This window comes from Lepisosteus platostomus, chromosome 28 (assembly GCF_059453375.1).
Source record: "Lepisosteus platostomus isolate fLepPlt1 chromosome 28, fLepPlt1.hap1, whole genome shotgun sequence".
Lineage (NCBI taxonomy): Eukaryota > Metazoa > Chordata > Actinopteri > Semionotiformes > Lepisosteidae > Lepisosteus > Lepisosteus platostomus.
Window position 1 is genome coordinate 9,241,357 of NC_142638.1, and position 288,358 is coordinate 9,529,714.

Here is a 288,358-nt window from a genome sequence, read left to right on the forward strand (position 1 = left end):
GATTGCTCTTGCTTCTCTCTGTTTTACATTACAAAAACCTGCCAAAAACAAAATAATCATATGATGATTACATATGATTATAACATTCTGATGCACCGTTAATGAACTGGGAATGACAAATTCAAATATGTTGGTCAGAAGTGTGAAACCACGCAAAACGCTGGTCAGAAAGATGGACTCAAAGTTTTACTTTCAAGAAAACCGTTCAGAAATGCATAATAGAAATTTGAATGTATGCCCAGACAGTATACAATATTTAAACTGATCTCTGGATGGTTTAAACTTCAGAAATGCCAAGACAAAGCGTGGAATATAATCCATTTCTGCCCAAAAAAGACTATATCCAAAAGAAACAACCCCACAATCGGTGAAAAATAATTAGAGCACATCTTAAAATAAAACACCCTATATGTGCTGTAAAAAGGGTGGATCCAAAAGATGAATATTTAAAATGATTCAGTAAGCTGAATAAAATCTAAAAAAATTCCTTAAACTCTTTCTAAAGTCTGTTATTCCTACCTACCTACTAACATCCCTTACATCAATATCAAAGTATAAGTTGCTGAATGCTTACATTTGTATTACTTTTGACATCTTTCTGAAATTCGGTATGGCATTTTCACAGTAATCCAATTACTGGATAATGAGGACACCGACAGCTTCGTAAAAAAGACTATCAGTGGAACTTTTCTTCATTTCCACCTCAAGGCCACTGCACTGATCGGTTACTGTGCTGTCTTTGTGCAACAGAGACACCAGTGTTTCAGTTAAGGTCCCCCGATTCCCAGATGATGGGACTCCCATTGGTAAGTCTGTTTAGCATTTGACAAGCCCCTGTGTGTGTCCAGCAAAATCAGCACAAGACAGACCACAAGACAGCTCCAGGTGAACTGTCATGTGATGTCCCCTGCACTGGTGTGGACGAGAACAGCAAACAGGAGACACTGATGGTCTGAGACAGAAGAGGGACAGGGCCTCTTTACAGACACCCTCAACACAAAAGCTCAAATTCAGGAGTAAGGAAAAACGATGCACGCTTCATCACGATTCCCAGCTCACCAGAGATCTGTACAAATGAAGTGCTTTTATTGATGTTTTACATCCTTAGAACTATCTCAGGTTGTCTTTCAGTGCAGAATAAAGTGAGTCGAGCTCTGTGGTTTTAGCGCAGTGCCGTTCAGACCTGAAACAAAGAAGAAAGAAATGAGTGAAGAAATTCTTTGGGGAGCAAAAACATCGCTCTTCAGTCTTGTTAAGTTTTAAACTGTTTTATTTCAACGTGAAGCACAGAGACACCCCTGCACTTTGCTCTTTAGAAACATGATACCTGCATGTTCATGCCTTGTGCTGCCAAGTAAAGCCAGGATTTTTAGACATAAGATTTTATAAACCATGTACAGTATTTTGATCATGTGTTTTGTATTACTTTTCTTCACAGTAATAGAATTCTCAGTAAATGTTTACATACAGTATTTGTCTGATCATTTTTTTTGCAAAATATCTTAAACTACTTTACCAAACTTAACAGAAACACAAAATATATGAATCAATTTCCTAGAAAGCACAGTTTTGCCCCCTTTCTGAGAAGCAGCATTTAACAAAGACACGAACGCAATCGACGACGTTGTGCATGCAATTGATATTCAGCTACATTATAAAAAAAAGCAGCTGTTTTCTAGTTTCAGTGTGTTAAAAATCAATATACCATTACAGCAGTTCAAAAGGTAATGTTTTCACATGCGTGGTGAATCTGGCACCCAGCTGTTATATTAATCTGGATGATGGTAGAAAGGGATGAAGAGCACGGAGTGTAATTATTAGTTGAACTAATTAGACGTTGTTGCACCGGATTCCCACTAAATCAACCGCAGTTCCGCTTTTCACCAGCAGGTGGAGTTCACACCGCTGAGTCGGGCTGTGCCGCCGGTTCCGTCATATAGAAACCGCCCTGCTTCAGTAAGACGCCTCTTACGCCTCGGTTACAAATTAACAGAGATGTTTTTTTAGCATCCTTTGAGGTTAACAGGTTGTAGACACTTTTGCCCAAAGGTTTTATAACTCTTCATTCAATTCGTTTTAAAAAAAATAAAAACAAAACATTGTTATTATCAGTGTTATAAACAGTGTTATTATTAAAGGGGTGAATTGCTCGCGAATGCAGCATGAACTTGGAGGTCTCCCTGGAGTGAGAGTGAAGAGCTCAGCTGAATAGAGATCTATACGAAATAAAACTCCCTCCCTCCTTTCGCTCGCAAAATCTCCACATGGCATCAAGATTTTTTTGTTGTGTTCACTTGGAATGTGATTTGCTTCAGAACCAACAGCCAGCGCACTAGAAGACAAACAGCTTGTCTGAAAGACTTTGTCACTTGAGCTAAGGCAGAGAACTGTATTCAGAGTGACCGACCACTTGAAAGATGACAAAGTTAATGCTGGTCTATATTGCGCAATGCTGTTGCAACACTGGGTTATGCTTCATTCAAATAATGTTTGATTCATATGCAATTAACTGGATGGACGCTGACATACAGTACTCCCCAGGAGATTTGTGCTGAAGTGGCTAGCATTGCTTATTTTCAGTTCTGTGCAACAAGAGAAATTCTTTTATGAGAAGGGGATATGTGGTGTCCACTTCGTGTGTGATTTGCTTCAGAACCAACTAGGGAGGGCTGCTGGGAATACAGATGGGATTTAGAGAGAACAGGAAGGAAGCAGAAAAAGAGGAATGTGAGAGCCAAACTCTTCAGTAAAGATTATGTTCTTCATTACTCGTGCTTCTTCATTTTTATCCTGAAAACTACACAACACTTATCTCTCCAAATTCAGAGCTGCATAGCTTGTTTTTAAGACTCTGTGTAGTTACGCAACACTGAAGTGTTTTTCATCTCGGATATCTAAATTTCCTATGTCATTGCTTAAATTTCAATTTTAAAAGAAAAACAACTGTCTAAAAAGTACAGCAAGGGATGCCGTGAATTACAGCACAGTGTTAGGAGAGGTGGTAATAAATTTAAGTCCCTGAAGAGACTGAACTGTAAAAAGGAAATTAAAGTTTATGCACTCAGCACTGTGCCAGGAGTTTTGCTTTATTATATTTGATTAAACACTGTACCATCAACAAGGACGGTGATGTAACCAGTGAAATGAGAAAACGGAACAAAACTGAGCTGAATCACAGTTCTCCCCTCCAAAGCAGTGGCTGGAAGCCCCATCACTGACGCTGGCACCTTCACACAGGCTGCTGGGGCTCTTGCTGGGCCAGTGGACCCAGCGAGGACACACTGCACAAGGTCCGGGGTGGGGTGGGGTGTGTGTGGGGGGGCTACCTGCTCCTCCCAGCATGGCAGAATGTAGTAAGAAGTGGAGCAAAGTGGAGCACGACCCGAGTGCAGAGTTCAGTACAGACCCTAAGCAGGACAGTGCTGAAGCACACCTCACTGCAGGGCCAGACGACTGCACGGGCGGTGTCATTAGGAAGCAGGCCTGGGAACACCATGGAATTAAAAAAAGCTTACAACTGTGTTTCAAACACAAATTGAGTCGGGTAGCTTCTTCTGTGGGGAGTCTGCGCGTTCTCCACACGTGTGTGCGTGTTCTTTCTGGGGGGTCAGGTATTCTCACTTTTGTGTACTGTACTTCAGCATGTTTAAACAAAACTGTATATCCGAACGCCAATCGCAAATACTTGAGTTTTTAGAACACTGAAGCTGATCTAAAATTAAAAAACTTCAAAATGTCTATTGATTCAATGAATCGATTTAATTTAAATGATCGAGAATGCATAACAATGCACAGTGCCACGCAGTACAGTGTAGCGGGGCAATGTCTGTTACAGCACAGTCCAACAGTGTGTCTCGGGCAGTGTGTGCACTCGGAAACTCACAGAGTTCACAGAATGTAAGCGGGCTGGAGGAAATCCTTCGGGACGATCCCAATGAAGCCGTTCAGCTCTCCCACCCACCATCCGTGGATGTTGTACTCCTGGAACAAAAACACAGAGCCTCCAGTCATTCCTGGGCTGCGCAGGGACTCGAGCAGCATTCCTCACATTCCTATACTGCAAATGCACAGCCCAATGCGCCACGATAAAATCGCATCAAAGTGCTAGCGAGGTGAACTGAATACACAGCAGGATTTGGACCCACAATAATCTCCCAATGAGCACAAAGATGGCATAAAATCCCACTGAACAGTTTCAAAGAGCAAAGGGCGCTAAGGGACCCCAGACACTTTCCGAGACGAGTCAGAAAGATTTGCAGCAGAGTGAGCATCTGACGGAGCGCACCTGCTTGGTTAAGATCCTCTGAACCTCCGGACGCCTGTCTAATTAGCACCATATTTTACACGTCATCTGAGCCCCTTCTTCCTTTTTATTAGCAGACTATTTTATCAAATAAATCAGTGGCGGTGGTGGGACGTTAAAATTTATGGCACACAGGAGAAACAAGAGGACGCGCATCTGGGGAGAGATCTCAGGCTGTGGTGTCGGGCAGGACAGGTGTGCTGGAGGGCACAGGGGCCCAGCCCTCGGCGCCGACCTTTGACCCCTCAGAGGACACAGGAGATTTCAAATTACCCCAAAAATTCATTCAAATATTGAGGCCTGATTTAAATTAAAAAAAAAACAATTTAAAGGGGGAACTGGAACACTACTTTCATATTTCGGGGTTAGAAAGAATCAGCACTGAAGAGCTCATTTCAAACTACAATGAAAGTAAAATCTACCCAGTAACGTGAAAAATCCAATTTACATCACAAATTAGATGAAATTTCCAGGTAAGGACCACAGAGAGTCAGTACCTTGGTCTTAATGTCTCATCCAAAGGACGGCGCCTGTTTACAGTCTAGTGTCCCCGTCACTATACTGGGGCATTAGGACCCACACAGACTGCAGGGTGAGCGCCCCCTACTGGTCCCACTAATACCAGGAGTCTCCCCATCCAGGTACTGACCAGGCTCACACCTGCTGAGCTCCAGTGGGCTGCCAGTTGTGAGTTGCAGGATGTTATTTACATATTTATGTAAAACAATTAGTTCCATTAGAGGGCCAATTAAGTAACCGAGAGCTCAGCAGCGGTGAAAAGTAGGGGTGTGAGTATACAATAGCTGGACCCCCAGATTCACACATAATACAAATCAGCCATACAGAAAAGCTCAAAAACTGCTATATCGCACAAGTCTGCGACTTTAAAAAGATCACCCGTGATGCAATGAAGTTGGGGTGCTGGTAAAACTTGTGACCACATATTCTTAACCAACACACAAATGCAATTCGGCAGCCCAGCTCTGGTGGGACGGGGGCTTTAATCTTCAACACCCCAAGGAGGCTGCGATTAGTTTTACCCAATTTTGACTCCCCTGGCTCCACCCTGCAACTCCTGGCAACCTCCATTTAACACTCCCCGGAACCAGGAGACAATTTCAGCACGTTCGTGTGCCTTTGTGTTTAGTCCGTTCAAGTCAACAGGACGACACACTCAACATCTAGAAACTAATTTGGTATCCAGCGTGGTTAGTTGAAATCTCAGTTACTTGTGTGTGTGGAAAACACAAGATTTAAAAATGCAAAAACAATCCCTGACACTGTTTCACACAGGCCAGGAGTCTCCGGCTCTGCCTGAACACTCCCACCTGTGCATAGCAATGCCACAACACGCCTGCCCTGAACCTGACAGCCAAAACCAAAACCAGCAAGCTACTGAATATCCAAGTCTTGTGGAAAAAAAATGATTAGCATTGTAAAAGAATTACGAGAGGCCCTTCACTGCCCATAAAACTGAGGCTGGAGACGCCGAATCCAGACCCTGCTGAAGGCCATCGCAGATGAACCTTCTGAGTTCAGACCGCGGTGCCAGAATGAATTAAATCAACATTAAACTTGCAGTAATAATATTTAAATCCTCATTTCAGGGTGCCAAATTGCACCCACTCCGAAATCGTACAGATGTTAGTTAATTATGGTAATTTTTATTAAACTATTAAAAATAAGGAAGGGAGCTAATTCAGCCAGGCACCCGGCCAACTCGTTCATTCGTTATTTATCAGGCGGCTGCCGCGCGCCTCGGTTTCTGGGGCTGGAGCGAGTAAACACCTTCCCCTGGCAGCTGGGGGTCTCCCCGGGCTGCGCGGGGAGGCAATCTGCTTTATGGGTGCTCGGGAGTCTGGGAGCACCGGGCGGGCACGCTCGCAGGAGTTCAGCTGTTGCAACTTTTACTACTTAAAGGGCCTCGCAACTTTCATCCTGCCGAGCCTGGCCGACGCGAGAGCTGTTTGGGGTGGGGGTTGGGGGGCGGGGGTCCCGCAATGCTCCTTTTTCCCCCCAAAATTTAGAGAGTCGCCACTTAGTTTGGCTGCGCCCCCTCCACGGGCTGAAGGCGACGCCGCGAGAGTCCAGGCCGCTCCCATCCTGCCCCCGGGCCGAGCTCGGCCGGCCGCGACCGGGACTCCCCCTGCGGGGTGGCCCAGGCTCGAACCCGTGACGCCCGGGCCCGAAGGCTCCTTCAACAGAGCTCTCTCCGCTCTGGAAACTCTCGCCCCCCGCCGGGACGCTGCCGTCTGTAATGAGAAGTAACGAGAGCCGTCTAGTTTCAGATGGAAGAGATTTGCCTGATTGACATTCCTAGTTCTCCGAGGCCCCAGTGCCAGCGGCTGTGCTCTTCAGTGGAGCCCCCAGGGCTTTGGGCTGGGTACGAGGCTGAATCTCCTGTCTCTGCCCCTCTGCCCGCTGGGTCGAGAGTCATGTCCCCGGCACATGGTGGGGTACGCCCTGGACGCCAGTCCATCGCAAAGGCACAGACAAGCCTATTCAACTTCCAACAAGTTTTTGGACTGTGGGATGAAACTGGAGCACCCGGAGGAACCTTAGCGAACACAGAGAGAACATACTCCACACAGACAGCACCCCAGGCCTGGAACTGAACCTAGAGCCCTGGTGCTGAGAGGCAGCTATGCCAACCATTGTGACACCCTGCTGCCCTTGTCTGCAGGTCGTTCCGGACAAAAGATTGACGGATGATCGATTATTACCAATGCTCTGTAAATACAAAGGGCCTGGCCTGTATCTCTGCTGATATCACAGCGTAAAGCAGAACAGCGAACTGGTCCCCCTTCACAGTACTCACACTGCAGGCCACTTCTAATGAAGCTCGTTCATTTTAAGAGCACAATTAATCAGCTCCCGACCATGCCAGATCAATGGACATTTGACGCACGACCAGGAGAGGCCGATCAATCACAGAGTTATTTGTTTATGATTGCTTATTGCGGTTATTAGTGCTTTCCAAACATTCATCACTGTTTATAAAAGACAGAATACGTCTCCAGTACCATGATGCATGTCAGAATGCAGCAGGCTGAGCTCAGGAATGCCATTTAAGACGTGGGCTGAGTGCATAATGCCAGAAGAAATAAATAAAAATTGTTACGGTATACAACGTATAAATGTAAATCAGTAAGTACTACCTGTTAAAATATTTGGTGTGAAGAGAATCAGAAACATATTATAACAGGCATGGAGGCATGTCCCCACATTTCTAGCAGTGTTTTTGGAGTTGCAGAGACATTTACACAGAATTAGGTATTTAAATAGCTTTATTCTGGGGAAACTGCCTGATCGGGTTTATTAATGCTGGAAATGGACAGGGCTCATTCACAGAGACCGCAGGAAGTGCTGAGGTTTGGCTTTTAAGGAACAGCAGGTAATAGTGTAATCTGGGCCAGTTTTTATGTTCGGGCAGCAACCTTGCACACTTGATGGGTAAACATGGGTGTTCTGTAGGAAGAATTCACTGCAGTCTCAAAGCAATTTCCTGTTTGGGAAATATTGAATATTGATTGATATGAATTGTACCCAAAATTTAGAAGAATGCTTTGCAAATGGCAAATAAAAGTTCTTCTTGAATATTTGTGTGCTGACATCATAGAGGTCAGTTGGGCGTTGGCCAGTTTATTTTTCAGTGGCGGGATGAGTGAGGCTCCCTGGGAAAGGGCATTTCAACAGCGACCTTTAACAGCGGCTGCATCAGTCCAGTGTCATGCACCTTGGTCACCGAGAGATCCACGGACAGCAGTGAATTTCAGTTGTCAGACACCTAAGAAGGCAAGAATGGTTAAATATGAGAGGAAGCCATTCAGCAATTGAACTGTTTTGTATGTTTTTCTATGATTTTTGTCCTAGGAATGGGGTCATGTCTGTCTGCCAAAGACAGACCTGTACAGAAAACAGCGACAACTTTCAAACAGAAAATAAAAAATCCTCACCATGTTTACCAATTTTAATAAAACTGATAAAAAACTGAACTGTTCAGCTCACATCTATAACATTGTGTTTCACTGCACTTTAAACAGCCCCTCCTACACTCTGTATCACAATACCAGATGTTAAAGCAATGCAATGGTGAAGATTCCCAGCCCATCTCCACACTGATTTGTCTAATGGTAACCAGCGGTGACTTTTGCTTTACCAGTAATGGCAAGCAGATTTGCTGGATCCTGGTCAATCCATCCTTATCTATTTTAAATCCCGTTTTTGGCAGAGAGGGCACGGGATTGCTCGAGACTGTGAGCTCCCCCTCTGCGATGGACTTTTGGCCTGTGACGGTATTCTGGAATCCCAGATTGGGACACTGATCAGAAGCAGACTGTATCTTAAGCAGCAGAGCGCAGCCAGGAGGGTGAAGAGCACAGGGCTGAATGACTTGTGACAGCTCCACATGGGAAGAAAGCAGCCGCCGAGAACAGAGGTACTGCACTCATGAATTGAGCAACTCATAAATCGGGCATCTTCTAAAACTTCAGATGCCGAAATGCAAGGCTGGATTGCATGAAATTAAAAAACAAAACCGCAAATAGTTCTCTTTCCTTCAGATGGGAGACTGAGAAGCAGATCGAAGCCCGAGGAACGCTGCTGTTGGAACTTAGGCCTGCTAGGTGGCAGTAATGCTAACTGCCTCATGGCTCCAAGGTCCTGTGATTGTGGGTCCTTCTGTGTGGAGCTTGCATGTCCCCTTGAGTCCATGAGGGTTTTCTCCTGTCATCCTCCCAAACCCACGCTGGTACGCAGCTTGACTGGCTGTGCTAAACTGCCCGTCCCACAGGAAGTAGGAGTGTGGCCTTTTTCATTTACCTGCTCCATCTACTGTAGCTCCACTACAGCACCGGCCCCAGAGCAGCAGGATTAGGGTCCAGGTGAGGAGAAGGAAACAAAATCTGTACCTAAGCAGTGTCTGTTCATCGCTTCATCCCCTCGTGGGCTCCGGGGGCTGGCATGCGGATCTGGTTTGCTCACCCTCCGCCTCCGCCTGCTCTCGCGAAGGGTCAAGGCTCTGGACTGCCGGTTCTTTACTGGCAGCAGGAAGGGGCTGACCCCCCGCCGGCTCTGACTTTGCCTGCGTCCCCTTTTTTCAGCCGCACTCTCGAGAAACATCTTGGAGGGGCGTGTTCCACAGCCGCGCGGCAAGAGTGCTCCATCTTGCGCGCACACGCACACACACACACGCAGGTAATTAGATTCAACAAATTGAACTGTGTGTGTGTGTGTGTGTGTGTGTGTGTGTGTGTGTGTGTGTGTGTGTGTTTGGAGGGGGGGGGGATAAATAAATCAGCCAGGGAACAGATAAAAGCCGGGGACTCGAGGAGGATGAACGGTCCTGGAAGCTACAGGAGATATTCGCAACCGACCGCCGCCTCGGGCCCTGTCCGCGCTCCCGCTGCCTCTCCCCACGGTGGCGCTGTGGCCGGGTCAGCTCCACGGAAGGCGACCGACCTGCGCGCCCGACAAAACCGCCAAGCGAAAGTTGCTCAGCGGGAGCAGAGACTTGCGCCCTTGCTGAGACCGCCAGAGTAGGGCCCCACTCCGGGCCCTGAGCGCACAGGGCGACAGGTTCGCAAACCACCCCTGGGCACGACAACCAGCAGCTGCCCCCACTGAACACAAGCGGATTAAGTGCCCCGTGCAAGCGTATGTGCACACCGAACATCTGCACGGCGCCCAGCAATGCTTATTACTGCTGTGCACAATCTGCTGCGCTGTTTTTCAAATTTCTGGTAAAGTCACCAAAACAACATTTAAGACACTTGGCCTTTCTCAACCTCTCAATATTTACACAGCAAAGAAGTCTGACATTCCGGCTCCCACCAGGCCTCCTTGTTGCCACTGTGCTCTTTTCCTGGAAAGGCGCGCAAATCTGCTTAAGAAAATCTGAGTTTCTCGAGGTCTTTAACATCCTGAAGTGGAGGAAGGCACACTTGGCTTAGCTTTTTCTTCTCACCTACAGCCCCGCGTTTAAAACTTTTGAAATTGCTTTCTGACAACGGGGGGGAAGCTTTGCAGAAACGCGATCAATAAATCTACCGGATAACCAATCGATCAATGAAAAAATGAAAGGGAATGCTGAGAGCAATGGGAGCCGTAAGAGAGGATGGGCAAATAAAAAGAAGAGGAGCAAATTGTTTTTCGAAAGAGATGACTGCGGCGAGACGACAGGAGAAGACCTGTTAACTCGATTTTGGAAATAAGTCAGGGGGAGCCGGCAGAGAAATAGTCCTCAGCCCGAGCTCACTGGCTCTGGGGCAGCACGGCACACAGACAACGGCTCGATATTGACTTCTCCAGAAGGGAGAAAAGACCAGCGCTCTGCACCTCTGCACTTCAAGAGCAATAAAAAAAAAAAAACAGTGGAGGGGAGGAAAAAGAGAGAGAAAAGCAGACTCCCCTGGGGGCGTCGAAACGTAATTTCCAACTGGTGTGACGGAAATTTTTATTTATCTGCTCAGCCCATCTGTGCAGCGTTTCTTAAATTCTCCCCGAGAAAGGTCTTTTTGATTATCAACATCGCCATTTTAATATACTTCTAAATCACGGCCATGCCAAACGCAGAACAGGACTTTCAAGCGTGCAGAGCTGGAGTCTCTCTCTCTCTCCGTCTCTCGCCGGTTTTTTTTCCAAAGCGGAAAAATTGCGAGTTCAAACAGAGTACATGTTGTAAGAGAAAACGGTTGCGTTTAAAATTGATGCACTCCGAGCAGCCCCCTCCTTCGGCTACCTCCCTCCTGTCTCTCCTTTCCCCTTTCTTTCCCCTTGCTTGTCTCTTTTGGCAAAGCAGAAACATGTTTCACTTCAGGCTGAGATCAAACGGTTTTGTCATTTCTGACAAAAATAGTAGTTTTCTTCTGGGGCTGGCGGAAGAAACGGGCCTACAGATCTGGACAGCGTTGTTTATTGAGATTCATAAACCGAGTCTGAAATCAAAAAGTTAATTAACTTGTAATAAAAAGAATAATTCACTCGTGCCTATGAGTTTACTTTTCCAGCATAGCCTTGCTTCGGCGATGATAAACTGCTCTAAAAAAATAAATAATGGACGCAGAAAACAAAAATGCAGCATTATTCAATATGTTTATTTAATATCCAGCAGCACACACTATCTTTGTTAGGAAATGTAGATGCTGGATAAGAGTGGGACCCACTGATCTGAAAAACACACAGCAAAAAATGACTAAGCAAGGTGACGCATCATTTCGGATCGTGATTTTTATCCCTGTACATCTTTAAACCGAGGAAACCTGAGACCCTTAGGTGTGAAAACTCAAGGTTTCACAGCAGCCCCCAGATTCCGGCCCTGAAGCCGGGTGGAGGTCAGGCTGCAGGAGGAACTGGTGCACAAGGCTGGCATGCAGACGCTGGCTCGGTGCACCACAAGGCCCTCACAGGCCACAGGAATGACCGAGGTCTGACCGTCCGCAGCGCAGTGCAATCTGTTCTCACTCCTGTTCTGCCCTGGGAGCATTTCCTCACACGGGGGGGGGGCAGAATGTGGAAGGCCACGGCCCTCCCGCCCCCTGCCCTCCGTGCTGACCTCTGACCCCACGTCCTGCGGCGCCACTTTCCCCTCTCCAGACCGTGTCACCGGCAGGGACAGCGCTGGCCGCCTCCAGAGCAGAAGGCGGAGGGAACATACGGATATCTCTACGTGCGCATTTCACAAAACCGCTTCACTGAAGTCTACAAGTCGCAAAACGCATGAGCCCAGCACAGACCACTAAAGGGTTTCGCAAAATGTCCGTTTCAAAATCTTAAGACGAGGAGGAAGAGGAGAAAGCAAGAGAGGGAGGGAGGAGAAATGACTTCCCAGACAGCAGAGCGAGCAAACTTGAGTGGCTGCAGGCCGTGTGCTTGGCAGTGTGTGGAGAGGCCATTGCATTTCTGTGAAGACAGTTCATTTTTCCTGGTGACCTCCCCATGACTCCACTGCTGATGGGGTGAAAAGCAGGTGGATCAGACTGGCAGAGAGAGAGAGCGAGACCCCACAGGGTATCCAGGAAATAGAATTGTAGAGCCGTTGCCATGGCAACTCTCATTGTGTGCTCGTGATGTCATTTGTTTACCACTATGAGGGCTGGCTGCTCTGGGTTGATTATTCCTCTCAGTCCTGGGGAGTCAGGTTTAGTGCTAATAGTCCAGGGATGGAATAACCTTTAATTTTAATGCTTGAAAAACATGTGCTGTGTGCATAATGATTCCTGTGCTGGTACCAAAGAGCGCTCTTTCTTTCTTTTTTTCTCTCTCTCTCTATCATCGGGGCTAGTGAATTGCAGAGGAGGGCAAGGCTCCAGCCAGACACTGTAGCAGCAGGACTTCCAGAGGCACCTCTCTCTCTCCGACCCCTAAGACCTCCGCCATTCCTCCTCATCCCAGCCGAGCCTGCTCTGCACTACCTCAGATCACGTGAGGACTCAGAAACTGAAAGCGTGCGCTCGGCAGGGGGAAAAGGGAAATTGGGGTTCTCCTGCATCACTTCCAGGGCTCAGGAAACTTTTCATTGCCCTGCCGGTGAACCCGCGGAGCCGCCATTTTTAAAACAATTTTCCTCCTCTTTTCGTTAAGAGGCGGGGATGATGAAAAGCTTGTCGGGGAGACAGCGCCCTGCTTCAAAAAAATCTGCATTTTCTCAGATTGTGAGGTTGACACCACAGCAAACCCACACCCGGTTTGATGAGGGAGCACCGAAAGGCACAGATTAAAACTAGAGGAGAATACAAGATCCGTCATTCCTGTCGTACGAAAATCAAAGGAAAATCCGCCCCTTACATATCCCTGACTAAGAGAACCAGATTGTTCTTTATGCTAATATTTTACAATTGCACTAATAAATGAAGAACATTCCTGTCTACTCTAAGAAATTAAGGTGATGGCACAACTGAAGGATTGCATTTTGTAAACTGATCAATAGGAGCACTATAAATTTAAACAGGATGGGTTAAGCCATTTACCTCTTTCTTCCGGAGAGAACTTTTATTTCAGAACAAAACAAACATTTGTGTCATAACAGAGCACCTGGGCTACAGTACACATAACAGGCAAGAGAAATTTCCCTCCTCTTGAAAAACCTCGATGCTCAGGCAAGTCAGGAACATAATGACAATGGAGCACTGGTGCGGAGCAGCTAATTAATGGCGAAAGAGGCGCACCGACGAAAGAGAAGACATGCATCAGAAACAAAAGCAGCAAACAATAACAACAAAAGCAAATCCTTGCTCCTGTGTGCGTTGAAGATTACGAATTGCTCCTTAACTTAATGGCCATTTAAAGTGGATTTGTGCGCAATGCTGAGTGTCTGTAATGATAGCTGTTTACAGGGATTCTCATTTATAATAATTAGGAGAAATGGATGGCACTGCTGATTCTACGTTCTGGGCAATTGACTAGGGGCTGTGCCTGAATAATGAGCTACTGTATGTGACCGGGAGATGACCGCTGCCTTTCGGATGACCCCAAACCCAGACTCCCCGCCCCCCGTCCCTGGGGCAGCCAGTATTAATGGCAGTAAACCCCCGTGCCGTCAGTGCACAGTGGGAGCAGCCAGACCCCTCCATGGCAGGCCAGAGAACACACCCGGGTCTGGGGACCAGAGAGAGAAAGGGGAGCCCCGCGCCCTGATACTCTTCCCTGTTCTTCCTCCTTCCTCCTGCACGCCTCCCGCTCCGAACAGGTGCTGCCGATCCAGCGCCGGAGCCCTGCAGCTGCTGAGCCACCCCTCGCTCTCTCACGCGTGAACCACAGGCCGGCGCTCAGGAAGGGTTCGAGGCAGAATGGGTATTACTGACACTTCCTCTTTTGTTAAAGAGGAAGAACGTAAACAATAGCTAGTGTGCAATGAGGTCACAGTGCACAAGGTCACGCTGACATATTCCTGCATGTACAAGGTCGTTTTTAACTTCGCAGCCCAGAAGGATGTTGAAAGAGAGCTTTACAGCCCGTTTTAATGGAGCCCAAGAAAGCAAGCTTCACAGCGCTTTGTGTGGAGACATGCTTCCTACTTTCAGGCACATCTTCAATTTCCACTTTGACCCGTGGGTCTGCGGTTTGCTACCGAGACTGAAGCAGTCCTTTGGCGTAGCTCTGAGCCACCTGCATGCTTGACAATTCCCCAGGTGTGTTAGGACGCTGGACGATGTGCCACGGAGCACGTTTCTCAAACACAATTTGCCATCTCTTAGCTGAATCTCTGATCAAGAGTCAGGAGAGGTCAAGCTACAACTGGCTTTTATAAATGGCCTCATCTGGTAGCCCATCTTGTGTGAACAAGAAGTTTGCCAGACTGATCAAAAGCAATCGGTTAAACATACAATATACACAAATGAAGCTGAAGAAATAAGACTACACTGTATATTTCTTTTCTCAAACCAGACTTCAAAAGCTAATGGCAGTTTCAGGCAGTTAATCATTTCTTTGTTGTAATCCAGCAAAATTACTTTATGCTTTTTTAAGAACAAAAACAACCTGACGGCGATAAAACGTCTCTCACGAGAATTTTCTATACATGTCGAAAGACCTGTCGTGTCTTGATCTTGAAATCTGTCCAAATACATTGTGAGTAACTTGTCACTAGATGTCACTGCTGCCCACTGTTCTTAATGCGAAATGCACGTTCCTGGTTTAACTGTACAGTATAGCAGAGTGGCTTCAATCCACTTCATTTTAGAGCTCCAATACAGCCAGCGCTTCACTGTTGTAACAATGCTGGGAACAGGATAAACTGCCCCTTGGCACGGCAAAAAGTACATGGATCATGCCTCTAAATGTCTCTTCAGACAAGCGCCAGTATTAAAAGCAAGCAAGCCAGCTCTGTGAGGGGCCTTGAAAATGTAAACTGATTCCCTAAATGGCTCCCTGTAACTCCCTACATTGGAAGTGTATTTTTATAAGTACTATAAAACTCCTAAGTATTTTTATAAGGCAGCTTTGTGTAGCAATGCTTAAAGAGGGTACAGTGGATCGGCAGTGGTAGGTGGAATGATTTGGGGCTTCATTAAGAGGAAATGGAAAAAATTCAGAGGGAGAGGAAGGAGAGAGGTCAGGCCTGCAGGACAGCCCCCCTGAGCCTACTGCTCAAAACCGCCTCTCAGTTTTGCTCTCGGCTGCGTGGGCCGAGCATCCATACCTCACCTGGAGCTCCATTAGGGAGCTGCCTGAGCACTGTCTGAAACCAGCACAAGGCAAACACAATTCACATTAACTTGGAAATCCATCCCAATTAAACGTGGAATGCCAATTAGGGTAACAGTCTCTGGCAGACTCCTGTGCCATCTGAAAGCCACGCGGACGTGCATTCCTGATGTGTCTCGATGCCGCCTTGGAGACGCGGTGGCAGCGGCCGGGAATGTTGAAAAAAGCCGCAGCCTGATTGGCCGCCGGCCTACAGAATCCTAAACCCACGCAGTGCCGTCCAATAGCAGTGAGGAAGAACGGGGAGCTGAGGTGGAGCTGCACTCTCAGGATTCAAGGTGGCATCTCAAGCTAAGCCAAATGCTCTCTTCTAATTGCCGCAATAACCTTCTGAAAACAAGACGGAGACGTGCACCAGGGAGCCGGCAGGAACAGCGCCTGTTACCTGGAAAGGAGAGTTCATTTAACTCATTAACCCCGAGAGCAGGGAAAACAATCAGGACCCATCAGCATGCAGATCACATGGAGGCATCATCACAGAACCGAGCAGCTCCTGCAGGATGTGCAAGATTGATAGATGGACCGGAGGGAATAATTAACCTGGTAAATTGCAGTGCGGTTCTCTCGTTAGAGCACGCCGCAACCACCGGAGAAAACACCTTCAGCTCCCCCCCTCTCTCTCTCCCGTCGTGCCCCCTGCCTGTCCCTGCCTCTGAAACGGCAAAGGATTTCTGAAACTGAAAGGGGCTTGACTGGCAACTCGGCAGGTGGCCCGGAAAGCACGATCTTTACAGTCCACACGATGGGCAGGTGCAGCACAAAGACGTTAAGGCAGCATGGCTCACACATGGTGCAAATTTGCCACAGCGTCCTGCAAATTCATTTTTCACCTTTATGGCACCTCCTACTTGCAATGAAGGGTTTACTTAATACATGGCTATACATGATCAATCTACAAATGAACATTTTGTGAATATTACTTTACATGCCATGCACTTTCAGGTTATTTCATTTCTGATTTAACAGAGTTTTCAAATGGTTTCAATCCCACCGTCAAACACCTTTGAACGCTGTACCCTATTTTCTTCCTTTACATTGTAACTGGCATGTGGCATATTAATGACTTCATGACATTTGTTTTGCAAGGCATCATAATACCGTCCCAGACAAATCAAGGGTATTATGAAATCACGATCGTTCTTTAATTTTGCCATTAATTGATCAGAGCAGTATGTTAGCCATAATGACATCTGCAACACAGTCCCTGTAGGCCCATTAAGTGACTATTGGTATATTGCATAATTCATAAGTTATTAAATCAATATATTTCTTTGTACCCGATGTTCTGCATTTCAAATGCATCTTAAAATAAATGAGTCTGATGCATTTGAAGCTCTTCACTGTGCACTATAACCATCCAGTGTACAGATTTTGCTCAGTAAAGTTAAAATTCTAAGCTGCTGGTTGGAAGGTTTCGTGGAAAGTCTGATAAAGAGCATATCATTATTATTTTTTATGTAAGTTCTCAGTGTGCTGTATCTCAAACGAAGAACAAAATCTTCTTTTAATAATGTGTTCAGTTCACAAAAGCATAAATCTCCCGGCCCCGATGACGTCCCTCCTGAATTTTTGTCTGACTTCTTGGCCTTATTTAGATCTTCTTCTGCTTGAAAGAACAACAAGTTGCCAGTCAGGAGGGATCATTGCAGAGGACTGTTAATACTGCTGTTATATCACTTTCACCAAAAAAAGAAACCGATCGCGCCCTTTGTAAGACCTATCGCCCGTCTCTTTGACTGAGTCTGACGTCAAGCTCACGCAATGCTGCTGTGTTGCTGGGTAAAGGTCTGTAGGACCACATAAGACCGTCACAGTCAGACAGGCTTTATCAAAGGGCACCTTGCATGTGCCCGCATTGGCCACACTGCACACATGTGCACAGACATCGCACAGTGGGGAAATCTCTGACCAGCTCTCGATCGTGTAGGCTGGGGATCGGGTTTCATCGACAGGGTTACAGTTTCATACACCAGACCTTCAGCAATGATGTTAACAGGCTACAGGAGGTCTTCTCGGTCTGCGGTCTCTCGGGGGAATGTGTCAGGGATGTCCTGTTGTCAGTGCTGCATGCCTTGTGTGTGGAAGTACTAGCTCAGGCTGTCCATTAATCTGCTTTTTCTGCCAGTTTCTCTCAACAGTGTTCAACACATTCCCTTATGCTACTGACATACTGTTATATGCAGACTGTCTTCTAAAGCTCTTCCAAGACTTGTCTTATTTATTAATTATATCTGAGCCCCTTGATACTTTTTCAATAATATAAATTCTTCCAAGTTTGCCTTAATGGCTTTAAAATTTTCAATGTATTAACCTAGCCTACCTCTGCCTACACCAAGCCCTTCAGTGACCTTGCTATTGCAATTCAGCTGAATACTGTGATGCAGAGATCAATTATTGAAACTGGCACCGCTGCAATTAATGAATACATCATCCAAATGAATAACTGGATTGACAGGGCAAAACTTTTGTTCTTACAATTTGAGAGAGGAGTTAGCCGAGGGTCACATTCCACACCGAAGGGCTGGGAAGAGAGGGATTTTCCAGAGCAGATATCATTCCAATCGCAAGCCGAAATACTCACAGGAATGTGTTAAGGGACTAAGGGGTCGGTTCGTTTTGCGGGCATAAAAGATGACAGTTACAAAAGTGTCACCGAAACACTTGTTTTGACTGTGGTATTAATAAAACTGAGCACTGCAGTGCGCCAACACAGAGAAGAGAGTTCAATTAGCAAAAAGCTTTTAACAGCTGGGCTATGGCCCCCTTAGGTGTCTCTTATTAAGATCCCAGTAACACACAGCAACTGTGCTCAGCAGGGGGAATCTTTCGAACCCCCACAATCAGTCCTCGAGGATGGTATAACACTGAGAAACTGTTAAAAAGGAGAAATGCTGCAAAGCCCTAAAGACAACCCAGCCCACACTGAGGAAACACCTCCATCGTAAATCTCGCCAGTCCCCTAGTTTGCTGGCTGTATAATAGCTGCCTGTGAGAATTGCAGAATGCAGCAGTTGTGGAGATGTGACCCTTAGCACCAGGTCTTTTCATTCTGGAGCATAAATCAGAATCCTGGCAGATCACCACGGCCAATCAGGCACTGAGGAGGACAGAATAATCTCTGCAAGGGTTCCACAGAATCTGGAATGTGGATTCTAGCTTGGCGGAAAGTGGGTCTCAGAGTAAACAGTGCTGAAGCCAGATTACAGCCTCACCAGACACAGAAAAAAAAAAGAACTCATCTACAGTAAGTGTTGGCAGATCTGCCAGCTACTGCCCTACACATTCTGCAAATATATAATGTCTATAAAACAAACGTCAGGCCAGCTAAGCAAATTCTTCTGAATGCTGCTTGCAACAAACTGGTGCAAAAGAAAAAGACTGGAATTCCAGATTATTCATCCAGTCCAAATTGCTCAAAGATTGTCTCTGTAGTTGGGAACTTGATTTCTAGAGATTTTAAAATCTTTTTTAACTCACTGTCAATGAAATCTCTGCACCCCTCGCCACTCTGGCCTATTTTAATGTCCCTAATGCCACTGCGCCCTCAGCCGACCAGGCACAAAGCTGTCCTGTGCTTTGTCCGGGCTGAAACACATGTAGCCGGAGCCAGTTCAGACCCCCTGGGCGGAAATGGAAACACACATGCCGAGCTGCACGATGACGTGATCCGGGCTCTGTGAGTCACCCTGGCAGCTGTTGCTCTTGTCACACACTGTTACTGCAGCTGAGAAATACAACCTGCTAGCCGGGTATCCAAACCCAGAGGAGGCTGGGAGGTGTAGAGTTACACTGTGCCCTCCAACAGCTGGACAAGAACGTAACAGCATACGCAATAGTCACAGAGAAGAAAAGCAAGTATAACTATCACAGTTTATACGCAGGTGCACACAAATGAGCCTCAGTTCCAGTTTTAATTAATTGCTCGTAGCGTTTTCACATTTTTAAATCTATGCCTAGGACACGGGCACTGGATTAAAGCCCTCAGTGGATGTACAACAGGCAGAGCCAATAAGGTAATGTCCCAGAATCCTGTGAGATCATTATGACATCACATGACAGAGTGCTGCTGTGCTGTTCTGTGTTCCAGAAGGCTGGGGATGAGTCCAAGACACCCTTCCAGTCTGTGGTCTGGCGTGTGCTGGACCCATGCTGTCTGAACAGCTAAACAAACCATTTTTCAACTTGGGAGGGGGGCAACACATCTTACTGTATGAAAGCACTGGTACAGAAAAGGCCATCAGGGAAAAAGGCCTCAATCTGTAACACATTATTTCATTCGGAGCCTAAAAAGACATTGCCAGGCCAAGAACAACTCCATCAGAGACTCTTCTGTGTTAATCATATTTATTACGTCTCATAGTCTGTTTAGTTCATGAAAGAGAGCTTTCTCTCAAAGGCAAGACTATCTGAAAGCCAGAATTGTGCCGAGTGTTAAGGTCTGTAAATCAAAGCTGTTTTTGCAGCACATCAATTACATCTGAAAGCTTACGGAAAACTAAACCTGAACATATTGTTTTCAATAAAAGCCACCACCACTGAGCCACCAATTTTATTTGGTTTGAATTCCAGCCTTAAAGGCAAGATGGCTTCTGGGAAAAGTGGACTCTGGAATAAAAGGAATTCAACAATCCAGTTATGATTTAGGACAACGACAAAGAGCCCCTTCCATCGCAACCCCTCTGAACGCCAGTTCAGTGGAGCACAGCGGCTGTTTGTGCACTGAGATGTATAATCGAGCGCAGAGCAGCTCCCCAGAAAAGAAGAGAGAGATGAGGAAAATCGAACCGAGACTGGGAGACTCTAAAGGAGCTCAGAGTTATCTGGGCAGAAGCAGAGAGCCCTCTGCTATTCTGGACCAGGGGAATTTTTAATTACCACAACAGAAACAATTTCTTCCAAATATCAGGTGGAATCAAACAGAGGACTATGAAGCAGATGAGGAGGGGGGAGGAGGAGGGGGGGGTGCTGTGCTTTAGAAATGCCAGATGGTTGTTGATATTTGTGTCTTATTTCATGTTTCACGGTATTGAACACTAAAAAAAAGGCTAAAAAGAAGGAACAAAACAGCTTCTGAGCCGCCGAGTCACAAGGCCCGGGGAAGGCAGCCTGAGCTGCAGGAGTGTGCGGGGCTGTAAGCGCGAGATTAATTCGGCAAAATTAATTGGGACAAGATTGAAAATGAAATTAAGACGCAGTTGAGTGCACAGGCATTTAACTGTCGCTCCTCCTTCCCCTACTTCAACACACACTTCCCCAATACTCCCCCTACCCCCCAAACACCCTCCTGCTCCCCCACCTGTGAGCTCCCCCTGCCAGCCTGGATTAATTTTCTCCAAATCAGGGCCATCCCTACAGAAAGGGCCCTGCAATGGGCACAAACACACTCCTCCTCTCTCTCTCCAGTCTGCTGGCCCACATCCCCCAGCCCCACAGCTGCTGTTTAAACTGTTCTCTTCCACACCCCCTTTACACCCCCTTCGCCACCTGACATCATAACCCTTATTAAACGGTAATGATCCAGCCCAGCAGACAATCGGAGACGGGAGGACTCTAACGACCCAACTCTGCACGTTTTCTGATGGGGGATTCCAGCCGCCGACGGCTGGGGAGCCTCTGGAGCATCGCAGCAGTAAAACAACAGGGAGGTGAACAGGGCACCAAGAACAAAACACACAATATACATAATCTTCACGACTGAGCATGTATCGAGCACCACCACTACTGCACCCTGCACTTTCATCCTCCAAGACACGGCTTCCATTCTCACTTCTATGAGGAAGCAGAAGAATGTGGTATCACAGTACCTGAGGCCCGCACAGCTCCAGTGGTGTCATGTGCTGGAGAGAGGGGTGACTTAGGGCACCTCTGAATCAAAGAGGTGAGTCAGAGGTGTGGTGGCGCAGAGGGTGGCAAATTCTGACTCGTCCTCTGCTGGGCACCAAAAATTGAGTACAATGCAAGATATCAAGGTTGCTCAACGTCTGAGGAAACATCCACCCCCCAAGAAACCAACCAGCACAGAATGAACCTCCTTAAAATGATTCACTGCAGGGAGAACCCTTGACGTGATCTGTGCCCTACTCACCCAGCCATTTGGCAAAGTAACCGTTTACAGAACAAAAGTTTATTTTTGTAAGGCGATAACGGCACTTTATGTGGGAACAATAAAATTCAAACACAGGAGGGAGCTTTGAAGTAAACTGTACCACATACCAGAACAGTACTGCTTCCTCGTGTCAAGCACATCACACATTTTCATTCGCTAAGAACATCTTTTCAAAGCAGACTGAAGAAGTCAAGAGAATGGCCCTTATTTTAACCTTGCTTCAACTGTTAAATTCCTGGACTAAAACAATCGCTATGTGGTTTGTAGAAGGTCTTGGTCAAGAAAGGATTGTATAAACGAAATTCCAAGCAACCAGTTGTTAAGGCAATAAAGTATTGGACTTCAACTTGAAAAAGTCAAAACAATGCAGATTTTATTAGTGAAAGGTCAAATGATCAAAGGAGGCGCTATAACTAAATAAAGAACCAACTGAGGCAAGAGCAAATCTTCAGTGGCCAACTTTTTAAACTTCTGAAAGCAAAAGGATGAAAACCAACCTGTTTACTCACCAAGGAAAAGGAAGAGAAAAGGACCGCAGGCTGGGATAGGAGAGGGGAGCAGGCTGGGATAGGAGAGGGGTGCAGGCTGGGATAGGAGAGGGGAGCAGGCTGGGATAGGAGAGGGGTGCAGGCTGGGATAGGAGAGGGGAGCAGGCTGGGATAGGAGAGGGGAGCAGGCTGGGTAGCAGAGTCGACTCTTTTGCACAGGCTCCCGCACGATGGCAGCACAAGGCAGAGCCTGAAGACAGAGAGGTTTTCTTTACAGTAAGCGAGGGATCAATACCGATCAATTGCGGAGCTTTTTATAACATCTCCTGCTTTATTCGGAGGGAGGGGATATGCTGCCACTGTGACTCTCTCCAGTTTGAGCAGCGATTTCATAACCGTCAGTTAAGCCTTTCTTTAATACAGGCCTCTGGCAGGACTGATTGCTCCCTTCTGACCTGTCCCCCTGGCCTATTAATTACTTCCAGTCTTCAGATATCAACACTCAGACCATCCTCGTGGTTAAAAAAGGATATTATTTTGAATTCCTTATCACTGACCGGACTTGTTCGGTTCTGAATTCTCTTTACTCCACGTTCTTATTCCGCTGAATGAGAAAGAAAGGATGATGTCTAATGTCTATTTTTTTCACACGACACAAAAGTTACTTAAAACTAAGACTGGTAGATGCACAGGAGGGCTTTGCAACACATTTAATCAATCACACGTACTAAACACATAGCAAACTGTGTTTCAACGGCAGTAGAGAGAGGAGGGCCTGAACACGTTTTATAGCGTACCCCGTGACCTCCCCATGTTCGTTTTAAGTCCTGCTTCTTCAGTCATTTCCGTTTCAAAGCCCTGTGCAAATCAGAGCACCAGCCTGGAACACTTTGTAATGAGAGCTTCTGAGGTGACAGCACACGAGTGACAGAGCACGAACAACCAAGTCACCCCTGAGTGACCAACGGGGACGTTCAGAACAAAAAGTTTTAACAAAACTCAAGTCACGTCTCATGTTAAAACGAAAACAGAAGTCATTTTGTTCTCCCATCTAAATTGCGAAGGGGCCAGGTGGAGAATTGCCCCCAGGGTTTGGCAGTAAGGATATGGGCCGAGAGAGTGACTCTCTCTCCGGGTCCAGGGAACATGCTGGGGTTCAGCCTCCATTGTATCGTCAAGCAGGGAGAGAAGTCTGGAGTAGGGCACTTGTCAGGAGCCGCCGGGACGGGACGGGACGGGGCGTGGAGGGTGGGGACAGGCCCAGAGCCCAAGGCTCTGCCGGCACAGTTCAAAAGCAGCAACCACTCCAGCTAGCAGGGAGAGCACAGCCCAAGGTGCTGCTGAGCATTTCAAGTTTGTAACTGGGTTACACAATTCAGGCAATTCAATGCTCCATAGGTAATGAATCACGGCTCAAGCACTTCACCTTTTCTACTCACATTATTCACATATAAGCGGTTTCTTATATTACATGAGTACAGACCATCTGAATCTGACCCTTCATATACTGTATAACTGTGACGAGACTTATGAATCAGGTCTCATGCTATTTAGACATCTTCTAGCTTTTGCTTGGAGACACAGTGATAGAAGTCTCATCAGACGGCAAAGTCTGGTTGTACGGACAGGGGCGTGTCACAAGGACAGGAAGAGAAGTAAAACAAAACTCAAGATGAAGGGCCCACACTCATAGCTGTTACTAACGTTATTAAGCTGTTATTTTTGACCACATGATCCAAGTCTGCACTGACCTCGGACTCCTGCCGGCTTCCTGCCTCCGTTTCTACGGACCTGGAAGTGCAAAGTAGCTCCCCAAGACTCTGCTGAGTTTAACAAAAAGACAGCAGTATAACTGCATCGTACTGCAGACCCTGACTGTGTCCTAGGCCAGAAAAACCTAAGGACAGGAGAAGCGACATTCGGATACATAGCTCCCACAGTTCAGAGCACACTTCCGCCCTCAGTTACGTACAGTTACTTACTGTATGCTGACAGTGCTAATGTTTTTAAGTCAAGGTCATCCACATGCTAACGGCACATCAGCGCTTTGAACCCAAGTCATGTTTTCACGTACCGGGTGGAAGTGGTTTGTCTTTCGATTAAATGCCTTTCTGCTCTTGGTTTCTTTGATAGCAGCTGTGGAGCTCTGTTTATTCAAATATTGCATTGCTGAGATGCAGCATGTTTTTACACAGAAGCTAGCGTGAAAGGCGCTATATGAACTTTATTTTTATTTCAATCAGCACTGGAACAACTGGAAAAAAACCTGAGCTTGGCTGCATGGCACTGGCATTACAAAAACTCAAAATACTAACAAAGAAAAAGCAAGATAATAAACAAAATTAGGGTTAAGCCATGTTGGTTCTTGAAAACTAGGAAAACTCTGTAAGAAACTAAATTACTGTGCAATCGAGCTCTGTAAAATACACATAAGAAACAGCCAAAATGTTCATTACACAAAGAAATTGCTCTCGTAAAAATGAGAAAAAGTAATGTGAAAAGCCAAAAAGAAATGATAAAAGTTAAAAGCCAGTCCTGTGTACCTTTAAGTGATTCACCTGCATGTTGTAATAAACAGAATGCGAGTTTCGCCTGGATGAGCAACTCAATTATCCCCACAATACCGAAGCAGTAATGTACATAAATCCCATTACACAGGAAATCTCGCTGTTGGGCATTTCACACAGCCTCATAGCCACAGAGCAAAACAACAGCAGGTTTTTTTTTTCTTCTCCCTTTTTTAACATGCACGAAGAAAGTCAGTTTCAAAATAAAAGCACGCTTTTCTCCGATCTGAACAAAAAGACTTTTGTGTCTCTCTGCCATCCCAACAAAGCTGACGTAGCTAAAGAAGGAGAAGGATTAGCAATTACCAAGAGGTTAATTAGGTATCCTCTGAAGCCCAGGGTCCGAATCTAGCTTTTGTACCTGGCCTGGCAGAGACAAACGACACCCTGGGTTAAATATATATCAGAAAGGAGCCCCCAGAAGAAATACAAAAGAGCATGAGACAAGGGACAAAGTACCGAATCTTTGGATCAGCAGCCCCAATCACAGTTGATTTCAAATGTTTCTCGCTTCACCCCACTGGTTACTAGGTTTCACAGCAAAAAAAGAAGCTGCATAATGTGGCATAAGTCCCAGAATTGGCTTGTTCTGCTCAGGGTACAGAGACAGGGGGTGCCTTCTATTATACATACATACATATATATATATAAAGTATGGGCACATACAAAAACCAATAAGATGTCACTCTGTCACTGGGGTCAGATTGATGCATCTCTCAGCTCTGGGCCAGCAGCACATAACTCATCATTACTGTGGCTGTGAAGTGCTGCACAGGACACATCGCCCTGTCGAATTTACAGTGGGTCAGGGCTCCGGAGAAATAGATCACAGTCTCTGTAAGCAAGCATGTGGTTCTCAACCGCTCGAGGAGATACCCTCCCAGAGGCGGGGGGGCAGATGAGTGCTGGCGCCGTCTCTCTGTTAGTACGCAGGAAACTGCGTCCGCTTTGCATAGTTTTCATTCAAAGCTGGATAGCTCTGAACACGCTGTCACATCACCGGCATGCAACTAGTCAGTCTCAGGGGCTTCCTCTTTTTAAAATTCTGTAAGCAACAGAGCGCTCTTGGGCATCATGGCTTTAAAGGCGCTATACAAAGACAGACGACTAACCTCCCTTGACAACACCCATGCCTGGCTGTGTCCAGTGTCACTACTTGGAATGGGAAAGCAGATGGAAGACAGGAACACTGTGAAAGTTGGACATGATTTTAACTGTATTAAAAGCACAGCAGAATGTAGTAAATCACCATGCAGTCCTGGTGGGGTCATGATATAAAAATATGACATAACCAGGCGGAAGTGCAGCTAAGCAGAGTGGTACAGACAGTTAAAGACTCTGGAAAAAATCACAGGGGACAGCTGTCATTCTCTTAGCAGTCCCCTTTTCTGTAAGAGGGTCCGAGAGAGATGGTGAGACAGGATGTTCTACTGGACTGGAATTCAACAGGTTGTTTCAAATACCGAGTCGCTTATTAGGTCGAAATAAGGTTGCAAATCCCAACCTAATTTCGCACCACCCGTCACAGCTCTCAGCTTTTTGCAGCATCTCGCCAAGCAGAGAGGCCGACTGTGCATCAGGAAACGGCACTAGGTTCCTCGACTGCAGCTGGCACTTCAGTAAACGATTCAGTCCCGCACGACCCACAGAGAGGAAAGAGTGAACTTCGCTGACAGTTTTGCAGAAGAATTACTTCCAATAGGACCTCAAGCTCCTTTAGAATGGTACCTTGAGTCTCATGTGTAGCACAGAGCACAAGCAGGACTTGCTTGGGGTGATAAATGGTGAACTAACTAGGAATCGCGGTAACAAGCCCTTGACAATGTGGGACCGCATATCCTCTGGTCTGAGTGAGGCTGTTTCTGCGACCTGACCTTGCTGATGATGTAGATGAGGTCTCCTCTGTTGAAGGTCAGCTCGTCGGGCTCGTCCCCCTCGCAGTCCCACAGACACTGGTAGAAATTTGCATAGTCAACAGATCCTGCTGAGGACAGAAAGAGACCAAGAAAGAACCCAAAATTACAATGCGATCTGGAAAGCCGACAGAACTTCAAACAGTCCACAGTTTTGGTACCAGCTGAAGTTCACTAAAATCACACCGTCTCTGCAGAATGGTAGTGCTGATATAGGTCTAAAATGTGGTTCATTCCCACCCTTTGCATGTTTATTTTTTCTATGACAATCACCGGAACTGGAATTAATATATATAATAAGCGACACCATCCCCACGTTACAAACCACTGCTAGTACGTTAGCTATGCACGGCAGGAGACATATACAGAAAGACAGCAGATTTCTGCCATCCCACCTCAGACAAGTGATTATAGAAATGTAACTTGATAAAAGCTGGCCGTGGTCTGCCATGGCAAAAAAAGCAGAGCACTGAGCCGAAATCATGGTGAGGTATTAGAAGAAATAGCAAACCACAGAAAAGCAAAATCACAACATAACCAGAACTACACATTTATACTAATGTGCAAATGTACTGCACTTGAGGGTTGAACAGCATCCACATTACTGACTCGCTCAGTAAAAACACGACTGTTTAACTGACAGAATAATTCATGTTCAAAAACGTGTATAAAGCACAGCCCTGCAAAGGTGTCGTATTCTCATTCTGTGCCTGCATTCCAGGCAAGGAAGGGCTTTTAAGCCACTGTAAGAAAAGAGCAGGCTGTTTGTATAAGCTCCTGCTTCGTGTTTCCATTTGAAATCTGCTGCCTGATCCCTTCATACGTGCTCTGTCAGCATGCACCTCGAAAACCTTTTAAATGGCTGTGAGATGGGGAAAGCAATCCAAAAAAAAGAAAGCACATCGTTTCAATTTAGCGCCAGCAAAAGCGGTCATGCAAGATTGAGTAGGTACATTGCTTTTGGAATTGAACTCCTCATTAGTAAATATTAAATATTTACACTTCAACACCACAGTGATCCAATGCATTTAAATAATAAATGCATTCACTAATTAATTTTCGGAAGCACTTGCATCAGACAGGAAATTATTGGATACGGCTTAATTAATTTTGCTCTAGTTTTATTAAAGGCAGGGCGTATCATTTCTACTTGTGGTTTCTTAAGTGAGACAGAGGCTCCAGGTTGTTTCTGCAACTGGAAAGGAAGTCAGGGAGATAGTGTGCATCACTTTCAGCACTGTGGAGAGAGATGCACTTCCACTGTAATGATTTTGGCAGCTGTTAGCGGTTTTGATACACAGGTTCCTTGCAGTTAAGTATTTGTTCTGACTGACAGAAAGCAGTAAAAGCAGAAATGAATTTGATTTCTGGTGGAAATTATCAGACACTTTGAACCATTCCATTCTGAATATATATTTTGCTTCCAGTATGTATCACCATCTATGTACATATTTTTAATTGGAATTAATCAATGACATTTCAAGTCTATCCATCTTTCTTTCATTGTCTGTATTTTCTCCCATTGACAGGCAATTCTCAACATGCCAGTATTTTTATTTTATCCCCCCAAAACTCTCAAACAGAAAAACTCTCACACACACACCCATCCTCTCCACACAGCACAGCACCGATATCACATTTCCATGAAGCCCTCATTTATCTTACATTAACTTCAACAGCTGACAGAAAGGCCATTAAGACATCAGTGATACGGCTGTTGAGGACAAAAAAAAAGCTTTCCTTCATTTTTCGAGAGAACATAATTCCAGCTGAGAGGGGATCTGTCAACTCTCTCTCCCTCCCACCTAATCTCTCTCCTGCTTCTTGCCTCTCCATTCTATACCAGTAAGGCTCTTCCACTGACACACCAGCCTCCCTCTGCGCTGCGCTGGTTTTGCTGGGAGCGACAGCTTCAGTCAAGATCACAGCCTCCCCCATCCTCTCTTTGTGACAAGATACCAACATTTGTAATCCATATATAATCAAAATGATAGAACGCATGATATCAATGATAACATGTTATATATAATAATATGCAGTGTAATAATACGTGTCCTTACATCAACTTAATCCATGAATTTAATTTGTCACAAACACCCGTCCATCCATTTTCGAATTGCTTACTCCAGTTCAGGGTCACGGGGGGGCCGGATCCTGTCCCGGTAAACAACAGGCACAAAGTGGGGTTCACCCTGAACAGGAGGGACGCCAGTCCATCGCAGAGCAGACACAAACACACACACACGCAAATCAGGGCCAGATTTCCCAGAAGCTAATTAACCTACCAGTATGTCTCTGCACTGGGTGGAGGAAGCCCACGCGAAAAACCCGGGGAGAACGTGCAGACTCCACCCAGACCGCACCCCACGAATCAAACCCAGGGCCCCAGCTCTGCGAGGCAGCAATGCTGCCCCCTGCGCCACCGTGCCGCCCAGCGTGATAACCACACCAAACACAATATGTTTCGCCATCAGAATGCTTCCTCTAGGGAGTGGGAAGAGGAGGAAGCTGGTGGTCAGACGAGCCAATGAGATGCTGCGGCACCCTGGGGCCCCTGCAGGCCTGCGGCCGGGCGCGTCCTCCAGGCCCAACGCATGTTCAGGTTTCTACATCATCTGAAAACTGAGCTTCCAAATGTGACAGAATGTGCAAGAGCATAAAACCCTTCATCTACAGACGCCGCTGGCACATTATTAATGATATTTACTGTAGCTTGGTACGGCGCCTATAGGTCTTCCAGTATTCTTTTTCATCTCTGCCGACACATCAGAGGACTGGAGAGCCGTATTGGTAAAACATACGCCATCACGAATCCAAACTCACGCCTGTTCCATAACATGTGAAAAACATGATTCTGGGTGGGGGAGTCCCGAGACACCGCTTTCTGATTTTGACTCATGTGGAAGCGTCTGCTGCTTGATGCGTTCAGTACATTTGACCAGGTGGGAAAAAGTAAGTTATTTGAGAACAGAATGAAAAGAAAATTACAAATTCCCTTGTTCTCCAGGTCCCGGAGTGCTGGGAGCAGAGACAGAAATTATATATGGATGTGCACTGAATGAGAAATATAAACCTTTTATGAAATACGTGGTTTAAATGCACAAATAGCAACTGTTCTTCAACAGCTTGACATACAAATCTTGCCTTTTCATATCTGATCTAATTATAAAAAAAATCCAACAGCATAGCGCGATAAACAACAACAGGATCTGACAGATGGCGATCTGCACTTTCTGATGAACTCTGCAGAGTAAATACCAATTCACGCAGTTTGTCCTGGGGGTGAGAGGATGGGGTAAGGTCACTTGTTTTCTACTGCAACTGCCTCTATCCTTATCCTCGGATAAATTTCTCCTTAACCGAATGCTGAAGGCTTGTACGAAATATTAAGCTTTCACGTCAACTGCAGAGGTTATCGGTTATCACTGGGTATTCTATCAAATGCATGTACGAACACTGACCTAATGAGGCATGCCACAGCACTATGATGAGCAAGATCATTTGTGTTTGCTGCGCAGAGTTCTTAGCACGCCAGCTCTTCTGTCGAGCTGCTAAATGCCTCTTTTTGCAGAGAAGAGAAAAAAGACACTGCAAGTGTGACAGTGAGAGACTACGGGTTCGGCAGAACGCTTCTCACTCCTCTTGGAAACTGAGCGTCAGAAAGATCTTTCAGGCTTGCTGACCGCTGTGCACAGGTACTATGAAGTTAGGCTCTGGCATCAAGTCTGCAAAGGAAAGAGAATGCACTGTTCCAAACGGACTATAAATTTATGACTCAAGTCCAGATGAAAGCCAAACCACAGGATGAAAGAACTGAAGCCTTTCAACCTCTGACCCATCCGCAAGTTGCAAATTACAGCCCAAAGCAGGAGAGAGTTTATCTGCTTGCCAGAGAGAGTGTTTTAGGGTTAGGGATGCTTCTTCCTGCCATGGGATCTGTAATATGTGACTGGAATGTGGATCTCATGTGGCCTGTGTGAGGTTGCTTTCTGCAAGATTAAGTTCCAACATGCAGCTGTTACCATCAAAGTGACAATAACAATTAGGTTTAGAAGATCTTTTGAGATTGAGGAGGTTAGACAGCATGTGAGGAATAATTTGGTAGACTTTCTTAGCTCTGGGGCAATATGAGTGGGATGATTCTTAAACTGACAGGATGAAAGAACTGAAGCCTTTCAGAAAATTGAAGTCTTGCACAGATAATACAAGCATTCAAAATCCTCAAGGGCATTAATAAAGCCAAGACAGTGCACTATGTGTATGTGCAATTTAAACACAGAGTAGGCGGCTTTTCTTTACCTAAAGGGTTGTGGGAGTAGGGAACAAGTTGCCCAGCCTTGTAGTTGCAGCAACTACTTTGGCTTCCTTCAAGAAATGACTGTACGAAGTCCTTGGATCAATAAGCTATACCTACCAAATGTGCCAGATTGGCCTGCTCTCGTTTGTAACTTTTTTACACTTAAACATTTTTTTTTAATCAAACATATGGACAAAGTTGTCTTTAGGTCTTGATCACTAGGATATAAGCAAGACTCACCATTTGCTCTGTGAAAGTCTCTTGTGTATTTAGCAGTGACAGCTAAACACAGACCCAGCTTGACAGAATACATTCTCTGAGATATTTATGATCATAATATAAAAAAGGCAGACGCTACAGCAGTTTGGGTATAAATACTAGAAATGAAAATGCCACACTTGGATAAAAAATTATTCAATAAACACCTACAAAAAACATTTTTTTTCTGTGCTCTTATTGAGAAAAAAATCTTAAAAAGTCGGAGAATTTAGCCCTCCATTTTTCCATGCACTCTAGGCGTTACTTAAATGACGGTCTCTCCCTCCCATCCTAAATAGCAGAAGAAAGGCCTGTACCCTGGAAATAAGGTTCACATGATATCCTGATTACCAGAGACACATCTATCCTTCCGTACAGCATTTTACAGTCTGAGAAACAAGACAAAGTCAGCCCTCCAGGTTTACACGGACTTTTAAAGGCCGCTCTGTTCTTTAAGTGGACATGAAGTGTCTGGACGGGATTAACTGTGCTCTCTGCAAACGCAGGAAGGCAGGGGTGTGGGGGGCAGGCCTTCAGGAAGTGACCTCTGTGCACATGGGAGCTCGGTATTGACCCACTAACACTTTTACGGAACCCAGGAGGGTGGTTCGGAGCTCGCCAGGAAGGGACTGTACATTTCCCGTACTGTTAAATAATAACAACAACATCAATAATAAAAATAAAAATCCTTGTTAAGAGTTTGACTTTCCCCCAGAGTGCTCAATATCAAGGAAATATACCAAAAAAAATGAAGCCGATTCTGGAGTATTATGTTTTGTAGGGACAAGCCAACTGTTTTTAAACTAAAACAAAGTAATGATGACTGTACTATTAACTCATTACATGCAAAACAGGACCATGCATACAGAACTAAACTCTCAGCCACAGCAAGGTGGGTTGTAAGATTGATTTGACACAATGCAGGTGCAGTTTTCAATCATTCTGCTGGCTCCAATAGCCTCTTTAGGTGGTCCAACACAACCAATAAAGACCTTACAGCTCACATGTTGTGTGGTTCCTAATATGGGTTACAACGTAGCTGTGCATCTGGGGGAAAGGACATGACCTACACTGTATGTGACTGGCTCTTCTGTGGAACTGGGTGGGAATGGAGGATACTGAGGGAGGATCTTGAAGCCCCTGTTGAAAAACTTAAGCCCTCTGCTTAAAGCTTGCAGCTGCTTCAGCCCGGCCATCCTTACTCCGACAAAGGCATTCCTAAACATATCCCAAGCCCCCGAGCCTTGGAGGAGTCCCAGAGACCCCTCCTGGATACTGGGCCTGTGCCGTGGGCTGCGACAGCCCTGCCAAGCCAAGGCAGAATAACAGATTGCCATCTCTTCCCCGGCTGCTCCACCTGCTCACCCCTCCCTGGGCTGCACTTCCCCCTCCCTGCTCTCCCCTCCAAGCTGGACGCTGGCGTTTCCTCTCTCTGGCTCGAGAGCAGGGGACCTGTTTCCTGCCTCGTGTGTCCCCTGCCGCCCCCCCCCTCCACCCCACGCCCCGCTCAGGGAGCAGGAGAGGGAGACCGAGTGGGCACGGGCGATAAGAGCAGGGATCCTGTCCACGTTTCCGACTTCCTACCTCAGCTCTCTGGCCGGCCCGGACAGGCAGGACAAACAACTAGTGAGAGCAGCCCCATCTCTGGCAGCCTGACAGCAGGAGCTGCGCAGCAGTGCACAACACAGGGCTGCACTGCCAAGGTCCTGCTCACACCACAGCCCCACCAAGCACATCTGCATGGCTAACAATTGAGGTTGGGCGGCAGGGTCACCTCTCCAGCGCCCGGGGAGGGAAAGACACAGGGCGAACGCTCTCAAGGTCTGGCGCGCACAGCTCCGGACGAGGGAGAAAGCAGCCCTGCTGCCCGAGCAACTCAAACGCTCTTGCGTTTATTTAGCTGTGAAACAGAAAGATTTCTGAATATCGCCTGGCAAAGCACTGGTTAACCCGCCGAGGCGGTTTTTTTTTTTAAACGATTAAGCATATCACAAGTCAGAAGTCTTACCCTCCATTTCACACGAGAAAGCCTTGCAATATTTGATAGCGTTTTCTAATGCAAGCATTCGATGTTTAATAAAATTCTGCACTTCAGAGGTATATTGGCATCACAAGGCAGGAAATCACAATTACGCAACTCAAACTGCTCAGATATTGACACCTGAATAAATGTAAAATTACTGTAACTTGAACAATCCATTTGAATGTGACCTGTTATCCAATCCCACCAGTAATTACACTGATTACAACAAGCTGCACAATTGATTTAATCAGTTAATAGATCAAATCCCTTTATTTAACTAGGTAAGAAAGAGAGCAAAGGAAAATAAAATTAATTTACTGGGGGCCTCGCTCTGCAGCAACACAAGCTCCCACTGAAAGACTCACTGCAATCAAAAGCACCACAGAAGAAATGGACGCCGAACATGCCTAAAGCAACTGATTGATTGAGCTTCTTAGACACAAATAAATTGCACGTTTCTCTCAGGTCCCACAGAAGAGCCATGGAGGTCAAAGTGAGCGCTGGTGAAATGCAGCTGCCATAAATCAGCCAGTGTGGGAAGAGGGTGCCAAGCTGGTCTCAGGCGGCCCGCTCCACTGCCCCAGCTGTGCCTGGGTCTGGACTGGGCTCGACCGGCGTGGAGATCTCTTACCCGCCTTCTGTCTCTTCTCAGCGCCTTCCTCGGCCATTGCAGGAAAGTCATCCTCTGGAGAAACACAAAGTGCGAAATGACCATGAATAAATAATGTATTCTAAAAAGACGCAGGAGCGGATTATAAACGACTTAAACAGGCTACTACGTCACAAACAGGGTCAGCTGTAACGTGCAGTATGGGGGGCAAATATGGACTACGAAACCAAACTGTTTCAACTTAATTTATCGCAACAAAGCGTCTCCTTCTCCTTTTGCTTATGGGATTTGTGCGTCTGTCTGCACGGAGAAGATCTCACTAGACGGGCACCAGGCACATGAGGAGGAGGGAAGAGACAGAGGCCGGCGAGCGAAGACCACAGCAACATAGTGCCAGGCCACCAGAGGCCATGATGGATTAAGGCTTCTCTTTTTATCTAATTTCACTTATCATTTTCTGTGTTTAACATATTAACTTAAGAGCAATTTCACATACAGTTAGGTTTATTACCTCACAAATCACAGAGGTAAATTGGGATGGATTGTGGGTGGGAAGGTCAGGGAGGAACCAGGCGCCAATGAGAGAGCGAGCAGGGAATCGGATTCACAGGCCCCCAGAACTGATGGATTCCCTGCTGCCTTCTGACACGTTTCAATACCGCCTGATTGATTCTGAACTGATCACCGGGACAGTCGTGCAGGCAGTAAAAATAGCACTGTCATTGAAGTCATAAAGTCCTAGACTTTTTTTTTAGCCCATTTCGCCTCTTAGAAATCTACATGATTTAATTATGGTTCAATTTGCTGAGACTGTGCTACATAATTACATGCACAAGGTTCCAGAACCCCAGAGAATTGTGTCTTACTGTATGTGGCACACTGACATGCTGCTCGTCTGCTTTTTTTTCTTACTAGGGAAATTATACTTTGGCTTTTTGTGCTGAAGTGACTACTGACTATAAGGAAAGCAACAGAGGGAAAACAAGACTTTCTGAAGCTTGAAGGTTGGTATCCTTTCACACAAACCAGGGAACTGTCTGAACAAACCGTGGCACAACCAAACCTCAAAGACCACTTCTCAGGTCACCAAAAAAAAAGTCTAAAGTTTAATTTAAAGAAGTTTTAGTCCAAAACGCGCTGTTGAGGTTCGACTCCAATCCTACGTGTCCACTGTTGGGGGTAAGAAATGCTCTCGGAAGGACGATGGACCGGCTGGTCATCAGCGAGCCGCCGGCACGAAGCTCTGTGAGCTCGTCTGGGTGAGACGCTGCTGGGCTGAAGCTGGTTTTAAACCCAGCCTTACTTTCCTTCTCCTAATAGCCCGCTGCTGTTCTCCACGCGCAGCTCTGATTTCATATTCCATTCGAATCAATTGAAATCGGCTCAGGGAGCCTGGGGTGGACTTCCCAAATTCAATCTGAGTGGAGCTGGCCTGAGGTGTCGTCGCCAGTCCCCCCCCACCAACCTCCAGGGACGAAACCTTAAACAACAGATCTTTCCTAAATAAATCAACGTTTATTCTGCAGCACGGCCACTGAGCAGCTCCAATGGTATTACCATTGATTTTTAAATATATTAGCAAAAGTGGCAGCATGTTTCCATTGAGGGGGGGAATTTAAATCTGCTGATTTAAAAGAAATAACAAGGGACAGTACATGGTTTCTTTTCCTTTCTTCTTATGATTTTTTTAAAATATTGCACTCGCTCCGAATTATCTCTGAGGATGCTATCTGATCAAAGTAAACCATCCCCCAGAAAAACGTTCAAAGGGGAAATATGGACATTCGGTTTGTATTCTTATTCATATATCTAGTAGAGACAAAAGGAGTGTGGAGGCAATCAGAGATAGGGTCCATAGAGAATTTGTTTCTAACAAAACATGATTGTTGCTATTGAACACTGCCCCTGGAGATCCTGTTTTTTAAATTCTTTTTCATCTTTAATCCTTTTTAACGTAGCTCTGAAGATGAGCAATTAAGCGTCTTTCTGAGCCGCACAGGAAAGCTCATTTGTTGATGCACTAAAGTATAAGTGCCTATTTTTCTGTGAAGAGGTAAGAGATTCATGTGTGTAAAGCTGTCAGAAAGGTCTGGGTGTATTATTCTTTTTTAAGTATGAAGAACAAGTGCAGAGAGACAGTGGGAGTTTGCTGTTTGCACAATAGAACAGATCTTGTTTATATACAGTGTAGGCAATTTGCTTTATTGATTGGTCACTAATTAGTTCAAAATTAAAAGACAAAAACATTCACATAAAGCAAACACAAACGCACTGCACTATATTATAAGGCACATGCTTTACAGAATTGATTTTCTGTAATTTCTTAATGACCTTAACAAACAGTGAGGGTCTTAACTCTTCACACAGAGGAAAGAGAAATTAAACGTGTCTAAATCTGATAGCAATGTATTGGACAGTTCTTTCTATACACACTCTTCTGCTCCATCCACAAATATCTCCAACACATTTTCTCATAATACTCTCCATCTCCCTGGGTCAGGCTGGATCTTTCACCTTTCGAACATGAACTCCAAATAAAAAGGAGTGCTTGATCCCAATCTAACTGAGAAACCCCAAAGCTTATTGGTAAGGAGTTTTCTCACTTTTACTTGTGTATTAAATGTAAAAAAGATTGTGAAAATCCACAAAACAAAATGCCAAAAATTAAAGAAAAAAGAAAAGAAAGAGGCTCAAGGATATATATAAGATAAGATCAGATCACTTTATTGGTCATATACAATTTCTTGTATTAGGAATTTGTGTTTTCGCATACCCCAGCTTGCTCTCCATGAGACACACAGACAGGGAGAGAAGCTGGGGGTCAGAGCGCAGGGTCAGCCGTTTATACAGCACCCCTGGAGCAGTTGGGGTTGAGGGCCTTGCTCAGGGGCCCAACGGAGTAGGATTCCTCTGCCGCTGCGGGATACGAACCGGCAACCTTACAGCCACAGGCGCAGATCCCAAACCACAGAACTACCGCTCTGCCCCTAACCAAACATATGGTTGGTAAAAGACCTATCCTTACTGCTTGCATTCTAAGGATAGACTTTGAACAACCAGCTCAGATTCGCAGGCCGGCAGACAGACAGAGAGGAAGGCACGCAGGACTATTTTCCATTCCAAGAAGGGCCTGAGGGGGAGCAGCTAACTGCACTCTGCTGACCAGGAGACAGGTGTCAGCAGCGCTGCTGCTGCCTCCAGAGAGCGCAGAACAGGAGGGCACACAAGATCCTCTTGCAGCCCGATCCGAAGACCTTCAAGATCAAGACCAACGAAAAGGTTCCGTCTACCTGCTTTGGCCTTGTACTTTGCAGAAGACCTTTGTTCTGCGTTTATTTTTTCTCTTAAAATCCACCATCTCTCCATTATTCAATATTACTTCTGCATATTCCCCAAAGAAGGACATGTGTGAGTCCGAACAGTGGAAAGACGTACAGGTATAGGCTTTGAACATTGTGACATCCATCTGCCATTACTGAATTTCTATTGACGATACACTAAATGAGCATTCGCTAAATGTATCACTTTTACCTTAGTTCTAACTGATTTTCCTCAGATGGGTAAAAGTCTTGGGCAGCATGATGGCATGACAATTGATATGTTTGTTACAATGGGTGGCAGGGTGGCACAGTGGTTAGCACATACTGTAGCTATGGTGCCGAGTTCAATTCCTGGGCTGCTACAGTATCTGCATGGAGCTTGAATGTTCTCTCTGTGATCACGTTAGTTTTCTCCGGGTGCTCCGGTTTCCTTCCCAAGTCCAAAAACAAGCTGGCAGATGAACTGGCTTGTATAAAATTCACCCTGCTGTGCCTGTCTGTGTCTGTGTGTACTCTGCGCAGGGGAGGCATCCTGTCCAGGGTGTGTCCCACCTTGCACCCAGTGCGTCCTGGGATAGGCTACAGGCCACCCAGCCCTTAAATAGGATAAGTGGTAACTGATGGCGATGGGTGATACTCAGGCTTTCACTAATACTGACTTTGTGAATTTCACATAATCCTGACAGGTGGGCCTTTTGGATGACCTTACATACCCCATCCGGGGCACGCTGGTTCAAGGGCATCTTGCAAGAAACAATACCACTTAAAGAAAATGCAGGGTGGCACAGCCGGCTTGCAGAAGCAGGTCCCAGCTTGCGCAGGTTCAGAGCCAGCCAGCCCCGGTCCGGCCCGCGCTGCCCCAGTGCCCTCACTTGGGGAGGCAGATGGGTGACTCCAATTACTGGTGTGGCACCCAGCGGTCTCGATGCTGACAGCGATACCCCACAACTTCGGGCCCGAGCATCCATCCTCCCGCTGTCAGCATTCCGATAAAACCACCCTGGCGCAATCCGATACTTCCGAGAGGACACGGCCTGCTGATACCACCCCTTTCCCGACACTCGCATCAGTCCCCTGCGCCATGATGTAGCAGAATCCCGCCGTCCCTCCCGAGCGCTGCAGTCGTGCGGTCCTCTACACGGCGCACACACACGGACACACGGATGTACAGAACAAGAAACGTCAGCCGTTTCTTCCCCAGTAGCCAACCCCACACCCTCCACGCACACTCACAACTCACACAGCTCTGGCTCTGCGGCGCTTTTTTCTTTTTACTTTCTGCTAAACTTTCAAAGTCACTTTAAGATGTAAACTGCTTTAATGGAGATTTATAAGACTGTCATTTTTGTTTTCTCTGTGTGACGAGAAAAGAAAGTGTTGGGGCGATCGGTATAGTCTTGCACGGTTGCAGCATCTCACCGAGCACAACACAGAGTGAAAACCTCGATCATTACCTCTGCACAGAAACAACGGTCATTAATTCCAATGCAACTGAACGCAATGAAATTTATACTAGAATTATTCTTTTCTTGACACCAACAAAACATGTCTAAATATCAGACTTTACATTCTAAGCACAAAAAAACAAAATCTAATAATCAGTTTAGTGCGTAGTTATCAGTTGAAATGAAAGCTATGGAGTAAAAGCAGCAGGTGTGTGATGTTGCCAATTCCTGATCTGCAACCTTGTGAAAAAAAATCTGCTATCGGATTAAAACATTTTAGGCTTCTGAAAACCCTAAAACAGTACAACACAGGCTTTTAAAAGCATCCCAGAATAACCCATTATCTCTTTATCATTGAATGTTCTTTGATGCTAAAAAATAATAGTGTGATGTTCTAGATTGCTTTATCTCAGGCCATAATGGAGCCTGAAAATTTAATTTATCAGACAAGGAGCTGCATTTTTTAGAATTCAGAACCCCTCCAACATGGTGGACATTAGTTTTCTCTAGGGCCAGAAACCAAGTAATTCAAGTAACAGCAACGTTCTAAATTTCTGCTTTCATTTTCAAATCTCAACAGCTGTCTTAGTCCACCTAAAAAAGCAGGAATCCGGGAGACTGCACCCAGGCCCTTCAGGAACCAGCAGCTGCAACGGCCTTGCCCTCTGGCGCTTCCCTCTCTGCAAGGCCTGGGCCTGTCCCGATCCCGCCTGCAGAGCTGGAGGGCATCACGGCATGGACGTTTTCCCCACAGTACAAGTGTCCAGCGTTTCCTACAGCTTCTCCGCAGTCACAGCAGTCTCGTGAGCTGGCACAGGGCACGGGGGGGACGGCCTGCATGGAGCAGCGGAGCCCTGAGTGGAGCTCGGAGGGCGGGGTCACACACTGGCGCAGCAGCGGCAGGCGGCTCTCTGCGCTAATGTGCAACAGCGCTCGGAATGACCCCAGCGGGGTTTCAGTTGCTCTTTTACAGGAATCCCTGGCCACACCGGAGATAAGAGTTACTGTCTCTGACCCAGATTTATGACTGCTAATGGAAAACAATTGCCCACTTCTGATTTTTTTTTTTTTTACTTTTCGTTTCTCTGGTTTTAATGGATTACCGCTGGACAGGACGCTCAAAGGTACACAAGAAGGCGAATTCATTTTGTTGCCGACTGCCAAATAATCAAACAAAAAAATAATAAAGTCAGGCTAAAAAAAAAAGGAACACTTGCAGGAACTGTCGCTGCTTGTGGAGAGAAGTCGAGACTGGATTTTGTCAATCATTTAAAAAAAAAAGAGCTGAATACAATATTTCCGAAAGTGATTGCAAGAAAAGGCACGACACTGCACTGCTACAGAAATGGAGGGAGTGTCTGCGGCTCAAGCCATGACTGCAGGGAGAATGACCAGCCAGAGCCGGCTGTCCGGCTGTCCAGACTCAGGCACGTCCTAGAGCAATGGCCCCTCCGTCACACCGGTGGAGGCATTAGTGCCTGCCAGCACACGCTTCTAAAAGGAGGTTCGCTAGCTATTTTCACGCACTCTTCTGGACTTCCGAGACTTCCAAGAACACGCATGATCCAGCTTCAAGAACAGACATCCACAAACCGCGGCCGTTTCTAAGAATTTCAGCACTCAGGTAGCTAAAGAGCGCCTCTCAATGCCTCTTGCCAGAGAGAGCATGCCAACGCAAGTTTTAAAATCTCTCCCTGTTCAATCAGACCTTGTGCACAACCTGCCGGATATAACACTCCTGATCCGGCCTCATCCTTTGAGCTACATGGGGCCTCTGAACTTAACACTTATGGGGGAAGAACTTCAACGCCAAATGTGAAACAGTTCTGAAAGCAGTGATTTCGAAAACAACCTAAAAGGAATAAAAATGATTCACTAAATAGAAATGCGATTTCTATTTAAACTATTTCCCTATTAAAGTATTTCAAATGGGCTACAGCCTAATCAAGGGTATCGCTCCACCTTCCAGACCGCCTGGGCACAGCTGAACAAGCCCCCCGGTGGGGCCGAGAGCCGCACCCCCCAGGGCTGAAGGACAGCCAGGGCCTGTGTGCAGGGAGCGGGCATCCCGACGAACCCCTCCGAGATGAGAGAGAGGGGGGCGAGACCAAGGGAAATCAGAGCTTGAATTGTTTCGATAGAGCAATTTGATTCAATTTTCCACTCAATAAAATTACCCATCAATGCTCGTGGCGTCTGCAGACCAGACTCCCTCATTTTCAGATTCCACTCTTAATTGAACGAGTTTATGTACTTGTCTTATGGAAATTGGAAAAATTTATCACCTGGAAAATGTTATTTTTTCCTTGGCTGTAGATGTTTTTAAAACTTCATTAAAATGATGAGCGACTATGAAATTAATTTGTTAACATTTGCATAATAGAAAAACTGTTCCACTTTGGAGGAGGTGAGGTGAATTATGACACACTGGCATCCTGCTGTCTGAGAGGATTCTTCTAAAAACCCCTCACTATTACAGGTGAAGCTCCCTGTGTGGCAGCAGTTCTGCCGTTAGAGAAATGGTAGCTCTGCAGACTGGAAGTCAGATCTCTGTTCAGGTCTCCAATAAAGAGGATAACTCGATTTCGCTGGCCCTAGAATTGCAATGATCCGACTGATTGTTCGCAAGGCGGGTTCATGTGGCAGGTCCCTCCAAGTAATCCCTTGCTAATCTGTTCAAGAATACCCAAGTATGATTCAGTAAGATGTGTTGGGTGAACTTTATACCTGGCAAATTCTTGCATTAGAGCTGACGAGTCACCCTTACAAATCAGATGTTTTTAGGGTAACCAACCCAATCACCATCTGCCATAACACGCCCATACAGGTCATCACAAGAATGATGACATCATTTTGTCAATTATGACATCATTCGTTCAATTTTACTGGTCACTGGAGCTTCATTGACCCAACGATTATCAGCCGAGAAACTGTCCCATGAGCTTTTCATGATGAATAGCAAACAGTGATGCAGCACTCAGATTTGTATGCTAGCTCCGTAGCACATTTACAGTCACAGACTTGTATGCCTCACGCTCTTAGGGCTCTTCCAGACAGCAGATGGACCAGCAAGTCAAAGATGGCCATATTGTGAGTCATGGGTGGGTGCAAGGAACAAGATACCATGCCATCTCTTGCAGTAGACACCTTGGGTTTATAAGACACGAAACAGGTGTTTGATATCCTTGGGGTAACAAGACAGCAGCAACTAAAATGAGCAGAATGAGCCAACAGGCCTCCTCTTACTTGTGGACTTTCTTAGTTCTTAGATTTTCTGACTTCAGTGTTGTTGGGTCACACAGCTGGAATCTGCAACCACGTCACCTCACTGACAGCCATCACCAGGCCAGGCTTGAACAAAGCCTCATCTCTTCATTTCCAAGGGTGCTTCAGTTTGCACGGGCAGAAGAGGACAGACACGGTTTCCTCACATTGGACATGCTCCCTGAGATGCTGAGAACTACTGTTAACTTTTAATCTCCCCCCCAGGTGGAATAGCAACCATTAGGGCCTGAGCTGTACAACTCAAGAAGGGCATAAATCTTCCTGCTGAACACTTAGGGGGTTAAGTAATAGTTTAATGGTGAAAAACCTTCTGTAAGAAAGGAAGGGAAAAAAATTAAGACAAATGTCCTGCCAGCAAGGTAGTTATTAAAACTAGCTCACACTTTCCCTGGCACTCCCCAGCTGTCTGTGTTGAGTGACTTAAGTGTTCAGAAGCACTGCAGCTGCGGTGGGGAGCTGCCTGTGAGCTCACAGCCACCTGTCAGCCACAACAGGATTGAGCCTCCTCACCAACTGCATTTGCTCAAATATTTATACGCTGCAAGCAGCGACAAGCAGCTCTAAACTCACACAGGACAGCAATCAAATTAAAGTAAATTCTCCCTTCAGGCGAGATAGGGAAAAACTTTTAGTTTTCTAAGTGTGCTTTCCAAGAAATGTATGGAAAAAAATCAATCCCCTGTAGTACTTAAAATTTACTTTTGCATTAACACCCGAGTAGCTATGTCCTGTCTAACGCCTACTGTATATTGTTCCTGTGTGTGGGTTGGAGAGCTGGTCACCCACTTGCCCTGTGTTCAACAGACAGCGTCTGTGTCAGACCCTGCCCTTGCTTCATTGCAGCCATGCCACTATCAACGCAGAGGTCCGAGCCAGAGCAGCACCAAGAGCCTGTGGTGATCTTCTGCGCGTCTTTGTACAGCTGACCTGCTCAGACACCCCTGAGGCTCCTGTCAGAGCAGGACTTGCAGCAGTGGAAGGACTGGGAGAGACTGGAAGCGACTTCACAGCCTTGGTCAGGAGGCGTGGATCCGCAGGGCGGGGGCTGCACACTGCACGCTGGGCGGAGCGGAGCGAAGGAACGTGACGTTTGGTAAAGCGATGTGCTCTTCAAAGCCCCCCAGCTACTGTAGCTCACCAGGGAGGATCATGCTTCGGTCAGGTTAACCGTTAGTAGAAGCTGTTCTACAACTAGACAGCTGCACTACGCCCAACTCATCTGATTCGTCTGTTATAAACCACTGACCTCCAAAATCTTAGACAATACATAACAAAAATAATAATAATTCCTTACACTTATATAACGCTTTTCTGGATACTCCACTCAAAGTGCTTTACAAGTAATGGGGATCCCCCCCACCACCATAGTGCCATAGTGCGCCAGAACACTCACCACACATCAGCTCTCAGTGGGAGGAGAGCAGAGTGATGAGGACAGTTCAGAGATGGGGATTATTCGGAGGCCATGATTGGTAAGGACAAGGGGGAAATTTGGCCAGGACGGTTGGGTAACACCCCTACTCTATTTGAGCAAAGCCCTGAGATTTTTAATGACCACAGAGAGTCAGAAGTGTTATAAAACACATCCTCTTGTCCACTCCGACATCTTGTGAAAGCTCTGTGATGGCTTTCAGTGAGCATGGTAAAAGTCTTTAGTGTGCCTGCCTGGTGTCTCTGGGACCTTTCTTCAGGAGCGGGGAGATATGCCAGAGACCAGCAATTGACAGCTGAATCTCGGGCATCTGTGTTTTGATATAGATGACTCAATAATCTGGACCCAAGTTATAAGCAGCACCAAGAAAGCCACAACCCACAGAGGTTTATTTTCTTTAACATCTTAGTCATGGAAAACCACCCAGAAGCTCCACATACGTGGAGAAAACTCCTCCTGTGAACATGGGTCTGTAACAACAATATGATCCTTTTCTTCTCCCAGGGGCAAGAAAATACCCAATGCCAGCAATAAAAGATTATTTAACAGACAAATAAAAAGGAAAAGGAAAAAAAACAGGAAAAGTTGTGGGTTCAGGTAAAACCACTAAATTCCAGGTGTGGCGTACTGTATACACTGTATTTATAATTACCAATGTTCTGCCAAAATAAACAGAAAGCATCAATGCATATCAAAGGTGAGACTTTCCAATTCATTCGGTAAATTCCGTAAGGTATGTAAGACCTTTAAATATTAAATAAATTACTTATTATTTTCAGGGTCTTTTAAAGGTCTTACATACCTTACAGAATTTACAATATGAATGATTGTGCAACGAAACCCTAATGAACATGTTTTGAAACACCGTGCTGGTCTCCAGAAGATAAACAAAAACAAAACACATGTTCCACTTTTTTTTTAAATCACGAAGGCCATGAAGCTCCTGCATGTCACCCCGCTTCCTGCCGGCCCACTGTCCTCCGGAGCCCTGTGATTGGCCGGGGCCAGGGCTGACATCAGCAGGACAGCAGCAGAACACACATGAAGCCCATGGCTGGTGGGAGCCGCTGGGAGGCCTGGCGGAGAGCGGCTGTAATCTGACTCGCCATCTGTGGTCGGGGTCCTTTCCGCGCCCCAGATGGCTTCCAGTGCAGAAGTGACAGCCACTAGAAATTATGGTCTTCCCTCCCTTCATTTTATTAACTGCGGTGGAGGTAATGCACTCAGTCTGAGAAACGATATCTTTATATATCTTTTTACAGATAGGGTGACAGGCTACATCTACAACCCCCCACCCACCCACTCCAGACCCCCCTCATGCATACATGCATCCCCCAATCTGTCAGGAAGCATTAATTCTGCACTTTCTTCCCAGCTGCTTCACATTAACAAAAAAAAACCATTCAATTTAATTTTATTTGTGGTTTTCAAAGTTTTTCGACCACTGTGCTCTTAATAAAGAAAGCATGTTTCATTTTTTGGAAATTAATTTGGTGATGCATGATGGCCCTGACAACTCCTGATTTTCCACTGAAAAATCTGCTGGTATGTACTGTGCATGTAAATAGTCCATCTATCATATTATCTCTCTGTGCCTGTAACAGTACGGTCATCTATCACACAACTCCACCACTCCGAACCCGCCAGCATGATGATCCCTGACAAAGCCCCGCTGATATTTCATTATTGAGACGACTGGCAACAGCGTTGCACTGAACCACCAGAGCTGGGAACATATCCTCTGGCATGTAACATTCATACCGGGATGCCAGGCCTTAAATAGTCATCTTTATCAAAAGAGACCTATGAAATCCGCAGGACCTTCTCCAGAACCTGAGCTGTGCGCTGCTGGCATACATCAGCGCAGGAAGACGAGAAGATTAATCCCACACTGGAAAACCGAAAGGAGAAGTGCAGTGTTTCGGCTGTTGGGGTCCAGGTGTGGACCTGCCCCATTTCCTCTGCAGCCAGCCTACACTGACAGGGCTGGATCTCTATACAGCACAGCACAGCACCGGCGGGCCGGCAATCCACCTCTCCCCGCAGTTCACCGCTCACACCTTACCTGGCAGCACCTCGTAGATATCGTCATCTTCCTCCTCTGCCTCCGGCTGCCCCCCTTTCCGCTCCTCCTGGGTCTGGGGTGCTGGGGCGGGGCGGGGAGCAGGAGGGGAGGTCACAGCGTCGACGTCGTCGTACGTCTCGTCCTCGCCCTCCAATTCATCCTCTTCGTCCTCGTCGAAGGGGATGAAGCTGGAGCTCAGGTCTGTGGCACAGGCAGTTAAAGCCAGTTAACAGGGGGAAGGCAACCGAAAGCTACAGAGCTTATGAGTTCTTCTGAATGGTTCACAATGGGATAGACAGGTCAAACATGTACTTGCAGGATAGGATTTCAGCAAAATCAAGCTACTGCTCACAGAAGTATAACAAATGCATGATAAAAAAACTCTTAAATTTGTAAAAGCAACAGAAACAAATGATGGACATGGGAAACTGACCAGGACATCTGTGGAATACTGTGCAGGTGTAACCTGAGCAAGTGAATGATTCTGACCAAGGGTTATGAACCTTACTAAGAATGCTTGAATGTAACTGGCAGAACGCAAACATGGCTATTTATTTATTCTTTTGTTCTTGCAGGAAATATCTGAGGATGAGTTCAGAGGTTCCCCTGCAATGCATTTAAGTCTTGCTCTCCTTTTGGACTGTTCTAAGGTTATCAGCTTCCAGGGAGTAGACAGGATTCCCAGGACACAATCTTACAGTCCTTTCTGGGTTGTGGTGCCGAGTAGGGCTTTAAGCCCATGGTGTAGCACAGAGCTTCAGGACCAAGGCATTGCAGTGCCTCTTGCATGATCAGTCTGTGTGTGATCCCCTGAAGTGCCACGCCCCCTGCTCCCATGAAAGAGGGGGAGGTTTCTGGACCGCAAGCAATAAATGACACGCTGGGAGCGTGGCCTGCTTTGGACAGGGGATCCTAAAATGAGGCGCATGAAAGTCTAGTAACAGTAGGCGTCTGATGATGGCTGACAGCACTGGAGCCAAAAACGCTCAATGAAGTGGTTTCTTGGCAGAACATTTGCGGTCAAAGGAAATTTTCATCTGGGATATCTTGTCTGCTACTCACGAAAGTTGTCAGCAATGCACAGTCAAACTGGCTTTTAAAGACACTTTATTAGTGTAAAAATGGCAGAAGAAAAACGAATGCTTTTTTTTTAAATGAAAAGCAGAGGAGGAGTGAGAAGGAACCTAACGCTGCAGAAACCCAGGGAGCTGCCTCTTTATCCCGAGGAGAATTCAAGGGAGGAAAGTGGACCCAGAGCTGCTACACAGCTACTGCACAATGGGAAAGGAAGTCCCTAACACACAGCACAAGGTCTTTACTCCCGCATATCCAATCAATAAACAAATATGTGAATCAATATGCATATGAAGAAGGTAAGTCAGGAAGGAGAAAATTTCATTTATAATGAATTCCCAGATAAGAGCGCCATAAAGCTGCAGGAAGCAAATCCATTAGGGAAAAAAAAACTCTTAATGCATCATTTAAAAAAAGCCAACCTCAATAGAAAAGAAAGGATGTGTATTGTTGTACTGTGAAGGAGCTGATGAAGTAGGGAAACAATGAAGACGGATTAATGTGTGACAAAATGGTGATCATTTCACTGTCAAAAGCAGGCCTGACCCGATTCCTTCCTGAGCAACAGCGCTGTCATCGGATCTCATGGATTTAATGCGGCCCCGATTGCAAATGACAGCAAGACTGAAACAAAGCCTATCAGGTCCTAACAGATACTCTGTGATGGAGAAGGAAGAGGGAAAAAAATCAATAGATTCCAAGGATAACCAGAAAGTTTGCCGAACGATTTCCAGTAAAGACAGAGCAGGGTTAGGAGGAGCTGGCACGCCTGCACAGGGCAGATTGATGACAATGGCACAGAGGAGCCGCAGTGCTGATCCAGCTCAGCTACAGGGGAGAGAAACCCCCTCCCTGTCCCGGGCTGAGTCCTTCACACTGCACGCCCACTTCCACAGGCCACTGCGACAGGCACAGTGCACGAACAGGGCCTGACATCGCCGAGCCAGAGGAACGCGCTCTACAGAAACTAACCCACACCTGGAAGGCGACTGTCTCTGCTGTGTGTTTGCTGTCCTGCCATGACGCGAGACTTAACAGGAATCAGAGACTGAGATCTTCACTACACAGCCAAGACTGTAAAAGTCTTTTAAATCTCTCCAAAGTATAAAATATTAAAAACACTCCGCTGATGTTTTTAAATCTCGCCACAAAACCTGCTGATCATCCTTCAGTTCCTTAACATATTTCTTTTTGTTTCTCATTTGTACATGTTTTTTGTACTATTTTTATGTTTATCCTTTCTTCCATTTACTAGTCTTGTTTAAAAGTGTCTGATTTATGTCAAATGCCTCGAGAATGCTCTGCACTGAAAGGCACTACAGAACAATAAAGACTGATCGACTGACAGGAGTTATCAGCGGGGAACCCAAGCTTGTGTGGACGTGTGACAGAATGGCAAACACTTACCCTTAAGGACAAAATTAATTTGATCCACCCATTCCCTGGCTTCCTTTGGGCTGCTGGCTGTAAACTGCAGAACAGAATCACCATCATCATCGCAATTAGTGTAAGAAGTCATTGCATTATTAATATTAACAGCAACAAACGTAGCAATAACAGCACTAGGAGTAGCATGTGTATAGTCTGAGGTTCCCTCTTAGCAACAGCTAAAACAACATTGCTGAAGTTAAGGAGAAGAGCTGCTGATCATCAAGACAAAGACGAGACTCTGAATGGAGTTATAGTGTATGACTGCTTGGATTAATGGACAACTATGTGTGCAGTATTGTGCTTTGGCAATTAAGAAATACTGGAGAAAAACAATTTATGACCATAGCAACATAGGACATAGCTATTAATAGCTATTAATGAGCTCTGCAATGTCAAAAGTGTTTCAGTTTGAAAATAATGCTGCAAAAACACATGGGCATGTGCAGCTACTGATGGAATTGATAGCCTTCTTGAACCTTACATCGAGTACTGAAGTAAAGTTTAAAAACCTGAAAGACAAAATGTCATGTTTTACAAGAGTGGTGTTACTATTTTCAAAATTGACACCTTTGAAGAACGTTTCAAATACATTGAGGATCACAAGCAAAAAAACTGCAGGATATAGACGTAAAATGATACAGTAGTTCACCCACCGTCAGATACAGGTATATAGCGTAAATATACAATATACATATAAACACGAAAAATGAACAGAAGAGATGGAGGTGGGGTTGACTATAATTAGCAATCTAAACGCGAAGGGTAACTGGCTAATTAATTTAGTATTGGAAAGATTCTAGCCATCCCCACTGCCCACCTCCCCTCTTCGACTCGACAGCTGGGGAGATGTGGGTGTGGCCCCTATCACAATGGGAATCTCCATGGCAACTCGTGTCGCTGACGTCAACCACACCGTCACCGTGGAGATTCTCGTTGCTCTGTCACTCAGGCGTAGAGACCAACCATGTCTTAAGAATCTCAAAAACGTTATTCTAACTGCTTTCATTCTAAAAGGCCAGGAATATACGTACAGTACATACATATATACTGATGGCAGCCCACTGGTGGCATTATTACTGGCCTCTGCTAGAGAGATGTTTAATGTGCCGTAGCATTAATTACCTTAATTTACGAAGACAGAAAAATAATCTCACTCAGCGTTGCCTTGCCATTTCCAGCCAGCACCAGGAAATAAAGATTTAACCCTGTAACACCACGTAATTAAGGCCTCTTACTGATTTACTGTCAGGCATGATCCAAAATGCTAAGGGGGTGAATTACAATGCATTTAAAAAGTGTCAAATTCCAGCTCGAAATTCCAAGGCACGCACCAGTTAGTTTCAATTTGGTCAGAATGGTATTTTTGGTTCGCTCATAGAACGCAATAAAACGTCACTTCTCCAAAGGCAAGCTGAAAGCCCTCCTGGAACACTTGAATAGGCCTTTAAACAAACTGTGGGTCAGAGACATTTGTTTTCTTTGCTGCTTGGAAATGACATACAACAAGGTGCCGGGGTCACTTTCCAGTCACGGGCTAAATGAAGCAATTCCACCGCTGAGGCCAGGGTGGGTCCCGGGTCCGAGGACAGGTACCTGGAAAGAGCGCTGCCCTGGAGCGCTGAGCTCGAAGCAGGAATTCCTCTTGGAGTCTTTCCGCAGGGTCCCCACCAGCCCGGCGCTGTACCCGTTGATGTAGAAAGAGCCCTTCTGCTGTTTGTCTGCGAGCGCAGGAGAAAAACGGAACAACACCCAGCACTTATCACTGACTCTTTGCAAAACCGCATTATGCGGCGGACGGCCTGCAGGGGAGACCGCTCCAGCTTTTAAAATGAACCGGCACCAGGTAGCGCTGTGGGCCGAGACCCCAAGAGACGCGACGGGGTCCCCGAAACGCCTTACAAGACCAACTTCAGAGCTGCCGGCGCCGACAGGTTTTTTCGGATTTTCTGATTGAATCATTTTCCATAAACTTGTTTTTCTGAGACACCCGTGGGTCCACAGTCTCACCTTTCTCGCTCCCGAAGTAATAGAAGATGGTATTGTTGAGGACGCACCAGCGCCTCTGCCACTCTGAGCCAAAGAAACTGTGATCTGCAAGACAAGAAAAACAGGACACCCTTTCTAACCCGATAAACTGCCCAGAGTGACAGGTCAAATCTCTTTTTACTTCATAGTAAACTGTACTCCACGACTGATATTCAGGTACTGTATATTGGAATCCTTTGCATAACATGTTACAACAGATTACCGTTGGTAGTTGGTACTTTGTTTCTTGCACTTGCTGAGCACACCTTTGGGCATATTGCAACTGTCTGGAATGTAAACTGCGCTGTTTAAAAGGCGTCCGCAAGATGCTGATGATGATGAAGGAGCAGGAGTAACAGAAGAATTTTCATCAACAACTCCAAGCTGCAAAGCTACAAAATTCATAAAACTTATAACCTTCTTTTTTAATTGTTCGTTGTTCAAACCATGAGTCATAATAATAGAATGTAATAAGTAATGCCTTTAAAAAAAGCCACTGGATATAATTATGACTATTTTAGGGATTGATGTTTCTGGACCTTGCATTAATTTCTTTTCTAAGAGCAAAAATACTCAACTGGTTTAATTACAGTTAATTTTCACATTAATCTTCCCCCGCTCTGGTTCTTGGTGTAGAAAAGGAAACACTGGTTCTGTATCCCGGGTGGGAGCTGGAGAGGAGCAGTCCAGCACAGGCCTGTGAGCACAGCCGAACCCCCACACCGGAAAAATAAACAGCTGTGCAAAGGACATCATCCTGGATCATCATGCTCAGCCAGATGTGCTTGACGGCTTCTCAGATTTCCAGGATCTTTCTAAAAACCTGAAACATGTTTCTGAGTGCCCCTTGTGAAACCCGCTGACGCCCTGCAGTGTCTCCTTGTACAACAGGGATGACATTTTCACCCCTTTTACCCTTTCTGGACAGACCAAGGCCACGCCTTAGCAGATCAAGGCAAAATCACTGCCAAGCACTCCTACGCACACCTTCCAAATCACAGGAGCGTGAGACGGTGATGAGCTGCAGCCCCAGCCAGGCTTGGGAAGTAATGGAATATATGTAACAGCACTGCGAGATCAGATCTCAGGAATTTGGTCCGATTTGCATTCCCATTACCATTGCTTTCCAGAATGTTACGCATTACTCAAAGAATGTTATCCAGCACAAATGTAAGGGATTTATAAGAAACGGAGTGTGAGGAACTTTAATTCACGAAGGAGAATTAGAACACGATCTGAGCACCAACCCCGCCTGCCACTTCTGATCGCGCTGAAGGATGGTGATGGCACACAGAATTCACAAGGGGTTCCGCTGCAGTCTGAATCCCTCTCTGGCACCAGCAGCAGGGTTCTATCTAACCCATGCAAACCGGTTACTCTTCATGAACACGTCACCGTGTGCTGTGCAATGCCCTGGCGGAATAAAATAGGCCTCTGCGTTCAAGTAATAGACACACCCGTATCGTTTTAACCAAGGGCTCCCACCTGGGCCTATGGGCACAGGTGTGATACGGATTGCTCGTTCTCATCTGGTTTTCAAGACGAGGTGCTGGACCTTCGGAATATATCCGGATATTAAGCGTGCCAACCCGCCAGGGAGATAAGTTTCATCCCTGGCCTTGTGAAAATATTGTGGAGACAGAATGTGGAGAAAAGTGCTCCTTACTCAAGAGTAGCAGAGTCAATGAAGTCGTTATTCAACACTGAGCAGGATGACGCAAGTGTTTGACCAATTTAGTATAGTTAACTAATGGAAATGGGCCCAGGAAGCACTGAAGTAAATCATTTATTAGCTTGTTAAGTATTGCTAGACAATTAGAACTAATAAATAATAAACTACTTTGGGCTACATTCTGCAGTTAGTGGTTTGTTATTGCATAACCTACTACTGGTGATCTATTAATATTTCATTTGACCTATATGAAGTGGTAATAAAATACTCCAGTTTCAGCTGTGATGCACTGTAGCCAGATGAGAAGGGAAAGGAAAAGATATACACCACAACATTCAAGCACAATTGTCTTATCGGTCACCTGTCAACATGTCATTTCCTAGTCTGAGTAAATCAATACTACAGTGGAGGTATTTTAAAGAAAACAAGATATTCCTGTTTGGCAATGGGGTGTTCACTGATTGAGGACCAGCCACTCACTTATTTTTAAACAAACTGATCAGCACAGTGAGAGTGAAAGTGAGAATATTATTTATTTCAGGAAAGGAGACTTCTGTGTTCTCTGCTGACTGGAAAGGAATGGTGGAGGAGGAACAAATTCGGGTTGCACGCTGTTCTGAAGCCTGCTGCTCAAGATGGAGGCAATTACAACCGTTAGAAAAATCCCTCAATTCTTCCCTGACATCCGTCGTTTAAAAACATTACTCAGACACTGAGCTCCATTAAGCTACTGGATGGTGCCGATCAACGTCTCCAAATGACACAGGGAACCAGACCCAAGATTTCAGACCCCCAAGGTACTGCTTCTTTTGATGACGGGCCTGATGCTGAACCTGGAACATTGGAGCCCTGCTAACTGACCAGACACAGCCTTGGTCCTCTATAGCTTGGACACTTACAGTCATATTTCAACGCGGGGTGCAGTCATACACGGTCATACAAAATGAACTCAGCCTAGACAGCCCACTGAGTCCCCTGGCTTGCGGCTGGGAGGGAAGCAGTCAGGCCTTGGATCCTCAGAGATTCCTCACCTTTTTCTTGAGGTTTCTCACTCCTTCACGCCTACTGGTTGTTCTGGCTACTCTGATGTACTGATTCACAAGCTCTGGCTGTGCTCTGCTGCAATTTGCTGCAGTGAGAGAGGGGGGCTCTCCCAGCTGAAAACTGAATTAATTCTAAAGAATTAAATATCACAGGTAGGTGAAGATGTGAACAATAACGTCAACAGGAACAAAGAACAGCGAAGAGCACACACTCTGAGCTGTAATCATAGAAACAATCTGGAGTCCTTAGAAAGCAGCAGATGGTGGCAACAATCCCCTCCAGCCTGCGGTCAGCAGTTACTGCAGCTGTGTGCTCCAGAGACTGAGGCATAGCAGGACTGACAGGGGACAGAAATCTACAAAACCGAGAGGTAAACTGTGGTTTAGTCCAGTGCTGTCATCCCGATCCACGCTTTTGTCAGCATGCCTGCTCTGAGTCAGCACTCCAAGCCCGTTCCCTCAACTATCATTCCACCACCATTGAGAACCGAGAGAGGCTCCAGACCACCTTGTTTTGTTATCATCTGCCAGTGCCGTGGGGCTTCTGCCATTAGGAGGAATATTTCAGGATTTATCCCAGACGAAGAATGACAATTCTAGGCTGTGGTGGCGTTGAAAGGACAACATCCCTCCATCTTTCCAGAACTTCCTTGGCTTTGCACCACGAGTGCAGCATGAGTTTCCCCTTGAGAATGCCCTGAGCTGATGCTAAATATCAAAATAAAAAATACTATATTAAAGTAAAAACGGAGTAAAAAACTGATATTTTGTAAAAACGTTAAGACTCTTTAATATCTGAAGCATCCTGGTTCCTACCTCTTCGTTTCTTCTCCAGGTAGCCCTGTTTCAAGACGTTACTCAGTTCCTGAGCTGCGACCACAGGAATTTCTTCAAAATCTGCCAGGAAGTGAAAAACAACAGTGAATGAGTGATGTAATCGACTATTTTCTAATACATATTACTATCTATGTAGGGATAAACATAGGGGCAATGTCCCCACAAAGACAGGAAATTATTTTTAAAGGAAACTGGAAAAAAAACGTAAAATCCCCAAAACATTTTTTCCGGGTCTAATTTCACTATGTGGAGTTCTATTTGGGTGCAGTCTGGAACAGTCAATAGCCAATGATGGTCAATGGAAAGGCCAAACGAAGACAGGAATACATGTGTGTCTGTGTAAGCTTGGGTTTCCTTAACCCTAAGACCTCTGTGACACAGAAACGAGCACTGTCACTTCTCTCCTGAAAGCCGACTTCCTCCATGATCGAAGCTGGTGCATTAGCCCATAGTTCACACATGCACACACGAACATGAAGGATTCATGCAGCATTTTCAGTGTAAGGCATTAAGCTCTCATTTCTGTTTAACACCGCAAATGTAAGGTCACTGCGTTCCTAGGGCACAGCACCTTGCATTGGACCAGGGCACTCCGAGACCTACAGCACAGCTACAGATAAAGCACAACACGGGTATATTTCCATGGGCAAAGTGCCCACTCTGCAGTAGATGGAAGACTTTGTGCCAGATGCAGATCAGCCCCCAGTCACTCTAAAAGAGAGAATATAAAGGACCCCACTGCTCAACCCTATCCATATGTCTGTTAAGCTGAGGTGTTCTTGCTAAGTCCTGATTTCCTGCGTGTTGCCTGTGCCACAAGAGATACCGACTGTCCCATGGGTCAGGTCCTGGCTTCACTTTCAGCCCAAGAAGCTGAGCAACGCCATCCCTGCAGTTCGCATGCACACAAAAAAAACCCTGGAGAAACATAACTCAATAAAGCCTTAAAAACTTCAGTGACCAAATGTTACTTGTTGCCGCCTGCTTCCGTTTCCTCTGAGCATGAATACTGCATTAACTAAACCCCCTCAAGTTGTGCCATCCTGCTGTTTGAAAACATGAAAAATGTTCCGCATGGAGTTTTATTTAGATGCTACGATGGCGAGACCCACCAGGGTGTCGGAGAAAGAGAGCCTGTGTGGCTTCATCAATATGCGCACTGGAATTAAATTACCCGGGGGGACAGAAATTGCGACACGCACTGGTTCAGTGGTTTAATTTCATTGCTTTCGAGAACATTAGCAGCGTGGGGGCTGAGTTTTCCTGTGACGCCAGGACGCAGGGTACATGGAGACAGAAAGAGAGAGACCAAGCAACAAACAGCATATAAATTTTTAAAGTGCAAGATGCTAATTCAATAAAATAACTCATGGAATTAAAAGGTTACTCTGTTCAGCTTGAATTACAACATTGGGTGGGGGGGGGGGGTAGGTGGAATGGGGCAGTAATCTTAAGAGCTAAGATGCTCTGTAAAAAAAGAAATATAAGATTACAAAAAATGAGCAAATTCATTAGAGTCATTTCGGTTTATTGTGCATTTAAACAGCCTTGACATTCCCACGCTTAGCGCTGATCAAAGTGGAGCTCTGTTGTACGATCGTGTTGCCTCTGTCACTCTTTTGCATACAGTACGTTTCAGACATACAGAAGGTATCAAACAACAGAACAACGAATAAATATCGGGGGTCACTCACAGTACGATGACAAGATCGCTAGCTTTGGTTAATAAGTTACTCGGATCAATGACAGGCACTCAGGCAGCCCTTAAACCCTGCAGGAGAAGTCGATCGCCTTCAGATACAGTAGGTCAGCTATAAGCATCTTAAAAGCAGTCTTTCCACCCATGTTGCAATCAGAACATTCTGAAATACTGTGCTCGTGTAAATCATGGCTCCCACAAGTTACAGTACACCTGACATTCTAATGATAATTGGTGGCGCTGTACGTGGTGCTTAGTGATTGTGTGACAATTTGAATTTAGATCAAAATGTGATTCCGACATAGAGATTAAAAAGAAGAGGTTTATGCTAGAATACTAGCCTTTAAATAAACTTCCCTTTAGCCAGCAATGCTATCAACTTATTAAAAAGTCCATTCAGCACAGCCGACTGGCAGTTTAGCGCAGAGAGGAAAAAAAAATTAACATCAAGTCCACTGGCGCCCATGACAGTAGCGTATCATTAACTTTAGGAACATTTTTCAGAAAAACTTCCCCATTACTTATTCATGCCAAGATTACGCTAACGTTACCGCACGCAGTTCAAGCGAGGGACGGAGGCAATACAGGCTGCCTCGTGCAGAGAATCTATTATCTTTTATTTTGTTTTTTCTCCCAGGAAAAAAAAAGACAATTCACTTGGAAGCTATACTACATTAAAATACGCTGTTCTGAAGTTCCACGGGAACATTGATATTGATGCGCCTTCTGCTTCTTACGCATTCCTGTAAATTTAAGCTGGTTTCACATCAGCTCTGACCCAACTATGAACAGAAATGACATCAGAACTTTAATAAAGACACACAGCACCAGGCACCCAGAGCAGCTGATTCCTGCCGTGGAAATTTAACGAGACAAACCATGCAGGACATGCAGCCCTGCATCACTATATCCCTGTAAAAGCACAAAACTAAACAAACAAAATCCTCTTTTAATTTCCTCCTTTTTTTAATCATACCCCTCACTAATAATGACTTTAATTGGCAATACTTATGAGCACTGTGCTGAAAGAGCCCCTAAAGAGCTCAAGATTAAATTAGCTTTTGTTGTTTTCGGTTGAGAACAGAACCTTATTTTGAAATAAAAGATTCAGAACAGCCCCACCCCCACTGCACGCAACACCCCTGCCCTCTCAGCGCCTGTGACCCTGGGGCAGCAGGGCGACTGGGTGTGAGGACACCGCACACTGCTCATGGGCAGCAGTGACCAGCAAGGTGTTCAGGGTTACGATTTTCCGCAATAACTGAGGGGAGAGCGAGCGGGTGTAGACAGACTCCCCCTCTGAGTCCACCTTGTCTGGTCTTACAGCCCTGTACCGGGCTCAGCGCTGACCGGGGAAGGGGTGTCACAGAGGTCGCTGTGTCACAGCCCTGGCCGACTGACGCCACGCTCTGGGGACAGTCGACTAGTGACTGGACCCCGGCTCGAACCCGAGATCGGGAGAGCAGGTTTGCTGGTTGAGCTCCTCATGAGGCCCGCCCCCCCCCTCCAGAATTCTCTAAGTTGGCCAAACTCCCATTAGAGCGCCACAGCAGCCCCCTCTGTGCCAGCTCAGGAGAGACAAAGGCAGGACATTCGCAGCTGTGTCCCTCTGACATGTCCACTCGAAGGTTCATCGTGCCTCTGGAGCACACTGACTGCATCACAGGCGGCAAAACAGCTGGAACATCGCTGGGGGAGGACAAACACAGCTCCTGGCTCGCGTGAGAGCAAAGTTCACAAAGCACCCAGTGAGGAAAATGTAGGACACTGCATCGCACTGACTCACATTCACCTTAGCCCCTAGCAGAGACAGCCGGGCCTGGGCAGTCCCATGCCTGGGAAATGACCCAAGATTTGAACCGGTAGTGTTTTGATTATTGGACCAGCTGAAGCCTGGTTTGTTTCCTTTTTGTGAACCGGTGTCCCGACTTTAGTCCACCACCAGAACAAGCCCAAGAAGGGTGTCGGTGCAGAAGCAGATATGAGGAGAGAGCACCACATAAATCAGCAGTTCACCGCGCTGCATTCCATCACATACTGTACAAAGCAGTAATACCGCAAGTCATATTTTTATCATGCAGCCAGGCTGTAAAAGCTACTGAGCTTTAGCCCCATCAGCTCAATCTGACTTTAAGCCCCTGGATAGCTTGTGCCCTTATCTGCTGTGTCCATGACGGCTCATTGAGGAGGTTTGGTCTGGGGGTTTTCAATAGGCTGAAGCAAAGGGCTCCTGCATGCTGTGTGACCTTAGGTGTGAATTACACCTGAGGTCTGAACCAAGGAGATGGGACATGGACCCTTTATCTCCTATTAGGTGACTATGGAGGAGAGCCTGTCTGTTGTGCTTCAAACATAAAGCCCCACTCGCAATAAAATGGTTGATAAAGCTGTTTTCACTCGGGGACGCAGAGGAAGGCAGGCTATTTAAAAGAGACGCCAGGCAACCTTGTTCTCCAACTCCCCTCCTTAATGGACTGAAATTTATTAAAGACCCAGCTAATAGTCCGTATTTCATTTGTGCTTGGTGGCTTTAAACGCTCAGCCACCGCATAACAAACGCTCCTATTAGCGGGGTAATGGCGTAATTACGGTATCCGTCTCAGACAAGCCCAAGTGCAACGGGGGGTCACTGCCTGCGCCCCGGCAGGCGCTACAGTAGCACGCCTCTCCAAAGGAACACAGCGGCAACGACAACGTGGGCACGGCCGTGCAGAGGCATCCTTCATCTCTCCGTTCACCTCCCTCCTCTCCCAAACAGCGCGAGGGAAAAGAAGGCGAAATCAATGACTCGGCTCTGTTCTTTTTTTAAATGCTGTATTACCCTTACTTACAGAGAAATGAAACAAGCACTACAGGGCAGGATTTAGAAAGCATATCCACAGCCCAGGATCAAATACTCTGTTCCAGCTTTAAAGTAATATAGATCAATACATTTATTGCAGCAACGCATTATAGCAAAGCTGAGGCATTATCACCTAACATAGCTTAAGCGGTGAATGTTAACTCCTTCCTGGGTCTGTAGTTGCTACACATCAACTTAATGGGCCTCATTTATATAAGGAACAAGTAATAGGTTTATTCCATGCTGAAAAAAAGAAGAAAGAGAACACAACGTTTCGGCCGTGGAGCCTTCTTCAGGTGTGTGAAGAAGGCTCACCTGAAGAAGGCTCCACGGCCGAAACGTTGTGTTCTCTTTCTTCTTTTTTTCAGCATGGAATAAACCTATTACTTGTTCCTTTGCAGCCTACGCATGCTGACGCAGCTACCCACCTGAACTACTCATTTATATAATCCTGTCTTTTTGTTGGTTTTCCTCTACCGATTCGTGATCCGCTACGCCCTTTCACACTTTACTGCGCTGGCCGACAGCTCAACAGGTTTCCCCCGGCCAGTTTGTGTTCTGGTGAATTAAAAAAACTACTCAAAGAAAAAAAAAAGTCTGATCTTAAATAGTTGTTATTAAAGCATGCATACAACAACATGCATAATAATATAACCTCAGATTTTCAAATACAAACAGACATTGTATGTAGAGGTTAATTTTAATAATCTGGGGATAAAGAGTGATTAATTATGCTACAGATTATTATTTTTCAATATATTTCTGACTGCGTGACATACAGTATCCATATGGTTGGAATCATTCATTTACTCAACATCTGTCTGTTGAACGTCTGCATTTTTTGATGAATTTATTAATGCTGTTCTGATTCTCTGCACATGCAAACATTGTGAACACACTCCTACACAACCAGCAATGCGGTGTCTTTGGATAAAGATGTACAATTATCAGTTATGTGCTTTTCCATGTTTGTGTTGTTTTTCTGAGACGTGCTCCATATTAATAAACAATAAAACCGACACCGACACCAAATTCACACATTTTTCTGTTTCGAAAATCTTAAAATAAAATCTTAACATCCTCCTGTTCTTGCAGTGCTGCACCATATTCATCTATCAGAACACTACAATGTCATCAACAATTTGCCTTCCCAAGAGACACAAAAGGAGAACAAGAGCCCAAGTCAAACTCTTGACCCCAGCACAGCCAAATGAGCTTGATGCAAAACAATCGACAGAATCAATCTTTGACAGATCAAAGAAGTATATGAAACTAGTGTTTTGCAAGGCATGGGCAGCACTGCACATTTGATTAACTGTTTGCTCTAAAAAACGTGCACACCAAACGTAATGAGTCAACAGAATACTGCCTTAATTGGTACTGGTGCCAGCCCTACCCATGCTGCAGAGGACTGTGGGCTCCCTATTAGGCATGCAAGGCTGTGGCTGTCCAGGACACTGTGCTATTCATAACGCAAAGTCACAAAGAAGATGGGGAGGAAAAGAAAAGCCACACAAATCAGCCAGAATATACTTATTTGGCTGTTTTTCCCAACCCTGCATCGTCGCGCTCAGTAAAAATGTCAAATAATTCTGCTTTGCTTTTAGGACTGGGGTCTATGGAGTTTCTAGGAGAGCTGCACCGCTCTTTCACACACAGAACAAGCACACTTTTGTTTTTGTCTTCGCCCCTCCAGACGAGAAACCAGGTAAGTGTCTATCACGTCAGTGTACACACTCCACACCAGATCCGATAAGGCGATAACCACACAAGCATGTTTCCTGGCTGCCACATTCCCTGTCTGGGGATCCCTTTCTCTCCCTGTCTCGGACACAAACAAGCCTGTTTTATTATCCTTGCCGTGTCAACACCTGTAGCCAGGTTAAAGCCTTCCCTTCACGCTAATGTCTAATGGATAGCCAGGCGGGACAAAAGCCAGCCACCCCAGACACCCTCATTTTGTACCGCGAATAAAAAAAAGAGGGCAATAAAGGAAACATGCAGCTAGCGGCTGGGAGTCACAGATCATTTGCTGAGCCAATGAGAAAAGGAAAAACGTCTTCCATCGCCCGCGATGGGGGGAACAGAGTCATGTTGTCTGCACATCCTTCTCGGCAAATCGTCCGTGGGCTGGCTCTGTCTGCGACAAGCACGAGGAGCAGACAGCCGGGCCCTGTCTCCTGCACCCTGCCTTTCAGTGGCTCCTCTCATCTCCGCAGGGGCACAGGAAACCAGCCCGTCTCTGCTTTCAGCACCTTTAGTCCAACTTTCTTTACTTAGCATTTACTCGGGGGGTTCTTGTTCCCTGAGAAACAAAGACCGCAATACTAGCCCGGCTTTTTTGCAAGGACAAAAGGAACGTATTTCTGCTCCACTGAATAAATCCAGTTTCGATTCTTGACAACGTGACTCTTGCATTCAAGTATCAAAGCTCCAAAAAGGCTTAAGCCCTGGCTGTGAGAGCAGACAACCTACCGTCCCCTAAAAAAGAAAGGAAGTGGCTCCTGGTGTCCCTTGATCTCAGGGCTGGGGTTGTTAACGGTGTTTAAAAGCTTTAACACAGTTAGTGGCAAACGCAGTGGAAAACAAAAAAGAAGTGAAAGTCATACCTGAATCTGAAGCGAACGGACTATATGGCACCGAAAACATCAGAAAATATAAAAACATACATTGTAAGCATTAGGTGCACATTGACAAGTTTATACACTAAATATGAAAACTAATTGAAAGTAGGTCTGAAGTTCATGTAATAATAGAAGTAATATATTATGTTTATGATTCTGTGAACGTTTCTGACGTTTCTCATGGTTCTAGTCTTTTCACGCATGTTTTTTTCTTCTTTATGCAGAAACAGTTCTGTGATGATCATCTATGGATATTTAGGTATTTTGTTTAAGTGAACACGTGATCCTGACATTAAGTATTTTGTAGTACAAACAATAGACTTTTAGCTTTATGGATATGTAGAGGGGAACAAGTGATGTTAATGAGAAAGAATACCTGACAAGAAGTTAATTAGACAGAATAGATAAACTTGATGGATTAGTTGCTACAACACTGCACATTGGCGGCTCGTGTACAGTTTACCTTGAGATGTTTTGATCAGTGTTTGAAGATGTGAACTGATATTTGCTAAATGACGAGCTTGGTTTCTTCTCTGATATTAACGCAGCTCACATCAAGTTCTTATAAAGGTAGGAACATTAGTGGAGTGAGTAAATTGCAGGTGCATTATATTGTAACACCTGATAGCTTCAACAAAGCCTTTTGCACAGCTGTTTTAAATATATGTAAACCACACTTCATTACATTTTCAAAATGCACTTAGAAACTGAATACAGACTTTCAATACTGCATAATACTTTAATAATAACTTCAAAATACGTATATTGACTGCAATCCAGAAACACCACAGTGTGGCTTCAGGGCCTGGTTACTGAGGAGGTAAGGGTGGAGCTCTAAGCTGGGGGACATTACTCGCGGTCACTCTTGAATCAACTGGGAAGACACCCTCTGTTGCACACAGGAGCGTGCTGGCTGGTGGCCATATGGGATAGTGTACAAGACAGGAGGTTGGGGAGGAAAAGGTGTCCACTTATTCCCCCCCATGATGTTGCGGATGAAGGGGGTGTTATTGGGCAGGTCCTCGCTGGCCGTCCTCACCCAGATCTGTCTCACGAGAGCCCCACTTTCATCTTCCTCTCCCCACTGCGGAGCCAGTGACGCAAGGCGATTGCCCTGGCCCCAGGCCCACAAAAGTGACGTTTGACCCTCCATCCTTCTGTGTCAAAGGATACAGATACCATATGCAGTGCAGAAATCCACACACACACACACCCACACCGCGAACACACATTCGTGTTTATAGATCCACTGCCAGACAGAGAGGAAGATGGATTTCAGGGTGTCTCCTCTTTTGGCCAGTCTCACCCGAGGCAGAGCCGTAAATTAAGCAGGAAAGTGGCACAGACAAAGCCTCCTCACTATCATGAAGGAGCGATCAGTTTCGGCCTGGCTGACCTGCTTTTTGTCTTTCGCCAGGCCTCAGCTTTGAGGATGGAGAGCACTTTTGGCCAGACAGGTGGTTCGCTAGCCCTCGACATGGGTGCAATTAAAAAGCTCATCCATTATGGCCGGACTCAAAGCTGGCTCCTCTCCGTGGCTCACAATGGATGACAGAGAAAGCTGGCCTCTTATTTATCTCATCCACAGACAGACTATTATTTAGCTGACAGCACAAAACAAACTACATTGCATTTTTCACCTGCAAACAAGGAGGACTAAAGCACATACACAGGCAGCGTAATGCAGGAGGCGCTAACGGCAGCTTTGAGGGTGGCTGAAGAGGACGTACAGCAGTCATTTTTTAAAGATGCACTGTCTTTTTACTCTGTAGCATTTCTCTCAGATCAGTTACCAAAGCCTTGCATTGGGAGAACAGGTTCCTTGAGGCCCTCCGCAATCCACCTTTGATTCACAAGAAGGATTTAAGAACGGGGAGTGGACACAGGACTACAGAATCAGGGCATGCTCCATCAAGTATAAGCGCTTTACATTATTTATCTTTTAAATGTGATTACTTTGTTAAAACGTGATCCAGTCCACTGAAGTACTTTGATGCTACCAGCACATTAATTTTTACATTTATCCTGAGTAGTTAAATAATGAAGGAGCTGACAGTAGGAAAATTGTGGAGCAGACAGGAATAGCCCACACTGAGCATCCCCTAGCCCACAATAAATGACATTTAAATAGAATTCTGAATAGTCCTCCCTGTTTTTTTCCAACTTAATACACACTGCTAGAGCATGTCTTGTGTTTTTTGACTGGTTCTTCATTCCTTATTTAAGCAGTGAACGCAGCTCAGAATAACAAGCCAAGCAAGCACTTGAAACGGGGGCAATTACAAAGTGTAATTAGCGTTCTAATGTTTTTAATTAAAAAAGACAAAATTGAGAGAGGGGGGGGAACAAAGGCAGGCGACAGGAAAGATGCTGGTATTTTGTTGTTTTTCCCCCCGGGGAACAGCTTGCACACTCTCCACTGCGACTCCAGATTGTTCCACCCAAGCTTAAAAAAGGCAGATTATTTCTCGTCCCGAATGATTGCGCACGGAGCAGATATCTATACAGAGCCACGGTGCATCCATCTGAAAAACAATACCTGATACCACAGAGAGAGAGCCAGGTCTCCAGGGATACCCCACCTCCACACAGAGCAGCACTGCGAGCAGATTAAGCCAGAGATGGCTCTTGCCTGACCTTGCCCTTGGAAGTCAAGCACGGGGAGGATAAATCTTTTTCTGCAAAGGTGCTTCATACATCGCCGTACCTTTGAAGTAAATACTGAAGATGAGAAATGATTCCCTGGAGGGGATGGGGGGGTTATCAAGTTCTCGTTTGCCCAGCCCGTGTGCACACTGCACGGAGCACATGGCAGCCCCGACATTATCTTTCGCACATGTGGTCACATTTGTCCAGATGAGATCATGAGACCTGTCAGCTACAGAGCTCCCCTGCATGGGTGCTTGTTTTGTGCAGACACGAGACAGACTCGCAACGCACAAAGCATCCTTGAACAACCCCTGTCTCTTGCGGTCAAGCCGAGCTGTGGAGGCTTTGCTCACTTAGCGACATTAATAATGATAAAGTTTTAAAGGACCCCCCCCACCCCCCCACCCCAGGCCGCTGTGTTTAGAATGGGGCTCATGGCCACACGGGCGCCCTCTGCAGCCCCACCTGTGCGTGGGACGGGGGGCGTGGGGAGTGCCCTGATCAATCGCCCGCCGAACCCCGCTCACTTCCTTGAAAGGTCGCAGGTGACCGCAGAAAAGCGGAAGACGCGAGCTGCATTACCGTCATAAATACGATACTGTTGAACACTCTGAAGCTTTGTTTGTCAGGTTTGTAAGAAATGGTTAAATTAATAGCCGTGGGGTGAAAAGACTTCTCCACCAGGCCGTCTATCTGTCCAGTTACCATTATTTTCAGCACCAGTTCCAACTAATGAGACCACAGCATACGGTTTGGTGCAGCTATCAGCCCACTGTGCCAGAGGAGATTAGTTCAACAGCTGTCCCGTGGACAGAGTGGACACTGATGGACTCCATATTAAGCCCCTGACGATTCCCGGAGCCCAGCGTTGCTTTGTAAGCGCCCGGAGAAAGCGCAGGTCTCCATCAGACATTCCTCCACAGAGAGGTCGAGACACGGAGAGGGAGACGGTAGAGCTGAGGGGGCTGGGTGCTTTGGGATTCCTTTGAACTCTGGGTAATCTAGGAGGCGCAGGGTTGTTTTAACTCTGGTGTTGGCTGACATGTGACAGTTTTCCCAAAATGTTTGCACTCCATTAGCCGGGGCTAGGCTAGTGAGGGAGCAGCGCAGCGAGGCTATCTGCTAAGCCCCCAGTCATAACAGGACTGGGAGATTTATAAAGTGCCGGGCCAGCTTTCCGAGCCTGGCTGTCTGGGCTGCCGGCCCTGCGGCTCGGCAATCTCGGCCCCAAGGTCCCGCTGCGCCGGCAGGCCTTCTTGATCTTCCTACCCAGCGACCCAAGATGGCAACCTCCAGGCCGGGCCCCTGGCATGGCAGCAGCCAAGAGCATGACCACCGCCCAAAAGACAGGGCACCCAACGTGCACAGAATGCAACTTCAGAGAGCTGCTTCGATGGGCACCTGCTTGGCGTTTCGTAACAGCCACACCTCCAGCAGGCCACGGTGCGAGGCAGAGGGGAGCTCACGTTCACAGGACGAGCGCAGGAGCACACGTCCTTTTATAAAGAGTGCCCTCTGGAGCTACCGGTTTGATAGCTGGAATAAGCACCGATAACACACAAGCCCTGTTCACTTACGCCATTTCAGAATAACGCTGTTCCACACAGCGCTCATTCACATCAGTCACACCTGGGGAAAGCACATAGCTGAAACGCCATGTGTCATACTCTCTCTCTTTTTGCGTTTCAGCGTGGAATTAACCTTTGCCTCTTTCTCAGCCACTTCAAGGGCCACAATCCATTATTTCGTAGCTCCCATGCTGGAGGGTGTGGTTGATAAATCAGCTGTTCGGGGCTGGCGAGCTCGCCGAGGTGTTTGGAAACGGTTGGCTGGACTGATGGGGAGCTTGGGTTTACTTGAACTGTGCCCGGGGTCATGTCGGGGTCAGAGGTCGCAGTGTGATGCGGCGGTTTACACATGCTCTGAGAGTGGCAGGGAGGCTCCTGCAGCTGCTGGCGACTGTGAAACTTACATGTAAGACTTTCAAATGAAAAAAAAAATGATTGTGTTTTAATGATAAGAAGCTTCTAGAGTAGCTTCAAAGGCACTGATAACATTTTTCTTCAAATCTCTCATTATTTCAAACATGTGTGTCACCATTTCAGCACTGCATTACTTATTGCTTTTGTCTCTGGTTTTAAACCTTCTACAGCCTGCTGTCTGCCTCCCTCCTGCAGCACAGCCCAGTGAGAGGATATTCTCTCCTATCTCTATTGGTTTCAGCTTCTTTACAGTATGATGCAGATATAATAAACTCGCACGGTCATGAACCTACGAAGTATTCAGCTTTTATCCAAAAAGATACCTTAATTCTTTGATTTCTTTATCACCTAGTTAATTAAATGAACGTATCTGGTAAGAAACTAAATATTTTCCACTAATGATTTTTCTAATTACCTTCAATTTTTCTAACTTTTAACTTTTAAAAAATGTTTTCTGACAAAGTTTGCATCATACATGATACAGATCCAAAAGGCTTGCTAATCACTGAAAAATCTCTAATTTAGCCATGAATTGGCCTGAATCATTTTGAAATGATTAGAAATTAAAATGTGACATGCAACAGTTCTGGAGAAAAATGTTTTTAATACTTGTGAAAATACTCAATGTCTGTGAGGTCTAAATATTCTTCTGTGCCAAAGAGTCAAAGGGTATGATTATCTGCCGTACGGTGACTTCAGGACATAAAAAAGGCTACAAATGACCCACCTAATCCACTTGAGTGCATGCAGTTGCGAGTTCTATATAAATATGGAATATATCAAGAGTTTGCCTATTCTGGAGCACACATGCAACCTGAACCCCACCATATCACCGACACCTGCCCCATTCCTGAATTTTGGAACAATGCGTCTCCACATGACAAGACAACAACCTTCCCATCATGTTGACAAAGTCTTCATATCTCAGCACCTGGCCTGTTCTCTAAAAGTACCTCACTGCTGCGCACCTCACCCCCACCCCTGCACCTCCTGTGCACATGACCCCTGTAAAACCAGGAACACCCTCTCTTCCCACTTCAACACCCCAGACACCTGCCAGGGCCCTCCTGGTTTAAAAGGATCTCAAACTCCCACCAGATGATCTCACCGGGTTTTACATGTGCAGATAAGGAAGTGGAGAAATGCTGCTGAAGTAAAGGGTTTTTATTATAAACACGGAGGCTAGCAAATCACTCAGGGGTCTGAGGAGTCTGAACACACTGCTGGAGTGCTGAATTAGAGTTATTAATTTGCAAATATTATTGGGTCTACTTCTCTAAATATTTCCACTGTGGCGCACAAGTGTTGAGCAGCTCACAGGCTGGAAGAAGCAGACCTCAGCTGCTACTGCAGAACGGCCACGATGGGGAAGTTATTTTACGAGCTCAAAGAAAATCTCCAGATTTATAGGAGAGTGCAGAAGCACTATAAACCTTCCTGACCTTGTGCAGTTTACTGTTTCATACACTGCCTGGCTGACCTTCACTGTGTATTTCATAACTCTAAATACATTCACCAAGGAACTGTTTCTGGTTCAGTGAAAAATTTGCTGAGTTCCTAAATTCCATAAATACATGTAAGCAAAACAGTCTTTTCCTTCTACAGCATTTGCATATTTCAATATTTGCAGTTACTTTCAAGACATTCCACAGCCACTTGGCTTGCCAGAGTGAAAAAGTTGTGCAAGTCATCCTGGAAACAGCTATGAGACCACTCGCTGCTGTGGCCTGAGAAGGGACACTATGCTCGGCAAGGCTGTGCAGACACGGACAGAGATTGTTCGGAGAGGTCTTCCAACTTTCCCGAAGCCGCCCAGTCACTGCTGCAGCTCCTCCGTAGAAACACAGCAGAGTTTCCCCACATCAGATGAAAACCTCAGCAGAGGATCAGTCAGCTGCAAGACGTTGATACTGCAGCAGAAGAAGACTCAAGCTGTTTTACCAGACACAGCCCTGCTAGCCAGGCTGGTGCAGATGCTTTAAAGTACTTCCCCAACAGTTCGGTTCTAAGCTCACACTGGACCGATCTGGCTCTCATACTCAGCTGCACCCAGTGCTGCTGGGTAGAAACGAGTGTGCCAATTTCAGCAACAAAGTTTTGGAGCCATTTTATCCTCCAACACTTTTGGATTTTAAATCTGAACAATTTCACTGCAGAGTGCTTTCACTTTCACACAGTGAAAGCACAGGCCGGAAATGCTCATGAACATATTCACCCTTGGGTGTTTCACTTGTCTCCTGACACTTTGCTCATATGGAAGAGGCCATTAAGGTTACAGACAAATATATAAACATAGAAAATAAAAATGGCAACAAATGTTTGTTTCACTTCATCCCTCTTTTCTGGTTTGTCTTTCGCTGCCTTGAATTTCCTTCATCACAAGACCTTTAAGCGCCACTTCCTGCATCAGCTATACCTAACAGACTACAACTTGGAATGCAGGCAGATGCATTTAACTCAGGCTTGGCCAGACAAGCCAGCGGGAAAAAAAGGACAGCATTTCAGGCTGGCTACGACCAGACGTCCACAAAAAAAAAACGCTTATCATCTTATCAACAAGAAAGTCTTAGGTCTCCCTTCTGCTGCACTGAGAAAAAAAAAACATTTCTATTTCTAAAACATAAGCCCTCCTTGACGAGGTAAGGGGGAGTTATTCATTTGAAAGTTATTTGAAATCAGACAGACAAGTGATATTTAATGAGTAAATGGGTCATGCTACTGTGCGCAGAAGACTTATGTCACACTGATCACAACTACCATAAAATCTTAAGTCTGTTCTCACATAAAATGGGCTTCATGATGCAAGGGTGTAAGTACCTGCTCTGGTTTGCCCTGCTCAGCCACATCTATTGTATTTTTTTCACACTGTAATAGACATTTCACAGGCTGTGCTGAAAATCTCCCAGAAAGAAATCCCAAAACTTTACTGTGCTAAATCTTAGCTCCTATGTTCGGTCCGAGGCCCATAGCTCTACAGATGGTTGACTGACTCACAGGGTACTGAGATCTTTCCTCCAGATCATGTTTGACTGGGGTGAAGGGGAAACACAGGGCAGTGCACACTCCTCACCACATGGCACGCCACACTCTCTGTGTGAGTATAAGCTCGCTCTTTATATTCACAAGCCACCCTCCACTTGCACAGGGCCTGTTGCACAACCAGCCGTTAAAAAGTCAAACACCAGCGCAAAACGTGGCACGATGATTGGTCATTTGTTCTATTCTTTCCAGTGTGAAATCACCACGATCCCTCTCTGCCTCAGTACGGTTGTCCAAAAAATAGGGAAAAATCCAGACCTGTCAATAGGTGAAAAGCACAAGACTCCAAAATGTTCACAAGGTTTATTTATACTCTTGAAAAGGTGCAAGAACGTGCAGCACAAGTACGAAGCCATCACTGATAACAACAGGATGTGTCTGTACGTAATGACTGTACATATATCATTTATGTGATGCAAGACATTTAAAAAGTAAACAGGCACCTTGTTAAACGAAGTTTCCCTCTGACTTTTAAAGTTCGCTTAGTCGTGCGGCATTTCTCTTATTGTACTGCATTAAAAACAGGAAACAGCCGCTGACCTGGGTGAGCTTTCCCACAGCTGTGAAACATTCTGCCTGTTGTCAGACTTGACAGAGAGGAATGCGTGAGCAGGTGTGCACGTCAGGCAAACTGTCCACACGGAGCGTGTCTAGAATACGAGGCTGGGGAAGGATGTCAATGCAACAGAAGACTCAGCTCTGTTATCTCCTGCCCACAGATGAGGAAAGAATCTATGAACCTCCCTAGTACAGAACCGAGCAGGAGAGGCCATTCTCAGCTGCAGGGCTACTTAACCTTGGGACCCCCAGTTGGTGCTACAGCAGAATTCTGCTCCAGTCAGCTTCTTAATTATTTAATTGATAATTATCAGGATCAATACAACAATTGAGGTGCTGGGCATATTAAAGTACAGCGTACTGAAAGGGCTTTATGTTGAATAGCTCTATGTGTACATCACTGCATATTAACAGGAACCTCACTGACCCTAGTCTTCATTACAGGCTACTGCTAATGACCAACTTTCGTACCAGGCATCTCAAAGCTCGTTAAAAGAACTCAAGAAAGGCCACAAACATGGAGTCAGCCATGTGGCCCATCTTGTTTTTGTTGTTTAAAAAAAATAAAATTACATTAGAAGCTGGTAAGCCTTCAAAACAAAACAAAAGTCCAAAACAAACAAAATACCTTTTCCTATCAAGATAGTATGTTAGATAACATACTTTGTGATCCTTGCAGTTGGTTTCAGATCATGACATCTTCCCTTTGACACGGATCTCTATCTGCTGGTTGGATTAATACCAACACTGTACTCACTGCAGTGGGCTTAGCTCTGAAACTAAAGCCCCAGCCCCAGAATATCACAGCACCCCCTGCAGGACGCAATAAGAACTGCAACATGTTTTAAACAGCCGTATAAAATACATTAAATAAGATCTGTCACCTGTTAAAAATAAAGTCTCACTGTTTATAAATTAAGAAAAACATAATGTAGAAAAATCAGAAATGGACCAGCAAAACATCACCATCTCTATTCATATTCCATGCTGTCAGGACATTCAATGTCCAAGAGAAAAGTAACATTTTAGTTCAGGAAATATTTCACACTTCAATTTAGGATTGTTGCACACATCACATGCACAGCAGTTCAGTCATATTAAAGAAAATATTGCAAATATAAATACTGTCTCTGCTGTCTGCATGCATTACAATCGCATCTTGTTATATCATTTCTATTTTACGGATTGTCCTGCTTTTCCACTGTTGCGTCTGCTGTGCAACAGAGGTGCCTGACCCCTCCGGCCAGATCATCTCAGCAAAAGGGAAAGTGCTCTCAGCTGACCTATCTCATTAACTAAAGGATTAGTACAAAAATGTTTAGATAGCTTTGTTTTGCGGTTACTTACATTTTTTTCCCACCTCAGCAGAAAAACGAAGCATTTCAAGTGCAAGGGTTTGGAAAAAACTAAATTACTAAATGCAAGTCAAAGATCATAAAAGACAGCGTACAATTCTTAATCGAATTCCCACCCTGCATAAACGCCAAATACCCAGGTGTCAATACTTGCACCAGAGCTTGCACTGTGTATAGAAAATTTCACTGATCTGGTGAAAGTCATGTGGGTTTTGGCCATATGCTGAATTTTTAAATACTTATCTTTGTGTGGCATGAAAGGTATCAGATAACAGGCTTCTAAAAAGATCTGGACTGTTGTATTCTGTGATTCTTCCACAGGGTAGCAGTGTTACCTTAAATTTCACACTGATTAGGATAACCACCCCCCATCCCCCTGCCCCAGCCCCAACCCCCCTTCCCAACTGACACACACCCATGCCTTATGAATATTCATAGCCAGCTAGCCACACCCCCACCATGCACTTCTGTATTCACACTCCCGACTGCAGGCACTATTAACCCCGTCGAGTCTGCACTGCTTGCGACCGACCCTGCAGAACAGGTCTTGTCAGCGTTTCACTTAAGAAAACAGAGGCAAGAATCTTTGTGCAGCAAACATTGGGTGAGTGATGAAGAATTAGCGTGGAATATGATGAAGAATGTCAGAATGCATGCTTTGCTCTTGTAATATTGCTCTGCTCCTATGAGAACATACCAGCAACACGCTCCCTAAACACTTCATTCTTTTGCGCAACAAATCACCGGTTAGATGAGGTATCCATTTTAGAGACTCATACTGTATGCTATATTGTATACTGAAGGTTTCAGCTGCAGTCCTTAAGCGATTTGTGTGCCTATAAAGTGTAGCACCACATAATACCATGCAGTTTTGAACACTTCTTAAACATTCCTTACATGTAAGGAGAGCTGGGCCTGACAGGTGTTTCGGTTTAGGAATGAGATGCATTTGTGGAAAAATGGCAAATACAATTAATCCTCAGTTACTGATGAAGAACCAAATCCTCAGCACAATTAAACGCCCCATTCCCCAGAGTTTTTTCTGATGCTGAGCGGAGGGCAAGGTTGTGTTTATGACCCCGTGTGAACCAGGAGAGAGAGTGGAAGTCGCCTGCAGGCATGCCAGGCCGTTCCAGCTTCTCGCTGCCTGAGCTGGCCTTTCCCCATCTCACTGCCGAACGAGATAAACAGCACTAAGGCCGGAGGCCTGTCTCTCCTCTCAAGTGCCACCCTGTAAACAGAGCTGAGAAGGCCGATTAGGGAAGGTCTCGGTTAACAAGGCAGGGGTTATCAGCAGGGCCGTACGCCAGGCCACAGGTAGCAAGGCAGGGGTGCACGTGGCTCCTAACATGGGCTCTGGAGCCACAGAGATAACCTCCGGGGACAGAAGAGAGGGGAAGGGCTTGGGTCTGTGTACTCACGGCAACACGCATGACCCACCCCCTGAAGTAACAGTGCCAGCAGCAACAACAAGAAACACAAATAAAAACCATTTCTACTGAACCTGCAGCTGCGTTAGGACATTTCATCTCTGCGCGACAACTGAGGGTGCGAGCTGGATGTACTGCGCCGAACCGCGGCTGTTGTTTAACTTGTGGTAAGCCCGCGCCCCAGCCCCAGGGGCTGCGATCTGCCTCCACCCTTCCTAAGACAGCTGGCATCATTCCTGCACACTGGAATGAGGTCGTTGTTTGTGTGGGCTGTGAAGATTTGCAGCAGAGGCCTTTTTAATTTCCATTTGAAATTAATAAAATAACTGCTGAATAATTACACAGTAAAATGAATGTCAGCATCAAACACCACATGCGTCTCCTTCCGCGTGCTCCTCTGACCCCGGCGGTTCTGGATTCGTTAAGGATATTGCTCTGGAGTTACAGAACACTGCAGAACAGCCTTAAAACAAAATATAGCCAGTGGTTAGGTTTGCAAAGATTTGAAGAGCACAATGTGATTTATTTCCCTTTAAAAGAAAAACAATCATAAACCGTTGATGTGAAATGTAACATTTGCATTTGTTGCTATATATATAAAAATTGATCCAAAACTAAAGCCCAAATCTAGAATCATTTATCTGGAACTCATTTAAGTGCTTAAAATATTTGTGGCAGATTAGTAGTTTAATTAATGACTTTCACAAGGTTCAGGCTTTTCAAACAAGCATACAAAATATGTATAAAGTCTCCTCCTTGAATCGGCATCCCAAGTTATGCAAAAGCAAAACACTCTAAAAGCTTAATGCCTCATTTATCAGGCGGCTGATTAACAAATGCGCAGGAGTCCCATGTGATACAGGTAGACAACTGATAATTTTCATTTTTATTTGAATGTTCTTAATAATAAACAAGAGACTGTGCCACTGGAAACGCAAATGGCATTTGCAGCACAATTTGTATTGTTTTTAAATCCAATTTTAAGACGGTCTATTAATTATTTACTGTTCTGCTATGCCTCAATTTTATCCCTAATTTCTTCCTCTATTATGATGGAGAAACATCTTCAAAAATAAATACATCAATAAGTATTACAGTAATCTATCTACGCATCTGTCTATATATTCGTCTTTCCATCTGTAGTATTGGACAATCCATCAATCTTTTTCTGTCTCTACCTTTGTCCGTAATCACACAATTATTTATAGCGATAGTGATACACTGCAATAACAGCAGATTGCTCTCCCATTAGCTTGTCAACATACCCTAAACTTAATTTTTGGTGATTTGCACTCATATGCATTACTCAGCCATTGATTAAAATGTCACATGGAAAAAGATACTTGTGCTTGTATAGACGCCAGGATTTCAGAAAGCCGCGCTTTAGCAAAACCTCACTTAAAGAGGCTGTGTTAAGGCCAGAAGGCAGCAGTCACCTTAAAAAAAACATCCATACCAATCCAGTGTACAATAAAACACTTATTAAACATATATCCACGTACTGATCCATTGCAACTTTAAAAAACGGTTATATACACAGTATGCACATATACACAAACATGACCTTGTTTCTACACGCACTGTGGGTTCATAACACACAGACAATATTGCCATTATAACCATGCACAGCAGAAGTGACTACAATCAAGACCGATACTGAAATTTGTTTTCTGAGCTTGTTAGCATTCGGGCTTTGGACGACACAGGGTATTGATAACACAATGGAAAAATCACCGCAAAGGACTTGGCCTGCAGATTCTGGCAATAAATCATGTAACGGAGTCATCTTCTAATTACCAGAAGAAGGATTTTCAGATCCGAAATGCATGCACCATCACAAAGGAAGAGGGACAAGCCTGTTTTCTCCCTGCTGAAAGAACTCATGAATTCAGCACGTTACTGACAGAAACAGAAAAGGTTACAGCCTGCTCTCCTATTTCCACATCTCTGTGGTTTTTTTTTATTGCGCACCGTCTAAATGGCTCCTTAAGAACCATATGAACACAGTCCTGATGTTGCTGCTGACTGTTATCTGACGGCTATAACGCACAGCAGGGTATCGGGTGTCTGGTTACAAACAGGAGGCCAAACTCTGCCAGCCCTGATCTCTCTGGCACGGTCGGAGAGCTCGTGTTGCCCATCCTCTCCAGGAGGCACAGCTTCCTCGTTAATACTCAGGGAAAACAAACCGCCTGGCGCGTGCCGTCATTAAAAGGGAACAGTCCGGAGCTTACACGGGTCTGAAGCCAAAATGACACGGGTAAGGTTTTTATCGGCATGCCAGCAGCTGCTCCCTGTAGGAGGCGGGAGGGATGCGCACAGAAAGAGAACCAGTTTCCTTCTGGGCCTTGGAAGCTGCCCTCTATAAAACCGTTCTGAACAAGTCGCGATCCGAACAAAAATCAATGGCCTGATTTCTAAGTGAAACTAAATCTGATGATCGCATTACCTGAGTCTCTAGTTCTCTGCAATGGCTCCCAGGAGAATTTAGAAGCTTACTCCTCACTGTTAAGAGTCTGCATGGATTGGCACCTAACTACATATACATTTCTTTCAACGTATATTTTTAAGTGTAGCCTTCGATCTCTGGACTGTGGCAGGAGTTGTATATATGTATGCACTGTGTGTACGGCATTAAGGTTAAATTTGCAGTGTTAAGTTTACCATGTTTTTATTTGATCTTTTACAGTGATGTGGGTGTACAGCACAAGCTATCCAGCCACAATGACAAAGCCTGGCTCCTTTCTATAAAGGACTGGACGAGATGCTCAGATCAATTAACCACTAGCTGATTGCCCTCATCTTGGTGGTAATCTTTATTATGCTCTAATACTTTTTTCTGTTGCAACACGAGTGATGTATCTGAGCACCTTGCACTGCATGCCTGATCACACCATAGCATTTACAGAAAGCTTCACAAATGTCTTTGCACAAACCCAAACTGAGTAACTGTTAAAAAACAAACTTGGAAATGTGATGCCAGCATGGAAAATGTTTTGCTTTGGAATAAATATTTTATACTGCACCTTTCATGATACATCACAAGAAGGTGTTTTACAAAAGAACTGGCAAAAGAATCAGGTGTATGTAACTAAAGCAAACAATGAAGTTACTTGGAGATCTGTCTCTTTATGTGTGGAAGGCAGTCCTGGAGCAACAGAAGAGTGGTCTTCCAGGATTTGGTGCTTCGTTTCGGAAACTGACAGAAAGCCAGAATCCAAAGAGTACAAATGACATGTGAGTGCACAGGGAAATAACGGTTCAAGCCCTTAAAAGTTGAACGGCAGTATTTTGAATGTTATTCTGTCCACAGGGAACAAGCGCAAGGAAGCTGGAAACAGGTAATATCTGCTCATGTGCTTTACTTTCGGTTAATGAATAGCACACTGCTGCTCGGCTAGCACCAGAATGTTGGAAAGCAGAAAAGCATGACAGGGTTTTTGCACTTTTATATTTGGCAGCTGGAGAATGCGACTTGCGCAAAATGGTGCCGGTGTTTAAAAAAACCACAACAGAAAAGCAAAAGCAGCTTTTCACATCGCGACCTCCTCGAGGAGGGCCGCGCGGTCCCGTAAGGTGGCCGAAGACGGGTGCAAGGCGTCGATGGAGTTTTCTGCTTGCTGACCCGAGAGGACAGGCCTGCCCGTCTCCCCGAGCCCAGAGAAGGGCGCGGGCAGTATTGATCGCTGCTCCCGCTCAGCCCAGGGCCCCTCCCCTGTGACGAAGCGGCCGCGGCGGGGGTGATGGACGACTGGCGTCACCACAGAGGGACCCCTAACAAGACAGCCGGAGCAGGCAGCGGAGAGGGGGGACCGCTGGAGCCAGCGCAGCCATTACAGGCACTGCCCTCTACGCCCTCTGCTCTCTTTCCAGCCGAGAGGCTGGCTGTAGACATGCTGCTCCACTCCAAAACATTAACTGCACTTGAAACCTCCTGCATGGGAGAGAGCATGGTGGGACGGCATCTCGTCTTATTAGCTAGGGAGGGGAGGGGAGCGGGCAGGCAGGGCTTTATCCATGTTGCCTTTGTTCACAACCCATGGGCTCTGCCCATAGCCCTGGGTCTGTACCAGGGAATCTTCTCCAATTCGGGTAAACAGTTGATACCTTGCCCGCTGAGGCTCAGCCCACTGGATGCTTCACAAGGACTGACTGTCAAGGTCACAGATGTGATTCTTCTTGCTCCAGTGAGCACTCCACAAGACCAGAGCACGAGAAGGACCAGGTTGCAGGAGCCATGAAAGATGAACTTTTCCTAACCTCTCAGAATGGCTGAATGAATTAAATACGACCAAGTCTAAGTGTACGTGCCACTCAGATTGCTCTGAAAACTAAATATTGTGTGCACAGTCTTTACACTCCTGGTAATGTAGATTTTCAACTGTTTCAGTTCTGTACTAAAAATGATCTTCTGAGGCCACATCTAAAAAAATTTATGATGTACACCTTTTACTGATCCCAGCGAAATGAAATTGATTTTCTTTTTTCTGCTTTCCGAGTTCTGGTACAATACTCCATTAAAGGACCTTAAAGTAGTGTAATTGGGAGGCACTTAATGTGTTTTACTGCCATCTACCCCACCAAATCAAAAAGCAAACATTACACTCGGGCTTATTCACACTTGCACACACCACGAAACGCAGAAAGAATACTTTACAGGAAAGGGCTGCAAAAATATCAGCATTTAGAAACTTCAAATTGACCATAAAAAACAAATTACTCATTTTTGCTGTTGTTTTCTCAAGATTTCTTACTCTATTACATTTTAATTGGCAACACGCAAGCATGCTGCAGCATCAGAAACCCACAAAATGGTAAATTGCTCAATCAATATGGCTGTCTTGCCCAGTCATGCCTTCTCTATTGATATGCAATACTGCAGTAAAATGTGATGCAATGGTCCAATGAACAGATACAGTGTAATGACAAATAAGCACTTGAGTGTTGACATGGAGAAGCCAGAACACGCTAATGGGCTGTATCAGAGAGCGCGAGACAATGCACAGACCCCACATGAGAGGTTGCTGATACGGTGATCAAGCCCTTGGGTGTGAGGAATCTTTAAAATCTGCTGTATACAAAACTCAGTCACATACTAGCACAAATTCATAAGTACTTGTGTACGAGGGTACATACAAAGCTGTATGGGAGAATACACAAGTGGTGGATCACAGCAGTTATTAAACAAATCGGCTTTAATTTAATCTTTGCTTTCATTTTGGTAGATGGCTGGCAAAATAAAAGCAGCTCCCTCTTCAACTACAGCACTTCTGAGCTTCACCAAGTGAGCACGAGTGCCCCGTTTTCTTTTGCAAGGGGAGGATACGAATGATCACTCCTCTCACCCCGTAAGGGCGAGTTTCTGATCCCAGGGCTGAAGAATAAAACAAGGCACAAAAAAGATCATGGAAAAAAACGGTTTAAACCGGCTAAAATGACATTGGGAAACATGCTTATACTTCGGCTCCTTTTAGGATATAAGGACAAGAGTTATTGTGTGGGTGTGTGTATGTGGCTTTAGCCGGACAGCCCGGGCTGAGCTGGCCCCCGGGACCTGCAGAGGTGTCCTGCATGCCGCAGTCATGCAGGCGCTGATGACAGAGGTGCTCCAATTGAACCCAGATCCAGGACGCGCCGCAGCCCGTCCATTAGGTGTGAAGGCAGGGCCTGCTGTGCAAACTGCAGCACCGCCTCGCAGGGCTGGAGGGAGGCTGATGATGCCGCCTGACCCCCAGATGAACCCGCGCCATCCCGGCCCCCGAGCTCTCAATAGCTTGTTCTGACATCCATTCCCGTCATGTCCCGGGGTGGGGGGCGAGGGGGGATTAATGATGAGCAGCCGGTCCCTGCTCAATATCGCCGATACTCCCTGACACAGCGGCCAACGCAGGCTGCCTCTCGGGACGGCGCGCGAGGAGCAGGGTCATCCATAATCTCAGCTGGGGATTTCAATACTGCCAATTAACACGGCAGGGCTGCGTCCTCACCCCCACTCCCCACGCACTCCGCTACACTGCCGCTGTCATCGGGAAGACAGCACCAATTAACAGGTACTATACTGCCCTGCGCCACAGGCTCCTGCTGGCTGCCCTTCGTGGCCCTGCACCTGTGTGTGCCCTAGCTGCAGTACTGAGAAAGGCACGCAGGTAACCTTCCTCTCGTGCAATGGTATCAAAAGGTGTGTACGGGTTGATCTATACACGTTTAAAGTACCATTACCGGAACCGAGCTTTGGAACATCACAAATGAAATCTTCAGCACCTATAGAGCAGTTTTTTTTTTTAATCAAACATTCCTTCATTAATGTAAACAGCTATTTAAAAAGAGGTTTTTTTTTTAAACCAGATTAAAGAATAGGAAATGTAGACCTTTCTTTAAAGGCACCAACTGACAAGCAATAACAATAAATGTTCAATTTGACTTTGGAATTATTACTAAATTAAAATAAATGATCAAAGCAGAATGGAAGTATCCTTTTTCCCCCACGTTTCCTACTCCATCTGTACTGTTCCCTGCAAAACGTTTTTATCTCTAACCATTGCCAGTATTCCACATGCATCCTGCTTCTTCTGTTCACTTCAATGGCCTGAGTTCTTTTTAATTAGCAGTCTGCTCCTCTCTGAAAGATCCACAGAACATGATGTCTTCCTGCCTGTAACCACTGGCAACAGAATTCCTAAGTGAGCCTGCAGTTGCGTGCACATGTGGTAGACAGCAATGTCACACTGCCCTGTGCTGAGAGAGAAAACCAAAGGAAAAAATGAAGCACGATGCGTTTTTATCCATCTGACCTCCCGTCTCACAGAACCAGAACAGAAACAATGCATGAAATGCAGGTCCAGTGACAATTTTTAAATCGTCATCACACTAGAAAACAAACGTGTACGAGTTAAAACTACCTGCCAGTCAGTGATTCTGGCAAACAAACCACAATAGACTCTTGGCAAATGGATTTGTTGTACAACAGCTGCATTGCTGAAGCCTCTGAGAGCCACACAGCTGTACAGCAGAACACTGCTTTAGGACACAAAGAAATAAATATCTCATATTCTAATGAGAAGAGTATATCCCATGAAAGGTAATATTTGTAACTATAATGTTTCCATACTGCTCAAGGAATTACGTTGCAGGAAACAAGGTAGCAAAAAGTATAATTCTGCATCTTCACAGCTAAATTCACCAAACTGAATTGCTGTTAAACAGATTTAATTAATTCTGCTTTTTCAAATGAAATACACGATTACATGTATGCATGTTACATTTCAAAACACTACAGATGGTTATTCAGATTCAGAAGGTTACTTTGAAGAGAGAATCAAACCCACCCTAAACGATACATTTGTAACTTAAATTTAACGGAATGGTGAACGAGTCGCCTGTAGCCTCGAACCCACAACTTTTTCATTCATCCCTCATCACATGCAATGACTAAACTGGCTTCTACAGCACTCAAACAGGGCACAAAAAGCAATAACATCATTCTCTGGGAACAAACACTTCATATAGAGGAACCACAAAAACACCAGTACTGTGGAAATGCTGCAGTTTGTTGTTGCTACTTGATTTTTATGGGTACTTTGTGACTTGCAGACTCCAGACACAAATAATTGAATAGCACAGCACAGTTCTGATAATTACCTTCTGCAACATGAAATGAACAATAAAACTTTTTTTCAAGAAAAGTGAAGGCATGTTATGACACAATTCGGTAGAACCTGGACAGCACGGGCAGGAGGCCTTTCAGGGTCACCTTGTGAATATTTGTGGAAAATACAGCACACCGACTTCAGTAAACATCTGCATATTCAAAGGTGTTCATTGAAAAAGTGGCGGATGTGGCGATTTAAAGAGAAAATTGGACTCTTCCTTTGTGGAAGAGCAGTGACTAAGAAAGACAAAACTGGGTCTGTCTGTTCCTGTAGCTCGCTGCTCTCAGGAGGTTAATGTCTTAATGCCTAACTAATTAAATGGAAAAGAGACAAGAGAGGGACAATGTGGACGGTATACACTGATCACATGCATACAGAACGACTGAACAAAGTACGCAGAAGTTATACAACAGAAATACAAACTGCAATAACGCCGTTCACTGAAACCACCCAGACAGTTGTAAATTTTACTCTTCAGTTTCACCCAGTTATTATTATATTCTCAGCATGGCGTTATGAGGTTTCTGGCTGGTTCTGCTATAAAAACTTGATTTATGTTAGGGTGACCTGAGGGAGTTAATATATTCTCCTATTAAATTCCGCTTTAATTGGGCTCAGAGTCAATCAGGAGCTCGGCTGAGAGTGAATTAAAATGAGGAGGGAGAAAGGAAGGAGAGGCTCATTCCCAGAGCCGCTCCTCCTCTGGGCTGCAGCCCAGTCACAGAACCAAGGGGTCCCCCTGCCAACAGCCAGGAAAGACCCCAAAAAGCTGGGGTCCCCCCCACCAACCAGCTCGACACCTAAGGAAGAGCCCAAAAGAGCTTTGGTCCCCTGCAGACACCCAGGGAAGAGCCCGAAGACCCGGGGTCCCCCGCTGACGCCCAGGGAAGAGCCGGGGTCCCCCACTGCCGCCCAGGGAAGAGCCCGAAGAGCCAGGGTCCCCCATTGACACCCAGGGAAGAGCCCGAAGACCCGGGGTCCCCCGCTGACGCCCAGGGAAGAGCCGGGGTCCCCCACTGCCGCCCAGGGAAGAGCCTGGGTCCACCACTGCCGCACAGGGAAGAGCCCGAAGAGCCAGGGTCCCCCATTGACACCCAGGGAAGAGCCCGAAGACCCGGGGTCCCCCATTGACACCCAGGGAAGAGCCCGAAGACCCGGGGTCCCCTGCAGACACCCAGGGAAGAACCGGGGTCCCCCGCTGACGCCCAGGGAAAAGCCGGGGTCCCCCACTGCCGCCCAGGGAAGAGCCTGAAGACCTGGGGTCCCCTGCAGACACCCAGGGAAGAGCAGGGGTCCCCCGCTGACACCCAGGGAAGAGCAGGGGTCCCCTGCTGCCGCCCAGGGAAGAGCCAGAGGTTCAGGGTCTCCTCTGACACCCAGGGAAGAGCCCAAAGAGTCGGGGACCCCTGCTGTCAACCCAGAAAGAGCCCTGGAGAAACAGGGTCGAGGTGCCTCTCCAGCCCTGCAGGCTGGCTGCACTCCCAGCAGCCATGGAGACACAAAGTCAGAGAAGTCCTTTAAAACTGTCCTACAGCAAAGGCAAAGAGAGAGAGAACAGAGGTTTTTAAACATAAACATCTCAAAGAAGAGCCGGATACACAGCTACAAAGTTTTTTATGATTAAAATAACTGGTGCCACGGTATTTCAATAATTAATCCATTGGTACTCTTATAGAAAATGCAAGATCCATATTGCAATAAACAGATCTTCTTCTGATCAAAAAGAAATCAGAACAAGATGAGGATGAGTCAGGAGCCAGTAAACCCACAAACTACAAAAAGACACAGCTGTCCTCACAGCAGAGAGGTGGCAGCACCGACACTGCAAATCCAAGAAAGAAAGGAAAAAAAGCCCTTTTCAAAACATTCTTCTGCAGCAGAAAAAGTATACAGCTAAAAATAAAATGTTTACATTTCATGACACACAATTGCAGTCATGCTCTGGGCCAAAGAAAATTACGCTGCTAATTTGAATGACAGAAATAAGAGCTTCTGGTTGAAAAAACTATATTCCCGCCATGTAAGGAAGCATTTTTCCGCTCTGATATACAAACCAATAGCAGTAACAATGAGAAAAGATAACTCATTAAATGACATTCTCACATCCACATACCTGTTGACTGGAAAGGCAAGCAGCTCTACGTTCTGAAAAAAAATCACTCAAGCTCTGTATTTACTTTACCAAGACAACCAGGCTTGTAGCCATCATGTCTCCCTCCACTGGGACCCACCTCAAACACATGTACAAGACGCTGAAGGATACTTCACTTTGAAACCACGCTCAATATATATACAATACTGTTTGGTAATGTGAACACTACTGGCGTCGTGCTAGGAGCTCAGGACTATTAGGAAGTCTAGCAACATCATTTCAGCTGTGTACATAAAAAACTGTAGATCCTCTATGCACAGCACAATTGATTTAAGGAAGCCCTCAAGCTACAATGTGCATTTTCATCAAAATTGAAAAATCAATGTTAAGTAGATTTATATCATGCTCTAAACCCTGGTTTAAAGCTCTCTGCTTATATTAACACATTATTGTTGTTGTTATTGTTATTACTATTATGGTTGTTGTTAGGAGTATTAATATAATACGTTTGCTGTAAAATAAGGCGATTATTCTCTGTATTTTAAGCAGAACATCCTGATGAGCTGAATAATTAATTAGCTGATGGAGAAAGGTTCACCTCACAGGTGACGGCTTTTCCACACACCAGGTCAGTTCCACTCTCCACTCTTTTCCTTCTCGTCTAACCAGGGACGTTGAACTCACAACTAGGAAGAGAAAAAGAACAAGATCTCGAACTGCCACAGCCTGGAGGGGTGGGGGGGGCTCAGCTTGGGCAATGGCAGCCTGGCCTCCTGATGCACCAGCTCAGCAAGGACTGCTGAGAAATCAAGTGCGGCATTATAGTCAGTGAACTAGCCCTGCATCACCCCTGGGGAGAGCGGAAGCTGTGCACTACATCCTCCTGTTTGTTCCCCTAGGCAGCTTCATCTATAGACAACGCAAAGTGCAGAAAATAAATCCGGGCCAGAATCTCCAGTCTTGGTCTCCCTCCATCACTTCAAGTGTGAGTGCGAGGATCCTAACTGAGCGCAGTCCTGTACACACATACATGGTCAATGACAGTATATTCGTGATGAAGACGCCTTTAAAACAAATGAGATCATATTTCACGGGGCTGCTGCCACTCACTGGCTTAACGCTGGGGGTGAAAAGTTCATCAACAGGACAGATAACCTTTCAGAGCTGCAGATTTCCAAGCCGTACAGTGGGCAGCCCGAAGCTCGGCCAGCGGGCTGGGGCGCTGGGGCAGGGCTGTTGGATGTAATTTATGATGCTGGGCCGGTCCGAGAAGAGGTTAGGAGCAGCCCTCCTCTCTGGCAGGCAGGCAGGAAGTGGAGGGCCGGCGTGACCTCTGAGTGAACCCGAGCGGGGAGGTGAAACAGGAGGCGGCGGGGCCCCGGGGGCTGGGTGGCGGGAGACAGGCGGGGAGCCGCGCGGCGCAGACAGAGAGCGAGTGTGCTGCCATCACCACCCCAGCTCCTGCTCATTAGGAAAATAAGATCGGCGCAACAGGCCCAAAACCCCCCACCCCCGCCGCCACTCAATCTGCACAGAACACGACCAAATTGACACATTTTTCCTCATTACTGGATGCTGCTGCCATTGCAGGTTTGGATGGAAGGGGGAAAGTAAAGAGTTCGAACGACTGAGGGGCTACTGATCCTTGATGAGGCTTTTTCTCTCCCCCCCCCCTCCAGATTTACCCCCTAAGATTTTTTTTCACCAGTTGACAAGCCATCCCTTAAACGGAACCTATCACATCGAACAAATCTAACCTATTAGACGCAACGCAGATGCCTAACATGTTACTGGTTGCAGGTATTATGCATTTTGTGTGCTTTTCAGATTTATTTCAAAAGCACTGCTGCTAAAACGCCGCAAGGGAACCCATATTTAAAAGCCTGAAGTGCATGGTTTAAATACACAGCACTTGACCGTCCTGTTATTTCACCGGCTACCAACAGGGGACTCATGGGGGCAGGTGGCTCTAGTCATCGGGCATATTTCTGGATAGATCCACCTACTTCCAGTTGAACAAGATGTGCAGAAAAGGAAAACCACAGGTTTTACTGCTGTCCCGGATTCAGATAGACCAGGGAATCAATTAAGGTAGCAGGTAAGGTTCAGCACATCAACCTGATCTGCCCAGGACGCGTGATGATATACAGTACTGACCAGAATCATGAGGCCGACACTTTTTTCAAGCCTACTTTCAGGTGATGCAACTACCTTTCACGCCCTCATTTAGGTACCCCCCATACAGCTGAGATTGCTGAAGAAGCCTGGAAGGGCACTTTGCTTGAGGAACGGGGCAGGGGTCAGCAGCAAAGCCCATTGGGATTTGAACCCATGACCATGGGGGTGCAAGTCTAGAGCTCTACCCCTCCACCACACTGCAAAGATAAAAAAACGAGGTCATCTCAAAAAACCTTCATCCACATACCGTATATATATATCTCTTTATAAAAAGCGAATGATATTCAGCTGACACCAGCTAATTACCACTTTGGGGTAGTTAAGATTTTTTACTTTTGCGTTGCCTCTGTTCAGAAATCCAGAGAGCATTTTGCACTCATCTGCCAGAGAAATGACAAGATTCCAGGATTTACTTTACAGATGCTCTGAAGCCGACAGAATTTTAAGAGTATCGCAGACCTGACTGAAATTTCAGGTATGGCAAGAACTATTCTTCATGAATTAAGAATTCAGTAATGACGATGATGATTGTGTTTCACATGGAAAATTAAATCAAACCTTTTAAAACATTAAACAGTATAAGCACAGAAAAGCCAGATAATTCCATTTGAAATTTGTATTAGTAACCGTACACGAGAACTGAAATATTGCCTCACGTATCTAAAATAAACATGTTTTTTAAAACATCATTCTTTAGAGAACCTGCAGGGGAAAAGGAAAACGCATGTTTGTTTTTAATTTCTAAATACTGTATCTGTGTTTCACTTGGCTGACAGCAGCCAGCGATTATGTATAAAGGTGAATTTAAAGAGCTGTCTGTTCCTTTTTTTTTACTTCTCCGAGATGTATTAATAGATTGAATAATAAGCGATAAATTCTTGGCACAAAAAACAAATGTGAGGGAAGCAGCATTCTGACTTGTAATAAATGTGCAGGGCAGACAACAGCGTGCAGTGATGTATTGGGAGAAGGTGAGACATTAATCTGGTGTTTTGATAGTAATATGGCTGTTTTAAATCAGGTGAATACATCACTGCCAGTTTGGGGAATTTCTTCTAGGTGTTGTACCAGTAAGCCACAGTGGAACTTAAACATTTCTGCTCTCGGTGCCAAGGTGCCGAACTCCCATCTGTATCTCTGATCAAACAGTATTACTGCTTTCTAACACAACTAGGATTTCCTAGGGCTTGCTTTTTTATTTGAAGCATCATGGGATGAGGGTTTATTTTATTTTAATGCTTGTCTCCTGCTTCATTCACAAAGATTTAATCTTGAAAAGCAAGCGAGTGATGCATCTGCAGTGTCAAAAGGCCATCTGCACGAGCAACTTACAATCCAGATTGTAACCATATATACCTCAACTAAATACATAAAGCATATACATCCTTTTAATATTTCCCAGGTACAGAAGTCCTGATTGGAATTTGGCAAACGTTTCAGGATGTGCAGCAATACAGTCACGGTACTTTCCTGTTTGTTTTATGGGAGTTAAAGAAGAAAATCAGATGGAAAATATTTCTAAAATAACTCACGCATGTTATCAGAGGCAGGGAGTACAGTAACAGGATCAGGCTTTTTTTTTTTTTCTGCCGCGCAACCAAATTTCGCTTCTGATTTTTCCAAAGGTTCTCATAAGAATTCAGAGGTGAAAAAAAGCCTGGAGAGAAGAGACAGGTGTGGAAGTGAGAAAAACCGAAGCGGGGGAACTGCAGCTATCTGGAGAGCAAATTCTGCACTAGAGCAAAAGGTTTTGACAGAGGGCCTGCCGGTGCTGTCACCCGCACACAGGCGGGACTGAGCGCGTGACTTGTGACCTGCTGGGGACAGCTTGGATGTCAATCAGCTCTGTGCAAACGTCAAGCGTTAGACGAACAGAGGGGCATAGCTGCAGCATTCGGCCCGCTCATGGTTAATCTGGAAAAACAGCGAGTGGAAAAAACGCAGACGGCAGAACAGAAGAACCCACTTTTGTGGTGCGGCAGAGGGACAGCCGCGAACACCGGCAGGGCCTCTCGTGCCCTCGCACCTAGCTTCCCAATTCCTTCTTGCGCTGGCAGAGCCCAGTCCCCCCCGGAAGCCTGGAAAGTGAGCAGGCTGCTCGGGTATAATAAGCAGGCGACCAGCCGGCCTGACGCAGGACTCAGCAAATCGAGATCACAGGGCACATGGCGCGCTGAAAATGTCAATGCGAGATTGCATGTACTGGTTTATATTCAGGAGACTCTTTCAAGTCTTTTAGTTTCCAGAATGACCATTTTCTTCCATTTGTTAGCCATGCAACAGCGCATCTTTCTTAGCCAGCTACGTGAGAAATAATGAAAACTGCCTTTGAAACACAAAAGCTTACAGTTTCCATTTGTACAGGCGGATATTCCATTGATTTTATTTGCTGGGGGGGGGGGGGGTATATGTGAGAGAGAGAGAGAGACAGTGAGCACATGGGGCGTGCTGTGGTGTTTTGATTTAAAACGAACAACAAAAGCTTCCCTGCCAGCAGCCAGCAGCCTCTGGGCCGAGCTGCGCTGAAGTTAAACAGAGCCACAGCCTTTGTGTGCAACGCAGGAGAAAGGTTAGCCAGGCTCTAGGAGGGTCCTGCCTTTGATCTGGTGCTGGAAAGGAATTTACGGTGCGTCATTCAGTCAGGGAGAGAAAAGACTCCCCTCGGACTTGTGCTGAACAGTGACTACAGCTCCCTAAATCTCCCTGCCCAGATTTACAGCACCCATTCACACGTTTTACTGCAAATACAATAATCCTCTAATAGTATAACAGAGGAAAAGTATTGCGGGCGCTGCAGTGCAGAAATGACACAAAACCTTTATCAGCTAAATAAACTATTCGGGAAAAATAAAACCCTGCGATGGAGGACAAGAGCCCAGGGAGCCGTTTGGCCAGGGATAATAAAGGAATACCAGTGTATAGCGCACAGAGAGAGACCGAGGGAAAGAGAGAGGGAATGGGAATGTGACATTCCATTCCACTCATCCGCTGTGAGAACAACATTCCTCATACCAACTTTCTTATGTGATTATTATTCCAGAGATTATGGGAACGGCAATATTAATGGGCTCAGGCTGTTCGACAGTTCCAGAGCACGGCACCACATATAAACATCCTACGAATTCTGTTTTGACAGTAAAAAGTAATAGGAGCAACAAACAGCAGTTTTAAGTTTTGCAATTAAGAGAGCTCTCCAGTTAAAAAAAAAACACCCACCCTGACCAGTGAAGCAGTATCTACAGTATGCTTACAAGGAACTAATTCCAGACTTGTGGAATCTTTTAGGAGCAAGCAGACACTCTGAAATATAAAATCATGTTAGCACCAATAGATGTGAAACGGAATGAGCATTAGTGGTTAGTTGACTTTACCTTCTAGCACAGTAAAATAACCAGAGCTAATTAATGTTCAAACTCCCATAACTCATTGCAACTGCTCTTAAAAGACATCGCAACCCCCTAAGGTGAGTGCTGTCTCGCTTATATATTTACACCCAGAGCACATGTTCTCAGAAATAAAATATTGGTCTTGTGCTTTTTCTACAAATGATTCTCCAAGCTATGCCATATTATTTTATTTACTCAGTGTCTGTGTGTGCCCCTTGCATCCTTTACTGCTCTAAAACCTTGTTTTTAATTGTGCTCATTGTTGTTATCGCCTTTTCTTAACTTTTTTTCTTCTTACTGTAAAGCGCTTTGAGAAGCCACTTGAAAAGGTGCTATATAAAATAAAGTTAATGGTAACATCATTATTCTTGCCCTGCCAGGTAAACTCTGCGAACCAGCCAAAAAGCTAAGTTAGATGATTAGACTAACAGACTCTGAAATGTAAAATAATGCAAATTTCAGCAATTCCTTTAGCAGTTAAACCCCAGAACCTTAGAAAAAGCACAATGCCCTGAATGCTGTCATTCTGGGCTCACAGGCACATCCTGCACTTTTTCCTCAGTCAAATAGTGGACAATTACAAACTCTTCCTCACTGACTGATGGGAAAGTACTGTTCCAATTTTCAAGTCATCGTTACAAAATTAGCAAAACAAGCACACAAAAGCAATTACTTCTCTCAACATATTCCGTGTAGAGAGGAAATAGTCCAGATGATAAATTTAATTTTTTTGCAGTTTATCTTATGACGGAAAGAAAAAAAAATAAGACCTGAATTTCAGTATGTTTTTTTTATTAGTTTATAAACAAATTCTCTTTTTTTTTTTTACCAAAAGACAATAAGGGGTGGGGGAAATCACTCCGCAGCTACAGTTCGGCTTTGCTCTAGGACTGAAAAAAACCCAACATTTTTCGGATACAAAAAAATGCCATAAATCTCACAGCTCAGCTCACAAGATTTTTTTTTACTGCTGAATAAAAAAAATGTTTAATCTTGTGCATGCGAGAACTTTCTGTGCCCTGGGATCGCCACGGAGCTGGGCGAGGCTCACACACGCGATGGGAGAAAGTCCGACACTCGGGCCCATAAATCACTGACCCTCCACCTCGGCCGCACAGAGATCTGGCCGCAGGCACATCCTCCTGCACGCCGGGCTGCACGGGGACCGGGACACCGGCGTGGAGCTCCCTGCCTCCGACAGGTGCAAAAACAGAGCCCGCGGCCCCCGTGATGACACACAGATCAGGCTGTTTTCCACCGCGCCGCAGACCTGACCTTCCTCCCAGTGCGTTTCGGCTCCTGGCCGCCAGTGTGCAGGGAACTTGGAGCAGGCTGCCCGCTCTCATCACGTTTGTGCTGTTTGAAAACTGCTTTGAGCTGAGCGGATTGCAAGTTTTCACAGTGATGCTTTTCTGACGTGATCATAACTCCTTAAAAACATACATCGGTTATTTAAACGTATAAATCTGTGTATACATATACGCCCACATACAAACTTATGCATGTACAGAATACACATATATCACTGCCCAAGTGATTTCCTTTGTCAGCAGGTAGAAGTCTTATCCTTCACAAGGGTGTTATATTACTAATTTCTCTGAAATTTCAAAAATCAAATGAGTACTTTTTATTAGTCCCACATTCAACAGCTCTGCAACTCTCGGCTTCACAGTTTTCACAAATAACGGTAATGGCCTGTGCGAGTTTGTGTAGTTAATTTTCCCCCCTGATCAATGGCCGTGCTGGACTGCAAAGGGAAACGGTGACCACACAGGTAGCTGGCTGTGAGAGAGAGGTGCCTGTGTACCTGTGTGGGGGTGACAGGAACGTTCATCTCCTCCCAGAGGCGCGGGTACTCTCGCTTTCAAACAGATCCGCCGATGTTTTCCCACGCAACCAAGAAGCAGAAACACACAATCTAGAACGCTAACATACGCAGGCTGCATTTTGAAAAGCTTCTGTTTCAAGTCAGTAAATCACAGTTTTTAACACTGAAAAATGTTTACGTTTTTCTAAAGACTGACAGATCCCGGCAAGGTGAAGTTGCTTTCTTATTTATAGCAACCAGGTACAACAGATCCTGAGTGAGATCATTCCAAGCAAAGTTAATTCCTTAATATTTCTCAAATGTCCTGCAGCAGCATACTTGTACCCTGCAACTATAAGACTGTCACACTTATGACTGGATTTGTTCCCACTAAGTTTCCATTAAGAGTAAAAACTTACAAAAGCCCATCTAGCTGGTTTGGACAAAAGCACTGTTATTATTGTTACCACCACAGTACGCAGGTTTTGGAATGAATTACTGAAATTAGGTGTTAAACATTACAATAGCACAGTAATTCTAAAAAAAAAAAAATTATTGTATGCCAGAACTTCAAAAAAGCCTTGAAAGTTTTTTTGGAGAGTAAACAATACAGATTTTTCAGCACTGGGGGAAGGATAAAACAATGTCACTCAAACATCAGGCTTCCAATTAATAGTATGTGACTATATTATACACACACTTCCAGTAGCAATTTAGCTAATGCAAATAAGAGTACAAATAAAATTGGCCTAGAAAACAACCAGATAACTAATTTTAAATTTCTGGTAAGTCTCAATATTAATTCAACTGATATTTCTATGTGATTTCTCGAAATTAATGTTATATTCAACTCCCAAACAGAACAGGTTTTACAGACCCTTGTATGCAGGGAAATTCTACGTTACATTAAGTTATTAATGGGACCTTTGTATTTTGGTAGAATTATATTAATTTAACCCATTTGATCATGTGGGATTAATGTGGTGTACAATCGCAGAAGCGTTGCAGTGTTTGGCTTGGCACACTGGGACTGGAGCTGAAAAGCATTCTGGCTCAGTAACAGTTCACCGTACGCCGTCCAAGAGAACAGCACCACAAGACATGGCTGTCATTATGTCTGTCTGTTTTCATTAGCAGAAAAATAACTGTAACTGCAAATAATTAAATATCGTTTCCCCTGCTCACTGGTCACTGCCTTTCTGTCCTGCTAAGAAAGGAATTGCATCAAAACAGTGAGCTTTTCGGGAACATTAACTTGGAAATATTAGCTCTAGACTGCTATAAAATCTGCCTCAATCTAACATCTAGTGTGATGTGCCCTATACCTCCCCACTTGAGAAAGCTGACAGTTTAGGTACAGTATAACACAGCAGCTCCTCTTCAAACAGACGTTGTGGTCTTCAACTTCACTGTAGGTCTATATTGAAACAGATATTGCCAGCAGTAACTCTAGGCTTTATTAGACATCCTTCTCTATGTTTTTATTATTAAAGCAACATAACTTTCACTGGGGGAAAAAACACAAAAGCCAGGAATCTTTGATGAAATTGGTTCTCGAGCTCAGCTCAGACAAGGGAGGAAACAAAACCTGCGCAGACTGAAGAAAAAAAAATTAAAATAATAGAAAAACAGGTGCACCATCACCGATGGCAGCACAGCCAGTGAGTCCAGCAGAGGAAAAAGCTCCAGTGCCCATAAATTGGCAGGATAATTCAAGCAGATGAGCGATAACTCAACCCTGCCCTCATCTCAACATTACAGATCTTGACCTTGTGACCTTTTTGCAACTAATTCCAGTAAAATCAGTTTCTCAGGTGGAGAATATATGAGAAAGCAGAAGGTTAGTGGAACAGATTGGCATTTTTTGGTGTACTTTTTTTCATTTAATTTGCTTTGCAATGCGTTATTGCTGTGTTGAGCTGCAAACTGACAGTCACTCATACTGCAAAGTATTTACTACACACCATTTAATTATTTGTGTACCATACAGAAAAATAAACTTCCATGGCTGAGTAAACTGTGTAAGCAAATTCATACATACTGTATAAGTCTGAGTTAATAATGACTATATAAAAATGACTATATGGATCTTTCCTATTCTTTCATATGAATCAAGCACACTGTTTTAAAACCACAAATAACTCATTTGTGAAGAACCCTCTGGTTCAGTGTATTCACACACACACAGACTAAGTAAATGACAAGGATTTACTAAGAGTGAAAAGATTGTCAGCACTCTGCCTGGAAGTGCAATTTTTGTGTTATTTAAATATTTCATCAAGACACGAGTGTTAAAAATGTATGAATGTGAAATTACCTGCAATGACCAAGATTATTGCTTCAGGAATACAAATGTCTGGTTTCACTTCAGAACACTATCTGCTTATTAGGATTTTTGAATTTCTTCAAGTAACATTTTGTGGAAGAACACGATCTGACCCTAAAAAAAAGACATATCTCACTGTGCACCACAAACTGCATTTAAAAAGCCCAGAAATGCATTACAGATCTCCCTCTCACATCACAAAAAACAGTATTATGCATTTAATAATGAATCCGTTAATTAAGAAATGTTTTAGCAAGATAAAGCAGAGTCCTACAACCCCCAGGGTGTAGAGCAATAGAGTACTAAAATTTTCCAGTTTCTTGTCTTTCCATCAGAAGTATCACACCAACAGTTTCATATTAATATTTAATATTCACAAATACTTGTGAGTAAAACAACAGCTATGGGTCAGCAGAGTTCTTTTTTTTTTAAAATTTTCTTCCCACAAAATTCACATTCAAGATCCTATTTTCAGTTGGATTTCAGAGAAAGGAAGTGAAGGGGAAAATCAAGCTATGATCGCTTTCAAGAAACCTCACAGCTCGGCATCCACGAGCCTCACAAAAGACAAAACTGCCGATGGCTCCCCCTCATTAAAAGATCGCTCACGTCCAAAGCAGGAAATAGAAAAAGTTTGCTAATAAACATCTTGAAGGTTTTCTAAGCACTTTCATTCATCTGTGTGCACTAACAGGCTACAACACTTCACCACGATTCTTCCGTATTCAATAATTGTGACGATCTATAGCTAGAATCCATTTCTTCCGTGTTCTTGCTAACTGACACGCAGATATCAAATCAACATTACTTCTTTGAAGACTGCAAGGAAATGAATTGCTATTTGTGCCACAATTTCGATCTCCCAAGCCCTTGGTGTACAGTAGCCAGAAAGTGTCTCTTATAATAAAAGTGAATTGCAGTTCACTGACAATTAAACTCAATGGGCATCTGTATCTCTCCCTCTGCTGCAGTCATTCAGCACCGGAATACAGGTGAGAACCCATCCATAAAACATTTCCAAAGCATGTAATAAAAATAAAAAAGCCCCAGAAAGCAATGCATGCATGAAAAAAATTAATTTAAATTAAAATAATCTGTGTACTGTATATATATACTTCACAACAAAATTTAAAAAATAAAGCTGTGTTGCTGTTATTTTTTAAAAACTGGTTTAGCAAAGAAAATTATATTTGCAGTGACAAGAAGAAAGGTTAGACGAGAAAATTATTGGGCTATTTAACATTCAAATTACCAGTTTTATTACTGGTAATAACTATTTTTTACCATTTAGGAGCAATAATGATACGAATGCGCAACAATGAACAATTAAAAATATTGTAACGATTTTATTATTTTAACAATATTCAAGTCCAGACTAAAAAAAAAAATTGGGGGGGGGGGGGGTTTGACCTATTTCAGGATCCAGGAAAATAAAAAATGCAAAGCACAGGGGACCAAGAAAAACTGCATTTCCGCAGACACATTTCTTGGGAAAAATCTGGTATTTTTTATAGACTCAGAGCCAAGGACTTGTTTTTCCATAGATGTGCTAGCAAAGACACTGTGAGGCTGCAGAGATAAAGCTGAAGCATTAACGCTACTTGTCAGAAAACACATTTACTACATTTTAGGAAGTGACTCCTGTTACCAGAAAATCAAACAACCATATTCTCCCACAAATATATCCTTGTGTATATAACCATTTTACTACTACAACAAATGTAAATAGCAATACAAAACTTAACAAAAAAAGTTAAAATGCAAATTAAGAATCTTCTACTGGATTTTAACAATTTTTATGAAAATATGGAAAAGCTTTTTTCTTTCTTGTACAGTTTTATTAAGGCCCCTAGAACTGTATTCTGGTATTTTATTTCTTTAACAATGTGCTAAAATACCTAACAATTGCTCCTTTGACAGTCAGTACAACCGATATTTGTATCGCTGTTTGGAAATCTCTTTCAAAAATTAAAAACACTTGAAAAGCGATCTACTAAATAAATAAAAATAAATACAACGAACTTATTGAAAACACGTGTTTATTGATCAAAATAAATGAATGCCTATTTCAAATTTTTTATTAAGAATTTACAGAAGAGCACAGGCTACAAATCTCATATATATATGACATCTAAAATTCAGATTAATGTAGAAACAAAGTGAGTTTTATTAAGACATTCAATTCTCAAAATACATGTCTTTGAAATATAATTGTAGTGGCACAGACATGAAATGTTTGGAACTCAATATATTAATAACGTGGTAAGTGAAGAACAAAAAAAAAAGCATTTTAACTTTAAAAAAACAATTCCATTTTATAATCTCACCTTAATGATTTTCTAGCACAAGTTTACAGGGACGGACTGTCGAGGTTTAACTATCCAAGACGTTTTTCAGTTAATCTGTAAAGGAGTCTGAGTTGCACAAAATCACTTACCAAACTTTTAAAACACGCCTGGAGGGTCAGCACATAAATTGAGCGACAAAACGCATTCCTTTAAGAAAAATAAGTTTAAAAAGAACTTTTAGCTTTTTTTTCTGCGAGTCGTTGGCTTTTGGTGTGGGCTGTCGGTCAGTAAATAACAAGGAGTCTTTAAGGAAAGAAAGGGAGCAGGAATGAGGGGATGAGCTGTCCAAACACTGCCGAGCTGCGGGACAGAACCGATGGGGCAATAAAACTGTTTCCTCTCTGCTCCGGAGACAGGATCCCAGCTTGTCCCGTCTGGGAGGGGGGCCATAAATGTCTCCCTCCCGGCTGACAGGTCAGTCTTCTCCCCGAGAGCAGACCGCGCCGGCGTCCCTGACCCCCTGCCTCCAGGCCAGGCGCCAGCCCAGACACACACGAACGAAGCCCACCGTCCCAGTGTCGCTCCTGAACAGGGGGCCCGGACTAGCAGCACCGCGAGGCCTGAGCAGCCAGGCAGAGGCGCCCCGAAGCCCTGGGTGTGGGAAGAGCCGGAAAGTAATTCCTGGTTCTCAGAGGGAAAGGCCACCACATGGAAATCGCAGCCCTTTTATCTCGCATTCAAACCCAATTCAACCAAATCTGCCTGGGGAAACAATGAAAGTTACAGCACTGCATTCATCGACTTTTGCAGCTTTAAATGTCTACATTAAATGTAGTTTTTTTTTTTTGTCAGTTCGCAAAAACACCTGATGTTCCGTTTGCGAGTTTAGGCTCACTTAATTATGAATGTTTTCTTCATCACCGACACGAAGAAAATCTATTTGCATCTCAAAGGTGCCGGGGACCCTAGGGAAGCCCCAAATCTTCCAGGACACGAAAGCAAGCGCTTCCGCCGCAATTAACTGACAATTTAGTGAATTCGATTTTAACAAAATTAAGAACGCCCCGATTCTATAGAAATCTAACTTTTGGAAACGTATAGTAAACCAACAATGTATAAAAACATCAACAGCAGAAACAACCGGTGATATCTGCGGCGCAATGCCACAGTGTTTAAACTGTATGCCGTGTTGTGCCGTCGGTCTAAATATCTGAACGCGTTTAATTTTTTATTTAGATAACTGAAATTGGAACACAGATGTGGCAAAATGTGTGAGTTTATTATCATTTTGAAAAGGGGCATTACAAACCGCTGTTGAAGCCCATGATTCACCCTCTCAGCCATCTGTTTAAACAGAACTAATGATGGCAAAATGTATTTCAATACAACGGCGATACGTTACTAAACTTCGAGCAAATGCGCTCCTGCAGTAATTACTGTGATTGTACGATTGCTTTGTCAGTTTTATTCATTCGACTTTTAAACACCTTCAGTCACACAATAATGAAGTTACTTTTCACTAACCAATTTCCCAGTGATCGTTTAGAAAGATTTATTGCGAATTCTAATTCCTTTCATTAAGCACACAAAATGCATTTTCCTTTATCCACCAAACGTCTTTAATTGTTAGTTTACAAGACAACAGTAACTTTATGTTCTCAATTAAAATAATTTAATAACTTTAAACTAATAATATGTGCGATCGTGTTTTAATTCTTACACTTGGGTGCCAAGAAACGTCATTACCGGTTAAAATACGTCCGCTATCAACGGAATAAAACCTCTCTTTGTGCTGTAAATCAGTCTATTTCGTCATTATGCAATGATAAAAAAATAACAATGACTAAGGGAACTACACGGAAATTTGTTACATTAAAACTACCAACTGGAATTAGACAAAAAAAAATGTCTTTGCATACTTAATCTATTTTAACTCATGTAAACTAACAACAGGAAAATGTAACTGTCACGGTGAAGGTAAACAGAACCATAGCTGTATTTCATTAGAATGATAAAAGGGGTCACAATTAAAAATTGCGAACTATTTGTGTCGCCGAGCAGTTAAAACGAGCCGGCCGGTGTAGGTTTAGCGACGTGTTCAACAACTAGGTGGCGGTAGAGGTTTCTGTATGGAAACTCCAGCCCTGGTTCACAGGAATCCCAAGCGCTGTTAATTGACATTATACACTGTAATCGACCCCTGTCGTATTTCTTCAGGAATACCTAACAGTTATATACTTCAACTTATTTACTATCATTAAAAACCAAAGATTTCTCTCATTCATGGATTATTTTTTTTAACAAAAAACGCTGGTGTTTTGTAATGAAACGATGCAGAAAATGTTTATTTAAAAAAATAGCGTCTTTTCAACCTAGGATTTGAATTTTAAATGCAAGGAAATCTAGATCTTAATCGCTTAAAATGACAACGGTACTGTAAGTTATTACTATAAATTTACAATCTAAATACTCGATAAACACGTTCATATATGCAACAGTAGTATCCACGCCCACAATTAAGAAACCTTTTTGCCACTAATAAAAATAACCTCCTACTCTGACAGTCATATTCGATTTCAAAATGTGTCAACTGTTTAATAGATTATATACGTTTACAGATTGCAAAGAGCATCCAACGGTAACCGTGTATTTCAGTAAAGAATAACGATTAAAAACGTGTAGATTTTTATTTATGCGGAAGGCAGTATATCACGCCGATGGGCAGTGCTACTCCAAGATCCAGACGTCAAGCGCTTTGAGACCTTGTGAATGGAAGGCGCTATATAAATACATTCAGCAGGATATACAACACTAGGAGTTTCCTTGAAAATACAGTAAAATGTTGTACATGCATTGTATTATACAGCTCACATTTGTATTCAGTGTATACCTTTGCACCACGTCAGTTTAGAGGACTAGACACTATGAAAACGTGATTTTTATAGCAAATTAATTTAACCTTGTTATACACACGAGACTACAAAGGCGTATCTAGGAAAATGACAAAACGGGACCCGATTTTTTTTATATATCAATGACAGAAATATTTTCTCCTTCAGGTAACGTGGAATTTCGAGTAACGAAAAAGCTTTCTCTGCGAACAGACAGCCCGCTCTGTGATCTCCGACAACCCTCTACATTTACAGCTTCAATCAATCAGCAACCAAGTGCACGACACGTGTCCGTGTCGGAAACTGTAAATCACAACTTTAGTGATAATTGCGAGATATCAAAGGAATAATGCACTACGAGGTACAGCCTGTGATATATCGACATCACAAAAACTTAACTGCTGTACCTCTGCCAGGTATTTTATAGCATGGGCTAACGAACACAACGAGTAAAATATGTTTTTTTGACATGTCACTTGTTGCGCACATAAAATGAGAAAGGGGGTTCGGCAAATGTTTATTTTATTTTTTAAGAATCTGATTATGGCTGAAGTTATTGATCTTCGCATTCTGTTGAACTGAACCGTCTCTGATGGATCCTCGATAAAAACAGCCCTGTTGTGGTGAAGATATAAAATAAGAAGCATCAGCAGGTGGCGCTACATAGAAAACTCGTAGGAGAACAACAGTCCTGGATCTAAACAGAACTTACCGAGCCGGCTGAGGATAGACTGCTGTCAACACTGCTGATATTGCTATACAATAGCGTATGCAAGCAAGCGATCACCTATATTCCCACATCTCTGCAAAGGTGTAGCACATACATCAAGATGAAAATGAAATAGTTTATCATTTCATTTAAGGGCGTTTTGATGAAGCAAAAACATTTGAAAAATCAAGACTCAATCGAAATATTACATTTACGTTTAAACGAGCGCTCTCCTTTTGGAGAGACGTGTCCTACTGTATGACGTTTAAATAATTTACAAAACGTTGAAATCGGGTGTAAGACAAAAAAAACTTCGGCCTTATAAGGTTATTTTACCTTAAAATCATTGTAGCTTCTCCTGTCACTCGTAAAATACATTTTTAAAAACACACCGTCCTCCTAACGAACGCTTTTCTATAATCTATATGAATATATCAATTCTATATTAACGAGACACAAAACGAAAAAAAAAGGATTTTGTAGAAAATGAGTCGCGTGATTCTGAACATTTGAAAATTAAGCAAATTATATTCAGGGTAGCTTCAAATTATTCATTATAGTGTGGGTTTGTTGTGCGTGTGCGTGTCACGTCACCTAAACCATTTCAGATGAAAGAAATTCTGAAGAAGGCTCCACGGCCGAAACGTTATGTTTTCTTCCTTCTCTTTCCAGCCTGGAATAAACCTGTTACTTGTTCATTTCTACATTAGGCGACGCAAAACAGTAACGCGTATCGCAACACGTCTCAGGAATAGAGGGATAAAATCCGAGGCGAACCCCGAGTCGTGGACTGCTCTCTTAATGAGCTCGATTCCGGCAGAACCCGCACGGGAGACGGGCACACCAGAAGCATTATCAGCCCATTAAGATAAGGCGCAGTCCAGGTTATCTGAATAATTATTCCAGGCGGGATATTACATGACGACCACAACCACGTCTACATCACACGCTGTATTAGTGGCCTGCCGCTGGAAAGGGGAAAGAGCCGCAAATTCTTGTTTATTCTGGCTCGATGGCGGGCCCTGACCCCGTTTAACAAGCCGCCCCCCCCGCCTAACTCGGCAGCTGCACCTGATCGCGAAGGTGCGAGGAAACTGGTGTGACGAGAGCCAGCGGTTGAACCTTTCAGATTTGCTTGAAATCAGCTTTTTTTCCCCCAACACGAACACGAAACGGGAAACCAGGGGATTCAACTGAAACAAACGGATTTAAACGAGTAAAACGCAAAAGCGAGGTTCGGCACACGTGGTTCGGGTCGACCAGCAAAGAAAACATTTCGAGATGGGTCGAGACTTTCTTTTCCGACTGGTGTTTGGTATTTATTTAGCACAGGCGCTACAGATCTGCGCTTTACAAGGCGAGACGGGGCGCCGCGCCGCTGAATCCTTGCGATTCCAGGCGTAAAACAAGATTACAAGCGCTTTGAGATAATCTGACGTGAAAGGCGCCATATAGTTTAAAAATGTCAAACGTCACCTCAAGTCTACAACTGGTCAAATACAAGGCAATCACGAACACTAAACGCTGAAGGAAATGACACGCTGGAAAAAAACGTTTTAATTAATCAGTCGTCTTTTTCAAACGTTATAAAACATTGTTACTGAAGGTATTTTTCCGATTTTAGGACCAATAATTCTGCTAACAAATTCATTTTTAAAAGACTGTAAAGTGTACACACTTGCGAGCTCCTCTCTTTCCTAGACCAGAAACAGAATCCAGCTCTTTAGTCCTCACGTTTGGAAACTGGGCACCATCTGCACTGCGGGATAATGGCATTTTTACATTTCTTCATCTTTTTTAAAACGCAGTTCATTTAAAAGTCATAATTAATTACCAGCATTGCTGCCCTGCGCGATACAGTGTGAGCTCTGCATTATGCATAGTCAACAGATGTCTGTGGGCTTCGCTGAAAGGCAGTGCTGTCAGAAACACACACACACACACCCTTAAAAAAGAGCCTACTCTTTCTTCAGGAGACAGAAACTCCAGACCCATCTCAAAACATTTTCCTTTTGAAAATTATCGCCATAATCAAAGGTTATGTGTAACGCTAATGTTGGGACCATTATGTTGATTTAATCCTCACCACAATCAGGTTACATTTAAAAAGTGAAACAGGTACTTAAATTTCTGCCCAAGGTGTTGCGCACACACACAAAAAAAATCATTTGGCCATTTCTCAGAGTGTCTGGGGAACAGAGTGTTATGGAGGAGCAATGAAACTGAGAAATTAGCTGCAGCCCTGCTGGGGAGAGGAGTGTGGTGAATGAGTATTACTGCAGAGGCTGGGCAGAAATCACAGGCGGACACTGCACTCTGACCTTTCATCCTTGTTCTGCCCAGACCCCACAACACAACAACCCCACCTCCTCAGCCTGGCTAATCTAGGGCGGATTATGATCACATTCGGGACTTCAGGAAGTCAAGTGCTGCCTGTGTATTGACGCAGACAAACACAGACATGTCTGCCATTCTTTTGCTAAAGCAAATCAGCCCATAACTAGTTTTGCTCTTTTATTGCTTTGCTATGGCATCTGAGAGACTGTTTGGATCGCACAATCCATCAAGAACATCTGAATCAATAGGATAGGTCTCTGTACATGTTTTGGGGAAAACATGAACATCCTAATATGGGCAATAGTAGATGGATAAAACCATCTGTGCTGCATTAAGAAATTCAATTGGAAAAAAAATCCATAATTTAAACTAACCATTTAAAATAATCATTTTCCTCTCTCATTCAACTGATTTAATACAGGCCAGCACCAATAAGATCAGGCTCTTCGCTTGATCTAGCCCATTGCTCAGTAGTTCATTAGTCTCCTAGACCACCTGCAAAAGCACAATTTTGCAGAGTTTGGTAATTGTGGTGCGCAATGTAATTATTACAGCACTGAGAGGTCATGTATCACTGGGCCAAAGGATATGACAGAGAGAGAAATGCAAGAGATATAAATGAGGCCTACAAGCAGAAGGTTTTATGAAGAGTGCTCATTTACCTACATACAGAACCACACCCTCTTTAAATTTACACAGTATCTTCTTCATGTGTCGATTTTGATCAGCGCAGGACTTGGGTGGCGAGGAGACATGGGAAGTGTGCTACCTGCCAGTCATTCATTTAAAGCAAAACTTTAAAACGGGAAACGGACACAAAATGCAGTAGACTCATCCTGCATTGACTGAATTGTTGTGGTTTAATTAGCCACTATAAATGATTTTGAAACGGAGTGGTAAATTGTGAAATGTGCGGAGCACAAGATGAACCTGGACAATTTGGACTTTCCCCTTTCAGGTTTTTATGCTCATTACATTCTAGAAGATATTTTATTCTTTAATGTACTGATACACAAGGGAGATTCTGAAGAGTGGTATAGTAAAACAAGACTGGTGTTTATACATTCCTACATGTCAATAAATACCAATGTACAGATGGAGGACTGAGCCCATCACAGCTCTTTCAGCCTGATGTATGTATGCTTCCATCTGTGTGCTCAGAAGAAGGGTCAGAGATGTAGCTCATTTTTTTTGGGGGGGGGGAGTTTTTAAAAAGGTCAGCTTGTGTGTCCGGTGGTCAGTGAAAAGACAAAGCGCGCAAGTCTTTCTCTGGTGGGGGTTTTTAAGGCAGCTCAGTGCCATCTTTCAGACGATGCTCAGTTGAAAAATTCTTTGTCCATTCATCACACAATAAAGTGTCATTGTGCGTTTTTATGGCGGACCCCCCGAACCTGAGGCTCCGGCGCATAGCAAGAGAGCCCACGTTGTGCGAGCGCTGTTGCTAAGGAGCGAGAGAACATGCATTTTCTCTTTCGGCCCTTCATCTAAAAATAGCAGCGTGCAGGTTGAGGGCAGAGGAAGCTGGGCGCGATAACCAGAGAGCAGCACTGAGGCAAGCTGCACGGGCGGAGAGTTGGATTTGACCCCTGTGTGACCTCTGCCCCCCCCCCCTTCCTCCATGGCTGGACTGATGGACGCAGACCCTGACTGGGGGGGGTTGGGGGCTGCTTTTTCTCTTTTTTCACAAACACATTCTTTTCCTGAACGGCGACCCACAGAGCGCGCCTCTCACCCTCAGACTACCTCCTAAACTAGACATGACCCTGCTGCAGTGCGGCCGGAATGCCATGGGAATGTGCTGCAGCCTTGCCCGGGGTGCAGCAGAGAGAGCCAGACAAGAGAGCACTTATACTGCGGCCACCGCCATGTGGGCACCGTCCAGGCGCACGCAGCAAGCGCCGAGCGCAAGCAAGAGAACAGAACAGAGAATTATTATAACAATTACAAACAAGGGAGCGGATCAACCCGTCTGTGAAATACGGGCACCATTACGTTGATTTCATTAAAATTAAATTGTTGTTATATGGTTTTTAAATTAGAATACGTCGAATAGTTTGCAATTTTAAGATCAGAAATGTAAATGCTTTTGCAGACTCTCGGATCTCTGCCCCCCCCCGCCCCTCTTCATTTCATATTCGCTCTAATCATGCCTGTTTCTATATTCCGGGATGGCCTTTATCTGTTCTTTTGCTTACTTTCAGAAAAGTTCACTCCAGTGCACTTGCCAAAGAACCAAACTGAGAGATCTTGTGAGTCTGCATGTTCTGTAGAAGGGAACTTAATGCGAGTGACCATAAGACAAGGTTCCTCAACAACCAAGACAAATAAATATTCACAGCACATTCAAGGGCCTTGGTGTTGTGTGTTTTGTACATGTGCCAGACATGTTACAGGAAACTGGATATGTTACACCGCAAAAAACAATTCTTGCACTGCCTGTGCTTAATGCTTTGACTTTCAGACATTAGGGTCTTTTTTTAATTTTATTTAGTAATTATCAGGATTTAAAAGCAACATTACATGAACTGAGGAAGGAGGAGGAAAACAAGACTAGACTTGCTATGAATCTAATCAGGAATGGAACATCTGACTAGGACTTTGCCGGGTTACTGAAGGACAACTTGGCTCTAGCACATGCAATGAAAATACAGTTTGGTAAAAAGCCCATCTCTGTTTTTTTGTACTATACAGTGTACATTCCCATCCACACTTCACAGCTATGAGGCAACAACACCACAACACTGAACAACATGACATTTTAGAAAGTTAGCACTGGGCAGGGGCAGAGAGAGCTACGTACAAACAGGTATTCCTCGGTGCTTGTCTTTCCAGGCTGGTGTGCTAGGATCTCTGGAAGTCTTGCATCAGTGCCTTTGGAATTTTCTGTCACTGCCTGCTCAATGATTCATTCCAACAGATCTGCTCAGGGCAATGCGTTCACGGTCTTCATTTCGGATGTTTTTTTTAAGATTGAAAAATGTTTTCCCATCACTGTCTCTGGCAGCCCGAGGTATTTATGAAAGGCTTCATGATAAATCGTCCTTTGAGGGAGAAGAACAACCACAGACAACAACAAAACAGCACTGGTGCAAAGTGCATGGCAATCTTTTTTGTTCTCAGCACATGGTCACGGCCCAAGATGTTGACTGTCAGCCAAGACTACATTTCTCCTTCTGCAAGGACAGCTCCTGGGAGTGACAGCCATGCTGCACGCATTTGCAGACCCCAGACTGAAGCGACAGTCTCTTTGCAGGCGAGGCCGGGACCGCTGAGGTCTAAGCAAAGGAGGAATGCTTTCACAGCAAGCAGAACTGCACTATGATTTCGCTATCCATCAACAGCTCTCATATTTATTATCCTCCCAAGCACAGTGCTGCCATTGCCTCCTGGCTCCTGCACAGTCAAAGAGAGAGGGGATCCCAGTTTAGAGGAAGATGGGTTTGATTTCCTGTAATGGGTTTTAGTAATGAAGATGGACGGCTCTGTCCATCAAAGTCTTCCCCAAGGCAGTCTTTCAATGTGGTCTGTTCCTAAAACTGATATGATATTTTTATGATAATTAAATGATGTATCTTTTTATATGCTGATTGCCCTGACGTGTTGGAAAGCCACGTACGTTACTGCAGCGACACGGGCCCAAAGCCCCATGCCAAGACTGAGTGACCTCTGCCCTGGAAAGCGACACTCGCGTGTCACGTTAGAAGGCATCGCGAGATCTTTAAACAAGAGACAGGACTCTGGCTGGCCACCGGCTTTTTTAAAACCACAGCATGAACTGTGAGCTGTGACCCTTCTCGTGTCATATGTATATGAACATTTTTTTGGAAACATGTTTGTTTTTGAAAACTTCCCTTGGGTGAACGTCGTAAAAGAGCAAAACTCTCAGATACTTGATATTTCTAGCAAATTTAAATGCGCACATGCATTACCATCTTATCATCTTAGCCTGTGCAAGCACTGAGGAAGATACTGCTTGATGTCACCATCAATGCCAAACAACCTTTTGGCCCCTCCCATGAGTGCTGACCACTGCAGCCAAAGCCACAAACCTTCCCCAAACACCTGCACTGCACCACCTTCGACTTCAGCGCTCTCCACAGAAAACAACGCAGGGGACGCTGGAAATACACAGCGCCAGGGGTCCGCTGTGTGAACTCACAACAGACCAGCAGAGTGAGCTGAGTTCACCCAGGACATATTTGTTTGTGATGACTTGCTGCCAAAAGCATCCTTGACCCAGAGTTGCAGAAACACATTTTCTGAACTATTTTTTTTTGCAAAACTACAGCAGAAAAAATTACATTCAAGTTAATAAACAGTGTATCAGAATGCAACAAAATTTAAAGAGGAGAACTCAAGTAAGAACGTAACAAAAGCAGCCTGGCCTGAGCAATTAAAAACAAACGGATATAAAAAATAGTAAAAGAGAAACTCAAAATAAGATTCAGGGTCAGTGCTTTATAACAGAGCTACCCAATCCTAGATCTTCATTTATACAGTTAGGCAGTTGTTCTAACTACTATCAAACCAACAATCAAGCCTTACGTGGGTCAGTTTAACTATTACACCATGCAGAATCTACTGGTTTGTGATGGCTGAAGGTCCAGAGTTGGGGAACCCCGCTATACCAGAGTCCTGGCTTTGCCGTTTCCCACGTCTTCACTCTATAGACACACTTCATCCCAAAGCACGGCATCATCAGTAGTGTACATATTAGAGTTAGATCTGAGTGCTGGATGACACTTTGAAATGTTATGCTCCAATATACTCAAGCACATAATAAGAACTGCACATTGACACATAAACCCTTGGACACAGCTTCCAGGAGGGGAAAAAGGGAAATGGAAAAGAAATTCAACTGGAAACGCTGGGGCCAACAGGGCTCAGCAGCTATTTCAGATCATGAAGGGAGACAAATTCACAGGTGCCAAGATTAAAATTAATTTACGGGACAAGATAAAAAGTTTAAAAACTGCTATAGAGACAGAAAAGTTCATGCCCTTAAACTGTGGACAGAAGCAGCCGCCAGCAAACGTGAATTCCCCTGGAGATGTGGACTGGACACGGATACAGGGGAAACAGCCCAGATGCTATTGTCTCCACACCAAATACCAGATTACAATTACCATGTAAAAAGGAAGAAAGCAGTGAAATTTATGGGCACAGCTGGCATCAAAAATGATACATAATGCAACACCCACACACGACTCCACACCTGAGAGCTCCGAGCACTGGGAAAACTTTATTATGCATGAGAATCCCTGCTACAAAGAAGCAGAAATCCAGGGCTCTCCTTTGCTGACAACACGACTCTTGAGCTACTGATCTATTTGGAAGTCTAAAGCATTTTATTGGCAATAGATCTTCCGAACACCCATTTCCTCTTTTTAGTTTCTAACTTAAGCATTGTGCAGGGCTGAGTTTGACCCTCCCAGCAGGGTGTCCAGATCTCTTAAACTCTTAAACCCACGGAGCAGCTCCTGGGCCTCAGGAGAAGAGTCACATTGGCTCAGGTCCAGGGCTCCCCATCGGCTCAGCTAGTAAAAGCGCTCGTCCAAACTGCAGGCCGAGCCCCACGGCCCACAGGCCTTGCTACACAATATGAGAATTCATGAAAGGAAAACAGTAACAGTCCTGTTACTCACACATCTGAAGTCAAAACACAAGTCTGTCACACAGCCCTCATCTGCTGCGCCCAGTGTCAGAGCAGGCTGGTTCCCGCGCACGCCGTCGTGGGGGCAACGTCAGCTACCAGTAGTAGCTGCTGCATGCGTGGCAGGGAAAAAAACAAACCTTCTCAGATTCAGCTACTGCGATGGCAAAACTTCCATCACGCACACATTCACACATTCGCATGCACGCATGAGCTCAACCGCACACATTCATGCACACACGCGTGCACAAGCTCCCACGCACACATGCACACGCGCGCAGGTAAACAGACAGGCACGCAGAAGAAGTATCTTGAACTCTCAGTAAGAAAAGGATAACATGGGATACTGGAGAGGACTAGAGTTAGCAGAGGTGTCAAATCCTTCAGAGCTTAATACAAATGGCTGCCCAGTACGGTACCCAGACTCAGGTACCCTACTGTCGCCTATTGCTATCTCTATAGTTATCGAACCTACTGTATTCCTAGTTTCTGAGGATGCAAGTTAGCCAAGGAGCAAAGAGTGCCCAGAGGAGACGACGACGCAGCCGGCAGTCTGGAACAGGACAAAACTGAGGCGCCGGAGGAGGAACGGCTGTTACGCAGACACCCAGCAGTGCTACGGCAACAAACACACCAGAAAAAATCCAATCTGAAATGTCATGTGGCTGAAAAGGCAAGGGCTGGAGGCCTTGAATGCTTGGGCTTTGTCAGGAAACATGAATGCTTTTAACTTTGGCACCGGGAGGAATACAGGCTCCTTTAAAATGACAAGCCCACAAAAGGCAGTATCCCTTAAAGAATTGTTAAAATAAATCTTCAAATAAATTAATAAGCAAATGAATTCATTATCAAAGATCAAACATACTAGCAGTATTTTGCTTGGGTTTTAAATTCTAAAACTTAAATCCGATTTAAACATATAAGTATCGACGTCTTCCCCGTGTGATCTCCACACTACAGCAGAGCACACCGAGCACAGTTTCCCACCACTGCCCGGAGGTTAAAGGTCAAACGGAGGTTGCCTGCCACATGTGTCTTCAGAAGGATGTGGCCTCCCAGCTGGGGATGTGACCATGGCCAGTGGTCACGCAGAGAACCATGCCTTTATAAAGACAAGTGCAGAGGGTTATGACAGAAGAGTCTCACGCTTTCTGCCCAGATCAGAGAAAAGTGACACCCAAGCAGTCAGAAAGGACTTGGAAATGGAGCCATGTTACAGAATTGCAACACCTCCCTCTTTCTTTCCACCCCCCTCCCAAGGGAGTTAACCTCAGCATGTCGAATATCAAGTATTTTAAAAGTTTAATGTTCACAGGATTATTGTTATCCTCCTATCCATAAATCAAGTCCTTCTCTTTGCCTTTTAAAATAAGCAGCCTGTCGGAGGTATGGCAGACACCTGCTCCCTCTCTCCTCTCTTCCAAGTGTTTTTTCTTTCCTTAAGTGGAACTTGATAAAGTATGCTCTCCAAGACATAAGGTGCAGACAGGAAACACCGGTTGGTTTAACACTGTCAGTGCAAGAATGTTACCCATATGGCGAAGGGAAAATAAACTTGTCGCTCTCTTTAGGAGGCTTTTTTCCTTGTACCACTTTCCTCTGATTTATGGCATCATCCTTAGATGCAAACTGCCAGCAGATCCTTTGTGAAATTATCACAAAGTAAAAATGACGAAGGTGCCCATAAATGCCCCAAATTGCTTGAAACCATACAGTGTCATATAGTAGTACTGTACTATTGCTAGCTCAGACCAACAAAACTACATACCTGCATTCGGTCGTATTTTAGTCTATATTATCACATAATATAATAATAGCAGCAGCAGTTGTGGAAGCTGTAACTACTGGATAAGTGTTGCAGTAGATGTAGCATGTTACTGCATTGTAAATGGCATTCAGATTTATGAAGGCACTTGATGGCAATGATTGTGCCCTTCAATCTGCAAAGCTCTGATTTGCTGTTATCTGAACTGCCTCCCCAGTGAAATTACTCTTCTGTCCCGAGACGAAACCGTCCGACTGCAGGAAGCTCTCGGCTGATCTGGATACACGCAGACAATGGCCCTCCATTGATTTTGTTATCGCCGTCGCACACATGCACGCATCCTGGGCCAATCGATGCCGGGAGGAAGGCGCTGTGAGCCTGGCAGCACAGAGCAGCTCGCACCCATTTTCTTGCTCCGAGGAGGGTAGCGACACCGAGCACACTACCATGGCTGTGGACGGCCAGTCTCCCGCCCGCCTCTGTGCGCGCACACCGAAACTCCCAACAGCTAAAACCAAAACAAAACTGCACATTTCCTGCGCACATACATCAAGGACCATGCCAGAACACGTCAAAGGAAATCACCATTTTTTGCTGTGCTCTAGTATGTTATTCCCTCCTTCACAGATTGAACCATTTTTAATTAGATTGTGAGGCTTATGTGAACAGAGCTCATTACAGTGCAGTATGTTTTCTGCACCTTCTGGAGCCAAATTAAATGCCTTCCATATAAATTAATAAGGATCTAAAACCCTGAATCCTACACACATCACGGAACACTCATGCAGTAATTGAGATTTTGTCTGAAAAAGACAAAGGATTAGGACAATGCAGACAAAGCAAATCCTTTTGTTCTGAACTGCGTCTTTCGAATGGGAAAATAAAAAATTAGGAATTACATAAGAACAGTTTAGTCCAAATTAGTACAAACTACTAGATTAAAATCTACTATACTGTTCACATTCTTTTGGCATACACCTGTGTAACACGAGAGGAAGACAATGCATGAAGAAAAAATATTCTATACAAGATTTCTTTTGTACTGACAGAAAATACTTTTTTTTTTTAACCAGAGTTGCATGAACTTTGGTCTACTGGTGAAATCTGAGATTCTGACCTGAGCAGGCTCAATTCCAAATCACACACCTTGCACAAAGATGGACCCTGCTTTAGGGCATATCGTGTTTGTCGAGAAAAACCCCATAACACAAGCACAGTAACGTACCGCATTGTAGAACTACCCGCCAGCTCAAGAACACCGAAGCATCATAGCTGTCCTGCTGACAAACACATTTTGTATAAAGCATTTCAATGGTATCACAGTAAAAACGAGTATTTTTCCATCTGAGATATTAGCCTTTGGGGATACATTTTCTTTCAAAAATTTATTCCACCATCTTTAAAGAGAGGATAATTAATGAAAATGTTTACATTTGAAAATCTTAAAAAATGTAAACTAAGCTTTCAATAACATGGAAATGTATTTTTACCCCCTATTTATTTCCTTAGAAAGTAAAGATGATAATTCAACAGACTATTAACATTTTAGAATACTGGGACAGTATTATTACAATGTTTTTTTCACATTTTTGCAACTGAATTAAGAGGAAGGTGGGATAAAATAACATTTTCCAGTATCTGGAATTTTGTAGTTATGGTGTTCGTTGAATGTTCATGAAACCATGCATTTCCTAAACCTGGTAAATTTTCCATTAAAAATCATTTCACAAAACGACAAAATAATCAATTGCAGATTTACATCCTAATTTTTTTCCGTACTCAATAAATCACTTTCAATATTAAAGGTCACAAAATATTTTCACTTACACTGTACCACTTAAAGACGCTTCCCCCCACCAAAACCTCCCCTGGGAAAAAGAGTGTTTTAAGTGACTTCCCAGTCAACACAAAATTATTTCAAAGATGGCAGAACACAACATTACCATGAGGAACTGCAAGTAAAGCCTAAACTTTATTCTGCAGCTCTACACGATACCATTTATAAGACTTCTCAGAGAGCATTTTTCTGTTATAAAGGTTCTCCTAAAGTAGCAAATGTTTATAAACTTAAATCTTTTGTGTGTGTGTGTGTGTACGCACTCCTTGAGTACGTATACTGTACAACACACCAGACCTTCTCCGTGTGTCTGCCTGCACTCCCTGAGCCTGCACCAAGCGGCAGGAGTCTGCTGTGCTTTCTGTTGTGACAGGGTGAAAAACAGGTTTAACCCCTGCCCTGCACTAATGTTCACCCCTTGGCGCCGTGACCATTCCTTCACCTCTGCCGTTCCCCGGCAGGCACTCCCCTTTATGCCGGCTGCCACCGCGGTAATCATGTGGTTCAGCGGCTGTCTATGGGAGCCATGTTTGAACAAGTGTGGTATCGGCAGGGCAGGGCCAGGTCAGCCAAACACACCCAAACAACAGGCCAGAGGACCCCGGCTCCTCTCGCACAGCCGCTCCCCCAGGTTAACAGCCACCAGCCGGGCCGCAGCCCTTAAACCTGAACCTGCGCCCGGTCCCCAGGCGCAGACGCCTTTCCCAGCACCCCCCTTTCAAAACACAGCAGGCCGCACTCGAGAGAAACGGGGCGCCACCGGAGGAAAATTCCTTCCCTTGAACACCTTGTTTAAATACAGTCTGAAGATCTAAGGAAAGATCTCAAACAAAAGACAGGCTGGCAAAATGAAGACGAATGCTTTAGCAGACGGTAGTTGGTGAAAATTGCACGTGGAAAATGACCACGCTTTTCTGCAGCCTAGGAGGTCCACACTCTTCTATAAACGAAATGAGCTGCTTTAATGGGAGTGCAGCACGCAGGCACCTGCGGGTGACCCTTCTGGCAGCGGCTCCACACACTCCAGTCAGCTCTGCCCCCACAGTTTTTGAAAAGGAAACAAACCCAGGAAATATTCTGATCAGATCTTTTGGACTGACTGTAAGAAAACACAAAAATCTGTTTCTAATATAAATATATACAGTATATATTCAGGCATAACAGATGACTTAAATCACCCGGTCTCTAAGACGGATTCCAACATCTGCCACACACAACATATGGGAATCACATTTTTGAAAGAAAAATGGTCTCTTATTTTTGGATCATTTTTTTATCAATGTGATTGGAAAAGATTTTTTTTGTACACTGACTACATATTAGTCCATCTGTTATTAACGCGTTACCTTTTCGGGGAAGACAAAAGTAAATGTTCTTTTTAAAAACTAAGCTAAGGGCAGTAGTTTAGCCAGTCTGTGAGCTCTTTAAAAGGTCTAGGTCATTTCAAGGGCTTGGGATACAAACAAGTTTCCTGCCAGGAATCCTACATGTTTTACAGTACAAGGTGGTACCAGAAAAAGAATTCCAAGTTTGTTTCCTGCAACAGAGATCTCTGGCTCCTTCTCTGCTTCAGCTGCTCTCGCTCAAATTTGACACTATCCAATACAACCCCGATTAAACCATTTTTTGTGCCCTCGCTATATGAGCCTTTAACTAGATTAGTGTTAAACTATAAATCATACGAGTTTTAAAAACTGAAAAAATGTGCAATTAAACTTCTAATGAAATGGCCTTGAAAATTAAAAAGGACCGATCCGTTCTTTTTTCATTCAGCATCCTCCCCCAAAAAAAGCATCTCCGCGGCTGTCAAGCTGAAATAAACGCAAACCAGCGGAAAACTCGCTGGATCTTTCCAAGCGGACATAAATAAACAAGCTGGTAGGGTAAAGAGCGAGACAGGATCTCGTACGCGGCGTGTCTGGGATGCCGGCTCTCCCTCCCTGCCTGGAAGAGGTCAGAATCCGACGCACACTTGAGAAGTCCGGGCCTGGCCTTCCCATTTTCTCATCCTTTGCCTTTCCTGCTCCTGTGACCGGACAGGAAGCCAAGCCGAGTTAATATTTCACGGGTGTGACAGCCCTGGATCCCCCTCCTATTGTTAGAGCCCATTCTGACCCCAGAGCTGGGACGGAGTCACGGTTACTCTCCGGGCGATACGGCTGGCTGGTTCCCTCTGCTCCACACCCAGCTCCACACTCCCCCCCCCACCCCTCCCCTCAGTATCCTTCCTCTGAAACAACACCAGGCCGGAAAGCACAAACCACACAGGCCTTAAACAAATGGAGCAAGAGACGCAAACAAAGGCCGCCAGTGGCTGAAGGTGAAGGATAGATTTCTGGTCGTACGCCGGCGCACGAACCCTGCCAGCTCCATGCACGCAGAAATCGTTCGGGGGAAAAAAACTCATCCAGATTTTGGCTCCATCTCGCAAAGCCCGAATGTCCCAAGGGCAAGTCCTCGTGGAGTGCAGGAACAGGGAACAAGATCTCTCTGGATGGCACACAGCGAAGAGTAAGCAAATCCCAGGACAAGATACTTATTATAGCTCACTTTCATTCCAGCGTTGCTCCAACTGTGCATACAAGACAAACATCTCTTTACAGTACCCATAGTGCTTAAAATGGAATCCACTGCAAGTGTTACACATAGGAGATTTTATTCTCAACATCACATTTAAAATTTCCCAACAGCTATTTTTTATTCAAAAGGTAAATTCCTTAATAGAATTCTAATTATTTTTTCTTTTGTATTACTGTGCAAGAGAAAGGGAACTCTGTTTTAGAAAACTTTTAGACAAGTCCTGTGGTTTCCCTTTCTGAACAGAAACAGTTAAATCTGTTTATTTATTCCAAGGCTTCTTTTGTTGCGTGTTTTCTTGCTTGGAGGGACGACGAGCTGATATCATTTGACACCTCTCCTATGGCGTACAGCTGGCCTGGTGTTCAAATCAGCAAGCCTGCATTTTTCAGCCCAGCCGTCCAAGTCTCTACTGGGCCCTAAAACTGTTGACACTAACAACACAATTGCTTAAAACCATCAAGGACACCTCCTCAACTCTGCACTGCTTCAGATGTGTTTTTCTGAGGATTCATTTAATTCTGTAAAAAGCCAGTTGCCGAGCTAGTCTTGCTGTGAACTATCCCCACACCACAGTGCTTGCAGCATGCATGTGGCATTCTTTCCTCCAGTAATTGCTCTATAAAAGACTAATTACAGCAATAAAGAGGAGTCCCTGATGTCTCACAAACCTTATGGAAGCTGGCTTTGGATCTGCTCGAGTGTGTGTGTTTGTGTTTTGTATAAGCGTATGTTGGGTTTTTGCAAAAGCATTTCTTCGCACCGTAGCCTCGCAGAGCTTGAAGGGAAGATGTTAGCTGATTACATCCAGGAGCCAAACACGTAGGGGCTGATGAGAAAGAGAAAGCCGATTTTATTATCCTAGTGCAATAACTCGCTGGGAATAATCATGAACAATCAAGCAAAAAAAAAAGACCGAAAATAAGCATGCAAGTGTAACTTCACCATTTTGCATATGATTTCTCAGAAACGGTTTCTAAGGAAGAGACAATAGGAACAGATGACAGAATGGAACAATGGGAAAGCTCTGCCTCAGCCAGCTCCTAAATGATTTAAATCCACAATTAACAGGACCACCCCAGCAATTAAAATGGTGGTAAACAGAAAAGAAATATAGCAATTGAGTGAACCAGACATGTCGAGCCCTGATCAAATATATTTATAAATCTTTTTTTTACAGAAAATTAAAGAAAACTAAACCACACCAAATTTAAACACAAAAACGTGGTCAATTACCACCTCTGTAGGAACTGCATTTCTGTTTAGCACTACAGTCCACTGAGCTGCACCGAACTGATGAGATAAAAGTTGCAAGGCCCCCCTGTTGGAATCCAAGGAAACTTTTATAAAGGCTCCATCGCTGAGTTAGCTGCAGCTTTGGAGAAATAGGCCTGATGGGGGGGGTTGGAGCCTCAAAATCTCTCACTAATTTTTCTAGCCACTCCACTCAGCTGAAGGAAACAATCCTTCCCAGGAAGTACTAATTCACTTGTAAGCAAACCTGCAATCAATACTCTGTTTATGTGTCCCGTTAAGTGCAGGGAGCTCCAGAATAATGGTCCCAAACGCAGCCCACTACACTGACACTCATGCTCACTCTGTCCTTTGTTTAAATACTAACAGTGATCGTAATGCTGGCGTGCAAGTGGGCGCTTAATGCCCCCGTTACATAAATACCAAACGTATAATGAATGCACGCTACTCTTTTTCAAAATGTCAAAAGCAGAGTAACTGGGAACAGAAACAGAAGAGCAATTCTGCAGCTAGACACCGCGTCCAAGAATCTTTCCAGCTCCACTGAGTTATCGTCTCCATCCAACTACAAAGGTCAAATGCTGCCATCAAATGTTTATTAAACATTTACATATTAGGAAACTTAATCCGGGAGCTTTCTCCTTCTCCAACAATTAGTTATGAGACACACACACAGGCACACACGCTGAGGGCTCACTCCAGATACGAGCTACTGTAATCTACCTCTCGTACTCCCCTTGCAGTAACAGGGGCTGCATTTCACAAATCACAATTAACTGTTTTGAAACAAAGGCAAATTAAAACCCAGTGGCTCAACACTACGCAACTGAGTTTAGACAAAAAGTGTGATTGTGTCATTTACCATCTTACCGTAAAGCTAAAATCGGGCAGAAGATAAAACCTCCTGCATACAAAAATACTTTTTATAATTTGCACTTGCATTGTTTTGGAAAGGCTACAGTATATTTATGTCTAAATGCTACAGCACCGTGTAACAGAGAGAGGAGGTATAATGATCTGTCAAACCAGTGTGTAATTAAGTGACATTTCTTTATATGGATATTTATGGTCGCACAGCCCCTATAAAACATGCACGCCTAAACCCATATTTTCATAAATGCAGATGTATTAAAATGAAAACAGGAGGATGGGGCCGCACTGTTTCTTTAATAACAACATGCAAAAAATATTTGGAGATCAATCATTTATAATTAAGAATACTCCAATCGCCCACCCCCTCTCACCCACCCCTTGCCACAAACTTAAAAAGGAAAAAAAAAAAATCAATGTGGTTACAGTTCCTACGCGCAATGTGGAGATGCATACACCTTTTTCCCTGTCTGCGCGCAGTCTGTCATGCCTATAGAATCACCATTTATTTTCTTAACAAAGCTTCAGGGGCACCTGGGCCTTGCATTGAAATTTCATTAATCTCCAGCAATGGAGTCCAACGGAGAGAAAAATCAAATTCTCATTTGCAAGGAAGAGGAAGGGGGAGTAAGCACTGGAGATACCTGGGAACGCTAACCTCTGCTTGAACCCTTCGACTCTGATAGTTTCGCTATTAGTCTGAGAAACAGACAGCTACAAGGCAGATTAGAGCTACTGGGCTTGAATTTTTTATCCTGCTCTTTGTTACAGAAAGGAGATTCGTCTGAGCTTTTTTTTTAAATTCTTTTATCCGTTTCCTTTCCCTCAGTCTTTTTGTAAGAAACACAGAAACATGTAGTAGTGTTTGCTCTGCTCAGTCCTCCATAAAGTGGATCACTGGCTCGTCAATGCAGGCAGTCAGTTTATAAACCCAATATGTCTGGGACTAGGGGGGGAAAAAGACAGAACTGAAAGATGTGTGCACATTTTCTGCCCTGGTTACTTCCGATAACCTGATTTGTTTTTTCCTTTTCGACTCCTATAGTTTCACAGAAGAGAGTCACTCTAAGTTCACTGCTGCTAATGAATCTACGCACCAATTATTCACATTGGGATTAAATGTCAGGGTCGTTGATGCTCTCTTCAAGTTCATTTAAAAATTATAATTAAAAATAAATCGTAAGACAGATAAAGAATTATAGAAGGCACAGAAGCAAAAGGCTTGACTTTAAATATACGAATTCCACCACGATAGAGCGCGCATCTCATGCCACGTCAAAACCAAGCACCCACTTGCTAGACCCAGACTTCTCCGCTGGGCTGGGGTCCGGGGGTTCATACACCGACACTGCAACGCCAAGCGGAGAGCTGCCGCGGTGCTGGCAGCTGTGCACAAGAGGGGGTGACAAACTGCAGGTAACACCAAATTGAAGAGCTCCAAACAAGCTCAAGCAGGCCTATAAAAAAGACAGAAGCCCTACAGTCCGCAGCATTAACTGGGACAAATGGCTGTGGTGCGTGGCTGAAACTGTAGGTTAAATGAACTCGGCGATACTCTAACTGCAGTTTAACACGGCTGTAATTACATTTTTAGGAGATGAACATCACAAGGGCGGCAGGCTGAGGTTCCAGCAGGGCCAGCAACTGCCCATAAAGTTACAGGAGACGGGGCTTAAACACTCCACTCCCCCTTTGCGTAGCGGAAATGTCTGTCTGGCCAACGGTAGCTCTGCCGTTACAGAGTCTGGCGTTAAAGAGCCGGTGATGCCAGGCGCTCGAGCCCGTCCTGCATTCATGTGCTGCCAGGCTGGCCTTTTCCAAACCTGTGGCTCTGGTCTCCAGGCCTGAAACACCTGACTGACCGCAACCCAGAGCGGCCCCCCTAAACCTCCCCTGCAGCTCACACAAAATGGCACGGCCGTCAGCGATAAAAATCAGGAACCGCCAGGGAGAGAGGAGGTCCACACGTTTCCACTCGTGAGCTGCAGCAATTCTGGGGAGCGCAACGATAGTTTGTGGGCACCCCCTCGAATCGCAGGGTGAGTAACAGAAGCGGAAAGAGGCCTGGTGGTACTCAAGCGTGACGCTTCCACATCACACGGCCCCAGACGACATTTCTCAACCCCACCCACAGAATCAACTCAACCTACAAAAAAAAATCATGGAATCGAAATCATTGCAGGGAAAAAAAAAGACCTCGCACTTGACACGGATTACTAAAGCGCCGTTATACCAACGAAGATGATTGTGCAATAGATAAAATATCTAAATCAGGGCATTAACAACATTGATCAGGACATGGCCCAGGAAACCCAAGCACAAAACAGTTCTGTGCCTTCTCAAGTCCAAGTGCCACTGAGGCACTCCAGCTCCACTGCTTTCTAAGATTTGTGTGCTGCCCCATAATTCATCGTATCACCATCATTCTCGTTTCGCTGCCCTTCGCCTGAGCACAGAAAGGCCACCATGCAAACTTCTGGGATGAGGAAGTCAGACACTTTCCACAGAAGAGGAACCCGGCTTGACCCTCTCCCCTGCTGGTGAGGACACGACAGGGCACGAGGACAGCATCAGGTAGGGGGACCGTGCGAGGACGTCGGAATGGAGACGCATGAAAAGACATCAGACCTGTCAAACGAATAGGAGCTGCAAAATTTCGAAATGAAACTAAACCACAAGTGAGGCTTGGGGCAATGTCTTGGGGTGTGGGCAAAGGGGGCTGTATACGCCAGAAAGCCCACAAATAATTAAGACCATCAGAGTGGTAAAAAGCAAAATCTCCTGAATAAACAAACGAAGACAAAAGTGGAAGGCGTTCCGCCAGTGGCTGAAAGTGCAGGCGCAGAGTTGCAGAGAGGCTGGGATTATAAATCTGTGTCTGCAGGCAGCTTTTCCAATCTTGAATCAGTCAAACAGAGCCAGGAAGAGAGAGTGGGTAAGTTTGGATGACTTGTGTTGGGGGAAGGAGGGAGGAGGTGTGTGGGGGCAATATGACGGATGTCCCTCAGTTAAAGACATCCAATCCACCCTTTCAGGCATCTGTGTCTTCACCCAGGAAGAGAAGAGGGAGGGAGTGAGAGAGAGAGAAGAAAGAAAGAAAAAGAAGAAGGAGAGACACCTGAGACTGTGCAAGATAAATAGGGGGAAAAAAGAAAGAGAGGAGAGGCAGAGAAGAAGAAAGGAGGGAAGAGAACGCGAGGAAGGAGGAGAAAAAATGATCATCAGCAGCAGAGTAGCCTTCAGGGAATAGTGTGAACTTTTGAACTTGCATGGCGGAACCAGAGCTAAGCCTGTTCCAAGTCTAATAAGGGGTCTTTTTCAATTCATTAAGGGATGGAGGCTGGAGGGAGGGGAGAGGAGGGGGGGGCACCATCACACCAGAAGTAATTTACCATGCTCTGCATACCCTGCAGATGGATCATACCTTCGGATGCTTATTAAATCTATGCACGACTACGCCACGGAAAATGAATCTTACTGTTTTCTTTTTCTTCTCTTCCCTGAGAGCTTTGGTAAGAGAACCGGGAAAAATAAATAAATTACAATAATAGTAAAAAAAAAGGCAAAAAAAAGAAAATCATTTAATTTTTTAAGAGTGCAAATGAGGTGTGGAATATGGAAAAAAATAGTTTTGGTGCACAACCTCAGTTATATTTTGAAAGAAAATAGACAAGTTCACTGTTTTAACAGGGAACTGTTTTTTGTACCAGAAGCATGATTACAAGGAGAGAAACATTATCTGTCTAAATATTTTTCTTTTGTAGTTTTACAATCCACAACTCATATTTGTCTTTCAGCAGAATGTCAAACTTGCCAAACAGAAGAAGAAAATGTTATTGCACGGAGGCCATACAATACTGCAGCTGATATAAAGGAGAAAATAACGTCCAAAGTTTCATGTTTCCAGGGTTATCGCTATTAGTGCTACTGAAAAAAAAAGATATTCTATTCCAACAATTAAAGATCAAGGTTTTATTTTGTGATGTTACAGCAGGGAGATGGGTAGAAGGATTCTGATACAATAACATTCAACAAATGACTCTGTACTTCCCTTCACCACTGACTGGTTATTCCTCTAACACATTTAAAATAGCCTGACTTATTTCTAAATTTCACCAAGTGATATTTTCTTAATTTCATATAATGGATGTTCCAACCTGCAAATAGTTGCAGATAAGATTACTTTATCATTCTGATAATATACTGTATATAACATCTTATATTGTTCTGTACTGATAAATTATTTAGGAAATTAAAAAATGCCATTCACATTTGCACGTTGCAGTCTGCACCTGCAGCCCTGTACCTTTATTACAGGTGCCGGTAGAAAACAAGGTGGCTAGAAATTTTCAAGGTCATAAGAAAACCGGCACCCCTATAGAAATCGGCAAGTTTTAGAACAAACATCTAAAACCTGATTTGACACTGCAAGCCCTTTGATCACCTGTTCGAAAAGTACCTATGATCTGGTTTTATCTTCTGAACACTGCAACTTTAATTACAAAATGATAAATTTAAATTTTGCAATATAATGTAAAAAAGCCATTTTTTGTCTCACCTATAATACGCGCTATTCCTAATGCACTTTCACGCTGATACTTTTCTCACAACAATGTGTCTTCAGGGAACCGATTTTCAGAAATTCGGTCTATTCAAAGTAGTGGAACAATTTTTTTCCTCTCTTTATTATGATGTATTTCATAATTAATTTTTATACATTTGGTTCTTAATGCCTTGCCTGTCTGCCCTACAGGGCTCTCCTCAGTCACACTTCCTCTTGATAAACTAATTTAAAATAAATTGATTTGTAAATCTAATTACATTAACAGTCAATGCCCTTTTCTCCTTTTTCAGTTATTAAAAATATGAGGTTGAGAAGGAAGAAAAATGGCATTTAACCTCAGCCATGTTTATTACATGTGGATTCTGCATTGTCATTTTCCCAAGGACACTAACAGTAAACCCTATTAAACTTTTAAAATGCCCACTCTCCAGCTAACGCCATCATCTAAAAATCAGAAAACGCTGCAAGTGTTTAACACGCAAATGTCCGAAGTGTCTGTGTACTTCAGATTTCACGTTTTTATCGCCTCTGCAATAACCAGAATCAGAATTAATAATAAAGCTTCGTTAAGTAATTCCATAATGCTTTAATTTATTACCATAATTATAACCGTGGCCATAAATCCACCATTGCTTCACACGCAGGTATTACAGAGGCAGAGTTAGAAGTAATCATGAAATATAATTCTCAACCTATATTTAAGCCATCATTTCATTTTAAAATTTATTTTACCTCAATTGGTAGGCAATGTAAAGCAAATGCCATCCAAGTCCGGTTAATATTGGATAAAGACGATCACAAATTTTTTCTCCCTGCTGCAACCCAAAGAAAAAGAGGAGAGAATGCCGTCAAGTAACCAATCTACAAAAACAGGTAAAACAAATACCACTCTTAATACGGTCACCAATGCCCTGTGTGCCTCTCATCTTGGAAATTACATTGTTTTCTTTTTCCACATAACGTAATCTGCGATGACCACACAGACTGCACGTCGATTTTGGACACATTTGTCTGCGATAAAAAAAAATTAAAAACAGCAGAACATCACGCATTTGAAGAGGATATGGGGAGCAGTTTCTTTATTCTGAGTGCGCGATTAGCACAGACTGAAAAATTATTTTTTGTGCAACGGCCAATTTTTTTTTTGTTCTCGAAATGAAGGCATCACTGTAAAAAGGCACCAAAAAAAACACACACACACACACATTGCCGGCGTTCTGCTCGTGCACATGTTTCTAAGGCACTAGGCGAAGCCTGATCAGCTCTGCGACTCATTCAGACTGGCACTCGCAATGAATACATGTCCTGGCATTTCAGCCCTTGTCCATAACGCACAGAAAAGACGCGATCATTACTCCATTCGCGACAAACAAAATGAATTCAGAACCTGAGGACTTCCTCACTCAAACCCCAGTCCATCTCGCCTGTTTGCAAACGCTGGGCCGTTCTCTGAACAGTTTCAATTGTCTGCTCGGGCTGACACTCCTGCTGCAATGGGAAAAGGCCATTCCATCATGAACGGGATGGAAATTAATGTCCCCCAGAGTGAAATAACACAATTGGGACTGCCAATATTTATACGGAGTTTCTGTGTTTATAATGGGGGAGAAATTTATCATGGTGGAAAAAAAAAAGTGTTGGAGTAGCCACAGGAAAATAGGGGGGGGGGGACTAAAATTAGCAAAATGATCAATTATGGCTTTGTAGCGTTAATAATTATTTTTTATTTAAAACTGAACCGAACCAAAAGCTAACGCTTATACTGTATAGCTGAATAATAACTATTGTATTTTATGAAACTTCTCTTGATTTCTTTTCTATATATATTGAATAGAGTGCATTATATATTTACTCTTACACACACACACATCTCAATATATTTTAAATCTCAGATTTTCCAGAAATTCAGTTCGGGCCAAGGGACCCCAGGAGGAGTTTGTTTCAGTCCGCCCTGTGACCCCACCGTGGGAAGGGGGGAAATGTGCCTTCTTGGCCGAAAAAAAATCACAGAATTACAGCAGTTTTTTTTTTAACCACAACAATTAAAAAAAAAACCCCACAGCACAAAAATAACAATTTACAGGCAGGAGGAACCCAGCAGGTTAGTTTAAAAAAGTGTAGGAACGTTTCGACAATTCCCCGGAGGGTTCCGCAATTTATACGTGCAACGCAAGTGTCATTTCTGTCTCCTGGGTACGCGATGATTTGGATTTGAAGGGATCGGGTGATGGGACTGGGTCGATTTTAAAGAGTAGGGGCTGAGGGGTGAGCAAGGAGAGGGAACCAAGGGCACAATCTCGGCTCCGTTGGGAACCATCACAGAGGATCACCTGAAGCCTGAGTTTGCGAGAAATAACTGGGGTCCGGCGTAACCAGAGCATCTCTGTAGCCACCAGGAGAGACAGGTAAAACATCACCTGAACAGCCACACCAGCTGCTTCTGAACGAGCACCGATCTTAGGGGTAACAATTTTAATCATCACAACTTTAAAATCAAACAAAGACAAAAACTACATCTTACCACAGCCTCGGTGTGGTATTACTACCATCGCTGCCGTCAGGGCTGCTTTCATTATTTCGCTCACCAAAATCTTAAAATCACAAACTCATCAATAACACAAAAACAAACTTCCGAGATAATTGATTTCCGCAATTACAGACCCAAGCTTGCATGATGTAGTTTATTTTACTTTAATCAGCACGGCACGGGCAGTGCCTTAATCTTATGGAAAAATGTGCTCTGCTGCAGAAGAGCACCAGACTGGAGTCTCCCCAGCAGAAGCGATCACTGGAGCTGGACTCGCCAGCCACTTCCAGCACAGAGGCTCCCCGAGTGAACTCTGTGGTCGCCATGGACGCAAGGTCAATAATCCAGACGTGGCCATACCAGCCAGAGTTCAGACAGGTCACGACGTGACCGTCCAAAAACCTACAGGTCAAAAGTTCGCCGGCCAGAGCAAGAAAACCTATACGGTCACTCGGGGGGCGCTGCCGTTCATCTATTTCAATTCACTTCAGAAAGCCCTTATGAGGTTTGAGGCAAATTTTGTTAGCGCCAGCTGATGCAGATCGTCTTCCTTTCTTTTTGCAACACTATCCTGCACAGAAAGCGAATGTTGCTGCAGGGGTCACCAGGGTGCCAGAAAAACTCTTCTTCCCTTTCGATACTCTGCTCTGTCTTGGCTGGGTGGTGTCTCCCCCCTCCTTACAGTTATGGAACTATGACATTTTTTAATTTCTAATTGCCTGCTTTCAGTGCGCATTTATATTCACAAAGTATTTAACAACACTGAAAGCAGAATATTAAAGTGTCAGATTACTCATTCAGCTATACATGCAAAAATAAATGATTCGTATTTTCAAATGCATATCCAAACCCTGCTTGCTCTAAATCGCAATGGTGCATACAGATCCAGATTTAGAAGTTGGAGTCTGAAGTTCTAGTCTTCTCAAAAGTCACCTGTTATCTGTTAATGGAATTCACTACTATCACTTTCCAATACAATTAATAGTGCTATTAGTAAACAAGTACAGGTGTGAGATACACATATTGTCCTATTTAATGGAGCATCACTGAACAACAAGCATTTCCCTACACCATGCATTTAATTACATACAAATGCAAAGAGCATCTCTGCCCAGCATTCTGACTCCTTAATTTTTTTGTTATTAAAAATTACAGTACAGATGCTATTAAATAGAAACAGTTTTTCTCTACTGGCAACTGTCATTTCTAGACAGTACTTCATTGTTATTATTAAGAGTCATTATTATTAAATTAAGAGTCAATCAATGGATTCAGATCACCTTGTCTCCAAATTTTAAATTAACGGCACAGTTTTATAGAAAAAATGACCAGAGATTTTTTTGATTTTTTTGAACAAATCATTGCAAGTCAGTCTAGTTGTTACATTAATATTAAAATATATATATTTTTTACATAATAAATTAAGGGTTTTAAATCAAACATTACCAGCACTGGTGGGTTGCTTATAGCCTAATATCAAATATTTCATAACAGTGAACATACAGAAAGGCTAAAAGTTAAAATTGTGATTATTGTAGTATCCATTTTGTACCAAGTCAAATATCCACAAGCTCCACAGGCCTGTCATTGAACAGAGAATAGAGGTGTTGTAGAAGTATGCCTTTATTTCAATTGTCAGTGAGAGCAGATACCTTTGAGAGCGGGAACCAAACTAGAGCAGGTTTATCAACTTGCAGCACAGGGGAAAAAAATCAATAAATCGTCCAATAATGGTCTTGTATTTGCATTTTCATTCCCAAAAAGACTGTAATCTGACCTTCTCCCTTAAAAACATATTTAGAAAAAACAATATCTAAAAAATAATATTCTAACTCCAAAAGAAATATCTGCTTTCTTGAAAAAAGTCCCAAGTATGTTTTTTTAGAATTTGAACAGTATTCAGGTTTCAGGACAAAAGATCAATATAATATTTATTTAAAACAAAGCACACGGAAAAATGAATGTTCCAATGCATGCAATCGTGCATTTGCACATATTTAAAAACTATACTTCTGGCAGTGAAATGCACAGAACAGTTGTTGAAGAGAAACTAAAAGCCCGTTCCAGTTTATTTTTATTTCTATTGAGACTTAATATATTTTTAAGCATTATGGATTTTGAACAAATCAGCAGCTAAAAGAATCACTACACTGTGCTGATGCCCTGGTTAAACCCCCTCGTATTTAGAGCTATTCTGATTGCCATTAATAATAACCCATTTGCACCCAATGTCAGGAAATGGAATGGCAGCCATAGAGACTGAAAACACTACTACACTAAATCTACTACAAGTTCCTAAAAAGACCAGATGATTAGTAACACACAAAAAAATACAGAATAGTGTACCGCTAGCCTGCATTTTAAAACAGAAGGGGCCCATTTGTCATACAGATTTTTTAAATCATACTGAATGACACGTATATAGCGATTATCTAAACAGGAAAATCACAACCAGATGATTGTTTTCCGAACCCATGAAACACGCTGTGACTAAAGCAAGTGCAATCCACAGCTACCCACTCCCCAACTGTTCCCGCGATCCGTACTCCAGTTATTACAACAGGAATGACAATACATGCCTTTTCTCCCCCTAATTGCGTTCAATGAATAAAACCCTGACAACGTTATATTCCATTGTCATTAAACAAGGCCACTTTTTATTTTTTGCGTTCCACATTTGGAAAACATCTGTTAGCACTTCAAATAAAATAATAAAACACCAAGATAATTTTAATAACTATCCATGTGAAACGAGGGCTTTTATTAAGTGCTTTGCTACCCAACAACTGCATGAAACAGAGTCTGAGGAAAAGGAACTAACACTGCACGAATATCCTAACAAATTAAAATGGAAGAAAAGGAAAACATTTCATACAGGCACTGGTTTAGACCCGAGGCAGACGCATACATTTTTCTTAACTGCTAAAATCATTTGGAATGAATGAAAAAGGCGATTGGTTTGGGGAATTTGAATCTGTTTAGCCCGGCTCCTTAAGCTCACTTCCGTTTTATTCCCAGCGCCGCCTCGGTGCCGTCACAGGTGGACCCGCTCTGCGAAACTGGACTGTGACCCACCGGACCCAGAGCACAGAACCAGCACCAGGATAACCTGAGGTAGTGGTGGCAGGGGGTGGTGGAGTACATATCGAAAAGGGGGCTCCTTCATTCTCCCCAAAATCCCCCCTTCGCAAAACAAACATGCAATTTCTACCTCTTTAAGACCGATCGCAAACTTGACCTGCCTCTGGAACTCTGATAACAAGAGCATCTTAACCCCCCCCCATCCCACTCGGCCTCCAAACCCAACCCCATCCTCAATCCCCAACCCTCAAAAAAAAAAGGGAGTGGGAGGAGGGGGGGGGGGTAAATCTCTGGTCGTCCAGACGAAGCAAAGCAAATCTGTGTGCATGGTCAGGTCACTTGTGCGGCTCGGGTGAAATTCAGTTCACATTACCATACAGACGGGGCTCCACAATGGAGGGTCCATCTGTTCCTGTCAACTATTACAAATCTGGTGTCACCCACCTCACTGGAGACAACAAGCCAAACCATTAAATTAAAAAACACAGGCGTTTGCCGGCTAGCTCGCAAGCACTCAGGTTAGAGCGCGGGGAGATAGAGACAGTCAATTTCCAAGTTAAATACCTGATAAGTGACGAAGGCTATCGGTAGGTGAACAGGAATTGAACCCTTGAACTATACTTACCCTCCCGCAAGTCATTATCTTTACAGATCAGCTGTTACTGCTGCTTTAAGGACAACTACGCAACGATTCTTTATTCCTTTCCTTCTTTTCCCCTCCCAAAAGGAAAAATGTTTTTGAAAGGATGGAATAGAAGAATGCATCACAGCCGCCAAGATCTGACCCCAAACCACCGCAGAGAAATGAACGGCTGCAGGAAAATAGCTGCTGAGAAATGAACCTTTTAAATTCCCGTTGTGATAGGTACGGCTTTAAAATTGAAATATGTTTTTGGAATAACGCAGAGATGCACATACATATTTAAAAGCATGCTTAGACTTGAAATTTATGTTGTCTATTAACTAATAATCTAATTATCTACACATTCTCATGCTGGCCTGGATAGATCGCTTACCTGTCCCCTTCAATGCTAGCAATGAAGGGGAAAAGGGAGCGATGGTCGCTGTAAGCTCAGACCAGACAGAATGTGGTTAGAAACGAGGCTTCAAAACCCGACCGACAGACAGCAGAGTTCACAAATTCACACACTCCATTTGGAGCTTCGCTACTTTACACAGAAAAAAATAAGGTGATATTTATGCAATCAAGCTACGATCACAGTCAAATTCTCCAAGCATTGCTCTTGTCTTTTTATAGATTCTTAGTGGATGGTATTGCAGCGTTTACGCTAATTTCACACATTGTTCTGAGCTGTGCTTCTGTTCCTCCTGATTTTGATTAGGCAATAAGAACGCCGCAGTATTTGTATTTTATAATAATAAACATAATACCCCTCTACGATGCAAACAAAAAAATATCAGTCAAGGGGACACATGTATAATAAAAATATCTAAAAAACTCGACATCGATAGCCGTCACTTTGCGCTGCGGACAGATATTTTATTTCTTTTTTTCGTTCGCTGTTGTGTCCTGCACATGCTCCGATCAGAAGTTCAAACTGCCCCTCACAGTGGGACGCAAGACACAAACTGACAAGGGATTCCCATCCGGTGAACAAAATATGAACCCTGAACTACACTTACCCTTTCTGCTCATTATTGGTTCTGTGTAGCAACAAACACTTATTTTTCCTATACAAATTTCACCCCCCAGACACCCCCCCCCCCCCAAAAAAAAACACTTTCACTCAGGCTTAGGACTTTACAGAGCAAGAGACTGTCATTAACCCCCCTGCCCTTACATTGGACTGAGAAGGGGTGGAGAGACGATTTGTTTGTTTTGTTGCAATAAAGCCGAACCTTGAACTAAATTTTCCCCCTGTAGTGTAGTCATTTTCATTAGGGAGGCCGAAAGTCCTCCCATCTTTTTTTCTTTTTCCCCCCAAAATTAAGCACCCCTTAGTTAGGGTTAAAGAGGAGGTATCTGTCATTTCTTGAGGGTGGTGAACAGAAAATGAACTCTGAACTCCATCTACCCTTTTGGGGCAATTATCATAATGACTTTACCTTTACGTAGCTCTTATTTGTATTTGAGTCTGTTTTTTTGTCTAAAAAAAGGGAAAAAAAAATTCCGGGTTCATCACAGGGTGGCAGTGTTTGGAAACATTTTTCGCTCCTGCAGAATATTTGGTTCCCAGGGGGTCTCGATGCCTCCTGACGCGTTCATTCGATGCGACACAGGGCTGCGCGTTTGAAGATCGCGCATGTTCGACACGCCAGGGAGACATCGCAGGTTCAGACCCGACACTCCTCTCCGGCCCTGTCCCGGCTTCCGCGGCCATTTCAGGGAAAGGGAAAGGACCACAGGAAACGTGCCTAGCCACCAGCAGAAGATGGCAGTGATTTCAAATTTCCAGCCCATCTTAAGATGCCATGGGATGTGGGCCGAGTCTGCTTGTGACAGGTAGGAGAGAGAACACGCTCATGACCTCGCCACCTCCTCTCCAGCACCCAGAGTTTTAACGGCACCCTCCTTTATAAAGCATCAGAGAGCAACGACCTCCGAGTCCTCTTCGTTCAGGCAACACAGACGCATGTAGGCGTCCGCACAGCTGTACACTCCAGCTTGTGTGCTTGTCACAGTAAAGGGGACTAAGCTGGCACGGTCATAGTCCGCAACGATACCCAGAAAAGCTGGGCAAGCACGAAGGGCTACAGCACGAAGTTAAAATAAAAACCACAGCCGGGGCAAGCGAGGTGCCTTTGTGTGAAAAACATTGACACATCTAAAGTTCTTTTTTTAAAAAGATATACAGCAGAAATTGTCCTTGACCACACGTATATGCTATTCTAAAATTAAGGCTCGATGTTTAAATGAGATGTTAAAAAACACCCTCTCTCGTGTACAGTAGGATCACTCCCTTCTTGTAACAATAACACTGCCGTCAAGGCACATCATAACGTACAGGTGCAGCACTGACAATAAGAATGATCACCTGAGAGGCTCAAGGTCCTGGAAGGCCTTAGCCCTTTCCATTCAGGCCCTGACCAATCTCTCCTCTCTCAGGCACCTCAGATTCCACAAAATATCAATCTGCTGGGAGACACACCTGGGGTCATGTGGAGTTCCAACAGGTGCAGGAGTCCGGCATCTTTAGATATTGCAACTTTGAAACCTAAGGAACATCACCTCTTAAACGTGCTGGATTGACACTGTAGAACCCAGACGGAGTTCATAACCTTGGAATGAGCGGAATAATGAGGTCTCATTTTCCTTTCTCTATTTGTAACTCCCAAACCGTGAGCAGCTGACCTCATACAGCTGTTGCGAGAAAGGCCTCCTCTGTACGATACAACAATTCAGGGCAGAGAGATTACCAGTCAATTGCAGATCAATAGTCAGCAATTGCCATGTACAGGACGTCTGGGATGAGTCTGTGCGACAGATTCCTGAATAAACACACTGGAAGACCAAAATGTTGTGGGGGTTAGAATTGAAAGATTTCAAAACCTATCCAATATTACTACTGTATATCTCCTCCAAGCAGTCACGTCCTGTATGACAATACTGCCCTTGTTCCCACCAGTGTACAAGCCTCGTCAAAGGAGTGCTTAAACAGGGCCCCTGCACAACGCCAGGGGATGCAGAGCTCAAAACCAGGCTGTCTCCTGCCTCCTCTCTGCTGGGCAGCTTCTGAACCACTGTCGCTGTCTTCTGCAACATGAGAGACAATCGTCTGTATCATCAGCCACACACCTTGCTTACTTCCTTCCTCTTTTCTGTATGTACCGTCTTGGGAAACAGTGCAATACCTGCATGTCTTTTAACCCCAGTTAGGACGGTGCACTTCAGACGTGCGTGTCAGTGTTTTGGAAGATGTTCAGACAGAGCCCATCCTGCTTCTTAATCTAACCACATGCCTTAGAAGCTCTGTGCCACTCCAGAATTTGTGCATCCCTCCATAGTCCAAGTTAAAGGAGCACTTTCGTGACCCACAGTGAATTTTCCGGAACACTTGGGATCAAATGCAAGTGAACAGAACACCCCCCCAGGGTTACAATAAAATCCGACCACTGAGGGTGTCTGGGCACCCCTGTCAGCGATGACAGGACTCCAGATCCAAACAGACGCAGATCAGGGGTATTGGATTCAGGTCCTCGAGGGATACAACAGGCAGGTGCTCTTGGTGTGGTTACCTTACCCACAGTAGGAGGGATACACTGTTGTAGTGAAGCTGTATTCAGGATAACAGAACCTCTTTTCTCAAGACACTTTTCTCTGACCTAGCAATCCTGCTGGAGAAAGAGCTTTGAGGACCAGAGGAGGGGACCCCTTGGATTAGAGATTTAAAGGTCTTTCATATCCGTTTCCAAACTAGGAAAAAAAAGACCAGCAGTGCAGGGTATGCTGATGCAGCACTGTAAATCAACAGTGACTGAGTTTTAGGAGGCGCTACACATATGGCACCCTTACGGTTTCTTTTTTTTTTCTTTCACTGAACACGTAACACACATACAGAGAGAAAAAATCCCAAAGTGCCACTCAGGGCAGTCAGGCGCTTTGGTATTTATCAAAGCAAATCCCCCCCCCCACCCCACTACCACCTTTCAGTGTGCAGCACATGTTCGTCTTAAGGAGCTGCGTGATTTTCGATTTGACTGGCTCTGTCAAGTGTAGCTAACAAATCATCCACTCCAAGCCCGGGCTCTGCTGCTCTGAGAGCACTTACACTCTCACAGCATCACACCAAGGCCACATCATCAGCAAAGTGTCTCTCTCTATCCTTTCCTCTCAGCTATTTATTTAAAAAAGGGATTCGTTCCATCTTCAATGACTGTAATTGACAGTTTGGGAACAAACCACTCTAAATTAAAATACCCAACATCCAACTTCTGGGTCCTCTTCCCCCCTTCCGGCTTCCACAGGACAGCCCTGATTTTCATGTTCCTGCACTGAAGCCCATCAGGCCAAAATCATCATATTAATTATATTTCACATGTACAAACTGATAGAAATTGATTAAATGACTGATACGTAAGCAGTGCAGAATGAATTGGGCACAGCAATGAAAGTGATGTCAACTGCACCTCTGCTCAGTATGAATCTATGGAGGTATCGTGAGAGCCACAGGAGCTGAGCTAGGCCCACTGAGGTGGAGAGAGACAGGTCTCTGGAACACCTGGTCAGGGTTACAGGTATCCAGGTACAGCACACCTGCCTCGACACCTGAGTAATGGTTCATGACCCACCAAATAAGGACAGGGCAGCACTGCTCTTCATAAAAAAAAAAACAGACAGTGCCCCACAGCTACAGTGTAGAGTTTCACAATGAAGCAAGTGAGGAAAACAAGGCCCAGTCTGTCAAGGCATCACCCTGAAGCTACAGCTCTATTCTGAGCAAGCAGGGCTGACTGCAGCCTTACTAAAATCAAATTCCCAAAACGGATGGGGGCCCAAACGAAGCACATTAATATCGCCCTGTTTTTTAGCGTGCATTTTAATTCCATCACCTAGAAACCCAGACCTCTCGCCCCCCCCCAGCCATCGTGAGTATCCGTCAGCGTTGTGTCCGATACCATCAGTCTGAAGGGACTGGCGTTAACAATAACAGGCGGGTACTGAGGATGTCACCCTGGATCCCATTTGTTTCTTTAACGAACCAGGAACCATTAGCAGGATAGAGAGCATTATCACAGTGAATAATGATGTCAATTGTCCTGCAAGAGGCACTACAGCCAATGACGGAGGATTAACAGGCTACAACTTTTTCTCCTTCCCCTCCATCTCACATTTATTCTTTCTTATCTCTTCCATCTCTCCTTCTTTTTTTCCGTGCAAAGCACCCGTGGGTTAAGAAGGCAAAAAAAAAAAGACCAGAAGGGTACAGAACATTTTGTTAAGAAAAATAAATATTCCAAAAGGAGACCTCTTTTGTGACCCATTTCCTCATCTACCAATGCAATGGAATGACCCGTTAAGTCTGCAGGTGCCAAACCACTATGACCCAGGTGGGGAGGAAGAACGTCTTGCTACACTCTTATCGTTCTCTCACTGCTATTGAGAGAAATGCTTTTATGATTGCTCTCCCGAGATGTATTTCTTCTCTGGGCTTCAAGTGCACAATGGTGTTGATAACTGGAAGGGCGCCACTCAGCAGACATCCTGACAGACTGACATCACCTTTGCCGCCAAACTCACCTGCGCTGATGAAAGTCGGCTTCCACCTGTGTAAGAAAGCACCTGGCCATTCTTCCCCTTCCCAGCCGCGTGTGGTGAAGACCCGATGTTTTGGCAGAACGCAGTAGGAACCTCACCCTAATATGGGAGACACTTCCTTCAAGCCGAGCAAAGATGCCCCTTTAACAAATGGCACTGGTCAGTCCTCCAATACCTCCAGACTGAACAGTCCATTACTTAAACAAAAAAGCTTCTGAGCTTTTCAAAACACCACCAAAATCCTGACTCAACTTTTTTTTTTGTATTTTTTTTTTTGTCTGCACAAGGATAATGCTTTTAAGCAGTCAAACCCTGATTAACGTACATGCAAGTGTAGCAATGTACAAAGTACATTTGTCTCTGCTGTCAGACTCAACTTTTTCCCTTGCTTGTGGATCTAGTAAAAATTGCATCAAGGGCAGAATCAGAACACTGGTTGAACTGAAGTGAAGACTTCAGTTGCACTGTTCTTTTAAAACGCATTTCCTCCTTATCACAGAATCCCCAAGACAGAGAGGGCAAGCACACATTTAAACTCCAGCGCTGACAGTGGCGTATGTGTCTCAGACTGCAGTAATCAGTAAACGGGTTTTTTAAAATTTAAACCATACGCACTGCAATGCCCACTGATTAAAAATAACAAAATAGCATTTTCACAATATTAATCTCATGGAATATAACTGTACCCAAGAGAAAAAAAAGGAAAGGCGTGGAGTCACAATGCTCTGATGAGGTCAACTTAGAATTAAAAAAAAAATCCCACATTTTTCCCATTGACCAGCGCTTCAGGGAAACCATTAGCAATTATCAGAAACACTAAAAAGGCATTTTCAGAATAACAACCATGGTATTTCACATTTCAACTGTTTAGCATTCTGTCACTCTACAGTTTTATTCTTTTTTATTCCTGCATGAAAAGCACAGAAGTAACACAGTGCCTGGCTTTTAAAAGGCAATAAAATACTAATAGTCCCCACAGTGAGTGGCTCACATTTCAGTTTACTGTGAAGGCCTCTGCCTCCAACACTGGACCATACCGGGGCTTAGAAAGCATGCATCTCCGACATTAATAAGCACTTCCTTTGGCACTTCACTCCTAAACCCTTCTTTGACATTCAGCTGTTGCCCTATTGTTCGCAATGCTCTGATCGGTATTCTCATGCTAACTTAAGTCAAGCATCCGCTTGAGAAACAGCAGCAGAAACGCCTGAAAAAGAACCCAGAAAAGGTGATGTTCTGGGGAGGGGCCAACACCCGAACTCTCCACTGGGGGGGCAGCACACCTGCAGTCGGCTCGCCCCACGACAATTATTCTAATTAATCCATTAAAACGATGGTGCAGAGGGTAGCAGTCCCATATCACAACTCCAGAGCCCCAGGCTGGAATCGGTGTGCTCACCCCATGCCGTCTCGAAACTGCCACCTGTAAGCACTCCTGCATACCTGTAATAGACAGGTGTCCCACCCAGTGTGCCGTCCTTCCTCGAACCCAGGGCCAGTGGGGTCGGGCTCTGGCTCACCGAGACCCTCGACTGACAACGGATGGATGGATGGATGAATGAACGTAAAAATTAAAATAAATGAGTTGCAATTGTCAAAATTTGACATTTTAGCATCGGCCTGTAACCAAGGTGGCCAAATTTCAGCTCAATGTCATCTGAATATCAATCTACCCAGGTTCACCCAAAATAACAAAGCAAGTATTTGTTTTGAATGCAGGAATTCGTATTAAACCAAAATTCAAATTCTACAGTAGTACGCGCGTTCAAATAAAAAATTAGACGGTAAAGCTTGATTTCTATTCATGAATGTGTAAAGAGAATTTTCTGTTCTGGAAATGTCAGAAAGCGAGAGATCTGCCTTCTGCTGTTTCACACCACTAGAGGGAGCTCTGTGTCTCCTTTCTGAGGAAATCAAGGCTGCTAACTCAAGGACCCCCCCCATCCCTCCACATTCGTATTTCCTGCCACCCTGTTCACCCATCCCTGCCTCCACAACACACGCACACGCATCTGTCACACCAGGTGAACGGGTGGACAGCCACCAGCAAGACAAATCGCAGCGCCGCCACATCCATAACTCTGAAATATCGGTAAAAATTAAACGGGCATATCCGAGACGGAGAGGAGCACGCGGATGGATGTTCATACCCGGAATTAACCCAAACCGGCTGACAGGCGAGCTCCCGCAGAGGGGCAGGCAGGTGGCAGGGAGAGGGAACTGGCACCACAGACAGCTGGACGGGGCAAACGTTTCGCCGGGATTGGTTTTTGTGTCTCGGCAGAACTGAAATACCGCGCTTCACGGTGTCTTCAACTCTGTTTTCTGTTGCAATGGATTAAGAGTTTATGTTGTGAACTGAAGCTGAATTTAACCTCTTCATTGACCTTCTAAGGAATTTTGTGTGAAAGTTATCAATGCAAAACGAAGAACACTCAGGAACACAAAACTGAATCTTCCAGTTGATCATATCAGGTGTCCTTTAGGTAACCTCACACCTTACTTACACACTTACTAATTACCTAACCTTACTTCTTACACCTGTTACTAGAATGTTTTTTACGGCTTAAAGGAGCTTAAATTTACACTTAATTTTGATTAATCTTCCATCAGACTTGTGAATAAAATATTTACTTTAAACATGAAGGCACTGCTACGTACGATGAGGTATACTTCCATGTACTTTCCATGTAGCTGAATCTTGAACACTTTTTTCTTTTGATTTAGGCACTTGCTATGAGTGTAAAAAAGCCGTGCTTAGACACTGTAAATCATGTCTTATTTCTCAAAGGGTTGTCCCTTGGTCTAATATTTTAATAATAAAAGAAACGCGTAGGATTGCAGTGGGTGCACGGAGACTCACAGCTGGCTGCACTTTATGTGTTCAGCTTAATCTGCTTTCTCTGAAGGAGAAGTGTGAGAGTCGCTGGTAATTATTGATTTACAATCGCAGGGAGCTCTGCCAAGCAGTCTAAGGAAGTTACTGATGGAATCGTGGAAGTGCACGGACACAGAACGGTGGTTTAAAAAATTGCCACAAGATCCGAGCCTCACATCAGGAAAGAGGGGAACTGGATAGATGCCAGACTGACGTGAATATTTAACGATGCCAGGAGTGCCTTCGGAGCTGGATAATTTACAAAGAAACAGCCGACAGCAGAGGCGAGGTATGGGTGTTGTGTAAATGAACGCTGCTTGCTGTTTAAGCACGTTCAGTGGTCTCTTTGTGGAGCCATCTTGGTTCAGCCCCCCACCCAGGAACCACCCTGGGGTCCCTTAGCAAACACACAGGAGAAAACCAGAACTGACCCCTTTTAAGTGCTCTGCTTCTGGCTGACGACTGCTCACGCGCGTTTGCGGTCCTGTCTCCCACCGCATCTCGCCGCACTTTTGTTTACAAACCCCAAATCCACCAATAAGAAACCCTGCACGAGGTCAAAGGGGACTTGCCACAGCTTCGGCCCTCTCATGCTATTCTGGGCTCTATAAAAGTAGAGCTGTGGGGACGTCGCCACATCATCCTTCTGCTTAAGGAGTCACTGCCTTTGTAGGAACATTTCCTACAGTCGTAGATCACACGCCCACACACACTCTTGTAACTGATCTTGTTCTCTTTTGATAGAGGTCAGCTCTGTCCTGGCTTGGGGTTCACACCCATTTCTCCCACATCCCCCATTGCTACTGATTCGGGGCGCAGCCGATGCCAAACAGCGCTTCGTACGAAGCCTGGGGCGGCGACATCCAACGACATCGACCGACGCCAACGAAGGACCACCATCTCATCAATAAGGCATCACCCACCCCAGTGACTGGAGCTGCACACTGGAGCTGCAGAATCCAATCCAATCAATAGGAACCTGACCGGCGTTCAGCTGCCGAAATGGCTGACAAGCCCAGGTGCCGTGGGAAGGTACGCAGAGATGGCATGGGCAGGAAAGGATGGTGCAGTGTCGGTGCGACGGGGCCGGACCCGGGTGAGAATCAAGTGAACGGAGACTGTACGTACACTCCGGAGAGCCGTCGTCCTGGTAATCGGAGGCCACAGAGACGTCATCAGATGGCACAGAGGGACCCAGGCTCACACTCTGGTTGTCATCGGAGCTGTCATCCGGTCCAGAGTCGACTGGAAAAGCAGAAAGGCATGAAGTTAGGAATGTGGGGACGGAGGCCAAGGCTGTATGAAAGGGAGAGTTCTTCACAGAGCTTGCAGGCAATAAGGCCAAGAATCACAGGCAGGGAGGAGGTTGTTATTCTGACTAAAGATAGTTTACTGCCTGAAATGAACTGAAACCAACAGCACATACTGATCACAGAGAATCCAGTAAATACGAACAGATACAGTACGGACTTGGGTCTAAAACTTTCTTAACTTTCCTACCTCACACAAGGCTAAGAAACAGCCGAGCAAAGAAACGCCAAGAAACACAAAACAGCCAAAGCTTTTTGTATGTTCCAAAGCCAGACCGACTCCAACTTCCTAGTGCAAAAGAAGTAGTAATGATTGTCAAAATGTTAAATACCATTAAGCCCCGGTCACCCCTTTGAGAGCGACACAGACTTCTGCAATTGCTTAAATACTCCAAAAAAACCTTCTTTTTCAAAGAAAGTGTACCAGCACATTGTACAGATGAGTGCTTATAAACATAAGAACAGCAGCCAGTGCTGTAACTCTGAATTCACTTGATGTTCTTTCCTTCTGAATGGCAGTGCCATATTCTTAAAAATTATTTTTGCTCAGCAGAATTTTTTTTTGGGGCGGGGGGCATGGAGACATCTTTCTCTCTTTCCACCAATAAAGACCCCAGGATATTGTCTTTGTCAGGGCACGGGGATTTAATCCAGCTCAGCTATTCGCTAACGAGTTAAAAAGTTCTGATTGAAGCAGAAAAACGACTAAATGGCAGCTGGACATGGAATCACTGCACCTATCACACAGTACATCAAATACAGCTCTTCTCTCTACTATGGTTCAAGTTCTGCATAACAGATTTTTACTTTTTAAAAGTTAGATATACAGAAGACACAAATGAGATGAATAACTGGCCACTCAGGAAGAGCCTCTTATTCTGAAAGAGGATATGGGATGCCATCTTCTTCCCAATTAAGATAAATGGATTTAAAATTAAAAAGATTAAAAATACGTCATCATCTTGGTGTCCGAAGCCGACAATTGCTTGTAAAAAGAAGTCCCATCTCACTTAGATCTAAAGCAGCCCGAAACACTTGAGGGTCATTATTTTGTCAATGAAACGTTCTTCTACAGTATATGGTCTGTGGAATTTACAGAATCGTTATTAACATAAATATGTTGTTTATTAATATTTGTGGCTGGAAAAATTATTAAATTGGAATATATAGTGGTTATACTGAAATCTGAATTACATATTAAAGCCACAAAAAGTTAAAATTTGTTACCATTTATTTTACATTCTAAATTATAAACATACTTAAACTCATTTTTTGTTGCCCATTTCCAAAGTCTTTCATAACCGAGGTTAAATTGCCGTTCATCGCAAATCGGGCAGAGCTGCTAGCCACAAAAAACCCTGAAAAGTTCTGAAAAGCAAACTAACCCGAATAGCGTACGCCTATGACAAACCAAACCGCAGGACGGGTTTTTGAAGTGTTCAAGTCAGGAGTGAAATTCACCCACTGTTTCTGTGGGAGCACGTTAAATCCGAGACCGGAGGAAAGGCTCAATGATTTTTTCACCTTCGGTATTTCCACTCGTCTCATCGATCTGTTACCGCTGGCTCACATGGGAAGCCAGCACGGTTGTGCTCTGCCTGGAGAAATCGGTTTTGTAAATAAGCACACAACCTCACGGGCCAGAGAGACGGGCTCAGCGGCACAAGCACAGCATCTGCAGGCCATTTACGCCGGCCTGCGAGAGGCACAGAGGCTGCTGCACTTCTGCCCATCACCTCGGGGGGGCAAAGCCAATGTTGTATTTTTCCAAGTTTATCAGTTGGTTTTGGTGGGCGAGTCAATCTATCTGGGGGCATTTTATGAAGACATCACCTCCCCACCCAAAGAAAAAAAGAAATCTGCAGCGTGTCCGATTATGAAAATTTTCCAAATGTCCTTAAAAACATTGACGAATGCAAAATGTACTAAAATGACAGGACTGGTGTGAAATGCCTCTGGTGAGAGCACGTAAGCTGTTATTTACACGGTGCCATTACTGATACCTGACTGTTTATCTCCCCTTTAATGCCTTGATAACAATGGATAAGCAAGCGCACTTTCAGACACATTCCCTTTGGCTCTCCATTACATCAAGTCCTCAACAGTTTCTATTCCTTTAACTTTACAAACAGACCTCAGAAACAAAACTTCAATAATCAATTTCACAACAAGAGGTTCAGATTTGCACATGTTTCCAGCAGACAGACAGGTCCAGTTAAGCTAATTCCCTGAGACTGAGAGATTACTGCTGACATGACAAAAGAGTCTGATACCTGTGCTCACTGATTTAAACAGATTACAGACTTCTTCACATTATGCCAATTCTTGCTTTTCGGTTTTCTACAATGACACAGGACTATGCCGGTTTGCTTTAGCGTAATTTCCAAACAAACTTTTTCCAGATGTAGCACACTCTGTGGATGGTGTCAAAGTGACCAAACAAGATGTACTCTATTTCCCAAATGTAACATGTAAAAATACACACTGTATATTATTTTGACAGTGTACAAAAGGAAAAAGCATAACCCCCCCACCCACCCACCCACCACCAATAATCACAATCATTGTGACTTTTAAAATCTCTGGATAAATCACTCTAAAAATGAGTTAAGGCAGAACGCCCTCATGTGTTATCGTTCAATTCCAACACTCAAGGGATGTTTTTTTTTTATTAAGCATTTGGCAAGCATTACAAATACTATACATGCTCTCCCATTATTTCCAAAGAGAGCAGTCAAATCTGTGTTTTCCACACACTCATTATGACTTTAAATTGCTACTGTTTCATTCCACTTAAGCATACAGTAAACAGCATTAAGGCTGCAATTAAATAAATCTGAAGGGTCAACGAGACTGATCCCACAATAAGGACAGAACAACTGAGAGCAGTTATTACCCTGACTAATCTGAATGAGATCATTCAGAAAGATGTCTGTAGGGACGAAGTATATGTTTTTAAAATAAACACAAGCTAATTTAAACGTATGAAAATGACTTCCAAGTCATAAAACCTGTTGACTTTATGGATGCGTTTGAAAATTGTGGCAATGGGCGTTCTGAGCGCAATGAATGGCTTTTTTTAATCAGACCGTGCTGGCTCTATTTCTTCAACGAGAAATTATTTACGGTCTGTAACCACAAACATGGCAGGATTATAAAAAAAATGCATACAGTAATAGTACCACTCAGAAATCTCCAGCACAACGTGCTTGTTTGAGCTCCACACAGCTTGGCAGACTTCTGTTTTTTAACCCAAGTTTTAATGGTTTCATTGTTCAACTACTCAGAATCAGTAAGTCTGAATATTAACCAGAAACCCGTCTTAAATCTCTCTTGCCTAGATTTGATGCAATGATGCCATGCACTCCTGCTTCAGACCCAGAATGTGACTGTGGGCAAAAACAACAGCTGGAAACAAAATGATCAAAGGAATTTCTGTGTGCGTTGTGGCAAACCACTTCTGTTTATTAGACAAGACTACAGGATATAGAAATAGCATGTCTAATTTATCTCCTTGCGCAATCAGGTCATTTTTTAGCTTTGGTGTCGTTAAGTCTTCCAATACATAAAAAAACATTTCAAATCTTTTTGACGCAAGAAAAATGAGTTCTCATGTTGTAAAAAAAAAAAAGGGGCCAGTGCTGTTAAAGTTTTATTGTGGACTTAAAGTAACAAAGGGTCACGGCTGGAGAAACAGGACCGCTCTGACACGTCACATGACTGCGCGGCCCGGGCAGCGCTTTGCCTCGGTCATTCACTGCGGAGAGGACAGCGGGCACAGCGCCATCTCACAGGAGGCCAGGATTCACAAGACGAAGAAAGGAAAATCTTTTGGGGGGTTTTGAAAAGCCAAACATCGAGGGGAGGGGGGAAAAAAGTGAAAGCAGCAGCCAGCGTTTCAGAAGAGGCCGCTGGGCCGAACGGAGGCGGCCCCGCCCCTGGCCCTGCCTCCCCAGCGGCGTGGCCTGCGTCGCGCCAGCTTCCCCAGCCCGGAGCGCAGGGTGGGGGTGGGGGGTGGGGGGGTTGGAGCGGCTCGTCTCCGGGAACGGCGGACCCCCGTCGCAGGCCTGGCGCGCAGCAGCCCTGGCCCCGGCCAGCACGGGCCCGATTTACACAGAGCCTCGTGTCACTTCAGCGTCCCCTGCCGGCGGAGCCTGTTGTGTCGACCGTATCCCAGCAGACCTCACCGCGCCAGCTCTGCTGCAGCTCCCGCCACCGAGCGCGTTCCACTGATTATCGCGGCGCGCTCGGCTGCCACACAACCGCCACGTGCCAATCCGCCACCCAGGGCTGCCTGTGCCGCATCCTCAAAATGGGGAAAAACAAACCCGATAATCTCCTCCAGACTGCAGACACTTCGCAATTAAGCATCATCATTAAATCCTGAGCTCCCTGGGCTGCGAGCAAGAAACTCCCACCTTTATGTAAATACATCAACATTCATCACTGACACCAGATATCTCACAACCACGAATCTGTGCTAATATTCCAGGCAATAAAACTCACATTAGAAGAATGCGGTCCTTATTCTCCCTGGGAAGAAGCTGTGGGCAATCGGCTTAACCCACAGTAGATGAGCAGTGTTCCCTATGTTTGCCCAAAGGAGAAATCTGCTCCTACAGGTACATCACAGCTGAAGGGCATTTCAGGGTGCAGAAGCAAAAGGAACATTCAATATTTTCTGACTCCTGTGGGGCCACACTCTCCAGGGTTAAAAGCCCTGCATTTTCAATGAAGAATTGACTCATTTTCACATCAAGGACCCTGTATTCCCTGTGGGCAAATTGCTCACCTACGAAACAGCACTTCCGATGGAAGTGGGCAGCTTTCTCTGCAGTGTTCCCAAGGCAGGGATAAGGACTGACGACTGTTCTTCCCTGAGTCTCAAACAGGATTATCAACACCTGGAGCAGGAGCCACAGTTTACACCACACTTCACAAACCTATTTCCAGAAATCCTAAGTCTTCAGCGTATATGTGTGTGTGTGCTTTGTGCAGTGAAGGATTTCTTTCTTTGACGATCAGACGTCAAAGCACACGCTGTTTTCTGTTCGGAAGGGGTCCAGAGACGCTGCCCTTCGGGTGTGAAACTTAGCCACACCGCCAGGCTCCCGACTCTTCAGTCACAGGATGTGAAAACCGCCCTCCCAGCGCCGGAATGGCATTGAGATCAGTCGGTCAGAGGTGGTATGTGGGAGTGTCGAGGTGTTAGTGGGACTATTCATCTAGTCTGCGTGCTAAACTAACACCTGGCAGCTGCACCAGGGGGCTCACTATCTCAAGAGTCTCACAAGTGTCTCACACTCACGAGTCTGTTGGTTCAGCAAAAGAACCTATTGCTGTTCTTAAAATCTAATGTTTTCAAGCACACAATAGTAACTGTCCATTTTCAGAACAACCCCTTAGGCCCTCATAACCCTCCACCCACCTACTGTATTGAAAACAGCACTATCAGTCCAAGTCCAAGGGCTGGGGAAGTACCCTGTTTCCTGCTAACAAGGGCATAACCAGTGCTAATCAGACACTGACGCACCTACAGAAAGTGAGCTGCGAGTTAAAATGACATGACATGAAAGGAAAGGCAAGGAGATTCATAGTTATAACATGCCTCTGAATGCCAAAGCCTCCAATGGCCCAGTGAGTGTTTTGTTTACTCTCTCTATTTAAACTAACCAGCCCGATTCCAGGCCCACTGGGGTCACAATAAAAGAAATAAACCGTATATCAGTGCAAGGGTGTGGCTGCACGATTCATTACTGCCGAGTTCCACAGGTTTCAAAAGTCAGCTGTGCATGTCAAGGACCCCAGTCATCCCAGTCACAAACTGTTTTCTCCCCTACGGTCCAGTAAACGGAACCGAAGCAGTCGGTCAAAGTCCAACAGATTACGGAACAGCTTCTGCCTCCAGGCAATAAGACTGCTAAATAGCCAACCTGCAGCTCGTTTAGCAAATCACCCGTAATAGCTACATGGACACACAGTTTTCACTGTACTGTGCATACTGCACTTCTAGGACATAATGTATAGCACACACCCTGGACACACAGCAGCTCTCTTTATATTACGTTTTGTCCAAGTTTGTTTTATTCAATTTCTATTACGTAACCTTAATTTTGTGATTTTTACCCCACCCCCACTCCCGGTGAGCTCGTAGAAAAGACATTTAATTGCCAGCAACTACTGCTGCATGCTGTATTGTTGTGCATTTGATAAATTAACTTTGATTGATTGTTTGATTCCTCAGCTATGACTCAGCCCATCTCCCCTTTCCACTGAACCGCAGCGCAAGAAGGGCATCGCAGCTGGACAGTGGGCTCCTGTACCTGTCTGCATTCAAACACAGCTTCACCTCATTAAAACAATATATGCAGTCTGAGTTTTTGGGGAACAAAGCAGATCAAAGTCTGTGAATATCATAATCGGATAGCCTGCTGAAAGCCAAAATTCCTACTAAGAAAAAAATGACATAACTATAAATAGAAATGTTAGTTATTCCTGCATACACTCTTTCACCCCCCCAGAACTAGGTGTTCTTCCAGTCAGACGGAAGATCTGTTGAATATTACTATGAAGCAGACAGTCTCCCATGTGACTGGCCACCGGAGAAAAGCACAGCAAATCAGCTTACTGCTCACATTTCAGGGGGGATCGGACACTTAGCTGTAGTTCCTGGGGCTGTCCAGTAGGGGGCACTGCAGTGTACAGGACAGAAAATAAAAACTCGCAAAAACCTTTTAACTGTTGCTTTGCCATTCAGAAGCGTAGAGCATTACAAACACCCATAGCATCAGAATCCCATTAACCGTTTCATGTATCAAGACATAAACAGAGCTGAAGAATCCCTTTAGTGGTTAAGTCTAGTTGCGGAAATTGAAACTGGTGAAATGCATACCAGTGGACAAGTGGAAATTGTGGCAAAGTGCATTACAGCAAACTAAGAAAAGGAGGCAGTGTTTTACACAAGTGGGCAAGACTGGGTTGGGGGTAATGAGCACTGCTCCTTCACAACCCTAATGGGCTGTGTTCAATGCCAAGCAGTAGTGCCTTTTGCATGGAGCTTGCGTGTTCTCCATCGTCACATGACTTTTCTCTGGGTGCTCCAGTTTTCATCCACATCCCCCACGTTCATTTATTATATATAACTTTTATTATATATAATATAATTATATATATACTTATTTATATATAATTTATCAATGCCACTTCTTAGCTCTAATACTGTCTGGGAAGAATGTATGTTCAGTAAAGAGTTCAAAATCAATACCAAAACTTAAGTGTTAGCAATTGTATAAATATCTACGTCATGAAAAACATCAAAACTGTATTTGACCGTAAAGCAACATACTACAGGCTCAAATCTTCGCCGAACCCTCACTGTACACTACCAGATTAACTACAGCAGGGATTAATGCGCTAAACCCAGGCCCCACATTGCCTGTGGCACCATGAGGCACGTGACCAGGCCCAATGGGCATCCAGCACAGGGTCAACACCCTGGCAGCTCCACTGGAGTGTTTGTGTGATGAGTGCTTATCAGAGACTTGTGGAAAGATGCAAGAAAGCCACTCAGCCACAGGGACAGATGAATGAGACCCTGCTCAGCCCGGAGGTACCGGAGAAGCATTCTAGTCCCATCACTGAACTGCTGTTAAAACCTAGGAGCCTACACACACACACACACACACATCACTAAATGCTGTGATCCAAGAATTCAAAGCATGCTTCTTTTTTCCAATTTGCATTGCTGCGGTTCTAATAAGTTTTGTTTTAAATAGCCCATTTAAAGCCGTAATGACCACCATCAATTAGTGGCCTAGTGCTTAAATACCTTTTTATCTTTTCTAAAGCAGACTGTCAGAGCTACACGCAGTGGTTGGAATTCTAATGGTTTTTTTTTTCTTGGGTTCAAAGATGTCTGCATTGCATTGCCATGAGGGTCTACTGCTCTTGTGCAGAACAGTTTCAAAACGGAAACCTCCATCGCATTCATTTAGAGAGAGAATATGAAAGGAAGATGCATGATTTGAAAGCGAGCAGCAAAAGCGTTGGCCTCTTTTGTACCCTTACTGATGTTCTAATACAAGTGCTGATGCTTGTATTTTCCATCTGAACAAGCAGCCGGCTGACAGCAAAAAAAAAATCGTTCAGTGCTGCCATCAGGCACGAGACCTCGAGACAGGCTCCGGGGAAGCATCGTGCTAATCAGCGCTAGCCAGTCAAGGGACAAAAAAGACCGCTGCAAATCATATACCAACTTATTAGGAAATAAAAGATGAAAGGAAAAAACAAATACACAAGTCAAGAAAAAAAGTTGAACCAAGAGCCTTGAGATCCTATCAGTTGTTTTTCTTTCATTTTTCCACTGCTATCTCAATACTTATCAACCTATAAATGAGTTATGTCCTACTGCATAAACAAACTGGCCCTGAGGCCCTGACAAAGAATAATCACAAAGATATTTCTCCAAGGCTTAAGGGCATGCTGACCTGTCAAAACATTAGTGAAGCTGAAGCATTTTACTTCGACTATGCAATCAGCTGGAAACGTTTACGTTATATACGCACATGCAAACAAATCACACTTTTGAGCTTTCTGAATTTACCAGAAAGGCCCCAATAAACACTCCTGAAGAGCACTCAAAAGCAGCGCTTCTGAAGCAGACCTGCAAAATGGCCGCCCTTGGCACCGAGGCTCGGACGCTGTCCGGTATATCACCCCACGCGCAGACAGGTCCGCAGGACCGGTCGTGCTGTATATACAGGAACCCTTCAGGCACACCAGGAATTATGGCTCTGCTGTCTTGAAAAAAACCCTCCGAGGAAGCCGAATGTAAAAACACTGGTGACCAGACAGTTATTTTTAGTTTCCTGGAAGAATGTGCCCTTTCCCATGGCAGCACATTTCACACCCGTGTGTAGAAGCAGGACTGGGAGTGACTCAAGGGAGGAGGAGGAAGAGTATGGGGGTGCTGGGACACGAGGAGTCCCCGATATTTCTGCTCCATGGCTCTTCCAAAAGGGGTTGATTCCCCCATGAACTGAGCTGCCATGAGCTGTGAGCACACGCTCTTATACAACGAACAGAAGAAATACCTCAACTCAGATTATTATTTAAATACTACACATCGTCCAATTATGTATATTAATGAAAAGATCAAGTAAGGCAATTTAATGCCTTAAAATGTTGCTCATATAGGAATAGAAATGTATACACAATACACATACACGCACAGACCCACGCATACACATGGCAAAGTTAGAAAAATGCCTGCTCAGCTGTTATCCAAAGCTGACCCTCAGCCTAGCAGGCAGTAAAGTCGGTCTTGACAGACAGGTCGATTGTGGAAAAGATAACTCTACATTCTGTGCATATTTGAATCCACTTGTGTCTTTCCGAGTTCTCTCCCCCCCAACTAAAAGTATTTATAGACCCTAATTACAAGCATTTTTAAATATGCTACATTTCTGGAAAAAGTCAGTTTTAAAGTCATGCAGCTGATAAGGCACTCAAAAAGGGCATCACATTTAAGAGTCAGGTCTGGTGTGTTCTGACTGAGGCTCATTTTAGGCACCTCAGCAATGCTGGATCTATACACATGGGCTTCACTGCACCTATTATCACACAAGAGAGCAATTTTCATTTACAATAAAGCTGAAATTATGTTTCATAAACAGCTGTTCTAGAATAAGAAGAATAAATAAGTAGACGCAGTGTTTTTGCTTTGAAAATGGGTCACACTGTTAAAAGGAAAATCTACACAGCACATTTCTCCAAGAAAATTCCTAGGTCCTCTCACAACATCCTTCTGTGGGTAAAAAAAAAGCTTGATTGAGAAACTTAGATTAAGTACACTTTTTAAAATGATGCAAAACTGGTTAGAGAACAAAAGAAAGGAAAGGCTTGTTTGCACAAAATCTGGGCACTTGCAGGAATGAGTCAAAGGGAAAAGTGATGGGTTTTCAGTGCAGGGAAGAACTGGTAGCACAGCACAATGAGCTGGTGTTGACTGAGGGTTTAATGTGTTTAACAAGGTGTGAGGGTGGAAGGTCTTGAGAGTACATGCTTGCGTCACAGGAATCCATCAATAATTTCGAAACGCCGCGCGATCTTCGGCAACTGCAACACGTCCGTCAACGGCTGCAAACGAGTTTCTTTACCAATAGACACACTGAAAATTTCGGGAGCCATCGGATTTTGCATACCTGTGGGGCGTTCAGTTTCTTTTAGTTCAACTGTACTTTAACCTACGCCCCGGGAGTCCAGTCCAAAAGCACAGACGTTTTTACCTGAGCACTTCCCTTCACGGTCAAGTTTTTCGCAAACGTTTTTTTCTTCAAGTAAAGGTTTGTCTTCAGAGAGCTTGAAAGTACACGAAAGATCAATCATTCTCAAAACAAGGAAAGTCTTCAAATTCTTAAGGGGAAACAGTTTTACAGTGAATATTAGGTCTGCTGTCTTGACATCAGAGATACAATGATTGCGGCCCTCCAGGACTGAGTGTCATTGTAGATAACTGTAATCATCCATGATTAAAGACCTGGAAACTGTGGTAATGTGTGGTAAGACAGACCCCTTAAGTGAACAATTCATTTAGATCAAGTCATTAATCATACAGGATGAAAACCAGAGGACAGCCTTACAGGACCAGGAGTGAATATCAGTGCTTTAGATGGACAGCAGATACCCTAAAGATCTTACGACGAGAAAAAAAAACAGGCTTTTCTAAGGACAACCCTGAACATCTTCAAAGGACCCCCCAGTTTCAGGCCTCATCCTTTCCCTCACTGTGTGGGCGCCATGTTATTTCACACAGCCCTCCAGTGGAACTAGATTTATAACATGCCAAATACATTCTGGGAAAAGGAAAAGCAGGCCTAACAACACCGGACCGCCGGGAGAACCAACGAGCGAGAGAGCTCTTGGCATTCAAGAAAATCCGAGAGGCTCACACCGAGAAATCTCTCCAGCCCAGGCCGGATTTTATCATACCCCATCCTGGGCTCACAGGAGGGGAAACTGCGGAAAAGCTTGGCTGCTTGTAACACAAGGGGGTTACATCTATAGCTGCAGCCAGCCTTCAGATCTTCCTTTATTTATTAGCCTTTCAGTGATTTATCCTCTGCTCAGAATAAATAGCTTTCTTCTGAAAGGAGAAGGAATCCTTCTGTTCCTGGCAGGGACTTGCTTCGATGACGTACAGACAACGGCTCTTCTAGTGTGTTTGTGATCTTTTTTTGTTACTGTGACAGGGCCAGATGAAGTCGGTTTAAAAATACTGCACAGTATACATGTTTATTTAAAGTAGGTAGCTGCATCAGCATGCGTAGGAGCAAGTAAAGGTTTATTCCATGATGTTGACTGCCCTGTTTTTCTCACACCCGAAGAAGGCTGGGAGAACGTGGTGTTTCTTCTCTTTTCAGCACTTTTATGAAACCGTGCTGGGACAACTGTGCGCATTTGATTTTAAGAACGCGCATTTTCTAAACAATAAATGAAGAAATAGAAGAGGAAAACTACAGAAAATTACATGCAGATGCAGAGAATCAAACGCCACCATGCAATCAGACAGCTGCACAGTGAGAAATGAATCCTGAGAGTGGGGGAGGGGCAGGCTCAAGCCTCCTAGGGCCACTAGGAGGCACTGCAAAGCACACTGCTGTGTATCCCTTACAGTCTAGGAAAACAGCCATTGTCAGGTAATCGGTACCTTTTTCCTTAGTTACTCAAAGGCACAGCATGTTTTTCCAATAATGTTTATTTTCTGTATATACTTTCCAACATCCCTTTATTTTGTCGCTGAATGAAAACAAACGTATACGCTGTACAAGAAAGTCTGCCCTTTCTATTAAGCTCGGAGCAACAACATTTTCAGGTGACAACTGGGACCTGTTTCATTGTCCATTAATTCCCATATTCTATACTCTCCTCAAAGCTGACAAAAGGCCCCAGCAATGCATATGCACATGTGGACACTAAGCCCCTTAACTCACCCAGAAATACTGCATATGTACTGTAGATTGAAAAAAATCTTACAGACATGCGAGATGATCTCAGGTCCTGAATGGTAGCCAACATCTGTTATACAGGTTGGTCACACAGTGAATAAAGTGAAAAACAAACTAATGGATCAAAAGACAAAACAAATAGAAGACTACTTTCAAAGCGGTTTGAAAATTTATTAGGGCATTTACAACTGTGAAACCAGGGGTTAAAAGGTGGAGTTGTTGGCTTGCCATCAATAAGAATGCTGCTGCAGAACCTGCTTTGTTTAATTATAACCATTTTTCAATTTCATCATGTCAGTTTAATCACATTTTTCAGTTTCATTCTGCCACAGTTCATTTTCCTTGATGACGTTATCTAATGATCCCAGATGCTGCGATGTGCGAGGATGAAGAAAGCACCAGAGACAAGATGGGAGAAAAACCGGAGGCTCGTATGCGAAAATAATCCAGGGTGTGGTCACGAGGGCGGGCCCACAACGCGACATTCCCCACATTCCTGAAACTCACGCCACAGTTATTCCGAGACGCAGCCTGGTCCAAGTGGAAGGCAGACATCCTGTTCAGCCTGGCCGTCTGGCTCTGAAGGAAGTCAGCGAGGACAGAGCGCGGCAGGGCCAGAGCAGGAACTCCGAGCGCAGGAACAATCCGAATGGGCGCACAGTTCAAAGGTCACACATGCTTCCCCGATCCTGAATGATAGACTTTTGTTTCCTCCCATATTTACAAAGAAAATGTTTTACTTATGCTCTACATACTGCACCTGTAACCATAAGTCAGAACCTACAATCTCAGTGTACTGTTATCCAAATATTTATAGTCCTATATATATATATCCAAATGTATAGTCATTTTTAAAGAGCTAACGTCATATATTTCTTTAAAAAATCAGAAAAGGGAATTTTCTGAACTTTTTGCTCACCTTATTTGAAATCATGAATTGTTTGTTGGTGGTTTGCCGTTACAAACCCTGTACTACAAGGGGTGAACTGGACACTCTCTCCTGGTCGTGACCTTTTTAGCACAGCAAGCCGAGGAAAGTTTTGCCAGCTCTCAGCCACTCAGAGGCGCTATTTGGGAACCCCAGGTACACAAGTGGCAAACGAAGCAGGGACTTCTTGGCTACAGAGCTCAGCTAGGCCTCGGAGCTAGCGGTCTTGTTTCTGGAGTCACCTGCGATTCCCCTGTTACTGTTCTCTTACGGGATAAAATCTGAAGACTGTGAAGAAGCTCCGGCTTGTTTACATGACTCAGAAGCAGTACGTTTTTCCCTGGAAACATCCTGTCCTTTAAAAAAAAGAAAGAACCCACACGCAGTGCGGCTCTAGACAAGAGCTTCATAAATTACGTTAACATGCTCTGCTACAGCAGAGGCAGCGAAATCACTCCAGAAATCAACTGGACAACACTCGCATTTCCTCTCTGCCAATACCACCTGGAATCTTCAAAAGCAAACGCAGTCATTGTTTTCCCCAACGGGAGATCATGTGCCGCAGGTCACAAGCAGGGAGCGTGTCAGGAGCTCAACAAAGGCACGAATTTGCAGGCCGGCCTTTATTTTTCAGCAGCTGGGACAGGAACTTCCCAAGTGGCGCACAGGGAATGCACTTGCTTATGGCGTTCCGGAAGGAAGGTGAGCACAAGGCTGGGGACATCCCAGTGACCTGCAAGGCAGCAAGTCCGGCTCTCCTGACCCAGGCTGTACGCGCTCCCGCTGGGGCACTGATCTCCCGTTAGCTGCACGGGAAAACGTCACCAAAGCGAAATGCAACAGGCTTTACACAGCACTAAGCGCGTGCCGCATGGGTAGATTCTACACCTGTAGAAAATGCCCTTTGAGTGCAATGCCTCGACATGGCCCACGAGTGGCTACAGCAGAAACGTATTTACGGCTTTGCCAAAGATTCCTGGACTCCCCCAGCGGGGGGAGAGGCTGGAGCGGCGGGACTTGTGGGTCCCACCGCGCTCACCATCGCTAGACTCCCGCACGGCTGCCAACTGACAGGAAGCACCTGCGATAGTGCCTGCGGGCCCAGACGGCCTTGCGCAGCGCCGCGGCAAGGACCAGCTGAGGGGATCGCTCCAGTACAGCCGCGACTGCAGCGTCCGACGACTGTGGAACACCCAAATTAATGCTCGTGTAAGCCGCGCCGCGTGTGACCTTTGACCTCAAAGCCCGCCGCAATTGCATTTCCAGACACAAGAAAATACATTTCAGCTTGCTGGACCATTGACATGGCATGAGAGAGAAATCTGCATGGTTAATTAAATAACGTCTCCAAGTACAGTTTGGCAGGCAACAAATGGCAACGCTCATGGTAGCAACTCACAGCACGCTGTACTGTATTCAGTAAGAAGGAAACAGTTATTTGTTGCTAAATCAGTCATTTCTTCATTTTATTAATTTTGCCACTCTGTGGATTCTGAAGCATTTCACCTCCGAGCAGGCGAAGCATTTGCAATTTTGATGTCAACTATGGTTTCCGTCCTCTTTTCTAGTCTCCTACTTTATCTTTGAGCATGTACTGAATCAGTCTCTCCAGCGGGAGCTGGGCCACATTCCCGCTGAACATTTGTTATCTGCACTTCACAAGTGCTGCCGTGCACTCACTGTCCAGACACTACTGCTACAGTACCCCTCCAATGACAGATCGCCCTCGGCTCAGAACTAAGACAACCGGCTGCTCCCAACAGCATTTCAATTTGCAGGATCAAGGTTTGGAAGCTCTGCCAGAAAAACATAAAAAAAACAGATCACCAGCTCTCTCTCTCTCTCTGTACAGCGGGATGTTTCCCCACAAGACGTACCTGACTCTCCTTGGAGTTGATACATCTTCTTGATCTTTGCTTTTAAGGGAAAAAGGCTAACTGTTCAAAAGGAACACAAAAATTAAGTTTCTCTTCTATGACATTTTACACATGTTTATCTTCCCCATTCGTAAAAGAACCTCCCAAACGTGCACACACACTCTGTCTCTGCTTTATCATCAGGGGATCACATTGCATTTGTGCTTGGAAACATAAGGCACAGATCCAGGCTTGTACTTTTCACCCAGACCCATGGCAAGCTGTCACTAAAGAATTTTCCATAATTTGCTCCCAGACTTGGGTACGGCAGTAAAAAACGAAGAAAAAAAAATAGGACTCTGATCTTCGACAGACAGAGACAGACTGAGGCATTTGCTTGCTGGGATGGGAGTCTCGCTGTCGCATCGGGACTAGGAAACCTCCTCACTCCAGGTCTCTCCTCACACCGCTGAGGAAACAAATCGCTTTCACTCACCAGACCACATCACACAGCCGCTGCCTGCTTGGGCGGAAAGGAAGGGGATGAATACCAGGGGGTGACCAGGTCAGGATTTCGGGATGTGCTTGAGGAGAGAGGAAACGTCCGGGACACCTGCTGCTGCCTCGTCCAGGCGAATCCAGATTCAAATCTGCTGCCTGCATCAGCCCCTTAACCTCACCAGGTCCACCACTGTGTTCACTGCCCCGCCAGTTTCCTCCTGCATTTCACTAGCAATTGATCTTGCTTGTCCTTGTGCTTCCCTGGGCTCATGCAGGATTTGTCTGGGCTCTGCTCGCCTTCAGCCCTGGGGTGCACCTGGACATCCTGCACGCCCTGTCTTTTGAAGTGCTAAACTGATTCGATTGAACAATTAATGGAACCAGGAGCTCAGGGGGAGTGAGATGGATGAGAACAGGACATTCAGGACTGGCTGTGAGAAACGCTGTTCTAGCACAGTCGTTACCAACCCTGGCCCTGAAAAATGAGCCTGCCAGACCAGTTAAACCACAACACCATTAAATTCTTGATTACTGAAGAAAAGATTTGAAGCTATGTAAATCTTTACTGCATATACTGTACACGGGCACTTTCCATCGCCATTATCACAAAGATCAGTTCCTTATACTATGCTTACAGTGACAAAAGAATCATTGAGACGTGTAATCAACAGCTTTAGGCTTTTACCAAAGCCCTGCAGTTTTAACAACACACCTGCAACGTTCATACTCAAGAAAATCATTCCTGTAGTTTTGTTTAACTGCTAACTCAATCCTTTACAGAGGTGTTCCCAGCCTTAAGACAGCATTCCTCACTGTCCAGTACCAGTATAACCCTGCTCCTCCTGAGTGAGACTGAATCCGTGTCCTCCAGATATGTATAAGTCAGGAACCATAACGTCACTACATTCTTCAGGACTGTATAAGGCTACCCTAGTCTGTGGCAGAAAATCGTAACATTTTTTTTCCTTATAACAGAATTAAAAAAAAGTGTAAGAAAATACTGGCAAACTCAGTTGGAGAAACCAAGAAAGACGGTTAAATGTCTCATTAAGTGGTTAAAAAGACCTTTCCTAGGGTTCTGAAGATGCCAACCGTCTCTAATGGATTTGGGCAGTGGGCTCTACAGACATGGAACTGCACAAGAGAAGGCTCCATGGTCCACAGGTGGACCCTGGCTGACGAAGAAGGCCGGAATTATAAGATCATAAGCTGGATAATACTCATGCAGTTGATTCTTAACCATCTTGTATGTGCAAAGGAGAATAGACATACATAGGAACAAGTAATAGGTTTATTCCTTGCTGAAAAGAGAAGAGAGAAAACACAACATTTCGGCCGTGAAGCCTTCTTCGGGTGTGACTGGCTTCACAGCTAAAACGTTTCGTTTTCTCTCTTCCCTTTTCAGCATGGAATAAACCTATTACTTGTTCCTTTGCAGACTACGCATGCTGACGCAGCTACCCACCCGATACACATACGCATGCAAACTACTTTTTACTTATCACACAAATCACTGAATCCTAGACATACTAAATCCTGCAACTTACAAGATTTAAAGCCCAAAACTGCACAGGTGGGAAGAGAGGCGCCCCTAACATTCACAACGTGCTTCGAATGACAACACAGGGTGAAAACATTAGGAAATCTAATTTCTTAGAAGGGTTTAATTTAGCAACACTAAAGTTAGAAGCTTAGTGAAGCTAGGGTTTAGAGCCTGTGAACATAGCCTCAGTCTTGTCACGGTTTACCTTAGAGTTCTGTTGCATTGGAACACAACTACAGAAACCGCAGAAACATTATCTAATTTGGTCTGCAAACAGCTCTCCCTGTCATCAGCATAACAGCAAACCCCAAGTCCATGATGGAGGACGATCTGAGCAAAAGGCAACATAGATACTGATGGAAAGGTCCCAGCACTCAACCCTGTGGGACAGCCTCAATAGGTTACATCAGATACCAAACCAGCAAAGAAAAGTCCTTCTGATCTCTATATGATTTTCCATGCAGACAAGCAGTGGCTAGGATACACACCCTTAAGTTACTGGGGAAGCCTTGCCAGATTTTTTAAAACGAGTGTTACAGTAGCTAACTAACTCATATTCCACAGAGTCCTTGATGTGGGTAGTAAGAAATGAATAAAAAGAAAAAAATAGCTTCCAGGTGAAGGAATAGAGCATAGGGCATAGGTCGTTGGTTTTATTTCAGTCACCAACTCGCTCACACAAGCAGAGAAGCATGAATCTGTAGAGCAGTGGTTCCCAAAACTGGGCCTGGTGAACCACACACCTGTGGGCTTTTGTTCCGACTGAACCCTCCGTTACACAATCAAACCCTCCACTGACTTACTAAGAATAAAATCAATCTGAACTGTTTGCTCCCGGCTCTTAAACATGCCGGAGCTTTAACCGCTGTATTCTGTAAGGTGAAATAAAATCCCAAAACCTGTGACGAGAAACAAAATGCAAACATTCGACTGACGCAACCTCAGAACTCAAGTGAGGCCTCGGGGATGTAACGAGGGCTGCAGAATGAAAAGCAGCAGGTGTGTGGGACTGGAAGCCCCTGCTGCAAGGGGTGTGACTGTCATGAGCTGAGGTCAGTACACCTGGCTAGTACAATCATGTACTGTCATAAAGGAACTGTATGAATAAACTCTGTGCAATAGAAAGAGAGAAAGCAGACCTAATGGCTCGATTAAGTCATCTATGAATTGTCTACATTACTCTGCTCTCCTCCCCACTGAGAGCTGGTGTGTGGTGAGTGTCCTGGCGCACTATGGCTGCTGTCGCATCATCCAGGTGGGGCTGCACGCGCTTTGAGTGGAGTGTCCAGAAAAGCGCTATATAAGTGTAAGCAATTATTATTATTATTATCATCATCTACTGGTGGCAGAAAAAATGGGACTGTAGAACTACTGTATCTGCTATCAGTAAGAGTGAAATAGAAGATCTTTGATCGCTTACCTCTGGCACTGAAATACTGGGGATTTCTGAAAAAAAGAAAAAAGAAGGAATTATATTTTTGCACGGAACAGGCAAAGGTGTGCGCATGAATTAACTTGAGGCAGCGTGCTGCCGGTAAACATGAAATTTCTCAGTGAAATACTGACGATCCGACTGACTACCCAGTGGCAAGGGTGTCCATCTCAGCACCTTCTAATCCACTCAGCTGGAAAATGTTGATATATCCAGCTCGGTCACGTAACTTGCTAAAAAGCTGGATGAACTGGTCGATTCGCCATATTACGAGATTGCTACGCAGAGTAATACAAATGGGGGTGCAAGAGGAGTTTCCCCTGCTTTACCGCCAGTGAAACCAGTGCAGTTTCTGGAAGAAAGAGAGAGGAGGGACAGGTGAAGAACACTGTTTCCTTTAACGGTGCAAGGATACGACCTGGAGGAGAGAGACTTTTCTTTCCAGGATTTAATGCTAGGCCAGAGGGTTTTCAACACAGGAGCTGTGTGTGTGCGTGCACGTGCCGGAGTACACTGAAGGGGGGCTCGGAAGGGGAGCATGACAACGAGGCCAGGCCTCCAGGATTTAAGCACTGTCGTGTTGCTAGCTCATTAAATGCCTTCACCACGAAAATGATTTAACACAAACATTCCCTGTAGTCGACTCCGACTAATTAGAAAACAACTCTTCCCCAAGAAATGGAGAGATTGGTGTTGGGGGGGCGAGGGATTGGGGGGCGACTTCACTGACCTACTTCAACTAAAATTAGATTGAGCAAATCCAGAACCCCCAGGGCTGTGACTGCTGCTCTCTGCCAGCTTAAATATCCAGTTTTACTGCTGCTTCCAGCCAGCCCGCGTCTGCCAAATCAGAGCACACAAGACTCCGGGCGCAGCGCGATACGTAAATATTGAAAGTGCCTGCCCTTTACATCAAGAATCCCTAACATTTGCAGAGCCTGTTACTGAACGTGCTGACAGATTTGAACAAAGACTTGTTCTGTTTATAACGCAGAAGACATGAGGCCAGCACTTCAGCCTGGGAAGGCAGACACTGTTTAAAGGGACCAGTTCCACACACCTGACAGGGGGCAGTTTTGCAACTCAGAAACTGGTGTAATGGGTGGATGAGTCCATTATGAATCCCATCTGAACTTTTAAGATTTTAAAGCAAATTTTCAACTCACCCCCACTAGAAAACTGAAATCAAAGAGCCTGGGATTGAGAACCAGGAGAGAGGGGTTTCCACCAGGGCTGAGAACCACTGCCCTAACACACAGCACCATCAGAGCGACTGCCATGAATTTAAGAAAAACAATCTTTAAAAGTTGGAATATCCACTTGTTTTCTCTCTCTTCTGGACGCTGTAAAGTCATGAAGTCATACACTACAGACTAACGCATGCAGACACCTACACACACTTGAAAAACATGAAAACATTTTGCTTTGCATGTCTACAAAGTCAACAAGGAGGAAAGAGGCTTCCTGTTTTGTCACACAAGTCGTGCCTAATAATCTCTGAATCTTGCGTGTCTGTGAGGTTCTGCGACAAGACGCTTAATAACACGTCAGCTGCTTAAATACCAGAGCAAAATGCTTCAAACTTGATTATCATGAACACAAGAGCAATACATTTAACTGTATAATCCATTACACGCTTTATTACAGTGGTCCTGACTAGTATTTAAGAGAGAGTTCCCTTTTCCGACTTCCCTTAAAACTCTTCCTTCTCTGATTGGATTGTTTTTTCCATCTTAAACAGCCTTACTGCCAAATCAGTCAACTCCCGATGACAGCAACGTCATGCACAGTGACAGAAACAAGACCGTTTTACTATAAAACGCCAAGGAAAACCCCCAAAATAAAAAGTTAAAAGACTTTCCCAGCGGCTCATCACCCCACTGGGCTTTCGCATTCCTCAGGCAGGAAGCACCAGCAAGGCCGATGAACAGAACGGGCACCCAGATCATCTTGGGCCGCGCTTATGAATATCATCAATTAATCTGGATGTGACCTTTCTCTCCCCAAGCAGGATGTTTTTCCACATCGTACAAAGAACAAGCCTGCATGCTCCCAGCCTCTCGTGATCAATTGCCTCAGCTGACCCACTGGCGGTCGGCATCCCGGCAGATCCACTCGCTTCATTTCTTCCGTGAAACCGAAGGAGCGGCTTGGCTCTGGAGGCCAGATCCTCAGGAGGGTTGAAATTTAGTGTCCTCCCCTCCACTGGAGCAGTATAAATTTCTTTTATTGCAACGATTATAACTGCATACAGGGGACGGGGGAGCTTAACAGTTTAACAATGTCAGATTTAAGGGAGTAAATTACTTTTTGAAGAGCTCGCTGCCGTTCCGCTGCCTCGATGTTGGACCTATAATCCTTAGCAGAATTGAGCCACGCTGAGCTTGTATTAGAAACAGAAAAGCCCTGTTTGGGGCTTTGCTTGTGAGAGAATTGCCCCATGAGTGTTTTACCACATAAGAAGGAAGGGCAAAGTAGCCTTAAAGCATCCACAGAGCTAAGAGAAATATACACTCACTGCAGCTCAGTAGAAAACTATCCTCCCCCCCCAAGATTTTCTTTTTTCAGGAACAGGTACTGCCGTGCATTTTCCTATAAACCTGATTTTTGTTCCCCTCTCTCGCTCATCACAGGGAAAGGAAATATTACATCCATCATGAGAAATCTACATAACAGACGAGGCTCTTGCTCAGTAAGAAAGGGGACCGTATTGAAATCTCATTTTCCCCAAAACATTTGCGTTGCCCTCTCTTGTCCAGGCACTTCGCTTTGCATTACAACTTTCAAAATAAACCGCAATATTGGTTTGTATTGGAATTTCATCTTGTGTACAGAAAACCATCACAAAACCAGGGGCAAAATGAGGGGGGGGGGGGGCGGGCATGTGGGTTGTGTTTTTACACAGTCGCCAAGGGGATTCTCTCATCGTACACAGAGCCTACTTCCTGCGCCAGCACTACAAACAGAGGTCACCATCACCGTGACACACATCTGTGCGGAGAGCTGCTCTCTCCAGGTTCAGGGGTATGAACAGCATTCCTGTGCCCAGGGCAGGATGGCTACACCAGTACCCATCAGGTTATGCTGCTGTGATCCCATGTGCAGGGCTACCAACAACAAGAAAAAAGCAGGTATTACAAAAATAGTCAACTTGTCTGTCCATCTACAGTGTTGAAATTTTATTTCACAGACAATTTGAAACTCATAAGGAAGAGCATTAATCAGATTCCTGTAGTAAATACCACTAATCCCTTCTTCAGAAGCAGCAAAAAATAGCACAGAACAATACATTCATTAGGACAAGCACAGAGCTGGTGACAGCTCTCGCAAATCGTTTGTTATGGCTTCCGGCAAGTCAGCCACAAAACCACCGCCGCCTTCATACACAAAATAAAAAAACAAAGCAGCCATTCTTTCACTCATATGGTGCTCTTCATTACAGACAAATACACCACACAGAAAGGCAATCTATTTTTCTCCAACTCAAAAAAAAAAGCTCTTTTTTTTCCCCCTCCTACCGAGACAGACATGAATGAAAGTGTCTGAATTCTTCAGGTTAAAGAGGTCCACTAGCTATTCTGCTGGTATGGGAGGGGGCACACTCTACACACCTGGGAGAGGCCAGGCCGGTCCTGAAGAGCCGCTGGCCACCTGGTCACCCAGAAATCATCAACTGGTAAAGACGCGGAACGCGTGCTGCGTTCTGATCGACGCAGGAATGAAACCGGTTTTAGTTACAAGGAAACCAGGAGCGTCACCCAGCTGAACGACTCGACCGCTTCAGTGGTCAAAAGGAAATCGCTCCACGCGTTTAGAAAAAGGTGATTCAAGGACGACCCATAGAGCCGTCTGCACTGTGGTTCCTGGGACCAGGTCAACCCAACTCTGTAACACGCAAAATGAACTGTTCTGATTCTGCTACAGTGGGGTGGGTGGGGGGTTAACGATTTCAGTATTTTATAGTTGTTTTCAAGAAGCTTTAAAAGACCATGACTGAGTTATAACTTGTCCCAGCAGACTTAAGGTACCAAGGCTGACATGTAGCTTCACATCCTCAGAAACTGGACTGTAGACCGCTTATGAATGTTAAAGCAGCCAGAACCCTGACCAGGTCTAGTGCAAGTGTTCACATTACTCCTATCCTGGAGTCCTTGCACTGGCTTCCGGTCAAATTCCGCGTAGACTTTAAAATCCTCATGCTCACCTATAAGGCTTTACATGGCTTGGCACCTCAATACCTGTCTGAACTTTTTTTTGTATCGCCCTACTCCCCACCTCGCAACCTCCGCTCTTCAAATTCTGCCCTCCTTACTGTCCCCCAAGCCCGTCTACATTGTATGGGCGACAGGGCCTTCTCCTGCTATGCCCCCAAGCTCTGGAACTCTTTGCCCAAGGATATCCGAGAGTCACCTTCTCTAAACTCCTTCAAATCCAAACTCAAAACCCTCTTCTTCAGAAAAGCCTTTACTTAACTGGTTCTATTCTTCACCCCTCTGCTCTTCTTAATACCACCTTCCACAGTCTCCTCTATTGTTATTGTTGTAATTGTAATTGTGTCTTATCTTGTGAAATCTTCTTATTTATTATTGTCATCCTGTAAAGCGCTTTGAGAAGCCACCTTTAAAGGCGCTATATAAAATAAAGTTTATTATTATTATTATTATTATTATTAAAATGATGTCGTCCCTCAGGAGCTCCAGCACAGAACTACTGTGGCCTTGGCTGGAGAGTCACAGCCTCTGGACTCCACACGGATGGGTTCTTCCGCGGGAGAAGAGCTCCTTCCCCACCTCTCAGCTGTCTGCAGCCGCCACAGGCCTGGAAACGGCAGAGAGCAGCGAGAGCCAGCCTGTTCTGCGAGCCATCTGGGTCACTCCAAGGAAGCGCCGCGTTTTTACTTGTTTTTTTTACAACAAATCACCTGAAAAACCAAGATCTGGCATGAGAAAAAGTACACAAGAATGTAGAGCCCTGTTATTTCTTTCAATCCGTACATCCTTGAAAAGGCATCTGTAACTTCCGAGGCTGCAGAAGTGAGCTCTAATCAGGCTCGCGATCTAGATCATTCGAGTGTAGGCTCACAGGAGGCTGCGAGGAGCAATGTGTTGGTTCCTCGGAGTTAAAGCGTTTCCGTTAGGGATTTTTTTTTTTTGTGAGCGATTGCGTCACTACCTCGGAGACAATCGGCCCCAGCCTCCACAAAGCGGCGCTTCTGCAGGTGAACGCGACGCAGGAAGAAATACTGTGCCGCCGCCTGCCGCCACGGCGCCGTGCAAACCACACGTCGCCAACGTTCGCAGCTCGGCAACTGGCGTCGGCTTCGTCTCGAACAGCAGGGGAGGCAGCAGACCACCTCCTCCCGGCTCCCCCGAGGACGAGTCGGCCCACAACAAAGGCCGCGCCACCTCCTCCCGAGGAGACTACCAACGTGCACCTTCGGTCTGTCTGCTGGCTGCGTTCCGAGCTCCCCCAGCCCCTGGGAGTCTGCAAGCAGGGGCCTTGAGGTGCAGCAACACCACGGCGATGGGACAGTGAAGCACAACCCCCAGGTCTTGGGTCCCCCGGCAGCCCCACCCACGTTCACCCACGAGAGAGAGAAAAAAAGAGCGCTCGACACCGACCTGACTGTCTAGAATAAAATATAGGCTCGCGGGAGGCAGACCAGAGGCCGTGAATGTGTACTGTAAAGCAGTGGGTTTGCTGACAGGTCTGCTCGGTACAAGGGAATTCCAGTTTCAACGAATCAGCCACAAAGCCAAGCTTGTTTGAATGCAACCAGGTCTCAGCTAATTTAAGGCTCATTCTGACATTGACTGCCTTTTAAAAATCAAACATTAAAGTCATGATCGTAACCCCCTTTTATGATAACTGGCCCCAGGTGGAATTTATTACAGCGTTTTACAACATAGGGGATTCCCTCCGTCTGCCTAGGAAAACCCCAAACCATCTCATTAATGCTCCTCTATAATTCAAATCCACCGAAGCCCCGCGCGGCGTAGGCGGGACTTTTGAAGTAAAAAGCATGGCTGTGTTGATAAATGGCTCCTATAAAACTCTTGCAGATCTCCTGTCGGATAAGCTAATATCTTGCAAGTAATCCTCTGTTATTACTCTTCTCAAATCTTGCTTTACACAAAGCTCAGGGGGCGAAAAAGTAGAGGAATACATGTGCCAGTGCGTCTCCGGTGACACACGATGCAGACCCCCCCCATATTTAAATAAGAAGTGATGGGATCAAGGTCTCCCTTCCTCTTCTCTCCCTCTTCGCTCTCTGCTGCATCCAAGAGGGCGGTCGAGGGATACTCACTCCGCCCTGACCGCACAGGACCTCGAGCTCGACAGCGAGGCCTTCCGATGCCTTCCGCAGCAGGACTGTGCTTGCAAGCACCACTTCCTCTTCCGCTCCAGGGCTGTCTGAGCCACTCCGGGGGGAACCCAGCCCGAGCCCCGAGCTCAACTCCAGCCGTGACCCCCAGCCCTAACTCCACCCCCTGCTCCAGCCCCAGGAGGAGACAAACACCGGACCAGCACTCACCTTCCTCTGACCACCCGGAAGTTGCGGAGCAGGGTTTCCCGCGTGTCCTGGCTGTACTTGCCGAGGGTCTCGTCCTGCAGGACTTTGCCGACGTAGAACTCGCAGTCTAAGAGGACAGGAGAGCAGAGGTGCAGAACATTAATCGCCAACATCTTCCTCACCGCTGTCACGGCTATCGTGTACTCACAGGCCAAGGAATCTTGACCTCCACCCCCTAGTTTCTCCCAGCGACCGACATATACCAATCATACAGCACACTGGGATACAGGATAAAGATGAACCATCCAGGGAATCCTTCTGGGGGTTATTAGACACTGCCAGGCAAAAAGGACTCAACCTGTTTGACCTTGATCAGGGAGGACTAAGAAGGGACCCGATTCAAGTCTTTAAAACACGTTGCAGGAAGGGCCAAAGTTCTGAATGGACTTCAGGATCAACAGTGAAACACCAACCACAGGACAAGAGGAAATGACACAGATTAAAATGGAGAACTGGAGCCATTTCTCTGCGCAAAGGCTGTCTGGAACAAGCTGCCAGGCCGTGCTGGTGGAGCCGATCCCCTGAGCTTCTTTCAAGGAAACCCTGGCTGAACGACTACTAATGAGCCATGTGGACTGAAAGGCCTCATTGTTTGCACCCTTACTTTAAATCTTAATTACACTTCGGGAAGCGGTGAATAATCTAGCTCCTGACACTGTCTTACAATATTAACACCTAGGCTCCAGCTGTGTAGATTCAAATGGACATCAGTTAATAATGCGCACAGCCCCTGCTGCAGAGCTCCCCCCCTCTCTCTCTCTCGTGATTAGCAAGACAGGCACCGAGCGGGCAGGCTTTGCCACGCTCAGGCTGTCAGGAGGCAGAGCCGGCTTTGATGCACACGATACACTGATACGTGACACACAATTAATCTCCATTCAGATCCAGCTGCAAGTGTCGGGAGTGAGGAGAGCGAGCGGGAGAAATCCGCTTCCACCACCAGATCTGAGGAGTTCAGCGGCTTTAATTCCCCGACAGTCGGATAAGCGGGAATCATGCGCGTTAAAAAGGGGGCTGGCAGGCAGGGAAATGAGTTGTTTACAGGAGTGTCAGCCTCGCGGGCGCGATAAAACGGCGCAGAGCTCCCTCGTCAACACAGAGAAAGAGAAACGGAGGTGTAGGTGGCATTCTCACTCACATTAGACGGACCTAATGAAGTGACAGGCCCCTGACAGCTCCAACCTACACTGCTCTTGCCACACTGCAGGACAGGGGGCACCATGTAGACTTTAAAATCCTCATGCTCACCTATAAGGCTCTGCATGGCTTGGCACCTCAGCACCTGTCTGAACTATTATCGCCCTACTCCCCACCTCACAACCTCCGCTCTTCTGACTCTGGTCTCCTTACTGTCCCCCAAGCCCGTCTACATTGCATGGGTGACAGGGCCTGCTCCTGTTCTGCCCCCAAGCTCTGGAACTCCCTCCCCAAGGATATCAGAGAGTCACCTTCTCTAAACTCCTTCAAATCCAGACTCAAAACCCTCTTCTCCAGAAAAGCCTTTACTTAACTGGTTCCATTCTTCACCCCTCTGCTCTTCTTAGTACCACCATCCACGGTCTCCTCTGTGTATTGTAATTGTGTTTTATCTTGTGTATTCTTTTTATTTATTGTTGTTGTCATTCTGTAAAGCGCTTTGAAATGCCACCTTTAAAGGCGCTATATAAAATAAGTTTATTATTATTATTATTATTATTATTACTAGCACTCCAAGGAGGTGGGTAAGCCCACGTTGCTCAAATCAGCGATCAATTTGTCCACTTAGCTCAGGTGTTGAACCCCTCAGGTTCTGGAAGGCAGTACAGTCAGTTTCGCTGCCCCGCGTCTCTGAATTACTTCATTAAGCAAATGACCTTCCTGCTGCAGCCTTTAGAAACCAGTGCTTTAAGATAGGAATGGACAACTTCGGTCTTCAAGGGCCAGGGGTCTTCGGGATTTACTGGTACATCCCAATCAGCAACTTATCAAAATGTAAAACAATCAGGGTTTGTGACTTATACTCATAATGTGTTCATTTACGATCAGAGACAGAAAGAAAAGCTGAGTGCCCTGCTCTAAGTAAAGAGCTTCAGTGCAGCAGAAATGTATGTTCACTCCCAAACAATAAGCGCTTCAACAATTTTAATTTTAAAGTTTTAAAGTTAAAAGCGCAGATTCGTAAACTTATAAAGCAGGTTTTTAACAAATCAGCTGGGATCCCAAGCTTTTTCGATGAGCTGCATGTTTCAACTCCCCTCCCCCTCACCAATGCAGAATTTATGGTCTCAAACTGAACAACTCAGTGAGTCTTCACACGCATCTCTCCTACCCAGCAAGCAGCACATATTCGACAACAGAGAAGAATTTCTCAGGTGCATCCTCTGTGCTGGGGCTTTCCAAAGTAAGTGAGGAGCGAACCACGTTCTTCCTGCACGACAAATTTACAAAAATAATTTTGCTAGGAAGCACCAAGTCAAATCCAAAGACGGTCAGTTTACATTTACATTCATGTCTCTACAGCCCTGCCCATCAGAAAAAGCTGTGTAAACCTTACAACCTCGGTGTGATCTTTTACACATACAGCTGATGCTCACCATTCAAATCCCCTCTCACTCTGTAGACCACCTACTTTGTATCCTTTGACAAAAAAAAAAGACTTTCCTCCCCATCTCCTTGTTCTTGCCCAAGCTGGCCACATCTTCATGCCCACCACTGGGTAATCAAACACTGCTTTATTGCATTCGCGGGATTGTAGCATCTTGAAAGATCGCTAAGCAACTCTCATGCAGGAGGGGGATCCAGTTTGTCTGCCACCACATTGCAGCCCCACCTGGGTGCCGCAAGCAGCCCCCACAGCACACTAGAGCAAGGGGAGGAGTGCAAAACTGCTGCACCAGTTGCATTAAGACGGAACTCTAAGGAGGTCAGATTGTACAGCAGTGGAAATCGGCCAGGACTACATTAACACCCCCATATTCTGGCATGAGGTTGCAACACTAAGTAGTTAGGCCTGGATTCAAAACTCTCATCCAAATGATATCTAGTGGAACGAGGCCTTTTACAGTAGACAAAACCTTGAAAGCCAATTAAAAAACATTACAAAATTACACCGAATGTACACATGCAAACGTCAGGGTTTGTTTTGTTTTGTTACAGTACGTATCTGACAGGGTGTTATCCATGCCCGTTGACCTATGCAAATACTTGTCAAAGGACTGATACACATTGTTCCGGAAATGCAAATCATCGCCTGCAATCCAAAACTCACATTTGCGCCTTTTAATTCCAGGCCAGTTTCAGTCCTCACCCATTTAAAGCCATTTTTGCACATGCCAATTTGGATAAATTCCAGTACATACACACGAGTACCCAGGTGTTCGAGGTCCCCTCTCTCTCTCATTCTTATGCTGTAACAGTATTTAAGCGTGCTTTTGAAATACAAAGGGGGAAAACAAAAACACGATTCGGAGAGAAATTCACAAGCACAGCCCATACAAGCACCAACTCAAGCAGATGGGTTAAATGGTACCCGAGCCGCGCCCCGACTACATCAGCCGCCATCGGACTCCTTGTGACGCCCTTGAAAACTCCCAAGCAGCCCAAATTCAGCTACTTTCCCCATGAAGAGGCACCAGCCTTCAGACTCTGAAAGAACAAACTTCAGGGGTCTGTAAAACTACAGATTCACGACTCGAGGGAGCGCCTTTCGTCTGTCCTAGGCCGCTTTTGACCGGTGTCCTGCGGCTGGGGCCGCTATCCTCCCTAGTAGAAAACGTTATACTTTAAAAAAAAAAATGATTTCCCAAAAACGTCAGGAGCGGGTGGCCACAAAATGGGAATCCTACAGCTTTGTAGGGGTGCACCCGTGACAGTGAATGGGTTCTCATCCCGGTGCTAACGACGCTTTCCTGGCCTAATTCGGCGCGTCCAGGCTACCACGCCACCAGCGTCGCCAGTACGATCAACCCAGCGTCGCCACAACGCATTTCTTTCAAAGAGGGAGCCTAGACTGGCACCGCCAGCAGATAGCAGATCAAATGAGCAGTCCTTAGTCATTCTCTGTTGCTGCTGGGTTTTTTAATTTAACGACGAGTCCAGCGGGACAGAGCTGAATCCTCCAGTGTTTCCCAAGCCGCTCATGTGAAATTCTCAGGGATATCTACAGGTTACATTTAAACTTTAAAAAAAAAAGGTCACTGAACGAAAGCTGGAAGTTACCTTCGAGAAGTCTTTTAATGTCTGCGGGGACGACGTCCATGCTTGCGCGTCCTTGCTCCACCTGATGCGGAGAGGTGTTGCGGTCCAGGTCGAGCAGGGCAGGCGAGCGCTCGCACTCGGCGACGGGGGAGAACGAGCCTGACCTCCACCTCTCCACCTCCGCCGGTGAGCGCGCCCGGGGCGGGGGCGCGGGCGCGCACACGCGCAGGCACCTGCCAGCCCCGCAGAACTGAAATTGAAAGCGGGCGCGCGTGGGTCGGGTTTAGTCAGAAAAAAAAACTCCCTCGCGCTTCAGCTCCGTGCACAGGGTGTCTCGGGCTCACCCCCCCCCCCCCCCCCCAGCTTCAGAAAAAGTAGCAAGCGGCCTTCTCGTGTTGTTGCTTCGTACAGATGCTATGAATCGTAAAAACAAGCACTTTAAGGTACAGCTGTTGAGATGCTAAAATGTGAACTTGAAAAGCGTGCATTTTACTTTACTGCTTTGCGCGCCGATTAATTCATAAACACAGTTACATAAGCCTCCCAGAGATTCAGCTGCTACACCTCCTCCTAGCAGACATTAAATTATAGGTTTTGATTCTGGGGGAGGATGACGGGGGGAGGGGGGGGCGTTGCGTCACTCTTTTATATATTTATTCTCTGAAAGGGTCGGAGTTGCCGTTTGAGAGACAACTGTTAACGCTCGAGTGCTTCCTGATGAGAGACTTAGAGACGTGATTTCCAGATTTGGAAAAAAAACAAAACAAAACAATCTTTTCTTTCCCCAGCTGAGCGCGAAGTCCGGGGGGCCTGTCGCGGCGCGCTGACAGACTCCTGGCTTCATCCGCGCCTCCGAATTAATTCCCGGGCGCGCCCGAGTTTGAATCCTTGAACGTGCGGCCCCCACACCCGCTCTCAGTGGGGAGGAGAGCAGAGGGATGAAGCCCGTTCAGAGAGGGGGGTTCGAATCATCAGAACTTGAGGGGTGAATACAGACCCTGCTGAAAGGTGAAGATGAAGACGAAAATGATGTGTTAACATGAACATGTCATCTTTTTTTCACAAGCTGCTTCCTACGAAGTGTTTACCATGAAATATGTATGTTTTTACCTGCACCTATGGCCATTAAAGTTATTAGTTTGGGATTTTGTGACAGTCTTTTTGTAGATGCCCTTTGCAACTCCTACAGTGCTTGTTAATCCTTTTTTGACATCATCTGCGAACTTGACCAATTTGTTATTCACACCAGAGTCCAGGTCAGTGACAGAAATTAGAAACCTCAGTGGTCCAAATACAGACCCCTGCGCTGCTCTGCTAATCATATCACCCCTGTTTGAGCATGTACCCTTTTGTACTCTGCATATTAACCAGTTCTCTATCCCAATACATAATCTTGAAGGCTTACCACCTTATATTTTTCTGAATAACTGCATCAAAAGACTTCTGGCAATCTTGAATATATACACCATATATTTTGATCTGATTGTATAAGGGGTTTGAGAACATGTGCTGTAGATTGCTAGTCTTAAAGTGATGTGGATTTTTTCTCTCCTGAATGGCCAGAGACACGATGCGGTGTTGCAGCTACTGGTGTTTCTGTAACCTGAAATGGGGGGGGAATCGAGCCTTTTCCGGCCCCCAGATGGGAATCAGCAGTGGGATCAGTGGGATTGATGGGATGGGCTCAGTGTCACCCAAGGGACAAGGTCCTGCATGTGTGCCCAGTGAATCCCAGCTGTGGTCCCACAGTTCCAGTCCTGCAGGGCTCCTCACCTGTCTGTGACCCATCAAGACCACGAGCAGCAGGCCCAGGCGTTGTAGGGAGTGTGTAATTCAATTCCTTAAGCACCTGAGGCGGAGAGACATCCAGATCTGGAAAAGTTATAGACACAGGAGGGCCTGAGCCAGCACCATCCAAGACATTTTATTTTAGGATTCATTGTCTTAAAGGTCCTCTTTATGAATGATTAATCTGCTCCCTAACTAGACAGGAGTTCCTCAGGGTTACCAGTCCTTGAGCATTTTGGGAACCCCAATGAGCCCTGCACACCGTTTCCCCAAACTGTGAAGGGGGAGGGGGGGGTTGTGCTGTTTGTCCCCTGCACAGAAAACTGCTTTTGGTTTTACAATACTCTAAATACTAAATACTAAAAATGCCTGTACATCAGTGGAAGTGAAGCCTAATAGGTAATTCTAATCGCAGTACTTTACATAAATTGTCTGTGATAAAAAAAAACGGAGGTATTTTCCAGTTCAGCTTGCATAGGAGCTACAACGGATTAACTTGAACGTTTTTTCTTTACAAATCTAAGGTGGTGCTGCTCGCTTTGGGGCAAAATCTTAATCTCCTCCTCACTCAACGCTCAATCTATTACAGGCGAACTGTGCGGTCCTGTCACAGGCGGGAGCTTTTCCTTGTCAATTCGATGTTGTCATACACATGGTAACGACGGCAACGACAATAATGGCGGTAGTAGCCTATAATGGCGTTGCCTTCCATTTTAATACCCGTAATTAAAAGTAATCCTAGCTGTATAAACCTCCTTCCTTCTTCAGACATGCTGCGGCACATCACACGCGGTAAAATGGGCGCAAGTGACTAATGAGTAATATCTCAGCTCTGGATATCGCTCACTTAAACACAGATTAGCTGCTGAAGGCGTATCTTTACGTCAACAGAATTATCGCGCTTTCAGCTCCTGTCTCAATTATTGTCTCAGCCCTTTGATAAAACAGTGTGTTTAACAAATGTTAGCTAACCTTTCGAGGCCTTGGTGCAGCGAACGGTTGCCTCTCATCTCGACTCGCTCGGTTCCGCCCACCCCGGGGCTGGACGTGGCGTACCCCAGGCCGGGACACCCCGCAGGCCCGCGGGCCGGGTGCCCGAGAGGTGAGCCGGCGGTGACACTAGCCATGGCGACATGTGATCTGTGCTCCATCCATGCACCTATGCCGTGTGCTTTCCAGCGTTTTAATGCATATTTAATGTGCTTAGACGTTGTCTGAGGCGCTGGGCAACGTGAAAGGCATCTTTTTGAAACACTGCTTTTTTTATTATCGGTAATAAGTACCAGTAGCAGCAGTAATAAATCTGAAATCGGCGGCACGGTTTATTTTAGTGCGAAAAGCTGACTGTTTTCCGCCTCGGCGCGGATATAGCCCGGCCCCGCTACCCGAACCAGAATTTCAGAATCGCTGTCAAATCACCGGAAGACGCGTGATTAAAACACGAACGGGGTGGTTTAATTAACGCGACTTCATTTTCTATCGCGCTGCACAGCGCCCGAGTCCATCCTTTAAGGTAATGAAATCATTTGTTTTAAGCTCACGTTAAACTGCTGGGTAATTAAATGAGACGCCGATGACTGGGCGCTAATGAAGTTTTAGCCCCACAGGTTACGGATTAAGCTCCACGCCAAAGCGGGCACGGGGTGGTGGGGGTGGAGTAGGTCTGCTGCTGCCCACGCCACGGCGCACAGGAGCTCACGCGTCACCCGGGTCGTGGGTCCTCCATAGACACAGAAGCCAGTTAGTTTGTGAAGAATATATACATGTTAATGAAAGGTCTTCTGCATTCGCCATCACCTCTGCCTCACCCTGTCATCTGACCCAGACACACAGGCCAGGAGGAAGATGAAAGCAGCGTGAGCATTTTAATCATAATTCAGAAATGTGTCACAGTCACAGGCTAGAACGACATCCTTGCTGTTTCCTAACGCAGCAGGTGACCGTGTCCAGTTCAGGAGGCCTCAACGCACAGTTCAAAACAGCTCAGCTTGTCTGGTGATGGGGCCCCTTCCTTTAGCTTGGAAACATCGCGCATAAACCTTCAAAATCCTTCTCTGCACAAAAACATTGATTATATATGTATTTTTCACCCCCTATCTTCTGAAAATAAAGCAAGTGGGTTATTTTCGGTGCAGGCCGAGCTCAGAAAGTTTCTCCTCGGAAACCCAGGTCAGGTGGAAGCCCACCTGGGGGGGGTGGGGGGGGTGCTGTTGCCATGGCGACCCGAGCGGGACGCCGTGATTGGCTGCCTGGGCGGCCCAGGTGAACACCGGACACAGCCACTCAGAGCAGGCGGCGGGAGAGGCCCAGGTGGCCCAGATGCCGTCTCTCTGCTGTGAGAGGGCAGAAGAGGCTCTTGCCTGGCGATAAGGCCTCCTCGGGCCTGGCTGGACGCGGGCCGATAAGGAAGGTATGGGTCAGGCTGAGGGGGAGGGTCAAGACACGCAGACGTCTCGCCCAGGCTGATGGGAGAGCTGGCGCTCTTTCAGACGCGCTCCAGTGGGCCGGCCCCGCCAGCGACTGCCGCATGTGCCCCGAGCAGGAGTCCCGAGGCTCGTGCCAGGGAGGCTGGGCTTCAGTCCTCCTAGGGCGTCCTCATTTCGCATAGGCCGGTGCCCTGCTGTAGCTGCGAACCTGCATCTGGATCAGGGTCAGGACTCCAGCCGGGCCTGGGGCGGCCAGTCCCAATCAGGGCTCGCCTGGAAGCTCTGGGTTTACTATCTGCGCTGCTGGCACAGACCCTGCAGTCGTCAGCGGCAGAAAACAACGCTCACAGACAGCCGTAGATCAGTGGCTGCCTGGGTGACTCTCAGGCTGAATGTCCAGGGCAGGCTAGTGATGACTGTCTGTGGCTGAAGGCTGCCGGGATCTCATTCGGGCGCCCTGCAAGACGGGAAGTGTGAAGTACACCGCCGGCCCCACTAGGGGGCGACCGTTGCTGTCTCTGGCCGGAGAGCTGTTCTGAAGTGCAGAGGAAATTCTGGCTCTGGTTACAGCGCAGGCGAGCTCTTAAAGGGGCCGCCGATCTATTTTGAAATAGTAATAGGTTTATTCCACGCTGGAAAACACGACGTTTCGGGCGTGGAGCCTTCTTCAGGTGTGATTATTTTGAAATAGTGTCGCTGTGCCTTCACAGTCGATTTAAAATCCAGATAATAATTACGTGGCATCCATGATAGAAGAGACTTTAACTGATTTGAACTCCTACTGTTTCACAACCTTGCAGGGGTAACAGGAGGGTTGAAGGGTCTTGATTACTGTGATAAAAACGTAATGCAAACTAATGCTAAGGTAATTTTGTAAATGCATCAGATGATTCAGTGTAAAACAAAAGACAGTGACCACAAAGACTCAACTTTAACGTCTGTAGAGAACATGGTTAAAAATAACCTTCTCAGCATCTTCCCATAGTTATGTGTAAAACAAAGACAGCCGTGCAAACATTTACTTGTGCGTAAATATCATTCAGATGGAAAACCTGTGTGGTCGCCTGTTCAGCTAACGCTGGAAACCGCAGCTGAGACAGAATTTATATTAAATACTCCGCGTCAGTCATCACAAACGGTCGCGCTGGAGACCAGTTTCTAACCAGGTGAAAGTTTTGCTAAAGTCATTAGCGAGAGGGGAACCCGCCGCTGTCGGCTTGTCTGGGTTTTATTTTCCTCACGCGGTAACTGAAGTGTCGGCGTTAATTAACGGAGACCGGGGTGTGATGTTAACAGGGGAGATAAAACACTGTCGCTGCGCTTCTATAAAGACTTGTTCCTCAGAAATCAAGGTTGGGGCTGCAATACTGCTGAAACATGATGTAAAATCACAGGGGGCTTAAAATGACTGTAGATTAAAAAAAAAAAATAGCTCATGAAAGGGCATAAAAGCAGCCCGGCGTCTCATTACAGACACGTTACATGACCTGTGAGTCCCGGCGGCTGTTCCTGCAGCGACACCTTCATTAGCGAGACCGGCAGGCCGGCCACCCCTTGGACACGGTCCAGTCTAGGTCTGGAACCACCGGGCCTTCATGCCTGTACCTCTCACCCCTGTAGTCTGAGCGGCAGACAGCTGCTTAGATAGAAAGCGCTGGCCGGCGGGTAACTGGCAATTAGGAAATGTGAAGATTTTAAGTCTGGAGATTAATTGGCCAGCTATGCAATGAATACAAGTTTTAAAAAAATGCAGAATTAGTTCTGTTGCAGGTGTTGTAAGCAAAACCTTTTTCCTTTATCCATTGAAGTCACCAGGTCTGATAGATAGAATTGACCTTCCCAGAAATAAACTACAATTAAAGTGGTTGCTGACACAGTTAGTCCTCGTGAGTGAATCTTAATGCCTCTGTATTGTTATTGCTCCATTCACATCTCCCTAAACTGCCAATAAATTCAGCCCTGATGAAAGCACACACGTGCCTTCGAAAAAGGCTGGCAGACCCCCACTGTCCTTTCCGTCCAATAGTGTCGAAGTTGAAATCTCCTGTCTCCATCCTCCGCAGCTGTGCAGTTGTGCAGCCACAGAGTACAGGGAGGTGCCTTGGGACCCTCCTGGCTTTGCTGATCAACTCTAATGAGAACAAACTGCCCCTAATACCTGTAATGAAGATGGCTTACTCAGTCTAAATTGCTTCATTACAACTGCGTAGGACTGAACTGTACCCAGAGAAGGAACATGGTAAATCACCGACACTGCCTGTAGGGGTATTTAGCATTTCAATACACACGGCGCTAAATACCCCTCACCTGATTCTCAATCTCCCCCCTCCAGCTGCAGAGTGTCGGTGTGTCTCTCCCCCCGGAGAGTTGCTGACACAATTCAATCGTGGTGGGGGGTGGTCTAGCTTCAGTTTCGTCCGAGGAATCAAATAAGACCCCCAGCCGGCCTTGCTTTTCTCCTTGTGAGACAAGAGAGACACCAGGAGCCAAAGATATCCACAGCCAGCGGGGTGAGAGCGCAGGGCAGTGAAGCTGGAGGCTCATGGTAGTGCACGAGGGCTCTGAACCCCAGAGCTGGCCAGAAACAGCCTCGGTTCAGGTCCGCCCCTCACCAGCGGCTCTGCCTGCGCCCGTTTTCAGTAACTGCAAGGGGCACACACCCCAGAGCTGGCCCGATCGCGGGCAGCAGGGAACACAGCTGAGCAGGTGCCCCAGGAGTTTTCAACATGCAGGCTGGGCTGTGCTGGCCCGGGGGGCTGGATCTGGGGAGCTCAGTGTGTCCTCCTGCTCTCCATTACTCCTTACGGATGTTGGGATACTGTGCAGGACTGCGTCAGGCAACACCCGCAGGTTCACAGCAGCTGCTTCAAACGGATACAAAGAAATGGAGCCAAGGCAGTCTCAGGGGCTGTAAATGCAAAGACTTGTAGAATAGAGAATGTTGTGTTGTTCTGTATGCGGTAGCTCAGAATGCCCTGCAGGAAACACAACATTTCTAGCTCCACTACTGCTAAAAGCTCTCATGATAACTGTAGTAAAATCAAATGGACACATGATCCAATGTACTCATTTCATTGCTGCCCCTTTGGAGAAACAATCCTGGCTTGTATCTGATTAATACTTAACAGTGAGTGACAGCCATAGGCCCTCCCCTCTCCCCTCTCCCCTCTGCAGGAACAGTGCACGTGGAGAAATATTACCCCTGCTAACCTGGAGTACCTCTGGAGCACACATCTCTACTGTATGATAGACTCCAATCAGTTTCGTGAGAATGGCATCAGATTTTTTGAAGGTGATAGTGTGCAATGTGTGTCTGCAGTTCTGCGTGTCTGTGTGTATGAGTGGCTCTGTGTGTCTGTATGAGGGTGTGTGTGGTTCTGTGTGCCTGTAAGGGAGTGTGTGTGGTTCTGTGTGTCTGTATGAAGGTGTGTGTGTGATTCCGTGTGTCCCTGTAAAGGAGTGTTTGTGGTTTTATGTGTCTCTGTTAGGGTGTGTTGTTCAGTAAGGGAGTGTGTGTGGTTCAGTAAGGAAGTGTTTGTTTGTGGTTGTTTGGCTCTATGAGGGTGTGTTATTCAGTAAGGGAGTGTGTGTGTTGTTCAGTAAGGGAGTGTGCATATTTGCGACCTGCGAGTGTCTGCTCTGTTCTTGGTGTGGATGTCAGAGCCTTGTCTTCGCTGCAAGCTGAAGAATGTTGCTGTGCACAGGAAGGGCTGTGGAAAGCAGCTGAGAGCAGCCTGGAGCCTGAAGAGCCTGTGTGAGCACACGCTGAGTGGCTGGGACAAGGCTAATCCCCGAATGACAATGGTCTGAGCAGCGTGGGTTTGATCTTCCTTCTCCCTGCCTTGTCATCTTCAGAGGAGCCCCATTACCATAGGAATCAGCGAAACAAGTGCAAACACACAACGCTGGAGAGCCTGAGGAGGCAGAGAGCAGAGGAAAGATTACAGCTCTGTTGTCACAACACTGTAGCCCCCCCTGAGGGGGGTTATCAGAATGGGAGACTCCTTGTGTGACACAGAGGAGTAGCCCTTAGGAAAGGCTGATGTGTTCCCGCGTGGTGAAGTGTAGCAGACCACAGCAGAATCGTGGTTATCGCAGACAGAAAATATCATTTCAGGAAAAGTCCATTGATGGGTTGGGGACTTGTGAGGAGACCACAGCAAAGTGGGCAAAATGAACCTTTGGTGAACCTTTGATGAACCTGTGGTGAACCTTTGACGAACCCTAGGGTGAACTTTCATCAGCCAGACCAGCCAAGCAGCTAGGAGGAGGAAGAAAAACCCTCCAGAACACGCCTGCAAGCAAGGAGTCCAGAAATTAGCTGAGAGTGTGTGTGAAGAGTCACCTGCATGGTTTTAATACCTGTAACCTGGACACCAGGTGCTTCCCTGCTGGGCTTCATCAGGGACAGAGCAGTGTCCAGCAGCACCAGCCGCCAAACGCACAGTGTGCTGGAAATGTATCCAGCAAGGAGAGCACAGGTAGACTAAACACGTATTTACCCAGAAGAAATGAACAGAAGCTCCCGAAGCACATTACAAGTGAGGAAGGTAAGGAATGAAAGAGCAGTGCTGTCCAGTGCAGGGAGCAGATTGCAGAGCACTGCAGGCTAAACAGCCATCTTATCCAGCGCCCCCCAAAACGTCCAACGCTGGAGCTCTGGAACCCCAGCATTGCCAAGACACTTATAGCAAGAGCTGAAGAAAAGCATAAGAGTCACTGACTCCTCCTGACCTTCTGACCTGGAGGTGTGTTTGGCTCTGGCTGTAGGAGGAGCAGGTTGATGGGGGGGGGTCCTCTGGGAGCCTCTCTAGGGGCATCAGCTGTCCTCTCATCTCCCATTCGCCCACCCCCCCTCAGCCTGCTGGGCATGTACACATTAAAGAGAATGGCTGTGTGTAATCTGCAGGGATTACACAGGCTTACAATGCAGAATGAAAGAGTGACCACAGCGAGGTATCAAACAGCTCTCTGGCTGGTATGTGGACCCTGCTGGCCTGTCCCTCTCCCTGACCTCCTCACCACCCCTGGGAGAGCTCTTTGCAATTCGCCGCCCCTCCCTCTTTCCTTCTTCCCCGGCTCTTCCTTCTTGCGGGGGGCGGTGTGGTGGCTCTGTGGCTCAGGATCTGTGCCTGTGGCTGGAAGGTTGCTGGTTTGTATCCCGCGGCCGGCAGAGGAATCCTACTCTGCTGGGCCCCTGAGCAAGGCCCTTCACCCCAACTGCTCCAGGGGCGCCGTATAAATGGCTGACCCTGCACTCTGACCCCCAGCTTCTCTCTCCCTGTCTGTGTGTGTCTCATGGAGAGCAAGCTGGGGTCTGTGAAAAGACAAAAATTCCTAAAGCAAGAAATTGTATAGGGCCAATAAAGTGATCTTATCTTATCTCTTATCGCCTCTCCAGGGGAAGAGCAGCTCGGCTCTGCCTGATCCAGGAGCAGGCTCCCTGCACTGGTCTGCCATCCACAGCTCCCGCGAAATTCCAACAGCGGATATCACGTTCCAGAGGAAGAAGCAGGCGGGAGGACAGGCAGGCGTGATCATGAAGGCTGTTCTGCGGAGTGAAACCACGATAAAAGAATGGCAGAGCATTAAAGGGGAGTGATAATGTACGATGCAGGCCATGAGAAACTTCGTAAAAAAACTGCCTGGAACAAGCACATCATTTTGCACCTTTGCACTCACAAATGCACTAGTGTTCATGCACCAGCACTAGTGGAAGAGTGAAGTTTCTATGGGTGGCTTATCTGTAAATTGACTTATGAATCCACTTACTGGATTCTGAGAGCAAACGTGATGTCTTTAAAAAGTCCGTAAGAACCCAGGATGTGTACATTTCCATGCATATTAAATCTGCAAGGACTTCACAGAGTTTTGAGCTTTTCATACCACCCCATTCATTTCAAAGATGGCAGAGAACTGAATGATCAACTGTTGAATTCCATCCATCTCCTGAAAGGCCACACAGTTGTCATTTCACTGGACTCTGTCCACGAGTAGCAGTTTCCTCACCGGCTCTGCCGCCAGTCTGGGAACGCACTGGACCCTGCTGGCGGACAGCGAGGCAGCCGTTTGGTTGATGTTTCAGGAGAGTGAGGGAAAATCCGAAATCCTGGATGTTCTGAGAGGTGAGCCGGAGGAGCTTCTGCACCCAGAGTGTGATGGGACAGACAGCAGAGAGAGAGGAGTGGGGTGAAAGAGAGGGGAGGTTTACAGGGGAAGCGTATAACAAGATTATCTGTGTGACTCATGCCATTTAATATTTCGCTCACATGGTAAGAAGATGGGTGAGTTGTATTTTTGTATTTTTTTTGCATTGAGGTTTTATTTTCCCCGTATATTATTTCTGGCTCAACTTTATCTGCTTAGAATTGGAATTTGCATCTGGGAGACTTAAAGAGAGTGCAAGGGAGAAAAACAGGAAAAGACAGAAAGCGACTGAGTTGGAAACAGAGAGGGATGGAGGGTGACAGACAGAGAGAGGAGAGAGAGATACAGAGTCAGACACAAAGAGAGGAGAGAGAGAGACAGTCAGACACAGAGAGAGGAGGAGAGAGAGACAGTAAGACACAGAGAGAAGAGAGAGACAGTCAGACACAGAGAGAGGAGGAGAGAGAGACAGTCAGACACAGAGAGAGGAGAGAGAGAGACAGTAAGACTGTGTATTTACTATGTATATCTTCTAGAAAAAATAGGTTTATACATACTAAGCAGCTGCAGAAAAACAACACTAAAATGACCTGCTAGTTAGCATCTACAGTAGCACCTGTAGGGAAATCTTGTCTCTGGAAAGCTGTGCTGAGGAGCAGTTACAGAATCACAGCTCCCTGTAGCAGAAGCAGAAGGGCATCGTCCTGAGCATCTTCAACCACTTTTCCTGTTAGGAGTCTGTGCCAGAGAAGATAGCAGGAGCAAGAAATCAGAGAGCGAGCGCTGTCAGGTCTTCCTGGTCTTCAGAATGATCGTGACGCTTTAAAACAGCTGAGAGCTGAGAGACGTCAAGTCGGGCAAGGAGGCCACTCCAGGCCCAGCGCAGAGCCCTGCTCTGTTCCAGCACGCTCCGAGCTGCCTCCTCTCCTCTCAGGCAACTGCAAGAGCTCCCCAGTTCTCAGGAAATCAAGCCTCTCGCTTTCCTTAAACAAATATCAGTGTCTCATAAAGATTTAATAGTTTATAATTAGGAGGTCGTAAATCACACTGGCTGTGCGATTGGAGTGCAGGTGGGTCTGGTGTTCAGGGGCTCAGATCGTGAGCCTCCCCCTCCACACACACACACACCTGGATCATCCTCTACCTGGCGTCCAGGTGCATTCTCGCCCCTCCTGGGGAGACTGTCACCTGACCGTCTACCGGCACTGCCGGCTCATCAATCCAGTTGTGGCCCGAGGCATATAGCTTCCGTGCCTGGAACGTACAAATGCTTCTAAATTCTAATTCGACTGCACTCCTACTTGTGAGATCCCAGCCTCAACTTAAAATAACTTTACTTCCACTTCATCAGTATTGGAAACTGCAGCCTTCAGCTCACAATGTTGGAGATCTGTTTGGCAGTCCACATCCTACTGACTCTCAATTTGTCTCCTCTCTTACCACCGCTGACATGCTGCTGGAGTCACCTTTCTCTGTGGCTGAGATTCCCTACCATAGCTCCACCACCTCTCCTCCCAGCTCCTGCAGCTCAGTCTTCGCTGGTCTTCCGGCATGCGGCATTATTACAGCTGGTACGAAATGCCGATGTTAGTATTGTGACCACAAGCGGTCATCTTGATCATTACTCCTCAGCTGGCTCTGCTTCATTGGTTACCTGTGAAAATAGAGGGTTAGTTTAATCAACGTACCTCTGCTCATAAATACATCCCTCCAGAACTGAAAACCACTTCATGCAGCTGTGGCAATATGTCTCTGGACACAACTTAGGCTCTGGTCTCCCTGGTCTCTGCTCCTCCTGTTTATCCAAACATCAGAAATCCATAACTCCCTGAGTTATTCCTTTTCTGCTCCACCTGTCAGGAAGTCTCCTGCCTTTTGTGTTTGGAAATGCTCCTCCACTGCCGTTCAAGTCTAGATCAACCTTCCTTTTCCTGAAGCCGAGCGGTGCAGTTTGGGTTTGAAGATTAGCTCATGGACTGAGAGTGGGTCTGGGACATACACCTGTTCAAGCTATTAACTTTGCACAGTGCCTAGTAGAGCAAATTCCATGCACTAATGTTATTAAGGAACGAGTAATAGGTTTATTCCATGCTGAAAAGAGAAAACTCAACATTTCGGCCGCGGAGGCGTCTTCAGGTGTGAGAATGTTATTAGTTACACAAACATTTATCTATTATCTGTTAATGTTATTTAGTACTTACCTCTTAGTGTTTTTATTGTAACCATTATCTGCTTTTCGGTTTTTCTATGCCTGTGTCCTACATTTTGCTTGTATTTGAATTGCCGTGAGAGTGGGGCTTTCCCTTGCCAGGTGCAGTACAGAAGAGAGTGATTGCTGCAGCAGCCTGTCATCAGCCATTATCATGGTGGCCTCTTTAACAGAGGTGCGTCTTGAGAGGAATCAGCAGGTTGCAGCAGCCTGGCCTCGAAAGTAAGACTCCCTTCTTGTTCTGAGCCTTTGCTCAGGGTTATGTAACACACAGCTGTTTTGAAAAACACTAGTTTGATCTAATTTTGAGCTGTGAAAAAAAAAATCGTGAAATCGCGTCAGCTGTGTTTGTGTGCTTAAGCTAGATTTATTATAGCGACTCTCACACGTCTGTTACGCTGTTTATGTTAATTTACTCAAGGCTCTCTTTCTTATCTGTCTTATCTTTTTTTTTTATAAAGAAAACTTTCATGACAAAACCGGTAGCAATTTGCTCAGTGTCAGCTTCCAGGCTTTTAAAATACAGCTTTAAGCTTACCGTGCTGTCATATTAATTCATGGCTCCCCACACAGTAATATACAGTATATTATTTCTTAAATCATGGAGTGCACAACTCAGGGTGATGCTTCAGAAGACGCCCAAAGCCACAGAAACAAACAACGGAATGGTCTGATTTTCAAAGAGGGGAAAAATTAAAAATAGAAAAAATTAAAGAGAACAGCCTGTCGTAAATCCTTTTTTAAGGATATGTTCAGCAGAATGTTTGCAGCTTGATCCGTCATATATGAGCCTTCTGTTGAAAACTGGAGATATTATTAAAGGCGTGCAGTGAATTATGTATGTACTTTCCATTCTGTTTTTTTCATGTAAAACCAAATAATGTTTTAATAAGAATATGGGAGGCCTTACTGTGACCAGATGTGCCCAGGCTGTTTCTTACTCTAGCTGTCCCAGAGAGAGGAGACCGGGCCCACTGTCCGGGTCCCCAGAGAGAGGAGACCGGGCCGGTCCTGCTCACTCTCGCTGTCCGGGTCCCCAGAGAGAGGAGACCAGGCCGGTCCTGCTCACTCTCGCTGTCTGGGTCCCCAGGGAGAGGAGACCGGGCCGGTCCCGGTGACTCTTGCTGTCCGGGTCCCCAGAGAGAGGAGACCGGGCCGGTCCTGCTCACTCTCGCTGTCCTCGTCCCCAGAGAGAGGAGACCGGGCCGGTCCTGCTCACTCTCGCTGTCCGGGTCCCCAGGGAGAGGAGACCGGGCCGGTCCTGCTCACTCTCGCTGTCCTCGTCCCCAGAGAGAGGAGACCGGGCCGGTCCTGCTCACTCTCGCTGTCCTCGTCCCCAGAGAGAGGAGACCGGGCCGGTCCTGCTCACTCTCGCTGTCCGGGTCCCCAGAGAGAGGAGACCGGGCCGGTCCTGCTCACTCTCGCCGTCCGGGTCATGGGAGACCAGGAGACGTGGAGGGAAAGGGAGAGAGTGGATATGGATTTTTTCTGCCTTTTCCTCCCTTTAAAACAAGCTGAGTGAGCCCCGAATCTGCACAGATGTGACCCTTTCAGAAAGCAGCTGCCTGCTCTGCCCCGCGGTGGAGAAGTGGGGGTGCTGGCAACGCATCGCCGTGGGTCTGAGCGGGGCTACACCTGCAGAGCCACGCGGGGCGCCAGCATTGTTAGCACATCCTGCTGCCAGGCCTGAGGCCGGGCCCACTCTGTGCCCCCTCCCGCCCTGTCATCGTGGCCGTTATTGATGGGGAGAGGGGGGTGTCCGAGGTGCCCTGCGACAGCCGGGGAGCAGCTCACGAGCCCCGGGAAGCAAATAAGAAAGCGCTGGGGGCTTCAGGCCAGAGGAGGGTGGGGAGGAGAGAGCTGGTCGTGGAGCTGACGTGTCTTCCGACCGCGAGGAGAGCTTGTCTTTCTGAAGGTGACAGGACTTCAGGGCGACAGATGCCTGAAGAAAGACTCTTCTAGAACGTGTTCCGAAAGCAGTTTCCCAATCAATACCCGCAGAGAATCATGGCAGAAACGTGTGTATACAACAGCGAAGCTCTCTTTGACTTGTATATTCTCAACAACATTGTTTTAAGCAGTCTCCTGCCACCCCTGACACCGGATGATATGTTTCCTGTGTTTGGAGGAAGTTTATGTAGATGAGAAGCTAAATGCCCAGCTGTCGATATAATAGATAATTCTCGCCCACAGCAGCCTTGTCGCCGGTGAGCAATATCGTTTCTGTCAAAGCAGACGTCCCGCTGAACGATGTCTCTTGTCAGCTTTCAGGAAGCCCAACACAACCTGACAGCACAGTCGCTGGCCAGGTGGCGATGCATTCATCCTCCGATTGTCTGACACCACGTGGTTTCCGAAGGAACGTGCGCCCGGAGTTCTTAATGAGCGCCGAAACTTGAATCAGGGGGTCCGCGTGAGCTGCGATTGATACAACTTTTCCTCCTGCTCTTGACAATGAAAAATTGCAAAGCAGACTGAATCTTTTTTTTTTTTTCCTGGACTGCTGTAACAACCAAGTGAACATCTGGCCCTTATCCGGGGGTTTTTCAATCTCGTTTGGCAAGGCCCTCTTGAGTTCCCTGCCTCGCTTTCCAAATCGTTACCTTCTGTTTTTTTTTAAAAATGATCATACGAGATTTTTTCATTTAAAAATAGTTCAATACAGGAGCGAGCATTTTCCTGCTGTCTGGGTGGTGCTTTTCCGCGGCAGAGCACAGTGGCACCGACTCCGGGCAGCTCCCTTGTCTGTTAAATCTGCTTGGACCTGGTTTTATTAAAGAAGCAGGTTTATTTGCGCTTTGTGTATCGAAGCAACTGGGCTCACGACTCTCAGCTCTTTAGTCACCTGCAGACAAGGTTTAAAATCCTGAGCAGGGTTCAGAGATGCCATTTCTCCCCTGGGTTTCATCTGTGCAATTCTATCAGACCGGTCAATTCTGATCAGTGTTTTTAGTAACTGCATGGTTAAATCTTTCTGAAAACAATCACGAAGAAGCGAAGAATAAAAGCAGGGATGAGCATAAATGTGCTGGTATTCTTCATACTACATGACGTCATACTACGCGACATACGGCATGCACAGACTGAAACATTGTGAAGAATGTCATGGTGATCTGGAAGGTTCACCTTTTCTTCCCTGTAGCGGGCTGTGTGTTTCTGATGGTAGATTCTGATCTGAAGCGGCTCTACAGGCACCCGAGAGCTGACGCAGAGTTTTGCTGTCATGCTGTGACGTCACAGCTCCTCAGATGGCCTCAAGGGGTGGGCACTGAATGGACACAGTGCAGTCACAGTATAACAAGAGAGAGGGCAGGAAATTTCCCCATCTGTCTTCTTATACAGTTTGGCTGTGCTCAAAGCTCTGTGGTGTATAGCAAAATGCTGCATTGTCATAGTCCGACCAATGCAGCAGCACGATTGTGGATGTCTGGAAGCATTTCAAACACTAGATTCATGAGGGAAAAACACTGAACTTTGATTTGGAGGAGATCGTTGAAGTGGGTTTCCCCCCTAAACAGTCTCCAGAGGGCCTGCTGGGGCCCCAGTTCAGAACACGAGTCAGTAACTGAGCATCAGTAACAAATCTGTCATCACACAGCCAAGAGCAAGCAGTCCAGCTTCCTGAGAACAGAGGCGAGATCGGCACGCCGGATTTACAGTCTGCTTCCCCAGGAACATAAAACTCTTTACAAGAAAGTTTGATTATTGAAATTCAGAGGCCTACGACAAACATAATACAAGTCTTTCGGTAAATAACCCTCCCCCCCCAGCAGTTGAAGAATTGCAGTCGTAAAGATATCAGACCCGATTTCTTTCCTCTTCGCCCCGTCACTGCAGTATCACAGCTTCGAAATGTTTTTAAACATGCAATTAATCTTCCCCCCAGATAATTCATTACTGTTTAGAAATTAAATGGTGTAGGACCGAGACAGATGTGTGGCAGTAATTTACACAGAAGTACAAAAGGAGCAACGTGTGACAGGGAGCAGAGAACTTGAGGTTTGTGGGACAACATCCTAATTGTTTGTTATTTACGACTTTCTATCTGGTCGCCACGCTCTGCTCCATAATCTATGGGTCCAGAGCTCATGGTTTTTTGTGAAGCTGGTTATTAAAAACAGATTTCTGGGGCTCGGCGAAACACACATTTCTCGTCCAAGGAATTTCACGAGGAGAAATCTCCACGCCCCTCGGCTGCGAAAAGCAAAAGCTCTGACTCGCCTTTAGATAACATAAATTAGAGCAGAATTAGATGAAAACACCTCCTTAATGTGTGCCAGGAGACGTGTCATTTAAATCTCATTTGATTTTTTTCAACTCCCGTTTCTTTTTTAAAATCTTTTTTTTTTTTTCCGCTGCATCTGCTGGTCAGACACTGCAGAGGTTTAGGAAGTCCGATTTTGCCCTTCTGACCTCAATAAAGGCGCATTCACTTCACCCGGGGGATCTGTCTTACAGGGCTGGTACTGGAGGGTAAGAACCCGTTAGCATCGTCTCACATCTGAATTTCTCATCTGAAAAACAAAGTGCAAAGAAAACCGGTGGTGATCATGATGACTAGTCTGACACAAAATCACGGCAGATCGCACATCATGAGACTGCCCACTTCTGTGGTAAATTTACAATCCCTGTTTTCTACACTGCCTCATACATATCCCCACCTTCCCAGGCTTGCTTAGACTTCAGTGGAGTCTTCTCTCACCCTTCTTTGTCTTAAAACAGCAGCTTTCATCTTTTCATGGAAGATCTGAGGAGCCCTGTAAGAACAGAGTTCCTCTCGCTGGGGGCACCTTTACAAACCTCTGTGCCACCTCCTGGCTGTGGCTCCTCTGTCTCTCCGTGGGAGGGGGCACTCATCTTCAAAGAGCCTTCAGGAGCCTACAGTACAGCATTCAAAGGCAGAGGGAGGGGGGCGGGTGATTTATCTTTGTGTCGTATCCTCAGGTCGCTTCTTGAGACACTGCCCGGGAGTCCTTCCCCAGCTACGCCTTGTCCCCAGTTCGACAGGTCAGTGGAGTTTCCGGAAGTACTTGGCAGAGAAAATAAATTCCACCGCGTGCCGAAGAAACAAAAAACGGACGGGAGACACTTCTTTTCCTCCCGAACGTTTCTGCCCAAGATCAGTGCCTGACCCCCCTCGTGCTGAGCTCAGTGGTTCTGTCTCCTTGGCAGCTGGAGTCGGTTGTCCTTCGGCGGGTTTGACTACCTGATCTCTTGCAGGTGAATAAGATGGTTTGCAGGCGTCACCCGCAGTATTAATTAAAAGACAGTTACACTGCAGTCATCACTGACACATTCTGTAGCGTAATCATTATGTGTCATAATAATAAATCCGGCACTCATATAGCGCTATTCTGGATACTCCACTCAAAACGCTTTACAGGTAATGGGGATCCCCTCCACCACCACCAGTGTGCAGCCCCACCTGGATGATGCGCCAGTACTCTCCCCACACACCAGCTCTCAGTGGGGAAGAGAGCAGAGTGATGAAGCCAGTTCAGAGATGGGGGTTATTAGGAGGCCATGATTGGTATGGGCCAGGGGAAATTTGGCCAGGACACTGGGGTAACACCCCTACTCTTTTCGAGAAACACCCTGGGATTTTTAATGACCACTGAAAGTACACTGTCCCCGTCACTATACTGGAGCATTAGGACCCACAGCGACCACAGGCTGAGCGCCCCCTACTGGTCCCAAAGGTACTGACCAGGCTCACACCTGCTGAGCTCCAGTGGGCTGCCAGCTGGGAGCTGCAGGGTGACAGAGCTGCTGGGACGACTCTCAGCATGGTAACAGCACATGGCTGAGTCCAACTCGTGATGGTTCTGCATGGTCTTAGAGATGCGCTTTCTTGAAAAGAGACCGGACCCAGCACACTGAGCGCGTTACAGCAGTGACATCATCAGCCCTGAAAGAAGACAGTGTAGGGCTGGGCCACCGCAGAGGACCTGGTGTTTCAGAGTGACAGAGTTACCCGCTGTCCAGGGGGAGACGCTGTTTGTGCCTTCCATACTAATAGCTGGAGCCCTCACTCCAGCTTGTGAAATTGTAGCTTTCCTCTTACCCTGTAATGGCAGTGATACCCATCATGCTGCCCTGATGTCTGATAGCCATGCCATCTGCGCTGGGCCGATCTGGGTGGATGAGTGGGGCACCAAAGAGGGGCAGGAAAACTGCTGCCATACAGAAACAACAAGGGGCATCAGAAGCGTCCACTGACTGAAGAAGGCAGAGAGACGCAGTGCAGAAACATGCAGAGAACAGGCAGACAACCGCAGGCAGGCTGGGACAGGAGACTTGCAGGTCGAGGGGTAAGATCCCAAAGTCAAAAAAAGCCATTTTCTTGCTTAGGCCTGACTTTGCCCTAAACATTCCTCTGGCAATCTCCTCTGCGGTTTCTTTTATTCCTCGTGAGTATCATCTTGTGTTTCCTCTGAAGCTTTGAGGGGACAGTGCTGGTGTGCCTGTTAAGGGAAACTGATGGCCACTGCACTCTGTCACAACTTCCATCACACTCCTCAGCTAAAAACATGACAGCTTTGTAATGTGTTGCAGCCACGTAGTTTGGGGGTTTTGGATTGCAAGGCATTAAGAGCCGTACACCGTCAGTGTAGTGGCTGCTACAAGCCAAAGTGCTTTTGGAGAAAACCACAATGAAGGTCATGTCCCAATAATGATGTGCTCCGTAGTTTGCACAGTACTACAAGAGACTATAACGTTTGTCTGAGGACAGCATTGCGTACTGGGTTGGTCTCTCATCTCACAACTGGTGGGCTGTGGGTTTCCTCTGCAGACACTGCTGTTGTACCATGAGCAAGGCACTGTAGCCCCGTTGCATGTACTGAAGCATCGCATTCTCCTTCCATTAACTGAGAAATATTACAGGGCGACATATAAGCCAATCATGCCCACGTCCCTGAATGTCTCCATCAAAAAAAAACCCCAAGAAAGCCCTGCAAATGCCTAGAGCACGATTATTGAACGCGCTCAGCTGCTCCGCTGGCGTTGACGCGCAGCAGAAAGCGCTTTGTAAGGGAAAAGAGGAAAATGTGCTTTTCGCTGCCTGGAGCGCAGCTCTGTAAATGGCATCCCCAGCACAGGGAGGGGTCGTGCACTGATCGCAGGCCCCTCTGTTTCCAGGACAGCAGCCTCGATTCCTGGGGCGTACTGGGTCACCCCCTTCTCCAGGACGGCTGTTCGCTCGCCCAGCGCCCACTGCCCGCCGAAGAGCACTTGACCTTCCCTTGACGCCAGGCAGAAATAATCGCTCATTAGTCTTCTGCGGGCCCGCAGCGCCCCTCAGCCTCCCCACCCGCCCTGTCCCCCTTGCAGGGGTGAAAGGTCAGAGCCTTCAGTGACCGAGCGGCCAGACCCCTTGGCACGAGTCCCAGACTGCTCTGCTGCAGCTCAGCAGGTGAGGCCAGAGGGACCCTCATAAATATTCTTCACTTTGCAGGTCCCAACGTGCCGTTCAACAGCACTCTAACTGGAGCGGGGCTGCTGTCAGCTCGGCATTCTCGTGTTTTAAAGCAGTGACGTACACACCGAGCAGGGCCATCTGCCATGCTGTGTTGATGCCTTATTTTATTCTTTTCAAGCCCCTTATTTCAGATTGGTTCAAGATTCACGAGGTGAGGGCAATGCTGATTGAAATGGGGGAGATGGGTGGGTTTATTTCTACTGGCAACATGAGATGGGGGAGTAAGTATTCTGAAGAGAGCTCAGAGAGACAAAAACATGAATTACTGGTCTGAAAGGTATGGCTGTCCACTGACAGGGAGTAGTAACTTGTTTTTTTTTTCAGCTGGGACAGAGATTCTGGAGGTGTGTAAATATTATCACGAAGGTGTTTAGGTGGAGACCATGAAGGGTCTGGATGTGAGTTATTCAAAAATCCTGAGATCTATCGGCAAAATTCATTCAAAACTGAAACAAACGGGGATGCACATTGACGACAGCACAGGAACGACGTCTTCGCTCAAAGAGTGGCGGGTGGCTGGAACAAGTTTTGTGTGCGATAATCTGACTTGGGTTATGCCAAGGTGAAACGGAGAATTTGTTATTTAATAATAGTCATCTGAGCCGCTGGCGAGAAGTGATGTCTCAGGCTATCAACAGTAGGTAATTAAACTTACATCGGGTCCATCTCATAGCGTTGGTTCAAAGCTGCAGATAGATCTCACTTGGTGTCATCTAGAGCGTGCGCTGTGAATAGCACCTGCGTGGGGTCAGGGGGCAGCAGGAGCTGTAATGAGACAGGAGACAGGAAACGGACTCAGGAGGTGCTGCTCTGTAGCACAACGCCCTGCTGAGCAGCCAGGCAGGCTCCAGCGCGGTGATTTCTGCTCAGAAACGATCTCGTTTGCCAGGGAGTCAGTCAAGCAGACTTCTGGGTTGGGGGGGGGGAGCAGGGGAGCTGGGATTGGAGGGGTGGGAGGGGGGCGCCGGAGGGAAGGGGTTAACTCCGCCAGCCTCCTCGTCCTCCCACCCAAATTGATAAGCAGCGGTACATCAGTTTGAAATGAACTGGCTTGTTCGCCGGGGCTGGGAGACGGCAGAACTCAATCAGTGCTGGGTCACATGGTTCAAAGCGGCAATTCAGAGCTGCAATTGCGATGAAAAATGCGAGGTGACAGTTCATTTTGCCGGTGACAGTTTGTCGGTCTCGCTTGCCGGCTCCCCAGTCAATTCCTCAGCCACGGTGAAGGTTGAGCGTCGCTGAACGGCCCGCTTTGTATTCTGATCAGCGGGGATGGGAGACAAGAAATGTGCGGGATTAAAGGCAGGCAGCTCTCGGAGCAGACAGGGAAGAGAGCTCCACATCCAGGGCCTCTCCTTCTGCGTCTGGTCCTGCTGTCATTTCTCCGAGACAATTAAGACCCTTCTTTTCTCTTGTCTCATTTTTACTCTCCACGATCTGTCTCTGGCCTGCACTGGAAAATCAGTCCCGTCTGATGCAGAAGAGACAATTTTAGATGCACATGTGACCCCCACTGAGAAACAACTAGCAGGATTCCCCTATCCTCCCTGTGTTCTTGCTGTGAGATTCTGGAGGAGTCTATAGGAGTATTTGCAGGACTCCACTGGGAGTTTTAGCCTGTCCTTGTCACAGGCTGCACACCGCCTCTGGGAAAGATCTGTGCCTCCCAGGTGACACAGATCTCATCCTCATCTTAAAGAAATATGTGGTATTAACATATTTAAACAAGCAGAGCACAGAGCCCTCTGCTACATGCTTTTCAGCAGCTCGGTTCTTTGACTTAAACTGTCACAGTTTAGACAGAGACTCTCCTGCCTACTCCCTTGTGAGTCCTTACTGTGGTATACCATGGTAAAATCATTCTAAAACACTGTGACATGTGATATCCTAGGGGACCAAATGGCAAGCTGAATACATAGTAGCAGCATAATAAACCATTAGACACCTGTAAAGGTACTATGCACTTTTACTCCGGTTAAATGCCTCTATGTTTGTGAACTCCGGCTGTGTCCCGTTTGCTGTTGTGATCTTTGCAACCACAACAAGCTGAAAGTGCAACATATTTCGCTTCCCAATTTTGAGATCTCAAATAGCGAGGTTTGCTCAGCTCCAAGATGATGACCCTCCCAGCAGGGCACAGTGGTGACCAGTGTTGCCTGACAGTGCTGGGGCTCTGGGTTTGAGTCCAGATCTGGGCTTCTGTCTTGTATGTTCTCTCCGTGTTAAAGTAGGTTTCCCCCGGCTGCTTCAGTTTTTTCCCCACAATGCAAAGACATGTGGGTGGGTTAATTGGCTTCTGGGAAAATTGGCCCCGGTGTGAGTGCATGTGTGTGTCTCCTCTGTGATGGACAGGCGTCCCATCCAGGGTGTACCCCTCCTTGTGCCCGTTGCTTGGCAGGATAGGCTCTGACTCTCCTGCAACCCCGACTGGCTTGAAAAGGGATGCATGGATGAGGACCCCCAGCTCCGTGGCCTGACTCCTGCTGGAGGAAGGAGAGGACCAATCAACACGCAGCAATGCGGCGTCATTCAGGTCAAGGGCCTGGATAGGCCAGAGTGTGCAGTGTCCCATGGGGCCTTGGCGCACCCCAGCCCTGAGTGACAGCGTTGACGCTGACATCAAGCGATCAGTGAGTAAGGGGCTGCCTGGGCCACAAGCCAGGCAGTGGCTCCGTGTGCTCAGCCTTACCCAGCCCTCTCAGGGTCTCAGGGCGACTGAGCGGAACAGGAATTAGACATTTAACACACATGCTTTACTCACGGACGATGGTACCTTGGTGAAAGAGTGGAAGTGTCAAACTGGTGCGCTTCACCTCCACTGCCATTCCAGCACTATTACTGGGCTGATGGGAGCAGCTGGGCGTAAGAATTGTAGAACGCCATTGGGGGGGACTGGAAATGTCTTTCTGCCATCTGCCGGGGGCAAAAGAGAATGAGCTGAGACCCATTTCTCGCCAAACTTTACTACTAAACAGGGGGCAACTCATTGGCCCTCCTTCGGTTATTCTGAGACTCGGGGCTCTCTGCTGACTGCCCACCGCTCACTGTGGGAACACACTCTGCGTGCTGTACTGTCTGCGTCTGCGCCCCATTTCTGACATTTCAGGAACAGAAGATGAAACCTGCCTGTTGCATGTGCAGGACGTATGCATTGTAATGCCACACATAAAAAATGACGTCTTCTTCCCATAGTTTCAACACCGGCAAATAATTTTGCTCTAAATTAAGAACCAGAAGCAGACATGAAAGTCAAAAGGCCAGATTTTTCTGTTTTGTTTTTAGCCAGGCACTGAGAGAATCAGAGAGGAGAGAGAGGAGTGATGGTCTCATTTTTGTTATCAAGCTCTGTAATTCACCACACAAACCGAGATCCTGAGAGCATTGGAAAGCTAATTCAATTCCCTCCTAATTCACTTTCTTATCTCATTATCCTGTGTGCTGTAAGTCCAGGGCTGTGGCAGTGAATTCCTACCCCTCTGAGACCAATGAAGGTGTGACACCTGTTTCTGAGGGGTCCCACTTCACAGTGGGCAATTACAAACACGCAGCCTGCATCGCGTTTCCCTGCTCTGATATCACCCAATATGGTTAGATTCCGTATTATGTTCCGTCTTCCTTTTGTTGAGGGCTGGTTAGTGAGTCTCTGTCACAGCCGAAAAGGATGCGTTGGTCTGCATTTGCCTGAGGCTGGAAATGAAACTGAGCAAGAGAGGTGCTGAAAAACACAGTGGACAAAGCAGAACCAAGAGTAGATTTAGAGTAACCGGGGCAAAGCTGAGAAAGGACTCAGCGGGAATGTTAATGCACAGAGCTGGAGGAGTGAGTGAAGACAGGCTACACCAGGGGTGTGTGATGACCATGTACGTGTGACCTCATCTGTGCACATTACCTGCATGTGTGTGAGTATCTCTTACACACTCCTGCTTCTCCTTTTACATAACCCTCCAGCTGAGGGTCTGAGTAGAGCACACTGATGGCTGTCTAGTTCTTCATACACATCCACACAGATAGACATACAAGCACACACATGCATGCACACAGCTACACACAGACAAAGCCATGCACACACAGCTTCTGCTCTCTCATGTCTCAGACAGGCACACAGGAAGGTCTGCTGGTCCAGCACTTTCCAGCCAGGCAGGGAAGCCAGGCTTGTTTAGTCAAAGTCTCCTACAGTGAGACTGTCTTTGGTAAATTATCTCTGTATCCCGGCCCGTCTAAAACATTTACCATCAGCGGGCAGTGTCACATTCTGTATCTCGAACCCTGGGCGTGCAAAGCTGAAGCTTGACAGCAGTTTCTGCTCGTGTCCTGCGTGGTGTAACTCTTCCCCGCTGATAAGCAGAAGACCTGTGAGCTGCAGCTAGCAGACGTGTCAAAGCTTCTCTGTTTCAAGCGAGGTAAAGAAAAACCTGAACATCCATGTGGGGTTTGAACATCTGGATCAGAAAGGGATCTTGTGTGACTGTGCAGTCCCGGATAAATATAAAGTGTGCATACATACATATTTATATTACAAGAAATTCAATTAAATACACTTTCACTTCAAATCCAATATGCTTACAAGTATCCTCCATCCCTCACTTCTGCTCATAAATTGCATTTATGTAACCAAATGTTTGCCTAATGCACATTTCCTTGGAGGCTGATGGCACCTGTTTAAATTTAAGCAGAGCAGTCGGCTCACTGCTCTGAACACTAAGTGCTGCCCCTGCCATGATATGACAACATTATAGTATGCAGCCATTTGCAATTTGCAGTCTACACTCACTGGGGTCGCGACCTACGGTGCCTGTTGCCATGGAAACCCTTGTACTGTTTAAGAGCCCCGTGCTGAGATCCTTCTCGAAGATGAGGAGAGGAGGACTCTGGGAACAGCCTACATCAGGTACTTCACTTCTAAACCTCCGTGTGCCTCTGGAATATTGTCTTCAAGATCAGTTCAGGAGAAGAGCGCACACGTCATATTTTATTGGTTTTGTTTTCCTTACTTTTTTTTATTAAGCTGCTTAATTAAGAACATTCTAACAAACAAAGACCTTGGCTGTTTCACAGCATGCAATCTCACATAACTATGCCAAAGACGGAAGAACTTCAGCAAAAAATTCCGCACGTCAACAAATCTTCAGGGAAATTCTTCTGTAACAACTGGGAACGATCTAATCAGGAATTTGAATGTGATACTCTTCTCAAACCCAGCTCTTGTTGATGAACCCTCTGTGTGAAGGTATAAATCTTAGCTTCAGTTTCCCAAACAGAGCTTTCAACTTGACTGTGACCAACATTTTTGGTACTTCTGCAGGTTTTTAAAGGATTTTTAGATGTGACCAACAAGAACAATTTTACAGTAAATCAAAATCAGCCCCTGAGCCCCTCACTCTATCTACCCTTCAGTCTATTAGCCCCTCAGTTTAGCTGCAACTCAGTCCCTCAGCCTATCTGTCCCTCAGTTTATCTGCAACTCAGTCCCTCAGTCTATCTGCCCCTCAGATCCTCAGTCTATCAGCCCCCCAGTCTATCAACCCCTCTGCCCCTCAGTCTTTCTGCCCCTCAGTCTATCTGCCCCTCAGTCTATCAGCCCCTCAGCCCCTCAGCCCCTCAGCTCCTCAGTCTATCTGCCCCTCAGTCTATCTGACCCTCAGTCCATCTGCCCCTCAGCCCCTCAGCCCCTCAGCTCCTCAGTCTATCTGCCCCTCAGTCTATCAGCCCCAAAGCCTGTCTGCCCCTCAGCCCCAGTCTATCAGCCCCTCAGCCCCTCGCTCACACGGCATTCTCGTGCCTTACTGCTTGGGAAAACTCGTTATAAAAACAATATATGAACCCCTGCACAGTTAATCATTGTTTTATTATCCATAGTCAATTCTTTTCTATGCATGTTACGTGGGAGGAATGAGAAATCCATCAGCAGACCAGAATAACTAAATTAATCTGTGACAGGTCTTGGGAAAACACGATCTTAGCCCAATGATCTTAGACCTGTGGTTTTATGCATGTGAATCAAAATCGACAAAGCAGTTTGTCATTCACTCCCCTCTGATGCCAGTTTGGAACCCAGATGGCGCAGTGCCTGCCTGTTCTGCAGTAGTCTTTCCTGATTTTTCCTAAAGCCTGACGTCCTGCTGGATGGAAAGCTGGCCTGGCACTGGAGAGTATGTGTGAAATGTGCCTGTGGTCTGTACGGAGCTTTAATAGCTTTGCATCTTCCCAGAATTGAATTTTTAAGGGTTTAATGCACAGGAGAAGCTAATTGACAGGCAGCCACTTAAGTCTTAATTTTCTTTAAAATTGCCATGTTAAAAAAACGAAAAGGGAATTCTAATGAAACTGACTGGGTCCGCCGTGGGATACAGCAGGGCTTTTAAATTTAATTTCTGTTCCATTTATTTCGGGCCGTCACTGTTATAACAGTACATTTTAATCTGCAGCACTAATTGCCTCCAGCTCTCGGTATAAAACCAGCAGTGCTCAGATGCGGCTGTGTGCTCTCACTCTGTCTCTCTCTCCTTCTCTCTCTGGCTCTGTCTCTCTCTTCTCCTCTCTCTGTGTCTGACTCTGTCTGTCTTTCTCTCCTCTCTCTGTGTCTTACTGTCTCTCTCTCCTCTCTCTGTCTGACTCTGTCTGTCTCTCCTCCTCTCTCTGTGTCTGACTGTCTCTCTCTCTCCTCTCTCTGTTTCTGACTCTGTCTCTCCTCCTCTCCGTGGCTGACTCTCTCTTTACTCCTCTCTCTGTCTGACTCTGTCTCTCTCTCCTCTCTCTGTATTACTGTCTCTCTCTTCTCCTCTCTCTGTGTCTGACTGTCTCTCTCTCCTCTCTCTGTGTCTGACTCTGTCTGTCTCTCCTCCTCTCTGTGTCTGACTGTCTCACTTTCCTCCTCTCTCTGTGTCTGACTCTGTCTCTCTCTCCTCCTCTCTCTGTGTTTGACTGTCTTTCTCTCCTCTCTCTGTGTCTTACTGTGTCCTGAGGCTCACTGACACAAGCCACACCGACACTAACCAGCCTCAGGACAGCACTGCTAGAGCACCACAACCCAGACTCAACCACATCACAGCACAGATCAAACAGCAATATCTCACACACTGGGACACACACACACAAACACAACAAACTGGAATGCTACAGAACCCTAAACAGACAATACACACTAGCTGAATATTTGAGCAAAATAAGAAACAACAAACAGAAACAGACCCTGACGAAGTACAGGCTCAGTGACCACAGCCTGGCCATAGAAACTGGGCGACACAGGCAGACCTGGCTGCCCAGAGAGGACAGGCTGTGCTCCCACTCCCAGCAGGGAGAAATAGAGACAGAGTAGACACTTCCTACTGCTCTGTGACAGATACTCTGGGATTAGAGAAACATTCTTCCCGAAATTCAGAAATCTAATCCCAGAGTTCCCACACCTGCCAGAATCACAACGGGTCCCAATCCTACTGGGAGAGGGAGGAGGGAACTCAGTTGAACTGGCAGCCCAGTATGTGATCTCCTGTCCCAGCCTGAGGAACAGTGAGTCTGTCTCCCAATAATGCTCCAGCCACCTACAGTATATGTCAATATTTTATAATATGTCTTTGTTGTAAATGTCTGTAATATGTAGATTTTATTTTACTTCTATTTTTTGTTTTGTTTAATGTAAATATCATCACTTTCATTTGCTTTGGAAACACTGATTGTACCCATCGGTCATGCTAATAAAGCACCTTGAATTGAATTGAATTGAAATATTAACTTTGTCACCCATTTAAGCTGAACTGCGGTGTGGAACAGGTGAAGGTTCATTCTCCGCTGAAAGGCAAAGAAAAGACGTACTGCATTTCAGCTGTGGAGCCTTCTTCAGAGAAAGCAGCATAATTAACTAAAACATAGCTCTACTTCATTGCTGCTCTCTCTCTCCCTCACACCTGAAGGAGCTCCATAGCCCAAACACTGTATTTCTTTTTTTTACCTTTCAGTGGGGAATGAACCTTCACCTGTGCCTCTGCAGCCCACGCGTGCTGACGCAGCTCCCAGCTCGAGCAGTGTTGATTACATGTACAAGACAGTGGAGTCAAGAGGGGTCACTGCATCAGGAAAGAGCCCCTCTGTATAGGGCTTGTGCACGCTGTCCCGTACGAAGCTATGTTATGTTATGCACTGCCATGCTATGCCATACTAAGCCATGTTATGTTATGCTATGCTAAGGGTTTGAGGGGGGCTAGAGGGGGGGTTTGTGACCATGACGTGGCCTGAGACAAAGATCTCCTTGGAATGTGTGAGCAGGTAATTAATGAGGCTGGACAGACCAGGCTGACCCAAGGCTGTGGGTCGCTCACCTGCTCAGACAGGAGAGCCGCTGGGAACGACAGAAGAGTGACCGGCGTGACCCTGAGACAGCTGGGTCAGACAGTGTCAGTGCTCCTCTTTCACTGTGGACTGGCTGCCAAGAAACACACTGGCCTGGGGATGTGGAAAATCATGTGGGCATTTTCACCCTGGCACTTCTCAAACACAGTAAAGCCCAGTGGAGATCAGACACCTCTCCGCTAGGAGCTGGGAGATTAAGAACGTGAGAAAGAACAGAAGACGGTGGAGGTGTGTGGTCACACAGTCACTCACTGACCTTGTGAAAGACCCTGGAGGCTCTGACTCATCAATGTGGCTGAGTTATTTGCTCCAGACACCCTGTCACTCTTTGTGCACTTATGTACCTCATAGTTTCAGGTCATCCGAACTTCCACTTGTGGCCCTGGGTTCCTGATACTTCGCAGGATCTCCTGGTTGGCCTCGCTGGAGAAGATCAGGAGAGCCAACAGTAACACGACATCATGCTGCAGCCTGTCCAGTTGGACATCTTGGTGCGCTATGTTCCCAGGCTTTCCTCTTTGGATTCCTGTCCACGCCGGCAGATAAACTACCAGCTGCTGGCGAAGCAGCTTCTGGAATAACTTCTGGGTAACAGGAGACAACAGAGTGCCCATCAGAATGAAAGCTTTAGGGGGATTCAAAACGCTGAACTGTACTACCTCTTAATTTCGATGTATTTTTTTTGCCATTTTTTCCCATAATGTATTGTGCTTATGTCATGTTTCCCACAGTCTCCCCCCTACCATACTTTACTATGTTATTGCAATTCTCTCACAGTGTCTTGCTACGTTTTACTATGGTATATCCCAGTACACCTATAAAGTATGCAAAAATCCACAGTAGCACACTAGTCTGTATGATTTGGAGTGTTTTCTGTGTTTCTCCAAATGCTGGTCAAGATGAATTCAGGGTTGATGGGTTCACCAGAAGTGTCACTCCCCTCTGTCATATGAGGGTACGTCTCTGCTGCTCCAGGGCAGCGAATTCTTCACACTGCACGAAGCTCAGCAGGTTTCGCAAGGCAGCCCAGTGTCTAGTGTCTGTGTGCAAACTGGCAGGAAAGCCTGTGCTCATACTTAGGCTGCATTCAGAGGACACATACTGCAAATATTCCAAGGGATATTTCGGGGGGGAAAAGAGAAAACAACTTCTTGGCTCTCAGAAAACCCATAAACATGAGTTAGAAACTTCAATAAAACTCTGTGTTAAGTGCCAATTATCTGCTTGTTTCTCCTGGGCTGTAAATCCTCTGCAGCCTCCAGCTGACAGATAAGCAAGTTCCAAAGTTTTATTAGTTAACTTTAATTAGCTTTATGCTTCCCTCTCCACCGAGCACTACTGCACCGCAATTAGTATGCTGAGCACACTGTGGCACTGGTGACAGACGCACCTGTTACCTGAAACAGACTGAGATCCTCTCATCTCAGCCACGTCTGGGAGACATGTCGCTGAAATATGAAGGTGTGTGTGTGTGTGTGTTGTGGGGGGTGGTGGGGGGAGTGAGAATCCTGCTACAGCTGAAAATAGGCCTCCCGAAAAAAAAAACCATCCTCCATCAGGAGAGATCAGGGTATTAGCAACTCTGCTGCAGAGATCATTAGCATTTTTCTTATTCTCTGAGCTGGGGTCCCATCAGCACCTCTGTGCCCTCCCCTGGACTGGCACTCTGCAGAGATCCCCCCCCACCACTGCCACCACCGACGGACCCGCCCAGCCTCGTGGCTGTCGCTGCCGGGACGTCTGAGGTCCATCACCCCACGTAGATCCATCACCACCCCCCCCTCCTCCGCCACGGCGTCCCCCAGCACAGTTGTTCATAAACAACAAAACTGCATCTGTCTGGAGCACGCAGGGCTCTATTAATCACTGTGATGAGCCTACTTAGGATCCTCTTTGCACCTAATTATGCCCCTTGATTTATAGAAACTGGCCGGGGCGCTGTGGAAGCCGCTCACCCTGTTCCGTGATTTACGTAGTCTCTGGCATCGGTCCCCCGTCTCCCTCGCCCCCTTCTCCTTCCCCGCGTGCTGTGCATTCCCCTGCGAGAGCTTTAACGAGACGCTGACAGGCTGGCGAAACATCCTCGCCCCTCCCTGGGCATCTGTCTGCCGGGCTGAGCCCCTGACGCCCTGACACATCCAGATGGATTCAAAACAGAGTGCCGGGGGCAGAGGTGCCGACAGAGGCAAAAAAGAAAAGCCAACAAGAAGATGCAAATATTGAATCAATGTATTGAATTACTGTAACTTTTTTTTTCTTTTTGCCAGGAGCTGCTCCAGGGCATCGGGAAGCAGGGGGGGGCGACTCGCGGCGCGACCTGGCTTCATCCTTGCACCCTCGGGTGAAACCAGGCCCACCCCAGCCCGGCGCGAGCGCTGCTCTGCTCCGGACAGCATAGCCAAAAAAAACGAGACAAGAGCTCGTGGGCCAAGATCGGGCGTTCCCAGGACGATGCCGCTGGTGCAGGACAGAGACAACAAAACGTGTTCTCTTCAAACAACCCCTTTGGGCAAACCTGCGCCCTCACAGACTCAAACCTCTCCCTGGACAGGGAACACAGCGGTCCGTGTGGCAGACCTGCGGTTAGTGCTAGAAGACCCTTGCGTGTCAAATTTCAACGTGTCAAATTTCCTCCCTCAACTTCAACTGCTCTTCCGTTCCGGAGCACCAAGTCCTGGAACAGCCAATGTCCAATATGCTGGTGGACCAAGGTAAACTGAAGTGTGATTATAGGCCGTTTCAGTCACATTACGTGTTTTTGCTTGTAAACAAGGAAGCCGGATGGCTTGACCCTTCACCTCTGTCCACTCCTGGACACAAGCGGTGAGGTAGCTCCTGATGGAACTCGGGACAACAGGGCATTAAGTCAAAAAAGTCACCCGTCCCTCGGTCGGGTTCTGCTCATGTAACACACCCCGTGCTCCGGACAGCACTTTTCAAATCAAAGGAATACTTAAGGGCAAAACACGGGGCAAACGTAATTTATTTTTGTTTTAGCTTTCAGCCCTGGACAAGGATGTAACAGGAGAAGCGGAGCTCCTGTCTGCTCTCGTTTCTCTGCAGACACTCCCCGAGCTATTTTAAACCCTCCACAACTTTCATCCAGCATGGTGGAGGGGGGGGGGATTGTGCCCCTGCGCCCTCCATAATTCATACACTGGAAGCACTTAGCTTGAACACCTTTAAATTGTAAAATTATGGATTGGAGAATGGGTGCAGGTGACCTTCCCCAGCTGTTCAGGGCGCTCTGCCTGTAATTTATAGATCCCTGGAATGTCCTAGATAAACTCAGTTTGCCAACAACTGAATTCAACTTTCACAAAACTGGGTTATGCAAGTCATGCTTCTCATGCAGGGGTTTGTGCAGCTCTCCGTTCTGCTCCCCTGTCTTTTCCCAGCTTGGAATGTTTCTGCAAGCAGGAATTCAGACTATGGCACGTCGTACTTTTGAAAGCAGCGCTGGCAAATGCGGACTTTTGTTTGCTTGGTTATAACGGAACGGCGATCATGTGCTTCTAGGATGTGTCATAATCCCAAGGAAACTGGGAAAAGCTGCTCACTGGAGAGAAGGACAGCAACATCACACACAGGGCCCCCTGCCAGACTCTACCACGGTATCTGCCAGAGGGAAGTCTGGGAAGGAATCTGATCCCTGAGTCATGCTCTGTGTTTACCCTCCTCAAGAGCAGCATCTGTTTCGGGAGCTCAACTTTGTTTATCGACTTGCCTCTGACCTCAGCAATAACTCAACACAAATTGGGCTATCTGTTAGCCGGGCTCCGGAGAACAGCCACAGAGGAGGTGTTGATAGTCTCCCATTCCCTGGGCTCGGCCCATACTTCATCATCACAGCGGCCGCTCAGCGCGATGTCCTGGACGTTTCGCCCCCCCCAGTCTGCTGGAACGGAGTGCAGCTCACCCTGACAGGGACCCCGGCTCAGCCTGGCACTGAACACTTCGCCTGTGCGTGACCGAGCCCAGCGGGCAGCTCATGCCGGCTCTGAGCCCTGGGGTAGAGTTCGCCGCCGACAGCTCCAGTAGCAGAGGGGAGTCCCGCTGCGTGCCAGCCGGGACGGACCCAGGAGCAGCTGGGGAGGGGCTCACCCCCAAGCACGGAGTGGGAAGGGGGCACATTAATCCAGGGCTGGATTCTGGTGCCCGTCGGCCCTTTCACTCCAAAATGTGCAAAAAGAGGGGTCAACGCCCATTGAATGACGTCGATTGACATGATGCACTTTAAACTCTTCTAGTGTTTAAACCACATGATTGATGGAGCGAGTCCAGCGACCATCACTTCGATACTTCTAGTTTCTAGAACAGCCGCTAGAGAGCGTAGGATTATTGACTTGGAACACCTAGAGTCGATCGCAAGCCTGTTGTTTCAGCTCGTTTTTGTTAGTCACTGTTTCCCTCCTTCCTAGGCCCCAGGCACTGTGCCTCCACTGCCTAATGGGAAATCCAGCACTGCAATGATCCCTCTGATGGACTTTCCTCTTCTTGGAGTTTCACACCTGGGAACGGGCTGACTGGGAGGCTCCCCTGTGATCGCACGTGAAATGCAAGGGTGAGGCAGACATCATCGCAGGGGTGAGAGGTCAGAGCATGGAGCTGATGCCACCTGGCCAAGGGTTCGATCTTGCTCTGGCCAGGAGTTGAGGCCCGGAGCTGGTTCCCCTGTGTCCTTATCTGACCACAGGAAGAGGGGCTCTGACCACAGCTCTGCCTCAGCTCACACGTCCACACCACGCTGGAACTGGACACTTTCTCCTTTAATGGTGCCCATCCACACTTGAGATGGAAAAGCAGGTGTGAAGCTCAGCTGGTAGGTGCCCTCTTCTGTGGCATGCTGCAATAGTTAGGCCCTTTAAGAATCATTTCTGGGAGCACAACGTCTCATTCCAGCACCTCTGAGATCAGCAGATATTGCTGCTCTGGGGTCAGTCCAGACACAGTCCGGTCCAGATACATTCCAGGGCTTCAGACACTGTCCTGCACTGATAGGCTAAAGGAACTGAAACTCTTTCATCTTCAATGAAAAGGTCTAGGAGGGGACCTGACACAAGTATTCAAACAGGCCTGAAAAGTCAGCTGAGCAGGGATCTTGCTGATAAACAATGAAACGCGAAGTGGAGTGGAAACTGCATGGCAGAGAGAACAGGTGGCTTCTTCACCCAAAGGGAACAAGCTACCCAGCATTGTTGCTGAAGCTGATACCCCGATACCCTCCTCCGAAGGGCTAGATGGGCCGAAAGACCTCCTCCTGTTCCCAGCCTGTATCATGTTGTTAAGAAGCACATTCAGCCTGTGAGAGCTGCTGCTGGAGAAGAGGCCGTGGTCTTCCTTTCTGCTTTTGTTCCATGTGGTGTTGACTCTCATCCGCCCACACGCGCGCGTGCTTCAAACTCCACCCTTGGTCGGAGTCAGCCGCCTTCAAGACAGAATTCTTCACACTGGGCAGCCGAACCGCCCAAACGCGTCTCAGAACAAGGCTCGGCCGTTGCAGGAATTTGTCCGAGGCTCAGACTTGACGCTAAAAGCACAAGAAAGGTTCCGGCTGAGAGGAGGTCATCCGGTCCATCCTGGCGGTTGGGATCTTGGTGGTGTGGTCCGTGGATCTTGAAAGAGCTGACGAATTTTTGGCTTCCACAGTTTGCCGGCGCAGTATGTGATCTGTTTCCCATCCAGACATCTAGAAGTATACCCACAAGGAACTGTGTGCAAGAATGAAGCAAATACGCTTGGTAAATGATCTCTTTTTGCGTGCACTGTTATTATCTTCGAGGATATGAGATCACACCGCTGTGTGATCTAAGTATCTGTCCTGATGGATTTGAAAATCAGATGCTGCACTAGGGCCTGAATTCTACGAGGAGGGAATTAGCATTTTAACTCCCTGCTCAGGAAAGTCTGCGACTGCAGCAAGGCAGGTTATTAATACACACAAGTGAACAGTTTTTTCCAGCCTCAGGAGGAAACTACACCTTTAACAAACAGGGCTGCTGAGCTCCTTCTGTGGAAGAGCTCGCCCTGTGTAATGGCACTGTTAATTCAGTCGAGGCAGGCTTCACACTTCCCGGGGAAGCAGATGTTGGCTGATTAGGGGGATGGCAGTGATGAAAAGAAGAGCAGATAGGCCCTGATGCTCTGTGAGCTCCGGCAGGCGAGGCAGCAGCTGGCCCAGAACATTTTCACCAGACTGCAGCCTTTAGATTGTCAGGAAAATATCACCCCCCCCCACCCACCCATCACTAGTGAAACATCACCAGACCTGGAGCAGACAGTGCTGCAGGGCTAGAGCACCGCTGCACACTACAGCAGGAGACCAAAAGAGGGCAAACATGAAACTCAAAGCCTTTCAAATGCAGCAGGGCAAGACAGACACCGCCATGTGACTGCAGGCTCCTAGCAGGCAGCAGGGGAGTACCGGGAGAAGAACACCTCTCATGCACACACCCCGTGAAGGCCATGCAGCCAGTTCCCCTGGGAGGAATATCAGGAGCTCACAGCCATACGAGAGCATGTTGCCTTTCTGGGTGACCTTTTTCTAACCTTAGAATGTGCCCGGTCGTTCTCTTCTGTTGTGCTTTTCTTATGAAAAGTACTTTTCTAATACCTTGCTTTCACCTTATTTTCCTGCATTCTTCTGTGTGTTGATGGTGATTCGATAAGACCGATCAGGCTGCGGAGAGCTCTCTACCACACGGTGCTGTGTTGGGATGTGGCTCGCTTGGCCCAAAAGGAATCTCAGTCCACTTTCCCCTTCCATGTGTGACTCTCAGCCTGTCACAAACATCAGTCTGCAGACTCCTAACATGCACCGTGTTACACGAAGGGAAACGGCCTCCTTCTCTCACTGCTCCACGGCTGCCAGCAGGCTCTGAGCTCCAGGGCGTGTCTTTCTTACTCACCCTGCCGTGAGAGAGCCGTCCTTTCTACCCACCAGTGTCACAGAATCCCAGGAGGGCTTTCCAGGATTCTGGAGTTTTCGGGGAAAATAACAAACCCCTACCCAGTTCCTTCCTGCCAGCCGGCGGTCCGCGCCAGCGCAGAGGAGACAGCCAGGAGAGCAAGAGAGAGTTGGGAGCCCCAGCCAGCCGGAGCCTGGCACTGCTGGTGCCAACTCTGCCGCCCTGACCGTCCCGGTCCCCCCTGGCACTGCTCCTGCGTGCTCACACTCCTCGGCCCTGCCAGCCTGCGAGGGGCACGAGCTTCGCAGAAGAGAGGTGCAGAGACACAGACATACTGGCCCGAGCTCTCTGATGTCCGCTCGCCAGTGGAACGACACACGCGGTACCCACCCCCCCAACCAGCTCCCGGCCCTCCTTCTGAACTGAAGAGGGAGTGCACTTTGTGTAACGTGGCTGTCTGTCTCTCTCTCTCTCTCTCCGTGAGAGCTGCCTGGTGTCGGGTTTCAGCTAGGACTACAATCGGAGAGCGCTCATTGTTTATTGATACCGATAGCTATGAGAAAACTGACAGCTCATGCAGATATATTTCAACACTTCATGCATCACTGGAGGCTGCCTGTGCCAGGCAGAGTCTCTGTTTATACACGCGGTATAATACAGGGAAAGGGGGGGTAAAGACAGAGGGGGGTGAGAGAGGGAGAAACAGGAAGAACCGAAGACATGGGGGGGTTGGGGGCCCAGCGATAAACGATGATGTCATCGGGAGAAGACGGAGAAGCATGGGGAGAGAGGTCAGCCTGCGTGCGCCAGAGATCTTGCCTGTGATGCCCTGGCTTCTTAAATCCAGCTGCTGCAGCGCTGAGCCGGCTGGGCAGTGGTGTCCCCCACACAGCAAGGCAAAGTCTGGGCGGCGTTCGTGAAACGAAGGGGGAAGATCACGCGTTTTCCTCCGCCAGCGTTGGCCTGATCAACCTCTCGCTTCTGCCGAAAGGAAAGCCCACCAGCAAGTACAGAACTAGGCGAAGTTTTAATTTAACCCTCCACACCGCCTGGCATCATCAGGACGTGTCTGAGTGCAGTTCCTGGGGGGGGGGGTTGGATTAAACGTATGGCGTGCTGCTTTCTTCAATACAGTCCCGCTCCGGAAAAGCCGAAAGATGGACCCTTGAGCAAGCCTCCTGTTGCACCGGGAGACTGAAGAGCACAGCAGAGCTGAGCTGTCGCCTGGGTTTGCACTGCAGGCTCCTGACAGCTCAGCAGGCACGGCCTGGAGGAGAGGTGCGTCCCTCTCCGAAGTCTCTGCAAGCCTGCGGGGGCCCGGCTGAGGCCGGAGAACATGCAGCTCGACCGATGCCCACCTTCCTCCAGGGGGCCCCGTGTGGGGGCTCCTGGTCCCAGTCTGCAGGTGACGTGGCGCGGGCGCCAGCTCAGCCCTGTCCGGTCCGGTCCCTAGGGCGCTGCGTGCAGACTGCCCCTGTCCACCAGGAACCGCGACCAGACAGAAGAACCAGCGGGTCACTGCCACCCCCTGCCTGGACCGTCCGTTTCACACAGAGCCCGCAGCTTAATCATTACACCCACAGGCCCCCGCTTCAGCTGGGCTAAATGCTGCCAGGTGACAGGCTCTGGAAATGATGATGGATTAACCCTTACAGTCCACTTGCCCAGTAACCACACAGCCTCTTAAGAGCAAACTCATTGAGAGCTTCCTGTCTGCCTGCCCTCTCATCTGTCAGGAAATCCTCCCTCCTTCAGACACTGTCTGTCAGGGATGCAAAGAAGTGCATTTGAACTCAATTCTTTTTTTAAAGAATGATTTTCAGAAAATATTGAAGAGCATAAGGAAGATCTGATAAAAGGAGACTATTATTTCCATCGTGCTGGATTACTCTCATTTCTGACTTGGTGATACTAGAGCCCAGCACAGCTATTTCTTCAACGGGCCTATGTGCTCTTTGTTCCACACATTCGCCACTCTTGGTGTAAAGAGTTGCTCTCTTTCTCTTGCCTTAGTCTCAGTAATACAATGCAAGTCCAACTCCAAGTGTTACTTCAGAGATTCAGCCAGACAAGAGTGTACATGAACAAAGGTGATATCCTTTCAGAGCTCAAACATACTGCACCTTTAAACGATCTGACAATCACTTTTTTTACTCGACTGCAGACAGGTTAAGTCAACTGTAGAACATGAGAAAATAAAATAGCTGTTTCTCTTTGTGTGCCATGCTCTTTATGATTGAAGTTTCGGAGTGTTTAAAACCCTTGAATGCCTATGGAATGGTGAGAAATACACTCCAGGAGTGGGTATAAGCACTTGAAGTACATACTGCTCCCTGAGTGAGTTTATTTTAGCATAATGTAGTTCTTTCAAACACATCATTAAAGCATTCGGCCGCGGAATTTGGTTTGCAAATGAGACTTGCACCAGTACATTGGCCGATGGCTGATGGGAAACCCGGTTCGAGAGCTGAGAACAAGGACTGCTTGGAGAGGGAAGGGTGTTGATAATAATTAACGAAGGCTGTTCTTCTGGCTCCGCAAGACACTTTAAATACCAACAAGCCCCATTACGATTGTAATTCTTGTGTACTTACTCCCATTGTAAAGTTTGCTTAATGTGTGCACTTTCCTGGGAACCAAGGCCTCTTGACTCCCACAGGCCCCTGGTTCTCCTGATGCAGAGCTCTCCTCCTTCTGCAACAGCCGGCAGGTGCCAATAATAATAATAATAATAATAATAATAATTGCTTACACTTATATAGCGCTCTTCTGGACACTCCACTCAAAGCGCTTTACATCCCCTCCACCACCACCAGTGTGCAGCCCCACCTGGATGATGTGACAGTAGCCATAGTGCACCAGTACTCTCCCCACACACCAGCTCTCAGTGGGGAGGAGAGCAGAGTAATGAAGCCAATGAAGATTGATAAAGGCCAATGGGAAATTTGGCGAGGACGCCGAGGGTACACCCCTACTCTTTTCGAGGGGACCTCGGTTTTACGTCTCATCCGAAGGACGGCGCCTGTTTACAGTATAGTGTCCCCGTCACTACACTGGGGCATTAGGACCCATATGAGCCGCAGGGTGAGCGCCCCCTGCTGGCCCCATTAACACCTCTTCCAGCAGCAACCTTAGTTTTTCCTAGGTGGTCTCCCATCCAGGTACTGACCAGGCTCAACCCTGCTGAGCGCCAGTGGGCTGCCAGCTGTGGGTTGCAGAGTGATATGGCTGCTGGCCAATAGGCTTCAGACCACAGCTGACTCACGCTGCCAGCACAAAGAAGCTGAAAAACGACAGCCCGGGTACGAGAGTCATTCCAGGTACACTTTCTGAGAGCTCACTCTGCGTGAAGGCAGGGTTTGCACACAAAGCAGCCCCACCCCAGCTGAATGCATCGCACAGGGAGAGGACTGAACACCAACTCATCATCCGCGATGCTGATCGGCCCAGCGGAGGTGACAGAGCTCAGGGGGCTCCTGGACGCCAGCTTCCAGACCGCCTGTCAAGATCCCCAGATCGTTTCCAGTCCCCTGTCCCCTCTCAGGAAGACGAAGGGGTGGGAGGAGGAGGAGGAGGAGAGAAACAGGTGCTCTTTCAGGGCTGGGTTTGTTGTTTGCTCTCACAACAAGACATCAAGATGCGGAGTCGCTCTGCTGAGACTGTGGCCATTGTACAAGCCTCACTCAAGCGCTCAGAGACGCAGCCCTCAGTAAACTCACCTGGGCTGGGGGGGTGAGTTTGAGGGCCATGCATCTGACAGCTGGAAGTGGTCTCTTTCTCTCGTGCCCCCCCCCACACACACACACACACACACACACACACACACACACACACACACACACACACACACACACACACACACACACACACACAGCCACCGCTGGACTGTCACCCCCAGACAGGACAGTCCAGCTCGCCCAATCCGAGCCCCGCCTCACGCCCCCGACCATGACAACAAGAAACACACCACCAGCAGGGGCAAAGTTCTCTTAAGGGCAATACTGGCACAGCTGTGCTCTCCTCCTGTCAGCACAAGATCATGGATACCCGTGAACTCTCCTTTTAATACAATACCTGGGGAGCTCCAGATCTCAGGAATCCTAGGATACGTCCCTAATGAATTCCCGGAAATCGAACCTAGAAGTCACTAATACCTCCATGACCTCCATCAGAACGTCAGAACTGATCATCAGGTATAACCGGACGCCTAAAAGGGAAATTTCTCCTCCGACAGGCCGAAGGAGTCTTGAACTACAGGGGGACCTGATTGAAGTATTTAAAACCCCCAAAGGCATCGATAGGCTCAGCCAGGCAGAGGTCTTCAGAGTGTACAGGGACCCAACCACAGGAAACCCTTCTTCACACAAGAGCTTGTGGGAGTCTGGAACAAGCTGCCCAGCCATTTTGTTGAAGCTGATGCCCTGGTGATCTTCAAGACACGGGGGGTGAGACCATCAGATCAATTAGCTACTAAAACAACCGGACGAGCTGGGTGGACTGGTGTCATTCGTAAGCTTTCTTAAAGCTAAGAAGTAACATTCATTAAGTGGTTGGGCATTCTTTATTGCACTGCCTCATCAGAACTGGCCAAAATCATGTCAATACATCTTTGATGTTTATTTAATTTTTACAAGATCACTTTATTGGCCGTATGCAATTTCTTGCTTTAGGAATTTGTCTTTTCACAGACCCCAACTTGCTCTCCATGAGACACACAGACAGGGAGAGAAGCTTGGGGTCAGAGTGCTGGCTCAGCCATTGTACAGCGCCCCTGGAGCAGTTGGGGTTAAGGGCCTTGCTCAGGGGCCCAACAGAGTAGGATTCCCCTGCTGGCCACGGGATTTGAACCGGCAAACTTCCAGCCACAGGCGCAGATCCTGAGCCACAGAGCCATCTCTGATGTTGATGAGAAGATCAAAGAAGGGTTGTACAAACCCGACTTTGTTTTAAACTGACAGGGAAACAAGTTTTGGGAGGGAGTGTCAGTCCGAATTCCAGCGACAAGGGCTGCAGTCAGAGTTCGGGGATCCTTCTCAAAAGTTTAAATAAACAGTCATACAGTCCTGGGGGGGATTCCGTTATCTCCTGGGGATCTCCTGGAAGGTGCAACCAGGTAAATTCGGGGGGCGTGTCACGTGTTCCTTAGCGCTGTGCGGACTGGGGTTGGGATCGCGGGGAAGCGGAACATCTGGGCTTCGTCACGCTCGTGCGCCCGGGCCAGGAATGCGCGCGCTGATAACCTTTTGCTCCGCATTCTGTCAAGGACGTGAGAAGAGACAGAACGTTTTCTTTTCTTTTCTGTTTTTCTTTGAAAAAGAATTTTAAGAAAATAACCACAAAAAAAAAATACTTCGACGGTGCTGTCATCCCATTCCTCTGAGCGCCACGATGCAAAGAGTGGAATTAATAACGCACAAGCCCCACCAATAGCACACTGTTTCCGCACGCACGCCTGCTCTTCCTCGTTCCTTATTGTTACGACCTCTTCCAGGCTACTGAAAAAGTAAATATTTAAATGTTCGATTATTATTCGTTGGGATGAGAATAAATATTGAATTTTGTAAGACAGATACAATACACAACGGGGCATAAGGAGCAAAACTGAGAATTCACGGCTGATATTAATCTAATCACTGCCCTAACACCATGTCAGGACAGTCGGCGCAGGTAAGCGCACACGCGTACAATTTCTCTGGAACACACCGTTGAAGTGTCACATTTGAACAGTTTCGGTAACATTTATGTTAGACTTGTTTTGGCCTGCAAATTCCAACTTGACTTGGAACTTGCTGAGGCTTTTTGGATCAACGCGAGCGTGGGTTGAAAACACCAGCGATAGCTGACTTATCCCTATAAACGTGCAATTAACGAGCAGGAGTTCCCGTTTAGAGCTTAGAGGCGTCACTCAATAAAACCACAACACACTTGTCTCACGTAATTGAATGGAATAATCATTTGGGATATTCGTCCAGGAAGGCCTCAATTAATGTAATGTTTCAAAACGCGTAAGGTTGTGAAATTGAAGCTACTCTTTAGCCTGTAGAATTAAATATATCCGAGAGGCTTGTGTAGGTATACACCAGGCCAGACTGAAACCACTGAGATAGCATGAAGTTTATCCTCATTTCAAAATGGTTTTGAAGTGTCCCTCGTGCTTTTCCTGGATGTCTATAGACTATAGAATTCCGTGAATTAGCAGAATTGTACATTTTTCAGCAGAACACGGCTTTTGGAAACATAAAAGCTCAAAAAATGAGCATGCCGTTTTATCTATGAATTATTAATATAATCTGAACAGAAAAGTCATTGAAACGAATGAAACAAAATGTCAAAATACTTCTAAATCGCGAAATAAAAAGTACCATGATTTTGAAACATATTCGACGATAACAACAATGAAATAATAATTAATAAAAATAGAAACATATTTCGTACAATAGGATTACTTTATGACAAAGATTTCTATTTAGTAATTATTTACATGGCATCTTCAAGTCGTGACTCAATTTATTATGGGAAAATATAGGCTAAAAAAATTAAACAATTCAATATGATTGAACACCGGACTTATACTGCCGGTTCAGGAAAACAAATAGAAACATAAAGCGAGATTTTAGCATTAAGTGTCATTCTTCGTGCCGCAGTGACTGTAGGGTATGATTTGTAAATGAAATCTACACTTAGGGAATCGAACAAAAGCGAAAGACGGGATGATTTTGATAGTTTATTGAAATCAAAGTAGCCTCGTTGCTTGCGCTCATGTTTATGTAAGACTGGGCGTGGTCAGATAAGACAGGGGGCGTGTCTATATCTCCCCTACTTAACGCCCCGATAATCAAACGTCGGAAACGCTGATTACTCTGAAACCCGCAGGTATCCCCCGATTTTTACATTCACGATGATTCATTCTGATCTGGTGACCTTTTAACAAGAGGCGATGTCACGACAGTTAATTTAGCGTCTTTAAAACCAGCCTCTGTTTGATCGCTGTCATACAGTACGGGTGTTACGGCAGTCAGCTCTAAAACAACGAAAACCGTATTGTTATTTTTTCCTGTTTTGTCGTTTTATTGAAAAGAATGGATCGTTTTCCATTCTTTGTCTTTTCTTACTTGTAACGAATAATGCGAAATGGCGACATTGTTTCAATGACGATTAAATTAGATTAACCTTTCTATAAACTGTGTCTTTTTCGTTATCAATAGCGAAAGTAGAAATTGGTATAACCAGTGGAGGCCAATTAATGTAAACGACTTATTGAATTAGACATATCAAGGTAATAAACTAAATGACTCCTACTATTTAATTTATTTCTTGATTGATTCATTAACATTATGATTCGTATTGTTGACATGAGACCAGTTGGCACAGTTTCAGGTGTTGGGACAGTGAGATGAATGACACTCAAGAAACTGACAACACACACAACACTACTACTGCTACTATCAATAATAAAAACGAAAAAATGAAATGTTACAAATGAGAGAATGCTATTCGATCCAATAATACCATTTCTGTCCGAGAATAATGCGAATTTAATATGGTTACAATTAATTAAGGGGTGTGCACACTTTTAAGGCAAAAAAAGAAAGATCTTGCAGTCCATCACAACAGAAAAACAAAATCACAGCACAACAACACGTTTCGTATATACGTTACACATAATTCATCTCTATTAAAAAATATGTATGAGATCGCGATTAATCCTGATGAATCCAGGACTGGTTGAAATGTATAGATTTTTTTTTGCTGTTTGGACCCGTTTTACCTCCTTATGAATACAATCAAATCGAAGTTTATGCACGGAAAGGCCTCCTAAATGAAATAGGAACTAATCAGGAGTCGCGTAGGTTGAACTAAAGAGACCAAAACAAAACAAAACAGAAATCTATAATCGAGGAATTCATCAACATTCAGACGGAGTTGAGGGCTCTCAGGATAAGAAATAATGACACTGGCCGAGTGTTTTCTTTAATGTTATACCTGCTCCCTGGAAGTCATCTTTCATTGACACGAATCACTGGCGAACTCGCAGTGCACACTACCATTGTGATGATTTATTTTATTACGGGCCAGCTATTAAGCTAATTCTATCTCATTACACGATAATAATGTTTTACAGGACGGGGAAGGCGGTGAAGTCGGTGCTTGTGCGTCCGTGGTGAAACCCAGCACCTATCGTGGGTGTTCAATAAGCGGACATTACCTGTTCATTTATTCAGGGAAGAGCTGAACTTTGACCTTTGGGCATTCCGGCGGCCTCCGGTTTGTTAGGAACGTTTGAAAATACAGTTGTGGGCATGATTACTGCATTGCACAAACATGAACAAGACATACAGAGGAGAGAGAGAGAGGCGCCTCAGACGATGCCCCAGCTCCAGCCTGAGAGAGCGAGACCTGCGGATGACCCCCCCACCCACCCCCCCTGCCCAAGATGGAAGCTCATCTCGGCTTCTCCTGACAATTTGACCCATGTCTTTCGTGAATTAATTTCAGGCTGAACTTTCGGTGAACCTGGGCCTAAGGGAAGGACCGCTGGCCGAGCGAGGCTCTTTGAGGCGAGCTCTGGGCAAACCGATCGGGCTGTGTAAATATTGGAGCAGTCCATCAGAGGACAGGGGCTGAAACCCAGCTGTCAAGCCCGTGTAAACTTTTAAGTAGAGGCGAGGCCGCGAGAGAGAGCATGAAAAGTTTGGCAAACCCGTTTCCTCAATGGCAAAATCCCCCCCCTCCCAATACCCCGCCGACACACACCCCCCCAGTTCGCCCAGCCGCTGCTGAGCCGCGCTCAACCCCCCCCAGCGGCTGTCTGAGAGACGCAAGAGCGCGGAGGTGGGGAAGAGGAGAATTAAAACGTTAGCGAGCACGAAAATTGAAGCAGGCCTCGTTGTACCTGATAACCATTAAACAAACGACGCGTTAGCCGGGTTCAAACGCGGACCGAGGCGTGCAGCTGGGCGGGCCGGGTGAGACAGGAGACGGAGATTCCTCGGGGGTGAACTGCTCTCCTGCTTCTCTTTTTTACGTCCATAATTCATCTCAAGTTCAGGAGGCTAAAGGCGCTGAGAAGTTTTTTTTTTTTGAAACCCAAAAGGAACTCAATCAGTTAAATAAACACGCGAATTACCAGCGATAATACAAGAGGCGCATAAAAGACATTGACAACAATAATAGAAACAATTGTACTGCTAAATCATTCATTGGCAATAGTTGTTTTTTGTTTGCATTAATGGATTAATGATTGTTTTTCTACACATTTATTAGTGTAAAAATGAGCTGAGACATGAAAGTCACACCAGAAAGAGCTTCAACTAAGCCACGAGGTTAAAAGACACCCGCGAATCTTCTGTCTGAGACGGAAACCACAACAATTAAATGAAATAAATCCACACTTTTAGTTTGGGTTAGAAATACAACAAAATTCAAACCTGGACACAAGGAAGTGACCGAAAACCCACATTCTCTCTTAAGATAAAACTGGTTATCAAGAAACGTCTTTGACTTTTTCCGTGTCGATCGTAAACTTGAAAGACACTACTGGTTGGAGTCGATGAGTCGATGAAGACTGCAACACATCCAAATAAATACACAGCCTATCGCCAAGAAGTCTGGGGGCACCACTCCTGTCTCTCTGTTTCAACTCAAATCACTAGACAGGTTTTTTTTTCCTACAGGGAATGTTCAGATAAAATTCCAAAAGCATAATCGCATAAAAAGCAACTGTATTGTGATAAATCTACGCCAGCGTTATCTCTAGAGCGATTTCCAAATTTAGGAAGCACTTTTTGGAAACCCCCGAAAAAATATGCATAAGAACTGACGCGAATGGGCTTTGAGAGTCTCCGAGCAGAAGCTGGCCGAGGCGCAGAGCCCTTGCGCTCTGTAGCCAAAGAGGTCTAAGCGACATGACTTCTTTGTAGGACAGGAAGAAGAAGCAGGGACCGAAGAGCCTTCACCCGCCACGGAGACACTGCCGGGCCAGATCAAAGGACGTCCCGGAGTGAAGACAAACGCCCGGCCGGCAACACAGGAATGAAGAGCAACTGCTCCTAACAGATGGTCACAAGGACGACACCTTCCCAAAAATCTCCCTCAAGGCACCCCGGCAGCCGCCTCCAGCCCCTCTCATGTCATGTTGAATTATGTTTATGTGGAGCAGGCGCGGTAGAAGCGACGACCACACCACAACACGAAGTTTGGAAGTTACTTGTGGAAGTGTAGCTTCTGTCCCCGACTTCCTGTTTCGGGTCTACAGAACCCTGTAAGGCAGACGTCACACAAGTTATGCCTTCCATTTAAACTGAGATCACGTATATACACTGCGACCTCGCCGGCCTCCTCTAACAGAACCAGCATCATTCAAAGCTAGAGGAAACAATATGTAGGTGACAATGTAGGTGGTTTAAGTCATCTGTTCCCCCAGTCCAGCAAGTCCCCAATTTCTAAAAGAAATTTAAAAAACGAAAATCTCCGTTTTCTGAAGGAAGAACAATCGCTTTCTTTCGTGGGCCACTGTTAGACACTGCACTATTACTGTGCAAACGAGCATGTAAGATATCTGTTGACAGAAACGAACGCACTTTTAACTTCAGCAATCGCCCAGTACGTAAAAACCACACACATTTTTAAGTAGGTTTTGTATAGAACACGTATGTTGTTTTTAAAATTTTTCATTCACACACCACTTTTTTGGTGTGGCCTATTTTATTAGGTTCTGTGTTAAGGTGTGCATGTAGCAATATACTGTGTAATATTAGGATGTATTATTACTTTAGAACTGATGCATCAATGCGTGTTGCATGAGTTGGTCACTGAGCGACAGTCCCACAATTTGGTTTCATTTTGTCGCAACCCATCGGTCTCGTCTTCGTCCCGTTAAGAAAACCGAACTAATCAGAAAACATTTTCACGGAAATTGACGGAAACAGGGATGTTCTGTTTTCTACGTGTCACCTGATCATATTTTGTGCAAAAAATATTCTGCTGTGTGCTGGCGGCACGTCACAGACACTTTGACAAAGGTCTGTGACTGAAAAAAAAAAAGAGAGAATCCAGAGTCAATTCTGTTTCTTCAGACACACATCATATCTTCCTTAGCATAGGCCACATAAAGGGCTGTTTTGACTTGTATTACATGTCTACATATTTCGGTCACTTGACACTTTATATAAAGTGAATTTACTGGAAAGGGTGTAATTGTGATTCTTCATAATTTAATTCGGTGCCCATTGTCCCTGTTTTTTCTCAATATTAAGTACATATTTCAAGTAGGGGCCATGTCATTTGCAGCGAATGAAAAGCAGAAAAGCACATTTTGAAAATGAATCACAGTGAGAGAGGAGGTCACACAACAGTGTGCGGTTTAGGGCGGGGTGGTGGGCTTTACGACAAAATATTACACCCCCCCCCCCCCCTCATCAATTTGAGCGTCGATATCAATTTTAATTTTAAAGGGACCACAAAAAATAAAAATGAAAACGCTCACAGGAGAATTGAATAAATGCCGCCCTGCCACCGGATACAAACGCCGGGCTAGCCGGGCGTCCTCAGCGAGACCCGGTGCCTGAATGCTCCTGCTCGGAGCCCTGTTTACGTGTTTAGAAATCCCAGGGGCGTTCTGAGGTAAAAAGGTCACAGTGAGCCATCCCGAGCGCACTGCAACATTCCACACGTCGGCCGACACGTTCACACAGGGCCCACACGGTTGTGCTGTCCTTGGATTTGTTAGGGATGCGTGTAATAAATTCGTCATTAGGCGACGCTGGCAAATGGCGGGTAAAGTTCGTTTTATTCGTTTAATTAAATCAATGGCGGAGGATTAACAGTGGTGTAGGATATAATTTGGCGCATATTGTTTTTTGCGAGGATCAGAGGTGACTATAGACCCACATTATTGATTACAGCCCGGGTGAAGATCGCAGCGGGGCCTCTGACCAGCTTCTTTCACACCACACAGACAAAGCTGAAAAACTGCCAGTTTATAAATTAGCTGTAGCAGGTACCCATTTGTATAGAATCTCTGCGATTAAGCGAATAAGATATCCAGTTAGACAATGACAACTATTTTAATTATTCTAATGCGAAAAAGACCATTTCCCTCTAACATCCCGAGGCACGTAAATAACACCATGATTTATTCACCCAATAAATATTAGAAATACGGAAGGCAAGCTGGTGCAAAAAGTTGTTACTTCAAATAAACATTGCACGAACAAGGAAAAAAAGCGTGAATCTTGAGCAAAACGCGAGCTGTTTATTTGAGGTAGTTCCCAGTTACAGCAACGAGACAACAAGATCATCGTTTCGGGATCAGTCCGGGGACACGATTGCACACGGAAGCCAGCTGATAAAACTCAGCCAGCTCGTTCACAAAAGCGGTTTGTTCCCCCCCATAAGACACATCTTAGTCCAAAACCATTTTGCCTTCACACCAGACTGCAACTCCAAAAACGCCTGCTTATGTAACACAAAGGCAACACGTGTGTTCCCCCTGCAGATGCGCTGTGTGCACATTATAATCGCTCCACGCCGCTTCAGCCTTTATCTAATGTAAACGGTACACAAAACATGTTTATAGCTTTTCTCTCCAGTCTTCGGCGGCTACGGTGTCTTGCCTAACTCACTCATTCATTAAATAAAATAAATATCATTTGGCACGAACGTGAGTGTCCCGTTTCAATTTCTCGATTCGTATTTTAAACCGAACTTTAGTCGACGGCGGAAACCGTGGCGTCTACTGCGTCGAGGCCTAAAGTTAACTCGTTTTCTTCCTTTCATTTTCTTACAATATTCGTCGACAGACTAGTTTTCAAGCAGGCGTTAGAACGGCATTCCGCGATCATATCTCACAGTGACTCGGTGCCCCCGTGTTAAAAACTAAAAAAAACAAACAAACAAACAACAAAAGATTAAAAAGCTTTCCTCAGCAAAGCCCTAAATGTAAACGAAATTTACTTTCCTCTACAAGCTCCGACCCTAATCGATTTTTCGTTACCTCCGTGTAGAAATACCCTGTTAAACCCCGTATAGTGCAAAGACATCCTCACATTTAATTAATTTCTTCTAACTTGCTTTTATAGTCGATTGGACGCTTTCATATGTGACAATCACGAAAAAAAAAGAAAAATCTCATAAACCCCGTTTCAAAAAACAAAAAATACATTTTTTACCCCCCAAAAAAAATATTTAAAGAACTAAGTGGATCCCTGTATTATCATTTGCGTAAACATGCTATCGTAGGCCTTAGTTAGTTTTTTCCCCACTGTAAGGAGTGTGATCGCTAAAACCTGCCGATCAGCTTCCTTACAATGAAATCCCAGTCACGATCAAGGAGACAGTCACCCCTGAACGAGTAAAAGTGCACCCCAAAATACATGGGTGTTAGAACCGATTCCCTGAGGTACCATAATGCTCCGAAAAGCGTGCCTTCGACTTGACTAGAACAACACTTTGTGGCTTTGGCTGGACTGTAGAAATTGCCTTCACCGGCTTCAGTACAATTGCAAGAGCTGCTCGCTTGTTAGTGTTCTTTGCTTTGTTGGTTTCAGGGCTCCTGATGAAATTCAACATCCAAAAATACTGCTCTGTGCGCAGACAGTCTTCACTGTTGCGCCTCAAAGGGAAACTACAATTGAAATGTCTGTAAACGTCTCTTAACACATCTTAAATATATATATCACGAACGGAATGTTCAAGTCTTCCCTCGATATTTCATTTGTGCTCAATCCTCTGAACTGGGGGGGAGAGATCAGGAGGCAGCCGAGCTCGGCGAAGCGTCAGGTGAGGTGGAGACCGAGTTGTCCGAGTGCTCGCCGGGCTCCCGGGAGGTGCCAGCGCCGGCGGCCGGGGCCAGGCCCTCCTTCTCCCGCTTCTTCTGCTTCATCCGGCGGTTCTGGAACCAGATCTTCACCTGCGTCTCGTTCAGCTCCAGCGTGGCGGCGATCTCCACGCGCCGGGCGCGGGTCAGGTACTTGTTGAAGTGGAACTCCTTCTCCAGCTCCGTCAGCTGCTTGGTGGTGAAGTTGGTGCGGATGGTGTTCTGCGGGCCGGCAGCTCCGTACTCGGCAACTTTAGCTGTGAGGATACAGCAGTACAGGAATATTAATCCAACAACACAGTGGTCGCACACAAACAGGCGCGATGTGCAGATTAAAAACGACATTTCAAGTCATTTCAAATACAGTTGCATATCGACACCCGAAGAAAGCTCCACAGCCGAAACGTTCTGTTTTCTTTCCTCTCTTCTCAGCGTGGAATAAACCTATTACTTGTTCCTGTTATTTTTGAAAACGACTTTCCAAATTAAAAGAGGAGGCTTCTGCTCAAAAGCTACTAATCGCGCTTTATTCGTATCGCTGAAAGTTGTTTATTTGGAGGGGGTGGGGTGGGGGGGGTCTGTTTTGGTTTCAGTGGTGTATAGTATCCATATCGGTTCCTTGTACGAGATAAGGTTTGGACTTCATTTATTTTCCTGTGGGGGGAGGGGGGCCCAAGGAGCTCTTAATCTAACATACCCTTCGCATTTTCGTCAGGAAACCAGTTCATTTGAAGAAAACCACCGAAAACAGTTTCAGCAGTCCGAATTTCTCCCCTCGCCATTCTGTCTGTGGTTAAGAGGCAAACGTGATCATCTCGCATCATATACGTGATACGGCAGAGAAGTTCAAGAAGTCTCATCTTCACCGCGTGTAACAGCCCGGGCCCCTCGCGTTTTAACGTGTAAAAGTGAATTAACAGCGCAAGAATGTAAAGCCAGACACTGTCCGGCCTGCGCACTCGGTGCATCCAGCTGTGTTGTGGGACAAGTTAAGGGTAACGCGCAGCGCGGAGCTCCTAGCGTGCGGAACAGCAGGTCAGCGCCGGCGAGACAGGCGACAACGCCACCGCGTCCAGGCACGCCAGGGGCAGATCGGACACGACCCCGAGAAACCGGGGGCGTTAGAGGAGAGGAACAAGCCTAACAGAGTTTTGGCCAGGCTTCATTAAAGACTCCCCCCCACCAAACACACAAGAACACAGATATCTAGCGGGGTATTTTGGAACAAGGCGTCTGCCTTGTTTTTCTCAGGCGGACTTGGAGGGGAAAGCCGTCTACTGACCTGTTTTGGGTGGGTTTCTCTTCACTTTCATCCACTCGAAGGTCTGCCCCGAAGGGGTCTGTTCTGCGGGGCACCTCAGCTCCTTTTCCCCTCCCTGGGTGGGGGACAGGCCGGGGTAGGAGTTCTGCAAGTACCCCCCCTGCTGCAGCTCCGGACCCGCACAGGCGGGGTGCTGGTACTGAGTACTGGGGACCGCGCCCGGGGTCCCGCAATACCCGCCCGCCAGAGCGCCCAGGCTGGGCCCGACATTGGGAGCCGAATAGCCCGAGGACTGGAAGTAGACTCCCTCCTGCTCCGGGCCGATGAAGAACTGGTGCCCGTACTCCTGGTTAGGCGCCTGGGAGCCGTACGCCGCGGGCCCCGTGTTTGGGTAAGGGTGCGAGTAGTTCGGGTTCTGGTGCTGATGTTGCACGGGGGCGGCGGGGGCGCCCCCTCCCACGAAAAACCGCGCATCCCCGTGGAAGCTGTCACTTGGTGTGCCCGCGCTGGCAGGAAAAGGCGACGCGATCCCCTGATCCAGGTGTGGGTACCCCGCCTTGGGCGAGTAGGCGCTCATCCCGCGATTGCAAATCGTGTACTCGAGGAAGGAGTTCATTCTGGTACTGTCCATGAGCCAGTGATGGAGGAGGGCCCAACCTGCGCTGGCTGAGTGTGTGTTTTTTTTTTTTGGAGGGGGGAATTCCCTGCTGCCCTGCAACCTCTCTAGGTAGTTATGTCAAACCCGTAAAAAGTTCCCTCCATGCTCGGGCTGCGGCTTCCCAAAACACATATCACCTCGCCGGCGGGTCACGTGAGCCCGGGCCGCGCCAATGGCCAGCCGCCTCGCGAGGTTTGTCAGCTCCGCGCGGTGATCCATCACGCGCCTGACATTTGCATGACAAAGACACTTCAATCAAACCCAACCCATCAATCTGATAACAACGCGCAGACGTCAAGCCTTTCTTCAAAGGGCTCTCTGACTGAGGCAGAAAGAAAGAACGCAGGAGAAGAAGAAAAAACTCCTCAGAATTTATTCCGTAGTCTTATTTCTCTCCCCTCTCCCTCTTTTTTTTAAAAAAAGCTAAATATCCCGGGTAAATTTCAAAAGACGCTCTTCCTTCCCGACAAAAAGATCCGAACTTGTGTCCCAGGAGGCGCCTAGCCAGGTAGCGAGGCCGACTTGTTGTGCTTTGAGAGGCAGGGAATAACTAAACCAAACTCGAGTTCATTAGTTTACCAATTCAAACTTATTAAAAGTGCTTTCATTTTTCCCCCCACTGGCATGCCGGTGGCCTCTTCTGCACAATCCAATATCTGTTTTCGTTGGAAATCCGTTTAACACCCGAATTGCAAGTGAAGCCGCCGTGTCCAAACCCGTCCCAAGTCTAGAACGGACTCCTTTAATTTAATCAATAAGCTGATCTATTACAGAAACGAGGTTAGACCGACAGCTCGCCTTCTGGCACACCAGCAGGGAAATTCGGAGACTTTGTCCTGAGAACAAGCTACTTTTATTTTGTGCGAGGTCTGTATATGAACCGAACTTTTGCTCCAGGCTCTTTTTTTTTCCGGCTTTAAAATGAAAAACGAAAAAAAAATGTTTTAGTTCCGTTTCGTAAAGTTATGTCAAGATAAGATTTCTTAACGATAACATGAATAACAACACGGACAGGGATTTCAAAAGAGCCTTGAAAGGTTGTTGGCGAATAAATAAAAAAAAAACACTTCGGCCTTGTGCCCATTCAGGTTATCTAAGACGATTTATTTTTCTCGTCTCATTCAATACCTCTGCAGAACACTTACGGCCGATTTGGGGGCATTTGAGAAAACGGAAACGTCTAATTAATATATGTCGCTACAAGGGGAACGAGAGCCTTCATCTTAATAAAAAAAAACGCCTTCTGAAAAGGGAGACATAAGTATGTCGCATTTATTTACTTGTTTGTAAAAGGAGGACAAGAGAGGCTAACAATATGACGCCCACAGTAATTTGTTACTTGTCAGGATATTTACTACTGGCCTCGCATCCAGGGAACAAGATGGCACTAAGGGCCGAGGGATCAGGAGGCGGAGTAGCTCATATTTTCGCGGCCCTGACCGGTCCCAGAACACATTTTTCACACGGAAAACCCGAGCCACTGGACCGTGCATCCACGAAAGTGCTCAGAGCTTAGCAGGGCGACAGACGCCGTAACCAGTTAGGCGGGACGCAAAAGGTCTGTCTGGTAAGGCTTTGAGCACCGTGTTGAACACTGCTCGGCTAATACCACGTTTTTGTGGTAGGGTCCATGCTAGGATTTTGTCTTAAAGACGTCCATGCGCAAAGCCAGTTTTAGTCCTAGTTTTACGTTTACATTCGGAAAGTTTCTGCTCGGTTGTGGATAATCTTTTCTTCGCTGGTCGGGCTATGTCTCGCCTCCTTGGCCGCTTGTTACAGCTCTGGCTTTTCCTCCACTGCAAACAATTTTTTTTTTTAAGATAAAGGTCACAATCCGTGTTCCAATTGTCTACAGGTTATCTGATTTGTGTGCATTTCAAACAGGTTAAACGATGCCTATCGCGTCGCCCGTTTGTTCAATATGGGGCCCCCCGACTTGTTGAACCAGTCAAACTTACTGACCATTAACAGGACGCAGAGCGCCACCGCTTCTGGACAGCCGAGAGAAAGACAAGGCGCACGGACTCGCTTCAATTCGACTTCATCCAAGAGACGCTTGATGCGTTTATAATATATTATCTGAATTTAAAACTGACAGCCTTTAACTACCTTTGAAAACGCACACAATCCCTGGCGCGAATGTTTTCTTCGGTACACTAAACGCCCTCTATGTCAGCAACTACAAAAACAAGGAAACAGCAACAGAGATTTTCTGTAACGTGGGCACATTTTTCCCCTTGTAAAATGAGGGGCTCAGAAATCGGCAGATACAGGGCAGGTGACTTGGAGTTCTTACAGTGATATTTCTCTCTTCATCTAGGCGCAGGTCGAGAACGTCCCGAGAGGCGGGTGTCGCTGCGAAATCTCATCTAAACTGATTTTTTTTTCTAACCTGGCCATCAAGACACTTGACTCTGCAGACAAGCAGCGAACAGAACGTCTAGAAGTGCCCAAATGCGCGGGGAGGTCGTTAACCTTATAAGCTTCCTTATCACGGGATCTCGAAGTACACCAGTCTTTCCGCCGGCAGATGTATTTATATGTTCAGGTGGGTAGCTGCGTCAGCATGCGTAGGCTGCAAAGGAACAAGTAATAGGTTTATTCCATGCTGAAAAAAAGAAGAAAGAGAACACAACGTTTCGGCCGTGGAGCCTTCTTCAGGTGTCAAACCTGAAGACACCTGAAGAAGGCTCCACGGCCGAAACGTTGTGTTCTCTTTCTTCTTTTTTTCAGCATGGAATAAACCTATTACTTGTTCCTTTGATGTATTTATATAACGAGGTCAATATTCCTTTTAGCGTGCAGGAATATTTCATTTGTACGAACCGTCTTCTCTGGCTCCACAGTTGTGCACATCTGACAACAGGAGCTTATCGGTCTCCGTATCAACATCTTACCTCTCTCCTCTCGCACACCCCTTAGCTATGCCCAGAACAAACCAGACATGCACACGCCATTCCGCAGAAAACAAAACACAACTGGGGAGTTTCCAGCGACAGCTGCCATACTGCACAGTTTCGTGAAGTGGAGTCTGTCAGATGTTGGCTGAAGTATTTTCCCCCCATCAAAGAGCGCAAGGTCTTCGTCTGAACATAGCTTTACACGCATTTTACAGGAATAACAGAGTCATTTTGAAATGACAACAAAAGGGAGATTTGAAATCTTCGCATCATTAACTTTAAAGTTGACCTTTTAATTCCTTTAAGTCCCATCTAGACTCTAGACATAAAACGTGCCGCCTGATAGTCTGCAAACGAATATTGTGTGCCCAAAAATCAAGAGTTTTTTTTAAAAAATTTGCGCAATAGCACCTTTAAAAACGATTACTTCAAGTTTACATGACCTCAGCGATTGTGAATGAGCGAGCGATACAGTAGCAAAGACGGGCTCGGTCAGTAACAGGAACATTCGTCCAGAGGAAACCCCGACAAGATCCTGTAGTTCGGGGGGTATCCGGGATTTTGCCTTGGTACTTTTTGCGTTTTGATACGAAATATAAATCAGGTGCAAATAAATTCTACCAAATCCCCAAAGTCGTACTGACGTCCTGTTGTAAAACTCCTGGAACGCTAAGATTTTCTCTCCCAGCAGCCTCGTCCCCCCAAAACAAATGCAAGTACACACTAATAAAAATGAATATGATGCACACAGATGAGTTCTAGCTACATTCCTATAAAATAAAAGCACGGGAAGTTTACTTTGCTGCTAGTGTGACGTGAAAGGTTTCTGGGAAAGAGTAAATAAAATGATATTAAAACGATGCTTTGCTGACACAAACACACACAGAAGTGAAGATGAAAGCTGGGGAGGTGACACAATGGAATAAAAATAATAATAATTATAATAATAATAATAATAATTGCTTGCACTTATATAGCGCTTTTCTGGACACTTCACTCAAAGGAATGATCGCACTTGTTTGACAGGGCGCTTAAAGAACTTTCCCGAAACACCCTTCCCCGCCTGAGAGCGTGCTGCACTATAAACTCATGTTTCCGGGACTGTTGACCGACCTGGTTCCCTGTTAATTGCCCTCGGAGTGCGGTTACTTGCCCCACCAGGAGAGGGCGCTGTGCTGGCCTGTTCACACACTACATGGGATGGTTTCACAAGCAGCGGGCACAAAGGGGAGGAATAAGACCTGTACTGAAATGGAAATGTTTTCCAGATGCAGGACCTCTGTCTTTAACAACAACAACAACAACAATAATAATAATAAATAATAATAATAATAATAATAATAATAATAATAATAAAGGAGGAGCAGCAGAGAAGGCAAAAAGGCCTGACTGTTTAACAGCTGTGGAGCACAAAGAGTGATTGGCCTAAATTACCACAAAAGTACACTGCTTCACCTGCAGTCTGTACAGTAAATCTGCTTCACCTGCAGTCTGTACTGTACAATACGACTGCTTCACCTGCAGTCCTGTACAGTACAGTAAGACTGCTTCACCTCCAGTCTGTACAGTAAGACTGCTTCACCTCCAGTCTGTACTGTACAGTAAATCTGCTTCACCTCCAGTCTGTACAGTACAGTAAGACTGCTTCACCTCCAGTCTGTACAGTACAGTAAGACTGCTTCACATACACGCGGACCCCCAGAACGCGCTTCTCTGCTCCTAATGCTCACGATAATCTCATACCGCGTCACATGACAGGAGGTCGCAATTTCTACAGCGTGATCGTGAAAGGGCGTTGTATCCCAGTTGGCCAAGGCTGTACAAGGGATCGCCTTTTCATTCAGTCTCATAGACAGCGACACAGCGAATATCCGATACAGACATTGAACACCTTTACATTACCACGCTAATAGGAAATCGGGAAGATACAGAAGAGAGCGACAGACAAACAGATGGTTAACTTTAGGCCAATATTTCCACGCTGAGGAAGAAACCACAGATACTACAAACTCCCGCAGTCTAGAATCTCTAATAATGAAAGTCATCTTCCAGATGATCGACTGCAGCGCCCTGAACGTAAACAAAATCCAGCACAAATATTTGGCACACAAAATGAGTTTTTAATCGCACCTTGGCTAGAATATTACACGCAACGCTTGTGTTGTTGTAGTTTTTTTTGAGTGTAATACGTGTAAATACCGGAGCTGTTTGCGTGCGGTATACACTTACATTCGTCCTTTGTGATTATGAGACAGATAACTTACTCAAGTGGATAAGCGGATGTTGTTAAAAACATGTTTTTATGTCTATTCCACGTCAGCCAACCTACCGGGAAGGGACCAAGACTGGCGCCGCCCCCGGTGTCGCTGTAGTTTCACTGGGCCGCTCGCCGGGGTTTGATCGCCACAGCGACCCCTACTGGCGAGAAGCGTAATAAGGCCGTGCAGGAAGAGCGGACGTTTAGCCTACACGCTACTACCGACACCACTACCATTACCACGACTTAAATTATTAATAAGGTGCTTAAGGAACTGAAAAGGTCTCCCAACTGCGAGTCCCAGCCACAGTGGCGATCAGCAGACACGCCTGGGCATTTTGTGAAACGCTGGCTGGAGAGACGGGGGCCGCGCGGTATCGCTCTCCTGCTGGGTCAGCACCGCCTGCTCTGGACCGGCTTCGGGCCCGCGCTGCCGTTTCGGTTCTGCAGCCGCACAGCTCTGGCCAGACCGCTGCCCTGCAGGCACCGAGTTCCATCGGAAAAATTTCAGACACCGGAGTCTCGGTGCTTCATTTCATTCATTCACCCGGTGGTTCCTGCATTCACGAGCAGCGGTATGAGAGAAACAGGATGATTTTCTAATGCTCTTTAGTCAGCCCGCGCCGATCTGCTGGCACCCAAGATGCACATTTGGAGACGAGATGTCATTTAAAGGTAGCCTTCTACCAAATGCAGGTTCACCACAGAGCAGAGTAATGCCAGGGAAACAGAGGAGTTAAAGTGGGGCTGATCTTAAGGGGGTGTGTCTTAAAGCACATGATTGCGCTGATTGAATAATATGTACTGTGTATGTGTCAGGTTAATATACGTTTGTAATATGTTGCTGTTTTTTTTCATCTGTGCTGCACTGGAGCCAACTTTGTTGATGTGGCAATAAAGTATTGAGTTCAACTGACAGCGCACCAGGAGCTGGTCGTCACCCTGTGAGATCTAGATACAGGGCAGGTAATGATGCCACTCTGTTATTCTTAATAGAAAAGAAGCAGGGGACAATGCTGACCCTTGGGGACCCATCTATACTAATTTACTGGAGCCCCGGGAGTGAGGGTCCTTGCTAAAGGACACGACAGCAGTGTCCCAACCCAGGATTCGAACCTGAGACCCTGTATTTTGAGCCCCAACCATGACTCCAGTGTTTCCACCCTGGTAAGTGCTGCAGAACAGGCTGGGGTTGCATCCCCCTATATAACCTGTTCAGGAATAATTGCTCTTACTGTCTGTCTTGATTCCATCTTTCTGAGCATCTGCGAAAGTGTAATACCTTGATAAACAATCTTTTCTATTGTTTGTTTAATTCCACATAGCGGACGTGCTTAAACTAAGTGTTTTACAAGGGGAAAATGATTAAATACCCCAACATGAGCTTTTTTCTATAAAGTAGTTGAAACTAATTAGTAAAGAGAGCAGGATCAGCTGATTACCTCCACAAAATAGAAACAATAGTCAAACTGGGAGACAGAGATCTGTTTGCAACGTGTTATCTCTAGCCTTGCTTTCATTTCAATCTGCTTGTGGCAGCTCTGATCACACAGTAGAGTCAACTGCATTAAGGTCCCGACCTGGCCAAAACTGACCCCAAGCCCTTATAAACTGTGACCCTTCGGAATCTCTTACTCTTCCAAGAGCCTGGACTGGCATCCCTCTAAAACATCAGGACTGGAGCCACCCAGGCCTCTTCACTCAAAACCCAGCTCCCGGCTCAGACACAGGGCCTGGCTGGAGGCTCCTGAATTTGCCTGTTCCACCGGCAGTGAAAGTTCAGCACTTGGCGTCCTGCCCCTCGAGAGAGTTATCAGCTGCAGAATAAAGTGGGAAACAGTCTCTCCCATAACCCTGTGGAACTGCGTTTTGTTTCAATGCAATTTATTAAACACCCTGTTGAAATAGTACCTTCACCCTTTCTGTGGGAATGTTCTCCTCTGGGTCTAACAGGACAATCCCTAAAGCAGTCCGGCCCTGAGCACTAGTCAGGAGCGTCCTGCCCTGCTCCTCCAGAACAGCAGGGATCTCTGGCTCTCATTCCGAACAAGCTCTTAGTTACTTAACTGCACCTATTATTGTCTCAATTTGTGCAGATTAAGGTGATTTATAGACCCTAATTGAAGAGGATCATAAAACCTGCAGGACTGGCCTCTCTGGGACCAGGGCTGGGGGCAGTTGCCCTTTGACTTAGAGCTGTAAATCACACTTAAACTATCTCCCAGAGAGATCCCAGAGAAAATATGTAAAGTACAGGGTCCACAAACTATGGTTTCCTGTTCACTCACTCCTGGGCTTCACTGTGTTTCTTCCTACAATCTCACTTGTGCACCATCCCACGCTGGAGCAGAGACACCACTGTCACCTTCCCCACGCCGGAGCAGAGACACCACTGTCACTGTCACTGTCACCTTCCCCACGCTGGAGCAGAGACACCACTGTCACTGTCACCTTCCCCACGCTGGAGCAGAGACACCACTGTCACTCTCACCTTCCCCACGCTGGAGCAGAGACACCACTGTCACTGTCACCTTCCCCACGCTGGAGCAGAGACACCACTGTCACCTTCCCCACGCTGGAGCAGAGACACCACTGTCACTGTCACCTTCCCCACGCTGGAGCAGAGACACCACTGTCACCTTCCCCACGCCGGAGCAGAGACACCACTGTCACTGTCACTGTCACCTTCCCCACGCTGGAGCAGAGACACCACTGTCACTGTCACCTTCCCCACGCTGGAGCAGAGACACCACTGTCACTCTCACCTTCCCCACGCTGGAGCAGAGACACCACTGTCACTGTCACCTTCCCCACGCTGGAGCAGAGACACCACTGTCACCTTCCCCACGCTGGAGCAGAGACACCACTGTCACTCTCACCTTCCCCACGCTGGAGCAGAGACACCACTGTCACTGTCACCTTCCCCACGCTGGAGCAGAGACACCACTGTCACTCTCACCTTCCCCACGCTGGAGCAGAGACACCACTGTCACTGTCACCTTCCCCACGCTGGAGCAGAGACACCACTGTCACTGTCACTCTCCCCACGCCGGAGCAGAGACACCACTGTCACTGTCACCTTCCCCACCCTGGAGCAGAGACACCACTGTCACCTTCCCCACGCTGGAGCAGAGACACCACTGTCACTGTCACCTTCCCCACGCTGGAGCAGAGACACCACTGTCACTGTCACCTTCCCCACGCTGGAGCAGAGACAACACTGTCACTCTCACCTTCCCCACGCTGGAGCAGAGACACCACTGTCACTGTCACCTTCCCCACGCTGGAGCAGAGACACCACTGTCACCTTCCCCACGCTGGAGCAGAGACACCACTGTCACTGTCACCTTCCCCACGCTGGAGCAGAGACACCACTGTCACCTTCCCCACGCCGGAGCAGAGACACCACTGTCACCTTCCCCACGCTGGAGCAGAGACACCACTGTCACTGTCACCTTCCCCACACTGGAGCAGAGACACCACTGTCACCTTCCCCACGCTGGAGCAGAGACACCACTGTCACTGTCACCTTCCCCACGCCGGAGCAGAGACACCACTGTCACTGTCACCTTCCCCACGCTGGAGCAGAGACACCACTGTCACCGTCACCTTCCCCACGCCAGAGCAGAGACACCACTGTCACTGTCACCTTCCCCACGCTGGAGCAGAGACACCACTGTCACTGTCACCTTCCCCACGCTGGAGCAGAGACACCACTGTCACCTTCCCCACGCTGGAGCAGAGACACCACTGTCACTCTCACCTTCCCCACGCTGGAGCAGAGACACCACTGTCACTGTCACCTTCCCCACGCTGGAGCAGAGACACCACTGTCACTCTCACCTTCCCCACGCTGGAGCAGAGACACCACTGTCACTGTCACCTTCCCCACGCTGGAGCAGAGACACCACTGTCACTGTCACCTTCCCCACGCTGGAGCAGAGACACCACTGTCACTGTCACCTTCCCCACGCTGGAGCAGAGACACCACTGTCACTGTCACTCTCCCCATGTTCCATGACTCTTCCGACAGCAGGCAGGGCTGGCCAATGCTTCTTTTCCACACCTGCTGGCCCAGAAGCACAGCTCCGCGGTCTCACCAGCACCAAACACCCCTCTCCCATTGGCAAGAGGGGCAGCTTTCGCACGGCGGGAGTCCTGATGTGCCACATTCACGAGCATGGTGACTCACCCAGCCCCAACTGCCTCTCCACGAGGCCATGAATTCACAACCTTTCAGGCTCAAATCACGGGGAAAGAGCATCTCTTGCACTGTCCCCTTCTCCTTCCCACCTATTCCTGTATCCCTGTTACGGAGAAGCAGATAAGACACACCCCACACGGCAGGGACATCTGTTCCAGGCCCGATGAGCAGCAGGTGAGCAGGGCAGTAACACATCCAGTACAAAACCCAAAAGCATGTGTGCAGAATAAGGACACCTACTTGGAATGTGCATGCACTTACAGCACCTGCAGTTATCATGTGTTCTCTGCATTTCGACATAGCTCGTAACAAGAACTGTACCCCTGAGAATCACACAATTGTTTTTCAATTTCAGAACCAGACCAGAAGCCTGCACTGCAAACTCTCTGTCTCTGTTAAGTGTCCCTCCTGCTACGAGTACTGCAGGCCTGGAGTTTGTTTTCCAGAAGATCCCAGAGAGGTTTTCCTGTGTTATCAGGGTTGGTCTCCCCCAAAAAACCTCACTGCTTTTCAGAACCTTATAGATCAGGTCACTTTATGGGCCATATACAATTTCTTGCATTAGGAATGTGTCTTTTCACAGAGACAGGGGAAGAAGCTGGGGGTCAGAGCGCAGGGTCTGCCATTGTACAGTGCCCCTGGAGCAGTTGGGGTTAAGGGCCTTGCTCAGGGGCCCAGCGGAGTAGGATTCCTCTGCCGGCTGCGGGATACGAACTGACAACCTTCCAGCCACAGGCGCAGATCCTGAACCACAGAGCCACCACACCACCATTGTCAGAGTTAAGCCGTTATGTTAAAATCCTTCCAGCTGCTCTGAAAGAAAGTAACTCTGGAACTAGGAGCAAAGGGCCTGACGTAAACACGGCAGGTGGGGAATATCTCCTCACAGGTCTCCTCACTGCTTTTCCATTTTGGGCTGTTTAATTCCAGTTCAGAACAGTTTCATTGCAGCAACATTCCTTCAAGAGGGGCATCAGTGCTAATGGGAATCCACTGCCAAAACCAAAGCTGGTTACAGGTCTGGAACTGAAGACTGTTTGTGTGTGTGGGGGGAAACTTCAGTCCCATCTTCTGCAAAGCCACTTATGGCCAGGCCTAAGCCAATACTCACTGTCCAAATGCAACTGAAAGCATTGAAATATGGCACTCTTTTTAGTTTCTTGAGTAAAATCCTAACATCAGTTGAGGTTTACATTGGAATTTCAGAAAATGAATTCCTGTTTATAAGATGTTTCCTACACGGTCATATTCGTGCCAAAACTAAAGGGCTTGAAAGGGAGAGACGCCGTGTTTGGAAATCGCTGATGATTTTTAGAGTGCTCTTAAATTCGACAATGCGTTTCAAGTTCAGCCCAGGTTGACGACAAGCCACTGCCACCCAGGTTTCAAATCAGTGCTGGACATCCCAGCACGGTTTTACAACATGTGTTAGTAATTGCACTTCACCGTGTGAAATATATTTACAACTCTCCACAGGGCTGTGAAGCTCACCTACCTCGCCGCTGGCCTTCATGCGGGAATTGTTTTCTACTTAACCTCCCTCCGTTTTTTTTTAAACAAAATATACTCTTTTAATACTCCTGTATTGAAAATAACCAAAAGTATTTCGTCTGAAGACTACCGGAAAGCGTCTAACCTGTCGGTCCCTCTGAGACAGGTACAAGATTCCGGATTCTGATTAGACCTCGGCTTCTCCGCCCGAGAAGCTCTGATTGGCTGAACACGGAACCAATCAGGTTCCTGCTCTGTGTCCCCTTAATCTGTAGCTCTCTTCGAAGTGCGCATGCTCCGCTCAAATTACCCCCCCCTCCCCCCCCGCCTCTTGGGGACGTAAGATTTTTCTCTCATCTACATATCAAGTGATTTAATTGTAAAACATAGTCTCTTCGACACCTGTGTGTTGTTTAAGACTAACTCCAGCTTTCACTCGCAAAAAACGGGCTTCTTGTCATCCATATCGTAATAAACGAAGGCACAGACACGCACACATTCCACGCCGATATCACTAATTCTCCTGGAACGTTTTGCCGAGTGTGCGCATATTCCAGTTTAGTTGAATTGAATACGACTCAACTGGGCATTGACTGGGAACATCACGTGTCGCACCCTGGCGAATAACTCCGTGCCACCAGGCCGGAGGAGGGGCGAGGAGGACGCAGGTGTGAAATTCTAGCATTGGCTTAGATGCTAAAGGCCTTATTGACTGTTGAATCTCGTCGTGCTCGGGTACACAGAAGGCAAAAGGTCACCCGAATTATACCGCTGGTTTCCTTCACCACCGGGATGTCGAAGCGCCCGCGCGTGTCCTCGCCCTCGCCGCGTGGCACAACACCACGCGCGAGAGCCAGCTCGTGCGGTCCGAGCCCGTCTGCGTGGGGTCCGTTTCGCTAGGGGGCGTTACTTTGCGCAGCGAACAAAACCGATCTTTGATCAACTCCATTTTTATGGTGCCGTTGATTCGCCGTACTGTGTGAAACAGACGTCTCGTGTATTTTCCATTCAAATTAAATACGGCGCAGGTACTGCAGCCACCTTTTAATTGTAAGCGGTTAATACTGGTTTGAGGCCGTTCGCCATTCCTACCTGGCTCTAAATAACTCACTTCATGCGTAAACACAGACAAAAAATACATTTCGATTTCAAAGCGTCGTGTTTCAACTGGGAGGGGAGGTCGAGTACGCGACCTGGTAAGACCGACAGGAGGATTCGCCCGTCGGAGAACGGGTATAGTTCAGTAGTAGAGCATTTGACTGCAGCTCAAGAGGTCCTGGTTCGAATCCGGTGCCCCCTTGGTGACGTCTGTTTTAACGAACGGGCTAGATGGGTCGAGAAGCCTCTTCTGATTTTTCGCCTCAAAATCCCATCGCTCGTTTTGTGAGTTTCCCCCGCCATCTAAACTTCCAATACCTGGAAAAATGCCATCACACCGTTCGGCACATTAACTCTAGTGTTTTACAATACGTCAATACCTAGGAGTGATGATCGAACCAGGTGAAAAAAAAAAGAGCAGAATTGATACCTCAAAAAAGTCCTACCAACGTCACAACACGACGAGCAGGAACACGGGCAGGTCGTCCAAACCGGCTCTTTTCTCCTGATTCTCTCTTAACTAAATCCACGCTACCTCGGGGCATGTCTGTTTGAGCCCGGGCCGTTTGTGTTCATAACTTTCTGTGTGCTGGAAAATACCATCTCCGAGTCTCGATTTCACCTCGCTCTCTCGGCGCCAGTCTTGTGCTGAGAGACCCAGGAAAGGGAGAAGTCAGTGAACTGTAGCGACAGACTCTTTATACCCGAGATACTCTTCTCTACCCGTCTCCCTCTGTCCTTGTACGTCTATCTGTCTATATGCTAATTGGTGGAGAAAGCAACTTGTGGTCAAATAAATCTATCTAAAATTAATAATGTGTTATTTTAATCCGTAATAGTTTTTTTTAACTATTTTTACCACAACGTTGTGTTTTTACCGGTTCAGCACTGGACAATTTTGCTCGAACCAGGATGTGAGCGGATGTCTCATTGTGAAACTATGGGCTGTATGCCGGGTGGGAAGGTGAGGGCGCAGGGATTTGAGACTGTGAGTTGGCGGCTGGGTTTATAACTCCGCGCTTTACAATCCCAGATATCCCAAATCCTTTCCGCTTCCACCAGGTGTATCGATTTCTGGTATCGGGCGACCTCTTTTCATCACAGAAGATCCCAAAGCGCTTTGCACAAAGGAGAGGCCCCACTACACAGCCCGTCAGGGAGACGTGTAATCAGGAGCTGTTTCAGAGTAATGGCATTGAGGAATTGTCCTCCAGATTAAACGCTCTCTTCCTCCCAGACGCCACCAACAGCTCGGGAACCCTGACCCAGCTCGGAGCGGAAGACACTCCGCTCCTCTGCGTCAGACCGTTTCACATTTCACCTTTCAATGTGTCTCACCGGGACAGGAGCAACCTGATCACAAGGGTGGGCTTCAACAGTCGGGCCAGCTCTATGAAAGCGGATCTCTGGGTGCGGGAACTGGGCTTGCGGCTGTTACTGGGGGTCCCGTGGACTGTTTCGAGAAGGGTCTTCTTGAGGATTTGGACCGATCACTCTCGAGAGGTATGGGATTAGGCTACGCGCCCCCTCACTGGCCTCTACCTGTAAATAAACACGAAACACTTCCCTGTCCATTTTAACAAACCGGCGTCTATGAGACATCTGACAACGCTGCCCTGTCTTTTCTCCCAGCGGTGGGCGGGGCTTCAGCTAGTCCACAATGTGGGGACAGGACGCTTCCGGTGCTCTCGAGCCACCCAGACTTCACGAGGCTCTGGAAGGCCGCTACGTCACGTCTGACTTCTCTTCAGAGCATCATATATCGTTTTACATTTAAAAAAATCCCCTTATTTCATAACGCGGTTTGCATTGTTACTGCCATAGAACGGGTTTTATAACAGTTCTGACGTTTTTCAGATTTGTGAAAGACGTCTTTTTTACATGAAGAGGGGAAAAAAAGTCCACCATATTAGCAATATACCGTCATACTGGTGATTGGTATGATTACTTAAGATGTGACCTTTCGAATGACGTAATGAAATGGCCTGGAAAATGGTTTTCATTTTCACGGCTACGACGAATAATTCCAGTATATCTCAATGTAATCTGTCATCATCCGAGCCTGGCACATGGGAACAGCGATAAGCAAAGGATAACAGCGGCGAAACATTTCGTTAATAAATGCTTTGCAATGACGCATTACTTCATTCGAGCAAGTGACAATTAAAACGTAATATTTTTTTGTGTTATGCTTGCGTGGTTATTTTTTCATCATCTAAGGTTTTGCATACAGAGAAAAACAAATACGTTTAGCATATATAAAGCAATTTGTTCCACTATACGACACCTGCAGATAATAATAATAATAATAATAATAATAATAATAATAATAATAATAATAATAATAATAATAATAATAATGATATGGGGCTTCTTTGTGGACTGCCGTTAGCGCTGAGGCGAACATCTCGATATATCATGGCTGCCCTCTTTATTGTTCCTGTAGAGTCCACAGACCATTGTGGCCTCAGCGCCATTTTAGTACAGGACGGCCTGCGCCCAGCGTGTCGCGGCGCTTCACTATTAAACTGACTTGAACGCCTTCCAGGGTCTGTCGTACCAGGTAGACACTGGCGACTTCGCGGAGGCGTCGTGTGATTTATTCTTCGTGTCACGGCGAATGAGTCCTACGGTGAACCCCCCCCACCCCCCTCTTCATTCACAAACTTGCCTGATATATGAGTTTTTCGTTTTAAAATTGCGTGTCTGAAGAAAGCGTTTTTTTTAGCACGGCACGTGTGTGTCCCTGCACAAAGTGCATCACAAATCCGGACGGGGGGCTTTGTTCAAAAACTAGAGCTCAGCTCTACACCCCGAAGTTCCTAGAAATTCGTAGACCAGCGTTGCATTTTTTTTCCTGGTTTCTTTCAATTGAATTTCGTTTCATTTGAATTTCAATTTATTTTTCTACTTTATTTTTGGAATATATTAGTGGTGCTGCTTGGCATTGTAGAAATTCGAAATAATTCATAAAGTTTAACCATTTCATACAATAAAACATAATCCTAACGATGAATGATTGAATCTAAGCTTTTTTGTTAGTTATTCATGACTTGGTGGAGAAAACTACTGACGTTTCTAAATAATAATAATAATAATAATAATAATAATAATAATAATAATAATAATAATAATAATAGAAACAAGCTCCGATTCTGCACATTCTACACAAAACAAATACATTAATGAAACAACGCAGACCAGCTATTCTGACTTTCCATCGTTATCAAAATGTTCGCTGTATTTTGGTGAATAGAAGTCTAATTGGATTGTTCTAATTTGAGCAAGAAATTATTAGTATGCCAATCTAAAAAAAAATAAAAAATTAACCAAAATATTGCTGTGCGAAAATCCTTAAAAAATTTCACAGAATTTATTTTTTGGAATCATGTTCTAACTTAATGTGAAATGCTTTTAGCTCACCGGGGACTTCAAACCCTAAATATTTTTACACAATGCAAACACACACTTTCATCAAGCTTATAAAGGTTTTATTTCATCTATGAAAATAATGTACAATAAATAATTTGCATTTTACTATTAAAGAATCTCAATAAATAAACTAGTTCTAAAACCCAGAAAGAGGGACAATACCCTTTTCGAGAGAATTTCTAAAAGCAGCTCGCTATCCAGTCACATTTTTTTTATTTCCTGAGAGTTTATCGATTGAGTAGGCTACACTGTTCGCGACTCCTTCCTCTAACGCCAATAAATATAAATTAAAAAAAATAAAATAAAATGCAAAATAAAATAAAAAATTAAATACCTGAAGTTCGGAAAAAGAGACTTCCAAGAAAGTCAAAACATGATTGGACTTGTAAGAAACCGAATATTTGTAGAGTCTCTATCCCATTTAAATAACGTACGAGTTCGTTTTACACTGGAAACCCGGATAATGAAAGTCTGTGTTCTAGGGGTGAAATATGGGTGAGCTCCTGCAGCTGAGGCGACTACGAGAGTCTACAATTTCGAGAACGAAAGTCGCTTCTCTGCTCCTTTCTGTCCTAAAACTGAAAGTGCTGTAAGTCGATGGTACAGAGGGTGCTCGTGAAGAAGTCGAAATCCTCTTCGGAAAAATCCACCGGACTGTCGAGCGAGCTCCGCAAACTCGGCGATAAAGCATCGGAGATCTGTAGGCAGGAGTCGGGGGAGAAGAAATTGAGCTCGGCGAGGGAGGCAGCGTCCTGCGGCTCGGGAAACGCATTATCCGGGCCAGATGCGCGGCCCTGGCTCATTGTTGTGGGGTTATCGTGAGTGGGCGCGGGGAGCTCAGGCGACCTGACAGCTTTGTCAGGGCCCGGTGCGAGGTCCTGGCGGCGGCCCTGCTGCTGCTCCTCCTCAGGGGAGGGCCGCTCGCCGTCCTGGCCGCTGGCGTAGGAGGAAGACGGTTCGCGCGTTTCGCTCTCGGGCGCGGCCGAGCCCGAAACGTCCAGGGGCTGGCCGGCTAAGGGAGAGGCCGGCTCCGCGCCCTCCGCGGACTCGAACCCGCCCGGGTCTCCATCCTGGCCCTCCCTGTGGTGCGTGGTTTGCCGTTTGTGCTTCATCCTGCGGTTCTGGAACCACACTTTGACCTGGCGCTCCGTTAGATCCAACAGGGCGGCGATTTCCACCCGGCGGGGCCGGCAGAGGTATTTGTTGAAGTGAAATTCCTTCTCCAGCTCCAGCAGCTGGGTGTTGGTGTAAGCGGTCCGCAGCCGGCGGGACCCGCCGCCGGACTCCAGCCCGCTCTGAGACTCTGCAAAGAAACAAAAAAAACGGAAGAAAAAAAAAGAATAAAACATCCAGCTGTCGAAATAACCACAGAATCAGACATGGAAAAAATGTGCTGTTTAGCTGTCATTAAAATAAGTAACTAGAAAGCATTCTCCAACAAATCATAAAACGATTCATCAATCTGTCCCTGTGCTCCGTTATGTAATTATACAGGAATGTGTGCATAGGAAGTCCGATGCACACACCTCTTCCAAAAAATAAAGAGAAATGATTTAGAAACGCAAACGTCCTTTCTGTAGCCAAATTTCAGTTGTGCCCAGAGCTCTTTCTTCCTCTTCAGAGGTTGTGTGTGTGTTTTTTGTTTCCTTTAAGACACTTGGAGACCATCAAATTCCGAGATTGTATCAGTGTAACGGATTGAGAGATGAATATAACCGAGAGGGATTCGTTTTTTTTTTTTGAAGACAACAGTTTTGTCGGCTTCTTTTCAGGTACATCGAAACATGACTTCGCGTCCACATATCTGCTTGTGTCAATGCATTGTGCAGTTCCCCACGAAAAATAAAATAATGACCCTTGTCGCTAGATTTTCTTTGAATGAGCCATCACAGTTCAAAAGGGTGTTCAGTAAACATATCGAACGACTGATTTTCTAAATAAATGCAACGGGGGAAAAAAAACAACCTAAACTAAAAGGGACCGATTTTGCCCTCACACAGAGGGAATGCCTGCCTGGGTTACACTGGGTTACACCACCCATGAAATACCCTCCTTCTCTCTGCTCATTTGGTCAGGCAAACAAAAGCGTCTTGGGGGAAAAAAATGCACAGAAATGTCTTATTTCGTTGTCATTCGGAGCCGGTGGCACCGTGTCACCGTGTGAAAAGTACAAACTGCGTCTCGCACGCTATATTTATATCTCCTAGCAGGGAAAGAGCTAGTGTTGTCACCGAGGCAAATCCTTTCGTGCAGTCTCTCCGAATTAAAGTGCTAGAAACCTTCACGGTCTGCGGCTTTTTTTTCTCTTTTCTTACAAATAACAGCAAAGCTGACAGCTTTAATTCTGGCACCGACCTGCCGGCGAGTCCAGCCCCGCTGCCGCGAACGCGGAGGGCGAGGGCGAGGAGGAGGAGGAGGAGGCGGCGGCGGCGGCGGCAGCCCCGAGATGCTGGCTCTTCTTCGACGACTTCTTCTCCTTCATCCACGGGAACTCGGCCGCCGCCGGCCCCGCGGTCGCCGGAGCAGCTGGGCTTTGCGGCGCTGGGGTGCGGAGCGAGAGGCCATTTGCAGCTCTTTTCTGGCTCCTGGGTCGCGCCTGGCTGCCGGTGCAGGGATTGAGGCTGGGGATTGTGTGCTCGAACGGAGGAGGAATTAATGTCGACTCCTTGATTGATGGAGTTTGAAATGACTCCAGGACAGCGGGAAAAGACGTCAGGCACTCTGCGAGGGAAGGCTGGCTGTTTATGAACCCAATCTCCCTCTCAAATTCAAAATTCATAGCTTCTCCTGGTCGGAAAGCAAGGCTGGTGTCTTCAAATAATAAAAATAAAATAAAAAAAAACGCGTAATAACGAGGGTCCCGCTCTGCGATATTTTGCGGGCTTTAATAATTGTGTATATTGGTGATATTACTGTCGTATGGGGACCTGGGGCTGCTAAACTGTGGAGACGAGGGCGAAAATGCGACCAATTCCTCGTCACGTGATCCAAAACGACCAATTACAAATTCGGGGCCTGCAGGAAAAAAGAGAGCATGATTTTCTCCAATTGATCCAAAAACACAGGAGCCTGGTTTTGTTTCACTTGCTAGGGAGTTGCATTTCCGACGCCTCATCATCATCATCATAATAAAAAATCTCGGGTCTGCACCTGACTCTCGCAGGAGAGTTTTCGGGGCGTCAGTGTTGTGGGGAGTCCCACGCCAGACTGTGGGGGTGACGGTGAGATGTGTTGTATACTGTAATTGGGGCGATTAAGACGTTCGCAGGCTGGCGAACCTTGGGCATTGTGATGAGCAAAGGTCATTAATCTTTAAGGTTCTGACAAGACCAACAGACAGGGCAAAACGAAGTTAAAAGAACTTCCTCTTGTGGGCACCGAGACAGTGGCTTTCAGGTTAGAAACCTGACGTTCCCTCTGCTTAAAATGAGAATATTCTCTTTTACACACACCACACATACACTGTGCATGGGCAGCAACACTCTCTGTCGGGATGAGAGGTACCATTACACACTTTTTTTTCATAAAGGGAACCGAGCAGTGGGATCATACGGCGAGACCCAGGCTAATGTAAGTGGCTTTTCAAGATCAGTCTTGTTCTTAATTCACCCGAGTTATATGCAGCGGCATACATTTTTAGCGGCCGCTGACAACCATAGAGAACAGAGAAGTAAACGTGCTGTCTCGCAACACGGCCCCGGTGGTCGAGAAACGTTTGGCTTTCTAAAACGGGGTGTTTATTTCCAGTATCTGGAACACCTAGGGTTCATTGGGAGGTCGCAGGAACAAGAGAGCATCTCCCTTTTTTATTTCAATTCGATTGTGTTGCTAAAATGTGCCAGGCAAAACTTCATGGACAAATATACACAAGTCTTCCTTTTTTTTTTAAACCGCATTAGGCATTGTGATACTAGTTTTTTTTTTTAAACGAAATGTAAAGGAAAGGGTATTTTTAGAAACGGCGTGCCGAAATAGTGAGGAGTGATCAATCTTTCTCCCAGCAAAGGGCTTGACAGCCAGAATTCAAACTGGCCTCAAGAATCTGCCTTTTCCTTCCCAGCACAACAAAAGAGGCCCTTCCTTTGGAGCTACAGCTATTATTATTATTATTATTATTATTATTATTATTATTTTAAAAAAATTCGAATCCACCACGTTTAAAAAATGTTACTGTACAACCGGTGCCTGGCGCAACTGTTAGGTTTTCTAGCACGGCTTTAAAATGAGATTAGAAATGCTTTCGCTCTGTTCTGTTTCTCTGAGATTTAAATGCGTGGGCCCAAAATGTCGTGCTTTTAGCCATTGAATTGTTCTGCAGGCATTAGGAAAGCTGAGGGAGAAAAAAAAACCTCGCGTGGGCGTGTAAGGCGTTTTAAAGCTTGCACAAAGCAGGCGCTCCGGTGAATGCGCCGGGGCGAGATCCTGAACGCAGCTCCGGGCCCTCTCTGGAGATGACTCCGCAAGCAGGCGATGTAAGGAGCGGAGGATTCGCAGCTTGTATTTGAGAGGTTTAGCGAAAAAAACTACTTTCGATTCTCCAAAATCTAAAACGTCAGCTACTTGAATGCTAGACTATCTGTATTCTATAGAATATTGCATAGGATGTTTGTTCTTAGTTCTTTTCGTCCCGTCTGTTGAAATTTCGTTTCTTTTTTATTGTTATTTGTAATCATGTTTTATCTGGAAAATAAATGTGCAACAATGTGAAAGCTGCAAACTGGCATTGATACAAAACAAAAAAGTCGGGTCATTCCGTGCCTCTCTGACGGCGTACTCTTTTAAATCATCGAGGGGCGGGATTTCTATTTTCAATTCACCGATCCATCAATAAATAATGCTCGCGGAATCTCGGAAAACTCTCCTCGGCGACGCTGTCCGCGATTGAAACGGTATTCCTGAAGAGAAGGGGCCTTGCTGCTCTCACAGAAGGGGGACGGCCGGGCGTGTGCCTTCGCGGCGCTGGTTGAAGATGTTCAACCAAATGGCTTCCTTGCATATCAAATGAAAAACAGCAACCGGGGGGAAACACATCAAAAACAAGACCTGCCGCTGCGAGAATACACGACTGCGCCATGGAAAAGGGGACTCTTGTGCGCTATGTAAATAATTATTTCACGCAGACTTTCCCCCTGATTCTCGCGGTTTGTTTTTTCCTACGCATCCCACACCGTTATGTGAGACACATTTCCTCACAGACCACCTCCCCTGGAAGCACCACACCACGGTCACAAGGATGTGTGAAGACGGACATCTTCAGGGTGGACAGGCCTGTACCAGGGAGAAATCAGTGCCTCACTCTCGCCCGCCTTCTGCATCCCTGGCAGAAGCGAGCCAGTGTTTGGCTGAAGCGCACGTGACCCACCCACGGCGGCGAGGCACTTCCGGCTCCCTGCCGGCGGTTCTGGGTAGAGAGAGGAGGAGGAGGAGGATTGAGCTTACAAATTGAAACCGCAGTTGTGTGTGTGTGTGTCTGTCTGAGAGGGAGAGAGAGAAACCGTGTCGTGATTCCCCCGGCGTGTGCATCGTGCAGCCGCGTAAAAGACGAGATTTTAAAAAAAAAATGAATAACAGAAAATTTTATTCAAAGAATTGTTCAACAGACAACTCTCAGCAAGGAAAGGAAAAGTAACTACCAGGAACAAAAGGAGATTTTCGAAAAGGAAGTTAAGCTAGACTTCTAATTCGCCACTATGCAGTAACAGTCTGGGTCCGTCCTCATGCCTGCAGTATAACTCATTACATTATTTATATGTACAAGGCTGACATAAAACCACTCATCTGCCTAGAATACAAGAACTAAAAGAAATTTGCTTACAATGACATGAACACAACGTCTTTCGTAACAGATCAATACTAAAAAAGTACATTTTTTTTTCTTGATATAAATACATAATGTCGGGGGGGATAAATAATACAAAAAAGAAAATATTTAAACTGGCTATAACAAATAAATATATATATTTATGAATGTTCACTCGAACACACGTATAGAAAGACGGCCACGATTGAGCTGATTGGAGGTCTTTCCTTCGAAAATAAGTTGTTTCATTATTTTCTTTTACCCATTAAAATGTAAACTCTAAGTGCAACAATGATGCCGGGACAAGAAGCACGAGCGAAAACCGAAACATCTTCACTTCTGCTTCATTCCTCGGGCACGCATTGTGTTCAAATATACCCTGTTTTCACGTTAAGTCAAGAGAAGATAAAGGTGGGGGGGGGGGGGTTTGTTTTGCATTGGTGCTACCTCATGTAAGTGAACCCTAAAGACAGACAGAGAGAAAGGTGGGGTCTCGGAGCAGAGAAGACGGGCAGAGGTGGGGGTGGCAGGGGGAGTGACGCGTGAACTTAGCTTCCCGTTTGTAGACGCTGTGCTGAAGACTAAGTTTGAGCTGCTCGCCTCTCTTCTCGCTATCCGTGGAGGTGGGCGCGGGCGCAGGGGGAGGGTGAGTTAAGGTGACGTGGGAGGATAGAGGGAAGGAAAGAAAGCGAGAGCCGACAATCCAGTGGTTTCCTTGGTGCCAGGGACTGATCGTTCACTAGCTGGGAACCTCTGTCTGGGCGACGATGTACAAAACACTGGAAATTACCAGAAAGACTAAAAAAAAGCCCCCCCACACACCACAAAATCACCTTGAGGAGACTTTGTGCTGAAAAGCCTACACGCACAGCGGCACGGCCCATATACATATAATATATGGCGGATTTTATTGGGTTAACCGACTACAATTACCCCGTCTTACCCCGTTTCTGAATTATTTTTGTTTGTTTTTTTTTAAAAAAAAAGGGTGGTCAGGGGGTACGTCACACGTACAATTGCACGTCAACCGAAAAGAAAACGTGTGGAACTCTTCTGTCTCTCGCTTATTTTTAAAATGAAAAAAAAAAAACAAAAGCCATCCGAATTTCCACGCTTCGCGGGACACGAGAAACCACTGGATCTTTCCGTTGCTGTTGCCGTTGCTGCTCGATCCCGTCGCAGGCGCCCCCGCGTGTTAGTGTCCCCTTCGCGTGCCAAACCTGCTACAGATGCGTGAGCTTGGGCGCCTCCTGGATTCGGCCCGGAGGCGGGTGGTGCGCTGAGAGGTCGGTGTATGTCGGGTGAGGGTCACACGGTCCGTGGTGCTGGCTCGGCGGCATCTGCCCGGCGCCGTTGTAGTCCATGCTGTTGGCCTGGTGGTGCGCCATGTGGTTCAGGCCGTACAGGGTCGGGCCGGAGCCCGCCATGGAATCCACATAGTTCCCGCCGACATAGACCGGGCTACCCTGGATGTTAGGAGTTCCGTAGCTGTTGCCGTTACCCTGTAGACCGTGGGGGTCGTATTCTGGCGCTGTGTTGGCGTACTTCTGTTGGGAAGGGCAGCTTTTCATGGGGTTTTGGTAGGCTGTGGACACGGAATAGGCGTTCTGGTGAGGCTTGTTAAAAGCGGGCGGGGAAGGCGCGTCATAGCCGCCCGTCATCGAGTGCATGAAACCCGCGGAGGACTGCATGGGCAGCGGGGGGCTCCCCGTCGGCGAGGGCCCCCCCGAGGACGAGCCCATGCCCTTGGACTTCTGGTCCTTCTTGTACTTCATCCGCCGGTTCTGGAACCAGATCTTGATCTGCCGCTCGCTGAGGTTCAGCAGGTTGGCCATCTCCACGCGCCGCGGCCGGCACAGGTAGCGGTTGAAGTGGAACTCCTTCTCGAGCTCCACCAGCTGCGCGCTCGTGTAGGCCGTGCGCGCGCGCTTGGAGGCGGCCGAGCCCGGGGGGCTTTTCTCGCCGCTGCAGCTCTCCGCTGGGTGGAAATGAAATAAAAGATAATTACTACATACAGAAATTGAATGCATCGTTTCCTAATAAACTAGGGAACAGGCACGGAAACTTAACCCCTCTATATTAGTTGTCGCCTCTTCATAACAGTGGCGTTTATTAAGAGATCTGCGCCCCACCGCTGACCTGGTGTATGTAAATTGCTTCGCTCGCCCTATAGCCAATAACGCAGCTGGAACGACTTTCCCTGCGATTAATTTGTATTAAAAACAAACGCCAGCCCCTTGCAATGCACCAATATTGTATTCGCGCATCTAGTTGACTTGATGGCTTTTAAAGGCGCTATATCAGCCCCATGTCTCTTATTTATCCAGCACGAGCGCGGGTGAGATCCCACGTGCAAGACGCACGCGAATGGGTCTCCCCTGCACCTGCGATGTAAGTTGCATGTGCGTGACGTCAGTCATATCTATAAATAGATCTCTAGCTATATTCCTCTCATGTTATATTTAGCGCTGTAGCTGTAGGTAATGCCAAAATTAGTTTATTACGGGGGGGCAGCTGGGTGAATTAGGGCATTTGCATATCTTAACACTAGTGATGAGCTCATATATAACAGAGCCTTTTATCTATTAGAGAAGTGCAGTGTGATTCTTCCTTTGCGGGCAGCTCGGTGCCACCCAGTTCCACAAACAGGTGCGGAACCACATTTAAACCAGTTAAAAGCGAGTCCACGCGTGATGAACGGAGGCCTTTTTGTCTTCTACGTTGACAGTTTTCCTCTTATGATATCTATGATTCTAAATAGCCGTAGCAACATCATTTGTGGTGTTGGAGGCACAACCCACACTACAGCATCCGGTTTTCAAGTGGTGGCAACACCAAAGGTATCCACCCCCCCCTCTCCTTTACCTAAGTCTGTGTCAAAAATAAACAGAAGAAAACGCCTATCGCCTTGCAGGATTTAGCTCCACGGCTGTTTCTCTTCGGACACCAGACAGCGTTGGTTTGCACCGTTTTTCGACTGATGAAAGGGGGTAGAAAAATAATCGGGTACCAAAAAAAAACAACCCCGTCATAATCAAGCGAGGAAGGTGGGGGGGGGAAGGACACCCCGTGAGCTGTACCTGCGCTCGGGGAGCTGTTTTTCTGCTTCGAGTTCTGTCTCGATTCCTTCATCCAGGGGAAAATCTGCTTGGTGAGGTTGGGGTTGGGGGGGAGGGACGAGGCCTTGCTGGCGGCGGCGGCGGCTTTGCTGCTGCTGCTGCTGCTGCCGCCCGGCTGCTGCGCCGAGCTGCTGTTGGCGGAGCTGGCAGGGTTCTGGGGAGGGGAGACGGGGGGGGCCTGTGGGTGCTCAGGTGGCAGGCTGGGGCGCAGGCAGCTCCCGTTGAGGTCTTTCGCTTTGGCGTGTGGCGGGCCGCCGCCGCCGCCGCCCAGGGACTGCAGCGAGCACGCCGATCGCTGGTAGTCGCTCTCCAGGTGGGCCGACGCCTGGAAGGTCTGCTGGGGGGCCTCATAGCCGAAGCCGTTGGCTCCTTGGTACGAGTAGCCTCCGAAAAGTGTCGAGTTGTCGTAGTAGGTCGTTTTCTGCATCTCCGAAATTAGTTGCACCGGCTACCAGGGTCCTGACGACCTTCTGGAAGAACATTGGCCCCAGGGGTCACGTGACCGTCTCTCTCCAGCGGGCTCTTGCAAGCTGACCTGAAAGGTTAGAAGAAGCACACGATAACGCCGGACCGGGCACGAATCCATCTTCGCCCCTGAAAAGCCTCCTGACATGAATAGCCGTTTCCACAAAAACCCGGCTCGCAGATGCCCGTCTCTGACGGCTGACTCTTTTCTCGCCGGCACACATGTTGGGCAGAGTAACGAATAAGCTCGGGGCTCTTTCATACTCGTCTTCCAAATAAAAACACGCCGATTACATCTTTTGTGTGTCCTTAATGTTATCTTCCCTGTACAGTACACTGAGACCTGTGGGTAATGCAATATCTTATTGTTGTTATTATTATTTAACCGTTCCCTTTGCTTTACAATGATTTATATTTTTTCCTCTTTTAGGTTTTTTTTTTGTTCCAATAAAAACAAGCTTCTTTGGAAGCGAGTTCGCCTTTTCCTAAGCGGCAACATAAACGAATTATATCTTGCGGTTGTGACGGCGCTGTAGCATCTGCTTCGTTTTCATTCAAATAAGCAGAAACATGTGTACGTGGATAAATGTTATAAACTCGCCTGGAAATGTTCGAAATGACGCCGGGTGACTCCAACGATTTATGAGCAAAAGAACGTTTTTTTTTTAAGAGTCACACCATAACAATTAATGCCCGTTCCTGTCTATTACTTTTGAAAGAGGAGGGCATATCGAATGTGCTGGTTATTTTTATTTTTTCATGCGCTTTACGGAGAAAAATACATCCGATTTTCTCAACAACAAATACTTAAAATATAAAGTTGACACGTCTAAGGGGAGAATCCTGTTTAAAGAAAAGAACGATCGGTTTGTAAAGGGCCTTAGCGCAGAAAGTCTTGATCGATGTTAAGCTCTAGGCTTTTTGTTTGGGGCGGGGGGGCTTTTTCTCCGGTTACAACACAACGTATTTGGGAAACATTGAAAACTAGAAAAACCGGCGCCTGAACCTCCTCATTTCGAGTTTGGAACTTTGTTCCTGATGTGCAGAGAAAGACGGGCGGTGCAATAGACAGTCTCGGCCGCTGCTCCGCGATTTGATGCATGAGAGGTCAGTCGGGCAAAAGCCTGGTTTTTGTGTGTTTTGTTTTTTTTTTGCCATCCTCGACGCTTCCTACCGAAGGTACAGACCCCGCCAGGCGGCGAGGGAAGGCCGGGGTCGCTCCCCTTCGACCACCGCGGCACCTGGCCATCCGGCTCTGCCCCGATACCCACAAGCTGGGAGCGAAACACAAAGTTTTAATTTGACCCCGCGGCCCTGGGGGATATAAAACTAAACAGCTGGGCCGGTCTGTCGAAAGGATGGTCCCAGGTTCACCGAAACGCAATGAAAACCTCCCCTCTTCCAGTCACAGCACCTAAGCGCCTCCTCATTAATAATCTGTTTTTTATTACCACAGTTATTCATCACAATCAACTTTGGCGTTACAGTTTTCACTGCCAGCAGACTTGAATAATACCGCTAACAGTTAAATAAGAAAATCGTTTAAAACGTTTTCCCAGCCAATAATATCAACAGCAATACTAATACACGACACAAAAGCCGTTGAATTAATTTCGCTCATAACACTGTTCCAATGAATAGGACGACGTGTTCACAGGAGAAGAAATAAATGCTTTATTAATTGGCTGCTAAATCCATGCAAAACACTGGCTTGGTCCAGCTCGGGAATTTACATGGGAAAATGAAAATAATTTCATGGAATAGTCCCGATATAGCCTTTCTTTGGATTCAGCTAGCACTGTGGCCAGCAAGGGAAAAATAACCATCGAGCCTCACCAACGTGACACCGAATTCTCCGAATAACAACAAAACGTACATAGCAACCGATGATACACTTGCATTAGAAATAAACGAAGCGTCTTATTAAGGGGTTTGGAAATGCTGCATGTTTTTTTTTGTTTAACAAAAGAAAAAGGAAACACAATGAAAAATTAAAATGTGGCCCAGAAGCGAACGGCGGAAATTCTCCTGAAATTAAAAAAAAAAACACGAAAAAACAGCGTTTAAATATTGGAAGAAAACAAAATGTTGAATAATGGGGCAGGAGAGCGCAGGGGATCAATCGAAGGCCGTGTGTCTGTGTCTGAGAGCCCGAGGTCCAGCTTTTGTGCTTCAACCTCGCTACACGTCACAAATGTCGGTCATTTATCTTTCCCGTAGACGGCCGGAATCCTAATTATTTACTCCAAGGAATTGTTTGAAAAATCACAGCAGGAATAATAAATATTAAATTATATCCTATTGCAATCAAGCGGGCCACGGGCTTTTCTCCGCCTGTGCGGGGGACAATAACAAAGTTTCTCCTGAATTTCTTTTAACACGATTATAGTGGCGGTGTGGCCAACGAGAAGGCTGTTAACAGCGAACAGTAATGTCACCGCGAAACACAGAAACGACCTCCGATCTCTCAGCTCTTGACTTCGAACGTGTACATCTTTTTTTTTTTAATTGCCTGCCAAACGTCGCTCCTGTACATGGAGTGAAAGAAACGAATGCCGTTTAAATAGAGTCCATACCTCCATATTGAAAATGTTTTGAGACGAGAAAATGAAAACAAATGAAGGCTGCGTGTGCTCTCCAGTCAGCGTTAACACGCTCTGTATTTCCGACATCGAAACCGACGTTCAATTATTATTATTTTTTACATATTTAAAAATGACATATACGTGCGTGTATATAATAAAACACGCGGGGTAAAAGCGGAGACGGAATCTTGAATTACAGAGGCGCTACTTCTGTCCTGAAAGAACGCTGATATTAAGGAAGCCAAAAAAACCAACAAACTTCCAAAAAAATGATTCCCAACCCCCGTTGCTTTGCAAATAAATATTAGAGTAAAACCAAAGCATTCGGATGGAGATGCAAGGAAAAAACGAGAAAGCAGTTGCGTCGCGGAAGGAAGCTTAAAGCATTGTGAACTCTTCTTGAACCGAGATTGGAGTCATATGGTCATAAATCACTAGGACATACACTCCGCCATTCACAAACTGATAGCCTATTTGAGTCCAGCTTACCTTAGCCTCTGACGAGGAAAGCACGGGCAGGCATAATATATTTTCACATCCAGCCTCGCTGCAATCAATAAGCGAGCGTTCTCCCCTCCTTTTAAAAAAATCGCAAGGAATATAGGAAAAGGGCAGCGTGCGGTCGCTGCTTGCACCCCGGCTCGGGGTATGCTGCTCAGAATCCCTCCGTTTGGAAAGGCGAGACGGCACAGCATCAGAGATCTGTGGAAGGCTCGGGGCTGCGAATGGACAGGCACTGAGATTCTGGCTGCCCTGTCGACTGGTACGCCCTGCTCAGTGATAACAATGGCCTCGGATTTTCCCCCTTTCCTTTCACCGCGCCAAACTGAACATCATAATCCGAACAGAACCCGCGTCTCGCCGGCGAACAGTAATCCGGGCTGGTTTTCTGCCTTATTTCTGGTGGCTGTTATCGCTGTAGCTCCATCAACACAGGGCCCTTTGCAGCTCTTTAAAAACAGAAAGGGGGGCTGCCTTTAGAGTACCGGGCTGGAGTGTTAATCCTTATCAAACACAGCGTCACTAGTGAAAAATTATGCTAATTGCAAACGTGGTGGACACAGGCCTACAGTGGAGGCAAGCACGCCCGTGATTTCTGATTCACGTGTTTAAGAATTAGGTGTCAATCTATGGTAATATTGTTTTGTGGAGAGTGAAGTCTCAAGTTTCTCGCCTCTCTGGTGGATATTCCATTACCAAAAGCATTTTTCACTCCGCTCTCTCCTGCATGACTCGCCGCTATCTCCGGGTTAGTATCTCAGCCCACACCTCAGTCTCATATAATAATTAAGGCACGGCCTGAGAGAGGGAGGGAGGGATTGGGAAAGTTGTTGCTTTTTCTATGAACAGACAACAAGCGGACTGTTACAGGGCCTGGGAGAGAGAGGGAGAGAGAATGTAGAAAGAGGAGTGAAAAAAAAAGGCGAGATAGAGAAGAGACGATAAGCAATCTGTGATATTTAACAGCTCGGGACAAGTCTGAGCAACAGACCACCTTTTAAAAACTTTGATAGCGAGACGGTGCTAAAAGTTTTTACAGTCTTTTTTTTCGGTCGGGGGTGGGGTAACACCCGTTGGACGAGAAAAGAAAATCTGCACTTCAGACAAAAAAACGAAGGAATTGCAGAAGGAAGAGGAGCTCGCCACGGAAAAGCGAAAGAAAGCACGAAGGTGTTTATATGAGCTGTTTTCTTCTCCTCTCCCCCCCTCTCTCTCTCTCTGCTTGATTATTCAGGACGCTACCCCTTGTCGTTTATGGTCACGCAAGATTTATGACTTCTTGCAGACTAGGCAGCGGTAAACAGCAACTTTAAAAAGATGCATTCCGTGTTAGGTAACTGGAAAGAAGGGATCTGCAACGGCGTGGGAGGAAGAGCGGGGGAAAAATTTAGGAGTTTGCAACATTTGTTTTTTGTCTCTGGGCGGCATTGTTTGCGATTTCGCAAATGTGGCTGAAGAAGGCGAGAGAGAGAGAGAAAAGTATGACCCAGCAAAAAACAAATCCCTTTTGATCTTTAAAAAAAAAATAGAAAGAAATAAAGACCAACACCCTTTTCAGTCTACCGTATTTCCCCCACAGGAGGAGAAGAGCTACTGGCCAGGAGCTACTGGGTGTGGATTAACCAGCGCTGCCGGTGACTGCTGACGGACTGCGGCAGAAGAGGAACTCGGGCCAGGAAGGGGTTCGGAGGAGCCAGGGGAAGTGGGTTTGGACGAGTCGGACAGGATGTGTTAAATTGCTCCCTGCAGTGTGGATTATAACGTGCGGACGGACGGACCGGGGGCTACCGAACAGCCCACTGAGAGGCTGCAGAGCAGTAGAACCACACGGCGCCGTGTAGCACTCGAGTCCTGCTGTTTGTTATTTTGTCATGTTTTATTTGATGTCTCTTTCATTTATTACAGGCAGAATAATCGCTGAACATATAACATGGCTATTATATATAAACAGAAAAGTTGTCTCATTACAAAAATGATTTGTGAGTCCCACCAGCCTTATGACATACATATGTCAGTAATTCACGGTATGTGGGACGCTATGCATCTGTGTGTAAGGAAATGAAAACTCCCAGTCATTCCGGACATCACTACCTACCTCATTTGGCGACTGTACGTGTTGATAGTCAACCTTATTTTTATAATATTTTCTATATTCAATATATTGTTATGCTATGTTATTTAATATTTTACGTAACATTAAATACAGTGAAACGACCAGGGAATACTGTTTAAGGAACGAACAGTATTTTAAGATCCAAAGAAAAACACCCTGATCTCACCTGTAACTTTGTTGTTGTTGTTGTTGTTGTTGTTGTTTTTAAAAGAATAAATATAATTGCATAATGGAAATAACACCTGCTTCCTTAACTCCAAAATATTTATTTCGATCGCTTTGTGTGTTTGTAGACTGTGGGATCTCTGCGTTTAGCCCATAGGTGAGTTCCCCCTCACACTGCCTAAATACGTGTGACTGATATTTTAGAAACCATAGTTTTCATCACAGTATTTTGCACCAAAGAGTAAAACATTCATGGTTCAGACACACAACAGTCAGTTTTTTAGCCAACCAGAAATAGCAGAAACAGTGGCATCAATGTGTACCACTATACACAGCACACATGCCAGCATTGCGACTCATTATTTTCGAACACTTTAGATATTCATATAATAAAAAGAATAATTCTCCAAACATTTTCTCATTTTAGCAAGTCGAAAAGAAAGAACAGAAAACGAAATAAGCCTCAGACTCTCAAAATCTGAAAGCTCCCAAGCTCGTTATTTTCTTATTAGCGCGACCCCGGAAAAGTTCTTTCACACATTCATTCGGGTTGGTTTCTGTTGCTGTTGTTTTAAAAGCCGATGACTTACCGAAATTGTGTCGTTTGTCACCCAAAGATTTTAAACGAGAGTGACGTGTCTCGGTGGTGTGTAGGAACTAGAAAAGACAAAAAAAAAAGAGACACAGATTCGATCACAGAGGTCGCGGGAAATCGAAATGTATTTCCACGCGACCTCCAGCGAAAAATCGAACTCGGAAGGAACAGGAAAGCTTGTGAATTCGACAGACATCGTTAACCTAAATTATGCTCAGGATTACAGGTATAACTGGGATGCAATCGAAAATTATTTAAATGTATCTCGCATCTGGGTCACGGTGCCATCCAACAATTAAAAAGGATGCGACACGGTGTCTCTCTTTGTAAAATATCGTTGCCAAGAAGGGACGGTTCTTGCTGCTCTCGTGTAACGTTTATTGGCACATTGTCCTGGCCTGGACAATTTATACCTCAAATAAATAATAATAAATATTTCGTTTCACATCCGTTTGGTTTATTCTTTTTTTTTAAAAAAAATCGTGTTTCCGTTTCAACAGTTCATCAGCCAGCACGATATATCTCCTTCTGCAATTCTATATGTTCTGCTCTCCCGAGGAACAGCCCCGGCAGCCGTCCTCTCGTTTGTGAATCCCGTGTTTTTCACCACACGAAAAATATAAACATTTACACCTCGTTAAGGAAATTTCGTTTAAAAAGTAATCCAGAGGTCATTGTTACAATTCATTATTTCAAAAGATCCAGGCCTTGCAATAAATAAATACCTAATAATAATAATAATAATTATTATTATTATTATTTCTGAAACGAAATTAAAGAGAATGGGCACGGAAACGCGTAGTAACGGGGGAAAAGCAATTAAGCGAATGAATTAAAAAACACCAACAACATACAGATTAAAAACAATGAAACTGACCCCAAATGTAAGTTCTAAACAGACTCGAGACTGAAGGTAACGTGGCAGGGAGAGACCAGAAAAAAAAGCGTCATTTAAAACACAAGCTTTTCTGCAAACCCTGGTACCCTTTTGGAAAAGTAAGACCCACTCTGGAGACACACAACATACTCGTGAGCCTGCGAGTGTGGGGAGATAACCGAGGGCAAAGGACAAGCCTGTATATATATATACGTGAGAGTGTGCAGATATTCAATCGAGTGGCTTGCGGTGGTTTGCATATCAGCTTATTAAAGTAAAATACAAATGTTGAGCGGCCTCCCTCTCCCGGCTCCTGACAGCTGCACTAACACATAAATCAAGCGAAGGAGTCCCTGACCTCCCTCGTACTGCGGCCTATACCGCTATAAAGCTATTTTATTGCACGCACACTCACACGCTGGCTTGGCTCCTCTCCATCACCAGTCCGCCGAGCTTCTCGGTCTCCGCGTTGTTCTTTTTTAACACCTTTACACAGATTTCCTGCCACCCGTACAAGCCCCCAACCCTACAAACTGCACACGTATGCCCGGCTCTCAGCCGTACCCGGCAGAACAAAGAGAGGGGGGGACGCATCATGCAGGACGACTGACCACCTAATTTTGTTTCGTTTGGTTTGGAAACGGGAAAACAATGCAACCTGAAAGACTCGCTTCCCGTCCTGCACCAAATCGGCCGATAAAGCAAACGAAAGGAGATTTAGCCGGCGCCTAAATAGGCAAAATCGAACATAACGCAGAAAGTTAAGAGTCCGGTACGTCTATTGCTGTACGGCTCCAACAAAAGACTCATGCATAATTTATCAATTTAAAACAGGGCACAAAATGACGAATCCCGGCGCGATACAAATCCGACTGTTATCCTCGCCAAAGTTCAAAGCTCCGATATCCGAGATAAAACTCCAAAATACCACATCGTCAAAACAATCACAGAGCCGAGAGCACACACACACACAAAAAAAACTGTTTTCTCCAACTTTATTGCCAAGTTTGCCGTTATCTGTGAAAGGACAGTACCAAGCGCCCTTATCTCTCTCGCCTCTCGGAGTCCTGCCGACTACAAATAAATCGCTACCGTTCCGCGGCAAAGTTTGAGCAGCGCCAAAACAGGAGCACAAGCAGCATCCAAAAACAAAAAAAAGCACCGAAAAACGCAGAAATAAATAAGAACGCAGCCTGTCCTGCCGTCGTTTGACAGATTGGAGCTCTTTCTCCGAGTGACCTTTGCGTAGACGAGTAATAACTCACCAGATTAATGATCAATCAGCGGAAGTACTTTTGAATTGCCTCCAAATATATGTGTAAAAATCCCGGCCCGTTATTCCAGGCTTTCAAAGAACCCGCATAATGTCTCCCGTAAGCAAGCGGTCTCCGCGATCCTGGCCTCATCACATTAGTTGTCTATTAGCAGGCAGTTGTTAATAGCAGAGTTAGTGGCTGGGGTGAACACAGCCCGCGAGACAACAAGGCCCTCTCCATCCAAATGCCAAAATAATGCCTGGAATTATGCGCTCACGTGACCCACATACGTCAACATTCGCTCGTTTTAAAGGGAATTCGGAAATGAAACACTTTTTTTTGGGGTGGGGAGCACATTTGTTTTTAAAAAAAAAAACCCAATAGTCGTGATAAACTTTCGGGAGTTCGAACCTTTTCCAGGCTGTCTTGTCTTTTCGCTCTCCTCATAATATTCTACGGCCACACCACTCCCCCTGCCAGACATGTTCCATATAGTCTTGCCATCTCTTTGCAAAGGTGAGTCTTCATTGAGCTTCGGCACTAATCCCGTGTCTCGAGCTGCATATCACGCCGAGCGGGGGGGAAATCCACGCCGGGGAAGCTCTTCTTCAGAAGGAAATCGGCCCAGACATCACCTCTTCCTCATCCCCGCGACCTGACACAGGACTTCCACACGCCGGAGTTCAGAAGCAGCGAGAGGGAGGGAACACCGAGAGACACCAGGTCGCCCGGCTATAATATCAGTGATAACACAGGTTCTGCGCTTCCCACTGGAGAGAACAGAGCGGTGGGATTGGCTTGTACACCCACGCAGACTCTCCTGCTACTAAAGATCCCGGGATTACAATTAAAACTCCTCAGTTCAAGCTCTCGCGGTTTCCTGCCAGCCGCAACCGAGGGCAAGGGCACCCCATCGCTCACAGGGCTAAAAGTACTCGCTGGACTGACCTACTTCAATATCGGGTCCTGCAGAGCCTAGCTAACTGCCTGGCGCTCTTATTTAACTACAAATCCAGTTCATTCTTTTTTAACTTGTAAAGATTGCAACCGCGGTAATTCAAGAAGGCTTTGGAAAGAGCTTCATTTGGACTTCACAGCAGGGCGAGGGGGGGGGGCGAGGGGGCGGTGGTGATGTTACTTTCTCGCATGTGAACCTTCTTGGTAAAAAGGCACTCCTGACTCCGTCTCTGACCGGCGAGGAATAACTTTGTTCTGAGGGGAGTGCTGATGCTAGCTCCCACTGTCCTCCCGGGATCTCTGATCCCCCTGATCCATAGGTACCGCAGAAGGACTTTGATCTTTCAGGCTCGCTTCTCAGCAAACGGACAGTCCTGACAGGGAGCTCCCCCCCTCCTCCTCCAGCCGGGCCCAGTCAGAGTTAATTTTTAATTGCAAGGGCCCCGGGACGGTAATCTTTAACAGACAGTCAATGCAGGAGAGATGGATACAAAGGTCTGAGGGGAGCCGGGAGGGTCTGGGGTCAGGCTGCCCTCTGCTCCAGGGACAGAAAAGTGCCAACTGGACACAAAACCAGAATTTAAAAAAACCACTGAAACTGCACTTCCAATGTTTCGTTGCATATAATGGCGCTATCTGTGTCCGAGGCGAGTAATCAAGGGCAACACGAGTCATACATTGTTTTTTTTTCGTTTATTTCTAATCTATCTATATTTATCTTTAACCCCCTAGTTAAATTCTACATGTATATTTATTTATTCCCCGGGGAACTGCAGCGTAGCCAAGAAGTAACAGCAATCCCGAGGAAATATGCAAAACATCGAGAGCTGCCAAACCTAACGCAGTCCCACACAGGGAACAATTTACTCCAGTTATTCTTCACTTTGCGCCTTCCTGTTGGTGATTTATGATAAAATCAATTAAATTATAGCCACTTAGGGTCTTGCGGTCTCTTCCCAGTCTCTTATTCCTCCACGCGCAAACCGCTGGGTCAGAATTTCCATTTTTCGCTGGGGGGGGGGTTACCGAAACTGATTCGGGAGGCTGGGGGGGGGAATTTAATGCAAAGCAATTTTCTGCTAAAACAAGGCGGCCTGGCGGCCGGGCGAAGCTCTGTGACAATTTGCTTGCCTGAGGAGACGGAATGCAATTTGTAAAACTTTTCTTTCAACAAAAGTGCGAGGCGAGTCGGAAGTGGGCTGAGTTCAGAGCTGACACTGCCAGACACAAGCGGAGAACCAGCAGCGTGGCGCTCGTCCAAAGTCCTTCTGTACAGTTTCTACGGTATGTGAATCTATTGAGGCACCCTAGGTGTGCACTTATTACTAATGCCAACCCAAATAATAATAATAATAATAATAATAATAATAATAATAATAATAATAATAATAATAATAATAATAATAATAATAATAATAATAATAATAATAAGGAACAGGTAACGGGTTTATTCCATGCTGAAAAGAAAATAAAGGAAACGACGTTTCGTTCACACCTGAAGAAGGCTCCACAGCCGAAACGTTGTGTTTCCTTTCTTCTCTTTTCAGCGTGGAATAAGCCTTTACCTGTCCCTCTGCAGCCTATGCCTGCTGAAGCAGCTCCCTACTTGAACTATAACAATAAAAATAATAATAGCAGCCTTTGTGTGCGAGCCTGCAAGTGTGGCGGCGTGCACTGCGCTGCTTGCGTTACGCCCCATGAATGGAAATAAACAACAAATCCATCTCCTACACACCTAGAACAGCGTGGCGTTGGGCGAGGCGTTTTGAGGGCCCGTCTGGGCTACCGGCGGCGGCACCGCTTGGGCCAGCGGGTCGCCCTTCGCTGCTCAACCTGCCCCAGAGGTGGGGAGATTTCTGGGGGTCTGTCAGACGCCGTGGATCGGGTTTAGCTCACCCCAGCCTTGCCCAGACACACGGAAGACATGTGGGATTGGTTTGGGAGACTTTCATAGAAAAAGAATCGCCGAACCAAATTGAGAGCAGCTCAGAGTAAACAATACCTCCCAGGGTCATAAATCATGTTCAGATACATCTTCTTTTTTTTTTACACCTAACCTGCAGATCCGTTCACAGTTCCATTCAGAGCCCCCTGACAAAGCGCCTTCCTCTCCGCGGCTCTCTCGACACAGGCCAAACTTTCAGAAGAGGGAAAAGTTGTTGAGTTTTTGTTTTCAGTAGTTGTCGCGGTTTTTAAAGCTTTACAAGCTCAGGAGGAAAGGAGGTAATGCAGAGGCAGAAAGAGAGAGAGGGAGGGGGGAGAAAATGAGGCAGAGAAAGAGAGGGAGAAGCTGACAGAAAGGAGAGACAGACAGGGGGAAGACGGGCCTCCTTTCTCCTCCGGTTACCTATTTGAAGGCATCTATCTTAATCTGTTGGAAGACAAAAAGTCTGCTATAGTCCGCGCAGACCTAAGGTTGCGCCTTTGCATAGGTCACACAACGGGTAATTAATTATATCTCACGGCGCTGGAATTCGTACAGGGCGAGGGGAAGCGGCCTGGAGACCAGGCAGCCAGTACGAGCTGGAAAACCTTACCTGCCTCCCGACAGACCACCGAGAGTCCCGAGCGAGGCTGGCGGAGCATCAGTCAGAACTGCTGCAGCCGCCGGATTTCCGAGCCGGACCTACTGCGTGGATCGTGCCGCCGTGTGAATTGAATAGACGAGGCAGCCCGTCTCCCCCGACCCGTCCGGCTCCTCCTCACTGGACTACAGGGCGGCCCACGACGCACCCGACCCCGGCCCGACCTGGCGACACCGCGCTGTTTGTTCCCGATGTAGGTGTGGGTGCGCCACACTCCTCCACTTTAAAGCACCGGACCCCTGGATCTCTCTCCCCCACCCGCCCCTCCTCTTCTCCGCTGCCCTTGTGCTTGTGGAGGGTGTGAGGTCTGGCAGGGAGGACTGGCAGAGGAGGCTTTGGGTCCCACAGTCCAATGAGGATGTGGCGAGATCCGGGAGCGCACGCGGACGCCCGGGCCAGATGGGCTCGTGCGACCCCGCGAGCCTCAGCGCGCTTCATTCCGACACTCGCGGTTCGTCGTTAACGCTCAACGCGACGCAATTCGTACAGTGAACTGAAGAAGACAAAGAGTGTTAAAAGTGTAAGTCGTCTGTCGCTGAACAGGACCTCTCTGCGGGCGCAAATAATGCGTTCATTGCATTTGGTAAAATTATTCTTTGTTAGCTGGTGTTCTCCATCCAAACGTAACACTAACACTACTACTAATACTATGCATGGGACAGTTAATAGGTCTAATAAGCCAACGCCGGTTATTTCGGACCCTTCTGTGTCTCACGCTCTTCAGTGTCACCTTTACTGTGGAGTTAAGAGGCTCCAGAGAAGGACTGGTCTTTCTCCCCGTGCTTTTGTTCAATTTTCTGCCGGAGAAAAACCGCGTTTTCTGCCTCCTCGGCACTTTGGAGAGCCGAACAGCCTCTCGGTTTCACGCGCGCGGTTTCGCCCGGAGTGGAGCACGGGCCACGAGCAGCCACGCGGACCGGTCTGAGTTAGCAGGAGGCTCGATATTGATTTATTCCCAAACGTGTAATCACCTCGACATCAGAAAGCCGGGAAGTAACTCTACGGACTAAACATCTGGATAGTAATAATAATAATAATAATAATAATAATAATAATAATAATAATAATAATAATAATAATAATAAAATAATAGAGAGTGAAGTACTGCCATTAATTTATCAGCGAATTTACGATATTTAGTGTTTTCACAAGTATTCAGTGACATATCGGCTATTTGCCTTCTAAAAAACCGTGAAATAAAGGTTTCTCATTGAATTCGTTTTCTGTTCTTTGTGGTCGATCTGTTCAGACGCCCTAACTGGGGAAGAGAAGCGGATTTCAGGGGCACTAAGCTCGAGTCTCTACAGCGTCGCCACGTTATTTTAGCTCAGACAAATGTGTATTTAATTTATAGGACGAGCCAACGGGAGCGCTGTCTTTACAATCCCTCATCCTCTCCTGTTATAACTAACCGCGTTCCTCTCTGTAAAACGGGATTTCTCGGAACAGCAGCCTATAATGAATGTATTATCAGGATTTTCGATTTTGAAAAAAAAGAAGCTTGGATTCGATTTTCGGTTCCGCGTGTTGTGTTATAAATCATGGTTTCATTAAATGAGCTTCTCGTTAAGATGGTGACATTATAATTTCTACCCACACATATATTCGTATTCTGCATTGATGTTTTAATTGTTGAATTTGACGTTTGGGTGCTACCGGCTGTGAGGAAGGTCGGGCTTTGTCCTGCCTAGTCAGTCGTCTGTTTTGTTTTTTATTGGAATACAGAAAAATCAGAAATATCCTGTATATATATATATTTACACGACGCTCGCACGAGAGAGAAACAAAACGCGAATCAGTCGCAGGCGAACGAAAGTCTCTGTAATTAAAAAGCAGCTTCAGTCAAAAAAGAGACCATTGTTTACGGGAGCTCGGAAGGAGCTTTCTCTGAACTAAACGAGAAAAAAAACACGATTAAATCCTCCGACTTTGCGTGTGTTTGATTTTCTCTATTTTTTTGTTTGTGTTTGTTTTCAGACTTCAGTCTGAAAACGACACGGAAAACGACAAAGCAATGTGACTAGAAGCACAACAGAAAAGGAGCTTCGGTTTCTCCTTCTTAGTTGTCTCTGACCCAGCAGCGGTGTCTGTGTGTGAAATCGAGACGGATTAAATATGGCTGCTGGGGAAGCTGTCCTGTTCGGGGCTCAGTGCTTCCCTCCGTCTTCGATTGCCAGGGACTCTTCTAAACGACAATGAACAGAGCCCAGCACGCCAGAGCAGAATGAGCGAATAAATTCGCGAATAAATTCGCGAGCAAAACGAATAAACAGCTACTAGGTCCTCCTGCAACGCAACAAGGCATTCTGCAGGAGAGCGTTTTAGACCTGCATGCGGGGTGGCCGGCTAGTTTAGGGATTCAGAAATAATCGGAGGACTCTGAATTCAACGTCAGTTTCCACTAAGGCCATTGTCAACAGAAAAAAAAACCCACCAACAACAACAGAAAATATCACTCTCCCGTTTCTCGGTGTTGTAACCCTTCTTTTCCGCGTCTTTCACCGCGCTGATGGTCTCGCACTGCCAGTTTGGTGATGCAAACACAGAAAGAAAGACAGCATATACAACTGTGGTCTAACTACTGGTTAGTAAGGACAAATATGGCATATCCCCGATTCTCGTGAAGTTGGGAAACGAAAATGTATTCCAAAAGAGCATGCATATTTCCTTAAGAATAATCATCTTAAGTCTTCTGTTCTGACAACATTCTCTCGTTTAACCCCTTCCTTTCCTCTCAAACGAGCGAGGATGTTGTTTTTGACAAAGAGCCCCGCAATACTCACTATTATGAGAATATACATTCTGCCACTCGCTGCTACGTGCATCAATATTTGATGAAAGTCACGGAGTTGTTCCTGTTTTTCTACACAGGGGAATGGACCGCTTCGAGCGCCGGTTGTCCGGGACCCCTTGTCTGACACCCAGGCTCAAATAACCGAAGAGGGGACCGAAGAAAGAGCGGTTAGCGTAGCCAGCCTCCCTCTGCAACCAATACCCAACTTCAAGGACAACCTAAAGGAAGCCAATTAAAGCTAACACAGCTTCTGCGTCTTTGCTGGGACTATTTCATTTATGAACTTATTTAATATTTAATTGAGCAGGATTATTTAAGTTCCCTTGTCTCGCATGATGTGAATTTCGTTTGGTCTGTATTTGATGTGAATATGGCTGTTTCCACTGGCTCGTTTGAACGCTGAGACTCTATAATAAAGTTTTTTTTAAATTATTTTTAAAAGAAGACTATCGACGTCTGAGGTGTTTCTTTTATCGTTTCTTGTACCCTGCCGAACCGCTGGGACTTCTCCCTTCTCCGCGTTTGCTGTCCACAGGACCCGAAAGAGCACATTTCGGTTTCGGTGTTTAAGCACCACACACAAGAAGTGCGCGGAGATCCACAGACCACAAGACGCACTCACACACATAGCTCGCGTATCTGGGCTCCATTCCTCTCTAGAAAGTCATTTCTACGCAAAGCAAAACAAACAGAAAATGGCTCAAGTACGTGTGCGGGCGAATGAATGTGTGTGTGGGTTGGAAATGCTCTCCAAACCTGAACCTCCCCAAGAATTAGGCTCTCGCAATGAACTATAGCACCACACACATTTTCACGTGCATTGTTGTCAAAACAAATTCCCTTGGAAAGAAAAAAAACACACACAAAACAAAATCGACAGTGGAAATGTAAATGCCCCGATTCGCAGATCCCGGTATCTAAAAAACGAGATTATTAGGTTCTATTTTGCCTTCAGTTCGTTCTGGTTAAACAATTGAATTCTGAGCCTATGAAGACCTCCTCCTTTAGGGCTGTATTCCAATGAGACTGATTTTTGCCCTAACGAAAAACCTGAGAAAGCTCGGCTTTAATTGGAGAATGGATGCTATCCTGCTGAACCCCGAGCTATACTTTCCGGATTAGACCCCGTTCTTTACGAGATTTGTATGCCAACGAGGCGTTCCCGATTTGCCAAATTTAAACAAATCTTTCCTTAATTGGTAATCGCAGCCGCTGTAACTCAAGACCCCGAGCTACAGAGCCTTCGCGTTAGCGGCTGATCTATTACTGTAAATCGTCGACAATAATCAACTGCATCCGAGTGAGAGAGAGAGAGAGAGAGAGCTACAGACTACAGCGGCCAAGCCGGCGACGAGGCTGATCGCGGAAGCTCTTCCTCATTCCCAAGTATCATCACTCGAACATCATTTTCCCTGAGAAATGATTTATCGAGGACACGGCCATAAACAACACAACTCTCTCACAAACACACAATGGCAGCCGCGGTACCGCCGACATACATATCGCTATAAATCAAGAGGAGAGAGGGAGGGAAGGAGCAGAGGGAGAGGGAGAGACAGCGAGGAGAAGAATCTGGTCCCAAAAATATAGATAATATTCCAAATCATATAAAGCAATGGGATGCAGAGACTCTTTTGGCAAGATCCCTGCTTACAAAAATGAGTAAGACACAAACACACGACAGCGATGGAAGATCAGACGGCTATTTTGTCACATTTACAACAATAACACAAACAACAAATAATTCATTTACATGGACACACCGAGAACTTCACAGCAGGCGCTGCAGGCTGTAGCCATCCCCCTGTTCATGATACTTACAATATCTTAGCTCACGGTGTGACTCTGCCTTCCAAATTTGTTTTATTGCAGCCTCCGTGTGTGTCTCTCCCTCTCTTTTTTTTCTCGGCTATAGGCTTGTTTTTAAAAGGACAGTTGAATTTCACGTCAGACACAGGGAGACCATGTCTGAGATTTTCCTGACGAATACATATCTATTCTGCAACCTCTGCATTAATTATTTAATGAATCACGTGACCGGGAGGGGGGATGGGGGTCTCCTTCCATGCTCGCTCGCGGGACCACTCTGACCCAGCGCTGCTTCAGCTCTGCACTTCCACAATATCCCCCCCCCCCCCAAAAAAAAAAAAACACGGAAATAATAAAAAAACGAGCACAGCGCGTTTGCATTCGTACAAAAAATGAAATTAAAGACTTTTTGTGTCGGTACCCAAAAAAAAAGGGACCATGGTAAGTGATTATCATAGACGAAATGACACTAAATGAGGAACATTTCGAAGCCATTCCACTGTCTTGTGCATTTTCTTTTTCTTTCCTTCCTAAACGATTGTGTTCTCTCACCTCCACCTCCACTGAAAGAGCCAGTCGTCGTTTTTTTTATCGACGCCGTTACAATATTATACAACGAGTAAGTCAGTAGCAGAATAAATGCATATTTCAAGTCTGAAGTCTTACGATAGAGCTATGGCTGGGAGTAGTAGTTTAGTTTTTCTTTTCTCCTACAAAGGTGGTGTCTATTGTGATTTTAAATATCGAAATGATCAATTTCATGGTACTCAGGGCGCAGCCCTAAACAAATTTAATTAAAATTGCTTCGTCCTGAAGTCAAATTATGTTATAATAATAATAATAATAATAATAATAATAATAATAATAATAATAATAATAATAATAATAATAATTTTATCATTCATTTATTTCTAATACCTGAATTAGAAGTAGAAATAACATTTTTTTATTTTGTTTAAAAATTTATCCGTGAACGGTGTAGTGCTGCACAGGTAGGATCGCTGGGCGCAATAACAAGGGAGAGGAGCTCAGCAAAATTCTGCAGGTAGCTCGTTTAGGACAATGCGCTGGGTTCTGATTCCTAGAACTCCGAACAATAGGACTGGACGGCGGTGGACGGACAGGCCTGTCTTTCTGGACGAATCTCAAGGTCACGCGAAAGCGCTATGCGGTCTGGTTTCAGACTAAAAACCGCTCGGGCACACAGGAAAAAAATAAATAAACGGGCAAAAACGACTTGAAGTTTAAAACACAGAAGATGCACAGTTAAAAAGTAGCCTGTATCAACAGCAATTAGAACAAAAGTCAACAGCAGGAGGAAAAGCAGCTTTTCTTGCCCGGAGACCACTTAGATGTCTCGTGCCCTTACTGTCATCCTCTGTGCTAACAAAGCGCCGTCTGTAGGAGCAGAGAATTCATTCACAGCCGGGCAGCAGCAATCCACAGCATATTAACGCGGGGGCTACACAACTACACTGCCGACCTTACTTTTCCCTTCGCCAGACCTTATCAACGAAAATAAAAAGGCGAAATTCAAACGATCATTAAAAAGGTAAAAAAAAAATTCGGAGGTGTTTAATTTTTCCGTTTTGTAAATATGAGGAAAATAAAAATTAACACTGTAACTACTGTTATTATAATAATAATAATAATAATAATAATAATAATAATAATAATAATAATAATATTCGTGTAATAAAAATAGTAGTAGTAGTAAACGATTCCGTATAGTGTAGTTGAAATAAACAAACACGGTTTATTTCTCTGGGAGAATAAAGGTTGTTTTACGAGAAATCCGAAACAACGTGCACCGATAAATCCAGGGAAAAAAAAAGCTTGTGACGAACGAAAATCCCCTCAAAATCAAATGAACATCTACCATGTATTTTATTAACATTGAGGATGGATTCATAAGCGCGGAGGTTCACGCAAAACCCGAGGAAAAAATCGAAATGCTCTAAAAACCAGAGATCGAATCGAATATGAGTCTTCGCAATACCGAAGAAAACTAAAAAAAAAACATTCAAAGTGTTTGCCATTTGTTATAATAATAATAATAATAATAATAATAATAATAATAATAATAATAATAATAATAATAATAATAATAATAATAATTAGTTTGACTGAAGACTGAATACCAGAGATTCTAAAAATATCCAGCCCAGGTAAGGGTGAAGCCTATATAAACATTGCCTTTACAAAAGGGTAGGTTTATATAGAGGGAAGAAGATTGATTTACGAACCCGCGCGACCACGCTTTTACTGGGGGTCATAAATCTGACAGAGCAGGCGCTGTGCCGCGGATCCTTTCTCAAGTAATGCCTATCAGCGGGTTATTCCTGAGAGAAATACCCTCCCAGATACCAGCCGCCTCTGCCCCAAAATCTTCTTCCTCCTCAGCGCGCGTACTTACGATTTCTTCTGGAAGCGCCGTGACGACAAAAGAACAAATATTTAGAAAGAATCGTTACAAACCGCCCCCCCAAAAAATAAATAAATAAATAAATAAATAAATCGGATCCGTCCTTGACATTAGCCATAACTCATCGTGGCCAAAATGTTACTCGACAAATTTTTAATGTTCAATGATTTTGCTACCCGCGCAAACGCGAAACCCAAACCGGCTGATCCCCGCGCTACCTCGGCCTCCTGCGCCCGGCTCTGCCGCTCAGCAGGTGAAAATCGACGGGGTTCACAGCACCAACGAATCCACAATACTCCCCATTCAATCGAAGCACGTTTGTTCGCTAATTCGCTTGTACCGATGACTATTTTTTTTAAATCACTCGTTTTATTATATGCAGGGAAAATCAAAATACACAAGGTCGTTTTTAACCGTCAGGGAGACAGAGCGAAATGCAACGAAATTTTCGCTCGGGCGAACATTTCGACCGGACAGCCTCGCTAATTTTCTTTCACATACCAAAAGCCCTTTTAACGACCCAGAGTTGCACAGACTACCAGCGCTAGATTTAATTCCCTAATTGGAGGGGGGAAAGGAAGCAAAGATTTCTATTTATTTATATCCGGGCCCGAGATTTCAGAGGTATACCGTGTGTACAATATATACATTATCGCCCTGCTGAACAGACCCAGCGCCCTGTCTCTTTGGTATAATTATTAAACTGAAAAGAAAAGCGTGCACTGACGGGTTTGGAGGGGGGTAGGAAGAGGAGCTCTTTGTTGTTGTTTTTTTCTTTCACCGTGTCTTCTTCATTTCTTTAAAAAAAATTAACACACGAAGAACGGGGCTAGGCAATATATCTATATGACTGTGCCTCTGACCTCCGCTCTCCGGCTTTTCAGAACAATAATTCAGCAAAACGTGGAGCCTATTTGTTTTGCAATTAGCGCGGGGGCCGCGAAACCGCGGGCACCTCGCGACGGTAGGCGCCTAGGTTGCGTCTTCAAGGGTGCGGGAGAGCGACCCACCGCGAGACACAATGGAAGGCGTGGGCAAAACCCACCGATTAATCCTCGTGTCCTTAACCGGGTTGCGCATGCAGGGCACCACGCAGGGGCTGAGCCGAGCAACCACAACACGCAGGACCCTGTAGGCCTACTGCAAGAGTTCGAGAAAAGGCGCACTACCGCGGTTCTCAGCGTATATCTATATATATATATCGTCTACCCACTGGGACTGGCTGGAGTTCGTTCTTTAACCCAGGTACTGCCCGTGCGGCGTGCTGGGACGTTACATTTCTTTCCGGGAGAGGAAGGGCAGCGCAGCTCTCTAGAGCTGGTATCGGCCTTAACTCGCCCCAGATGAGCGGCGGTGATTGCAGAACCGCTGGTGGTCAGCAAGTGTTACTGTAAAAAGCATGTGTTTGCCAAACATACCAGTGAACCAGACAGTCGCCCGCCCGGGCCCTGGAGGGCTACACGAGTGTCCAGCGCGGAGAGATAGAAGCGTGCCCCGGGGTTACACGGCCCTGGCTGCGGTGTTATGAGTAACTGGGTCCTGGTTTATGTACAAAATGTTACACAGAGCGGTGTCCAGTCCAGGAGAGGTCAAGGGTTTCAGAGGTCAGACTGTGACTTCAGAACGCAGCTAATCGCTTAGAAAACGTGGCCCCTGGATGAACCCGACCCGGCCATTCTGCTGTCCGTTCCACACATCGATTTTTTTTCTCTCTTCACCACTCTTCCTTGTGTCTGTACCATTTGTTCCCCTTAACTTTTACCCTAAACCACAGCACGCAAGAAGCACAGCGCGTCACTTTGATTCGCCAGCCTTGTGAAACCAAACAGAGATTGATCTTTGTGGCGCAAACGGCGGCGGGTGATTGAAGGCAAAGTGTCTAACAAATAAAACACGCACACACACACACACATATAATCCTACACACGAAGTATTAAACATAACAGGGTGGAGTTGTTTCAAACCGTTTGTCTCACCAAAAGCTCGTTCAGCTTACTTAGGAATCATTCTACCATATAACACATAGAAAGAGCTGGCTTTCCAATTTGAAGCATTTAAGTGGAGAATCGAATCATAAACTACCATTGAATCTGTACAAGGCAGGGGTCACAATATCGACATTTTAAGACAACAGCGAGACGCCAACGCGGAGAATTTTCCTGCTGAGGCCGACCGATGCTTCCAAGGTCTGCCCCAAAATTCCCACCAAAATCTTTATAAAAAAAGATGACAGAATTCAGAGAAGTCATCTTCTGGATTGCCGTCCACAGTTTAACCTCAAACCCCCCCCCCCCCCCTCCACACCCCACACACACCCTTAAGCCATTCAAGATACACAACAGCCCAGCTACAGAAGTCTGATTTCAAAGCCAACACCATAAAACCTGTTTCCTTTCCTTCGCCAAATGTTGCTACCAACGCCGTGCTGTGAAATCGCAGCGCAATAAAGCAATAAAACCCAAGAAATAAAATCAACAGAGCCCTTACCTTTGGCGCTCCCATCCGCTCTCCGCTGAAGTCTTCGGCTAATGTCTTCATTTTCGCAGGATATTCTCTTAAAACACTAAAATCAAAAAATAAAGTTTGCTGGAGGCCCGAGTTTGTTGAGGAGCGGAGAAAAAAATGCCACAACAAAGCCAGGAGGATCTTCACGTGTCTTCCAAAGCCCTTTTTTTCTCTCTTCTCCCAGCAGAAGGTCTGTCCAGATTTGCCGCTGAATAACAATAGAAGAGAAGGAGTATTTAAAGAAAAGAAGTGATTAATGATTTTCTGTATAATTCTCGCATTTTTCTTGAGCTCTGTCTACAAATAATGGCTGTGAACTTTGGGTCCTATAGAAACCTATTCGCCCCATTCAAACGGACAGGCCAGAAGCTTTGATTCGGGAGGTTAGAATAGAATTCCTAGGTGCATATTGTATTTGACGCCACACACAAAACCATTTATTTCACAAGTTGTGGTGGTTTGTGCCTTTTGTGAGGCGGTTTGGGGGCACACGCAGATGTACCTCCACATACTGACGTGCTGAGTCACCCCGATCGTCTTAAAAGTGACCCGGTATGGAATAGAAAATGGGCTACAGCAGACAGTTCACAATGTCCCAAGGTATATTCAAAAAAAAAATTTAATGTGTTCATTCACTCGCTCTCCCCCACATTTAAACGATAAAGGAGGTAACGACGGTTACCAGCCTCTGAAAATATTCATATCAAAATGCAATTTCCCACCGGCATTTAAAAGCACGTAAACCCCAGCTTGGCGGTTAATGCATTCTTAAATCGGGTGTGAATTTATGATGCTGTTAAGATTTTTATTCCTTTGTGCACTGGTTTCATGCACTAAAAAAGGAGCTCCCTATTTCAGATACCACGGCCCCGCTGTAATGGAGAATCCGTGCTTTTTCTTGGGGGGGTGGGGGGTTGGGGGGGCATTCTTTCAGAGCAATTTAAGGTTGCATTCTTGTTTAAAGTTATAAACCGCAAATGGAATGTTATTTTGTTCTGCTCTATATTTTCGATACTTGCTCTAAGAAACGAAAATGAGAATTAATACAGGAGCTGCGCCTTACAAAAGAAGCCATTCGTCTTCCTGATTATCTATTTGGTTGTCAGAGTTTGAGATATTGCATCGGCCTGTTCCTTTGTAATATCAAAAATACACACCGAACCTGCAAACACCGAGAAACAGCTGTGCAGAAATTACTCTCATTAATGCATTAACTGCCTCTGAGCAAGGAAACTATTAAAGTTCGAAAATTGGGGCTCCCAATTACAATACCTGCACGACACTGCCAACCAGCAGAAGCGAGGAGCGTTAAATAAAAAGGCAGAGGGAACTGAAACAGCAAGACTGTGATTTAAAACGAGATTACAAGACGTAATGTACCAGTATTACTCTTGTCCATAAGATATAAATCATGATACAGCAACCCAGCGGTATTTAAGACAGGTATACACTAACAGCAAACGAATTTTGTTATGGGAAAAAAATCGCACTTGTATAATAAATTACTTGGCATTAACACAGGAACCTTCAGAATAACTGTATTTCAATCACATTCGGTTTAGTGACCAGCGACAGAGAAAGGGGGGAAGAAAAGTCACACGTGCAGGAGATACATTTTTTCCTTCTTTTTTTCTTTTTTCTTTTATTTTATTCTATTACTATTTACAAATATTAAGGTAGATACACGGAGAACAAGAGAGAGAAAAATAACGATCTACTAAAAAAAAACAACAAAACATTATTTAACATGTCAGCGCCAGGACTATACCCTTTGGAATGTAACGGGATTTATAATAATAATAATAATAATAATAATAATAATAATAATAATAATAATAATAACACAAAAATGCCCGATGTGTCGTAGAACAGAAGAAACAAAGAGAAGAGAGAGGCGGGTGCCGAGGAAAGGAAAAAACTATTTTTTGGGAAAAACAAATCTGCTTTAGATTATATCACACGCACTGTTCTTTATAATCCTGGGCAACATGTGCACTCAAATTACAACAGACTTAATATGTAACGAATTAAGTACTAATTCCCGATACTTGCAAGGCAAGGCGAATAAACATAACGATAGAACGTTTCATTTTATCATTCATAAAACAAGACAAAATGAACAACAAATTCACAACTGAGGTAATAAAAAAAACACTGTCTGGAGCTATATAGTGCTGTTTATAGTTGCATTGCCCGTAACGACATTTGGCTTAAGTTAACCTAAGAATCTTCCTTTTCATATTTGGGTCAAAGGACGCATTTTTTTTCCTCTCCTTTGCGTTTCTTTGCTGTGGCCGTGTCTTTACGTACACTCCGTGGTTCATATAGGAAAACGTAAAAGCACAACCATGTCTCTACGTAATCAGCTACAAAAAGGGGGTCTCCACATCTGCCTTCAAATCGCGTCGTATGGTTGAAGCTACAAAGGGGAGGAAAATACCCCCTTAAAACAAATCCTTCACCAACTACTTCTCCTATTGTGAGCGAAGCCGGCTTCATTTTAGTTTTGTTTTTCTTGTTCTAAGTAGGAGAGGAGAGGAGAGGGTAAAAAAAAAAACGGCTCTTCTTGACGAAACGGGGGCTCATTTATTAAAGCGAACGTTGGATGTCGAGGTATTAGCAGGCATACGGTTCGTCCTTTGTACCGCAGAGTAAACATGACAAATGGGGCTGAGTTTGGCATGATTAAGGATGAAACAGGGATCCATCTTCACCAAACCTGAAAACCACTATCTGCAGCCTTCTGTTGTAATGCAGGGCGAGCGAGTAAGGGAAGAGGGGAAGAGGAAGGCAAAAATGCAGGGGACTGGGGGCAGCAGAAACACATATCTGTGCTTTAATTTTTGGGAATGGAGTCTCGCCCCCCTTTTAATGTATAAATAAAGAGTCCCTTTCGTCTGTTCTTTTCTCCTTTTTCCCCGACGTGATATTCCCTTCAATGCAGGAAAGTGAGCATTTCCAAACCCCTTGAAAGAGAGCAGCGAGCTATAGGCTCGGCTGTGCATTGCCGCGGTTCTGAGAACTTCCCAAAGCCTGGCTAGAAGCAGAGTTAGTGGCGGAGGAGTTCGATGACCTAATTTTGGTGTTAGGCAGCTTGTGGTCTTTTTTCCACTTCATCCGCCGGTTCTGGAACCAGATTTTGATCTGGCGCTCGGACAGGCACAGGGTATGAGCGATCTCAACCCTGCGCCTCCGGGTGAGGTAGCGGTTGTAGTGAAACTCCTTCTCGAGCTCCAGCACTTGCTGCCTGGTGTAGGCTGTGCGCGAGCGTTTGGGCTCCCCCCCTGCGTAATTCGGGCTCACTGTATGGAGAAGCACAGAGATAAAAATGCATCTGTTTATTGATTTGATAAACGTGCGCAATCTCACACAAAACACCCCAGCATGTATGACCCGTTCTGAACCCCAAGAATACAAAAAAAAGAGCCCTGCTTCCATAACTGCGATACATAATCCAGAAATGTATTTAGTAATACACACGTATGCCACTGATTCTACCAGGCAAAACAAAGAGAAAGCTTTTTGTTTTCAGGGGGAAAAAAAAATCAGGCTTCATCAAAGATTTGACATGAATTGCTCCGAAACCACGGTGAAGTAAAATTTCAAATCCTACTTCAACTTTAAACAACAGTGCGGAGTCGCTATGGGACAGGGAGGCAGATGGGAAGACTCACGCTTGGGATAGCCTCGCAATCTCCAGTGACAGTGCAAAAACTAACAATCGCTTTCTTAAATTGGACATAAAGCTTTCGACGGTATCACCACAAGCAGAAATGAGAAGCATGCACGTGGTCCATACACAAAAAGCAAAATCCATATAAATATATTTTTTTTACTTTCCATTGAGATCAATAAACTTTGCCTTAACAGTAGGAAAGTGACAGACGAAGCCACACGTTTATACATCCAAACACTTAAATTCGAATTACCAAAACATAAAACTTAACTTATGGGTTACAAGAGTCATAAAAAAAAACCCTTCCCTGAAAGAAATTAGATGGGGAAGGTTGCTTTAGACTTCAAAGGTGCCTGGTCAAGGAGTGCAATAAAAATTTATGGAGGATGTAATTATACTGCCGTGCAAACAGCCGATCGTAAATCTCAACCAAAGGCTACTTCACAAGTAGAGCAGGAGATTTAACGCCGGACATGTAGCTTTTCCACCCTAGTTAGAATAAACGCGTTGGAGACGAGGGGTAGAAGTTAGCGGCACTTACCGATGTTTACGTGGACTTTCTTCATCCAGGGATAAACCACTGGTTCCTTGCCTGTGCTGGACGAAGAGGCGCTTTGGTTAACGGAGTTTTGTCCGCAGACGGGCGGAGGGCTCGGGGTGACGGAGTCGCAGTGGTGATTGGGCTCCGGGAGATGGCTCGGGACTCCGGCTTGGGGGAGGACGTGACCCCGCGGGGACACAACGACGGCGGGTTGCCCGGGACCCTGGCAGGAGGCGTAAGGCGGGTCGCTGCAGCCCGACCGCTGGTGGTACATCGGCTCATGCTGGAAGGAAGACTCTCGCCTCTGGGCGCTGTAGTAATCCGGAGAGTGGCTGGGTAGGTAGTCATTCTGTGAATATTCCTCGCAGGGTGGAAACTTCGGATCCACATAGTTGGAGTTGATCAAAAAGGAACTCATGGCCATTAATTTCTTTGAATTGCACACAAAAATATACTAAAATTTATTTCTATCCCTTTACTCGTTTTCCTGTTTCGTAAAACCCTCCTACTTTCTGTCAAACGAACAAAGTTAAGAATCCATGTGACGCCACCAGCCAATGGCGTGGACCCGTACGATTCCCGGATAAGGAAATAGGATTAGGCAGAGCGTACCCCAAACATCATCTCTGCATAGTTTGTGATCTTAATATCGCCTACTTTTTTTTTTTTAATCTGTTGGCACGCGCGGCGTGAGCGGGCGCGGGGTGGATCACAACAACAAGGCGCAGTAAAAAAAAAAAACATAAAGAAAAAGAGAGAGAATTCCTCTTGAAAGAGCTCCAGTTGAAGTGACGGTGTGTGAGGTCCGCTCGGGCGAGCCAGTCCAGTATCTTCCCTTAAATGTTTAAACCAAACGGGGGGGATGGCAGAAGAGGGGGAGGCGGGAGCGGGCTACTTATCGGTCCCCGGTCACGAAATTTTAATTTGGATAGATTCTGGCTCGTGCTCACGAAAATAAATTCGACACAAAGCGATGCGGCGGAGTTGTATTGGGCAGGCTTTAAACGTAGTCACTAATGGCGATGATAGAAAGGTCTGGGGTGTGCAGCGCACAGCCAGAGCCTGTCAGAGATTAATCAGGGCTTGTTTCGGATCGATAGAAAATTCATCAACTAATTCGGGATACCGAGTCTCCTAAATCACCGTTAGACCTGGGCATGAAAGAGACCCTGTGGGCGAGACTTTGCAGAGAATGCGTTAATCGCACCCCTTGCATAGAAATGGCTTCAGGTTGATTCCTATGTAGAAATACGCAACTCTTCTTGTTTTACAAATCCGCGAAATTTCGGTTCTGTAGCTCAAATGTAGCTTTGGTAAGGGAAAAAAATGGAAAAAACACAAAAATGCGAAAAACCGTTTTAGGTATCGCAGGGAGGAGTGCTCGTTCATGCCCTGTTCAATTTTTCGTAAAACTGGCGGCGTAAAACGACACCGTGAACGTCTCCGTGTCACAAAAATACAAGCTGTACGACGCGCCTCCACGTTACTGGAGGTGTAGGTCTACGAATTAATGATCACCCCCCCCTCCTCCTCCTCCCCCAACTTCATATGGCATCGCCGAGTTTTTTTTTAACGTGGGGGAATCGGCTTTTTAATAAAACAAAATAAGAGGAAAAAGCGAAACACTCAGAAGTCCAAGGCGTTTCACTGACTCTAAAAAACAACAGCTCCCGGCAAATGTTCTTTTTTATTCGTTTACAACAAAAAGGCTACGGATATCGATAAAACACCAATAAAATCACGTTTAAAAATGGCATCCTTGGGTCTTCGGTCTCTGCATCGCAGCGTTTATATCAACTACATACTCCCCTAGATACGAATTTGTGACCGAGTGTCTGTTCACACAAATTCGGATCTACAGGGTATATATAGATGACAGGTAATTGCACCGGCCCCGAGCCCGAACTCCTCTTCACCATCGATAAAGAATCACGAACCCGGATATTTCCACCTTCCTCTGCTCCAGGGAGAGCTTTCCGCAGACCTCCGCTCACTAAGAAGCTATGTTTCGTTTTAAAAATATTGCAATGAAATCGGCACCGAATGTAAAAATATAATAGCAACAGTAATAAATCTTCGAATTGATGTGAGCAATTTAAGTTGACTCTGCGCAAGTGAGTGACGCGATTAAGTTAAAATTAAATGTTTAGATCTTCTTATTGCCCGTACAGAAACAGCGTTTTAAACACCAGGGGGTAAAATAACACCGCAGACTGCATTCTTCACCAAGTATATACATGTATGTTTGGGATCAGGCTGTAGATGGTGTGAGTGTATGTATAGATACGCTTTGCCAACGTTTCAGAAAGATGTCATGTCGGTGTTCGTTAAATTGCGGGAGCCCGGATTAAAAAAAAAACTTTCTAAAACACCAGTTTCCTTCCTTATATTGCCAGCGCGTGTTTGCAGTTTTTATTGGTGTTGTCTCCAGTGTTTACTGCAATTCTCTTCTCAAACACCTCGACAAGGAACATATGACCCTACCGTAGCACAGCATACTGGCTGTTAGTTTTCTGTGTAAACGTATAATAATAATAATAATAATAATAATAATAATAATAATAATAATAATAATAATAATACCAGCTGCAATAAAAGCTAAAAGGTTTTATGACAGGTAATTCCTGGGTAATGCGGCCCCAATCCTAATCACAGGGCCTTGATTGAGCACAAGTGTAATAAAACACACACAGCTTTATAACGCGGAGTTCCCTCGCGCCCTCAAAGCGACAGAACACAATCTCCGAGTTTTTAGGTTTTTTTTACAGCATTTGTCTCACTTTGTGGCGCGTCCGTAAGCAGCACCGCTTCCGCTTTCTGTCTCTGAAGAGCTCCCGAGAAAGCGCCTCTAACACCCCCTGAGAACACCTGGCCCACATCGCACGAGGGTGTAAAAACCCCGACCAGCACTCCCGAAATAATACAGAAACGATATACGCGAAAAGATGTGAATTCACCTTTGGAATTTGTTACATACATCTCTGTGTTTTTTTTTCTAGTTACGTGTGATAATATATGTCTTCGTACTTCTTAATTCGTCTGCGAAAAAGACATTTTAAGTGCTGTTCATGTAAAGCGAAATATTGGTTGTTGCGTGTCTGTAAGAACAATTTATCTGAACCTATTTCAGATAGGTAGGAAGTACAACCAATTGTTTTTAAAATGAAAAAAATATTATTCTTTTAACTTTTTTTTATATGATACCGCATTGTGTAAATCCAAAAATAATTAATATCGTAAGCTGTTCTAACAAAGTGCGATAATAAGCAGAAAAATAAACAGAATTTTTGCAGCCCGGAAAAATGCATTCCACATTCCCGTATGTGAGTTTTTCGTTTAATCTCTATTCGACACCATCACGTAAGAACGCCACTGTCGTTAATATTTGTTTGGTTTGACAAATACACGCGGAACTGCAATATAAATGTCAAGCATTTTTATTTCCAGTTTAGAAATTCTCACAACCCTTCCAGATTTTACACAGTGTTTTTGCTCTGCTCAATAGCCACAAAAAAAGAACAGGGGCTCTGAACTGAGCACCTACTGCAAAAGACACCAAAGGAAATCACTGGAAAACAACGATGAATCGAATTATGCTACAGTATTATCTTCGATTGTTAATTTATAATTTGCTGAGGAAAACAAAGGAAAGCAATCAGCACCCCTAGCGTCGAAACACAACCTCCATCTGGCTGAAACACAGGCCTTGACGTTGCTGCAGAAAATTAAGATCGGATCGACTTTCTGTTCCCCGGCGCTGAGTTTTTTTAGTTTTGGCTACATTATGAACGGCGGTGCCTTCGCGGTTCAAGCGCCCACAACTCAGAGACACGAGAGGACAAACGTGGCTCCCTGTCTCTAACTAATTTTGCATTTCAAAGCAGACGCACCGCCAGGGGTTTCTAACTTAAACTAGAGGAAAAGGTGCGATCCCCCCCTGTACCCCCCTCCCCAAACCCCACACACCCCCCATCCACCCCCCGCTCACCCCCTAACGACACCCCGTCACCCCTAAACACTCCTTACAGAATCGGGACCTGGGCACCCTCTGTTTAGAGACGGTTTAGAGCAGAGAAGCATATTCCGTCGAAGTTATTGAAATTGAAATAAAAGAGCAAAAATAAAGCCAACCCACCAAACAACAACACTTTTCAATACGCAGAGTTACAACATACAGCAGAACAGCACACCGGCGTGTGTCAAGCAAAGGAACGCAGCTAAAAAATTAAAACTCGGTTTGAAGACGGACAAAAAAAAAAAAGTCGTGGACCTACTCCAGTTTCGAACACGTGGTCTGCCCAGGAAGGCACCTGCTATCGGGCCACTTTCGCGAAACTGTTTTAAAGCCCAATGCAGCCTTTAAAACAAGCTTTCACTTACTTTATAGTCCCATTTAAATCCTGTGCTTCCTTGCGGTTTCACCCCCCCATTCAATCCGCGCACACATACACACACTACGCGGTCTTACCCCGGTCATTATCCCTGCAAAATCCTTTCTTTATTTTCCCCCCCGAGCCTCATCGACAGCCGAGACCCCCTTCCCTTTTCTCTCGCGCCACAGGTTGAGCCCGTGACCTCCCCGTGATACCTTGCACATCTCTCCTCTCTCTCTCTCTCTCTCACCCCTGCTCCTGCAGATCCGTACCTTACCAGCCGCTACCACAGCCCCAGCCCGCAGCGAGAAGGCGCGCATGACAAAAAAAAAACCCACCACCACCACCACCACCACCGTCTTGATCACAACACAATCCTCGGCGTGTCTACCATAAGAGGAAGAAAATAATAAGACAGCAAACAGCACGAGATCAGCTTCATCAGGCGGCGAGCGAGCACGCTCCTTTGTCGCTTTTAAACCTTCGACAATCTCTCTCGCCTTTTCCACGCCGCTGTCTCAAGCCGATACATTTGAAACCACCAACAAAGCCCCCACAACTATGCAAAATGTGACACACCATCGGCCCCTCTCACGGATTTTGTCGTGAACCCGCAAGTTTTCGTATTAATCTCATACTTTGGCAGTCTTTGTTAAACAGCTAGGCGTGTCAGGGACTCGCAGGACATTTTAATATTTGTTAGACGCGCTGACCTGCGTTTCACCCCTGAGCTGGGTCTCTCCCACTTGCCGCTTCTATAGTAATGCATGCATAGCTTGCTCGGTCATATTGAATTGTGCCCAGGTCATTACTTTGAAGAAAACAGCTACGAAGGGGGGATATATTGAAACCAGGGCCCGAAAACTTGGCCAGCCATGGCGTTAAACTTAATTTTCGTTGTCCTACAAATATGTATTTATCTGCCTTCGAGAAAGCTCAAGTCAAATACCCTAACAGGAGCTCAGATAAAAGGAATTTCAATATAGGGTATATCTAATATCCATCTTTATACACATACAAGGTTTCCTATTGCTGAATTTATATGTAGAAAAATGTCTATTGGTTCGTGTAAGCTTATGAAAATGTGTATCTTCCAAACGTCCTTTGTTCGAGCTATAAATTAACAGACAGTGGGGGTGCGTAGCAAGTGCCTGCCTGTAATTAGAATTCCTCCGTGTGGCTTTTAATTGTTTTGATTATTAAACGTGGCTTTAAATATATGAAGTTTCTTATAGTGCAGATGTTCGTCTTTTTGGAGAGTGATATTTTCTTTCTCGGTGTTTCCCCTAGGGGGTTCGGGAGAGGACTGAGAAGCTTGAGTCTCGAATAAAAAAAAAAAAGATTTGAATCTATTTTTAACTAATTAAAGCTACCCGCTATTAATTATTATAAGTCCATTAACAAAACAAGTGCGAAGATAAATCAGTTCGATTTCATCTTTCCCCCCCTCAATCATAAGCGCCTATAGATATTAAAATGCGTTGCGGGGTTCTGCCGAGCAACAGATCAGGCTAGGAATGGAATCAAAATGAATTCAGTGACCTGCCGATGAACTCTGATCGGGCCATGTTTTCAAATGGAATTATTCTCCTTTTATTGTACCGTGTTTTACAAATAACGACCCAACGAGTATCCTATCGCGGTTTGTGTCCCCAATTTTAAACAAGAGGACAACAGATTTTATCGCGCACTTATTACAATCAGAGGTGTCTCGCTGAAACACAGCCCGCGGTTTCTATTGAAGACATAATCAAGAACGGCTTTCGCTCTTCGACTGTCAGCCAGCTGCAGAATTGGCTGCATATTCATTTTTTATTAATCAAAATGTTTCGTATTCCGTCTGAATTTAGCGACGGGCCACAAGTGTCCTCACAACATCGCGCAGAAGAACGAGCAGGGATAGTTCCTGAGACACAGCGTGAAGAAAGCATGGGTTCCACTCTGATCTCGGGGTGTATAAGGACCCCGCAAAATAAACGATAAATTGTACAGCCGAGAGCGTGAATACAGTCAGCATATCTGCTGCCCTTATTTTTTATTCCTTGATATCTCTGATTCAACAATTCCTTGGCTTTAAAACAACTGCCGCCCTGATGACACGAAATAAAACCGGATATAAGGGGATACAAGAGGATTTAAAAATTATTATTCATCTTAAAAAATCTGATAGGAAAGAAAACTGTGACAATTTAAGTTTCCGAGTTCTGATACAGGTTTGCAATGTATAAATAGGTGTTGTCCTAACCGCACACGAAGAGTATTCAGTATTCAGCAGGAAGAGTTTCATGGCTTTAGTGTTGCAAACGCCGTGTTATTTCATTCGTATTCTACCCAGGAAAACTGTGGTACATTGTGGTTTTGCTAGAAATACAAATGGGTTTTAATTGTCTAAGTTCTTTATATGGGACGTGTCAGCTGAACATGGTCCATTGTGTTATTATTATTATTAATAATTAAAACAATATTCATAATATTTTTATTATTATTATAAAATGTGTCTGGCTGATTTAAAAAAGTATAGTGCGATGTAGATGAGCGATTCGGAAGAAAGCACGCTTTCTGGCCAGGCCGTGTCCTGGCATTTATAAACATCGAAAATGGCATCTTTCCGCAGAAAATGTAGATATTTGAAAATACGTGACAAATTGATCCCGATTGCAGTTAAAAAGAAACTTGATGAAGCCACTATTTGCTTTTATGAGTATGAACGGTGGGTATGTGTATTTATTAACATGGGCACGGCTTTCGAAAGCATCTCCCCACTATGACAGTAGCTCCTCATAAAACAGGCGATATATGTATAGAAACCAAACGCCACTTTCTTATGTATGTAATGTAAAAATGTAAAAAAAAAAACAGTTTTATTTTGGTGGTGTTCGGAGCAGTAAATAAGCAGAGACCGCAAAGTCAAAGGGAAAGTCTGTACTAACACCGGAATCCAAACGCGAGAGATGAGAATACCCACTATAAACACGGTCGTGATCCAGTTATGATATTGTGGTCGAGCTTTCTTTGAAACATCGGTATTTTAAAACAGTCCACAGACCGCCACGGAGGACAGGAGGCGAGGGCCGCATTTAAATAATGACTCGCGTTTTAATATCGAACCTGAGACGAAGATTATTATTATTAATAATAATAATTATTATTTAGTTGTAGTAAGAGCACTACCACGAGTGTCTGTGACGTGCATGCTCACAAGGAGGCTCATGTGTGGATGCTCTATTTACAAAGTTGAATTTTAAGCCACTGTTCTAAAGATTTGAGTCACTAGAAAGGAATTCGGAAGCAGAATTCGGAAGGTTGCAAAGATCTCAAGCTGTTCCCCATCATATAATGTCCAATTAAACAACATGGTCGAGGCGCTGCAGATCGTGCCAGAAGACAACGATAAGCGTGTTCTCGTCTCATCCGATGGACATAAAGAGATACATTACTGGAAAACATAAATTCGTTATATTTATTATTACGCTGAACACGACTGAAGATTTGATATGCATTTAATTGAATGAGCTCTTAAATATTCCAAATAAGTCACCGGCGGTATAAAACGCCATATTTTGTCTCATTGAGACATCGCTAGTCCTTCTATTAAAAATGTATATATATTTTTTTGTTAGGTAGTCATTAATAACCGAGTTTTTGGATATGAACAGGACACGTCTTGGCGCAGCTTCTCAAGGACGTGAAAAATCTTTACAAATATTGTTGTTGAAATACCACCTCCCCACCCAAACCCGAAACGAAAACGCAGCTCATAGCGTGTACAACGTGCTGCTGGTTCGTGTGAAATAGAGAAAGAGAGGGAGACCCATGTTGTGATTTTGCCTTTTGAAAAAGGTACGTTTTATAGCGCAACAATCAACCAGAACAACTCTTTATCGCTTTGTGCCGCAGGTTGCTGGTTTCCCTATGGGATTCGCCGATTCCCGGTGTTGAGTTGGGTTTTTTTATTCCCCGGGAGTATTTTAACTTGAGCAAAAGGCGGCAGAGCCCCTCCATGAGAGAGACGGGCCCCGCGCGCCCGGCTCTCCCCGCGTCGCGAGCCGTTTCTCCCTGCGCCATTTCTCCCGCAGGGCCGCCAGTCACGCCGCTCCTCTCCCTCACCTCGCTATCATTTCTCTCATCTTCAGGGATGAGGCGAGCTGAGCGCTGCCCCCCCTCGCCCCACACCCCCTTCCTTTTTTTATTCTCTCTCTCCCTCCCTCCTTCTCTGTCATTGACATCCAGCAGTTGGTCTGGAATACAGAGCCGACAGCCGGCACCGATTCACGCACGACGTAAACTTTTGACCCCTCAACTTTTTGACCCCTGCAGCTCGAACGTCGGTCTAACAAGACTAGATTCACCTACCCTCTCTCAGGGACAAAAACGACAAAAGGGCAAGAGAGCAGCGCCGCGCAACGTGTCGCAAACACCGCCATGAGTTGGTATTAATTTTTTTTTATGGTACGAGCCTTTAATCTTTAATCTTTAATCCCGGGATCGTAATGGTGGTCCTCAGGTTCAATTTATCTCCGCCTCTACTGCAAACGACCGAAGACGTTCCGAACGAATTTGCTTTCGAGTGGTTCTGGGGCTCTGATCGGAACTCGCTGCCCTATTCTGAAATGTCCTTCCTCCCGGGCTGTGGGCATGCCGGAACCCCACTTTTAAACGGGGGTGAGATCTTGACACGGTCCCCGCTGGCCGCCCGGGAAGCTCTCTAAGGAGGCCGGCGGCAAGCGGCCATAATCCCAGCCTGCAGACTGCGCTCCGGGGCGAGTACGCGCATCTGTGGACTTGGTCTAAAGCGGACTCTGCTGGCGGGAGTAAGGCGTTACATCTCCAGAAATTATTACTACACCATCTCCGCCGCTGCCTAGATCTCAGAAGTTTGCAACTTTTATTATGCGTTCGTTTGATTCTTGATTTTGTAATATATACAGCCCTGGGCAAAGTATCGCCCGCCTGACAGCGCCGAGCTCACCTTAATACCAACCGAAATACATCAGATGATGTGCCCTTCCTCGCATACCTACGGTAGACTGTGCTCCAGAAATATGGTATGCACCGTGGTAAAAATACACGCACATGTTTTACTGCACTGGAAAGATACAAAGGCCATGTCCCTCTTGCGAGGCAGGATATTTCCAGAAAAGTGGACCAACACCACGATAGTACCACCTGTGCCCCCCTTGAATAATCGCGTGGGTAGTGTAGGGCACCGGAGAAAAACTCCACCATGGCCCCCCTTATTTCTAAACCCAGTCCGGTTGAAAACGAGATGGGAGCGGGGGGGGGTGTGCTCGGAGGAAGGTGGCATCATGGGACACCTGAAAAGTTCGGGCAGAAGTGTGGGACTTGAACAGCGGCCGTGAACTTTGCGACCCCGACCAGCTGACCCGCTAGCTCGTGCCATGTGGTCAGCCTCGGCGGCGTCTCAAACCCGCGTCTTCCGTACTGCACGCGCGCCTGCAGCCTGATTGAATTAATTCTCGATCGTAACAATAATGTGCTTTGGGTTTGGGGATACAATAATGAAGTAGTATAGTACAGTACTGCTAACAGTAATGATCTTGTGTTAAAACAACCGACTTAAGGGAAATGTCGAGGGCTTTCTGACGGGCCCCGCACAACTCTGCATTTTATAATAATTCCTAATAATTTTTAATATAATTAAAGACGTGACAAATACATGACGTATTTGTGCAGAATTACAATTATATTTCAGATCATATACTCCCTCCATATAAAGCGTGCGAAAGTCGGCTTACTTTTGTTGTTTTGGACATTTGGAATTCTAAAATTGTATGTGCTCGACTTCTCATAGTTTTTTTTTTTATTAAGATCACGAGACAGATTGGTCAAGTATTTGCTTGGTACGAATTTGGTCTGAAGGGTAATTAATTAGGTGAGCGGTTTTTACATTTCTATGTGCTTCAACTTAGAAATGAAGAATCCCCCCATTGAATTATTTTACATGAACGAATGCGTTGATGGATTCCCATAGTTCACACGATTTCCTTATTCAGCAGAGTACGGATATATCAGGACTTTACGATGCATTTTTAAAAATAATATAAGGAAAAAACGGAAAAGAGAGGATGAAAACTGGAGCTTTGCCGTTTATGACGCGATTCTGGGCGGTGTTTTAAAATCTCACGAGTCCTCCCGGCCGGACTGGCGGAGAAAGGGAGAGGGCCGTAAAATAAAAAGTAAAGGTCCGTATCGGCTCGAAAAATATTACACGGAAAGACAATAGGAACGGCCTGATTTTGTAGGATAAACTCCGGAGTGTTGCGGATTCTGCGCCTCCAGTATAGAAACCGCTACCGCACCAGTCTGCTGACCTTCCGATGATCCCCTTCTCCATGAATTATTGATGAGATATGCGCACAGATTACCCCTATCAATATGCAAAACACATTATACTGTTAAAATGGCAATTTAATCGTTTAGAATCCTTGCGCTGCAGTGTTTTCAAACCGATGTGAAGAAGGCTCTCCTGTTAGTTGGTTGTTTTGCGGATATCGCTGTTCTGCAACTTATGAATGGGGCTATAACATGGGGGGGTGGTGGGGGTGGGGGGGTCTTCATTAATATAGAAGTTAACGATTTTATCGTTTCTCTCGTTTCACCGAAAGCTTCGAGCCTCAACCCCGTGCAAGATAACGAATTACAGTTTTTTTTAAATTGTGTTTTATAACTTACAAAGCAAACCTTTAAAAATAATTGCGACTTATATTTTCAGATATATTGACAAAAACCCACCACAAAACATCACATATCCCTTCTGAGCTATTTGGCTCGACTTCATAAATTAAACTGCAACCAAAGGCGGTTACTGCAATTTGAGAACAGGAGTCTTTCAATACTAACTTCTTAAGTCCTCCGTAGCAATTATTCTGTTCTTTTAGCGCCTAAACCTCTGCCTTTTTCAATAAGTATTGCATTGCACAGTGAATATAACTATACCATACGCCCCAGCCTCGCCCAGACAAACACACACACCTTACAGTTAAAAGCAGCTTACTCACCTACACACCTAAACCTTTACACACTCGCTAACACGTCTCGTGTTCAAACGTTCAGGAAGCCAGGGCCTTATATGGCTTTGAGGCAGGATCTGCGCTTTTCGAAAACACGGGTTTGCGAGCCACGAGGACGGCATTTTTTAAAAGGGGAAAAAAAATGTGTTAAAATCAGAAGTTTCTTCGAACGAGAAACCCCAGTCCGCGTTAACTGTACCGTTCAGAACAGGAAGGCAGTTCGGAACGGGATGGGATCTCTCGCTCTTCATCGTGCTCCGAGCGTCGCTTTCCTGTTTACTCCCCTGAAACTTCCTCACTCGATCAGACAGCAGAAAGGGGGGAAAGAGAAAAAAAAAACAGATTGCCAACTTCAGGGCCCGATAAAATAAGAAGGAACTGCAAACGACACCGGAAACCGAGAGGACGAGTTCACACTGCTGGTTATGAACTACAGCAACACGTAGCGTCTTGAGAGCGGTCCACAACTGTAACATCACCAGGTTCCGAATAAACAATTCGGTGATGTCGGATTCTTGACTTTTTCAACATAGGGTATTAACCCCGAAATAACAAACTCTTGAAACACACCGGTAATGTAATTTTAGTGAGATGGGTTTTAAAATAGGAACGTAGCTGTGGAAGCACCGTTTATAGCAGCCTACCGCGGAACATGAGGTCGAAAATAAATCTCAGTTGAGCTTCTTGAGTTACCTGAAGTAAAAATAAGCGTAAAAGGTAGATATATTTTACAAGTATTTTATTCTGTTTTCTCCGATCTGTATTCAGTGTCTTCAAAACGGTCCTAAATACGGACTCCCCTTTCTCGCTCTGTAACTTAATTTGGCCAAGGAACTATAAATGGATAAATTATCACTAAAATAAAGTTGGGTTTAAGTGACACATTAGTAAGGAGATCTATCAGATTAAATATATTTGTGAAGAAATAGAGCAGTGACCGCTTACTTAAATATGCAAGAGTATCTTCACATGTAATATTAGATTTCTGTGGATGTTATTCACATAACTAACGTTTATGAGATTTGGAACGTTGTTAATTAGTGTTCCACAAAATACTATAAGCGGTCATGGGTCCGGTGGCTGTTTTTTTTTTATTATGCGGCTGAGTCTACAGTTTAACACCTGCATTATTGTTGAGCTGAGTCTATAGAGACGGTACTATACAACAGGCCGGCTTTTTTCATCTTAGGTAATCGCGATGTTTTGTGCCTCTCAATACCTGTGCGCATTAAAATCACCACCATTTTGCATGTGAACTAAAATCAGAAAGAATATTACATGTTGTGTTTTTTTTGTGTGAATCTGCTGATTAAAACTTTCATGCAGTGGCGTACGTTGCGGCGGGGGTGAAGTTCGTACTTGTAGAGTTCTTTCATCTGTTTCAAACACATTTGAGAACAAAACCGCTGGAGAGCAGCAGACGAATTCGGTGACGAATGGCCTAGAACCGAACTAAACCATATACTAGAACACGAATCGTTAGACACACTCGCTGCTGTGCTGTAGGAAGTTCGTCTGAGAGTGGGAACAATGCGCTTCATCCGGAATATATTTTTTTAATTTGTTTGAGAGGAAATTAGCTATTTGGACATTTTGGAGACAATTGCAGCAGTGACGAATAAAATACTTGTTTGAGAATGATTTGAACTGAAAGGGTGTACCGTTTAAATACTTCCTAAATAAATTACGCCACATTTTCGAATACCGCCACACGCCGGCTGCTCAGATCCTCTCGCCCAAGCGCTTTTCGGCCAGTCTTTGGCTCAGGTATCTGGCCTGTTAAAAATGATCCACGTATGGATTTGGATTCCTGCGTCGGTGTGTGTACATATATACTGGTTTTGTGGAAATTCAATTCAATGCTAAGGACTTCGAGTGTAACAGGGACTGGGTGTTGCTGAGATTAATGAAGATTGGCTTCAAACTTCGTACAGTTTTCTATTCTAACTCAGAAATTGATTTAATGGGGCCATATCTAGGATTATGAACAAATTACAAAGAAGTTAGGAAACAACGCTAGTCCGTTGCAATAGAAGAAAAAAAACGACAATTAGGCGCTGTCCCTAACACTTCTGCCTACAATAGAAGTTACACGTACAGTATGATCCACAAATTATTACACAGATCAAAAATACTGTCCGAAATTGTCCACGATTAAAAAAAATAGACATTTCTGTTTTGTCTTGGCTCAAGAGGGAGACTTGCCGTCAGCACACGTTTTGTGTTGCGTTTGGTAGATATGATAATATGGACTTTTATATACAAATGTTTTATGACGCTTTAAAACTTACATTGTGTACTTAAAAACGACGAATCTCCCTGTCCATTATGAACGATTAGTTTATTTTTTACCTGTAGCTGGTGCATAAAAAACAGCTCCTTATCAGTCCAGTGTTTAAGCCTGTTACTCTAGGTTAAAAAATGATTCATTTCCAAACCGCGTCTAACAATCCCAGTCTGCAGATGTATAAGTCAATGTGTTTTCTATTTTGCTACTCGCTTGACCTCGAAATTACAGATAAATTACGGGATCATTTCAGGGAAAGAAGTAGCGTCACAGAGAAAACTACTGCGACACGAAATTAGAGCCACACACTTGAAAATATCCTGCAAAGAATACGATTCGCCCATAGCGAGCAAGGTAACATTATCAGAGACACGTTTCATGGAGCACAATGAGAAAGCTAAGTGAACTCTTGTAAACATTCTGTAGCATTTGGAATTATTTCAGATTACAACATTGTATTTTACCCTTCCACAAATCATTCGTGTCTTTATTCAACGCTACTGAGAGACAAAAGACGCTGGCGAGAAGACAGCCATAAAACCTAAGCAGAACTTCTACTGTGCTGGCGACGTCGCCGCAAATGGTGGACTGCTCTTTTATAAAAATGTTTAGATATATGTATACATATTCTGCATACGTAGTCTACATTAACTTAAGTGCCTTAAACATACAAAAGTCCTGGGACTAAACAACACTCAAAAAATTCAACCGGAGTATAGCATAACTGTCTATCAGTAATGACACCACAATTACAGAGACCCCCCCCATACACCCACCCCCACCCTCCCCTCGCCAGCCCAGAAACCAGCCACCAGCCAATATAGACAGTATAGCAACTGGACTTACTTTGAGCTGAAACAGTCTTCTTTCTGTCTGGGTGGTTTTTTAGCCAAAAAGACCCGGGTAAAACACAAGAGCTGAGACTGCGGCGCAGCGCCCAGAGCAAACCGCGGGTACAGAAGTCGCTCGGAAAAGTGTTCACACGTTACTGACCTGCTTTAGAATCCCTTCGAAGCAGTTAAACCGTCACTTACATTCTAGAATGTGAAATATATAGTACATTGTCAACTCCCCAAAACCATAAAACTAACTTTATGGACCCCACGTGACTTTTCAGAGCCAGTGAGGGGTATCTGTCTGTGGCCTGGGCGATTTTTACGATCTAACTTCTAGATAAAAACCCTCATCCGTTTGACATGCAAATGTCATAGCTACTTTTGGTATACTTTGGCAAAGGGTACAGCAAAATTTCAAAACGCGGGGAGGCAGAGAAAGGCAGATGGTTACATTTGGCTTGAGAGCGCCTCCACTCCACCCCGAGCTCTCAAAAGAAATGTGGGAAGTATCACAACAGTGGTGGATTAATTGGTAAGTTTACAAGTTCAAAGTTTGCTTATTAAAAAGAAAGTAAGCTAGAGAACGCGGGAGAGTGTCCTTTTTTACCGAGAGAGACGCATTGATAATGGCTGGGCTGTATGCAGTCCGGGTTCTTTTAATTGTCGGATCTCAGAGTGGAAAACTGAGAAAATGGTTTAATCGTGATGTTTAGGAGAGACCGGTTGATCATCCTCTAACTTTGCCAAGTTTTCTCACCCCCCCGCCCAAACGCAGGAACTTGCTTTTGAATTGTCGTGACTTGGTTCAGTTTGGTACAGATTAATATCGTTTCACTCGCCACCGGACACAGAAGCACAGTGGAATTCTGGACCCGTCGACTGACCTCGCACGAGCAAAAAAAAAAAAAAGACGGATTGGATTTAAATTTGCCTTTTAAAAAGATCTGTCCGTTTCTTTGAGTTGAATTTGCTTTTGGAAGAGACATTTTCCGCGCGATATGTTAGGTGTAAGCTGCACTAAAAACAACCTGCTTTGTAGCGTTTCCAAGACAGGGTGCAGAGAGAAAAATAAGATTGAATCGGAGCCACAACGCTTAATTTGATAACGCAATAAGGGGTTCAGTGCAGATTCTGTTTCTGGAGCGATTTTGATGCCGTTTCGTGGGACACTGGAGGCCGATTCAGACATGAAATCAATGCTTAGACCCACTGGCTCTGAATAAGAGAAACTTTATTGTTTTTTTTACTTCAAGTTAAGCTACAAACAAATACAAAAAGCTTATTGGCAAAATGCTTACAGGCAGTCAGACATGACAGTTGCCATTTTTTCCACAAAACGTTTGTCATTCACTCTGCCCACTACAAACAAGCTATTGGTCACAGTAACATGTCTAGTATGTACATCTTCTCTGGAGCGTATGAATGATACAATAATATACAATTACCATTTCGAATAGAATTATACACACTTAATGAACGGAGACAGAAATTTAGACTGCAATGTACATTTCTTCTTTTTAAACAAAATAAAGTAAAATCTGAAGACATGACAAAATAATAAAATAACACAAAAAGTAACAGAGCAAAGACTTTTGCAAATGTTTTGCAAGAGCCACGAGCGTCTATGTTTTTTTTTACTGGGGCAGAGGAGATTCTAGATTGTAAACTTAAAACTATACAGCTGTTACAGATTGTAAATAAGTTATAACATTTAGGAGCTCACAGGAAACATGCTAACTTTCAAGAAAGCATCAACAATGCACTTAACACCGAAAACGATATTTATAACAATAACAACGGGCATTGGAGAGCATATTTTTTCCCTTTTCAAATAAAAAAAACGTCATTTAAAAAACAACAAAAACAAAAAAACGACAACAACAGATAAACACAAGTTTGTGTTAGCAGTACCACAGTAGATTTTTTTTTATAGTTGTCTTAAACACCAACAACATGCGGAGAAGATGCCTCTCTGTACAGTACTCCGGATTCAGAATAGTGTTATTCGTATTTATTTTTTTATTTTCATTTTTCCCCCCCTCCAACATTTTAATTTCTATTTCTTAAAACGCACACTAGGGTTGAAATGCGCTACCTGCAGTAGCGAGGCTCATGCTTTTCAATTTATTATCCTTCTTCCATTTCATTCTCCTGTTTTGGAACCAGATTTTAATTTGCCGTTCCGACAGGCAGAGAGCGTGGGCTATCTCTATCCTCCTCCTCCGGGTTAGATACCTATTGAAATGAAATTCCTTCTCCAGCTCTAGCGTCTGGTATCTGGTGTACGCTGTCCGGGCCCTTTTCCCATCTGGTCCAGTCATATCTGAATAGCGTGAACAAATGTAGGAATAGCCATTAACGCGAGTGGACTACCACCACCATAATTATCATCATCATAACCATCAGCAGCAGCACCGGGAGAAAATAATTATATTATAAACGCAGAATATACACACTCACACACACACTAGAGTTACAGCGAGACATGTTTTGCAAAGTCCTAAAAAAAAAAAAAACCACAGCATCGCCAAAACCCTCCGTATTACCTGTCCTGGATTTTAAAGATGAAAGTTCTTTCATCAGCGTTTCACTTTTTAAAACTTAGCAAAACCTCCCGATCGCAGCCTCCTTGAGATTTACCGATCTCTCTCTCTCTCTCTGACTGGCTACATGGCTGTGCTCCCACCAAAATCACCTTTTCCGCCCAACGCTTTCTCCGCCTGCCCTGCCTCTCTTCCCCTGCTCTATGGCTCCGTCTTCCTCCCCAGTAAACAAGTCCCCACACGCACTAAAATGAAGTTTTGCAGGGGAGCAGAAAACTTCCCTGTCTCTCCCGTTCCTTTCCCCCTCTCTCCCTCTCTCCTCTTTCTTCTCTCTCCCTGCCCGGAGTTCCAGCAAGGCAGCGCTCGGGAGATTTATGACGCTTTCGGGGGAACAGTCGGCAATAAAGGCAGATTTAGGCTATACAGTAAAAAAAAAACACTAACGGATAAAACGGCGGCATGAAATAAAACACAGGCGCATCCATAACAACAAGAAGGAGAATAGTTTGATGTATATATACCATGACTAATATGGAGTTTCCGCATCCAGGGGAATATTTGCGGCGCCTGCCCCTCGACCGCCGCTGTCGCGGAGGTTGCGGCAGCCTCTTGCTGTTGCTGTGTCCGGGGAATGGGGTTGCTGGCTCTGTGGGTGCCTTCTTCGGTCTCAGAAGAGGCGCTGGTCTCGTCTAGCTCTGTGAAATGTGTACTGCTGCTGCTGCTGCTGCTGTTGTTGGTGGTGAGGTTATTGCTGGCCGCGCTGGCGGTCTGATCGGAAGGGGACGAGGAGCTTTTGGGTCCGAGCGTCTCGCTGTTGGAGCAGGGCAGAGACTCGGGAGGCGACAGCGAGCAGCTCGACGGCTGCCGGAACCTCGTCTCCGGGGCTGGAGACGGAAAACCACGGGAGTTATCTCCAACAGCCCCAAAGTGGCTGGAGGAGGCTGAGCGATTGACGCTTAGGTCCATTCCATTGTAGTTGTAACCGTATGAGCCCGAATGCATGGTGCCGGGGTCCCTGTACGAACCGTTCATAGCGCTGCTGCTGGTTCCATAATTTAGTATCTGATAGTCGGGGCCATTTGGGTAGCGCCCTGAGAACGAGTTTACAAAGTAAGAGCTCATTTAGGTTATTTTAGAGGGCTTGATTTGTAGATCTTGGTCGTTATAACGCTGTGCTTCACGATTTATGATGTATTAATGAATTATAGCAATGCACTGTACTTCGTTTTTGCTATGTATGCGGCCAAATATGGGGGTGGGGGTGCGGTGGGGAATCACGTGCTTTTGTTGACCAGTCGTAAATTCTCACTGATGACTTCAAGAGGTAATTCATGCGCTATGGTTACAAATGATGACGAGATGAGAATCGTTAGGCTGAAGTCAGTGTGCGCCTCCCAATCGCTGGGTTGTGCAGCGTGCTGGCAGAGAGCGTCACCTACTGGGAATATAATTTATTGCACAGAAGGAGGATCCCTGTTCACTTTCTTATTTCGCTTTTATCTTTCTCTGATAACAATAATCATAATAATGATTTATTAGCGCCCTTGTCTTTCTTGTTGGTGCTTAAAATTCAAATGAATTTAGATTTATTTTGCTGTTTTATACAGATAACATAATAATACAAATACTAATAATAATACTACTAATAATAATAAAAGACATATTGCATGAATAAGATTGAATTTTACAGAAAATTCGCCGTGAAGTGGTAAATGAATTGCAATAGTAGGAAAGTCACAGTCATATTAAAATCAAGGTTAAAACCATATTGCTGTGAAAACGGGTTTATTTTGAAGATGAGATGAAAAATAAGTTGTTTTAAACGGTGGTGCATCAGCAGCCGCATTAATAGCCGGTCTCAAAATAATTTTTTTAAAAAAACAGAAGCTAAGAATCATAGACACGTTGAAATATTCACCTCTATATTTGTGGTTATGCGCATCTCAAAGACTCCCCATTTTAATTTTAAGGTCGTGTATGTAGGGACGCGAGAAAAAAATAGTTATTTCTGCTTTTTAGTCGCTATGCTCAAACTACTCCTACTTTCTCCTTTTGCAAGCCGTGAGCTTTCGTCCTTTTACCCCTGTACGGGTGATCTTTCGTGTTTTCAATCTGTCCGGCGTTCGCCTTCATCGTTAACGCGCAGTGCTTGTGAAGAAAGTCCTGTGATACAGCTGTAAAAAACAGTTTCTGAGTTCTAAAACCGTGGTCGTGTCGGACACTTCCAACGGAAAATCCTATATCAGGCGGATATAATCCTATATCCTACGTTACATACGTAGGAGTTTGTCGGTGTAAAGCATCCTACAAACGCTTCGAAATAAAAAAAAGTTAGGCTGAGTGATTAGCACATTTTTTGTTTATTAAAAACGAGGAAAGAATGCCGCTATTTGTGGTCTGTTGACTTTGACAGTCTTATATACATAAAGGCATTCACAAATACTATATAGATTTGTACTCATAACGTGTGCAACAGCTTCGACGCGCTTACTGTAAGTAAGGAACTGTTTTCGTACATTTGAGGTCCGTGTGGCTTTGGAAAAAAAAAATATAGTGTATCACCTTCCTGGAAAATACATAAATTACATCATGTGCCCAAGTTAATGAATCCAACGAATCTCGTGCAATCGAAAAACGCCTGCATTATAATTATTTTTATTTATTTTTTTTAAAAGCAAAAGGCGTGTTCTGGAAAAAAAAAATTCTCAAAGGGGGTTAAAAAAATCTAAAAGCAATCAACTCAATTAAAGAAAACTATTCCTTTATCCGTCGGGCGCTCTTGGTGGGGGGGGGAAGGGGGCGCGCGGCTACTTTCGTGTAGGGAGAAGGCCGGCAGTGATGGGGTCACTTTCCCTTTCAGCCTGGAAAACAGTTCCTCCAGCCGCTGCCCTGCTGGCACACGCCGCCCCCCCCCCCAAAGTCTCCTGCCTCCAGACTCCCCTCAACACCGAACCCCGACTCCGGCTCCGGCTCAGGGCCGCCGGCGGGGCTCCGCTCTGGCTCGGGGCTGGCCGAGATGCGAGGCGAAGTCAGGGAAATTAGGTCAATTAGCGTTTTTTTTTAAAAAAAGTTCACATTTCACCTCGGGATCACGCACACGAGAACTGAAAATACAGTCCGTATTTTCACGGCGTGTGAAATAGCACAGCTCCGTTTTACACTCGCGAGTCGCCGGCTTATTTCAGATTTCGAGTGGTCGACAAGACGAGCGAGTTTTGTTTTTCGCCCCCACCCACCCCTGCTGCTAAGGGGGTTGAAATATTTGGGTTTTGCCACAGGTATGACACGAATGCACTTTAAAAACAGACGGACTTCAAAAGACTTAATTATGTAGATGAGATTTGGAGCAAACAGAGAGGAACAAGTTGAGGCATAATTATTTTTTATTGAATGATTTCGCCATTAGATACCCTTTGTGACAAAACTACAAACACAACCACGTACAAAATTAATAAAATAGAAACTTTTGAGCCAGCCTAGGTAGTTCTATTTTTCTCAGTAGATTTATTTTTGTCCCTTAAACTATAAAACAACTCACACAGACCGCGGGCATTTAACTTACAAAAGAAATACATAACTCAACCGTGCACGGAACAATTTTCTTCTTTTTATACAGAGTTTAAATATGAACACGACTATGACAATTATTTCAAACAGCTTCCTTAAACATAGTCATTGAAGTCACTGAGGCAAATGTTAAACTGAGGAGTTGGCAACCAACAAAACAAGTAGACCGGTTTTCCGCAAAACGGGAAAATATCAAATAAAAGCCAAGAACAATATCGAGTCAAAAGGAGACGTTAGGTGAAATTCTGGAATGCTACAACGAATTTACTCAACACGTTTTTCACTGGTGGAAATCTGGAAGGAAGTGTAAATTAAAAAAAATACAAGTCTTTATATTTCATAATTAGAATAGCGCGGAATCCGCGTTTATCTTCATTGTCTGTTGATTATTCTGTCCGCTTTTCTTCCTCCTCTTCCCCGCTGGTTTGTGAGGAGTTGATCAGCTTGTTCTCCTTCTTCCATTTCATGCGGCGGTTCTGGAACCAGATCTTGATCTGCCGCTCGGTCAGGCAGAGGGCGTGCGCGATCTCGATGCGCCGCCGCCGTGTCAGATACCTGTTGAAGTGGAACTCCTTCTCCAGCTCCAGCGTCTGGTAGCGGGTGTAGGTCTGCCGGCCCCGGCGGCCAGTGTTTCCGAAGACCGAGCCTGCCCAGGGCGAAAAGAAAAGAGACGAGTCACGCTCAATGGCCCAGAATTTAACGTGTTAATCACAGTAGTGAATGCTGCCGAAGAACGCCGACCAGGCTCGGCAAATCCTCACAGTCGTTTCGTTGCATTTAGTCAACTGCTGGCGAGTTTCTCAAAGCATGACGAAGCATTACTAACAAACTCCCAGTGACAGAACCGACTGTCCCCCCACCCCCCATCCTCACCTCTACAACGGCGCCTATCATCGTTATTAGTAGGTATTTGCTAATATCGTAGTTTATCCACCTCCGTTTAAACAAACGTAAAGTTAGTCGTACTGGTCAGATACAACTTCCAACAATAAGGCGTTATACATCATCCTGACGCATGAAGCACACATTTGCGTGGAAACAAAATAAAGCCTTTTGTTGGAATCTGTCATCTCTCCCACACGTGTCTGTGTCTTTCAGGAATAAAATCACGGCTGCCGTTTTCAGCCCACGCGCCTCTCGCCACCAGTGATACATCTCCGCATTTAAAGAATAATGAGTTCCATATTGATTAGTATAACTGTGCACATTAACGGATCTACCTACACTTTATGTACAGTACTAATGGACATCAATTCGGTTCCTTTGAGCCAACAAACAATAAATCTAAACATGGAGACTATTAACTTTTTGATTAAGGAGGTCGCACTCAAACTAGCTGTAGATCAAAGATAAGAATTAACCAATGGCAAAGACTGGCGTGCCTGTATGTTGTGAAGTTTCTGAAAGTCGATTCCGACGTCCTCCTAAAAATACAATTTTGTTTTCGGGGGGGAGGGGGGGGGGATTTTGTTTTGCTTAGGCTCGCTTAACATTTCCACAGTAGCTGACGAGCACTAATAACGGCTTACATTAATAGCCCATTACAACAATGCCTTGTCTGAAATATCGTGTGAGGAGTGTTACTCCGCCGAAGCGACCAATTAAGCGACTACACTCTAGAATAAACATGTTCTCAAATTATTCGACGTACAGCTGTCCAATCCACGGACAGTTCGAAAAAGCAGGTACGATTTTATTTTATTTTTTGACTGTTAAGTCCTGTCAGGAGAGTATTTTGGGTTTTATTTTTACAGCCAGTCCAAAAATATCAAATAAGTAGGTGGACAACTGTAAATATGGAGGACAAGGCAGACTTTCTAAAGGCTATGTTTCCTCCAGCTCCAGCCTGGGGGGTGAGTTTAGACTAGTTCAGATTGCCAGGGACGCATTCTCTCCTCGCTGCGAAATCCCCCGACACAGTTCACTCCAGCCTTAACCGCCTACTGTAAAATCACAGCGCTGCTACACAACCAGCGCAGCTGCATGAAAAATGAGAAGCTGACTCACCGTTGCAGGAGTTCATCCGCTGCATCCAGGGGTAGACCGGAGTGGGGGTCTTCTGCTCCTCGCTCTCAGCGAATATGTTTTTACTGTGCGCCGTGCAGTCCGCCTTCCGCGGCTCGGGGTTCGACCCCAGCGCGTGCTCCTCCAGGCTCGAGAGCGCACAGGCTGCGTCCTTGTCCCTGTAAAAACTGGCCGCGGCATAATCGCAGGCGGCCGCCGTACTCGTCCGGCCGTAGGCAGCGTTTGCCTGCTGGTAATAAGAGGATGGATAAGCCTTATCCGGCACGCTTGTAGATCCATAGGCTGCGCCGGGGTAGTGTCTTAAAGGATCCGTGTATCCGGAGGAATATAACGGGATCTGTCCCAAGAAAGACTCCTGTCCGCCGGGCAGAGTCACTGGGAAAGTAGAGTTTACAAAATACGAACTCATTGGGAGGGTACAGTGCTTTTCCTTGGTTTATGATTTGTTGTGTTTTATAGTCCAAGTGGTTTAGCTATTAGTAGTTTATCGGAGATTGGGTTTTAGCTGAAGGGGGGGTGGCGAGGTGCCACTGCGGGACAGAGGAAAACCATACCATATGATCAGCAGCCGGCCAATCGCGAGCACCCGTGAGGAGCGTCTTATTCCGCGCATCAGGGATCCCGGCAGAGATCTGAAACCTCCTTATTTCCTCTCTTTTTACCCCCCCACCCCCCCCCCCCTTTTCCAAGAGAGAAAATCCTCCTCAAAAAACTCTTCTTTCCAGCTCGAAATGTAAAACTTCCGCGTTAACGAGCGCAGCCCCGGAGTCAGAGCCGCGGAGACAGCACAGTCACAGAAACTGCGGGTCCCGCAGCTGCCAGACTGTACAGACCGGTCAAATCTGTCGCCCATTTGCAGTGGCACCGATACTGTATCTGTCGTGTTTTGGCCATTGTGTGAGTTGCGCGAGTCTGTGTGAGTGTGTGTGCGCCGTTATTGAGAAGATCCGCTTCGTTCAATTTGGTTAGATTCATGTTGTTGTTGTTTTTTCTAAGAGTTTCGCCTATGCGCCTTGTTTTTAAAATCGTTACCGAGCTTTTATTTTATTTTGTACACGTATGTGTCCCTTAAACAGCAAGCAATGACACACGCAGGTTCATAGAAATAACAGGAGGAATTGCCGACTGGCAGCAACAAGTTTGGGGAAATTTCGGGTTTTATCCTTCCAACACGGTCCATTCGGTGCTACACTACAGTGTGACTGACGCCTGCCAAACACGCAGTCGCCCACGGAGGTTCCGGGCTCTGGTCTCGTTAACTAGTGCCACCTATCCTGATAGCTCACTGTACCTTTTCTCAGTGATCCATTAAGCCTGTTATGAAAACAGAAGGCTTATGTTCGCATTTAATACCCACGTCTCTTGAACCGCGTTACTGACTAGCACGGTTGCTGACCCCCTACAGCGTTTCAAAACCGAACTGAAAAGTCTGAGAAAACGCCAAGTCTTTCAGCGAGTTGTCCTCAATTCCCCCATGAACGCCGATAACCGTTTTTACTTTCATACAGTAGAAAGTTTTGTTGTTGTTGTTTTATGGTCAGCAAGCCTGCCTCTTCTATCAGGCTAGAGGCTACCATTCTGCACGGCAAGGCAGTGCTTTTCAAACTTCATCCACCTCCCCAGACAAAGAAAAACACACGAAACGTTACACCTGAGAATTATCTCCACCGTCGCCTTGCAGAAGGTCCTCCCCTCCTCTTCCATCGACGGCTCTTGTTTTGATCG

General features: G+C 45.7%; 7 protein-coding genes and 7 long non-coding RNA genes across 21 annotated transcripts in view; 5 read left to right on the top strand and 9 right to left on the bottom strand.

Annotated features, from left to right (window-relative positions):
• Nucleotides 1–1,064: 1,064 nt before the first annotated feature.
• skap1 (src kinase associated phosphoprotein 1) lies at nucleotides 1,065–163,087 on the bottom strand. 3 transcript variants are annotated; one of them, XM_088623055.1, is made up of 13 exons: nucleotides 162,807–163,087; nucleotides 158,571–158,676; nucleotides 152,024–152,049; nucleotides 133,589–133,705; nucleotides 53,376–53,456; nucleotides 49,827–49,910; nucleotides 49,413–49,537; nucleotides 47,796–47,859; nucleotides 45,315–45,515; nucleotides 33,789–33,842; nucleotides 26,541–26,650; nucleotides 3,884–3,981; nucleotides 1,065–1,183 (listed from the first exon to the last, which is right to left on the bottom strand). In XM_088623055.1, exons 1-12 carry the CDS (start codon nucleotides 162,844–162,846, stop codon nucleotides 3,889–3,891), a joined length of 1,101 nt encoding a protein of 366 aa, XP_088479181.1. In that variant the 5' UTR covers nucleotides 162,847–163,087; the 3' UTR covers nucleotides 1,065–1,183; nucleotides 3,884–3,888. The 3 variants fall into 3 exon arrangements, with proteins under 3 accessions (XP_088479181.1, XP_088479180.1, XP_088479182.1); XM_088623054.1 differs by having other exon boundaries at nucleotides 26,541–26,647; nucleotides 162,807–163,018; XM_088623056.1 differs by lacking the exons at nucleotides 152,024–152,049; nucleotides 158,571–158,676; nucleotides 162,807–163,087 and adding an exon at nucleotides 148,581–148,715.
• Nucleotides 12,646–13,169, top strand: LOC148638804 (uncharacterized). The gene is made up of 2 exons (XR_015930998.1): nucleotides 12,646–12,724; nucleotides 12,884–13,169. It is a non-coding gene; the product is annotated as an uncharacterized LOC148638804 (long non-coding RNA).
• A 1,808-nt stretch (nucleotides 163,088–164,895) lies between the features above and the next one.
• LOC148638805 (uncharacterized) lies at nucleotides 164,896–176,275 on the bottom strand. Its single transcript, XR_015930997.1, has 3 exons — nucleotides 173,763–176,275; nucleotides 173,009–173,141; nucleotides 164,896–172,550 (listed from the first exon to the last, which is right to left on the bottom strand). It is a non-coding gene; the product is annotated as an uncharacterized LOC148638805 (long non-coding RNA).
• Nucleotides 176,276–181,417: 5,142 nt separating this feature from the next.
• LOC148638806 (uncharacterized) lies at nucleotides 181,418–198,579 on the bottom strand. Its single transcript, XR_015930975.1, has 3 exons — nucleotides 197,803–198,579; nucleotides 183,491–183,600; nucleotides 181,418–181,531 (listed from the first exon to the last, which is right to left on the bottom strand). It is a non-coding gene; the product is annotated as an uncharacterized LOC148638806 (long non-coding RNA).
• Nucleotides 198,580–209,867: 11,288 nt separating this feature from the next.
• On the bottom strand, nucleotides 209,868–220,010 carry hoxb1a (homeobox B1a). The gene is made up of 2 exons (XM_088622814.1): nucleotides 213,185–220,010; nucleotides 209,868–212,159 (listed from the first exon to the last, which is right to left on the bottom strand). The coding sequence occupies exons 1-2, from the start codon at nucleotides 213,792–213,794 to the stop codon at nucleotides 211,834–211,836; spliced, it is 936 nt and encodes a 311-aa protein (XP_088478940.1). The 5' UTR covers nucleotides 213,795–220,010; the 3' UTR covers nucleotides 209,868–211,833.
• A 9,230-nt stretch (nucleotides 220,011–229,240) lies between these two features.
• hoxb2a (homeobox B2a) lies at nucleotides 229,241–231,982 on the bottom strand. The gene is made up of 2 exons (XM_088622930.1): nucleotides 231,559–231,982; nucleotides 229,241–230,506 (listed from the first exon to the last, which is right to left on the bottom strand). The coding sequence occupies exons 1-2, from the start codon at nucleotides 231,980–231,982 to the stop codon at nucleotides 229,776–229,778; spliced, it is 1,155 nt and encodes a 384-aa protein (XP_088479056.1). The 3' UTR covers nucleotides 229,241–229,775.
• On the top strand, nucleotides 230,263–233,324 carry LOC148638809 (uncharacterized). The gene is made up of 2 exons (XR_015930959.1): nucleotides 230,263–230,399; nucleotides 231,528–233,324. It is a non-coding gene; the product is annotated as an uncharacterized LOC148638809 (long non-coding RNA).
• A 1,440-nt stretch (nucleotides 233,325–234,764) lies between these two features.
• hoxb3a (homeobox B3a) lies at nucleotides 234,765–238,549 on the bottom strand. Its single transcript, XM_088622929.1, has 2 exons — nucleotides 238,084–238,549; nucleotides 234,765–236,981 (listed from the first exon to the last, which is right to left on the bottom strand). The coding sequence occupies exons 1-2, from the start codon at nucleotides 238,547–238,549 to the stop codon at nucleotides 236,227–236,229; spliced, it is 1,221 nt and encodes a 406-aa protein (XP_088479055.1). The 3' UTR covers nucleotides 234,765–236,226.
• On the bottom strand, nucleotides 238,518–265,776 carry hoxb4a (homeobox B4a). Of its 3 annotated transcripts, XM_088622932.1 has the most exons (5): nucleotides 263,972–265,776; nucleotides 262,828–263,056; nucleotides 259,737–259,962; nucleotides 244,542–244,608; nucleotides 238,518–238,657 (listed from the first exon to the last, which is right to left on the bottom strand). In XM_088622932.1, exons 1-5 carry the CDS (start codon nucleotides 264,393–264,395, stop codon nucleotides 238,617–238,619), a joined length of 987 nt encoding a protein of 328 aa, XP_088479058.1. In that variant the 5' UTR covers nucleotides 264,396–265,776; the 3' UTR covers nucleotides 238,518–238,616. The 3 variants fall into 3 exon arrangements, with proteins under 3 accessions (XP_088479058.1, XP_088479059.1, XP_088479060.1); XM_088622933.1 differs by lacking the exon at nucleotides 244,542–244,608; XM_088622934.1 differs by lacking the exons at nucleotides 238,518–238,657; nucleotides 244,542–244,608; nucleotides 259,737–259,962 and having other exon boundaries at nucleotides 261,365–263,056.
• LOC148638812 (uncharacterized) lies at nucleotides 242,525–243,986 on the top strand. The gene is made up of 2 exons (XR_015930957.1): nucleotides 242,525–242,843; nucleotides 243,253–243,986. It is a non-coding gene; the product is annotated as an uncharacterized LOC148638812 (long non-coding RNA).
• LOC148638813 (uncharacterized) lies at nucleotides 250,603–253,461 on the top strand. Its single transcript, XR_015930958.1, has 2 exons — nucleotides 250,603–250,741; nucleotides 253,093–253,461. It is a non-coding gene; the product is annotated as an uncharacterized LOC148638813 (long non-coding RNA).
• Nucleotides 265,777–278,880: 13,104 nt separating the features above from the next.
• Nucleotides 278,881–288,358, top strand: part of LOC148638814 (uncharacterized) — a 13,307-nt gene continuing 3,829 nt past the window's right edge. Inside the window, exon 1 of the long non-coding RNA XR_015930956.1 lies at nucleotides 278,881–279,030. This is a non-coding gene — a long non-coding RNA (uncharacterized LOC148638814). The remainder of the gene's footprint in view (nucleotides 279,031–288,358) is intronic.
• hoxb5a (homeobox B5a) lies at nucleotides 279,709–282,602 on the bottom strand. Its single transcript, XM_088622935.1, has 2 exons — nucleotides 281,563–282,602; nucleotides 279,709–280,821 (listed from the first exon to the last, which is right to left on the bottom strand). The coding sequence occupies exons 1-2, from the start codon at nucleotides 282,161–282,163 to the stop codon at nucleotides 280,574–280,576; spliced, it is 849 nt and encodes a 282-aa protein (XP_088479061.1). The 5' UTR covers nucleotides 282,164–282,602; the 3' UTR covers nucleotides 279,709–280,573.
• Nucleotides 284,407–288,358, bottom strand: part of hoxb6a (homeobox B6a) — a 9,278-nt gene continuing 5,326 nt past the window's right edge. Inside the window, exons 2-3 of one of the 4 annotated variants that reach the window (XM_088622937.1) lie at nucleotides 286,616–286,859; nucleotides 284,407–285,254 (exon numbers count right to left, since the gene is read on the bottom strand). In XM_088622937.1, the coding sequence (XP_088479063.1) occupies nucleotides 284,995–285,254; nucleotides 286,616–286,859 (504 nt within the window). In that variant the 3' untranslated portion in view covers nucleotides 284,407–284,994. Of the gene's footprint in view, nucleotides 285,255–286,615; nucleotides 288,275–288,358 lie in introns of those variants that run through there. The other 3 variants (XM_088622936.1, XM_088622939.1, XM_088622938.1) reach the window with 3 other exon arrangements.

Coding starts and splice junctions, on each gene's coding strand:
- skap1 (XM_088623055.1), bottom strand. CDS start 162,846: ATGGACGTCGTCCCCGCAGACATTAAAAGACTTCTCGAAG. Junction 49,538..49,826: donor TTACTTCGGGAGCGAGAAAG/GTGAGACTGTGG, acceptor CTGCGCTCGCAG/ACAAACAGCAGAAGGGCTCT. Junction 47,860..49,412: donor CAGGGCAGCGCTCTTTCCAG/GTACCTGTCCTC, acceptor TCTGTTCTGCAG/TTTACAGCCAGCAGCCCAAA.
- hoxb1a (XM_088622814.1), bottom strand. CDS start 213,794: ATGGACAGTACCAGAATGAACTCCTTCCTCGAGTACACGATTTGCAAT. Junction 212,160..213,184: donor GAGAAACCCACCCAAAACAG/GTCAGTAGACGG, acceptor GTATCCTCACAG/CTAAAGTTGCCGAGTACGGA.
- hoxb2a (XM_088622930.1), bottom strand. CDS start 231,982: ATGAATTTTGAATTTGAGAGGGAGATTGGGTTCATAAACAGCCAGCCT. Junction 230,507..231,558: donor GGGGCTGGACTCGCCGGCAG/GTCGGTGCCAGA, acceptor GTTTCTTTGCAG/AGTCTCAGAGCGGGCTGGAG.
- hoxb3a (XM_088622929.1), bottom strand. CDS start 238,549: ATGCAGAAAACGACCTACTACGACAACTCGACACTTTTCGGAGGCTAC. Junction 236,982..238,083: donor AAACAGCTCCCCGAGCGCAG/GTACAGCTCACG, acceptor ATTTCCACCCAG/CGGAGAGCTGCAGCGGCGAG.
- hoxb4a (XM_088622932.1), bottom strand. CDS start 264,395: ATGGCCATGAGTTCCTTTTTGATCAACTCCAACTATGTGGATCCGAAG. Junction 263,057..263,971: donor GAAAGTCCACGTAAACATCG/GTAAGTGCCGCT, acceptor TTCTCCATACAG/TGAGCCCGAATTACGCAGGG. Junction 238,658..244,541: donor TGACAAACGACACAATTTCG/GTAAGTCATCGG, acceptor CTAACCTTTCAG/GTCAGCTTGCAAGAGCCCGC.
- hoxb5a (XM_088622935.1), bottom strand. CDS start 282,163: ATGAGCTCTTACTTTGTAAACTCGTTCTCAGGGCGCTACCCAAATGGC. Junction 280,822..281,562: donor GAAACTCCATATTAGTCATG/GTATATATACAT, acceptor CACGCTATTCAG/ATATGACTGGACCAGATGGG.